Raw genomic sequence first — 241,966 nt, 5'->3', positions numbered from 1 at the left:
CATAACACTACGATCGTATATATCTAAACAACGATTATTACGATCGTTCCTAGGATCGTAGCGACTATAGAAGCAATCATTATAATCGCCTTAAGGACCTCGGCGATCACCTAGTATATAGTTAACCTTATTTCTATAGCCTAGTCACTCTTTACCTAGCTATTAATAATATAGTCAACGCTTCTTTTAGAACCCTAGTTCCTTCTATAATTAGTACCTATAACTATAACTACCTTATTGCTTAGTATAATATCCTAACTATCTTGTTATATAAAACGATAACTTATCTCTATCTACCCTATAGCTTAGAGTTAAATCTAACTATCATATATAAATAGCTCTTATTTAGACTATTACTATATTAAACGCTAAGTAATATAAGACACTATAGCTCTTAAAGGAAAAAAGTTCTTATTACTCTAATATCCTCTTCTTTAAAGGGAAAGTAGCCCGCTCTATAGGCGAGCCTAGCGCCTACTTAAGCTAAACCCCCTATATAGAAAATAGATATCGATAGCGATAATTCTAACGATAAAGAAACTAATAAACTAGCTTAGGATTAGTAAGCCTATAATAAAATCGCCTTCCTTAAAGATTAGCTTAACTAACTAAGCATTAATATAATTAAGATAAATAAACTTAAGGAGAAGGAATCTAAATAATAAGAAAACTATATTAAGGAAATATAATCTCTTACTAACTTTAGTGTCTCTAGAAAGGATATTAGAGAAATTATTAAGCTAATTATACCTAAAATCTTTAAAGGAGAATCTAAGAAGCTTTAGCCCTTTTTTACTTAATTACGAGCCTACTTTATATACTTCCTATAATAGTTTATTACTAAAGAAAGTAAGGTTATATTCGCTACTAGAAGACTAAGAGGTACTGCTCTTAAATAGTTTAAACTAATACTTTAAGACTTCGTTAATAATCTAGGCAATATATCCGTTAAGACTAATAGTATTATAAATGACTACAATTACTTTAAAAACTCTATATTTTCAAGTCTTTAGCGCTACTAATAAAGAAAGAGAAGCCGAAGACTAGCTTAAGAGACTCTAATAGATAGGATCTATATCTAAATACGCTACTAGGTTCTTATAAATTACCTCTAAGCTACCTTAAGAACCTAGCTACCTTATATTAGCCCTTTATAATAGTATAAAGGAAGAAGTAAAGGATAAGATCTATAAGATAGATCGACCCTATAACTTAGCTATATATATTATAATAGTAACTAAGATTAATAATCGCTAATATAACCGACGACGCGAGAAGAATAAAGGAAACTATAACTTCCCTCACTCTTATAGTTAAAATAGTAATAACTTCTAATACTATTAAGTAAACTAAAGAAAACTATAATAATAGTAAAGTACTATATTTAGTTAGTACGCTAGACTAATAGAACTAGATATAATATATAATAAATTAAAAGAAACCTATTATAATTGCGGCAAGAGGGGCCACTACGCCTAGGAATGCTAATAAAAGAAGAAAAATTAGAGACCTATATAAGAAGGGAAATATCTTAATACCCTTACTAACTAAGCACGAAGTAGTAATAATACCGTTACTAAGAAACACGAACTTCTCTTATAGATAGTATACTATAATAATAGCTATAGAGTCTATATAAGCGATAAAAATAGAAGTAGATAGTACCTATAAAAGCTAAGAGAGAAACGAGCCCTCGCTATAATAGAAAGATAACCTATTTAATGCGAAAACGCTACCTTAAATAAAGTAACTATTAAAAATAAACTATAAGAAGGATCTATACTTAAAGAATTTATTAATTATTCTATCTCTAACTCGATAGGAATAAGTAAGGCTAAATAATTTAAATAAGATACTAATAACCTAATAGATAAAATTAAACTATTAGTTAATACTAATAAAGGAAGAATAAGTAACTAGATCTTATAATAAATAAACGAACTCTATAAATACTATATCTATAATAATAAAAGTATAATAGAAAGCCGAGTATTATATAAGATTAGTAAGATTTTCTAGACTACTAACCCCTACACTCTAGAAGGAATAAGGACCTAGGGATAGATTAAGATAAAATAACGATACGTAAGGGATCAATACCCGCTAAACTATACTTAAGAAATTAAAGATTCCCTAATAAAAGGATTAGGAATTACTAATATTAATAAAGTACCCGCTAATATTTAAAATAGATAGGTTAATTAATAAATAAATTTATTTTATAAACACTATATCGAGAAGGATAGACTACGCGACTATATTATCTAAGAATAACTCGTTTAGATTCTATAACGAATAAACCCCTATACCCTCTTAGGTAATAGAAAAAATAAATAAGACGAACTATAACTCCGCTATAGTAAGAAGATATACCTATAAAATAATAACGACCTTATTAGATAATGCGATAAAAACTATATAGATAACTATAAAGGATACTAGTACTATAAAGAAGAAAAGGAATTTTACTAATGAATTAAATAAATAAGATAAGGGAACCCTAATGTCGCTATATAAACTAATAATATAAACTAAAACTATAATAGTATTTAGAGAAACGATAAACGTTATCTATAATAGGGCTATAGAATAACTAGGAATACCTAATAACCCTAAGTGCTAACTAAGCAATTAGAAACCTAAAAATAGTATTAGAAGTCTAGATCTAGGGATATTATATATAAGCACTATTAGATAGTATTGCGATAGGTAACTATATTTCCCTAGTAGTAGTTAACTAATACTAGCTATTATAGAATTAGAAAATCGAACTATATAAGCTTTTTAATATTAAAGGAGGAATATTTAACTATAATAATAGGAAAGTAGATAAAGAGACTAATTAACTCTTTATAGCTACTTAAGGATATTAAGATAAAGTTATTTTTAATATAATAGACTTATCTAGGTATAATCTAATTTTAGGTTACCTATAGTTAGTAGAAAGTAACCCTATAATTAACTAGCGTACTAGCTAGCTATAGTAAGAAAAGGACACTAAAGCGCGATAGTATTATAAAAGATTAGAGAAGATAAATTTTTATAGTAACTTAACTAATAGAGAGGATCTAAGAGTAGACTATAAGCGAGATACTTTAATAATAATATTAAATATAGTAATAATAGCTATAGTAAGAACTAATATAGATTACTAACCTAGAATATACTATAAATAAAATATAAAATATAATAAAATAATTATAAAAAATGATAAGACTTATTATATAATACTTAAATAAAGTTAATTAATAACTCTAAAAATAAAGAAAAGAAGAAAACGAGCCTAAGCGGTCTAACGATAGACTCGCGAATATCTTATAGGAATATTAAAAATATAATAGATTATTTAAAGAGGAACTTAAAACTAGTTTACTATTATATATATAATAAGACTATAAAATTTACCTTAAGGATAGAACTATAATTAAGTTCTATAAACTCTATAACCTTAATAAGAAGTAACTTAAAATACTATATAAATATATTAATAATATACTATATAAAGGCTCTATTTAAACGTTTAAATTAGAAGTAGGTTACCTTATTATATTTATTTTAAAGAAGAATAGAAAACTATAGCTAGTTATAGATTATAGATAGCTTAACGAAATTACTATTAAAGATCGTATACTATTACTACTTATTATAGAACTATAAGATCGACTCTATAGTAAGAGGTTCTTTATAGCTCTTAACCTAAAGGGAGTATATAATCTTATCTAAATTAAAAAAGGAGATAAATAGAAAACTACTTTTTATATAAAGTTTAGACTATTTAAGTATTTAATAATACCCTTTAAACTTATTAATACTTTAGCTACTTTTTAAAGAATAATTAATAATATACTATAAGAGTACCTTAATATCTTTATTATAGCTTATCTAGATAATTTCCTAATCTTCTTAAATACCCTTAAAGAATATTAAGAATATATCTATAAGGTACTTTAAATACTATAAGATATAAAACTACTTATTAAACTAGAAAAATATTATTTCTATATCTAAGAAGTTAAGTTCTTAAGATATATTATTATATATAACGAAATTAGAATAGACCTTAAGAAAATCGAGTTAGTACGCGACTAGCTAATACTTAAGAACGTTAAGGATATTTAATCCTTTACTAGATTCGCTAACTATTACTAATAATTTATTAAAAACTTTAAGAAAATCGTAATACCCTTTATAAATATTATTAAAAGAATATAAGAGTTTAAGTAAATAAACGATTACTAAAAGGCTTAACTAACTTAAAGAAATTATTATTTCTAATATTATATTTATAATATTTAACCTTAAATAGTAAATTAAACTAGAAATAGATACTTTAAACTTTACCTTAAGAGTATAAATCGTATAAAGAGATAAAGAAAGATAGTTATAATTAATTACCTTCTATTTAAAGAAACTTTATAGCGCTAAACTTAACTACCTAATATATAATAAAGAATTCCTTACTATTATTAATTTATTTAAAGAATTTAAGCACTACTTAATTAGAAGTAAGTATAAGGTTAAGGTATATATAGATTATAAAAATACTACCTACTTTATAACTATATAAGAACTTAATAAACGATAACTATAATACGCTAAGTATCTAGTTAACTTTAACTTTAAGATTATCTATAGGAAAGGATTAGAAAATAGAAGAGCTAACGCTTTTAGTAAAAGACCTAACTATAACACTAAAGAACTAAGGGCATTAGGATAACTCCTATATACTAACGATAATAGAAATCTTAAATATTATATATTAAATATATTAATATTTATTATTAAGCCTAATAATATAATTACTAAAGAAATCTATAATATTATAAAAGAATAGAAGCTAGATAATTATCTAAAGGATATTAAACTAAAATAACTACTAATCTAGAATAAATAAATATAGCTACTACTAGAATTATAAAAGAAAACTATTAGTAATATATATAGCTACTAGATATTAAGACACTAAGGAATATAGAAAACCCTTAATTAAATATAACGAACTTTTAACTATCTTAAGATTAAGAAGGATATAGAAAAAATTATTAAGAATTATAAAATATATATATAAAGTAAGTTAATATAATATAAACTATATAGAGAATTAAGACTATTACTAATACTACTATAGCTATAGGAATCTATTATATTCGATTATATTATAAAGTTACTAGCTTTAAAAGAATTAATAATAAATATAGTATATAATAGTATTTTTATTATTACTAATAGACTTATAAAGTATAGGTACTTTATACTATATAAGGAGGCGTTAGATATAGAGGAACTTATATATACCTTCTTTAAGATTATTATTAGTAACTATAGATTGCCTAAAGAAATTATAACTAATAGAGGAATAATATTTACTTTAAAATTTTAATAAGCCCTTATAGTATAACTTAGATTAAAATATAAACTTAATATAGGATATTACCTTTAAACGAATAGTTAGATAGAATAACTTAACTAAACTCTAGAATAATATCTATAGTATTATATTAACTATAAATAAGACGACTAGGTATTAAAGTTACCTACTATATAACTTATATATAATAGCTTAATTATAGAATTAACCTAGATTATATTAATATACATTAACTATAGATTTAACCTAGAAGTATATTAAATAATACTATTAGGACTACTTATAGAAAAGGCAATACTTAATACTAACTAATTATAATTATTATATTCCTAGATATAGAAAGAACTTTCCTTTATTCGCTAAAGAATAGTAAAATACTATAACTAAAAAAGATTAAAGGGACTAATCTTTAAGAAAGGGGATATAGTCTACTTACTTTAATAAAATTTTTAAATAACTTAATTAAGTATAAAACTTAACTTTAAGAAAATTAAACCTTTTAAGATTAAAGAAGTAATTTTAAATACTAACTATAAATTATTACTACCCTCTATAATAAGGATATACCCTATTTTTTATATTTTACTATTATAATCTATATTATAAAACGTAAAATAATAGTTATATATCGAGGTATATAAAGAAGAATATAAAGCTAAATAAATTATTAATAAACGAGAAATATAAAGAGAAATATAATATTTAGTTAAATATAAAGGATATAATAACGCTAAAAATATATAAGAACCTATAAAATACCTTAAGAACTACCTTTACCTTATACGATAGTTTTATTAGAACTATTTAGACCCCTAGTAGATAAAGATAACTCCTTAGTAATACCTATACTAATAAAAAATAATAGAGTTAACGCTACGTTATTAGGTAGTAAGAGCGGATTAATTTTAATATTTAAAAATAAACCCCTACTTAATAGAGGACGCTCTTTAATAATATACTATACTATACGCTCTATCTCCTCCTTTTCTATACGTTCTAACTCCTTTACTAAATTAATACTATAAGATACTACTTATATTATCTTCTTAAACTATAACTTCTTTTATTTTTAAAGACGCTTAACTTTCGCGTTTATTTACTAATAAGCCTTAATTATCTCCTCCTCTATATAACGACGCTCCTCCTCGGCCTCTTTAAGGTCTAACTCGAGCTTAGAGTAGTTTTTTATAAGCTTCTATAGTTATAAGAGGGACGGACTAGAAACGTTATAGGACGCCTTATTAAAACGTACGCACTTAGCGTATTAAGAAGAGTTCAACTAAGAAACCTAATAGGAGGATAGACTACGATCTTAATAGAATGAATACAAAGGCATTTCGATAGAATTTCTAAGTATTATCTTAAGAAGATAAACCTTTCGATTTTTAGCGTCTATAGACGATTTTTAAGAACGTTTAGTAATACGGCTAGATATAGTAATATAAAGAAAGAAACTTATAGAATAACCAATAGGTAAGATAAGAACGTTTATATATAATCTTAAGATAAGATCTTTAGAAGAGGGGCATTATATTACGGCCCGTTATATAACCTTTACGTATACCCTATATCTTCTTCCTTATTTATTATTACTATACCTACTTATATATAACACTACGATCGCCTATTTCTAAATAACGATTATTACGATCGTTCTTAAGATCGTAGCGATTATAGAAGTAATTATTATAATTGCCTTAAGGACCTCGGCGATTACCTAGTATATAGTTAACCTTATTTCTATAGTCTAGTTACTCTTTACCTAGCTATTAATAATATAGTTAACGCTTCTCCTAAAACCCTAGTTCCTTTTAGTAGTAGCACCTACGACTATAACTGCCTATTGCTTAGTACGACATCCTAACTATCTCGCTAATATAAAACGACATTATCTCTATCTACCCTATAGCTTAGAGTTGACCCTAACGTTACAATACTACTAATACACTTACATTAAAGGTAGGTAAGGTATTATATAGTATTAGGTTCTTATCTCAAATTACAGTAATAGACTTAACTATTTTATAGTTAAGTCTCGCTTACTTAAGCTATATATTGGTTTTCTATAATAATTGCTCTTTACTAAAAATAAACTAATTAGCCCTGCTTAATAATTTATTAATCTTAGCCTTTTATATATTATAAAATATAAAAATATAAAAGTAAATAATATATTTTAGTAAATCTTCCATTTATATAGTAACTAGTTTAGAGGTGTTTTAGGAGTGGGTGCGTCGGCCAACTAACTAATTGTTAAAGTCGATCGATAGACTGGTTTACCGGGACCTTCGTTTTGTAGATAAGTGACGAGCATGGAAGGGCTGTACGTCGTAGTTTGATGCACAACTACCACCCTCCCAGAACGAACCATCCACCTTAAAGTCTCTGGCTATCTCGATCTAACCTTGCTAAGTACGAAGTCGAATTTCTTGTTGCCGCAGGAAATAAGCAAACATTAGCAATAGTAGCGTATGGTCGCCTCAATTTCAACAGTGCGAAGGAAAAGGAGCAGGGGGACCAATAATGGTTAAAAAAAAGAAAAAAGACAAATTCTTTGTAATTCTGTAGCGTCCCTCTTCTCCAGTCATCGTCTATGGACGCCCCTCCCCCCCCCCCCCCCCCCCCCCCCCCCCCCCCCCCCTCTCGCTCTGTACGCGTACATAAGTCTGTTCCTATGCGTCTGGCCATTTTGCGACGACAACGACAACATAAACTGTCTTCAATGCCACGCAGGTAACACCATCTAACATTGTCCACCAGGGCTCCACTGTCTTCGAATTCGGCAGCCTTGTTCGCCCAGACTACAGCATGCGCTGTTATTCGTGACAAGCCAATGTGCTACCTCTAGATTGCAATCATAAAGACGTTTCGTCTTGTTCAACTTTGCGAGACCATCCATCTCTCTCAGCTCTACGGGCTGCACACAACGCGCGCCTACACCATATCAAGGCCGATAATAGCACAGCAAACCTGTACAAGTATTTCCATACTGCCGTCCTCCAACGATAATCTACGCTATCATTAACAACATGGACGACGATAGCGGCCAGACTCCCTCTGTCCACAACCCCTCCAGTGGCACCACTCCCCAAGGAGCTTCCACCAACTCGGGTACGCCTTCGCAGAGCCACCTTACCCCTTCTGCTACGGGAGCTTCATCGACGGCCTCACAGCCATCTGGTCAGGGGGGCTCGTCTGCTAGCCAAAGTTCCAAGCGTAAGCGCGGACTTGGCATCGTTACCCCCAACGCTTGCACTGAATGTCGCAAGAAACGAGCCAAGGTGTGTTATTTCCTTTTCGTGATTTGCTTCAGCGTGACATTGCCGATGTGCACCGCTTTTTGCCAAAGGAGCACGCTGACATATACACTGCTGCAGTGCGACGGACGAAAGCCTTGCGGACGGTGTCAGGCTCAAAGAGAGGCCGACTGCGTTTACGAAACCCCTATCCGACAGTCCAAAGAGCACCTTCGAACGGAAATTGAATCGCTGCGCCATAGACAGCGATCTAGTGATACAGTGATTTCCGCCCTCGTGCGACCGCAGTTATGGGAAGAGGTCCTGAACCGCTTGCGCGGCGGCGAGTCAGTCGAAAGCATATCGGAATGGCTCGGAGGACCAGTATCCCCCCAGGCTGTTGGTAGCGGCAGCAGTAGCGGTCCTCTCCCTGTTCCGATCCGACAGATGACCGGAGTAAGGCCCGAATCCTGCACGACGCCTCTGCCCGACTTCACCCGCCCCACCACGATTACCCTCACTGCCAACAATCTCGGTGTCGGCGGGCTCCCTGGTGTGGTTGCCACTGAACGTCAGTTGCAGCAACCACCATCCATACGTGGTAGCCCCTGGGCTACGTCCAACCATAACGGCTCGTACACGGAGCCCATGAGCTGGACCCTGGACGTGCCCGGCGGTGGCGCCGCGCCACCTGAGGTTGTGCACTGGGGCGACCATGATCGGCGGCAGTCTCTGCCCGCCACGATGCCGCGCTTTCACGGGCTAAAACAGATCTTGTCGCCCTGGGACGAACCAGATATTATGTCTACCCAGACTACATGGACCAACCTCACCAACGACATCAACCTGGTTCAGCACCTGCTCGCCCTCTACTTCTGCTGGGAGTACCCAACTTTCGCGTCGTTGAGCAAGGAGCACTTCCTGCGTGACTTCCAGGATGGCCGCCCTCGCTTCTGCTCAACCATCCTGGTCAATGCCCTTTTGGCTCTGGGCTGCCGGTTCTCCACTAAACCCATGACGCGGGCCAACCCCAACGACCCTTACTCGTCGGGCGATCACTTCTTCAAAGAGTGCCAGCGCCTCTTCTACCAGGAGACGGATCATCATTCCCTGACCACGATCCAGGCCCTCGGTATTATGTCTATCAGGGAGGCTAGCTGCGGCCGAGACTCGGAGAGTTGGTATTATGCTGGACAGAGTATCCGGCTAGCCATTGAGATGGGACTACATCGCATCTCGGACGAAGGCGATGAGGATGAGCTCGCCGTTCAATCGGCCACATTTTGGGGTGCTTTTGCTTTAGATCAGTGCGTATCCCCGTTCTTCTTTTGTCTTGTTCTTTTGAGCGCCACTAACACAATCGCCATGTAGTGCGTGGTCTTTGGCTACGGGATCTCTTCCCCAGTGCTCGTGCTTCCCACACTTGCCTCCTAAGTCTGCCATCATTGACGACATTGAAGCGTCGTTGTGGGTGCCATATACTGATGATGGTGAGACCTCTTTTCGACAACCCCTCAAGGCACTTCTGGCTAACAATTCTTCCGCTGGTACAGGTGCCTCTTTACTTGAAAGGTGTGAGCAGCCGTCCAACGTACGATCTGTGTACAAATGTTTCTGTGAACTCAGTGAACTTGTTCACCAGTCACTTTACATTTTGCATTCTCCCGGGAGACCCCTGACAGCGAGGGATATGTTGGGTATTTATACCCAGTACCTCAACTGGTACGATCGTATCCCAGAAGTGTTACGGCTAGGTCACAATTTCACCCCTGCCGTCCTGTTTGCCCAGTAAGTCACCAATTATACTCCTTTGAAACAACATCTCCCACTGACGATTGGTGCACAGCATGTACTATCACTTCGCCATCCTCCTTCTCTTTCGACCCCTGATCAAGTTACGGATTTCCGGGTCCACGGTGACGCCGCGCGATGTGTGCTGTCAAGCAGCCGATGCCATCCAAGGTTTACTCCGTTCGTACTCACAACTGTATACTTTACGTCGAACCCCGTCATTCGTTCCTTATTTCGTCTTGACATCAGCCATTATGCACCTTGCCATTGGCGCAGTGTCGGATCCCGACACGGTCCCTGGGTCCTCAACAACCGAAAAGATGGAGTCAGCAGCCAAGATGGACCCGAAGGTGTCTGCATCACTGAGACAAGGAATATCGGATCTGACTGAAATGGCCCCCTGCCACCAGTTTGCCGAGCAGGCCCTTAACATCTTGCGGTACATTGCCAAGAAGTGGAACATTGACGTCAAGATTTATGAGAGCGACCCCCCGACTGACTACGACCGGCTCGTCAAACCTTACACTAGCAGTCTCAACTTCTTTGCCCCCGACGTACGCGAGGAGGATTTTTTGCGCGACTGGGGTAACAGGCCGCCGCCCACTGAAGATTCAGTGGGTGACGGCACGTCGACGTCGCTTCCCAAAGCCGCTGATAACCTCGGGAATCCGCTGTGTTGGCCTTTTCCCATGCAGGGTAGACCCATCCTTCCCATCGGGAAGGAACTGGAGCAGGCGGGATTTGCGCCGTTGTAATGGCGGATCATTTGTACTTATATACGACTACATTGGATCGACATGTGCGACACTACACTTAGTCTAGTTGTTTAGCGAGGGAATAGCTGTGTGCCACTATCATTGGGTCGCGGCTTTGTTCTATGATTATGCTTTTTAAGGGTAAATGTACCACGGACTGACCTATACACTGTTCATCTCTTTTGTCCCTTATGCTTGGATATTGACCATCATGCCCTGATGCCGTGTGTGTTCAAATGTGCATACTGGTGATAGTTATGATTACAGGTCAATCCCACCCTAATGTACTGGTATAGTGAGCCGCACATGCTAGACGATTATATAAGAGCTACATGAGAGAATCAGTCAATTATCGAGAAAAAGTATTCCGTTCAAATAACGGTGCATACAGCGATTCACTCAACGTCAAAGAACGCCCGAATGACCTGGTAGTTACACAGTACAGGGTAGTCAAGCTTCATATGGAAGCTGCGCCCCGTGCCTCGGCACATGATAGGGAGGATGCGCTAGCAAAAAGCAAGAGCGTCATCCGTTTTGGGCCGACAGTCCACCAGGTGTGGCGCCACTACCTCTTCATCTCAATACCTTGGTATCCTCCATCTCATCGGGCCTTCTTAACAAGAAATCGTGTTTCCATCGGACTGCCGTTGTGACGGCGTGACTGCTTCTGAAACAAAGAGGCAGCCTCGCTTTACGCCGTAACGATGGCGTCGCCCGTCGCCGCCGCCGTCGCACACACTCAGGCCACGACCAAGTCGTCACGCAAGACACTGGGCCTCGTCATGGCGCTCCCGCCTCAGTGGTTGGAGATGTACGAGGAGTTTATCACGAAGAATGCGGGCCAGGTCTCGCAGATTGAAAGTGCTCTGCGCAGCCTGACGTACATTATTCCTGGTATGTACTTGCAACTCTAACAGCGCTTGCCTGTACGCGCTCGGCTCAACTGACTCACGATACAGGTCGTTTTAGGGATGCTGAAATCGCATCAGAGTCGATTCACTCGGGCGTTCAGCTCCTCTCGATGTATCACGACAACCTTTTATCCCGGGCCGTGTCCCGGCTGCCCACCATGTCAATGCCGTCGGCGCACGCGCGATACACACGGGCTTGGAGCCAAAAGAGTCCACTCTACCGCCGCATAGCCATGCTCCTGCAGATGGTGATATATACCGAGATGCTATGTGAGATGACAGCCAAGCGACGTGGTGGGGAACATTCGAGGTGGAGGGTGGTGGTTTTCCTTGAGGCCATTAAGGCCGTCTGCCGTCTACTTCTCCTGCGAGTTACGCGGTTTCGCCCCCTAGTAACACCGTCCCTTCCCGAGAGGGAGCCAATCCCCGAGGACCTCAACGCCAATTTTGATGAGGAGGAGCCCCCCCGGAGCGAGAGCGAGCTGATGGATGAGGTCGACTCGGGCCATCCGCTGCTGGGCAGGGGCCCCGAGAAGTCGCCTCACGAACAAGAGTGGAAGATGCCCCGGACTGGCATGAAGCTGCCATCTCTGCCAAACCCGGGCGACATAAGCGGTTATTTGCTGGGCCGCGTGCTGACGGCCGACGACATTAAGCCGGCCAAGAAGCTGCTGAACCAACTTCAAGGTAGCGGGCAGGCCGCCGAGATCCTCCACATCCTCGCTCCGCTCATCTACGCGATGGCACTAGCGCGCAGTTCCAGCCGCAAGTCGTGGACGCCATGGCTGCTTGGCCTGTCAATTGAGTACGCAGCGCGACAGCTGAGGGACCGCAGCCTGCGCACCACGTCATTAGAGCGTGACGAATGGAACAAGCGAGGTTGGGGCATGGCTTGGTGGATGATGCGCGGCGCTTTCTATGAGAACCTGACCAAGAACGTGGTTGGTGGTGTCACCAACCGCATGCCCGGTTTCATTGCCGGAATCCTCGAGGATTACGAATATCTCTGGGACAACTACTACTTTAGCACCAGCCACTAGAGTGGTCAGCCTGTGCAAAATACAAGGAGAGAGAGAGATGCAGAGAGAGAACCTGAATCTTCATAATATGAGCATACACCACAGGGCATATCATCCATTTCTCTCGTCTCCTGCGACGAACCCCCACCCCCCGCGGGTACAGCGGACATGCACAAGTTGAAAGGCTTTGGCACAGTTGTTTTAGCTTGCGGCTGAAATATTAAAGCCGTATTTTCCAGCTCAAAGACCCATGTCCATTCTAGCACCCTTCACAAAACCACAAGAGAAAAAGCAACGGGTCCTTTTACCGAAACACATACGATACACGAGGAGAAACAATAAAGTAAAGAAGGGTGTGTGGAAAACCTTGTCATTGCTCCTACAAGTCATCTGAGGGAGTGCACAACGCAGAGTATCAAAGTACTAATCAACAATATGAGTCGAAGATGACGTGTGTTTGCCTGACTGCCAGTGACTTTGACTGCAATTTCTTACAATGTGTCACGTTGTGGGACGAAAAGAAGGGCCACTAGATTAGAGGGATAACGCAGCGTCTGTTCCTGGCGTCTTGGCACGTATACGGAATATATGCAGTATTATGCCAACGGGGTGAGACTACAAAGGAGGAAACTATGAAGGTATGAGAAGAACAGAAAGGAGGTGCTGTGCAAATAACTGTTCGTAAGTGATAGAGAAGGGCAGAGTTATGGAAAGTAGGTATATGAGCACCTGATGTATGCAACGAGGGGGGATGGATCTCAACTTACCCATGCGAGTTCTCCTTTATCAACACAACTCCTTTCGCATTTTTGTTTTGTATTTCGATTTCAATCTATTATTAGAACGCAATGATGATATACCTGTAATAGTTGATAACATTAAACCCGTATTATCAAATCAATATGGCTATACATACTAGACAGAATCAGGCACGTAAAGCCGTCAAGAGTGGGCCAACACAACACAACACAACACAACACACACACACACATACACACACACACATGCAATGGCATGGGGCCTTTGCCTTTCGGATGTCCTTCCCTCGGACCTTTCGGTCAATGCCGTGCCCCAGCCACGTTGCATGAAAATGCCCGGCTCCTACATCTCTACCATGGGCTCGTTTCTGCGTGTAATTGCGGTTAGACAGTAAACCAAAGGCACAGGGCAGTCGGACTACACTCTCGGTGTGGGCTTCTCTTTCAGACTTGCCCACCAGGGCCTTTTTCCTCAAAGACGTAAGCGGAGCCTTTGGGTGAACAGATGACTATAATGCCACAACGTATGCCCTCTTGGCAGGGCGGCACAATGATGGCACTCTCGAGTGGTTGCGGGATAGGGTTACGGAATTTTTATTGTAAAATGATATCCTCTCCTTCTAATACGTTGTCTTTTATGACATAAGACCTATGGCACATTAAATAGTTGGAAGGTGCTGATTGACGATGACAAAGTTGGCAAGTCGAAGAACTGGGACACTCCGACTTAAACCTGTCATGTGTTGTTGCATGGCCCAGCTTATAGTCTCACTAACAAGAACAAGAGTGAGAGAAACTACGACTTTTAAAATAAATGGATTTGCATGGCCGTTGGCAGCCATCCGAGTTGAAACACTCTAGCGCCCGGTTGGGATCAACAAGCGAAGGGTTGCTGGCTAGGGTCGTTTCAGGTATACCGGCGTTTTGAAACTTTGTCTGCAGGAGTATATGATAATACTTCGTTCACACGCGTCGTAATGTATGCGGAGAGAGTTGGAAGAAACAAACGCTATAGTTGTAGAGATTCTCTAGGTTGGGCGCTCGCTGATGGAGAGGAAGGTGGTGATAGCTTCGACTCGTATATCGAGTACGAGTACCTGTACACGTACACATTACATGCAGAGAAGAGGAAAATACACCAATGTACCAACGATAACGGCATCCATGTTTAGAAATAATAGTAGAGCAGTATTATAGCTTCACGTGTTGATAAAATGCATCATCTTCGTCGTAATACTACACTCTGCATAGGCGAAGAACAACTACGTCGCATCGTTACGGAGTAATAATACTTCTACATCTTACACATCTTACTCGTACACCAACATATACTTGTACAAGCACCAGCATTCCCCTCAGAGTAGCACGGCTAGCAAAAAGACGACAAGGATGGAGACAAGGGGAGGGGGAGGGGGGGACCGTCCCCCACATCAGAGTCACAGAGTATGCTGCTTTCTGATGCACGTAATGCTCGTGCCCCGATCAATATCCCACTTGATGACTTAGCAATATTATCCGTCCGTAATGAATCCGATATCACTGAAAACAACATTTTCTCTTCTCCTCTTCTTGAATACGACGGCAAAGCTTATTCTTTTACGTCCCAAGGCCTCGTGCCGAATATTGCCCTCGATGATAGAGTAGGGTGTTAATGGATGTATTAATAGCGGAGATTTCGCCCCAAGACGGGTTGAATGAGATATTACTCCGTCTATTGTGTAATATATAGTAATATCCGCGGTTATGCCCAGAGCTAGAAGACAGCAAAAGAGCAGAACAAGAGGACAAGGATGGGATATAATAGGCGCATTACCTGGCCCATTTCGTGATAATCGTTATTCATACGAGGAAGCGATCCTCCACTCAACTTTTTCCATGATGCGTACTCCATATTACTACGAAGAAATTCTCTCGAGTTTCGAGGTCTAGGGGAGACAGGGGAAATTACGCGCGTTGAACAGGGCTTACGGAGCATCTCGTAGATTGTTGGATAGGGGATCGAGGAACAGCTGATGTACTATGTCGTACTCTGCAGGGCACGGTATTGCAATCTTTGATATTACTAGTGCTACTAGTATTAACTAGTATTACAACTAACACATAGTAGAGATTGTAGTAGTCAAAGTAGTACTCGTAGTTTTCCGGATACTACGACGTGCAAGCACTAGTTGATGTTCAAGACCCATCCCCCCTGTACCAGCTAACTGGGTCGATTTCACTTGTCGAGTGACAATGATGGGAAAGATTAGACCCGTGATCCTCGTACTTGTAGTATTGATCTGTATTTTTGCCCGTACTGAGTAAGAAAAAGAAGGGGGCGGGAGGGGAAAGCGCAACAAGGGTTCAAATATTACCCACATCGGCATGTAGATGGTTGGCCGGGATCAGGTAAATTACGGAGCATATTACACTAATCGTACGAGCATTATTATACTCAACTCGGCAGTGCGTAACTTGTGACAGTCACTTGTTGTTGTATTGTATAACGCCGGTGCATTCCTCGTGGGTCAAAGGGCGCAGACACTTGTTACTTGGCTTAGAGACTAATACGGCTACTATCACGTAGTCTTATGGGCAGTATCAAGGAGGATTAGTACCAGCACAATAAGGTCCTGGAAGAGTATGAGTACGCATTTAGGGGGCAAGAACCAGTGCCGGGCGGGAAGGAGCAGCCGAGGCACAGGTACGAACTTAATAATCCACAATTAAGGAAGTGTCAAAGACAAAGGGACAGCGCGATAGCTCGTGTGGCAAAGGTCGAGGCAACTACGGAGTATGACAACACGGGTCATGATAAGGGCTTAATAGGAGAGTCTTGGTATTGGCATATGTGTATTTTGAAATTGTAAATACTGGCAGAATGAGCACCGACCGAGGTACTCTAGTCGCGTTAATTCGGAACCACTTTTTGTCATCACTCCATACTCAGACACAGCCACAAGAAGGAGAAAAGAAGGGGAGAAGGAAGGATAAGTAATCTGTAGAGTTAGGGAATGATGTATTACTATCATATCGGTTACGTGGTATTAATAGCACCCAGACTACAAAGCGTAATACTTATATAATACTATTGTAATACTCTGTATTACAGCGTTATTCTGTAATGATTTTACTAAATAGAGGAGCGCCATATTGTGATAATATGACCTTGGTATTGCACTTGGCTAATTTGGCTTTAGTTCGTTGCAGAAAACGTATTAGCGCCGGTGACAACAATGTTACGCTGTACAATTAAGGGGAAGTTGAGGGGTTCCATCTCCATCCGCGGGCGTACCGGGGCATGATCCGATGCCTTCATCATCGTACAAGTTGTACATGTAGTACCCAATTAACGCATACTTGGATAGAACAAGAGTATACGAGCGGCGTAGCGCACTTGAACTCTGCAGGCTCTTCTTACATCGTACGTCTTATAATACGAGTACTTGTATGGATGGGAAGTGTTGGGTGCCCTGGAGTGTAAAAAAGATTGTGGAGAGGACTCGTCGGTCCTACAGGCTATCATTCACCATGAATGGGTGTTATTATTGGATATGCGGAGTTAATACCCGTTGATATCTGCTCTTTGAACTCTCGTACTGGCTTGAGAGAGTTGGGTATCGTGCTGTTAATTCAGCAAGATAGATGAACATGTGATGTGATCTAGATCGGGAAAGACCAACATACATATTTCTCCCAATGTCTCTCTTTTCCTTGTTTCGCAGTGAGATGGTAAAACAGATACACCACTGCTCTGTACGAGTAATTATAGAAAGATTGAACCCTTCACATCTGTGCAGGTATACAAGTAGTAGGACTATGGTGTACTCCGGTATGAGAAGGACAAGAGAAGAACACAGGGTCCTACGGATACAACCTCGTTTGCTAGATGACGCCATAAAAAAAGGTGGCAGCAGCTAAATACTCCGTAGTAAGTTACGGATTTAGAGTACTTGTACTCGTACGGAGCAGGAGTAACATAGGTATATGTAGATAAAGATGGAAGCTCTCTCTCGGAGAACAATACCAGCTAAAAATATATGTTCACGCCACCATAATAAGAAGAGCCGGAAGGGCTGTCAGTATAAGTATCACGTCTACATATTGTACGCGTTGTGGTGACAATGATTACAAAATAATACATTTGGATATACTACTGCTCTTTATATATGTAATACATGCCTTAACACTTCTATTCGCAAGTTGGGGTTGGGGTTGGCGCTGGTGCTAAAATAACGTAGCCCATGGCTGCACTGAACTACAATGGATTGCGCTACTGCAGCAAAGCACTGCAGCACACTGCAGGAGCATACATGTACTGCACTGTCATATTATCCGTACCTTCCGCCAGGCACACATGTCAGGGGAGGTGGCGAATATTCAAAAGGTACCTACAGATGGAAAGAAGGAAAGAAGGAAGGACCGAGGAGATGACGAGACGAGGGACAGAGGAACATGGCTCCTTCGTCCAGTGCTCACATGCTACTGCGTAATACTCGTACTTGTGATCCTCTAGTCGTAATGTTGTGATCGTAGTAATTGTAGTTTCGTTACCACTGTGAGTATTACCACTAGTAATACTCCGTATTAGTAGCTGTACTTCTAAGTATTAAGTCGCATTGCCTTTCTGCAGCCAGCCGGCATACAGAACACGGTGCATTAGTAGTAGTAGTAGTAGTAGTACATGTAGTATTATCATTACTCTGTACAGGATGCGTCTCATAGAAAGGCAATCTGCAGTGTCTGTCTATGGCCCCCGCGGGTGTTCCTTCCTTTCCCGTGGCTCCGTACCTTTTCTCCGTATTGTATTTTTTTTTCTCTCTCTCTTCCAGGCTCCTCCACCTTCCACTTCCACTTCCCCTGGCCCCTGACATCCCTGTCTCCTTGTCTGCCCCCAATCCCTGTGAATCCACATCGTCACCAAGGCGGCAAGGCCCCAAGACTTCTCTCAAAGCCCACACACACTTTCTCTCATACATACAGGTACTCGTACTCCGTAATACTCGTACACACACGCACACGCGCACACACCATTCCGCGTCTCTCGCACCAAAGTCGGTTATACTACAGATTACACCACCACACGTACCCCGACCTCCCGTGCTACTGTGACTGGGGGAAAAAGACGCCAGGGGACAAAGCCGACAAAGACTCTGTCAGGGGTGCTCGATGGGGCCCGCTGCAAAGCACAGAGACCCCCGACAAGAAAGCCATCTCGTTTGATGAGCTTGAGCAATACGGGCCGGGGGTTTCCTCTTTTGGTTCCTATGGTGCCCAGGTACCACCATAACCATCAGTCAACTGCCCACGGGCCGCCACTACCAAAACACTCCTAAACTACTGTCCTCCTCCCTTTCTTCTTCCTGGCTTGCTCTCACCGTCCATCACCGTTCGGCCCGCCCGTCGCCAAACCTTCACCTGAACTGCCTGGGCGTCGCCATCAACACTATCGTTGCCAGCTTCGCTACGTTCGTCCACTCGTTCAATCCATTTTCTTCATTATTCTTTGACAGGATTTCTTATTGGCCCTTTTTTCCCGCCTTTTTCCCTATTTTTGTAGCCTTTGCTACACCACTGTCGCTACCATCAATTCGCCCCCCTCCCCCCTAACCGCCTCTCGCGCCGCGCGCTCAATGTGAGAGCCATGGATTCGAACCCAAGTCAATCACCGCACATGCCGCCGCCGGCGCAGCAGCAGCTACAACAGCAACCGCAAGATGTTCTTGCCGAGGCCAGAAAAAACTTGCAGGTCTTGATAGACTCAGGCATGTCTCGGGACCTTCTACACCAGCTCGTCGACGGCAGCCCAACGCTACAGTTTAACTTTCCCGTCCAATCGTCGCTCCCTCAACTGCCCTCTCAGTCTCATCAAGGACAGGTCCAGCCGCCGCCGCCGCCGCCGCCATCGCTTGCCCCCCCTCCGCCTCCGCCGCAATGTCCTCCACCTCCAATTCCCACAGCTCAACAGCAGCAGCAACAGTCATCGTCACCACAGGCTGCCCAGAGCCCGCAACATGTCTTGTCTCCTTCCGCGACGCCGACTCCAACCCTTCCATCCTCGCATGCTGCCCCTGAGGTCAAACCCGACATGCAACTTCCCAGCGATGTTCCCCGTACTTGCTCGACGACTTACAATAACACCGCCGCGACCTCGCCTTCGTTTGCGCCTACGCCCAACGATGGGAGCCATTTTGCAGCCATGATGGCCTTCCCAGGTGCAGCTGCTCCCTTTGCTCACCGCCCACGGATCTCCGTTTCGTCGACTAGCTCCGGCTCTTCTGGCCACGCCTCGGTCTTTTCCAACTTGTCGTCGCACTCGGCCATGTCATGGGCTTCGACCGGGTCGAACTGCACGCCTCGCATGCAGGCGCCCCTGCCCATGCCGCCCAGTATCAACCCTGGAACGGGCACACCTCTTATGAATGGCGGCCAGGTCGGTGCCAGCGGCTCCACCAGCAAGCACAACATCTACTGGTGCACCTCATGCGAGACAAGTTTCAAGCGTAAGTACGACTGGAAGCGCCACGAGGACGAGTTCCATGAGCGGTGGAGGAAGTATCCTTGCCCCGAGCCTGGCTGCAACCGCAGCTTCTGGGGTTCCAACTCGTTTAATCAGCACCACAAGCAGTGCCACGGCTGCACCACCTGCCCCCACGCCGAGAAGGTGGTTAAGTTCCTGAGGAAGCGCAAGTACTGGGCCTGCGGTTTTTGCTCTGCCCTTCACCCCGCCCGCGAACGTCATGTCGAGCACGTTGCCCGTCACTTCGAGTCGGGAATGACAAAGGGGGAGTGGATGCACTCGCGTGTTGTCTATGGCCTCCTCCACCAACCCCTCATTCACGAGGCCTGGGATGCCCTCATAACCAGCAAGCATTCCGAATATGGCCCTCGCCGCCCACGCTTTAGCTGGCACCCCACCAAGACGGGTCGCGCCCAAGGTTTTCTAGAAAAGGAGAACCCTGGCCAGCTGCAAGATCTACTCGAGTTCTTCTCGGGTGATGAGGGCGAGGCCCAGTGGATCGCCAGCGTTGCCTATGACCTAGCCGATATAGTCATGGATAACAGTGGCCAGCTCACGCCTACCCCGTTCCCGACTCACAACCCCATGGCTGCTCCTCCTTCCTACCAGGATCCTCGCATGTCGTTTGCCTCGATGCCGCCTCCGCCGCCGCCTCAGCAGCAGCAACAGCCTATGCTGGCGTCGGAACCCAACGCCCACAATCCATACGCCGCAGCCACCTTCCAGCCTCCACCCATGCTCATGGCCTCGCAACCCTTTGCTGGCCCATCGCCTCCGTCATCGGCATCCCACTCCCCGCTGACATCAAACCACTCGCCCATCACTCCCTCACATGCTTCAATAATCAAACAAGAGTCTCAGCAGCCGCAGTCCTTGGCACACGCCGGCGATGGTGGAGACAGCAGCAACATTATGGATTTCGAATATTCCCCTGTACCTCCTGTCTTTGATGAATGGGATAGCATTCACAACCAAGGGATGGACGACCACACCCAGACCCAGGCCCAACATGCTCCTTCTGCTGCCCCCTCTCATTCTCAGTCCGACTGGGGCAACATGATGATGGGATACTTTGGTGATTCACAAATCAGAAGCTCATGAACCATCTCACAGGAAACCATGCCCCAAAACCCCTCTTCTTCGATGCATTGTTTATTCTTGTTCTTTTCATGCCTATTTGATTACCCCTCACTCGAGTCACACCTTACATCATTTCCTTGATTCATGCCAAATATTGACACTTGATATTCGCTCTTCTTTTTTTGTCATATACTCATCGACTTCCCCTCCTTTCCTTTTTCTCATCTCTACCTGTCGATAATGTCTATATACTACCCGACCACGCCACGACGCGCACTTTTGACATTGCGCCAAACGAAATGTCTCTTCCTATTCAGGGGAAAAAAAACCCCTGGATCGCGGCGACAATGATTACCAATGGACTCTGGCCCAACCCTTGTCGTCGTGTATTCTATCAACTGAACTAGCGAAACGGCCAGCGTTTTTTTTCCACATATATTTATTCCTTTTCCTTATTAATATCAAACTTGGGATGGGGTTCCCATTATGCGGAACACACGGAGTTGAGGGCCATGTTTGTTGGATACGGCCACTGCGGACGCTGTACGGAAAAAAAGGTGTAAAGGGCGATAGAGTTAAAGCTTTCTTCCTAATTCCTTGTCAGCCTCTGTCCCGTATTGTTTATAGGTCGTTTAATACGATGCTTTAGAACCTTTTTGCAGAGGGTGAGCCGATTGCTACCGCTATGTAAAGCATTAGGATGGGATTTTTAATAGAAGCACCTTGAATTCATCAGTCTCTCGTATTTAGCCTTCTGTGTGTCGGTCTCATGTGGTGTAGGTAGTCATTATATCATGTCTTGTATCTTATGATTGCAGTTCATGCCATAGGATCTATAACAAGAAGGAGGGAAGAAGGAGAGAAGTGGTGTACTTACTGACTAGTACGGAATAGTTAGTAGTATATACTCAAACAATAGGCTGTGTAAGTCGAACTTCCCCAACAACAAAGAGCCTCTAGCAAAGGATAGTGACATGGCGATCTAACAAAAATTTCATTTCTAAATATTTTGTTTTTAACACCCCTTAGTCAACTACGAATTCTTATAAAAGCCTCGTTTCGTTTCTCCGAAAGCACGGTCGTTTCACAACTATCACGAAGTGCATTGTTGAAAACTTTTCTTTCATTGATACCCCCTTTTTCTTTGATGCTCGTTTATAAATTCCTTCTTCGTAGCCCATTATTTGTGGTTTATTCTTTCATAACACACACATCCTTTATCTTCTACGTTCCTAGTAGTTTCATGAAGTAAACAATGTCAAGGAAGAGCCTCTAAAAAGTATGATACTGTTTTTTTCTTCTAAACCTCCCTTTACCAAGGCAAACATTCTTTGTCCACAAACTGGATAATGCCAACTAGGAGGCTCTATTTACGGCAATGCCATCGACATGGCAGAGAACATGAGACTCCTTTTTGTAAGCTTCAATCCAACACAACCATTTTTTGCCTGCAGCGCTAAGCAAGACTACCATCATGAGCATTGTAAAGAATGCCTAGAGCACTATATGTGTATGTAAAAGATGTATATGAAGAGATCCCATCTCCTCTCTCCCATACTCTTGCCTCATCATCAACAACCTCTTCTTTACTGCCATATATAATCCCCTTGACTACTACAGCCTTTCTGCTGTGATTACTGCATCATCCTTTACCACTACGTCTCCCTCTTTACTATCTAAACAAATTCTCATACTCAACAGCTTCTTTACTGCGACATCATACCGCCTGATCTCTTCTTCTAACATATACATCTACCCTATTTCTACCACACACACACACGTCACATACCGCACGGCATGCCTCGCAAACACAAAGCCGGCTTCCTTGACGCCTGTGCCGAAGCATTTTTCACCACTTCACAACAGTGGGCACAGCGCCGGAAACTCAGGGCCTTCCCAAACAGAGATCAGGGTAGGGACTATCACTGGAGTCAAATGCACACCGATGACCCCAGACCCAAATACCGTGGATGGGAGTCCTTTAGTCGGCCACCCCACGTGCCGTCGTCTCCTACATTGCCGTTGGATCCTTCGACATTCACAGTGACGGAGGAGCTTGAGGATAGCGCCTCTGAATACCAAAGTAGATCTTTCTATATGAGAACCTCTGAACATCCTGGCCACAGATATGCCGATCAGCAGCAACAGGAGAAGGTGCAGCGAGTATATCCCTCGGCGTCTACGGATACCAACGTTGTATATTCGCCTTTGAATATGTCAGGGGTATTATTTAGCTCACTGCCAAGGATTACAGATAAGACTACATGGATGTATAACACCTCAGGTCCAAGGCGAGCAGAGGAAGACGGTGAGGGAGAGGAGAAAGACAGTGACGAGGATGACGTCACAAGGAGAGGCGACAATGAAGACGACGAGGAAGAGCAGGTAGGTGAATATGAGCAGCGCCCGGACACACCGTCAGCCAGATTGCCACACTTAGGCCACGATCGATGCGTGGACGCCTGGCTTGAGAATGTGGCCAGCTCAGAGGACGACTCGGACAGTCCGAACGAAGACAAGTCTTCGTCCTCTGACAGCGTCACCTCCGATCGAGGCAGCTCAATCCATCCTAACGATAGCATAAGTTTTGTCTCTGTGAAGCCGACGCAGTTGCCTGCGCTTTGTCCGGGTGGTGCTCGTGATCGATAGGTGATCAGTCACTATATCTCCGAGACCAGGGAATGGGGGCTCAGCTTTACTAGTTATCTACCCAAGCAGGTCATATGACCAAAAACATTCAGAAAAAGAGACTTACAACCTCAAATATAAAAAGACAATAATAAGCAAAGGGTATTTTATTGCTTCTTCTATACCGTGTGTGGATAAATGGATCAATACTGGTATTTTAAATAAAACCAATATTCCCAACCCTCTTGACCATCTCCAAGAAATAAGATTTGATATGGTAAATAATAGGAGGTGGAATAGGAAAATGACCGGTTAACCGTTGATCACATTTATCTCGTACCCAATCAACGCTTCGGTGCTGGTGCCTTCCCATCCCCTCGTACCAGCTGCGCTGAGCATAAACCTACTCGTAGGATCGATGTAGAGGCTCGAAATAACTCCCGCTCTAGGGGGGCCTGGAATGATGAGAAACGGCACCGTCGAGTGCTTGGTAGACCCAGTGTCGTGCAAATCGTACAAACGGAGAATATCGTGGGATGCGCTGTTCGCCTGTTGTTAGAATCATGCGTGTCGATAACAAAAGGGGTTATGTTGTCTTTCACTCACCAAACAAGATGTCGCCCGTTGACCATAGGCTTGACGGCCGAGACGGCACCACTGCCAGCCGGAAATTTGAGCACCCTCTCGGGTCCCCATCCCCTCTTCGCGTGGCGCACGTCAAACTCCTCGACCGTCCCGTTGCGTCGTCCCGCATAAATCATGTTGCCGTCTGGGCCCCAACACGCGCTCATGCACCACGGCGGCACACCCGGTCGGTTCCCGATGCGTGCCACAGGCTTCTGCACGCGCCGGTCCCATATTCGAATGTTTCCATCGATTGCAGCCGAAAGGAAAGTATGCGGGCACGTCTGGGACGGGTCGAAGTTGGCGTTTGCTCTTCCTGCCCCCTCTTGATCGTTGCCTAGTGACAAGACCGCCTTGGGCGAGAGTGTCGATTGCTGGCCCTCTCCAAGCATTTGGCCACCTTCACATTCAAGTTTGACCTCCTGTGAGACGGAGGCAGTACTTTCTTGCTGTTCTTGTAAAGTGAGATCCGTTTGTTGTATCGCATTGGGTCTCTGAGAGTCGGCAGTCGGAGTCGGCGAGGGTCTACCGTTGGAGTTCTGCGCCTGTGTAGCTGCTTCTCCTTGTCCGCCACCAGAATCCACATGCAAAGCGTCATCTCCCGCTGACAGTGGACCCGAGCCGAGGTCCTCCTCCTTCTCAGGCGGCTTGATCACGTCCATTGCTGCCATTGCCATGTCGGCCGAGTGGTCCATGCCCCCCTCGTTCTCATGGCCTTGCATCATGCCCATGGAACCATTGAAGTCATCCTCATCCTGCCCAAACGTCGGGCCGCCAGTGCTTTCCCCAAAGAGACTTCCAGCGTCGCTGCCACCAAATAGGCTTGCATGCTCAGGACTCCCCGAACTATGCCCATTGCCATCTCCAAACAAGTTACCGCTTGCATCGCCTTCGTTAGCCGTCGTCGGCCGGTTGCCCGAGGACGCCATGACTCCGTTAGCTGGAGGAACGCCGTTGTTTGTCGAGATTGTGCTTGATAAAAGTGGTTCGTCTTCAATCGTGGGCATCGGAAGTCCGCCCATCGGGCGCAGCTCGATAGCGGAGATCTGACCACCGCTGCCATCGAAGCTCCTCTTGATCTGGCCGTTGTTTAGATCCCAGTCGAAAATGTTCTTGTCCCAGCTGCCGCTTAACACGCTCTTCTCATCTTGGGCCAGAACCAGAACGCTGACAGCGTTAGTGTGTTGCTGCAAGCAGTGGATCTTCTTCCCCTCATCGTGACGCACGCTCTGTAGGTTGATGCCTCCAGATTCCAAGCCCGAAAGAAGCCACAGGGCTTCTGAGTGCACAGCCAGAGAATAGACGTGTGACAGGTTATGATCTTGATCGCTGCGGCCCGGGATAGAGGGCTCTTCATTCTCCCAGTACGACATGAGGATACCGGCTTTGGTAACGCTGTCCACAAACGGGTGCTTCTGCGCCACCGTTAGAGGCAGCTTGCCGTTGATGGTCCCTGGGCCATCGTACTTGCGAATGTACCCATCTGACCCGCCCGTAAACCAGTACCGCAGATCCGGCGTTATAGCCATAGCATTAATGCTCGTCGCCTGAGGTGCTGCCATAGTCGGCACGATATCGTACAGTCGAGCTGTCACAGCCTCCGGACGCACACGCGGCCGTCGAGATTCTGTAAACAGCTTGGGCGTGGTCGCTGGTTGCTTTTCGCGTTGACGGTCAGTCACATGGGGGCTAGTTTCGTCCACATCTTCGTTTTGACCGCTGGCGTCCAGCCGTTCGCCGTCATCACCCTCAGCTGCTGTGTTATGGATATCGCCGTCGCCTTCAGTACTAATGATCTTATCATTGGACTCGTCATTATCGTTATCCGCCTCATTTTCGTCATTGTCGCCATCGTCTTCGTCGTCTTCGTTATTGTTGTCGTCTCCCTCGTCTCCTTCGTCTCCCTCGTCTGCGTCCTCCATGACCTCATCCGCGTCGTTATCATTGTCGTTATCATTATCGCGGTCCGAGTCGCCAGAGCTGGCGGAGTAGCGGCCTTCTTCGAACATGGTTCCTCGGCTTTCTTATATACCTACTAGCTGCTCTCTCGTAGTCCAGTGCGGGACGATGCAGCTCCCATGTTCGGAGGGGCAGCAGGCACAGTGAAGGGAGGGCGCAGTGTCGCTCTGGAGTGCTGCGTTGCTGTGAAAATTCGCTCCAGCTCTCAGGGAAGTTGCTAGAGCACCCGTGTCTTCGTAATCGGTAGGCGACAGCTTGCAGAGCAGTAATGCGGCTGTGTTAATGGCTGTGGTGAACAGGTCAAGAACTGGCTACAGCCTACAAGTGGCTGGATGTCATGGGGCATTGAAGCACGAGCTAAAGATTACAATCGATGTACCTGCCTTTCCTCAAACAAGCCGCCGCAACTTAACCTGTACTCATGCTTGCTGAGGATTGGCATCGTGCTCGCAGACGTATGAACCTTATTTTTGAATTGAAGCCTCGATGGATGCATTGAGGGGGAGGGGTCTGCGAAATATTTAATGTATTCGGTATTTGCGCCCCTAGTTTCATGCGTAGCCCTTCTTTAGAGGTTGGTGACAATCTTTCTTCATTCTTTCATCAAAGATCCAGTATGTCTTCACTAGTAGATTAGCAGAGGCAGAGAGAAGTACATTAACTTCTCATACGTTTTGCTATATCTTGCTATAATTGGCCTACATAATTATGTAATAGTAAACATTAGCTTTTTCAATATTCAGAGCGTTATAGCTCCTGTCAGTATAACAACTGTTATATACTAAGTCGATGATATCGCCCTCGAGCCAAAAGACGTTGGCGGTGGGTGGCTCAACTTTAGTGAGAGGGATCAACATTCAAGATATGCCTTAAGGTTTTACCCGCAGTTTTATCACTTATGACTATGCAGCTAGAAAAAACTCATCAATTTGATATTTAAGACACAATATAGATAAAGTATAGTGAGCATGGACGGGGTAAGTACGGAGTAAGTCTAGGATACCGGATATTACCGGTATAAGCTATATAGTGCAGCATTTGCAGCTATGGTAGAACTTGCTCAAACGTTTTATCTGCAACATACTGGGTGTATTCAACGTGATAGCACTTGCCTTTTGTTTGGCTCCCTTGGTCCCGAAAGACAACGAAAAGTTATAGCCGAGGTTATTACACTAAAAGACCCGCCAGCCATACCTTGGTACTCGTATGACTAACTTGCAAGTAGAAACCGTAAGGTTATTATTGCTTTAGAAAAAAAGGTTATTAGTATGATCCCTTCGGCTGAACGTCAATTGACAACAAAACTGACACCACTTCGATTCTCCAGTCCATGTATCGGCGTTGAATATTGAGTTCAATTTTACGGCCGGGCGCCGCTCTTCAAGCCTTTCACTTCTACTTAATGTGCACGGGAAACGCAGCACGTGGGTGCATGCTATTAGTACCAGCAGTTTTTCGTGAGTTTACAACAAGCATATGAGCGCCCTAATATACAGGAATGAGACGCACGAATAACCCCCGTACGTGTACTCATATCTGTACATTGTAACCAACGAAAAGTGCCGCAAAGTGTAAAGCGGGCGTTAGAGTGGGTAATGAAGCAAGTCCATCTCGTCGAACCCGGCAAAGTTAGTCGGATTGAGGTTAGCTTCGAGGGCGTATTACCTAGCCTAGGTGATATTTATCATCGAGTAATAATCATATTCAAACTCTGCGGCGGTCTCGGAGCCATTATCAGGAGCCTTGTTCGAAGATTTTACTTTACACGCTCATCAGGGGTTCGTTGCACGGTCCTTCGGAGCACAATAAAGGGGGATGATGCAAGTCCCCAGAGACACTATTAGAACCGTCGGCCGCTCGAGAGACTGGGTCTGACGACAAGTTCAGACTGAAAATGCTCCTCATCATTACCGCGGACATTGTATTCCGCGGACAGGAGATCCCACAGCGGAAGGTCACCGCAACCCCATGTCCAGGGGACGAGACCCAGAACGAGCTAGAGTGAAGAAAGGCTTCTACTACAAGCCGCTATTATCCCGATTCCTAGATACATATCGTTTGCATACTGTACTTTTACAACATATGTGCACACCATATGAGTCTAGCACATATTATTACATTTGGTGTAATCGCATGTACTCATAATCGAAGGAATCCCAACTCCGCATGCTACACCACCAGCCTGCATAGATCTTCCTCGTCGTTAGCCTCATCCATTCTTCCAATCTTGGCCCCCTTGTTGTACTGATGTATATGGAGATAACGGGCTTTAAAGGTGTTGGCTCGGCGTTACTAAAACCTGCATGCATGGGAAAGGATCGGAGGATTTCTGGGGGAAGTGCGGATCGGGCAGGAGGAAGTTTCGACTGCCTTCAGGGCTGTTCCCCTATTATCGGGACAGAGGAGTCGTACATACAATGGGCGCAATGATACTAATGATAATACGCTGCATGCAGTGACAACAGAGAAGGGGTGATTGCCATGCGTACGATACTATACTTATCACACGCACCTAAAAGGAACCGAACTCGCGAACAAGGGGCCGAGCTTTGGACTAAGGAACTCAGCAAGCGAAGCAGGTAAGGAAGGCACTAAATAATAAGATATGGGTATACGAGACTTGCGACAGGCATACGAGTATGAGGCGTGCCGGCGTTTGCAGACGATGAATCGCCAGTCCCAGTGTGGGTTCCGGTGTCGCGGCAAAGCCCACTCTATTGTTGTCGACTTTTTAATCTCTCTACGATGTACGCATTTTCTTCTCGCCGAATTTTTTACCGCCGCTGATCTCTTTAATCCCGCCGCTCTTACGAGCAAGTCCGCCCCAAGGTCCAAAATGCATAGTTGAGGGAGCAGAATGCTATTGCTATTGCGCAAGCAGGGCAGTATGATGCACATATATTCATACTTGCGATATTGTAACTATGGGGGAACGCAGAAGAGTATTGTGGATGATCCGTAGTACCGCTCCTTTTCTTTTCGACATCAAGGAGCCTTGACCTGAGTTGAAGGGGGGACCGGTTCTTAGTCGGGCAATGTGGATCGATACAGCTTTTGTGTCCCGCCATCTCTCCCAGGCGTATTTCCTCCACCCGGAATGGGGCTCTAGTCATTTCTTTACTTATCTCGACTGGCTGGATCCCTCCGATTACTATTACTAGTGTGTTCACGTCACCCACTTGATGACATTGGTGGCGGCCGCCTTTGGGGCTGGGGACTCATGTATTTCCATACTACTCGTACAGAGCGGCACTAAGAACAGTGCTAGCCCTGTCCTGACTCTGAGTGCGAGCAGTGCCATAGTATCCCTTCCCTGGGACTTCCCGTATTGGAAGTATATCGGTATTCAAATTTCTCGTACATCAGTCTATTGGCATTGATGATTGTGGAAGGTCCCTGGAACCTCTGGCTTGCTATTTACTCAGCCAATACAGGTTGAGGTTTCGTGTTTTGTTGGTCAGATACTTGGTGGCTGGTGCCCACTGACGGAAATCGATTAATAAATACTCGGGTATTATTTATTCATTAATATATTTCTTCGCGCTAGGAATTATATGTACTAGACTGCCAAAAATTATCGATATATGCGTTTCTTCTTTAGAAGCCTCAGCCCCTCCTCCATTACATTCAATCAACGCTCACCGACACAACACCATCCAAACATTACCGGCATGGAGATTCAGTTCTCTATCTCTGTCAGATCTGGCCCCAGCCGAGATACCAGAAAGCCAAGGCGAGTTTATACTTGTACATCTCTACATCCACTCACCCTTTCCGTTTAATGTCGTCGTGCCTGTCCCCTCCTTGTTTCGTGGCTCAACCTCTGCCGCTACAGACAGAAACCAGAAGTCGCAGGGACACACAGTGGAAAAACTAGCTTCAAGATTTTATCCTGTACATGTGCTTCTGTGACTACGACTTCTTTTCAAATGCACAACTTCGGGTCTGCCTAGCAGCCGGAGCTGACTTCGAGTTTGCCATAGTCCTAGCCCTCTGCTCGCATTACCACCATCGCCATCGGATCCGGAGCTAGAACCGCCATCAAAATCGTCTGGGACTGCGGGAGCTGCAACTAGCCGTGGAGGAGTCCATAGATTCGCACTTGACACGCGGACAAGACACACTCGTCGCAGCTCGACGCGTGCCCGCACAGGCTGTGCAACATGTAAGTGTATCCTACAAGGCCATGTTTCGTTGATAGATTGACCAAGGAATCCGTTTCTCAACAGGCAAGTGAGTTCAACTTCTAATCCAATATGCCGTGTCTCGACTATGAAGAGGAAAAGGATTGGCTTGCTAACCTTACCACCGTAGAAAGCGGCATGTAAAGTGTGACGAGACGAAGCCATCATGCCTCAATTGCGTCAGATGGCGAGGTTATTGCGACGGGTATACTCAGCCTGACAACACCCCTCGCTCATCAGGGGCCTCACCGTCTTCGAAGCTCATTCACACCAAAAAAGCACCACTCGTCCTTAATGAGCCGTCCATCAACACGATACGGTTCAAGAATGGCGAGCAGAGAGCATATTTTGACGAGTGGACTTCGCTTTCTGTCTATTTCCTCAGCGGTGGTTTGAGCCAGACATCATTGTGGACGACCACATTGCCTCAGCTTAGTCTAGAGGAGCCGACGTTACGGACTGCGGCAATGGCTATCGGAGCCCTGAGAAAGGCCTACTCATATGAAGGCCTTCCTATCGGCTCTGTCCTAAGCGACGATAACAGACACTACATCAACGCAATCACCTACTACTGTAAGGCGTTACGCCTTCAAACCAAAGCCATGCCGACGAATGAGGGTATGCGGACCGCACTTCTCTCCTCGCTACTCTTCATATGCTTTGAGGCGCAACGATCGAACATACCGGCCGCCCTCAAGCACGTCACGCATGGTTTTACCATGCTTAACGAGCTAGCTACCTGCACTGAAAATGGCCCGAGCCTGGTCAGCATCGCCCCAGCACCTCCATCGTTGGTTCAGGAGATCCTAGAATGTTATAAGCCCTTGGAGCAACAGTCGAGATCTTTCACCGGCTCATATAGAAAAGTGTTTTTTTTTTCGGAAACAGGCGCACCCAATCAGCCAAACCAGCCCTTCTACACAAATTCAACTATGTACACAGCGAATAACTCGACAACACTAGCCGGGCAGATGTTCAACGATACCCCACCCGGTGGCGGCTCAAACCCGACGGGACTGGGCCTCAACGAGTCGTCTGCCGGCTCGAGCCCCCAAACTTCAAGCCCTCCGAGTCTCCCGGGAACTCCGTGGAGTATGAATGAAGCGGTCACAGTTCTAGGACAGGGACAAAGGAACTCACATGAAGGCTTTCCCAGTCCACAAAGCCAAACTGGCCCCAAATCAAAAAGCAGTCAGACGCCGTTTCGGCTCCAACGACCTACGAGAATTCTGCCGTTTAGCAAGCACTGCCCTTACTTCCGACCTAAGCATTCAAATATCACTTCCCTCGGAACACTTCCAATAACCTTCTCCTCCATCGAAGAGGCCTGGAGTTATTGGGGCTTGTTGCAAAAGCATTTGATGCAACACCAACCGCTCTTCATAGCAGCGACCAGTCAGATCGACCTAGCTCAGGTAACCGATGATGCTGACCTGGAGAGAAGGTTTGCCAGGGCCAGGGAAATGCCGGAGTTTTCTGAGCTTATAACTGAGACTCGATATTGGCTTCAGAGGTGGTGCGAGGCCTTCGATCCTCTATATGAGAATAAGCTACGCGAAAGAGATCAAGACAGGCAGGGGTATCTTGAGGCGGCCAGCCTGCGGATAGAATACCTGGTTGCGTTTATTTACGGCAAGCTTACGCGCTACTCGAAATTAGAAATAGCCATGGCTCTGACTCCGCAATATCGCGAGCTGAACATGCTCTCCGAGACTCTTCTACAGGCACGACCAAGCTGCGGGTTCTCCATGGATCGTGGATGGACCTGGCCTTTATATGTAACGACATATAACTGCAGAGACCCTGCGGTACGTGCTGATGCCATACGGATCCTGGAGCAGTATCCCATTTGCAATGCACTTCGAGACAGCCGAGTGATCAGAGCCATTGCTCTGCGTAACGATGAGGCGGAGCGGGAGAGCGCTGAAGGAGCCGATGGCGACGAGGCACACTGGCTACGCATGCGGCGAAGGGAGATTGTGTTTGATGACCTTGGGAGAAGCGTCATCTTCCGATCAGTGCGACGAGATCACACCGACAATCGCTGGGTGCTGATCGAGGAGGCAGCAGACTTCACGATACAAAAGGATGGGCTACTTCCTTGGAAGCAACAACCTATCTCGGAAGCCAAGTCGATTTTGTATTATTAGTAGTAATCACGTACTGAGTGATACTAAGTGATATATGACTGGCTGTTCGTGCTCCCCAACATATTGGCCGCGAAATCGATACGGCCATTATTATAAAGTACAAGTACGAGCATCGTGCCCAAATTCCAACCAAGTGATATACATGTACTGACTTGTATTATATGTCAGTTTTTAGTATTTGACGAGCTTTTGGATGAAGGCACGTGCGAGCGGGTATAGGACGGACGTAATGATTATGTATTCTGTAAGAGTAAGGGAAGGGTGCGGGTACTCAGTAGAACATGCGGAGTATTACTCCGTAATAATACTACTCCGTATAGTAAGCGGTGATAATTCGCTGTCACGGAATATTACCGGTTCTGTACATCATAATACGAATACGCCATAGGAATTAATATTACTTGCAGAATGCCTTCCTTTTGACTAGCCCACAAATGTCATCAAATCCAGTTCTTGTTGATGTGCCAACCAGATACGAGCTTGCGGAATTCATTGTGTGGGCCTCGCCGGGGGTGGGATCTGTTGATATGAGATTTGCCCCTGTCGCACCAGCAACCGAAGTGGCTGCTCAGGTGGGTCAAGCCAGCGGAAGCGCATAGTTGCTTGGATAAAGGTGGCAATCAAATAAGACGAGAAACCAGAGGAAGAAGAAGGATGAGGATATTAAATAAAAGGAAAGGGGGGACAAGGAAACTGGTATATGAATAACAGAGTGCCAGTTTGACAAAGAAGAAGGAAGTAAGGGTGAGGAGAAAGAAGCAAGATGAGCATACCTGTATAGAGTATCCGTACATGTATGGCAAGAGGAAAGAGGCATTATTGATAAAATACGAACAAAGGAAGGAACGGCCCCATAAATCGGGATGATCAGCCTGGCCTGAGGCCCCGCCGTCACCGCTGAGATCTCGGTAAAACTCAATTGTCTACATAAGAACCACAGTTGGGAAGTCCACTTCAACAATGATGCCGTCAGAGGAAAGTTAGCGATATATTTCTTGCTGATAACCGCTTGCTTTTTAGTCAACAAAAAAAGTAAAGAATAAATAAAGAGAGAAACAAATGCAGTCAAAACTGCACCAGACATTTATCTGAGTATAATACCATTACGGTCAATATTATATTTAGATCAAACTATACGGTTGAAATATTGACACGAGGCTGAGCATAGCGAAGCAGTGCACTGCAGTAAGAGGCTTGTAAAGTAAAGCCCATAACCAAGCTATTTTTGGGCCTAGCGCCGTCAGGACAAGTCTTGGCTGTCGTAACTGAATAGCACTATGGAGTAAGCACATACGAGCATTATTATTATTATAGCATGTGCCTGTGTTGCACCCTCCACCCCGGGGTGAAACAACCTCCTCTACTACTCCACAGTAGTAAGAACACCAAGTGTCTACGGACGTCGTTATCCCAAAAGCACCCTTCCCTCCTTCCTTCCTCCACCCTCTTTTTCTTTCCTTCGGCCCTTTATGTTTCTCGCCTCATTTCTGGGATCTAAATATCCAAATTCTAACCGCTATTGAGACATTTAGCCATACTCTAGAACCCAGCGCCTTTTGGGTCAAACTGCGCCTTTGTTGTCTCACTGTTGCAAGAGTGAGCGAGGAGAAAAGGCACTCTTTCAAAACGTACAGTCGCAAGTCCGACGCATTATTGTCATGTTTGTCGCATCACAACCAAGCCAATATTACTGCTATTTCACATGAGCCGCCTGCTGATTTAACTTAGTCGTCTTTACCGTGCAGCCCACAGCAAAGCTTTACCTACTCGTACTGTCCGAACCCGCACTTTAGCTGTGTGCTCGGCAAGCATCCTGGCAAGCCTGGTCCCTCATCCATCTTCGCTCTACTCTCTTTTTTCGACAACACCATTTTCGTTTTCTCGACAGTCGTCTGCTCTCCCTGTAGCAGCATTTGACTGATTCTGCCGATCTTCCCGCGATTGTTTTGCCAGCTCCCTCGAGAACATATGTCATCATAATTCTCTCCCTCCAACCGCCGCCTTCCGGGACGATTAAATATCGAGAGCAGACACGGCTTGGGAACCCCCCCCCCCACCCCACACACACCTCGACTGTCCGTTTGCGAGTGCACTATCCGCCAACTCGGGTTGCCTCTGTTGATCAATCAAGCCTCTGAGACACAGGCTTTGCTGTCAGCGTCCCTGGGGTCCCAGATCCCTACTCCTGGGGCGTAATACACCGCTTCTCATTCCTGGATTCTCACTCCCTACCAGAAGTTATCCTATTCCCTCTACTCGGAAAGGGAAGTGGTTATTCAAAACGTCCATTTTCAGCGATGTCACGCTCCCACGCTCGCCAAGGCTCTTACCGGAGGGAGTTCAACGAGTCAACTTACGACTCCCCCTCCCGCCAACCGCTTGCTTCCAACTCGGACTACGTACAACCAAGTCCCCCTCCAGCCTACGCTGACGCATCACCCTCTCGTCACAGCCCAACCAGGGCTTCTTCCTCAAGCCGAACTTACGCACCAATTCCACACGATTCAAACAGCTACAAATCTGCCTCGATCGACGAGGCTCCGCCGCTGCCGCCGCATGCCGACGGCACCTATTTAAGAGGAGGTGCGGCTTATTATGACGAGATAATGACCAAGTAAGCCACCATCAGCCTGGGGACTTGACTCTTCTCTCCCTCTATATCGCTACAGCCTTTGACAGTGATATTTCTAGTGAAAGTGCTTCCGTGTCTGGCGCGATGGACGCCAACGACCGCGTAGCATCCAATCGCAGCCCCCGCGAAACTGGTCAGGTTCCCCCACCGCCTTCGCGTGCAGCCCAGCCAAATGCTTCGCAGTATGCTGGTGGCGGCTATGTGTACGATAGTCAAGGGGCAAGAGGCACTACAGAGCCCATTCCCTCGCACCAGAATAGCCTACATAATCTGGGCTACCCCAGCAATCCTTATGGAGACGATGTGTACCAGAGTTATTATTCAAATTCATCCCGGAGCGTTGACCGCCGCTTGGGCGAGGTCAACCCGAACGAGATCGAGGACGATGGCGATGACGGTCTGAATTACCATCCGCGGTACAGTCAGAGAAATTCAATGCTTAGTTCGTTGCATAACTCAGACCGCGGAGCTCGGTCTGGTGCTGCCGCGGCCGGTACCGCTGGTGGAGTTACAATGGGTGGACTAATGGGCCGCCGTCACGAGGGTACGGATACAAATGAGACGGGCTGAACGATGGAGGATTGAACTCTACTAACAAATATGAACCTGTCTAGGTGATCCCGAATACAACCTTGCAGAGGGTGTCGAAAAGAAGCGTGGGAAGAAAGACGGCTTGAGCAAGAGGGGCAGGTGGATCATCATTATTGGTGTTGCACTTCTCATCATTGGTGTCGTCGTCGCCGGTGTGGTCGGCGGCATGGTTGCCAACAACAAGAAACAGGGCGACGACCATTCCACCGCAGAATCGGCTAAGGAGGACGCCAAGTCCAATGGCGACCTGGACGCTGACAGCAACGAAATCAAGGAACTACTCAACAACCCAGATCTACACAAGGTCTTCCGCGGTATGGATTACACACCCCTGAACGCGCAGTACCCAGATTGCGTCGAGAACCCTCCGTCACAGAACAACATTACTCGGGACATAGCGGTGCTGAGTCAGTTGACCAACAAGGTCCGACTCTATGGCACTGACTGTAACCAGACTGAGATGGTCCTTCACTCCATCAAGAAGCTGAAACTGGAGGACGACGTCAAGGTCTGGTTGGGCGTCTGGCAAGACGGCAATGCGACAACAAGCAAGCGCCAACTTCAACAGATGTGGAATATTCTCGACGAGTATGGTCAGGATCAGTTTGAGGGTCTCATTGTTGCTAATGAGATTCTCTTCCGTGAGGAGATGACGATTACCGAGCTCGGCAACGTGCTCGATGACGTCCGTTCCAACCTGACGAAACGCAATATGGACTTGCCGGTCGCCACATCGGATTTGGGCGACGACTGGACAAAGGCGCTGGCTGCCAAGAGCGACTACATCATGTCCAACATCCATCCCTTTTTTGCAGGAACGCCCTCCGATAATGCTGCGGCTTGGACCATGAGCTTCTGGGAGAATAACAACGGTCCTATGTTCAAGAGTGACAAGCAAAAGAACATCATCTCCGAGACTGGGTGGCCCACGGGTGGCGGCACTAACTGCGGCACTGATGCGGTCACGAAGTGTGCCAAAGGTTCCGTAGCCAGCGTTGACGGTCTCAACCAGTTTCTGGAGGACTTCGTCTGCCAGGCCCTCAAAAACGGAACAAATTACTTCTGGTTCTCAGCCTTTGACGAACCTTGGAAGATTCGCTACAACGAAAAAGGAAAGAACTGGGAGGACAAGTGGGGACTTATGGACGTCAACCGCAACATCAAAGATGGCGTTAAGATCCCCGATTGCGACGGCAAGGAAGTCCCAGCATGAACAATGTCAACGGCTATGATAACATTAACCTTTCGCCCCGTCTTTCTCCCACACGAACCCCACCCCCTCGTCTTTATTCACTTCTTTTTTCCCCTATTTGCTTTCTTTTCGCGGGTAGGAGTTTCGGTGTTATTATGGAATTGGGGAACTAAAAAGGTTGCTAGTTCTTGTATATCTCTTGTGTTCTTTGCTGACATCCTATGTCATCCATTTCGATTATGGCCACGTAGAGGGGAGGACTACATCAAGGGGTTGGGACATGATGGATTTACAGGCTAGTAACTTATTTCATATTATGCTGAACAGGACTGTATTTAATTGCGTGCACACCTTTCTTTTCGAGATGGGGAATATTTTCACTACGATATTTGCAGCTTGGATAGATAAGAGAATATTATATCAAGGAGATGGTAACCATGATTCATACGTAGGGATATATAGTGAGACAGACAGGATCGAACACGCAGCGATTCTCACTCTCAGCATTTTCAAACATCCAACATTGAATATCTTTGAGTGAAGGGATAGGCAGTCTCAAGACGTCTAGTGTGATGTAATGACCGGCGATAGTGTGTATCAATGTTGGCGCCGGCGCTAATATAATACACCCGTCACATGTGATGACAGCCTTTCAGTTGATTATGAACGGAGTCAAAGACATAACCCCGCAGCGGTTTTGTAAAACTAAAGAGTCTTGATGTGTCGATCAAGTTTCCAAATTCTATGTACACACGCCGACCACGCAGGCGTTTGATATATGCTGTAGATGCTCCATTTATGACCGCATCGATGGCCGTAACGTCTTTTATGAAAGATGCTACACAACGGGTCCACCACACCTATGGACAATGGTAGAACCTTGGTGTATTTGAGCCTGGGTGGCTCTGCGATAAAACCGAAGGTAGGAGATCTTATTGGACCTTCGAAGATGGAGTTTCTGGGAAACTCGTGGTTTCCACTGACTTATGCGATTCGCTCAGGTACTGCTTGGGCTTGGACAGTTGTTGCTTGTCATCGTCTGGCCGATCTTTGAGTGTTTCCACAGGGGTTGAGTCCTTTTCCCAGTCTAACGATGGCTCCCCTTTCGATTTCTGGCCTTGTGGCATCACTTCCTTTGATGAACGCCAGTAGAAGGACGTGCTTGTGAAAGCCGTTGTTGAAGCGTCTTGGGGAAACTTTCGCTTACTATAAGTATTTTCCATTATCTTGACATTGCTAGTGCAGACAATGTCGTTTTCTGTTTTGCCAAAGGTCACCCTTCAAGCCTAGTCAGCATCATAGCTCTTGGAGGGAAATAGAGAGGACTCACCAGTCCCACACATCCAGGTCGGTCCCAACGAATATTGCTGGAAGGTCACCCTCCAAGGCTTTTGCGTAGATGGGCCGGTAGAGATGTACGCCAAAGAGAGCCGTGCAGGTATTGATATGTTCAAATCCACCCGGCGTTTCGACGACCTTGTGACCAAGCGATTCAATAAACTTCTTGTCGGATGCCGTAAATATGGGCTCTTGGAATGTACATTCAATCTTCGATCCATTCTTCTTCTCTGTCGGAAAAATCAGCATCTTCTGTATCGTGGAATTTCAGCAGATTCACTGATATATCAATACTTACCCAGGCACTCGACCATAGTCAAAAAAGCCATCAACTGAACAAAGGTCCGCCTCTTCGTTTCCCATCCTCCATCTGGAGGGTCGAATGTGCCGATGCCGAGACACACTGCGCGAGACACGGGGAAAACATCAATATTGGTTACGTGTCGCTTCAGTTCCCTGCAAGCCGCCTCCTTCTCCCACTGAGATCGCACATGGCGGTATTCAGCAGCAATCTCCTCCAGCGACCGGATGTTCTCGGTTTGGGGCTTTAATGAAAATGCCTCGAATTGTTCCTGCATATATTTTACACCACTGCGTATCTTGGTGCCATGCCGTCGTGACTTAAGTTTGACGTGGACCCATTCATTATGAACATCATCAGGGTTTGATGATGGAGGTGTTGAATGGAACGACATGATGTATGTATAGTTGCACAAGCGCCCACTAGAGCTTGGAACAGATCAGCAGTCTGCACCAGTGATGCTAGGTCGTATGATAATGTAATAGGATGCAACAGGGATCGTGGGCCGGATTCCGAGAGTTGGTTCATACTCATTAGGGTCAAGATTTCATCACGAAATTGGGTCTGTCCAGGTTAGTCAATTGTGTGCATAATTTTTTTCCTTTTTTCCCTTCTTTCCCGGTGGGAGCTTCAGCAAGCGCTTGGAGGGGTGGGGCGCCACAACTCTTGACTTGGCAGTCCGAGGTCTGCGCAGTAATACTGTACGGCATTATTAATACTGAGGAAGATTGGGAGGGAGGTTTTGATGTAGCTGTTTTGCAGGCCTGCTAGTTCGCAAATGCACCAACTGACAACTCAAGACGTATATTAGTATCTGTGTTTCCCCTCTTTGAACTCTACCGTTTATCTATCCATCAATCTGTTCAATCATTGCATACTACCACATCCTCGTACGACGGTAATATCAGCATTCCGTGTGCCCACTGCCCACACACAGCACGCTTCGTGTGCATATTGCTCGGACCGCCAATTGGGTCGCCGTTGGTAAAGCTCCACCCATAGAGCAGGAAGATGACCAGGACCCGGGCGCTTAGCTGCCAGCTCTTCCAACCATGTTGCAGGATCGCCATAGCGAGTCGCCCGCCCTCTATCATCCCATTGGCCATCACATATTGATTGAGAGTACGCTGAGGGATGCAAGTCCTTTTGACTGCTGCTGGATGTGCACCTTTGCCGCCCGTGATTTGACCATGCCAGCCACGCCGTGCGGCATCACAGCGGGGAGCGACAAATGGCATGCCGGGAACCATGGCCTCCTGGGCGGTTGCGCATCTCCCGGGTCCTTGCGTAGGCCTTCTCCATAAGAGTCGTCCGGCTCGCTGCCATGCATGTCTGCGTTGACTTCTTTGCTCTCATTTCAAACCATTAAACCTACGAATATAGAGTGTTGCAAAGCTCATTCAACTCACGTCGCTTTTTACCGTTGCTCGCCAGAAAAAAACTAGTAGTACTAACAGGAGCTCGACACCGTCGACTCCCATCTCTTTTATTCTTTGTTTCTTGTCGTTGTCTCCTGGTCGCCTGCCCTCTCTACCTTGCCTAGAGGTATACGAGATTTTAATTCTCTGTCGCCCATGGTTGTCTAACTTGACTGAGGAGATTAGATTCAACTCCGGCACAAGGCCTTGATACCTTTTTGTCAGCGTATTGACGCATATTTGGCGACGCAAAGACATCCAACACCTACTACATAAAACACACTTCCGCAATGTACTCACCAATATTCCTGGCTGCCTTCATGACGGCACTGGCCTCGGCGCACTCAGTTATCACTTATCCAGGCTGGCGAGGGAACAACCTCGTCACTAACGAGACCTTTCCCTATGGCATGCAGTGGATGTATCCTTGTAAGTCGTCGGCTCTTCTATACCGCATGTTGATCTAATCAAGTTTCCTAATATCACACAACAGGCGGCGGCATTGGTACCACGACGAACCGTACATACTGGCCTACCACTGGTGGTGCTGTTGCTTTCCAGCCTGGCTGGTTTCGTGGCCACGCCACCGTTGACGTCTACATCAATCTCGGATTTGGCACTGACGGCCCCGACAATGGTCCCGTTGACATGTCCAACCCCATGCTTCCTGCTGTTCAGGTTCTTGGCCCTACGAATGGTCCTTACCCCGGAACCATCTGTTTCCCGCAGGTTCCTCTGCCGAAAGGCGTCGACGTCAAGGCTGGCGACAAGGCCACTATTCAAGTCGTCGAATTGGCCGTTCACGGAGCAGCTCTGTTCTCAGTAAGGTCTCCTTTCCATCTTTATAGATTCCCATAGTCCTCGAAAACTAACCGGACGGACTCAGTGTGTTGATATCGAGTTTGCCGAGCCGGGAGACCCCAAGATCGCTGAGGTCAACGAGACGAACTGCTTCAACTCCACCAGCCTGGGCTTTGCCGACATCTACACCATTGCTACCACCAACCCCGCCACGGGCAAGCGTTACGATGAAAACGAGTCGGCCGCCGACCACACAACCCCGCGACAGTTTGGCTGGGTCGCCATGCTGATTGTCGCCGGCCTCTGGGCTTCACTTTAGAAGTCTGGCAGACCAGAACCTGGTCTGTTCGTCAATGCGTGTATGATTCAGGTCATGATGGCGTTTTGGGAGTTCTGGAGCTAGACAAGGGTTTTCTTGATTATGAATATTGTGTGGGTGCGGATTTTTCTATTTCATTTCACTACTTTTCTTATTACTCCCACTCGACACCAAATAGTACGTAGATGCTCGTTGCGGTATGCATGACTATTCTATCCATATAATATGGGAACACAAAAGAACATATCTCTATCTCCCAACCATAACTCGTGTGGCTATATATATGTATCTGCGAACTACACCATAGGGCGTTCTATGAAGTGATGACGGAATTATTACGGAGCAGATGGCTAGAGCTCACTAGTACTATACATAGATTCACTCCGAATCTACAGAGTGTGCTACGGTAGGCATTTGAGTCAAGTCGTTCATGTGATGAACGCACACTGGGGGGTAATCATACCTATTTACTGAACCATTCAACCCGACTGTACTACCTACTACTCAGGTAAAGCAAAGGGGTATGCCTCATCGTTATTTCAACGCAAGCTGCAAGCATTCCCGCGATACAGCCTTGATCCTCTCCTCGGTACCCTTGTCGGACGCCGCCTGCACCCAGGCTTTGATGCCTAGACCAGTAGCGATCTCTGGTGCGACGGAGAGTATGGTGCCCAGTGCCACAAGTGAGCGGTATAGGACCTCGGTGTCGGACTGTCTCGTCAAGATTTCCCCGAGTATGACAAGAAGACGACGACGATGGGCCGGTGTCAATAGCCTCTCTCTTGCCACTAAGACGGCCAGGTTTAGAGAGACAGTAGAGATAGCAATGAGCACATTGCGGTTGATCTTTCCGACGCCCTCATGCCCCTCGACTCCGACAATTCGCTCAAGAAACGAGATAATGACATCAGATCTGGTGCTGGCAAGACTCCGTCCGTCGGCCGTTGCAAAAACATTGGCAATGGCCCGGGCACCCATCATTGCGGCATTTTCGTTAGGTTTCGCGTTTTTAGGGAGTGACGAAGCAATGGCTAGGTCAATGAAGGATCCGTGAGTCTCGCTCGAATACTTGGCAACGATGGAGTACCTGGCTATGCATCGTAGTATATCAAGACCGGCCAGCCTGTCTGAGTACGGCCACAGAGTGACAATGCGCACAACAAGATCCAGTGATTTTGCAGGGATGGCCTTAGAAAATTCCAAGGATGACCGTAGTTCCTCCAAGACAAAAACCTCGTCGGGGTTCAAGGCAGCGTCCTTCCGACCGGAAGAGACCATGTTCTTATTAATAGATAAGACTTTGTTAAAGATAGCTACCGCCCAATGTCAGTACGATTGTGTAAGTAACAAATACAGTGCTCAGTACTGTACCTTCATACTTTGCCGCCGATATACTCAGGTATTCTTTTTGGGGAACCACCTTTGGCTGCTGCAATTTTCCAGCTTCGCCTGGACGGTATCGTGACTCGGTTCCGTAGGGATCGGGACCACTGGACTGCTCCTGTGGGCCCAGAGTCGCACCTTGAGTGTTTTGTATTATGAAGTTAGCGACATTGTCGAGGTATGTCATTGGAAGCTCATTATCGCCCAGAAACTTTGTGGCTCGTTCGTAGGGGTTCTCAGAGAGATTGTATGGAAGCTTCAGAGGAGGCTTCTCGTCTTCGATATCGACGTCAAAAACGTAGTCGTAGGATGCGCCCTTATATTCGACCTTCTTGCCCGAACTTCCTACTGCGTCGACAACTGTCCCAACGTTCACCCATTGCTGCTGACTCATAGACCATTGGTGAGCTGTAACGGAACCGTTGGGCTCACTGATCATCTGGACTTGGCCTTCCTTGGTTCCCGATTTTGAAGTAAGGAAATCGGGGCCGGGAAGTTTCTCCCTGTTGATACCTCCGAGTTGTTGTTGAGGGATAGCCGAGCCTTTGACCGAGTCCTCGAACTCCCGCAAACTCTCGGCATCTGCTACCCGGTCTTGGCTGCGGGTGAATATACGAGCGACACCGTCGCTCGCTCCAGTGGCAATGTCCCCAGATTCTGGGCATACTGCAACACTCCAGACCGAGATGGCGGGGTGTGTAATAGTCTGGATACATTCAGAGCCCCTCCAAACCCTGACGGTTCGGTCCTCGCCCGAGCTGACTAGCTCCCCTGTGGATGTGCTAGCTAGAGAGTAAATAAAGCTATCGTGGCCATGAAGCTCAGATACTTGCTGCCCGTCAATCTTCCACAGACGCAAAATCCCATCATTGCTCGCGCTCGCAATGTCAGCTCCGCTGGGGTGGTTTTTGGGAACTTTGCAGAGTGCACGAACGACATCAGGTGTATAGATGGTTGACCGGGGAAGAACCTCGCCAGCCGTGGATTGTTTGAGATCAAATATGCGGATGCCTTTGTCAGCACAGCCTGTGGCTACGGTCGTCTCATCCAAGGCAACGACACTCCACACCGCTTTGCCGTCATGGCCTCCGAGAGTGAGCTTAGTCTCCCACGTCTCGAGATGCCACACGCGGACCTGGCCATCCCAGCCGCCAGATACGAAGTATGTACCATCTGGGGAAACATCGAGTGTGCAGACGTTGTGCGAGTGGCCCACTAGGAGACGATCAGCGTTGTCTGTGCTCGAGCGGGTCGGTGACTTGACTTCGATAATCGTATCCTTCCCGCCCGACACCACCAGTCCATCTGGGTGCTGCTGGTTTGGCGGAAAGAAGGTTAAGGAGTTAATGTACTCGGACCCACGACTCAAAAGCTGTCCTTCGAAAGAGTACGGGGGACTCTGGCTGCGTCGCCATACCCTAACACTGGTGTCTCGAGATGCCGACATGACAAGGCTGGGGGAGGGAAATGTGACGGCTCGCACCTGAAATAAATATAGTTAGAATATATGTGCACCATAGCCAAGCATATGTAAATAGCCCTTACATCGGATTCATGTCCGACAAGCTGTGCCGACAGCTTGAAGTCACCGTCAGCCATGGTTGCGGCAACAATGGATGAACGTCCAAAGCAGTAGCAAGCGGGGATCCTCTGTTCAGTTGCGGAGAAGGTGAGGGAAGTGTGAAGCAAGTGGATATGTGCACGTAGTCAAATGAGGAATTCTGAAAAGAACGAAAGCAAGGGAGCTAATATGTAAAGAGTCGCTTCGCAGAAGATTCCGATGATGGAACCACGTCAACTCAGTGTCTATCGGTACGATGGATGGTAATGGAACATCAGAGAGCTGCTGCTGCTGATGATGTAACACATATGGACCAGATGTGGCTGGTGACAACGGAGGTAACGCCACACTGCCCCTCCATTTGTGGCAGCGAAATTGGGTAGCGGCTGGAGGAAGGAGCCCCTCCGGTTGGTTGCTCCGTTGCCCTGTGCGCTCAGTGAGCTTGATTGAGGCTCCCCGCGTTTGGGACTTTTCGCGTCGCCGGTTTATCTTTACTTTCCCTTAAGCAAGGTCGTTTGACCACCTCAGCTAGGGCCCCAAACAATCACACACTCTCTTCGCCACGCAGCCCTCATCGTCTTTTTTTTTTTTTAGTCATTATCTTGTCGACGAAATCGCATCCATCAGGTTCCAATTACGTGCTCTCTCACCGGCTCTTTCTAGCTGCTGTCTCCTTCGAACCCTTCATCGGGATACCCACGAGCAGTTCAGTGCATCAAAGCCTCGCTTAGAGGAGCAGACGAAGAAATCTCTCATTTATTGACGACGAATACGACCGTAACGAATCTCCTTTGTTCGCTATACCGGCTCTTCCTGCCATCCTTTTTGCGACACTATAGAACTTGTTCTACCTGCAACGTGGACATACGGAAAACCCCCTTTTTTGCAACTCGCACACATCGACATTCGTACAGGCCCGATCGAATTCAAAAGAGGCAATGGCTACTGAAAGCTCGAGGCAGTATGTGCCTCTTACCTGTCATGGCCACTCGAGACCTGTTCCTCACATTAGCTTCTCCCATCTTGAGAAGGAGGAGACTTACTATATTATTTCTGCTTGCAAAGGTTGTATTGCCCAGTTTGATGTTGCTACTTGACGCTGACAGGCGGTTAGATGGGAACCCTATGCTTCGAGACGGAGTTACTGGCGACTGGTAGGCAAGCGTGTAATTAAACATATTCCCATTTCTCGGCCTGCTAAGTGTTCTTCCTAGGATCGGAACCTTCATCGGGCACAAGGGTGCCGTCTGGCAAGCCAGATTGAGTCCGGATGCCTCCAATGCCGCCACCGCCTCGGCTGATTTTACTGCGTGCGTTCCTAGGTCTCGTTTGATTTCTCCGGCTATCATACTAACCTTATTATAGCAAGATTTGGGACACCCACACTGGCGAGCTCCTCTATACTCTTCAACATGACCACATTGTCCGTGCGATTGCCTACCCTCCCGACAACTCCGACCTCATTGCTACCGGCGGCATGGAGAAAAAACTTCGCGTGTTTGATCTGACAGACCTTCCCCGAACTGGCACCGGCGATCCGATCACAATTCCCGCATCGACCGGCTTCGAGATCGGTGAAGGTGTCCACGGTGGCAGCATCAAATTTATCTGCTGGACCCACGACCCCAACATTGTCGTCACTGCTTCAGACAAAACCCTGCGCTGGCTTGATCTCCCTAGCCGCGCTTGCGTGCACCACGAGATTCTTGATGGTGAAATCAAATCTTGCGAGATTGTTAGCCTGTCGCCTGAACATGCGTCACCAAGTGACATTGGAGGCGGGAAGCCCGTCTTGTCAGTCGCGGCGGGGAAGACTGTATACTTTTGGGGGGGGCTCAGGGCCATGGATGAACTGAAGCGTATCACGCTTCCATACTCCATTGCTAGTGTCGCACTTGACCTCAAGGGGCGCAAGTTCGTGGTGGGCGAGGAGCCTGGGACGTGGGCCAGGGTCATTAATTATGACGATGAAACTGAGCTGGACGTTCACAAGGGCCATCATGGGCCCATCTGGTCTATCGGGTTTTCTCCAGATGGTAAGCTCTACGCTACAGGTTCCGAAGATGGAACAATAAAGCTCTGGAAAAATTGCGAAGGCTTCTATGGACTCTGGAGAGGAGGAGCAGAGCGTTCCGCAGAATAGAGAAATATGGCACGCAGCTCAAACTCTCCTATTTCTGAAGATAGCGAGATTGCGGATGGCCGACGGCTATTCACACCATTAACTGCGGAGTATTCAGACCAGGAATACACCCGCTGTTAGGGAGGACCTACGAGAGAATCTCACTGAACCCTGTCAGCAAGGCGTGGCCAGCTGTTCTAACAGACTCCCGAGTCAGACATGGATACAAGTAATCAGGCTCTCATTATGGTCGATGGATTGTATCGACCCATGGAATCGTGACTCATGTTCCAGTCAGTGCCTTCCCCCGCACATGCTAGATCAGCAGGTGAGGATTAGACAATTCGTGCATTGCCATATTCTCGAGTCGGAACTGTGAGGCACACAACATTTGTCTATTATTGGCATACCATCCATCATCCAGTGAAACACTACTATATAACTCCATGTCGACAGGCATCTATCCTCATCATCGATACACCTTATCACCCACATTGAATGTTCACTCCACGATCCCGTCGCTAAGGGGTAAATATTGCTTCCCTTGCCTCTACGCTGTCTCTTTCATCCCATGACTATGGAAGGGCCTCCTTCTACACTAGAAAGGAGTTCCTCCTGCCATTATTGCGCCTCAATAAAAGCTCCGTGGATAAACATGTTATTATTAATCATATTTCGTCCTTAAAACCACTCACTGAACTATGTTTCCCTGTCTCCGGAGCACAATCTCGACAGATATAGCGACTATCCATCTATGGGCATTTTCACAAGATCAGAGTTCAATTCCTATCATCAACAGCTCAACTATTTTCAGAAGGGTCGTGTTATAAGCCAATTGCTTTTTAACCATGGCTCCTTCACCCTCCAAATCGTCTTAAACACCGCCAATGCATGGCTATATGTTGGAACACATCCAATGTGGAGGAATGTACAGGAAGAACTGTCAGAACAACGCAGAAGAACTTATAACGACGACTAAGCAATTCCTAAATCTCTACAGATTGTTCTTTACCCATTGAAAAAGTTTCCAACACAGGCGTACCATCATTAGGCTAATTGAGAACAAAGAGAATATAAATACTTATTAATTCCAAAGGCCTTCTTCCCTGGTAAGGTGCTAACACCTTCTCATTATCAAAATCAAATGCAAAAACACACAAACAGATATTAGAATATATATTGCAACGTGCTAAATAATCTTCCTTAACGATATCGAGGATTTAGCAACCTTCCATACTAGTAGGTCAATGTCTCTTGTCATTTTCTAGGAATCTCCTTTGAATATAACAATTAATAGATAATATCGTGTAGAATAGTCCAAATTTCAAAAATTATTCATAACACTCTTCTTTGTCGAATGCAGAATGCCCGCGCTAAATTCACTGCTTTTCATAATTCTAAGATTGGACAAATGTTTTCATTTCATCCCTCCCTCTCTATTCCATTCCATTTTATAGTAGAAGCTAGTAACCTTTTTGTTTTTGATTTAGATAGACATTAAATATTCAAAGTAAAGAGGGAAAAAAGCATATAAGAATCTTTATGATTTCTATATGCTTGGCTGGAATAGAATGGAACGCATTTGAATATTATATATATCACAAACACATCTTTAATCATTGAAAAACAAGCGCACAAAAACTCCACTATATTTGATTGTAAGAGTACACCGATTATTTAAAACTACGGCAAGCATTTCTCTAAGTGTTTATACTGTTTACCTCCACGCTTCAAAGGCTTTTATGAGATAATCTTTAATACAATATCCGTTCTTCAGCATCTGAGGCTACTTTTTGACTAATTACGGGACCCCTTGAAAAATTATTGTTGATCATACGATTCAAAGATATATATCTATGTATACTTATATAAAAGAAACAGTTTCTAAGCTACTTTCACTTTTATGTTTAATTGTTTGGTACCTGGCTATTACTATTTTTCAATCATTTGCCAGGTTTCCCATATTGTTCAAAATCATCGCCATGCAACCCTAGCATTCTTTCCTATAATTTTCGTTTTCGAGTAATCTGGGGCTGCACATGTGCGCTTGATAAGCTTTGCCATATTTCCACTGTAGTGAGTGGTATAGAGAATCATACATTTTGGTTTAGCATTGTTTATTGTGAATGAAAGATTTGAAATAAGTAATCAAACTCTTCGTGGGCGATATTTTAGCCTCTGTTGTTGTGGCCCAAGGTTTTTTTTTAAAAAAATACAGTAGCGGGATCCACCTAGCGGCTGTTTTAGTAGATCTTCCCTTATCCGATCGTTCAGTTATTTATTTCTCTTCTTTATTGCTGTTCTTCTGTAGGTAGGATTACTAATAGTTGGGCGTGAAAACTTTTATTATATTCTCTTTTTATCCTAGCCCAACTTCTCGCTCCCCCAAGCTATCTTCTTCATCATCTCTCACCCATCATGACCAAACTCTCCACCAAGTCTGATCAAAATGAGCAACAGCGCCACGACCAAAGCTACAATATACTTTCCTATGGTTTCGGTAGTCGATGATGCTAAATTCGTCTCGACTCTAGCCGATACTGTCAATGCAGTCTACGCCGAAGCAGAAAATGGCATATTCATTACAGGCTACAAGAGAACTAGCCCTTCGGAAATAATCGACCTTATCCGGCATGGCCAACTCGCTGTGATGTCTCTAGATACTTCTCAGAAAATAGCAGGTTGTATCTTCGTGAAGAGATTGTCTCTCACGCACGGCGAGTTTGGTATGATGGCGATAGATTCCATCTATCGTGGTCGTGGATTTGGGAAACAACTGGTTACATTTGCAGAAGCACATTGTCGCGGTCAGGGCTGCACAACAATGCGGGCAGAGTTGTTAGTCCCCACAACGTTTGTCCATCCGTTTAAAGAAAGATTGGAGGCATGGTATCTTAGAATGGGGTATATGATTGTAAAGCTGGGTCAGTTTGATCAGGAATATCCTGCCTTGGCTCCCCTGCTGACCGGCCCAGCCGAGTATAGAATCCTGGAGAAGGTGCTTTGACTTATCCAGTGTCATATCCATTGGGATATTTAGCGAGGGATACGGGTAATCTAACACAGTTATTACGAGTCAATGACAATATAGAAGTCTTTGCGCGTTAGAAGTTGTTCATATTCGTTGTACCCTGTGTGTTCCTCGGTTTGTATGCACAGGCCTTCCCACCTTTCAAGTTTCAGTTGTGGATGCACCCACCCCCTCCAGGGGAGGCCTCAAGGGCCGATCCAAGGGGCGTGTCGGGTGGAAAATATGAGGCCTGAAAGCCACACTCTCCGTTCTGCCCTCTCGCACTGTATGAATAAAAAGTTGTGTATCCAAGACCCGAAGGTACAATTTTCTAGGTTCCGCATGCACTCCACAACGCGCTTATCATCGCGGGAAGAAAACCTTAAGTTCTATCATGTTGTGATCTAATAAAGACTAATGTCGAGTTTAACTATACGGGCGTTAAAGACGACACACAAGCAAGACCGTGTGTAGGAAATCAAAGATTGCGGTAGTGTGACGTTGGGTTCAACTCTCAGTTATAGTCGTAGGTGCTTATATTAAGAACTAGTTTTAATAGAAGCGTTAACTTTATTAATAGCTAGGTAGAGAGTGAGTAGACTAGGGAAACGAGGTTAACTATATACTAGGCGATTATAAGGGGACTATAGTAATTAGTTATAGGCCAATTACTACGATTTAGTAGTAATCGTAGTAATCGCTCTTAAGGCGATTTATAGTGATTCTTAATAAAGTGGCATAATCGCGTGTAAGTAAGTGTAATAATAAGTAAGAGGAAAGAAAATTTAGGGTGCACGTGAAGGTCGCATAACGGGTCGTAATACCTAGCGATCATTCATTTTTCTAAAGATTATAGCGCGATTACCTTATTGCTTAGTTTAACGCCCTAACGGCCTCGCTAATATAAAACCGACACTTCTCTAACTACCCTATAGCATAGAGTCGTACCAACCGTCACACTTCTATAGGAAGGTATTTTTAAATAGGGTAGTAGTCTGATTTTTAAACCTCTTATAATCTATAACGTCTGGTCAGCTCTAAACTACAGGGTAGATAGAGATGATATCGTTTTATATTAGCGAGGTGTTACGGCCCGTTATGCGACCTTCACGTGTACCCCACATTTTCCTTACTTATCACTATTGCGCCCACTTATACACGATCGCTTAGTTCTAAGTAACGATTATTACGATCGCTCCTAGGATCGTAGCGACTACTAGGATAATTACTATAATCGCCTTACGAATCCTAGCGATCGCCTAGTATATAGTTAACCTTATTTCTATAGCCTAGTCACTCTTTACCTAGCTATTAATATAATAGTTAACGCTTCTTTTAGAACCCTAGTTCCTTCTATAATTAGCACCTATAACTATAACTGCCTTATTGCTTAGTTAGACGCCCTAACGGCCTCGCTAACATAAAACCGACACTTCTCTGACTACCCTGTAGCCCAGAGTCGTACCAACCGTCACACGAGGCCGTTAGGGCGTTAAACTAAGCAATAAGGCAGTTATAGTCGTAAGTGCTTGTTCTTAGGGAACTAGTTCTAATAGAAGCGTTGACTATTGTATTAATAGCTAGGTAAAGAGTAACTAGGCTATAGAAATGAGGTTAACTATATACTAGGCGATCATTAGAGTGCCCGGGGCGATCGTAATGATCAGGGGTTGTGCGGTTATGATCGCAATGATGATCATTGTGATCATTTTAAAGAATAAGTGATCGTGATGATCGCTTTATTGGTGTAAGTGAACGTCGTGATAAGTAAGGTAGAAAAGAAAAATATGGGGTACACGTGAAGGTCGCATGACGGGTCGTGATATAATCGCCTTCAAGTTGTTAATATTCTTTAAGCTTATAGGTTTTAAAGAAAGTATTATACTTCTATTAAGCCTTAATTATAGTTTTATCTCTGTCTATAGTATAGTTAATAGGGTTATATTTAAACGCTTAGTAGAGATCTATAAGCCAATTTGTTATCAGTAGTAGAGTAGCATCTGCCCATGACCAGCATCACCTTTAGTAGAGCGAGGCTAATGCACACATAGAAAGGTTCTATCGGTTCAAGACATCAATGGCCGTCTTACTCACTCATGTCTGCTCGGGAGAACACTCATTGCACTCATTAAAGCCATTAACACACAAGACCCACATGAGGGAACCCGTCGTGACGAAGTAGAATCGTGAATAGTCCCTATAGACACATGAAGCTAGAAATTGGGTACTCGGTCGTTTTTGTTCAACCGAAATAGCTGTGGATCTGTTATGCCAAATACAGGCCCAGGGAGTCGACAGCTACCGATATTATTGAACTTGCTATTGTCACTCGAGGCCCTGGTCTTTGGGATACAGTAAAACACGTAGAGTTTCTGGGACGGAGGATTCCATGTTCGCCTGTGCCTCGAAGTGCTATTCCGTATCACTGGTGTAACTAGAAGCAATCAAGTCATGATAGATTTTGGGACCCAATATGTCTCGCGATGCTCGCTGTTTTATTTCATGGGGACCCCAACCATAAGACGCATTGTCAGGTCTGGTAGCATGTTGACAGTGCGCCCTAAATAGCACATTTTGTTTCGTGCCTAGTAAACACAGATAGGGTTCTTTCGTATAAAGCTAGAGATATGGTACAAGCACAATAATCACCCTAACTTTGATCCCGCGATATATCTTTTCACTTTCCTCTATATATAACGTTTCCTGCCACCAATCCTGCTATGAGCTATACGTCATTGACGCAATATCGCGGTTCTACATTATAGCCACCCCCCTCTCCAGTGCCATCGACTTGGTCCTATCTCGTTAGAGCCCTGATGTGGCGGCGAGATGATGGGTAGGCCCTAGTTCCGTTGACGAGAGAAGCCCTGGCTCTCCGACTCATGGCAAATGCATTCTTCTGTGCAGGACTCAGCTATTGCCGCACTAAAATGACATCACTCAATCCCACTCGTATTCAATACTACTAGTGTATCCTACAGTGTCATGATAATACATAATGCCGTAAGGCCGCACGGAAGGGAAGACGGGAAGATTTACATTTGTTGGTTTCTTGAGAAACGGGCCCCCGTGCAGTTATGAGCCTTCTATCTCAGCTCGGAAGCTAGACAATGACGCCCAGGATGGGACTGGGGACGTGGTACTAGTAGACGACGCAGTCTGGACTCACAAAGGGACCCGCAGAGGCGCTTCCTCGAAAAGTATGCTGTCAACTTTATTACCCGGGTATATTGTGCCTTAGAATATATGCTGAGGACATGCGTCACAAAGCCGCAACCCGCCTCTTTTCAGAATGAGGGAACTGAACACTACGATTACAATGTCATCTAAGATTCATCGTCTATCTAACAAAATGATGCTCTCCCACAACAGAAGCAGCAGCAAAATCATGAGTCTCTGGAGCTAAGAAAAACGTACTCTAAATTTCCCAATTTATGCCATAGGAAACAGATACTGATGGTGTAAGTACTGGTGTGGATACCTTCCTCTCGCATCCAGCGATGAGACCCTCCGTGCCAGCAGCGGCGGAGGCGACTTTCAGTCTGCCCCTCTAGCAGCTTCCGCCAAGGTGTGTGTATTTCATGCTCCTTCCTTATTGAGTCGTTAGACATGGTCTTAAATTGGACGTAGCTCGCACGAGATTGAAATAAAGACAAGAAGGGAAACTTGACCGTCCGTTTCCACCTCTAGACATTCGTGGCTGTGGTGGCCATGGTAATTCGGTTTTAGCTAGGGGTGCTCCTGTGGCTCCGGCCCTTGGACCGGGCCAAACTGGTCCGCTTCCTCTTATAGTGAACCTGACGGGTTACTTATTCCCTAGTGGTGTCAGTCTCTGATTCCCAGCTCTTTTCTATGCTGTTATACTGCTTGCTGTTAAGTCAAGATATATCGATTGAAGCAAAGAACACTGGTTTCCGTATCATTCATTAGTTCCTGAGCAATGGTGTGCCTCGAAAAGCTATAATATGTGCACATCCTAAGAAATCATGCCGCGATACAGACGGTGTGCTCGGGCCTGGTGATCTCTTTGTCAGAAAATGGTTGTCTGGGGAAAGAAGCGCTCCACCTTCATAAGGAAGGATGAGTTGAGATCGATCCATATGACGATCATTCGTAGAAGGCCGTACAAACCTAAGCTATCCAAGCATCCGAAGCACGTCGGCTCTGACTGTACCATGGGGAACCAGCTGGTGCAAATGAGACTATTGACTCCCGGTTGATCAATTCTCTGGGATATCAACAGCCATGTGGACAATATCAGCCGTCAGTATTGTTTCCCACATTATGATAAGGAGGGTATGGCTCCGAGTGGTGTATTACAATGATCAATCAGTGCTGGGACGTAAGCTCGGTGTTGGCCGGCATGCGCTTGGAACGGATCTATGCGTCCCCCGCCAAGTTGAAACTCGATCGGTGACAGTACTTTGGGCCCATAACAAATGGAAAGTTCAGTATTTAGAGACCGCTAGATCCCGAGAGGTTCATATTAGGGCTATATGTCAGCTCAAAGTGACAGCTGTGTCTTTATCTGGATGCCGTGGCCTCCGGGTGTGTCAGTCTTCGCGGTAAGATGTGGTCCGGATCTACCTCAAGACGGGAATTGCCACGTGAGTCTTCTTTAAAGATTCATGATACGTCTAATAAAAAAAACCATCTAGTAATATGAGGAGATATTATGAACTTCCTTGTGGCTGATGGTTAAACCTTCCGCCGCTTGTTTAGAGAACCTCACATTGCGTTACAGTTGAAATGTCTGACATGTTAAGTCATAACAAGGCGTTACTACCTCATAGACGACGTAGTGACAACAAAGAAGCCAGGAAGACATAGGATTGTATTCAGTCAAATGTAAAATATTCAAACGTGTAATATAATAACATAAGTTCGAAATTTTTCTGTAAAAGTATTCTGTCGTGTCAGGTAACAAAGTAAAAGCTATTGCGCTGCAAAACTGATCATGGATGTCAGAAATGAGCCGCTTCAACCGACAACCGGATCGAAATTGAGCACCTTCTTATTCTCCACCGCACCAATTCTGTCAAAGTATGTTCGAGCCCTGACATATGGGTCGAGAGACCAGTAGTTGTCCCGCAACTTGGTCGCAATCTCCATCCTCCTAGTGTTACAGTTCTTGCCTTGTTTGCTGTCAGGGTCGAACGCCATCCATTGAATGGTCTCCTTCTCATATTGGATTGCGAGGGCTTCTCGCTCGGCTTGGATCTCGTCCCTCTTTACGGTGTCTTCCATCAGTGCATTCTCCCCTTTCACAGGCTCTACGTACTTGTATTCCCAAGTGTCATCACCCCCGTAGGACTTTTGCCGCCTATCATTTGCAATGAAGCGCTCGATATCTCCATTCCCCCTGGTAAAATGTATCTTGGAGGCAATGACAGGATCTAACCACCCCTTGATGACGCTCCAGATTCCTAAATTCGTTCAGTCAGAGTCGCTTCACAATAAATCGAATGAAGGTAAGAGGTAACAGGGTCAGGCAATACGTACCCCAGAAAATGAATGGAGCGTTGTGAACAAGGACAAGCCCCAGTGTCTCGGGGTACCTAGACTCGAACACCTGAATCATGAATTTGACGAGGTGGAAGTCCATGTTGCGCAGGCCAAAGCCAGTCAAGTCGAATATCAGGCAGGCCTTATCATTTGGCTCGCGCACGAGGAGTCGGATGCTCTCGATGTTGTGTAGCACGTAGGACTCCATGGTCTGGGATGATTGTGCATGCGGGTCATGGAGTTTGACCTTGATGACATATACGGGATGGAGATCTTTGTCGGTTCCTCTCACGTAGCTCTTCCCGGACTTGTATTGAGCCACAAAGTCCTTTACGCACTGGGTGTGCGATGTTTCGAACATCACGCTCTCTCCACGGTTAATGATGGTCTCCTCGATGCGTATTTCATCTCGCCAGTTGATGGCAGAAACAAGCATCGTAGTCGCATTCCCAACGTCCCATTTCCTGGCTCTGAGGAAACGGAGAATAATGGAGTCAGGGTTGTACGCCTTGATGCTCTCCCAAAAGCGCTTCTTGAAAACTTGGGGGGATTTACTGGTCATTATCTTCCGGTACTCCTCGATCCTGTCTGGGGCTGTATCTATCAGGGACAGCTGCCCAGACTTTGGAGAGGTACCAGTCATTTTTAAATCTCCGTTTCCCCGACAGTCTGGTTTTCCCTGGGATATGTTCTGGTCACCGAAAAGTCGGATGATATTGGCCCAAACTTGCTGCAGTTTCCGTTCTTCCTCGACAGTGAGGTGGCCAAGATGGCCGGAAGTCTCAGAAGGGCTCATTGTGCCTTGTGCTAGAAGAGTGAAAAGAGAATTCTGTAAAGAACCGAGCGCTTCTGCGTCTAGATAGTAATGTGTATGAAGGAGAGGGACGATGATGGTGGAAGTTGAGGTAAACTATCGTTTCTGAAGTCTCCTGCCGATGGGCAGCCGTTTGGAGATAAACGGGAAATGATGCCTAGAGATGGAACGAAGAGATTGTCCTCGGACGATCAAGCCGGGGTTTGTGGGCTCTCTTTAAATAGAATAAACTAGATTGAATGGAAGCCAAGCGAGCCGTGCATAACATCTACAGTGGGTGGTGTAGAGGGTGGGGATGAGTAGGCCGGAGAGGGCTTCGCAATGGGGACTACTACTACTGCTTTCCCCACTGATGACACTTGTAGGGGCTGGGCTCAACATCAGAGGTGCAGGCTGTCAACAGCGGAGTCGAAAAAAAGCGGCGGGGGAGATCTCACCCATTGCGGGCGATCCGCGCACTAGAGAGACACGAGTTACAAGCCCTCCCAAGAACTTCTTGGTCTCTCACCTACAACGGCGCTGATATGTCGAAGGGGCGGGAAGCGAGGGCGTGGCCGCGAACGTCTCTCCGCCCACCCACGCTTACCAAAGATAATTGAGCTTCACAGCTCAGGAATAGCACATGCAATGCACATGTAGGCGATTTTACTGCCTATACAATACATCTTTGGTGACCCACGCTATGGAGAACTATGTCCGGCGTATTGATTTCAGGTTGCACCAACCGGACATAGTTCTTCTCTCCATTGTTACAAAACAACAGAATCAAAGCGTCAATGTCCACCTCGCAAACCAGAGCTCTTTTTGGAGTCAGAGAAGAACTGATATCGCAGCGTATGCACCGCGTGAGGCGCTTGATGTGGTGATCAGATGTGAAATTGTATTACAGATAACTATGCATCGTTACCCACTACATCAGCATGTTTGGACTCTATTTGGGGAGAGGGCGTTCCGGATCGATAAAACGTCGCCACTCTCTTCCGCATAAGCGTGTGTGTGTATGGGTCACCGGCGTCTTTCCACAGCCCACTTGCCAGGGCCAAAGTATGGGAGACAATGTCATTGAGTACCACTTTGGCGCGACTCTAGATGCCGAGGAAAACAACGGCATGCCTGTATGAGTTTGACCGCGGCTTTGATTCAATCATGTGTCTTTTTGAGTCTCGGTACCTAGACAACCATCATCCAGGGGTTTCCCCTTCATGTGTTGCTCGTCCTCACTCTGATGGCGTCATTCAAGAGAAACGAGAGTAATGGCATTACCCCGCAGATGCTCCCCCTCTTTGCCTCGCGCGGCGCATAAATCGCAGTTAAGAAAGCAGATTACCCCAGACTCTGATTTTCTTATTTCATTGAGACAAAGTAGTAAAAAAGGCCAATTGAAAGAACGACTACGTCTAGAAATTAAAATAAAGAGAGCGAAACTAGTACGAGTAATTGCGTTGTGGAATGCACGACGGCTAATTGGATGGGATAAACTCAAATCTGAGATGTTCCTGTTTGGATGCCTGTTTCCTCACTACTGGATGGACAAGAAAACCTCGCTTGATGCAATTGCTATAGGCGTTCGCAAGCTAAGCTAATCGCGGCAAATGTAACGGCTGACCGCCCACCCGTCGACTGGATTACTGTTGTTACTATGCAGTGGCTGCCGTCCCTTTTGCAGTCGGGACCCCCTTGAATTCAACCGGGCAGTGAACGTCCCCCTCCGGAATCACCCCCCTGACTTCTTTTCCTTCTCCGCGTTCTCAGTTCCACCAACTTCTACATGTACTAGTGCCAAGTGGAGGCCATCTTCCTATAGTGCTTGAAGTTATCTGAGGCTCTACCATACCAGGACTAGACTATCCTTTTTTTGCATACTAAAGTCTGGAGTACTGCAATTTGCGGGGGCGGGACCCTGCTTTCCGTCCTGGGATCTTTCTGCGTATCCGCAGCTCAAGATTACACATCTCAACGGCTCTGGCTTTTGCCTTAGCGATTCCACCACTCCTAAACACGGTGCTTCGTCCACAGCCAGCATCCTGCAGCTCATCGCCATCATCCTATCTGCGCCTCCATCGCTATGGTATTCCCCGGTCACTTCAGTACAGGCTGTTCTCGCTGCCGTCAACGGAAAGTCAAGGTCAGTCAACTTGTTTGAAACCGCCCCATGGTAAGGGGGACCGGTCATCTGCGGTCCATACCCCTTAACTCCCCCCCCCCCCCCCCTTCAGCCTCTTACGTGACCCGCTGTTCTGCGTCACCTCACAAAACTCCCTGCCATATTGTACTTGTGCTGACCGTGACTATGGTCTCAGTGTGACGAACGAAAACCCTCGTGTCGGCGATGCTATATATACGGCGAGCCCTGTCCCGGATATTCCGACCAGTTTCAATTCCGATACCGAAAGAATGGGAAACAAAAGGCAAACCCCAAGCCAGAGAAATCTGGGCCCAGCAACTCCAGTGTAGATTCGCAAGTACCGCCTTCAGCGCAGTGCACCAAATTCATCATCGATCAATCAACGTGGCAGTCGCGGCGGCGCACAAACACCAATAATGCTTCCCGGCTGTCCGTGCCAGCTGCGTTACCCGTGTCGTTGGAGCACATGTCCTTGTGTTATTTTGTCCGTCGATTCGTATCCCCAGGCTGCTCCGATTCCTATCCGGGGCATCTCACTTTTCTACCCGATATCCTGGACACAGACAACCATGGCCTGTTGGAATTGGCGACATTAAGCGTTGCCCAGATTGCCGCTTTCAATCAGTATGGGGGAGATCAACTTTTACGGAACGCCCACAAGAACCACGGGCGTGCCATACGGCAGTTGCGTGACGCGATCAACGCGAACACTCTTTATCCCGATGACAAGAGCACGACAGCTGTCTTGATGCTCAGCGCGTTCATTGTTCGTAAAGCCCCTTAGAACCTTCCTACCACAGTCTCTAACCAGCTGCGCAGGATGTGAGCGGCGAGAACTCGGGAGATCCGAAAAGCCATGCATCAGGGCTGTACTATCTTCTTGAGAGGAGAGGTCCCGAACAGCTGTCCACCAGGGTAGGATTTGAGCTCTATGTCCTGGCTCTGATCAGACTGGTATGTCACTTCTCCAATACCCACGGGTATCTCTGTCTTCTGGTGGGACCGACTGATTGACTTGCAACGCCATGTAGCAAGTTTATTGCTTTATTTACAATGATATTTCGTACATAGACCCCTGCGGAATAAGCGAGGTTTTGGGATTCTTGAATCCCATCATGCAAGCCTTTTACATGGTCTCCAGGACACTAAAACTCCGCCATTCTTTACTGTTTGCGGACAGAACTGCCTACAATTCACCTCACAATGTTGACGGATCCGAATTCGATGGCGCCGAAAGCATCAAAACGGACGAGGCAGCGATTTTGCAGGAATGCTTCGACGCACTCGAGAAGTTTCATAGATGGGATTCCGAAGCCGGCGACTATTGGAAGAGCACCTTTGGGGATCGCACCGAGCCATCGACGCTTAATGATCCTGCCGCCGCTACGCGCCACTTCGACTTAGAAACGGCCTGCACCATGATCCTGGTACGCTCGGGAAAGCTTATGCTCCTGGACAGCCTTCTCCACTACCACCAGAACAAGCAACAACTCGACCCTCACGCTGACACAACACCATTGTTTGGCGAAAATATGCTGTCTTTGATTGAGCAGGGTGTATGGAACACGATTGACGACATGCTCTCATGTGTACCGTACGCCCTTGGCGATCTGGACCCTAATGGGAGACGCAGAGTACTCGACCACGATGGTGCCGGAGCACTCGTCATATTCCAGCCATTAAGACTTATCACGTTCTGTCTTTACTCCAAGCCAGAACAGGTGGCGGCTTGTGAGGAAGTCTTGAAGCGTCTCAACACCAGCATGGGACTGCGGTCAGCCATTTCTTGGACAAACGACCCGCTCAATGACGGACAACTGATGCGCCCCAATTCCTCCCTAGGAGACGGCCCATTTAACATTGTGAACAGCGAGAACCAGAAAATGCAGGATCTTGAACGGGACATGTTTGACGTATCACTGAAGTAAATTGAGAATATTTTTTATTGGAGGATGAGGTGCCTTACTGCTTGGTGCCCTGTGGATCTATGCGCAATCGGTATGTGCAAGGTTAGCGCTAATATCCGACCGTTAAACTAGCAGGATTCGATTGGTAGCAATTATCTACATTAATTAACTGTGTGCATTTCTTGTGATACTCAGTGATAAGTCGTGAGGAGTGATCTTGTCAAGCAGTCACATTGCGTTCGATTTGGTTGCCAAGGGCCATACCAAGCGTGTATCTGTGGGGACACACAATGATCGCCCCATGGGGGAAGGCGCATTGATCCTTGACTCCCTCCAATGCCGAAACAGTGCAGGAGTAGAAGCACATGAAATAGCAGCGTGCCATGTGAAAGAAAATAGGAACGCGAAGATTTGCAGAGGCCTTGTCTCCTAGTTTCAAAGAACGTTAATTGTGAGACGTTGTGAGGTACGCATGTTAGTATACCTGCAAGGTCGATGCTGGCAGAGCACCGACGAACATATGCTTACATTCCCTTTCCTAGCACGTTTGCAGGGTGTTGGACCTGGGACTTAAAAAAAGGAAGAACAAGAACAGAGCACATACACAATGTGATTACTACTGTTGCTATTGCTACTGCCTAATGTGGTTCTGCCACACACGAGGCAGTATGTGGCGTATGCCGTCATCGTCGTCGTGGCATGGCCCATTCTAGGAAACCGCCGATTATGGCCGGACACCTTGTTGCACCTACCACTATCACGCTAAGTGCATCATTCATCTACGACGCATGACAACTTTGAATGTTGGCCAATCGATCACGTCCTCTAAACAATATGACGTCCGTTTCCTCTTGCTCCTTTGGATTCAAAAAGCAAGCATGGTCAGTCAGTTGACCGGCTAGCTGGCACACCTCGATCTGAGACTCAAAAACCACCATTGGGCAAGGCAGAAAAAAAGCAGTTCTCATTTCCTCAAAGTCGCCCTCAACTGAGACGGATGCTAAGATTCCTCACAACATCCCAGAAAATGGCGATCGCGGCAAGCGATCTGTTGACTTTACGGAGCGTCATGCTCACGGCGATCGTTGAGTCGATACTGGCCAAGAAGCTACTCCCAGGTCACCTTGTTGAAGAAGAGAGCTACTTCTCTACCGCCTTGATGATACTTTCTATCAACTATTTTATCTATGTGGTCTTCTGGACAGTCGCTTATCCATACCTTCTTAATCCTCTGCGGAGTCTACCTGGCCCAAAGGTGCATGCTCCATACTTCCTAGCCACCAGAAATTACATATACATGATGTCTAATGATATTCCTTAGTCATTCATCAGCATCAATCACCGGTACCTTCTTGAAACAAGGCGCGCTCCTGGTGACTTGTATATCGAACTCGCAGACCAGTATCCAGGAGAAGATATGATACTATTGACAAGATTCCGCTGTCAAGTTCTTCTCACTACACCTCGGCTTCTCCCCGACCTTCTCGTCCATCAGGCGTACGAGTTTATCAAGCCCCAGAGGGTGACTACCTTTATGCGACATATTATGGGCGCCGGACTCGTTACTGTTGAGGGGAACGAACACAAATTCCTCCGAAAGAATATGATGCCTGCATTCAGTTTCCGTCACATAAAGAATCTTTACCCCATGATGTGGAAGAAAGCCATTTCTCTCGCTGAAGTCATGAAGGAAGAGGTTAATATCTTAAATGCGGCTGACAACAACGGTACCATCGAGCTCCTCAAGTGGACAAACCGGGCCACGCTCGACATGATAGGGATTGCAGGCCTTGGACGAAATTTCCAGACGCTACAACTGACAGAGGACCCTATAATCAAGGTTTACGAGGAACTTCTCAATCCTAGTAGGGAGCAGCTGATATTCTCTCTCCTGACTATCCTTCTGGGCTACAGGGTGACCCGGTGCCTTCCACTGAGGACGACCAATGTGTTCCAAAAGTCGATTGAAATACTAAACAGCGAGTGCATTGGAATGGTACAGGATAAGAAGAAGGCAATAGCGGAAAAGGACGATGGGAACTTTGATGTGCTGTCGCTTCTAATCAAGTCGGGTAACTTTTCAGACAGACAACTGGTCGATCAACTGTTGACATTTCTAGCTGCTGGGTGAGTACTACCCAATACTTGCCCACACACACATATGAGAGATCAATTAACGATAGGTAGGCATGAAACCACGTCCTCTTCCCTTGTTTGGACTTGCTACCTGCTAGCAAAGCACATTGATATTCAGGAGCGCCTGCGCGAGGAGGTTCAGAGGGTGACACGGACGGATGATTATACGTATGAAGATGCAGACCTTGCGGGGGTTATGGAGCAGTTACCGCTACTGAATGGGGTCATAAGCGAGACTCTAAGACTGTTTCCCACGGTCCCTACTACAATGCGCGAGGCGACAGCCGACACTCATATTGGAGGACAGCTAATTCCGAAAGGAGCCATCATCGTAGTGTCGATGTGGCTGATGAACCGCTCACAGCACATTTGGGGTCCAGACTCGACCGAGTTTAAGCCTAAGCGGTGGATCAACAAGTCTGACGGCCGTCCGAACCAAACAGGCGGTGCTGACAGCAATTATCAGTTCCTTACTTTCCTCCATGGGCCCCGAAGCTGCATCGGCCAGTCATTCGCCAGAGCTGAGCTCCGTTGTCTCTTAGCTGTCTTGGTCGGCACCTTTCGATGGGAGTTGGGGATGGACGATAATCTTGTGAAGCCTCGAGGGGTTATCACTATCAAGCCCGCCAACGGCTTACACCTTCGAATGTCGTTGGTCGAAAATCTGGCGGAATAGGCAATGGCTCAACACGGCTTCGAGCTGTTTCTTCTTTCTTCTTTATTTTTTATTGTTTGTTCGTGAGCAGTGGGTTATCGCTATTACGCTCGATCAAAGGAACAAGCTCGCAGACCCGGCTAACTGCTCTGAATACGTGCACGTGTCGCACAGTATTGAAATGTACAAAGGCAGACGGGCGTTGTTTTCAACGGAAGGCAGGGAATGAAGAAGATATTATTATAACTTGAAGTTCAGACTATGGTTATACATAGCCAATAGCAACATCCAAAAATGATATCTCATAATATCGAAAGCTATTGCATGCGTGTATACGGAATACTTGTACACATCGTGAAACGTCCCCGCTATTGACCAGAACCATACCGGATGCCACCACAGGGTATGGCGATCAATAACCTGAAAATAATACGAGATATTATGGCATATTAACAATACTACCTAGCAGCTAGGTTACCTGAATGCACGAGTTGCGAGTGCGAATGATCAACCGGCCTTGTGTCCAAGATTCTAAGACACCCAGCAGTCGCATATCATAAAGGGTAATTTTCTTTTAATAACTGGCGGTAAGCCGGCCAATTTGCAACAGAAAAAAGTCGGTGGCTAACCTATTTTAACAATCGACATGGCCGTTATATGTCGTACGAGTCCTCTCTCATCATCTTGAGTATGAACCAGCGGCATTGGAGGATAGCGCCTTGTGGCAAGCGAATGGCAACAAGACATTTAATGAGATCTAACGACGATAATCTAAGAAAAGGAGGGCCGGGGGGGGGGGGAGAAGATGAGCGTTGACGTGAAATCTATGTATGCCAGCAAGTGATTATGTGTTTTTAAATTATAATGGCTTGCTCTAGGCTGATTACAGAGTATTAAATCGAGCGTTGTGCGAACCATTCATTACAACGTATCGTAATGATACTCCGCAACTCTGGCCATTCGTCCTTAATCACGGTGCCCTTAGAACTCTGTTACTGGAAAAATGGTTTACTGCACGCCATAGGATCATGGAAATATCACGTACCGTATGTATGTATGTACTCCTTGAAAGGGGACGCGGCAGGGTTTCTTGATGTAACCAAGGGTGCAAACGAGCATCAGCAATCAGGATGGCAAGGAAAGCGATACTGTTCGGATTCGGATTCATTTCCTTGATTTGGACTGCAAGACGACTTCTCAGTGGCAATACATGTATTATTACATGTATTCCACAGTACAAGTATGAGTACTAGGAAAGTGTGAGGCTAATATTAGAGAAAAAAGACCGTTGATTCCGGACACGAGAAATATCATCAGCAGTCCGTATCAACGTTACGACGACCCTCATTTGAACCTCGTAAATGCGCTGCAAGAAAACAGGGCCAGAACATCTACGATTGCGTGACTGCTTTGCGTGCTGATAATTGCGAGTTCTTATGGAAGAACCATCATGACCGGGAGCTAAGACATTGTCACTTGCATCAAAAGAAACGTGAATGAAATCAGAGAGCAGAGAACAAGGAGAGAGGGCGGTCCTCATGGAGGCACACTTGTTGGTCCCAATTCAATCCGACGTGGGTAACCAACGGTCGATCAGTTAATAACCCCTTTTTTTGCTGCCTACCAACCTACCTCGGACGCAATACGGAGTACACTTTCTATCCCGTTACGCGAGCCGGCAACAGGGCCCCCTAGAACGTCTAATGGGTCCCGTGGGGCGGAGCAGTCGAGAGTGGACTAAGAGAGCATGGGCTAAGGTCGAGCAACGACGACTTATAGTTGCGAGAAGAGATTATGATCACCAACAGACCCCCGCAATCAACTTACGTACTCCGTAGTATTACTTGTATATTTGCCGAGCCCTGGTCATCCCAGGACGGTACGGCCCCGGGAAGTAACCAGCATTGGCATGGTAGTAAATTACGGAGTGATAATGTCACTTGGTGCAGGCGGTGCATCCCTAAGTACGAATCAAATGGCGGCGAACCTCGAGAGCTAAGGGTTGTCTTTTCTCTTGGCGCTGTGACACAAGGCTATTGTCGTTGTGTCCGTGCTTGCAAGTGTTGGCGACGAGGAGAGTACGACGATGGATAGGATAACGGGAGAACAAGAAATGTTTCGATACGAGTAGAAGAGGGCGGTCGTCTAGAGAGGTTGCGCTGTCTTAAGAAAGGTATGAATGTGTTGCAACGTAAATAATACTACGTACAAATACAGGAAGAACCAGAAAATGGATGTGTAAATTTCATTGCGGTTTGTGCCATTGGCGACATGGGACTGATATTGCATTCTACTACTATTATTGAGTACAGGATGTACAACATGATGAGTTCGCTCAACATCTCGGCGCCAAGCACGCTTGTGCTCCATGGACCATACAGGTACGCAATGAATCTGTCTGTCATATCCACTCTTGGCGCTCGAGAAGTAGCGATGGCAGGGGTAGAGGACAGAAGAGCGGCCCCGCTGACCGTTGAGCCTAGATTCTTGTTATTACTCGGTTGAGTACTTTGAACACTCTGGGCACACTCTCCCGCACTTGGAGTACTTGAGTTCCGTACAGATTACTGGGAGAAAGGCGGCGGCCTCGTGTGCAAGGTTGACGATGTTTATCCACTTACCCCTGACGAAAAGGGACATCATCCCTTCCAACCCCTAGCAAGGGGATGGACGAGCGCAAAATCATGTGGCGACAGTGGTGATCATAAAACACCAAGACCGACCAGTATTTCCTGTCTTCCTTTCTCTCTCGTCCTCATCACCACAGTCGTTCTTTTGGTACCGTTGCCTTGCAACTCACTTTCATTTTTGCTCTTTTTCCGGAGATCTATTGTCTCTAGCCGTTCTTTACGTGTGACTTTATAATAGCCATAATGCACTTCACCCGCTACGTGCCGGCCATGGCTGGCCTCCTGGGCGCTGCCCAGGCCACGCTGGTTCCCAGCCAGGAGATGGGCATGTCCCGCCGCTCCCCTACGCCTTTCGACCTCGCCTCAAGCTGGGATAACGAGAATCTCTTTTCCGGTGTAGTCAGCATCGCCACCGACACTGAGGCCGCCATCACTCTGGACCTGACCCTCAAGGAGGCCCAGGTTGAGGGTAAGATCGACCTCGGCTCCGTTACCGACTTCCTCAAGGACCCCACGCTTCGCCTGGACCTTGCCAGCATCAAGGCCTACGTTGAGGTTGACCTCTCCGCCTCGGCCGCCGTCTTCCAGACAGTTGAGCTCGTGGCCTCGCCCGAGCTCCACGTCGACCTCGGCATCCTGGACGTCGACCTGGCCGCTGCCCTTGCTCTTGACCTTATCGTCGGTGTCAACGCTGCGGTTGACCTGACTGCCGGTTTCTACCTGTCCTTTGGCGAGGGTGACTACCTCGAGATCTCGACCATTACCAAGGGCATTGTTGACTCCAAGATCGACGGTCTTGTCACCAAGGCCCTCCCCGTTGCTGTCGGCGCCGAGGTTGACCTGTCTGCTGAGATTGAGATCCAGCTCGGTCTCCGTCTCCGTACCCACGTTCTCGTTGGGGCCGATGTCGAGCTCCTTAGCCTCGACATCCTGTCTGCCGGTACTGAGATCGCAATCTGGGTCGACCTTCTTACCCAGACCCTGACTATTGTCGAGACTGATAGCTGCGCCCTCTCCGTCAAGAGCGACTTCGCCCTTGCCCTGGGTGTTGCCGTCGAGGCCAACGTCGACGTCCTCAACATTCTCGACATCAACCTGGCTCCTGAGGTCACTGTCACCATTGGTGCCACTGAGGGTGTCGCTATCTGCCTGCCCAGCCGTGGTAGTGTCTCCCACCTTAACGGCGGTAGTGGCAGCAACGGCGGAAGCGGCAGCAACGGCGGAAGCATCGACAGCAACAGCGGTAAGCCCTCTGGCTCGGTCTCGACCCCTGCTGCCCACACCACCACCGCCACCCTGACCCCCGTCAGCGGCGGTGCCGCCACCACTGCTGCCCCCAACGCCAGCTTCCCTGACAACGGCCTGGTCACCAGCACCTACTTGACCACCAAGCACTTCACCGTCACCCGCTGCCTTGCTTCGGTTGCCAACTGCCCTGCCTCGCACACCCAGAAGGTTGTTACCTCGACTGTCCTGGAGACCACCTATGTCTGCCCTGCCACCCAGACCGGCGCCCCCACACCGACTCCTACTTCTTCCACCAAGAAGCCTGTCAAGACCATCACCGAGACCGCCACCACCATTGTGCCCTGCAAGCCCACCTCCAGCACCTTTACCCCTCCCCCTCAGACGGGCGCTCCCCCTCCCGCCACCATCACCATCAGCGAATCCACCACGGTCTGCCCCGTGACTGAGTCTCAGACGTTTGCTCCCTCTGGCCCCGTCTACACCTCGGCTGATGTCCCCGTCTTCACCCCCACATCCGGTGCCCCTGGCTCTCCCTCCGCCCCGGCCGGTGTCCCTACCCCTATCACCGCCCCCCCCAAGACCACCGGCCCTGCCGTCCCCACCTGGGTCCAGCCCAGCAACGGTACTTGGACTAGCATTGCTACTCCCGTCGTGCCTGTTGTCCCAGTTGTCCCCGCTGTTCCTGGTGTCCCTGCTGTTCCTGGCGTTCCCGGAAACCCCGGTTCCCCGGGAACCACGTACGTGCCTGCCCCCACTGGCACTCCCGGTGTTGACTCTCCCGTCCCCGTTGCCGCTGCTGGCTCCATCAAGGTCGGTATGGCCCTTGCCATGCCCTTTGTTGCTGCTATGCTTCTGTAAGGGAATGGTTTTTGGTTTTTTTCAAGAGGAGGAAATGTGTCCGTCACATGTTTGACCCGCAATTCGGTAGCAGCTGCTATGGCTAAGATAAGGCTACTGAGATACCATGTTGTATAATTCTTGGTTCTATATATTTGAGCTGTTTTGTTGAGTAGCCTTGACAATATAGTTCATTGAACCTATACATTGCTTCTAATTTTATATAATGAACCCTTGATATGTTAAACCGTCCTCCTTTTAGTGACGTTTTCAACTGTAATTGAGCGCAATAGTGGGCTCTTGTAAGCGGTATCCAAGCCTCATATGGCATGTAATCTGAATGTTACACTGCCTTACGCTGTTATAACTTGTCGAGTAGCTTGTTAACTTGTTGGTCTTGTAGGTATTGAATTATATTTATTTACATGTAGGAATTCGTATTGGACTAGTTCTAGATGTAGGCCCAATGGTGTCAAAAGAAGAAGTATTGATGCTTGTAAGTATTTCCGCTGTTCATATATAAAACAAGCAATGGTAACAAAATACATGAAAACAATAGGACAAGATATGCCTCCGCCCCTTCGTACATAATTCTATATCTATTTGGCCGTCTTTGACTCTTCGGTATTGTTCGCTTCCGCAACATCCTGGAGGCCCGTCAAAACCTCGTTGCCAGTCACAGGAGGACCGGTGAAGTTCTTGCGCGCATAGGCAAAGTACCAGACAGTAGCAATGGCAGCGAAACCGGCAAATACGACGGAGGCGTAGTTCATGGTACTAGCATCAACTGGAAGAGAGACGGGGAAGCAGAAGATGACGACAGAAAAGGAGATCCAGATGATGCAGATCACGTTAATGAGGTAGCCAAACCTACCCAGAGGGTAGGGAGAGTTCTTGACGGCTCGGCGTTTCTGAATGAGATTGACGAGAACAGGAACACCGTACGACGTGGAGAGGCAGATGGTGGCAACACCGGTAAAGGAGCTGAAAGCGGCCGACGAGCCAAAGTAAATGCAGCCCAGAAGGCAGTCGATGACAGTGGAGAGGGCAAGCGCCAGCAGGGGCACACCCAGGGTGGGGTTGACCTTCCTCCAGATATTGTGTCCGGGGATAGCACCATCTCGGGCAAAGGAGTAGGTGCAGCGGGACGCGGCCGTGAGAGCACCGATGCCGGCGAACATCAGTATGCCGAGAATCAGGAACAGGAGACCGAAGCCGCCCGAGGCAGAGCCCGTCACAGTCTTGAACAAGAGACCAATAGGCTGAGAGTTGGCAACGTTCAGAAGCATGGTGACATCAGGCAGGACGAAGAGAACGGGGATCAGGTAGATTACACCGGTGACACCCGCTGCGAAAACGGAGAGTACCATGGCCCTAGGGACCTCCCTCTCGGGACTCTGGACCTCTTCGCACATGACGGCGACCATTCCGTATCCGGTGAGTGTATAGGCAGCTGTTTGTGTAAAGTCTTGTCAGCATACAGGAAGATGAAGAAGAGCAAAACGTAGGGGAAAGGGACCAGCAAAAAAAATACCTTGAAGAAGACCGACGAAGAAGGACCACGCAGAGGGCCAGCCACTAGCCGATGAATCGTAGTGGGAAAAGACGAACTCGGCAGAGCGACGGTGCTCCGCGGTAGCGAGAAGGGTGACAAGAATGATGACAACACTGGCACCGGTCCAGTAGATGCACAACTTGTTGATAAAGTCGAGGTATCGGGCGCCGAAGGCGTTGACGAGGGCGCAGACGAGCATGACGGCCCAGAAGCAGAGGACCGTCTGCCACTCGTTTGCGACAAAGTCCTCGTTGAAGATGGTGATGGCGCTGAGGATAAGCTGGGCGCCCGAGAAGTTTATGGACAGGGCCAGAGTCCAGTTGCCGACGAGGGTGAGCCAACCGTCGACAAAGCTGACCAAGGGGGCCCATTCGGGGCTGCTGAGCATAGCACTCCAGTAGTAGACGCCGCCGGCAGTAGGGAAGACGGCGCAGATCTCGGCCAGCGAGGCGGCGATACAGAGGGAGATTAGCGACACAATGATCCAACCATAGAGAATGGTGACGGCTTGGCCGTTGGTCAGAGTAATGTACATTGTCGTCGACAGGCCAAAGGGAACGGCCATGATGGCAAAAGAAAGACCGAGGATGCTCAGCATGCTGAGATGGCGAGGCAGTTCGGCCTTATAACCCATGTTAGCCAACGCCTGGTCGGCGTTGTCGCCTGGCCTCACAGCCTTGAGATCTTCCATGATGAGAATGATGGAGGGCGATGTCTGAGTGTTGTTGTTTGTTGGCTTGACGACCGAGCCTCCCTTCCCTTTCCTCTTTCTGCCCTCCTCTTCTTCTTACTCTAACCCTCGAAATTTAAAAGGTGTATGCCCCTTTGTATGGAGAATAGCCAAGTGGGGGAGAGAGAGAGGAGAAGGACGTGTGTGTTGTAACTGAATCGGCAGATGAACGAAGGAAAAGGACGCGAGAATTAGAGAGTGCCGGTGACGTTTAGTACATGTACACGTATATACTACGAGTAATTTGTCTAAAATCGGGTGGGAGCGAACCAGGAGAGGGACTTGGCGCTATCTGGTAGAGAGAGAGAAACCCTCTTTTTCTCTCCAAGAAGGACGCAAAGAGCATAGCCGGCACCTGCGGTCAAACGCTGCAGACTTGCAAAAGACCGCGGGGCTATCTCAAAGACCTGGAAGGGTACGTAATTACCTTGCTATCTCTTAGTCGATCCTCTGAAAAAAAAAAAAATTGCAGGCCTCCGAAGCGCCCCTATCTAATTGCCACTAAGCCCCATACGCATATAATAGGTACTTGCATCCTTGAGGATAACAGATAAGTAGCCATCCATGAAACCAAATAAAATAGAATAAAACGTGGACAAGATAGAGATACTCCGCAATTAAATCATACTCGGCAAGCTGTCTCCGAATCTCATGCCCACCCGGGTTTACCGAGCAAAAGACATTGGTCACATTGTATCAATACTCCATAGACAGCCGGAAAGAAATGCCATGAGGAGTAAGTCGTCGCGCGTTATGGAGTATTCTAGCTATTTCATACTCTTCATATAGGGAAGAGAATGGCCCCTGCCTATGCCTTATCAATGACGGGGGTTTGGGGGCCAAAGCCAAACTTTTTACATAAGAAAATACAACCTTAATCGGGTGGCCTTCTAGAAACTTTTTTTCCATGTAGTTTCTCGCCCCAAACAAACCTACATCTTAACAACAAATTGCAAGCTATTGCTTCGCTTGACGTTGCTGTCAAGAGACATCCCGGGTTGGTAAATTTGGTCTTGGGTCGGGAGAAACACAAAAGGAAGATGAAAAGGAAGATGACCAAGTGGCCCGTTAACATGTGGCTTGTGCGACTAACAGGGGTGGCGCATACCAGGAAAATAATTACGCCGTAGCTCAAAGGACTCAAGATGAACAGCCTGTGCGTTGGCCTTGAATCTTGCTTCAATCCCATCAACCCCATTGCCGTCTCTCATTTGTGGCATCCGCTCGTTTAATAGAGGCGCCTTGCCCCATCCTCTTTTCTTATTGTCTTAGCCTTCTCTTTTGCGTTGCGATTGGGGTAAAGACAACATGAGCCACGGACCCGAGACGCTGTCAGCAGACTGATAGAGCAGCAGAGGGCAATTATGACGTACGTGCTTCACCACAGTGGCGGAGCAGCGGCCTCGCCAGGCCTGTGGACGCATGGGGTCGACCTCCTCCGCCAAACATTCTCGCAGTGGTCGCACCTGGACATCACGCAAGCCGGGTCGATTATCGCGTTGGCGGGCACGGTACCAGCCACGACGCGCTTCCTGAGACGCGTGTGGAACGACGTATACGGATGGGTTCGGCTGCTGTTCGTATCGTCGGTGACGATACCGGGGGGCGACCCACTGAACCCGAGCGTAGTGAAATGGATACTTGCCCACAAGCCGCGGCATCACCGGATGTTTACGGGCCGTACAGAGTTCGGACGGTCGAGTGGCGACCGGGCGGCGGCGCTCAAGAAGTCGCAGCACCCGATCCAGTACAGCCCGCACTGGAAATCGCGATGGTTTCTCCACCAGGGCAACGTGATTGTGGTGACGCGCGCGGCGGGCGACAGCTTCGGCGGGTTTAGGGGCTCCCCGGCAGCATCAGACCCGGGGTACGACGGCGTGGGCGGCGAGGATCTGACAGTAAGTTGCCTGGGGTGGTCCGCCGACCCTGTCAAGAAGTTCATCGACGCGTGCCGCGAATACACGGATCGACAGGGCCAATTCTTCGTCATTGTCTACTCACGCGACCGCTACGGCATGTCGTGGAAGCCCAAGGCGCGCACGCCCATCCGCCACCTCGACACGGTGCACTTTGACAATGCTGTCAAGGAGGAGCTGCTCGCCGACATACGCAACTACCTCAGCCCGTGCACCCAGAAGATGTATCAAAGCCGCAGCATGCCCTATCGCAGGGGATACCTGTTCTATGGCCCACCAGGGACGGGCAAGTCGTCGCTGTCCGTCGCCATAGCCGGCGAGTTCGGCCTTGACATCTATGAGGTCAAGACGCCTAGTGTCGGGTCAGACGCCGACTTGGAGCAAATGTTCCACGAGATACCGCCTCGCTGTGTTGTTTTGCTCGAGGATATTGATGCCGTGTGGAAGGATCGTTCTGCTTTTAACAACAACAAAAAGACCAACGCCGATACCGCCGCTACTGCCCCGACATGCACCCTGTCCGGTCTGCTCAATGTTCTCGACGGTGTAGGCTCTCAGGAAGGCCGCATCGTCATCATGACCACCAACCGGCCCGAGGACCTGGATAGCGCCCTGGTGCGTCCCGGCCGTGTCGACATGAAGGTCTTCCTGGGCAACGTGAGCCGGCAGTCGGCCGTCGACATGTTCATGCGCATGTTCTCGCCCGAGCTGGGGGTCAACTCGGACACTCGCGACCCGGCCGAGATGCGCCGCCTTGCCGACCAGTTTGCTAGCCAGATCCCCGATGATACCTTCACACCGTCCCTCCTTCAGGGCTTCTTCCAAACTCATCTCAGCAGTCCCCACCAGGCTGCCGACAACATAGCCGCTTGGGTACAAAGGGAGATGGCATCAAGAAAGGGGGGCGATCCTGATTTCGAAGTTATAACGAACAAGAACTGATTCCATCAACACCTCGGATACGTTGCGATGGCAAACGAGGGACAACAGACCCTGACCACATAAATGTTCTTTTGTACTACCGCTCTTGTTGCAATATTGTTTTGTTCTCGTGCCATCGAATCGGCTCTTGTACTACTAGTTCATGTATCCCTTGTACTATTCACACAACCTACACATCATTACTACCCTACCTCCTTGGAAAGAGATCTAGGTCTAGCCAGCACCATCTAATCAGAATCAAGCTCTACTGCTCTAGAGATATTCCAGACCCGTAGTTGTACCAACGTCCGCTTTCCGAAAGTATGCTGTGGTGCGCGTACACGCTAGATGCACCTGCCGCCGGCGCCAGCCTCTGGTATGTTGCATTGCATGTAGGCGTATGCAGACATGAAAAAAAATATTCCAATAGTCGCACCGCGTAGCAAAGAACGCCACAATCCCCCCTTCCAGTACGCGGCCTTGGCACTACTACTATAAGCGCTCTTTCGTATCAGTGACTTATACCCCCTTATGGAGCATCAAGGTAGCAATGGTACTAACGTTCGTAGGCTAGAGGATTAAAAAAAATATTTCTTTTCCAAAAGCTTTGGAAAAGGGGTAAGAAAAAGAACGAAGGGAGGGGGGGACAAAGTTCTTGACTGGCTTCTATCATCCTGGTTTTGCCAAGGGGTCAGGGGGGGCACTCCCGGCGTGAATACAACGGCATGGAAATTGTACTGTAGTTCATGGCCCATATGTGGTTCATGGCCCATAGGTAATGTATCATTTGACCAGGAAAAGTTCAACGATGAGGATCGATTATAGGGCTGGGGAGTCAGTTATTGCGATTCAAGAATAATAATCACCAAGAGTAACTGAGCAATGACCCATGATGCCAAGAGTAATGCACAACCAACGGGTGATGCTAGCTGAGTAATGCTAGTCGCAGAATGCAATGTTTTGAGAGCCTTAACTGGCAACCTAGTAGAAATAAGGCTGATTACCAAGATGTCAATGCAAGGTGAGATGGTATTATCATGTATTATCCAAAAGTGCTAATACTCGTAGGCGCCTTATTCTTTTTTGTACAATCAACGTCTAAAGAGCTTAAAGTTGTGTTGCCAATTACTTTTTTGTTGGTGTTTCCCCCCCCAAAAAAGTCTTGCCAACATGATAGAAGTAGAAACGAACAAGGATTTGACCAAGAAAAGAAATGACATATTGCAAAAGAAAAAAAAACAGCAGTATTAGGCGTAAAAATTTACATCATCTATGTCAGTCATGTAACGCTGTATGTCCAGAAACCCTACCAAACCCGTGAACCCCAAAATGTCTGTGTGTTGTGTTGTTATAGAAAGGAAAAGAAAAAAAGGACACCCGAATAGAAAAAGAGACAGGGCGACTCTCTCTGAAGAGTGGAGCCGAAAAAAGAAATCAGCTATGTTGTGACCATGCTTTTGATGCGACAGGATACATTGAAAGGCATGGGGAGACAACGACAGATTAAGGTGAGCTGTCTAGAAGAAGAAGGTCGCCACGAACACGACGCAGGTGAAGGCTGTCGTGATGGTGTACTCGAGCTCGTACCAGGCGTCGTCACCGGCAAACGCAATCTTCTTGCTAGCAGGTGTGGGGTGGGCAACACCAGTCTTGGGGTCCCTGATGAGGAGCTGCTCGCGGGGAGGCATGCTGGGCGGGTCAATGGCGTACGAGATGGGCGTCCAAAATGAGTTGCAGATGTACACCCAGGTTAGGGGCGGCCAGAAGGCGTGCGTGAGGAGGCCGGTGAGGGTGTCGCGCAGGCCTTCGTCGCGGGCGAAGCAGCGGTAGCAGGTGAGGACGACGGCAACCAGTGTGAAGTAAACATACGCCATGTGGTACCCAGCCCAGTAGTTGACGAGGATACCCCAGAGACGCCTGAAGAGACCCTTGCGTAGGACAGGGTCCCGTTCGTTAAGGGCGGAGCCGAGAGAACCAGTAGGCTTGAAGGCCTGGGTCTGTCCACCAAGCCATGTGGGAAGGACGAAGGAACGGATGATGCACAAGCCAATGTAAGGAGACATCCAAATCTCGTAACGACCACCACGGCGACCAGTACGGTAGCCAGCAGGCATGGACAAGACCATCTCGTTGAGACGGTTGGCGACAAGGGCGGCAAAGCAGGCGCGAATCAACCAGCGGAGCTGGGTGTCGTTGGCGTAGGCAACAAGGGGCTTGCCCATGACGAGAATGATGGGGATGGCGAAGAGGGAAATCGAGAGCATAATGGTGTACAGGTTGAGAACTGCGTAGAGGAAACCAGAGAAACGCTGAGGGAAAGTCATGCCCTTGACATCCTTACCCCAAAGGGAGAACCTCAGCTTGATTGAGGTGTCGACAGTTCCAATGGCCCAACGCGTACGCTGCTTCAGATGGCCGCCGAAGTCCTCGGGGACAGTTCCGAATTGTAGGGGTTCGTGAATGAAGGCGGTCTTCCATCCGGCGGCCAGGAGCTTGGTAGAGGTAGCGACATCCTCGGCGAGAGAACCGAGAGGGAAGTTGCCAATCTCCTCGAGGGCGTCGCGGCGAACCACGTAGCCAGATCCAGTACACCAGGCGACGCCGAGAGAGTCCTTAATAGGCTCAATAACGTGAACGAAGAAGTCGAGACTCTGTGAGAGAGGGTCACCAGGGGGCGTGTTGTAGAACAGTTGAGGCGGGCAGGCCAGGGCAACCTTAGGGTCTTTGAGCATGTGAGGTAGGATAGAGCGAAGCCAGTGGGGCTCGGGAATCTATTGAGTGTTAGCCATGAACCATGGTTACTCTCCATTTCCAGTTGAGCAGAAGCAAGGACGGTCAATCATGAAAAGACATACCATATCGGCATCGAGGGCCGCCATGTAGAAACTACCGCCACCAGGAAAGTTCTTGGAGGCGTCAATTCCATTGTTGAGGTTACCGGCCTTGAAGTGGTGAGGGACACCAGGGTATTTGGGACGAGCAATGTAATAAGTGTTGGGGAAGGTGGTGGCCAGATCGCTCATAGCCTTCTCGAGGCCGGCAGACTTGCCATCGTCGAGTAGAATGACACGGAAGCGACCGGTGGGGTAGTCCTGGTAGCAAGCGGCGAGGACGGTATCCATGACGACCTCATCCTCCTCACCACAGCAGGTAACAAATACATCGACGGTAGGCACGTCATTGCCGACCAGGCGGAGCTTTGCGCGTCCGCGCTTCTTAACAGCCCACATGGTCCACATGTTGTGCATGAGAGGAGGAAGGGCGACACAGAGCTCGACAGCAATGAAGAACCAGGCCTGAGCGTAGACCTTATCCTGCTCCTGCTGGGCGAAGATGACACAAGCAATACGGAGGCCAAGGTAGGTTAGGTACAGCAGCGACGCGGCAATGGTGAAAAATGGAATGAGGTAGTAGACGTTGCGACGCCATCCCTTCCAGATGTCGGAGTCATCGCGCTCGTGCAGCTCAGCGATTCCAAAGTCGCCCTTGACTGGAGCCTGCATGAGAACCGGGGAAGCCGGGCGCGACAGAAGGTTTGTGTGGCTGGCGTTGGAAAAGCTAGCCTGACTCTGATGCTGTAACCGCCACAAGGCCATGTTAGATAGGGTTCAAACGACAATGGCCAGGCTGTCGGGGTAGTCTACCAGCTCCCCAGAATGGAAACATAGTATTGCCGATCTCGGGAGGTAGAGGAAAACGTACCATCATGCTGTTGCGGTTCCCGAGGGGCGTCGATCGGCCGCTCTCGCTACCCCAGCCGTATCCCGGGGACGGGGGCATGGAGTCGAAGGCGTGGGGCGGCATACCTCCTTCGGTCAAGGTCTGGGTGCTAGAGCCCCAGTGATGCGAAGGCAAGGAGGCCATCGAGGCATCTCCCTGGACGGGAGGGCCAGGTCGGTAGGGTCTGGTAAAGTCCCTCGAATTCTGACCCTGGGGAGAGGCAGCTTCGTAGCCGGTGTTGTAGGGCCTCTGGAGGACGTCAATCTCGAACTCGTCAGCGGCCGGCTGCTGGCCGTTATTGTTGCCCTTCATGATGGCCGAGAAGGGGCGCAGCTCGCGGCGGTGGGCGTGGATTGGTGTGCCTGATGACGGCGTGGGGGAGTAGAAACGAGTGACTTCGACTTGATCAGGTTGTGGTGGCGGGTTTGTTACTTATGGGCTTTGTTTGCTGTTTCTATACCGTTGTAACCATGAGTGCACCACACACCATGTCAAGTTAAACGAGAGAGGGGGGAGGGGAAGAAAAAAAGAATGAGGAAGGGAAAGGGAAGTGATTGTAGATAAAGCTGTAAGAGTTCTGAGGGCGGAAACAGGAAAGAAAAGAGAAAGCAAAGAAATGGAGGAATGGGGGGAAAAAGAGTACCAAGTACGAGTAGCAATGCCACCCCGGGCACACGGCACGAGGTGGGTGGGTGATGGTCGGTCGATCTCGTCTGCCTTGAGACCTGGGCAGGGCGGATCCCAGGGGAAAAAAAAAAGATACTCAGGGCCAAATAGCTTGTAAGTCAGTTTGCTAGTAGGTTGGCAGCTGGAACAAGACTCGTCGCTCGAGCCATGTACCAGGAAACACGAAGGATAATAATAAATAATAATAACAGGGTACATATGTAGGTCTCGTCTGATACGGGTCAGGCGGGGAGGGGAGCGGGCGGGCGTTCAAGTGCCAAGTACTCGTACCCATATGTAGTCCGTCATAATGGTACCCAGTTCTCGCTCTATTTGCGTGTAATGTACAGGTAAAAAAATACCTGCTTGCAGTACGAGATAGGAACATATCGTATGTACTCGTACTCTGTACTTGTTTTTTAGTACCCACATGCCGGATGCGCGGAAGTACCGTCTTCAGGTTTGTTGGAGGGTGCAAGTGAATACTCGTGCGTTGTACCACGATTAGTACCTGCGGGCAGTGTGTCGGTTTCACTGCTATTACTACTGCTTGCTTACTGCTCACTTTCTCCCCCGCCTACACTCAGCACTAATCCATACCAGTTCGCCTTGGTAACAGGTAATTATGGCAATACCCCAAGACCATATCAGTCAGGTCACAGCCGGAAGACGGATTCCCAATTATACAATCTCATATCAACCGGCACTGCTCAGGATCGTGATACCACGGGCGAAGTGCCACCAAGTAGCTGTTCAGCAGGGCAGGCAGTTATAGCTAGACTCCGTGCATCCATGGTATTTCTAGAGATAGACTATACAGGTACTACCAGCCTGTAGGCGCAGTAACGGCCTGTAAATACAGCGTATCACCTACAGGCTACTACTACTCGTACCAAGCCGCCCCAGCCCACTGACCAGCAGTCCATGATGCCATGGATTGAGGGTCCCTGTAACCCATACGAGAATAACAGGGGTTGGAATCTGCCCCGACGGGTCTCTCGCGCTCTTTCCCACTCTGTCTATTGTCTGGGCCCCTGTCCTTGCTTCTCGTACAAGGCAACAACAGCCCAGTGATGGAGGGGGCCCCTCCTTCCCTCCTTGGATTTGTCGTCCCGCTTGTCCAGTCTTACGTTGTGCATTGCGTTGTATTACAGAAACCACGCTGTGGTACATGTGTGTTATTACGGGTGCGATAGCATCAGCAACAACAAACCCTTGCTTATCATCGTTTTATTGCCATGCCGAATCCGTAAGTAGCCATCCTTCAATCGTATGGCGCTTAGAAAAAGAAAACACGGGAAACAAGGCGACAGTGGTAGGGGGGTTCAGAAAAAAAAGAGTAAATACGCCATTGTATACGTGCATGATCGGTCATGTCAGTAGGGGGGCAAATGTGTGCATATGTCTGACTATGTCATCTCAGAAAGAAGAAGGGGGGGGGGAGAAGGATCATGGTCATTCCCGCTGTACGAGAATCATTACGAGAGAGCACATCGGACCATTAGATCATTGGAGTAGTTAAGCACCTGGAAACAGGCAAGTACCGCCGTCACCCGAACGCACGAGAATGAAAAACCCGGCCAATACCGATCCGGGCTCGGCAGACGTGTTCGGCCTGGTGAACCACATTCCTAGTGAACGGCGCCAAAGTTAAAAAACTTCAATGCGTGGCGCAGTGTAGTTTCCCTCCTAAGTGGGATTCATTTTTTCCCCTTTTCTCTTTTGCTATTCTTTGTTTTTTTTCCGTCTGTTTACTATCGGTTGCGGGTCCAAGTCTCTAAGAACGATGTTCCGTAAATGCCTATACCTAAAATGCTAATACGAATAGTAAGTAGTCCCTAATGTACACTCGTGAGACAGTAGTGTGTGGACGGCGTACAGGTAATCGCGCTCGCATATATCCACGCACCACGCACACCAAACACGCACTCATGCACACGCAAACGCACACGCAGACATATTCGTGTGCGTTTGAATCATTGATACCACCAGTCTGTATCTCTCTATCTTCTCTCTCTCACACATAATGTTGTAATCTTTCGGTGAGAACTTCTCATCACACATACGATAACTACGGAGTATTATATCCTACAGGAATGACATTGAAACTGCAATTTACCCCCGACGTGTCGGATTAATGGCCCAGATCTCGGTGTGGCAGCTCCCGGTCTTATTCGTTATGCGCATACGAGAAATCTTAGTAATAGCAGCTAACCTATTAAAATCCTATCGTCCGAGGAACTCTTGTCTATCGCCAAGTAATACTACAGGTACTATCACTAGAGTATACCACATATCGATGTACCATTTCAGTACAATACTGCTCTGCAATATACCAACTACTCCGTAGCATACCAAATAATACTCTACTTTATTGGTCTACTTAACGCCATCGGTAGTTATTTTTACTATTCCGTATCCTTTATTGTTTTTTTGCCAAGTCGTTACTTAACCCTACGTGTACCGTACGAGTATGAACACCTCCATTATTCAGCACATCTCCACTCAGGGCTGAGTGCTATATGTATAGGTACTAGTAATAGACTGTATTACATATATCGTACTCCATTTCGCTCGGCTACTCGTAGACGTACTATTACGTCGTACATGTCGACTCGTCAGTACTCGTACGAGCAGCTTGTCCCCATCTTCTTTTTTTGCCTCATTCCTACGTAGGCGCACAGCCGCATTCCCGGAATAGTGCATTCTCTTTATAGAATAGTGCTACTCCGTGCACCAACACCAATTGCTGGGCGCCCACACGATAAACTGATGGTGATTTTTGTCCTTTAATACGCCGCAAATCTGCTGTATTCGTACGTGTCTTCGAGCTCCGCACCAAGCCCTCAAAGTACGGCATATTTAGGGGCACCTCAGCACTATAGGTACAGCGGAGCTTCTCTATCAGCGACTCTATATTTCTGGGGGTAATATTACTGCTATCCCTTGGTTAATATACCCATTGTCTCGCACCTTATCAGGCCGCATCGGTATGGAACACCTCTCACCCTCACGTCTCTGGTACCCTCTTTCAAGTACGAGCATGCAGCAAAATACGACGGGGAATACGATAAAATGCTACAAGATACTCCGTATCAAGTAGGGAGTACCACCAAGGGCATACCATCGATTATCCTGGAGACAGCGCTAATGCACGCTGTACTCAGGGGCTCGTTCGTTTGCGCCAGTGGCAGTCGAGGAATGTTTCCCACGCTTGCCCGTCAGCCAACCGAGAGAGCCCACACTACAACCATGGACGACCCAATCCACACCTTTTTTCGTCGCACCGTCCCAAGTCACTTTTTTATTTATCTATTTATCTTTATTTATTGTTTATCTACTGTTTATTATCTTTCCTTCTTTCTTGGCCCATGACTCGGGGTGGGTGTGGCTCTCTCTGCTTGGTCCATCCACCTATCCCACCCCGTCTTCCCCATCCCAATACGAGATCAGTAAATCCACTGGACGGAGCCACTGGACCACTGCGAGGCTGAAAAAAGGGGCGGGAGGGATGTGGGAGCGAGAGACTGGCAACTTGTCACATACGCTATGGACACACAGAGTAATACACACTGCACACGGACTCAGATAGGCAGGGAGGGGCGATCAAGTGTGGGACACAGAGGGGGCGTGTGAGAAGGGGAAAAAACAGGCCTTTCTTAGAATCGCTCTTTTATCGGTACGAGGATGGAGTACGGCATCAAAGACAAGGAAAATTCTCGTCTTTCCATCCCAATTTTTTTTCTTCTCGTCTTCTCGTCTCTTTGTTGTCATTATGTCAATCAAGTCCACTTTGTAGCTTTTCTTGTAGGGCCTCCCTCCACATAGTTACTTTGAAAATAGAACGGCTCCGCTTTCGTACCAGCCCAGTGATGGGCAGAGAATGCCAGTAGAGTACGGAATAAGGTCATGGCCGTAAATGATAACCATTTGCATCTTTTGCTAGCTGTATCATACTATACTCATACTCGTACAGGGCTAGTGACGACAGGTTAGTATTGTGATTTACTGCAGACGGGTACGAGAGTACGAGACTTACAGTAGTAATTTGGCAGTGCATGCCCCTAGAAGTCTCTCTACCCGCATTCGTGCAGTATTACAGCCCTTCGACAATCCCTTGTCGTGGGTGGCGGCCGTCCCAGCTAAAGGGTCCCCCAACCCAAGCTGACACAGCGTCATCAAACCAAACGGCTGCCACCTTTTTTTCTTCTGTCCGTCTGTTCACTCGTATGCACGGTTCATCCATCACCACTCCATCTGCCGTTCTGCTTTTTTTCCTTTTCTTCTTCCCCTCCCGTCTACTGACTGATAAAACTAATCTGGTGCTTTTCTCTTTTTTCTTTCTCCCCCCCACGCCCTTCCTCTCTTGTGCTTCGTGTAATTCATTCGTTTTGTTACACCCCGCCATCGCACAAAATTACCTCTCGGGTCTGACGGGGTCGAATCTTCTTCCTTTCGTGAGCAGACGACAAAGCAGCAGCTTCATTCGCACAAAAACTACGAGCCAAGAGCTCGCAGTCGCCCTTTTTGGAGAATCACAAAAATGGGTGCTCTTTCGCTTCTCAATTTTGTGCTCGTCGCACTCCCCATCGGTTCCACGCTTGGTGTTCTGCTTGGCCTCCAAGCTCACCGCGACGCTACGGGCCAGGAACCGCTGTTCAAGCCTACCAACCCCAACACGCCGCCAAAAAACGATGGCATAACGCTCGTCCACAAGTGTAACGAGACGGTTGGAATCTCGCCTGCCTCTGTGGGCGACAAATACACCCGTATGTCAAGACCCCCGTGTCATGTCGTGACATTCTATCGCGGGCGGCTGTTGTCCTTCCCAGTTGGCCATGCGACCGTGGTGCCTGGTGCCACGATCATGGCGCTGTGCCACCGTATGGCCGCCACTCACAACATGGCCACGACAGCCACCCGCACACACACAGTCAATATGACGTCGCTTCTGCTATACGAGAACAATCGTCAGCTAACCATTTTCAACAGTTAACCCCAACCCGTGGGGCTGGAGTGAGGGCGAAGAGGGCTCTATCTGCATGGACGTGAGTCTTCAATGTCATCTTGTATTTGCCGCTAGGCCCCGAGGAAGCATTTATTAACCTCAGAATCCCGTCAACAGGTCATCACATGGAACAACCAGACCTACCCTACCAAATCATCTGCCCCCGAATGGTCCGTTACCTGGGAATACCCTGCCGGCTCTACCAACGCTCCCGTCCACGCCTTCCCCAACGTCAAAGTCGACTCTGGCACTTTCCCCGTCAAGATTAGCAAGCTCAAGTCCATCTACCTCGACTTTGAGTGGTCTTATGCTGTCGGTAACACGACCGCCGTCACTACCACTGATGTCGACGAACTTGAAACTGCTGAGCTCAACGCCAATGTTGCTCTGGACATGTTCTTGGATTCCGACAAGACGGCCTCCAAGAGCAGCGAGGATGCCCGTATCGAGATGATGGTCTGGTTTGCCACCTTTGGTCCTTCTACTGTTCCCATTGGTAACACGACTACCGATGCCGTCGTTGATACCTTGGAAGTTGACGGAACCACCTTGTACGTATACATCCACGTCTTCCTTCAGACTATCAAGTCTATTCTTACCAGCCTCGTCACTACTCAATCCCTCCTTGGCTCCACTTCGATATAGTACAAGTATGCTGACGCGTTTACTTCCCTTCTCCCAGCTCTTTGTATGCTGGAAAGAACAACATCGGCCAGCGTGTTTTGACATGGTACTCACAGGGAACTGCCGACAGGTTCCACGGTGATCTCATGCTCTTTGTCAATCGCCTCGTCGAGCTGGGCGAGACCCAATTTCCTACTGGGGACGACTACATTGGCTACGCCAGTTTGGGAACTGAGACTTACTGGGTCAGCGAGACTGTAACCTTCCACGTCCCGACTCTGGCTTTCGATATTGAGACCGACTAAACCACACTGTCTTTTTCGTCCTGTCATTTCTTTTTTTAATAATTCACCTTCTTGACGGTTGTCCTTGCCCTTCTTCCTTTTTTTCCACATAATATCTCTAGCGAATATTGTAATTCCATCATGTGTTCAATTTCATATTGTTAACTAGAGGAGATAGAATGATTGTTTTGGACTCTTTGATATACGGATGTTGCCATGGATGCTCGAGTACAGTTGACGCGATTTCGCAAGACACCAAACATGATTTATGTTCTCTCTTATTTACCTTTTGTGTTTTAATTTTGCCTTACTTCTACTTGTTCGTACTTCCTTTCGCAACGGCCTTTATCACGTAATCTCGCGTGTACCGACTAGATATAATACTATACTACCGGCGCACAACGATATCAGACTCCCCGTTGATCACGTGCCTTGCTGCGATCCGACTCCGTTTATTAACACGATGTGCGCGCCCTACAACAATATATGCATGTACTTCATAAAAAGGGGGTAAATCGAACATTACTGTCCGCCAACTCAGCAAAGAGTCAGGAACGCATCGATAGGGAAATTAATAGGGCCAATGGCCGATTGAGCGGTGCGCGGGTGGCTTGGGGTTGGGAACGGGCAGACTTCTTTTTTCGCATCCGGTAAGTGTGGGGACTATGCAGCATCCGACAGAGGTACATGTAAGATGGGGAGAGAGAACGAAGAAGGTTGGGCGGGTTGAGCTGCGGAGTTTTTTTTTTTGGTTTGGGGAGAATGTTTACTTACTAGGAATGAGACGAGAAAAAAGCTGCGGGTTCTTATTCCAACTTTAAAATTAAATTAGATTCGATGGAGTCTATGATTTATGGAAAGTCTCAGCTTGGTGTAGTAGCTATGTCGTTCTCCCTGTTCTTCCTTTCTCCTTTCCTTTTCTCGCTCCCCGTGTGGAAGACTAGATGCAAGTAATGTTGGTGTGTTCAGAGACATGAAAAGGGAGATAGTACGTACTATATTGAACCAGCCAGGTTGTTCTGAGCTAAGACACTTGGGAGAGTCTTGTGTGTCGCCGACGCTATTGAGACCTTGATATTTACGCAGTCTTACCCGGACCTTGTTTCCGAGGGCGTATGTTCTTCCTTGATCGCATTGCACATACGGCTTCAAGTGTTGAGTAAAACGATTGTACTTCGGCGTGATAGATCCATCCGAGGAATGAATAACAATAGGTGGCAATAAACTGCAGAGGCAGAAGAAACTTAGGGAGAGAGCATCTACGTACACTTCTCCCCGGACGAGACGGAAAGAGTAAACTGCTCACCCCTTGCCGCTGTCGCCATCTCGCCCGTTCTCACGTTCCACACAACTACGAATGCGATTGATTGATGGATTGATAGACACACTCTCACGGTATCGAAGTGTCTAGTATCAAACCTGCCAGTGTACTTTGAGTGCGTATCGCCAGTAATCATGGTCGTAACTTGAAGATACATGACTATTATTACTCTCGTATTGTCGTGTGCATTGGCCGACGATTTCCCGTGTAATATGTGCATGGGATAAACAGGGTTGTTCTTTTTTTTGGGGGGGGGGGGGGGGGGGGGTTGTCCATTGACGACATTTTGTCCCGACTCTCCGAGTGGTGTTTGGTATTTGTTGTTAACGTTCATGTTCTCGTTACGATATTGACGGGATGTGTGGTCATTGTTGATTACCGTATATAAGGATTTGTAAGCTATTTAGCTTTCTAATGTATGTTATATCATTTGATACTTCGTTTAATATTGTTGATTGTAGAAGGGTGGGTGTCCGCAATAACATATATCCGTAAATATTGATACGATACTCATATATTGACGGTATTATCTCTTTGACATTCATACAACACTCAAATATGATACGCAACAATACACACAGAAAAATACGGCTGTAACCATAATCACCGATTGATCAAAGCTCGATTTGTTAGATGTGAATGTGCGAAACAGGCAACTTGTTGACGATGTTGTTTAGTCGTTGATGGTATAGGGTGAGCAAAGCTCGTATTACAAGGCGAGGCCAAAACAAAGCCAGGAAACCTGTACCAAAAAGGAAGCTGTTATCTTCTCGCCCCCTTCGTACAGTAATAGCATACATAGTAATCTATATTATTAGCATGATCATACTTGCTCGCAGAATCGAGCTGCCCCCCTGTCCTTCCCCCCCAGTGGCTCATGGATCCATCTAGAGCTCATCCGCTCATTTCCTTTGGTCGGCTTATGACAGCGCTTCGCCCTCTCCTGCCTGCCCTGGTGACCACTGCCCTCTGTGATACGAGTGATACTGTTGTAGTAGTAGAGGATAGATCGTCCGCAGTCTTCTTTCTTCCTACCTGGCGCATCTCTCTCTCTCCCTTTTGACGCACGGCCGCCACGTCTTTTACTTCCGCGCCAAACATCGCAGTGTACAAACTCACGAGCCACAATAGATGTGGCTGTTAGGAGAATAAAGACATTTTTTTCTTTATGAATGTGCGTTGTACGTACTCACCCATGGGCAGGTGTTAGTGCGACTCAACTGTGTTCCTGTGCAGACCTGTTGATTCAAATACTGGCAAAACGTGCACGACGTACATGCCCACGATGCTGCAGCTCACTGGCTGCATACATTACGGCGCCACAAAGACATCAGCGTATCATGATGCAATGGAGGGCTTTGCTCCCTTGTCAGACCGTTACACGTATCTACGCTTCAAGGAAGTCCGTCGAAAACAAAGGGCCCTCGCAGGCGACAGCCCGGCAACAATAGGCATTCGAGAGCGACAATCCCTCTGGTTCCTGCCAAGCCTGCAATAGCATCATTTATACGACCCACAACCGACCCATGCAGCGACTGACTGATTACCAGCTACGACGTAGACAGACTCACCATCCAGATCGTCCCCCCCGCTCACCTGCGGATCGTTTCAGATGTGACCAATACGCGGTGGCTAAGGCATCTCGAGAGGCCATGAGAATATTCAGTATGTCTGGAGCCGCTAGGTACCCAGGTCCTCTCGTTGGCTGGCTACATCGTGTGATTCGGTCTCTACAGAAGCTTTTGCTAAAAAAGTTCGAGGTCCACGCTCCTCCATGGTGCTCCACGTCGAGCTGGCGAGCTACCGTATTCGTACATCTACCAGGGTTAACGGTACCTTTGACCATCTATCCCATCTCATTGCTGGCCAAATCGTGAATTGCGTTAGACTTAAAGGGAACTGTCGTCGCCGTTGACAAACGTCTAGACAAACTGTGTCTCTTTCTCACACTCATTCAAACCGCGATACCTGTACTTCACCAACCTGTGAGACTCACATCCGCACCAAAATGCTTTCGCTCCGCACCCTGGCCCCTCTGGCCGCCCTGCTAGCCACTGGCACCGCTGACCTTAAGGCCTGCAGCGGTGACCTGCCCTTCTCGTGCCGCAACAGCACCGAGATCGAGAATACTTGCTGCTTTGTTAGCTCCGGTCTGCTGGCTCAGACGCAGTTCTGGGATTACGACCCTTCTACCGGCCCATCTGGTGAGACATAAATGCTCCCCCCCCTCCCCCCCCCCAATATATTCAAACCACATGTAGGGTGTTAGTTGTTAGACATGTAGTAACGGCTAACGTTTTTATATAACGTACAGACTCCTGGACCATCCACGGTCTGTGGCCGGACTACTGTGACGGCAGCTATCCCTCGTCGTGCGACAGTAGCCGCACCTACAGCAACATCAGTGACATACTGAGCGCCGGTGGCGCCGACGAGACCCTTTCGTACATGGAGAAATATTGGAAGGACTACCAGGGCGATGACGAGTCCTTCTGGGAGCACGAGTGGTCTAAGCACGGTACTTGCGTGAGCACCCTTGACCCGGACTGCTACACCAGCTACAAGCCCACCGAGGAGGTGGTCGACTACTTCGACCGCACCGTCTCGCTCTTCAAGAGCCTGCCCACATATGACTGGCTCGCCGCCGCTGGAATCACCCCTGTATCAACCAAGTACAGCCTCGATAAGATCCAGTCCACACTCGACAAGAAGCACGGTGCCACCGTCGTCCTCCGCTGCGAGGGCGACGAGCTCAATGAGGTCTGGTACTACTTCAACGTCAAGGGCCCGCTGCAAACGGGAAAGTACGAGGCCATCGACCCCGTCGGAACCAGCTCCTCTTGCCCTGATTCGGTCAACTACACTCCCAAGTCTGGCGGTGGTAGTGGAAACTCTTCCAGCCTCCGTACTAGCAGCTACAGGGCCTAGGACCCCCCAAGACAAGAAGCACGAAAACCAACATATGTACGTACATGAAGCTGATGGGGACCCGGTTATCAAATGGATCCGTGGATGTATATACTAGCATATATATAGAACTTGTCAATACAAAGTGAGTTGCACGTCGAAACCTTGGTTTAGATACCTCTTCACAGGTTGCTTGTAACCATCTGATTTGCATGATATGCTGCTTAATATGCGGCGCCCATGCTCGACATCACCAGGAAACAAAGTATGAATGCAAGACGTGTAATTGAACTGTATTATGCGCTGATTATGACCTGGAACATATCGTCCGGTTGCGACGCGAGTTCCTTGAGCTCAAGATCTGAACAAATGTCGGGATATACAGGCACCCACCTAGGGATGATATAAAGGAGTGGTAATATATCAATTTGTTTCTCAACGGCTATGTCCTCAATAAGATTATAAAATCGTATCCAAACATGTAAATAGGGTAAGAAATTAGAGAGCATAATTAATCTAGCAAAATTAATCTAGCAAAAGAGATATAGACGCTGTTCATTGCTAGATCCCAAGTCCGCTGGCTCCCCTGTTCCACCGATACAGGGAAAGAACCTGCCGTCTGGCCAGGCGGTGCTCTTCTAGACTGTTGGGACTGCCACCACGGACATTGTACAGGGTTGATCTGAGAACTCGACGAAAATTTCTCTGCACATAACATGTCATTAGCATCGTTCTTCTCGTCTCGTATCAATGGAAGGAAAGGGATATATATATATATATATATATATATATACATATAAAGTGCGTGTGCAAGAGAGAGTGACAGAGACTTACCTGGAATTCCGTACTCAATGTAACAATGCATACTTCATGAGCTCGAATGATAGTCTCACAAGCCTGCTCGACGCTCTGATTCTGCCCGAGCTGGGGCATCCTGTCTGCAAACAGGAGGAGGATGAAGCTCCCATGGAGGAGGTATATGCCGAAGAGGTAGGGCATAAAGGTAAGCTCTGGGTCGAGGTGAAGTATTTCTGCGACTGCTTCGGACGCCTCGATGGCGTGGTATGCGCACTGGGCGAAGCGTGGGGTGGTGATCCAGTCATCTTCGTTGTCCAGCATGCTTATGGCATCCCATTGCCCGTGGAATAAAACGTGCAGAACGTGTAGTATAAAGCTGCTGTAGGCGATGACCAGGCTGACGTTATGAACGTGATTGTCTTGCCGCTGCTGTTCCTGATGTGATTCATCGTTGGAGGACACGAGTGTACTAATGCGCATAGACGAGTGTGTCTGCAGCTGTTCTCGGGGTTGCTGGTTGACTTCGCGTGCCAGGCTCTCCAGACTAGCCTTACACCCTGCTATAAGGTCGTATATAACGCCTTCGGCATACCTCTTGTCCATTTCACCTAGACGTGGGTGGTATTGTCCGTGATGGACCTCGATGATGTCGCCGAGTACTACCATCAGCGGGAGGAAATACTCGAATATCCCGGTGCCGGTGATCATGACGGGTGGGCCCATCACTCGTGGCGGTAATACATCTACCTCGTCAAGAGCTTCCCATATGCTTTCCGGCAAAGGTGCTATACAGCGTCAGCGTCAGCGTCAGCGTGTACTGTTATCAACCGGCCGGAGGTGGGATATAATACCGTAGACGTCACATATAGAGTCTGGTATATATAGATTACGATTGCAGGAGAGAGCGAGATGGCGATCCAATGAGTAAAGAAGCCAGAAGACGCGGCGTTTCTCCTCTTGGGTCTCGACTTCGGTGCGGGATTGCGGCAGAATAGTGTTGTTGTCTGGATTGTCCAGGCGGTTCAAACCCATGGATAGGGTGAGTCTCTGGGCCTTGCTCCACCATTTGTGACAGTCGGACTTGAAGTCTCCAGCTGACACACCGATGCAGAGGAGGATGAATGTGAGGACGTCGTCGACATTTGGTTCGTGGTTGGGGAGTATGTGGCCCGGTTCACCATCGTGTTCGGGTTGGATCCCGCCTATTGGCGGTTAGTCTTTTTCATCGCCACCGTACTACGATCAAGTCCGTCTTCCCACCGCATAATTTTTGGTGAGGGAAATAAAGGGACCTACCATGAGTGCGCCTCCATCTATCTGGATCCCGCGCTGAGATGAGATAGGTTGCCATCTCATAGAGGGTATTGGTCAGCTTCGCCCTGGCCCCGGGCACGAGTAACACGGAGATATCTGCCGTCTGCGCACAGCACCACAAGACAGTAGCCAACAGAGCAGGTGAAGTGGGACGTGGCTTCGGACCCAGGAGTGACCTCATCCGAAACACCCTAGTCAGGATGTATGGCGAGGAGAAACGGAAAAGCGAGGCGCCAGGGTCTAAGAGGTAGTTCTCAAACAGGTCGCATACCACTGATATGGGAATATCCCTTGATGTATAAGGTAGGAGAGGTTCCAGACAGGGATAGCGACACCCGGATGCGCTGGGAGATGAAGGCGATGGCTGCCGGTTTATTCTGCCGGGGGGGTCGTAGTTGACGGAGGGAGTGGGAGGGTAGGCGGAGAAGAGGTGCTGCTGCGGCTGGGGAGTAGTGCATGACGTCTCTGGGGCCCTCGATTGAGAAAGAGGTCTTGCTTGTGGCAGTTGGGCATGGCGACTCGAGTCAGCTGGTGACGGAGGGTCGTTGCCGGCCGAGGGGCTGGCGTCAGAGGACGAGGTTGCTTCCTTCCTGTCCTTGAGGGCTACACGGCCGCGCTTCTTAGCTTGGCGTTGGTAGCCACAGTAGTAGCCGTATTCTGGAAGGATGAGTAAATGTATTCTAGAGGTTTGAGAAGCAGATGGACATTATATACCGGTACATCGGCCACTGTCTCAAGTTAGTATACGTGTGAGATGGGAAGGGTGAGTGAGATGGAGGAAAGCATACCACGGGAGCCCTCCATTGCATCGTGTACGTGATACATTGCACTTATCACAAGCTCTTTGCGTCCGCTTTCTCGATCTGAAAGATTGTTTCGAGTCCGGCGGCTTGGAAGGTGAGGCTGTGTCATTGTCGCGCATTGTTGGTGACGGGGCAGTCCACACTCAATATCGATGACTCAAATATCATCCGATAATCTCAATGGGACGGTAGGTGTGATTGAGCTGTAATAGAGATATGAGGTTCTTTACTCACCATGTACGGACACGAGCATGGATGGCAGTGAATTCGGTAGTTTCGACTTCGTTGACGTCTGAGTCGTACATGTAGTCGATAGTTTGTCCCTCAACCCCCGCAAATCCCCAATCTCTAGTCCTCCTATGCGGGTTCCCCACAAATATCTATATTCCTTTGAATTTGCTGCGGGCGGGGAGACTGGGAAGAAGCAACGCATGAGGCCTGCATTGATTGTATGTTAAAAATGATAATACTATGTGCGATCCTACTGTATAAGCCTTATCCATACTAGTAAACTGATGTCGTCAGTTCCATGTTCAACCCCCCCTCTTCTCCTTCGTTCGTTATCGCTATCCAGTGAGTGCATCCCCATCCCGGCTGAGGTCCTTTACCATTTCTATTTTACTCTGCTCTGAACTTTCTGTTTCTATTTGAATTTCCGTCTAAATACGTGTAGTCTTTTTGTAGACGTATTTGGATACTGTGTGTACGGGTTTGCCATACGCTGCGGTGTAGTAATGCCGCCCCTGGCATTTGATGCATAGATCTCCACCTTGATCAATCTTGACCATTTCCCCAAGTGGCAGCTCGGTCGCCTCCGACGTTTGTCCAGCTTCTTTATCTCTCTATTTTGTAGCCTGGCACCTACGGTGGGTGGCACTTTCCAATGCTTTTCGTCTGCCATCTTATTATTAACACAGTTTCCTACTCACATGTCTCGTATTCTTCATTTTTCCCCGTCTTGCTTTGTCCGCGATACCCCGCCCCCGCACCCGCTTGAAAATAAAAAGCCATCGATAAGCCCGTTTTCTCTTCGCCTTCATCGTCAACCTTCTTCACCACCGATTTACTACCCACCATGGATGACACCGACATGAATCTCCCCATAATCGACTTGGACGTCTTCCTATCGCAACCTGCCTCTTCCCCCGCCGTCCAGGCCGAGTGCTCCCGCGCCGCCGAAGCCCTCATCACCTACGGCGCGCTGATCCTTCACGACTCCCGCGTCGCCCCAGAGGCCAACGATGTTTTTCTCGACCTACTAGAGGACTACTTCGCCCAGCCTGAATACCTCCTCCGTCACGATGAGCGCCCGGAGCTGAGTTATCAGGTCGGTGTGACGCTCGACAACACCGAGAAGCCCAAGTGCGCCGTCGACGAACCCTGCCTTGACATTATCCGTCGTCTTGCCCCAGACCAACGACCGCTGGATATCACAGGACACCAGCCTGACCCGAAATGTCGCTTCTTCTGGCGCATGGCTGACCCGCCACCATATGAGACGCAATTCCCGGGTCTCAACGCGCCTAATGTCACGCCTCAAGCTGATCATATTCGCGACCGCTGGGCTCCGACAATGGATCTGTGGGGGACTTGCATGAAAAATGCGTAAGCTACTCCTCCTTTGCCCCATATATCTATTCTTCCTGACCAGCCTTCCTCTTATCAGCGTATCGAAGCTGGCCGAGATGACGGCTCTGGGTCTCGGTCTCCCCCAAGACGCCTTTTCCTCGGCCGGCGCATACGGGTAAACACCCTCTACTCCTCTTATCTTTTGCTATAGGAAAGCAGAATAGAGACTGACACCAATAGACCTCACCTCCTTGCTCCCACCGCCTCCGACTTATCAAAGTATGGTGCCAGGGACACCATCCTCGCCGGCTTCCACACAGACCTCAACTTCCTCACCATCCACGGCCGCTCCCGCTACCCCGGTCTCAACGTCTGGGCTCGCAACACAGGCTCCCGCATCCCCGTCAAGATCCCCCCGGGGAACCACCTACTCGTCCAGGCCGGTAAGCAGATTGAGTACATGACCGGAGGGCTCATCAAGGCAGGATACCACGAGGTGGTTGTCAACGATGCTACGCTGGCGGTTGTCGAGCGCAGACGCCGAGAATGTCCCCAAAGACCGCTTGTGCGTATATCAAGCACTCTTTTCTGGCATCTTAACTCGGATCATGACCTGGCGCCTGTGCCGGAACTTGCTGAGAGAGCTGCCCGTGTGCGTAAGGAGCAGGCTCGTCTTGGTCGCGACGAGGGTGAGGTAGTCGAATATTCTCCTACCAAGGTGGGGTACCAAGTCCAAGAGTATGTTCCGTCCCTCTTGTTGATTTACCCATTAGCATCTCTATTTTATTTTCTGACCGTTTCCATATTGGCTCATACACTGAATCATCATACAGTGAACTTAAACACATTGCCCTCATGACCTGATTGTATAATCATATATACCATTTCTATTTTTAACCTTCGTCATGTAGGTGTGTTTGGTATGTTGTCCATTTATATCATTTGGTATTCATGATCGAAAAATCTATGTGACTTGGGCTCTCCTTTTCGTAATTTCAAAATCAAAAATATAACTAGAATCCCCTGTATCCAAAATCCTGTCACCTATATACAATTTACAGAAGAAAATTCGCCCACTTTACATAACCTCATCCGTTTTCTTGTTCTGCGTATCAGCGACAGGGACTGTAGACTTGTCTGACTGCTTCTGCTGGCCCTCGGCGCTGTTGGCATACGAATCTCCCGTCTTTTGCTCAGTGATCTCTGAGACGTTCGCGTCGCTCCTCCAAAAGTCCTTCTTGCCCTTTGACAGGCGGACCAACCAAGGGGGGAGAAACCCGCCGGCAAGACGCCACGTCCAGGGCTCCTTCTCGTCGTAGTTTGGAGGAAGGATCCTTCCACCCGAGAGAACCTTGACGGCCCAAATGGTGAGGTTGATGATCATGTAGCTGAAGACAGAGGCAATAAGACCGTCGGCAATGGAGTAACAGAAGGGCATGAGGGCGATGGCGAGGAAGGCGGGTATGGCGTCACCCATGTAACTCCAGTTGATGTCCTTGACAGCTGAGGCCATCATGGAGCCCACGATGATGAGGACGCAGCCGGTGGCCCAGGGAGGGATGGATGCGAAGATAGGGGCGAAGAAGACGGAGATGAAGAAGCAGATGCCCGTGACCATGGCCGTAAGGCCCGTCTTGCCACCCTCGGAGATTCCAGCACCAGACTCTACAAAGGCAGTGACAGGGGGCACACCAAGTAGGGCACCGATGGAGATGGAGATGGCATCAACCATGTAGGCGACTGAAGAGCCCTCGAAATCCTGGGTAACAGGGTCTATGAGGCCGGCGAAACGGGCGACACCGTACAGGGTACCGGTGCAGTCGAGGATGTCAACGTAGAGGAAGGTGATGAGGGCGAGGCCGAACTGCCCGCCGTAACCCGAGACGTCCCACTCCTGGACGTTTAGTGTCTTGGAAATGGCGTGGAAGTCGACGACTTTCTTGAAAAAGTCGAAGGACTCGTTGCCTACGGACGTGTACGGAAAGTAGGTGACGGGGGTGCCGCGAGGCCACGAGATGATGCTGACGAGTGCGACACCAATAATGATGGCACCCTTGACGCGGTACATCATGAGAATGACGGTCAGGATACCGCCGCAGAAGATGCCGATCCACATAGACGGGTAGCGCATCTTGTCCCAGTCTGGGCACGTCCCATCCTCGAGTTGGTTAGCGGGTGAGCAACCAGCGAGCTCAGTGGGCGTGTCCTGAGAACCGACGATCAGGCCGATACCCTCGCTGTAGGTCAGACCGATGAGCGTGAGGAAGAGCCCGATACCGACACCAGTGGCCGTCTTGATGGTGGCGGGGATGGCGCGCGCAAGCCACTGTCGCATTCCGAAGATGGCCAGGGCAAAGAAGATCCAGCCCTCGACGAAGATGGCCGTCAAGGCAACCTGATAAGGAACGGGACCGGTGCCGTGGTATCCAACGACGGTGTAGGCAAAGTAGGCGTTCAGGCCCATTCCAGGGGCAAGACCGACGGGCCTGTCATTTCCAGTTAGCACAGCTGACTTGGTTATATGGAGCCATGCGAGTTGATGGACTCATCGGAAGAAGAAGGTAACACACATGTTGGCAAAGAGACCGATGCAAAATGTGGCGAGGGCAGAGATGGCGGCAGTGGCAGTGACAGCGTCACGACGAACAGCCTGAACACACATGAGGTATTCATCGTTGGCATCGCAGGTGGGATCGGCGGTGGTAGCCTCGCACACGCAGGGACCGCCCGTGTCGGCGACGATGGAAGAGTTGACGGCGATGATGTAAGCCATGGCGAAGAAGGTGGCTAGACCGGCGCGGATCTCGGTGAAGAAGTAAGAGCCCTTGCGCTCGCGGGGCTATGAGATGACATGTTAGAATTGAAAGCATGACATGGAGTGCATATGACTGCGGTGCAGTATTGTTTATCGATATTGTGTGTTTGCAACACCTCTCCATATCTCTGTCTTGGACCACTCTGTTGGACTCCTGGTGTTCTCTCTTTTTTTTTCTTCGTTCTTTTTTCAACGCAACGCACTTGCTATGCGCATATATGGCTAATCGAGATAGAAGAGCTGCAAGAGTGTCGTCGAGTGTATAAGGGAATGGGAGTGAAAAATCGACAAAGAACTAGAGGGCTCAGAACAGATTGGCGCGACGCGCACAACCTGGAGAGGAAGAAAAAGACGTACGTGACCTGAGCCATCGAGGCGGAAGTAGCGACCCACGGGTCCTGCTGCAATCTTGGCGTCAATTTTCGAAGTCCAGTCACTCCAAGTCATGATGGGCGGCGTGTTCTGAGGTTATGGGCGAGACAAGCAACATGAAAAAGAGAGACAAGATCGCTCAAAGGCGAAGTCAGGAGAGGAAACAGCTTTTTAGCCTCTTAATCAAAAAGAGGGAGAAGAAAGAGCAGAAATCGGGACCCCATTAAAGAACCGGCGATAGCGAAAAGGAATTGTTCTTTTTTTTCTTTTTCTTGTGGGTCGGATGTTCGGGGGGAGGGGCGAGGCGCACGGATATCTCTAGTCCTGAACCGGGACTGATAACGGGGAGTAGGCACCAATAAGGAAACAAGAGGGTCCGCTTGGGATTTGTTTTTCTTCTTGTCGAGCAAAAGACTGGGCTGTGCCGCGTGTGTAGATGGAGTTAATGGACTTGTATTATCGTGTGCTTATTATTTCCGGTTCTGAGAAGAGTTCCCGTGGCGAGAGAGGGGGGGAGTAAGGCCAGAGAGCAAAAGAAACGGTCAACTGAGACAGAAGCAGCGACAACATCAGTTGCCTCATTTGAATGACGCGCAGTGGTCTGGGTTTATGTAGTTTCTGGGAATAGGAAGTATGACTAGAAGGCAATTAAGAGACTAACCAGCTCTACATCAATGGTCAGCGGTGGCGTCCGATGAGGGTGTGGCGATCCCACAAGGACACCACCATGCGCTAGCGAAGTGCACTAGGCTCCTAATTCAATCAACACTGTCTGCAAGCTTTCGGAAACATATTGAATCGTAATTAGAGAGGCTTCGAAGCTGTGCGCGAGATCCTCTCTCTCACTCTCTCTGCACCCCACGCGGCAGCCCTCCGCCCGACGCCGTCTCGGACGTCTCCCTACCTACGTTTCCTAATCAACGTCACGGGTTTACCACCTACGAGTCCGGGTTGGCGGAAGCTGCCGGAAGGAAAGACTCAATTATTTGATACTTATTCAGACGCGTGGCTAGAAAGCAAGACGCACGACAACGCGTCGCAGTTTGCGATTGCAATGCATACAAGGACTGGTCGGACAAGAAACCCCGTTTCAATGAATGGAGTGTGCAAGAACGACTCCACAGATAACGAATCCGTCAAAACTGACCAGTCAGACAGCGTTGTATCACAGTGTACGCGAAGATGGGACCCTTGCTTGGTTCTTGGCTTCTTATCTAGAAACGCTAATATCTCTGTGTGAACGATCCTCGAGATTCTTGTTGGGCACTTTGTTACTTAATACCTGTACTCATAATAACGAAACCAATTAACTTCTGCTGCCATCTTCTTATCGTCATCTTCACCAGTGTCCGGACCAGCCTATCTGGGACCCAGGGACTTGCCAATGTGGTGTGCACGACGGGATTCGAGTTACAGAGCGGCGCGCCCCGGGCTGGCACATTTCTTCGTCCAGCCCGTAGAGATAGGATTTGACCGTCGTGGCAGCTCCAGATTCGGGGGTGGCCGAGTCCTTGTCTCCTGTGTGCCTGGACTCTGGAGTTTCGTTGATACTCTAATAAGTCGAGGCAATTTCGAAGTCATTTGTATCTTCAATCGTCGGGCTTGGAGCAAACAGGGTCACGGGCGACGGGCCGACCTTCTTCCGGATGAGTGAACTCCTCAAATATTTTCCTAGTCACTATTTCCACCCTAGAATAAGAGAAGAACAATAATATATTCAAAGTCACCGAAATAACGCAAATTTCTACTAATTCCTAGTACTTTGATTATCAAGTAATTACTCAGAACATCCATAGTCCGACTAACACGCTTAGATCCTCTTTAACCGATGTTATCCCGGCCGAGCCGTCTGATAGTGTGGGACATCACGTGCCAGCTGTCACATCTTGAGTTTGGGTGTGGACTAGTTAGGCGCCCCGGGCGTTCGAATTAAATAAATATCACCGGCGCATTTCATCAGTACGAATATGTACATGAATTTCATATGTAAAGTGCACTATCAAAGATCAGGGACCTATGGATCGTGCGTTTTGCACGTGTAACCCTAACAACGTGAGGCATCTCGTGATGCCTTTGTCTTCTTATGGCAAAGTGTCGATAATGTAGCATTATCTCAATAATGAAAGGGGCAAAGGAGAAGATGGGCATTAGCCACCACTCGGGCAGTGCGCTATCACAATGAAGGAGATCAATCGCACAAGGCCAGGAAGGGAGACAAAGTGCCATGTTGTACAAAAGGACGAATTGTTTCCACTTTCTTCTACTCGATTTTTCCATCATCACTACTATGCACATTCCCTTTTCCACACACAACCTTAGGCCTCGCATTGCGGTCACTGCTCCTACCGCTGTGCCTGCTACACGAAGCGACAGCACGCGTGGTGGCCTTGGGTCTAGGCTACACGTGCAGAACGCAGGATTCATAGGTCCCTGATCTTTAATAGTGCACTCTATTTAATGAATCCATGTGCAAACTGATGAAAAGCGCTGGTGATGCTTATTTAATTTGGGCGCCGACCGTCAACTAGTCCACGCCTTGAGTTCGTATCGAGCTGCTTAGAGACAATATCAGTGCCCCATTATCAGTCCTCTACCCCACAGGCTCAAAGAACATACTCGTAACGGGCCTTTTTATCGTGCTTCAGTATTACATACACCAAACAGAGTGAGAATTGGGTTGACGAGAATGAAGACACTTTCTTCCTACTGATAATGTTGAACTGATCTGGACAAGACCCTTCCTCAGGCTGAGACACCAAGTCCCCCTCATGCTCTTGTCTTGGCACATACGCTGTCCAGGTGGTGTTGTCCTCTGAGTCCCTGGCCATGCTGGCCATCGGTATACTGCGTTAACTCTCCTCCCCCCCCCCCCCCCCGCGTGTCGCAGGTTATCGGCGCTCATGACCAAGGATGGGAACGCTTCTTGAAATTCCCAAACAAGTCATCTGTTCAGATCATTTATAATATGGACTGTATGCAGTCTTGTATTCAGGCCTGCTGTGGCCGTCATTTTTTCGAAAAGCAATGCCAGTTGTCTTGTTCTGTATCATTTCGCCATCACCGATGCTAACGTCCGGAGGCCACACACGCACTCCCCGATTTGACCCTGCATTGAGAAGAAAAGGGGGAAAGACACCTAAAGGGTTAAATCAGAGAGAAATCTTGACGTCAGCCGGCATTTCCTCCTCTTCGCACTTGGCCATGCAGTGCTACCGCCTACATACGGTGGCTCCTCTCCCACGTCACCTTGGCTTCGCCATTGGCTGCAATGACGTCAGCTGCCCACTTCCAGTCTCTCCTGATCCTTCCTGATGGCTTCGATCTCAAGGGTCCCAGCCCCTGCGCTCCTCGTTAATGCCAGAAAGTATTACCGAATATTACGACGACTCGTTTACAGCTCTCTCAAGACACCTCACACACACACACTCTCTCTATCTTCTGCCACACTGACCACTTGACACGACAGTCTGATGGCCATGACGCTGTGTACTCACATTCGTGCATCCCAAAGATATTTTTTTCCACCTTACATGTCCTTATGTACTGCGCCCCCCTTCCTTGGTTTACCTCTTTCACATAATATAATACAATATAATTCTTGCTACCACCCACCCAAACTGCACTCGTACAAAGATACACACACTTTCATCTAACTTGACACTGGAAGAACAACAACACACCGTGCCAGCTACATCATCACATATGGCATCTACTCGTGATCGTGACCGGCTATCCAGTCTCAACAGAGACCACCCCTACTTTAAAGATGGCGTGTGCGATGACGACCCACGCTCATACGGCTCACAGCCTCCCCCGCGCATCCGCCTTCCAGAAGATGACCTGGCCATCCCACGCCGCGGCAAGTCGGAGCGTCACCGCCCACGCAGTCCCGACCCTGTCGACCAGGACTACTCCTACAGCGCCAGCAAGCCCTCTCGCCGCCACACCCACCGGGAAGGCAGGGCCCGACCGCCGCCTCAGATTCTTCAGGATGCTGGTCCCAGCAGCCGCCGTCCGATTCGACCCAAGGTCGTGAGTCCTCCACCCTTTGCGCCGTCGCCTCCCATACTCGACCCACCTTTGGGTCGTCAGGAGCACCACCGCCGCGATAAGCAGCACCGCGACTGCGACATAGAGGACACTGGACCCAGGCGTATAGAAAGGCGCAACAGGAGGAGCTCTATGCCTCCACCCCCACCGGTGGGGCCCGAGGTTCCATATGAATACTACGAGCCTTACCCGGCTGCTTTTGACCCGCGAGAAAAGGGCCATCGGCCAAAGGGTTACCGCCGCTGTGCGGGACTGGAGCCGGTGCCTCCTCGGCGCTCGAGGCACAGGTCATCGCCGCCGCCGCCACCACCCATGGAGCCAAGAGCCCGGGACAGGCATCGCGACCGCGATGGCTATGAGCCGAGGCCGCCACGTGGTGAGAGAGAAGGACGCTATCGCCAGTCGTCACCGGACGGCGGTGCCGCAGCCGCATACGCTGCACCACCTAGCCTGCCCCGTACCCGCTCCCATGAACGCCCTGCCAGACCCGCCTACTCCGACGATGGCATGTCCCCACCGCCGCGTCGCTCTCGAGGCCGACCACCTCCGGTGAAGGCTGGGAGACAACTCAGAGAAGCAGAGGTGCCCCGACCTCGTCGCAGCTCCATGCCCGCTACGGCCAAGATCAAGCCGCCATGGTGGCAGAACAAGACGGTCCAGGCGGGGGCGAGGACGGCGGCCATTGCAGGTGCCCAGGCGGCATTCCGCTCAAAGGACGACAAGGGACCCTGGATGGGACCAAAGGGCGCCAAGGTAGCTACCGCGGCTCTGAGTGCGGCGCTGGTAGACGGGTTCTTAGCTGAGAAGAGGCCCAACGGGTCGGAGAGGCCGATGCTTCGCGAAGGGGGGAAAGCTGCCCTGAGGGAGATTGACAAGAGATGGGCGCGATGATTTGAGCACATGGAATGTATAAATGACACTATGTGATTGTATGAAGCCGATATGATCAAGGCGTGGACCAGACTTATGATGTACTATGGATTCATAATGTATTACCGAACTTAAACTGAAAAGAAAGGGGAAATGCAAAAAAAAAGAGAAGAACAAGGGAAAAGCAATGCGTATATGCTGCCTAATTCACATCCCCCGATATTCTCGTGCAATCATGTCCATGTCATCACAACCTAAGTCATTCCAATTCTTATACACCATGTTAATTTTCTCGGTCAATTCTCTCTTGGACCATTGGCCTTCAGAAAATGTCTAGACACCGTTCCACGGTCTGCACAGGTTGGCAGCGCAGAGGCCGTTGCAGCAAGGACCGACCATCTGGCCATTGCTATAGCAGGCAGCTTTTTGAGAAGCGGCAGAGTTAGCATCGTCTCCAGGAGTGGTATCATTACACAGTTGGTCGCACCATAGTTGTAGACGCAGAAGCCCTGACAGCTGACACTGGCGATGGGTGTGCCCTCAGGCAGTATAAGGCTCTGGTCGCCCGTCTCTGTATCTATGTGCAGCTTGGACTCGATTTTCGTTCCATCGAGACCCTTGAAGACGCATTGGGAGTTGGCGTCGTAGTCGTTGATCTCGATGGTATTGATGGGGAGCTCGTTGTCTTGGGATGGTGTCAGTTAAGTTGTATACGGGAAGAAAGGCAGAGAGCAAGGAAGGAACATACAGATTTTGGTAACGTTGCCGTCTGCCTTGACGGTAAGATGGTATGAACCAGATTCGACACCGTGAAAGATAAAGTGCGCGGTCTGGATGTCGTGACGGGGATCCTTGGAGGGGGCGGCGAGGGCACCGGAGAAAAGGGCCGTGGCAAGGACGGAGAGAGAAAGCTTCATGATGATGGTATTGATGAGACAGAATTTTGGGATAGAAATGATCTGCAGACAGACTATGCTTCCAAGAAAGTATATAGATGTAATGATGTATCTGTGTGTGTCTGAATTGATAATGTAATGACTGATGGGAGTTCAGAATCAGACGTTAAACTCGTCTCTTTATATGTTCTAACTCGTATATATTACGTCAAAAGTTCTTGGGTTCTAAATAGGTAGCATCGACATCACCTCTGAAGAGAAACTATGTACCGAAGGATTCATCAAGGATGTGGGAGGTAAGCATGTCGAAAATTGCCTTCTTTTCTTGTCCCACTCTACGCCGCATTGCTTGTGCTTACTGCGGGACCCAAATGTGAGGGGGGTTGGTATTGAGTAGGGAGAAGAAAGAAGTGACACTGCATCACATACATGTTACGTACTGTAGAAGAGCAAAGCTAAGTCAGCTGGGTATCACTCACTCTATGGGACATGGCTAGACAAGACGACGAAAAAAGAGAAGACGATCAAAGACAAAGATCCAAAACCTGTACGGGTGTCGATCCTCGTGTCGTGTCGTCACCTTAACCCCGGTTGCTTCTTTTAGAACTGCAGCGTTAGGGCTCAAGGGGATTGGACGCAGCTCGATACGAGTGTGGTTTGACATGGGGCCGACATCTGGCCGATGGTCTGATGATTGACTGTGTCTGGTTTTTGTTACCGTCCCGGAGTTGAACGTTGCATCCTCGCTTTTGTACCGTGTTTGTTCAAGCATGTTTGTTTGTTTGTTTGTTTGTTGGGTAAAGGTGATGCTATTGCTATTCTTTATGATTCACGTCGCATGACCACTCTACTCCGTATTACTAGTTAATACTCGTACTAGTTAGTAGTGACGGTTTGACAAGGACCAAGTATAAGTCCATTAGGGTTTTTTTTTTAAAAAAAAAAGAAAAAAAAAAAAAGAAAAAAAAAGAGTCGTACATAACACAAGTTGCAACGTAGCTAGTGGTGAGCACCAGCGCATGTCCTCACCACGTGGTATGCCCAACGGAGACCATCTGTGCCGCTTCTTGAAGGTAACGGGAGACGGAAATAGCAACAAGGCGGGTGTTGATGTGTGCAACAATCCCTTACTTTCCAACATGTTACCCTACGAAAATCCTCCGGGGTACTCGACTCATAGGCCTACAGCCGACACATGACAAATATTACAAAATGAGCACTCACATTTTTGCTCCGTATTAGGGTTGTCGATAGCAAATCTCTCCTCTATATCAAGGGCCAAACGTTCTTCCATGCCCGCCCCGTTGAGCCCCTCCGTCGACGGAGCTCCTCTGTTATTCGGCTTGCTTCGGCCAAGTGGTCCACCGAGTGCCGACGCCGGGACGCCCAAATCAGGAAGGACTCGGCGAAACTTCCTTGCCCACTTCCCCTCCTCCTTTCAACGCAACGACGGGCAGCCCCCAAGGTTCAATGGCCAACTACAGCAATAGTATTAATATTTCCATTGATGCCGTCGGTAGACTCCGCAGTAAACTGCCTTTTATACAGGCCAAGTTAGACGAACGATTATTGTTCCTTCCCCCCTCCTCCCCACGCTGCCCCGATCTCGGCCAAAGACGGTATTTACCCCGAAGCTGTACGTGATCGCGGGGAAACCAAACAAACAAAATCGCTGCTACTCCCCTCCCGGCTCCCCTAGCTCTACTTCCCTTTTTTCCCTCCTTCATCAAACAACAACACCCCCAAATACACAGAAACAGCCATATACAACCATGAAGCTCCTATACCCGACCTCTCTCGCGCTGGACACTTCCAAGCTGGAAGGTTTCTCAGTAGACATCCAGCCCTACGACCCAAAATCCCCCACCATCCCGTCGGAACTCCTCGACGCCACTGTCCTGGTGACGTGGGTCAACACTCACGAGAATCTCGTCTTCGCCAGCAAAAACATGCCCAACTTGCGCTGGATCCAGTCCTTGGCCGCGGGCCCTAACGACGTCCTCTCCGCCGGCTTCGACACGTCCCGCATCGTCGTGACCACCGGCTCGGGCCTCCACGACCGTACAGTCGCTGAGCACGCCCTCGGTCTGCTCCTCAACGGCGCCCGACGCTTCTATGAGATGCGTGACTACCAGCTTCAGGGCAAGTGGCCCGCCCACCTGGGTGGGGCGCAGCCCGACCGTCCCAAGGACCGCTTCACCACGCTGCGTGACGCCCGCGTCCTGGTCTGGGGCTTCGGGAACATCGCCAAGACGCTCGTCCCCAGCCTGACCCTCCTGGGTGCTCATGTCGAGGGCGTAGCTCGTTCTGCCGGTGTGCGCAACGGCATCACCATCCACGCCGAGGCCGATCTGCCCACCCTGCTGCCCAAGATTGACGTCCTCGTCATGATCCTCCCCGGCTCCGACTCTACCCGCAATGCCCTCAACGCCGAGCGTCTGCGCCTGCTACCCAAGCACGCCTGGGTTGTTAACGTCGGTCGCGGAACCACTATAGATGAGGCTGCCCTTGCTGATGCTCTCAACGCTGGCGAGATTGGCGGTGCCGCCCTCGATGTCTTCGAGACGGAACCCCTCCCCGTCGATAGCCGCCTCTGGAAGGCCCCCAACCTCGTCCTCTCGCCTCATGCCGCCGGTGGTAGGCCCCAGGATGCAGAGGACCTCATCACCTACAACCTGAGGCGTTTCGTAGCCAAGCAGCCCCTCAAGAATGTCGTCTGACTTCCCTGCCCGTCTAAGCTGTAGGGTGTGCTATAACTATATGAATGAGATAAACAAAAGAATAAAAATAAAACCATCGAGTCATATCGCACTACTTTTGTACGTGTGTATGCTACTGCATCTGTCTACTCCAAGAAGAATTTCGATTGTCCCTCCTGCCCGCCGGCCACGTCCCCGACGACCAGCGCACTGTCGCTGCTAAATCTGACATGTTTCTCGCCACTGGCGACTCTGAACAAGACACCCTCAGGGTCTGATAGGCAATCTTGCTGCTCGAAGCTCGCATCACCCTTGAAACCGTCGGATCCGTCATCGGCCTCAAAAGTGAGGATTGTGTCGTTCCTCGCACGAATCGTCCGGGCAGCTGCGTCGACTCGAGACTGACCGTGCCGCTGCCTGCCAGCCCAGGCCTCACGATGCGGAACTGCGCCTCAGCCAGCGACGGCCTACCAGCCTCGTCGACAGCATTGAGCGCCTCTCCCTTGCTAGTACCGTGCACGTAGTACACTGCGTCTTCGTCTGCAGCGAGCCGGAGACGGGCTGGCGTCCGACCTTCTGGGACTGGAATTCTGAAGTCCGGGGACCCATCGGCACGCCAGTATACTTTCTGGACACGTGTGCGATGATTTGGGTCGTCCAGCGGGTCACCGTCGATGTCCTTGTACCAGCGATTGTGGTACACCATGACATCGCTGAGTCCATCCTCGGACAAGGTGAAGCAATCATGAACCGGGCCGTACTGCACCGTCTCGGCGTTACTCTTAAAAACAGGCTCCTGGGACTTTGTCCACGCTGCCATGTCCATGAGGTCTTCGTACTCGTGGATGGAGAGCATGCCCATGCAGTGGTCGAGTTGATGTCCGGATACAACGGGCCTTGCTGCGCTCACACGGCATAGCGTGTCCCGCCGGCCTCGAATGTCGTCATATCGAGCGAGAAGGTGTCCCAGTCGGTCTGGATGTCGCCAAGGTCCGTCCACTCGGCCTCAATGGGGTTGTCGCCTCGGCCCTCGAGCACCGCCGCCCGGAAGTACCATTCCTTGGCCAACCCAAGGACTACGTAGACATACCACTTGCCGTCAATGTAGTGAAGCTTCGGTGCCCAGACCTCACCACTGCCACGGCCAGACTCGTACTCTTGGAACATGGTGGTCTCCTCGGCCTTCTGGAGCTCCTGTATTGTCAGTGCCCGCCGGATGATGACGCGGTCAAACTCGGCGACTGTCGCGACAAAGTAGTACCATCCATCCGTGTGCTTGAGGATGTGCGGATCGGCCCTCGGGGGGTTGAGCGTGTTGTCGTAGTGAGTAGGTGGCGAAGCCAATGCTACGGGGAGGACTAGGGTCAAGAAGCCCAGGGCAGCTGTCAGGAGCTTCATGTTGGGGGAGAGTATCATTGCCTTTCTTCCTCCCTTTTGTTTAAAGAGGCGAGCGAAGTCAACCTGGACATACGACGGCTCTTTGTGCGCCTATATTAGTCTCCCACCGGCAACGCCCCTCGCCAATTTACCCGCATTTCCGCATGGTTCATGTCTTGGAAGATCTCGGGAGGTTTCAAAACGAAAAGACGACTCAGTACGAGGCAATACATGAGCTTATTCGGATGCCGGTGGTGCGGATGTGGGGAAAAAGCCGGAGTTCGTGATCAAGGTTACATACATATGTCGAAGATAAGTCACAAGGTTGGATAGGGGACATGGCCCAAGTATCTGCACAACACTCCTCCCTCTATAGAACAAGATCTATGGGCCCAGGATCCTACAAATACCAATGTTATCATACATGTAGAATGTGTCCATACACGCACACTGTCAACGACCTCATATTCTTAGTCCTACCATAACGTGACAGCATTACATGCTTGTAGGCTTACAGGTGTGAATCTTGACGGCGACTTCGCTCGACTTACGACAAGGTTTCGATTTAGTAAGGCATAGTTACTCTTGGAAAATGTACGAAAGGGGAAGAAGACAGTCAAATGGTTGAGGGGCACATAAAATCAAGCTTCACATGCATAATACTACGCGCAGGATATGGAGAGTGGGGGAGTTCCTGTGCCTGCCTGGGGAGACAACATCCGCTCCCTCCCATTTTTTTTTCGAACTGCATAGAACACCCAATGCATCCACACAAAACATCACGAAATAATGAAGACATGCGTTTTTTCCATTATTTGGTTTTCAACTTGGGAATATTTTCAGTCCCAACTGCATCTCAATTCCAAACACATTAATCTTTTCTATAGATCTAGATGCAACACATACCAATGCAGAGGCGGGTCCGCCCCCCTTATGTAAACCATGATACCATCATGAATAACGTCACCAAATCTGACATTGCTGACATATATTAAACCGCACTATACTTTCTTTCCCTAGTCTGTTCTTGTGCCCTTCAATGCCTCATTTCTTTTATAAAGTCAATTGACGCATCTAGACGTCCTCCAAGAGAGAACCACAGGAAGAGACGAAGGAGAATGACCATTGTGTCGTATCCAAATGACCTGGAATCTCTCCTCCGTTGGGCCAAGGCTCAGGGGATTCACCTCCACGCCATCGATACGTGGCCTAGATGGTCTGTCCCCTTCCATGCCTGTGCTATCCATCTACGCCCTTCTAGCCACCGACGTCGCCACCCAGGGCATATCCCCCAGAATGGATGGCCGTACTACCTACCCAGCAGGAGCTGCACGCGTCCTTCCCGCTCCTGTGGCCCAGTTGGCTCTGCGAAATGCTGCCGGCACGTGCGCGGTGTCTAGTGGATAGGCAGGAGGTCCGATGTCACGAACAATGGGAGAGGACGCTGGCATCTGGTGTGTCCCTGGACGAAGAGGAGTATACGCGCGCATGGCTGCTGGTCAACTCGCGCACGTTCTATAACGGGAGTAGTCTTACGGAGGGATACCCCTGGGAGGAGAGGCTAGCCCTGATCCCTCTGGCGGACCTGTTCAACCATTCTCGCGAGGCAGGATGCTCGGTCAATTTCTCCGACGAAGGCTATGTCGTCACGGCTGTGAGGGGTAACGATCCGGGGGAGGAGATGTATATCTCGTACGGGGACTATTCCAATGACTATATTTTGGCAGAGTATGGCTTTGCCGTGGAGGGGCGGGATGACGAGGAGATGATATGCCTTAATGATGTGGTGTTTCCTAAGGCGCGTGCCCTGGGACTGCCCTCGTCACATGACGGTGGTCCTGTCGGGGAGTACGCGATTGACGCAAATAATGGACAGCCCTGCGATGATTTGACGAGGAATATGCCGCGTGATCTGAGAGAGGATGGCGGGGCCAAAGACCTGCTGGAGGAGCTCTTGCAATTTGTGAAAGATAGGATCAATGATCTAGCTAGTTGACGGGGTCATGATCAGCAGAGGAGTACTGTTGCATCATGCTGGAGGCAGATGGAGAGCACACTGGCGAAAGCATTAGATATGTGTGCAAGCATAGAGGCAATAGAGAAATAAAATAAAACAGGCTTGTTCAGAATGGAATCTGTCCAGCAAAATGACAGGTCGTATAATCTATAGCCACCCGCTCACCAATCTATGGCGTCTTGTGTGTCATCGTATACCACTACGTTGTAGTACATGAGGCATATAGTCATATATACATACTTATTCATGCATCATTATCCTCCATCATGCCTATGCAAGTACTGTCGGAACCTTCCCGGCACACGTGCTGAAGATTATTGGTCTTCTCGCTGGGTCTCGGACGCGGTGGTGTTGGCCTCCTTGGAAGATGGGTCCTCTTGCTTCTTCTCCGAGTCGGTGCCCTCCTGTGCTGCGTTCTCATCCTCCGGTCCGGTTCCACCGGTGGTGGATCCTGAATTGGAGTCGATGGGTGCATCGTCATTGTTTTCTAAGGCCGCCAGACGCGCAGCTCGGCCTTCCTTTTTTCGAGGAACAGGTGCTGAATCTGTGAGTTAGCATGGGAGCCATCATCTCTACATTCGTGGGTGAAACTTACCTCGCCCATTCTCCTGGACGTAGAAACGTCGGAGAAGCGCGACGGCCTCGTCACGGCCCCAACCACCCTCAATCTCATAACCAGGCTCGACATTGCCACCGTCGCCACCACCTTCAGGGAAAGATGTTCCGAGGACAAAGTTGCCGTTGGGAAGCCTCATGGGCGGTGGTTGGGGGTGTGCACTAGCCGTCTGCCCATCGTCTCTCACGGGGAGCGAGTTGGCGTGGATGCTGAAGACGCCACCGGTGCCACCAAACTTGTCGTTCACGGCGCCAAAAAAGACCTTCTTGATTCCCAGCTGGCGCAGGAGAGACGCGCACATTACGCAGGGCTCGACGGTGACATACAGGGTACACTCACGGAGGATGGAGCGGTCGACACGCTCGGCCGGGTGTTCCTTCTGGCCGTAGGGGTAAAGGTGACCCTTTCGGCCGTCCTCGTTGCCCTCATCAGGCTGGGGCACGGAGGAGGCCAAGGTCGAGCAGCCACTGTCGCTACCAGCATCATCATCGGACCTTTCTGGCTCTGGAATCCGGGGCTTGAGGCACGTGGTCCGTGGACCGTTCTTAGGCGCATACGAGAGAAGGGCACACACGGCCATAAACTCGGCATGGCGAGTACCGTTGCGTGTGACGTTGGTGGCATTCATCCCCCTGGCAATCACCTTGTCCTCGTGTACTAGGACACACCCGACGGGTGTCTCGTTTGTCTTGAGGGCGAGCCGGGCCTAATAATGGATCAGTAAGTCGTCACCCGGGAACGAGAGCGATGAAAGGGCATTCAAATCTCACCATATCAAGCGCCTCCTCAATGAAAACGAGATGTTTTTCACGCTCGGCACGGAACTGCTTTTCTTCTTCAGAGAGCTTCTCCTCCTCTGCTTTCTCCTCGGGGGCGCCGATCACATGTCCGTCTTCGTCTCTACCGTCTTCTGTCACTTCGTTGATGCTATCGGGGATCATCTGACTTAGTGTCATCTCTCCCATCGGAGAGACCAGCGACTTAGTACCGACAGATGCCTGGGGAGCGGATCTAATATCGATTAGGTCATTGGCATCTAGGTTGGGAGCGTAGTAGCCATCGTTTTCCTTTTCATTCCCAGAACGATGCGTCCTAGCATCGTCCAGGCTGGTAGCTACATGTAGCGGCGGCGGAGGAGTGTTGATAGACATCATAGCAGTGTCCTTGTTCTCGTTATTGACGGGTGCATGTGACTGTGACTCGACTTCCGTGACCGTGGCCGTGGCTGTGGGCGTCACTTGGCCCGGCTGTTTGTCGTTGTCGTCGTTGTCAGCGGCGACAAGGACACCATTTGCCGTCGTCTCTTGAGAGGGATGATTAGTAGTGCTTTTGGAGGTGTCTTGATAATCGAAATGATCTTGACTCTGTCCCTGGACGATGCTGGTGCCAGTGCTGCCACTGTTGTCATTGTTGCCAGCTGCTGCCGGCTGCTGGCCAAACAGTTTGCGTAGAACGCTGGCAGTTGCCTCTGCGGCACGTCTGGCACTCCCCCCCCATGATTTTCCCCTGGCCATGGTTTTCTTCTTCTTCGCTCTTTCCTCACTCTTTCCCTTTGTTTGCTTCTGTCTGGCTCCCCTCCCTTTTTTTTCTCAATTATCCCGTTTGTCTTGTGTATGTTTTTCTCTCTCCTGCTTCTGTGTCTCCCTCTTTCGCTAACAGAAAATCGACGGTGGGGCTTGATGCAAAAGAAAGATGGAAAGAGAAGAACGGAAAGGAAAGCAAGAGGCCCCTCACCACTCAAATCGATACAGCTGTACCACGTCCTTCGGCTCTGAACCTAAGATCGTGGACTCTGGACCCGTGAATCACGATCCCTTCTTACTCCTGTCCTCTCCCCCGAGTTGTTGGATCAGCCTCACTAGATCCCAAGTTTCGGTACACACTCCAAGTGGTGTACTGCCAACTCTAAATCAAGGTCACCCTCTCCTTGACTTGGCGAGGAAGGGTATTCGATATCTCAAGGTATGCTTTTCGCCGTCGTCGCCTATCACAACTCTTCACAAAAAAGTCAGGGCAATGAAGGGGGAGAAGAAGGAGAGGAAATCAAAAGAGCAACAGGAAGCGGACTCGCTACCTTCTTAAGACTCGCACAACCCTCACTGCACCGCTGCCCGCAGGAAAAAAAATGAACCCGGTGACGGCACCGCAGCATCAACCTATGAAACACCGTTTTCGGACTTTGTGACACGACTGTACAAGGAACACTGGCGACCGAGAACAGGATCCAATCGGTGCCGGAGGAGGATGGGGAGCTATGCCGTCAAACTTTGTCAACTCGTTTGCCGCGTGGTTGTACTCGTGAGTTGTGCTGTCCTCTCGAGGCTGACTCTTGACTTTGAAGCCTCAATGACTTGTTGTCGCTGCCCTCTTCTTTCATGAGGTTGATTGGTTTGTATCGAGTATCTTAATTCGGGCTCTTCCCCGACCTGAACATGAGTCGGGATAAATTTCTAGCCTCAAGTGCGTGGACCCAATTTTTGGGCTGCTAGACGCGACAAGTTTTAGCGGCCCTGACAATCCTTTTTGAGTACGTGCATCTTACTATTAATCTAATAAGAGTTTTATCCATACTACTAGCAGTATATCATACTCTCACCACCTCAACATGCCTCACGTATGTATATATTTACCTACGATTCCTATCATCAGGTAAAGTCAAATACGAAAGGTGTCAAGAAGTTGAACACTCAAGGATCTTGGTACCAATTCAAGTACACTAATCTGTAAGTATTATTGCACTGCACTGTCCTACCTCATGTGTCGTCTGCCAAACAGTTTGCCTGGCCACTGCCATCGAGTCTGTGCAATCGCCATACAATGCTGTCTGTGTCAATTGGCATTTCAAAGGAATGCAATCAGGACATTGTGTCAGATACGATTTCATTGCTAAAAAAGAAAGGCTTCAACTCAAAAAAACTCGTAGATTGAAAGTAAAAGCAAGAAATCAGGTCAAGTCGCTTTTGCCACGCTAATACCGACACGCTCCATCTTCGTACACTATGGTAGATTCTTTGATGGTCAAACAAAATCTGCAACTAACAAACAGACACCTGGGGCGTCATTGCCGCTCCGGGAGGCATTGGAATCCTCGATCCCTTCATCTTCATCGCTCCCCTATTCGAAACCATGGTACCTTTCTGAGCAGTCTGCTTCTGGGATCCCAGAAGCTCATGGAGACCGGCGTTGCTGACAAGTACAGCGACAAGTGCAACGTACGTTGTCAGTGCGATAGACTCCAAATCGCGTTGGGCCTGTGTTGCATAGTGGCCAAGATTGGACCCCTCAGTCGATGAAGGACCAACTGTGGCCAGAGTGGCGATGCCGGTGGCAGCGGCAGTAGAAGATGCTTGAGCTGCATAAACTGCTTGGGCCGTTGATATGGATGAATCGGACGTGCCAGGAATGATCAGGGTTCGATTCTTGGCTGGTTGAATCTCAACAGCCGTCATCGTGCCATCGCAATGGCTGGAGTTGGATGATAGCGGTGCCTGGGCGGGAACAGCAGACGGGCCAGCTGAAGCAAGTCCCTTGTAGGGCTTGTCACCTGGGAGGTGGTTGTTGACGTTGCTGCTGTAGCTGCCTGCAGTCGCCTCTGCTAGCGATGAGTTCGTCGCACGCGACCGAGCTTGAGTATTCAGACGTGCACGGGTATTCGGCAGGTGGCTTGATGCCTCCATAACGCGCTGGGAATTGACAAGGCCACTTGCAGGGCCGGGGGCGCTACCGCCACGGCATTGAGGTTCCTCGCTGATGTTGGCAGCGCTGTTTCGCAGCTCAAGTGGATCGGGTGCATCACGTGGGTGCGTTGCTGGTGTAGGAGACGGCGATGAGGCGTGGCTGCCAAGGCCAGACTTGAATGGTACAGGTCCAGGCACTGCCGCCATTGCTGACGTCGCTATATTCATCCCGCTTCTCCTATTTTCATCTTGGCCGGATGCATTGTGGCGGTTGTGATTGCCGCCGGAAGTAGTCGGTGGATATACAGCCGGTTGCGTGGCTATGCCATCAGCGGCTGACTCTTCAGCCGTTGCAGCCAATAGTTCCGTACTCTGGAACAGGGCCAAGTCTGCCGTGTCTGGCGAGCTAGATGAGTAGAATGACGAAGCTTCCTGGACGTTTGAAAATGCAAATGGAGAAGCCTCCGATGTAGATGATGGCGACACTTGCTGGCCGCCCCACATAAGCTCGAATCCATGATGATAGTGGGAAAAGTCAATGCCTGACTCAGTGCTAGTGGAAGGAGAGTACTGGATAAAGTCCTCCCTGGACTCGGCCAAAGGGAGAACTGACATGCAGCAGAGCTCGATTCCGGGGAAGCTGTCGAAAGCAAAGGATGTGTCCAGGTCCAGGGCCATGTCTAGCGTCTCCTGAAGCATGTTCTCAACAGCCACCATTTCTGGAGCGAGATTGGGTGTCAATTCAGGTGATATGGAAGCAGCAGCGGAAGCAGCAGAAGCTCTCTTCTTGGTAGTCTTGACCGACTGCTTCGCCGTGGACAGCCCACGGCGCTTGTGGCTGGGATCGCAGCGTATCTTCTTCTTGCGGCAGCTGTCGCAAGCCTTGATTATTCTCATGAGGTGAGCGTGGTCACGCTGCTCCTTGGTCTTGCATCCGCGAGACGCCGAGTTTGTCACATCGGTGCCGTCCTTAGTGAGAATCTTCATGCCGGGGATGTGGGAGAAGTCTGGAGGTGAAGGATGCTGCGAGCTGGCGCTGATAGCCTTGTGATGACGAGTGGTCTGGTGGCGTTTGGAGGGGTGTGAGGACGAGGCGGCCTCAGCGGGTGTCTGGGGACTCGAGACGAAGCTCCAGTCCCAATTCGAGGTGACAGGGCTGACGTTGACCGATGACGTAGAGGTCGAGGCGTGGACAGAAGCCGCGGTGGTCGAGGGGGGCTCGGGCATTGACGACGTGGCATACATACCTGGAACAACGTAGAACTTGAAAGACTGTCCAGTGGCCTGCATATGCGCGAAGAAGTCGACCGAGACCTCGGCCCGCTTCTCCTTGAGAGAGGCAGAGCCGGAGACGTAGGCGTCGAGCAAATCGTCCAACTCCTTGGTACCTAATGCGGGGAGGAATCGGAGGGGAGCCCCGTTCGAGGGCTGGTAGATGGAGAAGCCTTGGGGCACGGCGGATGTTGACCGGGGCATATACATGATGTTCAGGCTGAATGGTTGAGCGTTGAGGAGATGGATAGATGAAATTGTTGGCGATGAGTGTTTTTTCCCCCCTAACGTCTGAGGCGGTCCGTAAGAGTCATATCCAACACAGTTGGTGAGGAGGGGTAAGATATGATGATGTACGTACAGTCTCTGGAGGGAATCCAGAACGATGGAAAAAGATACGGAGACAAAAGAGTTCAAGAGAATGCTGCAACGGTGTTGAATAGCAATAAACAGAGGAGGACGGGGGGGGGGGGGGCGCTTGTTTAGCCGTAGAGTTGACCAAGGCTGCAAGAAAAGAAGAATAATCTCAATAGGTGACAGACCAGAGATCTTTTTGTAAGCGTGACACCTGGTAAAGCGTAAGACGGGAAAGGTCTCAAGGGGGTAAGGAAGGTCCCTCTATGAATTCTCCTGTAATCAAATTTTCTCTTCTTCTCTTATGGACAAGAAAAAATTTCCAGAAGGAGAGACGTAGGCTCGTAAGAAGGGGAAGAAAGAGGAAAAGAAATAAGGAGGCCTCAGGAACAGATGTCCAAGTTAAAAAGCGGTTTAATACTCCATACGGCCTACATGTAATACAAGCAAGATCACATCGTGTCACGTCACAAGGTTCCAACGGACCGTAGCAACCATCAGCCTTCTCCTAGGAGACTCCATCAGTCCTTCGGCGTGCCCAAAGAGGATTAGCGCATACGGACCGACATGGAGAGCGTAACGAATAGAGAGCTTGTATTAGATGATGTGGAGCCAGTCAGATCAGATCTGATTGGTTTGATTATCTTACCTGCTGCAGTAGGCGCACTCGTTTTTCGGCGTAGATAGCGGCTCTCTACTGGTCAATCGAGTTTTTGGTGAATGGAAGGAGGGATCCGCACGGGTCAGTGAGTCAACACAGAAAGGCCTCCCTGAGGATTACACTCCAGACTCGATTTTCCTCTCCTGTGCTCCTCTTGGCCCCCTACGTATCAGCTTTCGCGCTACATTGTGTATATTAGTAGCAGGAGTCAATGTAAGATTGAAGTTCTTGAAAAAGAGTCGCTGGGATCTCCCCTCTCTTATAGTCCGGAATTTCTGCCGTTAGGCAATTGGGCTACCGTCCGCGAGCTTCGCAGTGACCGTTCTTAGCGGAGCCTTTTACAGTCTATAAATTCCATCAATGCATATAGTACATAGTAATACGTACAGAATCAATTGTCAAGTAGACAATACTACCCGGCGTTAGTGACTCACACTCGTCTTGATGTTAGTACAGACAGAATAGCTCAATATCACCTAATCTTCAAAATAACAACCAGATAAAAAAAGGGGAGGGGGGGATCTGATTCTAGGCTCTCAGTAAGCTCGTTATTATTACCACAATGCAGAGCTGTCTTGCATCATTAGTGTAGAGAGCCATCGTCTACCATATTTTTCTACATGAGCACTAGGATGAAGCTTCTTGTATCGTACATGGCGCAAGTACAGTTAAGTCCGTAGATGAACACCGTAGTCTGGCGTCATCAAACAATGAATAATATTCCGCCGGTTGTCATCGTGTCGTTACGAACTTGGCTATTAACGTCCCGACCGGATTTGCGGCGGATGATCCCCCGGAGCCTCAAAACTGGTCCTGGACTCCATTCCTTGGCGACAGACGAATAGAAGCTCCCTTCACCAGGAATAACGACCCAATTCACCAAGAAGCCAGTCCAGTCACAGAACAGCAGACGTCCGACCATCTCATCAGCGAGACTTGCCCCCGGAATGACCACAACAACCGACTACCCCTTGACACCATTCTAACCTCTGATCCGAAGTCAGCCCTCGTCAGGCATGGATGTCGGACGAGCTGCGACCGGTATCGAGTGGGCAGAGAGACCCTTTCAGGCGGATGGGCAGCTTGTGCATGGAGCTGATGCGGCTGTCGCAGCTGACGGGCGACTCGCGGTGGTTCGATACCTCGGAGCGTATCACTAACCTGCTGGCCGTGCAACAGGACTTGACCGAGCTGTCCGGCCTGTGGCTCCTGGTGGTCAACCCAGGCGACGACGTTTACAACAAAGTCTCCACATCCACTCTCGGCGCCATGGCCGACTCTCTCTGGGTATAATACCCGAGACGATGCACGCGATGCTCCGTGAGCGTGAAGAGCAGTGCGTGTGGGATGAGGAGCGATGGAAGGACGCCGTGGTGCAGTAGCGTGATGACGACGATGACTTCGACGCCATCATCCGCAACAAGCGCTTCAACGACCATCGGTACAACCTACGTCCCAAGGCCATCGAGAGCGTCTCTGTCCTCTACAGGGCTATTTTGGGGTGGGACCTGGCCGACTTGGCCCGAGCCATGCTCGAGTCCATCGACAAGGTTACCAATACGGGTCTGGCCAGCTTAGCCATCAGAGATGTGGCGCTGGCAGAGGACGCGCCCGCCGCCCGGTTAGACTCGATGAAGTCGTTTTGGATGGACGAGACGCTCAAGTACTTTTACTCGACTGTTTTTCTGATTCTTTCCTCAGAAGCTTGGATGGATTTTTTTTTCCAGCACTGAGGTCCATCCCTTTGAACGATCATAGGGGTGATTTTTCAAATGTGGTAATATTGACCTGTACAGACGTGTTCTTTTCAGGGGAGTGTTATTTCTTGGGTGTTTGACTTATACCCCCCCTGCTTCATCACATAGTTCATGGCAAGGGAGCAGAAAGTAGTAGTAGTTATATATTCAAGCGCTGTCATAGAACATTGCGAGACTATACCTTCAGTCATTACAGCCCTCTCTTCGGGCGCGTTATTCCCAACAGATCAGAAGCGTGTCGGCTCCAAGCACCGCCATTCGCCTTGGTAAACCCGCCAAGATCAGTCGGCTTATTGTCTTGAGCGTTGCTGCTGCTACTGCTGCCGCTTCTGTTGAGCTGTGGTACTTTTGTCGGGGCGAGAGCCAGTTGCTTCTTCGGTGGCGGTGCGGCTATCTTGGTAGGTGAAAGCACAGGGTCGAATGGGACCATTATCTCGGGCGCCTTACCAGCAGCGTCTGCCCTGCTGGCAGCCTTTTTTCCTCTAGTAGCTGGATTGGCCAGTCTGGTGGTGCTTTCTTTTTGCGGCTGCTCGTCATGTGTATTGGCCGGGTCCCTTAGAGTCGTGCCCGTGTTGGTGATGTCGGCAGCAGAAGCAGTAGGGGTCTCGCCGAGTTTATTACTCGCTTGTCTCTCTGTGCCGTGTATGTCGGCAACATCAGGATCACTGTCTGCGTTTATCGGCTGCTGGCCATGGCCTTCTTCATCTCCCCTTTGAGCTTCAACCACTTTGTCCTCCATCACATTTATTTTGCTGGCAGCCATGGGAGCAATCACACCAGGAGTAGGTACATCAGGCGTAATGACAACGGGAGCAGCGCCGAATCCGAATATAGGAGTCACACCACCGGGAATTGGAAACCCGAAAATCTCCTTGCTCTTGGCGCTCTTGTTGACACGTGATATGCGCGGGCCCTTTGGTGCTACATTCTGGGCGGATCTCTTCTCGGAAGCCCTGGCCTCTTTGTTGCCGCTATTGCCGGTCGCCTTGCGTGTTGCCGTAGTAGTAAGGGCAGTAGTGACAGGTCCCATCCAGTCGTCGTCGCCTTCCGAGTCTTGCGAAAAGTCTGGGATAGTGCTTGGTGGTGGTTTTTCCGGCTTTGCTGACGCTGATTTCGCAGTTCTCGATGTGGCTCTGGTACGTTTCTTTGCAGGTGGCATGTCGCTGTCGCTGTCGCTGGTGTTGTCTTGCTGACTATTCGACGGGGAAGGATGTCGCTTTGCTGTCTTCTTAGCAGGATGCGGCAAGTCGAGCTCGCTGTGCTCGTCACTGCTGGCTTTGAACGGGTTGCTCTCGTCTGGTGAGGGGGAGCGCCGCTTTGCAGGGAACCGCTCTTTGATGGAAGATTCTGGTTCTGGTGTAGGATTGTGTTCTGGTTCCGGTTCCGGTATCGAAGCGTGGGCATCTTCCAGCTCCGAGGTCGTCTGCTCCTCGACAGCCTCCGAATCTCCTCCGCTATTCGCAGCTTTCGCAGCAACGCTCTTGGCATACCACTCCTCAAATGACTCCTCCGCCGGGGAATCAACGGGGGATGCTGTCAACCAGACTGGCTGTGGCTCCGATTCTGATGGAGGGGCGGCAGGTGGCGGTATCGTTTTCTCCTTTGACAACATGAGCAAGCCTCTCTTCTTCCTCGCTCGAATGCGTAGTTCTGTGCGCGGCGTCGTGCCATCTGTGGCAGCGTCTGTAGTTGCCGTATCCTTCTTGAAGGGGCCCTTGAAGCTAATAGTTGAAAGCTGTTTGGTAGGGTTTGTAGTGGTGGTCGGTGTCTGCTTGACAGTCTTTTCAGGGCGGCTAATCTTCTTGGGAACGGGACATGGCTTGTCGAGAGATGGCTTTTGCTCATGCCTTTTCCAGATCGGTGGTTCATCGTTATCATCTTGGGGCGTCGAGTCGTCAAGATCGACCGTTTCAACGGGGATTATTCTGGGTGGTGGTAGTTTATTTGCGACTAGCTCCTGTCTGGAGAATTGTTTCTTTTGCGCAACGTTGACTGGGGTTTCGTCGTTGGGCTCGTCCTCGTCTCCGGAGTCGTCTTGGAACGGTATTGCGATGATGCGTTTCTTGGTGTTCTGGAGCTGATTCCTACTCGACGCTGGTTTCTCCCTGGTGACTTCCCCAGCTAACTTGGCGGGGGGCTCATTGTTGGCTTCTGGTATGGACTCGCCGTCGGCTTCGAATGTTGCAGCGATGACGCTCTTCTTGGTGTTCTGGGGCGGGCTTGACATCTCATTGCTGATTTCCTCCCTTAACACGTCTCTTGCTGACAGCCTGGCAGCATCTTTTCTTGAATCGTCATATGTCTTTCCCATAGACTGCTGCCGACTCTTATCTCTGCTGGGTCCGGGCCCATCCCTATCGAGATGTACCTTTTCCGTCCTCTCCTGAACATCGGCATGGACATCCTTTCTAGCGACTCTTAATCCGCCAAATCGTTGCCTCCCCTGTAAAACAACGCTCCCGCCAACCTTAGCCCTGTCCATCTCCATCCCATCCTCCTCCTCCTTATACGGCGTAGTTGCCTTCTGTATAACCTCCTCCTTGGACACCGTCACAATCGTCTTCTCCCTGAAGGCCTGGCCCCTCTTCACCGTGGCAGACCTTGAGCTCGTTGGCGCCGAGAGATTAAGCTGCGTCCCAAACAGACCCCTCGCATGCGTCGATTTTTCCGGCGGACTTGTCCTGACCCTCTTGCTTGGCGGCGGTTCTCCTCGTGCCTCCTCCTGCTGCTGCAGTTGTTTCTGTCGTTGTTCGTAGGGCGATTCCTTGGGGATGACGGCCCTTCCAATGCGCCCAGGTGTGGTGCTCAAGATCGTACTTAGCGGCTGGGCAGGGGAAGCCACGGCCACTGCCACCGGTGCCGGCCTCTGCTTCTGCTTCTGCGCAGCCTCCCTCCTTCGTTTCTCCACCTCTCTGGCCCTCCTGTCAATCAAGGGCTCAAGATCCACCTCTCTTTGCCCCAACCGATCGCATACCTGCACAATGGCACCCCCGCGATCGAGAGCCATTTCCTCCCCCTCGTCGAGGGACGTCGGTCTCCCCGCCACGTGCGAGTCGCCTACTATACCGCCTCTGTCGTCGTATACCACCACCCGACCGTTAAATACGTGGTAGCATAGTTTGCCGTCCTGCCATCGCTTCGTCTTACGTTTCAGGTCGTGTGTGTATAGACAGATGTATTCGTGGACCGAGGATGTAGTGACCGCGGCGGCGGCTGAGATTGGGCCAATGTTGCTGATGTTGGTGTATACACGGTTCGACATGGTGTTAGCATTTTAGGCGAGGTGCGTGCCGGGATAGGTTTGAGGTATAGTCCCGTGGCAGGGAGGTAATTTCCCCGAGGTGATTGCCCCGTGTTTAGGGACCGATGGTCGTTTGTTTGGTGATCTGGATCGAGACGCGTGAGGTGAGTAAGACGCGTAGAGTGGAGAGGGGCACTACGTCCAGTACACCAAGTCACGTGTATCTAGCACAGCATCGGCATGTACTACGATTGAAGTAGAATGATTTTGAAAACCACGAAATCAAGAACGAAAAGGATATCTGTTCTTCTTGATTGCCATTGTCCTTGTCTCTTTCCGGTCTCGTCCTTATAAATCGTGTTGATAGAAATGTCTAGCACGCCTTGTGCTACATACGCTGCCAAGGTATCAATGTTCGACGGTGTATTCATGACTCTAACGGCAGGAAGGAAGACTTTCAGACCACAGCAAGAAAAAAGTGGTGCAAGAAAAAAGTGGTACAATAAAAATAAACGGATGACAGACACCGCAGATGCCAAGTGACTTTTCTTCAGCCTATTTAAGGAGTTGGAACGTAAAATCAAATGTAAAAATCGGCCGAGTACTGACCAGGGATGCTCCAAGAACGAAGAAAAAGAAGAAAATGCTGGTAAAGAAACACATACTAATACCTAGTAGTGGTGCAGTGAAGAAGAGAAAAATGGGTTGAAGAGAAAGAAATGAAGGAACACCAAGTCTATGTCGGTCGCGGCGAGATTCGTTTAGCACTACTAGACCCTAGACTTTGTTGAAAAGTACGCCCTATGTTCCCCCTGCTATCGAGGTAGCCGTTGCCGGTCGTAGCACTCCCGTCGGCCTCAAGCTCCATTGGCGTCACGGGCCCAGGACTGCCCAGTGGATGCAGACGGGGAGAATTAGGTCTGTGGGATGTGGGGGAACCGAAGCGGAAATCGACTGCCGACATGGCGACGAGGCTTCGAGTACTGCTGCCAGAAGCCGTGAGTTGGGGGTGGGAGTCAGCAGCGGATGATGGTGGTGATGCGGATCCGGCAATGCCGCTGGCTGCCATCGAGGCGCGGGCCATCATGTCGCGCTGGTACTGCTGGAGCTGCATCCTGCGACGGGACTCGGGGTCGAGGGTGTCAACGGTGGTCGGGGAGCAGCGTCCTCCTATCAGGTCGGAGGAGCGCGGGGTGGTGTTGGTCGCGCTGGGCGAGGCGATCGATGAGGTTCCGGCGCTCGAAGACTGGCTATCACCAGTAGGTTCGACCATTTCGTAGTTGGATGGGTAGTACTTCCCAATGGGGAGGGGATCGTTCTGATAGCCGGTGGGGAGGCAGGATGCCACGGGGATGCTTGAGTTGGCCATGGTGGCTGGGGGCTGTCGGGGGGCAGCGGCAGAGATCGAGTGAAAAGAAGTCTCGGTGATGAAGGGATGGGTAGGTTGAATCCTCCTCTTGGGATCCTCGTGGTAAGGGAAATAACCTCTGCGATGGTGAGTCAGCTGGGGTTGGCGGTACGGGAGAGACAGGGGAGGAAAGTGGGAGGGAGATATGAGAGAAGGAAGATGTTACCCTGGTACGTCGCCTCGGGCGGAGAGAGGCTGTTGAACGGGAGTATAACCTGGAGATTTGGAGATTCTGTTGGCGCGGGAGGTGTCGATGGCTATGGGATCAGAAACTCTGAGAAAAGAAGATGCAGAGTCTTTATTTAGATGAGAAAGCGGAAGAGATAGTCAGTTTATTATATCGTATTGGGATAGTATCATATTGGGATGGTGGTGGTAGTGGGCATGTGCATAAGTGGACACGAGACCAATGCGGGGGGGAGGGCAATGACGAAGGCGGGAGTGGGAGTGGGAGTTGAAGTTGGAGGGGGAGGAGGGGAAGAGGGGGGGATCTCAGATGGATAACAGGAACAAGGCAAATATGAAATTGACTGGATACAGTAATGATGGGAGCAGAAATGTGGATAAAACAAGAGTACAAGTAAACAGTCAAAGAGAGTCGAAGCCGGTGATGGATGATGAGACGATGAGAAAACGGTGACAATGTGGGAGATTTAGTAGTGTGGGAGATTTAGTAGAATGGGGAGTAGTGGCAGAGGTTTAGCAAAAGATTTCCCATGTACTGAATAGATCATTAATTGCTACTACTGCTATCTACTACCTACTAGTACATGTAGTAGAGGCAGTAGTAGTAATTCCCCACGACGATGAAGAAGAGTGCGGGGGTATAAAATGTCTCTGGAATAAATCTTGAGTGGTTGAAGCTCCAGGGACGGATTCCCTTTTTAGGGATAGACAGTTGGTGACCGGAAATGGGCGGGAATGATACGGAGGGATTGTGATGGTGGTGATGATGAGAGGAAGAGAAAGAGAGAAAAAAACCTTACCGTCATCTTGAATGGACGAAGTGTCCGACGAGTTTGAAAATGTACGTGCTGTCATTGCAGGACGACGGGATAGATGAAAAGGAGATGTGAAAGGCCTAGAAAGACTAGACATGGAGGGTTGGGAGGATGGGAGGGATGGGTTGATAAGGAGGGAGGGGAGTGGTGGTATAGAGCGAGAGATAGAGAGTATGTGTAACAAGGACAGGGATAGGCGGAAAGGAGAAGGAAAGATAAAGTGAGTGAATCAACGAACCGAGCCAGAAAAAAAAGAAGAATGAGAAAAGAGAGAAAGAAAGAAGAAGAAGAGAGAAGAAGGAGAGAGGGAGGGAGAGAGAGGAGGCTATGGATGAGATATATTGTAGTGAGGAACAATGAGGCGGCACGATGACGACAATGTGCAAGGCGACGATGCAAGGCTAATACAATCTGCCGACTTTTTTTTCTTTTCTCTTCTTTGTAAATAATAATCATCAAAAATTTCCCCTTTTATTTGAACGCCTGTTTGTAGGACGTTTTACTTGTTTGACCTCTCCTCCCCCCCCCCCCCCCCTCTCCCTGTCTGACTTGTTAACAAAATCCGATATTATATTATAGTGGCAGTAGTATCATTACACCAGCGCATATGATCCACTCATGTGTCCCAGATATAGCCAGTCAGTCAGCAGCTCTCATAGTAGTCACAGCACTCGCAGCAAGTCAGTAGGGACTTTCTCTCGACCCTTAGCATTGTTTTGCCACTCTTCTGACACACTATTTTTTATCCCCCGTCGTTGCACTCATTCCGTTGCCCCTAGGGTCTTATGCAAACGACGTCATGCAGCCACCCACTCACAGAGGTGAAGGGTTCATTCAATCAATACTTTGTCTTTTTCCACTGGTCATTCTACTATGATACAGTGTTACAATATCACCGCTCACATGCAGGATTACTGCCTCTATGTGCCTCTACGGACGTACCACTGATCATCACAACCCTCCAACTCACTCAGCGGTAAACTCGGCTGCATGCGATACATCAAGGGTCCATCTCCACCTTGTTCTCTGATACATCACCATCACTTAAAAAATCCAGTCGCCTTTGTCTTCTCTGAGCTTGTTTTGAGTCTCGAGGATCTTTTGACACTGCATACTCCGCTGAGCCCGTGCTCTTTGCTTCATGTGGCACCATTCACAGCCTTGTACGCCTGACAGTGTTGATGGAATGACATCAAGGCCCATAAAACATCCGTCATAATGCCTAATCCCCACACGCACGCACACACACTCTTTCAACACTCTTGATCTCTCTTTTTTTTTTTTTCCACATCTCTTATTACTCTCCCTCCCTCCCCTCTCTCTCCCTCTCTCCCTCTCTCCCTCTCTACGCCAACTTCCAATAAACCGTATACTCCCACCCCTGGGCATCATAAAAAGGTAATAACTGAACCGACTCACCCCCCGCCGTACCTTCGAATACCAAACCACCGTCGTCGCCCCCCGTGCGCTCGACAGAATCCACATCGATCGTAGGGAGATCCTTCAGTTCCTGCCCCGTATAATTCCCTGCAAGCACCGTCGGCCCCCACGCCAGTGCAGCGACACCCTCATCGTCGTTGGCCGGGATGGTCCTCAGCTTCATCGGCAGCCTGACAGATACGGTATCCCCGTCGCTCCAGTCCCTTTCCAAGACAAAATAGGACCCGGCCACAGCCGTAGTAGAGCCATAATCCTCACCGTTGACAGTGACGCTCGCGTTCGTCTCCGCCCAGCCAGGGATGCGTATATGCATGGTGAAGGACCCGGAGCCTCCGACGCTGATGCTCGTCGTGTCCCCCACGGGGATGTCCGTGTCCTGCGTCACAGTCACCCCCTTGACCGTCCACTCCACGCTCGACGGGATAAACAGGTTCACGTAGAGATCGTCGTCTCCGGCGTGCCAGTACACCGAGTCCACCAGCTTGGTAAAGGTCTCGAGCGAAGTGGATTGGCAGCACCAGAACGTGTCGTAGTCGGTGCTGTACGTGCCTCCCCCCCACGCCGGTCCCAGCCCCCGAAGCGCGCCTGGGTTCAGCGACGTAAAGTACGTCACATGCCCGTGCGCGCTTGACGGATCCTGCACGCCGAGGAGATGGTTGAGCAGCGCGCCCTCGTAGAAGTCGAAGTACGCCGTCGTCGAGTCGTTGGGCGCGTTGCGCCACAGCTCCCGTGTCAGCTTGAGCATGTTGTACGTATTGCACGTCTCGGCCGTGTCGTTGTCCAGGTACGACGCTATGGCGTTGGCGGCGTGGAAGTGCTCAGCCTGGCTGTTGCCCCCGATGGCGTACGTGTGCGCGCCCGTGATGATGTCCCACGCGTTGCGCGCAATCGTCAGGTACCGCTGCGTTCCCGTGGCGAAGAACTCGTTCATCGCGCCCACTAGCTTCTGCGCTTGCGTGTTGGCGTGCAAGCCGTCGAGGTCGTCCGTCCCTGCCGCGATGGGGTCCATCACGGCCGCGTGGTCGAACCGAGCCCCCACGTCTAGCCACCGCTCGTCCCCCGTCGCCGTGTACAGCAGCGCCATGATGTCATTCATTCCTCCAAACTCCGTCTCCAGAACGACCGTCTGCATGACCGCTTCTGGCAGTGCGGCGGTCCGCGTGTCTACCCACCCTGCCATCCCGAGCAGCACCACCCGCGCCGTCTCGTCCCCGATGTGCTGCCACACGTCCAGCAGTCCGGCCATAGTCTTGTGGATGCAGTAGTACGGCACGTTGCCATTGTCCAGCGTCCCGTTCTCCAGCTTGGCAAAGTCCGACTCGGGAAAGCCGGATAAGTAACCCTCGCTGAACCCCACGGCGTCATTGTTGGCCTGACACTTGGCCAACTCGGATACGAACGACACGGCTCGGGACCTGCACTCGTCATCGCTCAGAGATGCGTAGCATTGCGCCCACGCAGAAAGGAAGTGGCCCTGCGTGTGTGAGCGGAAGGGGAAATCTGGTGCGTCCCACCCGCCGTTTACCGCTGCCCCCGCCGTGGAGAGCCCGTGGTTAGACCGAAAGTTGTACAGGAGCCGGTCTAGGTCCACGTAGTGCAGGTAGGACAGTGTGCGGTCCTGGTTGTCCTGCCATCGGCTGGGGTGGAGGGTGAGTCGGCTGAGGTTGAAGGGCTCCGCGGACTGAGTGAGGACGGGGGTCGCCAGGCCCAACATCGTCATACTAGAGACGACGTGCATGATTCCTTCACTTTTGGATGATTGATTTCTGGTATCAGCGTGAGCCATATTTATTCCTCATTATGAAAAATAACTGGGAATTGTAGCATGTACTTATATACAGCTCGCATCGTAAGACATTCCGCTGCAGCCCACGTATTCGTGCATCACTTCCCGACAGCATATCAACATCTGTCTCCGACTGGTGCGGCAAGGGACGCCCGTGCACACGACTTGCAGTTGATACGTACGGATGCGGAGAAGAGCGGTGCTTGCGGGAGGGGGCAATTTTTATTGGCACATCACAACTTGTTATATACAACATGTATGGTGCGGTTACTACTTCTTCTTTTGGACGTGCCATGTCCTTGATCTCTTAACAAGATATGAACATCGCTTCGTTTTAGTAAACCGTGCGGCAAGTCGCCGGGTGTGTATGAACACGAACAATGCGGAGGAAAGTGGAGTCAATTGATGTATTTATTATTATTACTAATCTGTACTTGTCCCCCGCCCCACTTCATTGGCCACTCGGCTAACCTCACACCACCAAAAGTGGTCCTGGCCATCATCGCGCGCAGATCACCAGGTCGGGCAGATTTTTACCATATCATGCCTATCAACGCGTATATTAGCCAAAATGATTCGCAAGCACGAAGTTGACGTAGTCACACGCATAGGAAGCTATGTTATTCCTCGGAGAATGTGACATTGGGTTCAACTCTGAGCTACAGTGTAGAGTGTGGACAGAGATGATGTCGATTTATGTTGACGGATAGGACAGTCAGGGTGTCGAACTGAGCAACGAGGCAGTCATAGTCGTAGGTGCTTAATCTTCAGAAATTAGTTTAAATAGAAGTGTTGACTATATTATTGATAGTTAGGGGGAAAAGAATGCTCTGGCTAGAGAACTGGGCTGTTTAATGATTCGTGACGATCACTATTGTCACATAAAAGGTTGTCTTTCTAGTGTGTCTTGTTGTCATAGTAAATCATCCTATAGCTTAGGTAAGCAGGGCTCGGCCATAAAACCGTCGAGTCCCGCACCACGACAAAAATGAAAGACGAGAACCGTAACACCACAGAACACCTAACCTACTATTTAAATGCAAGTTGGAAGCGTTTGTGGCGTTCATTCTCATAAAGACATTGTGCTATTCGACTACACCCTAATACCTTCCCTCCGTTCACAATCCCTGCCGTTCCTTTTACACGGCCTTGCTCATGTGCCGATCCTGACGTTTATACCGTCACACTCGACACCGTCCCTGCCAGAACACAACACAGGGACAGCTCTGCTTCCCGCCCACCACAACGGCAAGAAAAATATGACGGCTAAGGAAACCTAGCAGAAGGCTAATACCTCTAAAAATCTATAGAACGGGCCCTTGTGTGCGGGATTTGCGAGTGGACGGATAGATTGATAGAATATATATTTTGTGCCCGCGATGGTGACCAGCACCACTTTGGGTGATGCGAAGTTACTCGCATGGCCAATAAAGTGGGACGGGGCACAAGTATTATAAGTTATAACTGCGCTACTGGTAATAATGACTGTACATACATTGCTTGTATTATATATTGCGCTGTGGATATCCAACTTCTCTCCTTCTCGCTCCCTCCTCTTCTTCGTTGGAAAGGTCCCCATCAGCTAGACCGTCGCCCTGCCAGTGAATCGCGTCCTGACATCACGGTGCTTAAACCAGTAACCCAGATCGGCCACTGCGGCAATAAGCCAGAGGATGGCGTTGACCAGATCAACCCATATGGCATCCTTCATAAGTCGAATATCCGAGTCACCGTTCTTGTTGTCCTTGTGGAGGTACATCTAGAAAAGCCATCCAGGTTAGTCAGGTCTCTTCTTGTCAACAAGTTTTGAATTTCTTTGTGATGCATATCGTACGTCTGCAAATAGTCCAAACACGGCAATCCACAGGATAAACAGGACAAGGTCCCACGCCGTCTTGAACAGACCGCCTAATCGGAGGACAAACGGGATAGAGTAGACGAGACAGGTCACGACCGAGAGAGCGCCGACAACCACGGCGTAAATCTGTTTGTTATCTCTTGTTAGACATCTTCCCACGAACTCTCCTCCTCGGATCAAAATACCCATCGCGACTCATGGTCACCCTTGTCCTTTAAATTCTGCCCATACACGCCACAAACGGTAATGCCAAGGGCAAAGCACAGAAAATGCAGGGCCGTAAAGAAGATGTAGACCAGAGAGATAGCCATTCTTCTTTCTTTTTCGTTGCTTTCTTTTTCCTGGTTTGTCGTTCCTTGAACTTGTGCTACATTTCCCGTAAATGTTGTCATTCAAGGAAGGAGGTTGTTGATGATCGCGCTTCTTCTCCCGCAAATCAATTTACAAGATTGAAGTTCGCGCCCGATGCCGATAGGATGCAATATTGATATGACGTGGGCATTAACCACCCCTGCTGGTTCCTAAGAGAGGGGAGATTGACGACATCTTTCTATCAACGCAGATCTTGCGAGCTCGTTCTTTAAGCCAGATAGATTCGTTGGAGGGAAGAGGAATGGCTTAATGACGTCAACGGTGAAGAAGAAAATGAAGCGATAATGGGGGCCAAAGCTTAAATAGACTGACTCCATGTGCCTTCGATACCATCGGATGTCATCGACGGATAGATACAGGGGTGTGGGTCATTATTACTACCGGACCAGTAAACTAGTAGCATCGTTTCGTACGGTATTATTACTTCCCGCATCACTCGTATGGTGCAGAATCTGGGTGAAATGTGCTCAACGGCTACTCTTCCATCTAGATTGATACATCTTGTACTACAAATGCTCTGCTAATATACAGACAAAACACACCAGTTCATGCTGGCTACGTATTTATACAGTGACACAGCCCCCTTACGGCACTTGCGTCGGAATCTTGACCTGTCCACGCTTCCTGTCCTGCAGAGGTGCACCATACCGCCATCCAACACCACGCGGAGACCGTCCGTCCTTCCCACTGTCCTCAGCCTTGATATCCTTGATACGGTACGCCGCACGCCCCGTAGCAACCGTATTGATCCGTGCCGCCTGGGCAGCCACTTGCTCGGCCACGCGGCGCGCATGCTCCTCCTCCACGCGCTGCACCTCGGTCCTGTACTTGGTCATGGCCTCGGCACGGTCCGACACGCCTGTAGCGACATCGCGCTCCGCAGAGATGAGCTCCCGCTGCAGGGAGCGCTCGTCGGCCGAGAGGAGATCGTCGTGGAAGGCCTTGGCTGCGTCAGAGCGCGTGAAGCGCCGGGACTCAGACACGGGGACGAACAGCTGTCGCAGCGTGGCCGGATGCATGGGCACCTCGTTGATGGGCTCATGAGGGGCGGGAGTCTTGTCTGACTCCTCGTACCGCGTCTGGGGGAGCATGCTCAGTACTGCACGGTTGTAGGGGCTGGCCAATTGTTCACCCTGTTTCTCACCCTACATTAGCAAATGTGACCCCATATCTTTGGTGATCCAAACAGGCAAAAAGAGTGTATAGAGAAAATGTCGTTTCAGATACAATAAATGTATAACCACAGAGTTGTCTTCAAGACTAATCGAAAAATATAATGGCCTCATCACATAGACGGTAGAGGGTAGGGCGATAAAAGAGAGAGCGGGAAAGAGGGTAATCTTACCTTGGCGATCATCTTCTTCTCCACCTCCTTGAGCCTCACGACAGCAGCGATCCGCCTGACATCCACCCCAAACTCCTGCGAAACAGCCTTGATAGCCTCACCCTTCTCGACGACCTTCTTCCAGATCATGTCCTTGAGCATGTCCGAGAGGACAGGCTGGCTTCGGAAGAGCGGATTAAGAGGGAAGGGTTGATCCTCATATTTGCCCACGTAACGAGGTCCTTTGGGCGCGTCTGGGCCAAACATGTTCTTTGCCCGGGTCTTCATCCAAATCCTCATCATAAAGCGCTGCTTGTTCATGCGCTCCTGGGGACTAGTTGTACTAAATGTCCGAGACGGCGCTGCTACTGCTGCTGTGGCGGCGGCGGCGAAGCATTGTATCTGTGTCGCTCCAGCTACTGCTGTCCTCGTGGCCGCAGCCAGGGACGTCGACGCGCCCGTCACTCTAGGTGGCATAGCGTCGATTATACTCTCATTAAACGTCCACCAGTATCGAGCAGCTGTTTGCTCGGGCTGTAAGAGGGAGAGAGAGAGGCGGACGAGAGCTGGCGTTGCTCGTCGTCTTGATCAGATGGGAAGATTAGGAGAAAAGTTGGTTGGTGCACGGTGCACACGCGAGCTTCGATCCACGCTAAGTTTTCTCGGACCCCGGAAGTATAATATTCCGTAAAAGGACGTGGAGCCCCACTACACGTACACTACACCACCATCATTGCCACTGTACCGTACCATTGTCTACCTGTCTGCCGGTCTGCCTGTAGAGACGCGGTAGCAATACTGTGATTTCTCATAAATAAGGACGTTCTCAAGTGTCTTAATATGGATGACATTTATTCATTCACAATCTCATAGCACCCTCATTCAACTCGTTCATTTTCCCATAAACTCACGCAGGAACAGCTCTCAGGACGAGAGAAGATGGAGAAGATGGAGTACAGATAGATACATGCGAACAATCAGACATGAAACAACTAGAAAAAGGGAAATAGAAAAAAAACCGTGCTTCCCATATATCTTTAGGAGCAAAAAACTACCAGTGAAAGGTCGGAGAAGAAAGAAGAGGAGGAGGCAGGAAAAATACAAAAGGGAGAAAACGCCAGTCCCTATGGTTCTCTCGCCTCCAGTTGGGGCACTGGTATGCCCGGGTGTACCGTGCTCGTATTATATGCCGGCAGTGACGCATCAGACATTATAGACATTAGATCTCGGACTTCAACCCTCAAACATCTGCAGCTAAAGCTAGCGACTTGTCCTTCTTCTTGGACTTGAGCTTGGTCGATGCGGCTGCCTTATTGGCGGCCTCTGCCTGCTCTTGCTGCTGCGATATGTCCTTCCACTTACGCCAGCCGTCAAAGTCAATGAGGGCTTGCATGCAGCCCCATTCCATGACCTTTCGTTCTAACCAGACAAAATTGACAGGCTGGAGTTATCGTTTATTAGCATTCTTTCCCACGTGCCCTTGCTCTACGGTGCGTCTCCCCACGTGCGCAGGCGTGTATGTTTTCTGTGAGTGGAAGCTACATACCTTGGTCAAGAAGTCGTTGCAACCAGCAGCAAGGGCCTCGTGCCTGTCACTCTGGAGGGAACTAGCCGTCAGAGCGACAATGATGACGGGGCTCTTGAAGAGAGAAATGTTCTCCAGACGGTCCTGGTCTTCGAGCTCTGCCGGGTCCTGGCCAGGGTCGGTGCTGCCGTCGTCGCTCTGGGGGAGACTGTCCGGAGAAGAGGAAAAGACGCCAATCGAGTTGAGGCGCTCGAGTCGTCGGATCTCTCGGGTAGCGTCGAGGCCGTTCATTCCGGGAAGTTGTATGTCCATGAGTACCAAGTGGAAGCCACCGTTCCTCCACATTTTAACGGCATCACGTCCGTTCATGGCCGTCTGCCACCTGACCTTGAGCCTCTTGACGAAAGCCTCAAGAAGCTTCAGATTGATGGGGTTATCCTCGACGATCAGCACGCTAATGGGAGGTACCCCACCGCTGAGGATTCCTTGCGTCCCCTGCTGTCCTGAGTAGTCGGGCTTCTTAGGCTTTTTAGGGCGGACGACCGAGGGTCGTGGAGAGGAAACGCGAGCTGGGGGCGTCGAGGCGTGCTCCTGCTGTATATTGTGGGTCCCTGGAGACGACGTAACGGGCGGTCCGGTGGGTGGGGGCTTGTGGTCTGACGAGGCGGAATGAGCGCGTGAATGTGAGGGCCTAAGTATGTAGTGCTGCATACCATGTCCGGGGTCGGCAGTAGCGACGGCGGGACCTGGGGTGCTGCTGATGGCCGCTGCGGCGGCCAAATTGGGAGAGGAGGTACCGCCATGGCCTACGCTGTTCGGAGGGGCCGCGAGGGTCATCGTCTGGCGGGGAGTGTTATTAATGGGAGGAAAGTAGCCCTCACCGGCCTCGGAGGGTGGGCCATCATGGGTCACGTGGAGTGCAGTAGGCCGCGGCGACGGCTTGGGGGTGCGGCGTGGTATGTCGATGACGAGGGCCTCGTCGATTGTCTGACCACCGGGATAGTAGCCTTCGACGACACGGGCGATAGGCTCCTCAGGGCCCAGCAGGCGCTCCTTCTTGGACGGGTCACGGGGCACGATACGTAGAGTGAGGTCGGGGGGGTCGAAACTGCGGCCTAGTGAGTTGGCATATTTGCTGAGGATAAAGTCGCGGACATTGTCGACGAGGTCGTCGTCGCTGATGGTAACGAGTGTAGCTGAGGCATGGGGTCTCTTGACCCATATCTTTCGCGTCGTCACCATCACGAGGTCCAGGTCGTCGTTGGTAACGTCAGTATCATTTGTTAGGGGACCGTGAAGAAGGGACCTGATGATGTGGGACTGGCCCGGTGAGACGAGGCTCTGGCGCCTGATGGAAGGCAGTGGCTGTCGCAGCGAAGCAGAGAGAGATGATGAGTCAGGGTAATGGTCGGAGTATGACAAGGGTGACGATGACGGCTGGCGGTGATCGGGGATGACGAGATTAGATTCGGTGGAACTGGGCCTTTGGCGAACGGAGGGGGAGGGGGGTGAGGAGGGGGAAGTAAAGTAGTAATAGTCGGATGAGGAAGGCGAGGCGAGGCCGGCGGTGGCTTCGTCAATGCTGCGCAGACGCACGGGAGGTGGAGGAATGGAAGGGGTGAGAGGGAAAGGGGATCGGCGATGACGGGAAAGGGAATGATGGTGTTGGAGCAGTGGCGGTGGTGAAGATGTGGAGATGGGAGCGTTGACCGTGGAGGCTGCTGGTTCTGGTGGTTGTAGTAGTTTGGGTGCGCCTTCCTCTATAGTGGGCTGTGGTGCTCCTTCCGCTAGAACTGGTGGTGGTGCTAGCGCTGGCGCCTGGTTATTGCCGGTGGGAAGGTGCTGTTCGTGCTCCTGCCTCACGCGCTGCTTCTGGGGCTTAGAGTGGAGCGCTGGTGGTGCTCTACCAGAGCCAGCCCCATCACCAGCCTGGTCTCCTTCTCCATGTCCAGCGTCTTCCTCTTCGCTTCCGTCCTCGTCTTTTTCTCCACTTGAACTGCCCTCGCCTACAACCACGACGGCCTCGTGGCCTTTTCCGTTGCTGTTGCTGGTTTCTGTTCTCGCGTTGGCATCTTCTGTCTCCATCACAAGCACGTTGCTGCTGCTGCTGCACTGTCTGTCGCTGTCGCTCCCCTGGGCTGCACTATGCGTTATTGGCCTCAGTGAGCTGCGGCTGCTGCCGTCGTCTCCACGATGATCAAAAGGCGAGAGGTCAGTTTGCGATGCTGTCGACTGTGAGAATTTCCATGACCAAGGCCGTCGTTCCAGTAGCCGGGCCTTGACGCGCGCTGTGATGCTCAACGTCATGGCCGAAATGCTCGCATCGGCTCACGTTTGATGTTTGTCCACCGCAGCCGTTGTCTTTCCCTCTATCCCCCTCTCTTGCCTCGTCGCTATTGGTCACCAATGTTCCCGGCTTTCCGTACCTCGGGCTACTTCGGTTGAGGGGCTCGTCTTGGCCAACTTCGTGGTCGGATAACGGCAGCGTACGCCTCATTCAGTATGACAGTCGGTCGTGGCTGATTTCAAAACCAGGGCCTCAGTAACGGTGACAAGTCTGAAGAAGCAAACAAGGCGGCCAATTCCTGTCGCTTCTCCTCCTGTTGTTTTGGTGACCTCTGCCTTCTCCCTGGCACCCCTCTTAGTTGTGTATTAATCAAAGCAGATTGGGCAAAAGCACGCATGGGGGTGGGAAGGTTCCATCGCAGATCGGGCTTTTTGACCCTGGCCATCGGGCAATTGAGCGTCGGAGGGAGACAAACCCAACAAAGAAAACAGGACTGCCAAACTGTCAGGGGAGGAGGGGGCATGAATCGAACTTAAGCTTGGCATGCAATATGAGTGACTATTATGGAGGATTGCCTAGTATTACCTGGGGTATAAGTCAAAGTCTCTACCTTGGTCCAAGTGTCGTCCATGACGCGCCTTTGCGCGTAGCTAATCCGACCCATCCCTGTGTCGCCCTGTGATGATCGCCGCTGTTTCTTCTCTCTGATTTGCCTTATCTCGCTCTTGTTGATTACCTTTCGCACTTGGCATCATAATATCGGATTTTTCAACATTGTCACGGCTTGTCAACTTGGTACGTGAAGAGATGCCATGTCGCGGTCAGGTTTCATATATTAGAACCTTGCGGTGTATGCGCCTTACCCCGCAATCGATTGAAAACATATCCATTCTCTATAAACAAAACATGCCATTCGGCTCTCTATGAAAAATGAACCGACTCCCAGGGATTTCTCTTTTTCTCTCTATCTGTAAAGGTCGAGTCCGCACTCCTTGTTTTTCTTTCCCTTTCCTTCATATGGCATGCATATGCCGGCTATTAATGAGAGAAGCGGAAATCGAGACGCTTCATACCCTCATCGGTCGTGTTGAGCGAGTAGTCCTCCTGCTCCTCCTTTGTCATGGCGTTCCATCTCTCGTCGCGGATCTTGTTTCGCCAGATGTAGAAGGCCTTGACGGCGAAGAGGAGGACGATGTTGAAGCAGCAGATGGAGAGGATGACCTTGTTACCCCTGCGGTATAGGGGTGCGTCGTCGTCTCGGTAGATATTGACGCCGACGATGTTGCCCGCCTGCACTGCCATGTTGTACAGGGCCGCGCTGACCGCCCTGGTACGCACCGAATTGCTGTTCTTGGCGTTCCAACCGGCCACGATGGCGTGGCAGTAGGGGTAGCTGAGGATGCCCGTCAACAAGCCGTAGCGTAGCCAGTGGCTCGGGTTGGAGAGGGCCACGAGCGCGATGAGGAAGGGCAGCATCCAGATGTTGGCCACCGACGATACGATTGCGCGCTCCTTGAACTTGACGGACACCCACGAGAGGATGACGAGGTTGATGGCGAACAAGACCTGAGACGGCATCACCAACAAGTTGGCATGGAAGACGGAGAAGCCAATCTCGCGCAGGATGTAGGAGATGTACGTCGACGGCGGGGAAGGCGGGATGTAAGCCGTCAGACCGATCAGGTACAGCGGCCACTGCTCCCAGTCACTCAGTGCGGCCACCAGCTTGGAGCCGTTGACTCCTTGGCTGTATTTCACATTTATATCAGTCTCTGTCATGCATTCACATCGTGCGTGGGTATGTATGTGTGTATGTGTGCGTGTGCGTGCTCAAAATGGGTCAGGGATGAACCAATGTGCTTACCGGTTGTTCATGTCTCCCTTGCTCGGATCGTCGCGCAAGAGTCGGTTGACCATGATGCTCTCCTCGTGGTCAGTGAACCAGCCGTTCTTTCCACGGAACCAGCTGCGTGTCTGGCACGGCCCAGCAGGCATCATGCCCCATGACAGAATTCCGATGACCAAGGTTACGAGGCCTTCAAGCAGGAAGCTGAGGTGTCCGGTATCAGCATATCAGCGCAGATAAGGAAAGATGTGAAGAGTAGAAGCAAGGCAGGTATGACTTACAGCCAGCGCCATCCACTCCAGCCCTGAATACCTCTCATCTGGAGTACACCGGCGGCAATGAGGGCGTCGATGATGTTGGAGAAGCTGAGAGCTGTCCAGAAGCAGGCAAGTCTCACAGGTAGCTCGTTAGACTTGTAAAAGTAGGTAAGCCACAGAATCATATCACTGCTCATTGTCAGTAAAACTGTTCCGTCTGGGAAGAGAGGAGAGAGAGAGGGGGGGGATGGAGAGGGCGAGGTCTGGGGAATGAAAGCATACGGAATGAATCCTCCCATGGTAAGCCCCATAAGACACTTTATGACATAGAAGGATGCCTGGTTATGGATGAAAGCCTGGGAGCCAGCCAGGATGGAGGCAGCCGCTAGGATAAAGGGGATCCAGCGGTCTGCGCCAACCTTCTTGCTGATCAGACCGCTTGGAAGCTCAGCGGCCAAAAAGGAGACGAGGAAGATCTAGATGTCTAGATTAGACGATACTGCGCACACTAAGGCTCGACGGTGACTTTAGGCTTGGGCTTACCGTCTGACCATAGTTGAAGTGGTTGGTGTCCATGCCGAGCTCAGGCAACTGGGTCACTGTTAGGATGGTGGTGATGCTTTGGAAGATGGGAAACATACCATGTTGTCGGAAATGGCACGGTTGATGTTCCTACGGTGAATGTCCAGGGCGGTAAACATGAGCCAAGTCCACGTCATGATACGGAGATCAATCTATCATCTAGTTAACAAACGACGTCTCCGAGTCGGCAACCACACCATGGGCGTATTGATAGTATGGAATCATACCTTTCGGAGAAGCTTCCTCTCCTCCTCGGGCTTCCACGTATAAGATGGGTCGAAGCGGTGCCGGTTCTCATACTCGGCGTCCTCATAGCGTTTTCTCCACCAGTTCGCGACTGTTGGATCTGAGAAGATGTGTGTCGACGAGGAACCATCCTGAGAGTCCCTGTCAGTAGTCGACTGTCCAGCCGATGTGACTTCAGGATCGACGGACCCCTTCAGGGGGGCATCCTTCTGATCTCCAACGGCCATTGTGCCTCTCCTGTCAATACACAAAAGATGTACAATCGAGGGGCCCGGAGGGGGGAGGGGAAGGGGAAGGAGGGGGGGTTGGGGACAGAGGGGTCTGAGATATCTGCCTTGAAGAAGAAACTCCAAAAGAAGAAGGAGAAGGAAGAAGGAAAACAGAACAGGAAACAACGTGGTTATATGCACGAGTTGGTCTAGTGCAATGCATACGGGTTTATCGTGGGACTCTTACGGCAAATCAGTACCGAGCAAATTGTCTCTTCCATCTAATCCTCCTCGAGTGGAAATCTCCGGCAAAAAAAAAATTAATAAAAATAATAAATAATAAAGGGGGGGGAGGGGGACCCTGACATTGTATCCCAGCCAAAGTCCACTTTCTTCTTCTTTCACTTTCACCTTGGACTTCCTCAGTCTTTTCAAGCGGTCGCCACGGCGTACGAGTAGGAGAAATTCTAGGAATTCCGTCATTTCCTACCAATGAAATCCCTGCCCTTACATTTCGTAACTAGCTCGATGGTGCAATAGCCATCATTTCCACATTAGGACTTGATGCCAAGTGATACTACAAGGTAATATGCTACGTATAATCCTATACGAGTAGGTAGGTACCTGCTCGTGTTATCGTGGCCAACCCCAACGTTTTGTATTGCCATATACGGAGTACAATCGAAGTCTACGACGTGATTACCCAGTCAAGTCATGACGAAGCGCCTTGGCTTTTTTTCCTTCCCCTTCTCCATACTTCTTCTCTCTGAAACCTCAAGTGCCGTAGTGCCGGGAAAAGGGCCGTCTGGGCCCCCAACTTGAATCTATTCATTACTTCACAGATGACAGACCGTGTCGTGGCTCGGGCTGGTGGTTTGTGAGTTGTAAACAGTATTTCCAACGCTCATATGTCCATTGTAACATTTTCTAGACCGACAGCGCCTCCATGTACTCTCTCACATCTATGGTTACTTACTTTGTGGATTCGACAATATTTCCTGCACAGGTTGCGCATGTTGCGTCGAGGCCTGCTGGGACTCGGGAGCCGGGTTTTGCGATGACGTGCTCTGGGGACGACATGGCGAACACTTGTCGGACGAATACATGTCACATACACCCAATGGGACTAACATGCGGCTGTGTACGATTTAGTGCGCGCATTGGTATCAAGAACGGAGCAATAAATGTTCTAGAAAACTTTTCTGTTAGCTGTGGGTTATCATCGATGTTGAGCAGTCTATGCCGAGTAACAGCGCTGAGGGGGGTGTAAGTCCTAGATGACATCATGCCAAAGTACGACAATCGCCGGGATCAACCAGCAGCGATATCTACACATGTATTCTACTACTACATGTACGAAACATGCGTGTACACTCGGGGCAGTTTGTTCAAAAATCAAAAGTACACATCAAGCTCTCGGTAGGTCTTGGTTGCATATACTCTCGAGCTGGTTTACAAAAAAAAAAAAAAATCATTCAACCAGTTTTGACATTATGTTTTGCTCTGAGATTCGACTTGAAGTTTATACGGGGGATATACACTAAAAACCAACTTCCAAATCTAAGCCTGATACGGCGTCTCGTATGGCCTCTCAGCCTGGGGTGTGATGCGGGCCAGATGGCGCCTGTCGCCATCCTTCCAGTCGACGAGGGCAGTGTGCTGCGTGACGCGGTTGTCCCAGACAACGACAGTTTTCTCTTCCCACTTGACGCGGGCATGGAAGTCAGCTCCCCAGGCGATGTGCTCGTAGAGGAACTTGAGGATGGCGTCGGATTCCTCCTTTTTCAGGCCGACAATTTCACGAGTGACTGTAATTTGTGTTAAAACTTGCTTTCTTGTTCTTGTTCTTCTTCTTTCAATGCCAGGGCTGTTTCTGAAAGGGGACGGGAGAAGGAACTTACACTGAGGGTTCACGAAAAGGGCCTTCTCTCCCGTACCAGGGTGAGTGCGCACAATCGGATGGACGCTCCTGACCGGCTCCCTCCTCTTTATGCTGCCCTTGGCCACCGAGGCGTTGACCTGCTCGATTCCTGAGTGGACGGCGTGCAGGCCGTGGAGGCGCTCCTTGAAGAAGGGCGAAAGACGGTTGTACGCCTCGACGCCGTTGCAGAAGAGGGTGTCTCCGCCGGAGGCCGGCTTGTCGAGGATGTACAGGAAGGTGGTGCCGGGAGGCTGCTGCTCGTAGGTGACGTCCGAGTGCCAGGCCACGGACGAGGTGCGCGACTCGAAGAAGGTCTCGGCGGACTTGTCCTTGGCGCCGCGGTGGACCAGGTGAATCTCGGGGAAGCCCTCGGGCGAGCCGGAGGTGGGATGGATGTGGTGGCGGCCAAAGTAGCTGCCGAATTCGAGGGCCTTCTCGATTGGAAGGTCGGCAAAGTCCTGGTCGCGGAAGGCGACGACCTTGCGCTCGGCGACGAAGCGCGCCAGCTCGTCCTTGCCCGCGTTCGACAGGCTGCTCAGCTGGATGCCCTTGACCTCGGTGCCGATGGTGGGCGTCAGGTGCTCGACCTTGACCGACGGGGGGAGCAGGTTTGGATACGTCGTGTCGGCGTCCTTGCCGTGCTCGTAGTGCTCAAAGGGTGTGAGGGGGGGGTACTTTTGCTTGGGGTTCCATGTTGGGAGGTAGTGAGGGTACTGGAAAGCCTGTATTAGTGGTTGCTGCTGCTGTTGCTGTTGCTGTTGAAAGATCAAATGCAGGGATATATATATATATATATATATATGTATGTATGTATGTATATGTATATGACATTCGACTAGATATCTTACCTTGGCAGCCGCGAAGCCTTCGACTCCCTTGATCTCGGCCTCCTTGGAGTAGCTGACCGAGGCGAGCTCCTTGTAGTCACCCACCGCAGTGTTGAAGCGGAGAGTGGGAGCCTTGGTGGGCTCGGTGGTTGTGGCGGTTTCCACTGCTGAAGGGGCCATGATTGTGGTTTTGCCTTTTTTTTTCTTGTGTCTTGTGTATATATGTTTTAAGAGTGTATATATGTGTGTGTATGTAGATGGCTTTTCGAATCAGATCGGGCCCAAACCTAGGGACTGGATTTATATAAGTTCTTCTACTAGTACTACTTTTAGTCTACGGGTCTCTCTCTTCTTCCTGACAAAGACACGTTTTGGAAGAAGCGGGGAAGGCTATGATCAATAAGCTGGGCAAAAGATGTTATTTCCACCTTTTCGCTCCGAGTTTCTGTTTTGTATTGGGTCGATGAGGTTCCATTATCGGCGGTTGCGATGATGCGCCAGTATGGTGTCGTCGTTGGTGCCACCCATCAATTCGGCTCGTGTCGACTTAATTGGCCGGTTCCATAGTTACGAATACATAGACAAGATTGCGCAAGAGTTGCATCCTTGTACTTGGTTTCAAATACTCCGCCGACACTCCAAAGACATCAATACGACATTGGGCTGTGTGCCGCTATCAAGACCGTCAATCACGCCATTGAACCCAGCGACGACACCATCTTCTATATAGCTCTCTCTCTCTCTCTCTTTCAATTATGGATAGCCATGGCAAAGAAAAAAAGGAAAAAAGAAAAAACGGACGCTGCGTGGCTTTTTTCTTTTTTTCTTTTCTTTTTGAATATTCTTATCAATCAATAATGCCAAAGCTGTTGAGACAAGAGGCCAATGATCAAGGGTCCCGATCATGTTTAAAAGTCTTGAACACCAGTCTCCCCGTGTACTTGATGCTCAGTATCACTAGCCCAGCCAGGCTCCTGGTCATCAAACCATGAATCCTGTTCATCCTGCCTCTCTAGCGAATCTAAGTCGTGATCCCCATCGACAATGGCATAGTCAAAGTCCTCATCCTGCCCTCTCACGAACCGATATTCTAGAAAGTCCCTCCACAGCTGTATTCCCTCTTCCCTGTCTGCAGGAGTGACATCGACCCAGGTCCTGTTGCCACTACCATCGTCCTCCTCGTCTCGGGTGTCGGGGTTACTGGAAGTGGCAATAGCGGCAGCAGAAGGTGGTGACGTTGTCGTTGCAGCTTCTGCCGCCAGTTTTGCCATCCTCGTCTCCCCCCGCATGAGTGACGCTTCAAGCGTGCGTCCGTACCCCTTGGCCTTGCCCTCTGCCGTGCGCTCCGGTACCGATTGGAAGCGTTTGATCAGACGTTCGTACAGCATCGCATCTGCATGCATGTGTCAAAACCCAAGAACGAGAAGAAGAGAAAAGAAAGAGAGGGCAGCTGAGAAGAGTGTAGAGGGGGATACGGGGAGAGTCCGCAGGAGAATCGTCTCACCTGCTAGCTCGTGCTCCAGACTGTCAAAGTAGGAAGCATGACGCTCGAGATACTCGCGTCGCCGGTTGCGGACACGGACCTGCTCCACGCGTGCTGGTCCCTCGGGCTCCCGGGGCACTGGCTTGTCGTAGTTTATGGGCCCAGTCTCCTCCGGCATTCTTATTACACGTGGCTACGTCTGAGTCTCCCAATTGATGATTCTTGTATGGAGTTAAGATGGGAGAAGACGGCACATGACTCCGATGCGCGTGTTAATAATAGTCTTCTTCTCATGCTTTGTGTTCCACTTTTACCCGACTTTGTTATCCTGACTACCCTGGAGCTGAATGCCAATATCCGGCTTGATCTAGGCAGTCATCACGTTGTATTTCTACCATGGCATCTAAATGGCTAGTACTGATGGTCATGCTTCATAAGCCTGGAATATAAAGACATCGTGATTCAGACGATGTAAAGTACTCGTGCTGGCTGCCCGAAGACCATAAGCCAGCCGACCAGCTATACCGTTGACGCCTTTCTGAACGGCTACAAATAATGAAGGTGAAATGGAGGATACCAGCTACTAGAAAACAGAACACCGTTTAATAATGACTGTATTAATAGGTGTTGATCGGAGACAGTGCGTAGACATCCTTGCGAGCGAAGCGAAATCCTACTTACAACACTCATCAACAACACCCATTTACGTAGCCGACTATTCGATCGCTACATCACGTCGGTGATCACAATGATTAGGCACCCTGTCATCATTAATGAGTCTTTAGATGGTCGCCTAGTGTATAGTAAAGTCAACCCATATTACTACTAGCGAAACATCCCTTTCACCTTGGCTGTCAATAGCACAGTCAACGCTTTACTTGAACCAGTTCCCAAGCCAAGCACCTGCGACTGTGACTGCTCATTGCTCACGACACTCTGATGGCCTTGCCAGCATAAGGCTGACCCTCATTTCCTATCTACCTTGTAGCTTAGAGTTGGTGTTTTAGAGCTCCATGAAGTTGGGGTCGGGCCTTGGGGCCTTAGCCACGGCGGTGGCACGTGATGAGAAGAAAAAAAGTTGGAGGAATATGAAAGCGGGACACCCGACTGTGACACACGAAATGATATACGGACTTATCTCAACTCATAGGCTGCTTAGTATTGTGCTATAAGATTGAAAGAAGTACACGGCCTCGACCTCTGATCCAAGAGCATTGCCTGGAAGACAAAAGGCTGCATCCTGCCCCCAAAGCAAAATGCCCCCTCTCATCACATCTGACTACTCAGCCGACCCATCAGCCCACGTCTTCCAAGACCGAATCTACATCTACCCATCCCACGACCGGGTTACGTCCATCGCCCCCAATGCCTCAGGTGACCAGTACGACATGGTAGACTACCACGTCTATTCGACGGGCGGCGACGACCTCTCGACCGTCACGGACCACGGAGTCGTCCTGCGCGCCCAAGATGTCCCCTGGGTCTCTAAGCAGATGTGGGCTCCCGACGCGGCATTCAAGAACGGCACCTACTTCCTCTTCTTCCCCGCGCGCAACAAGAGCGGTACGTGGCAGATTGGCGTGGCGCTGAGTTCCTCTCCCTCCGGTCCGTTCACGCCCGACCCCGACCCTCTGGCCGGGTCTTACAGTATAGATCCTGCTTCGTTTGTCGACTCCGACGGACAGGCGTACCTCTACTTTGGCGGGCTGTGGGGTGGTCAGCTGCAGTGCTACCAGGGCGACGAGTACGATCCATCGTGGGTTAGCAGGGGGGAGCGGACGGGGGGGGACCAGCTGGCTCAGGGCCCCCGTGTGGCTAGATTGGCAGATGATATGAGATCGCTCGCCTCGTCAGCCATCGAGCTGGCCATCCTCGATCCAGATACGGGCGCTCCCCTGGCTGCAGACGATCATGACCGTCGCTTTTTCGAGGGCTCCTGGATGCACAAGCGCATGGGGACGTACTATTTCTCCTACTCCACGGGGGACACTCACTTCCTGTGCTACGCTACTGGAGCCAGCCCCCTCGGCCCGTTTACATATGCTGGCAAGATCCTGGAGCCTGTTCTCGGTTGGACTACGCATCATTCCATCGTCGAGTATCATGGCCGCACGTATCTCTTTTACCATGACTGCGAGCTGAGTGGTGGCGTTGACCATCTTCGTTCCGTCAAGCTCAAGGAAATCTTCTATGACGAGAATGGTCGTATCATTACAACTACTGCTGACTAAAATAGTGCTCAAATATGCCATCTCATTCTGTATCTACCTCCGGTGGCCTGCCGGGGGCCTTCTGCGGAGTACCGTCCTCGCCCCGCTCGTAGTGCATTTGCCGTCTTTCTATTTTCCATTTAAACGGTGTGAAAATAATGCAAGACAGAGTAAGATTCCAACATGGTTATCCTATCTGCTATTATATCCAATTTCTTGATAGTCACTTTTTTATAACTTGTATTTCTATAAATTTAGCAAAAAAAAAAAAAGAAGATAGACACAAAGAGATCATTCTGACACACCGAGACGCAGCTTGTTGAGGGCATTCTCGTAATTCGCAGGTGAGTGATCGATCAACATCCCTGTCCCGAAGCGCACCTCTCGGAATCTGGCCTCCACATCCTTAACGTACCGTAGTACGATGCGCTGCGCCGGCCGTCCAATATGCTGCCGCTGGCCCGCAGGGTCATCTGAGACGAGGAGGAAAGCGTCTCTGCGGAGGACACGGTGTGATTCAATGCAGAACACTTCGCCGGGGGGCATGAGTTTCTCGTGGTTCATGTTGCTCCGCATCGAAGAAAGGGTTGCTAGCATCCATCCCTGACCGTCGAGCTCCTCTATTGTACCCGACTGCTCTGTAGGGGCTGATGGTGGCAGACTGTTGCTACCGCCACCCATGTTACTTTGTATGGCGTGCCATATGTGTTTGCGTATCTCGGCCTTGGCGCGGTGCTCGTCCTTTTTAAATGCCACGGCTACACCTTGAAAATCGTGCAGGACGCCAAGTGATAGGTGCGGTACCAGGTCTGACCCGTGTACAACAGTCGTGATTAGGCCCTTTGTTATCTTGCAGAGCGTGACGGACATGGCGCCCGGTGGGCCGTAAGCAAAGACGTGAATGGGCCGGCCGGCGGGGAGGCGGATGTCGGCGAGTCGTGGGTTGTTGCCACCACCAGAAGGGAGATCGTAGGCTGTTACGAACCCTGTGCCGTGAGGGTTAGGCTCGGCCAGCATTACGCCCAGGAGTGACGTGACGGCGCCCCCGAGCGAGTGGCCGCAGAGAACGAGCCCGTAATCGGGAAACTCGCGCAGCGCTTCTTGCAGGGTAATGAGGACGCGTCCGTCGCCACCGTAGAGGATGCGTCGCGCCGATGCGTGGATGCCCTTGTGCACACGATAGCTGCGGCCCCGCCACATCAGCCTGTCGTAGTCGCAGGTAAGATCGGTGAGGATATCTTCAAAGCCTAGGGTGCCGCGGCACGCAAGAACCACGGCCTTGGCTTCGTGGTCTAGTGATATGTAGTATACCAGCGGCATACCCGAATCAGTGGCGCCCGATGCATTGCTTCCGCCTCCCGAGTCCACAAACGATGCTAGGAGTACATTCCCGGACGGCGACTCCGTGTGGTGTGCAAAGTGCCGTACGTCGTGGTGTGTCTCGTCGTCAATCTGGATCTTGGGCATGCTGTTTGAGATGCCCATGAGCTTGAGGAACCGTGACCCATACGACGCAGACGAGAAGCGCATATAACGGGTGATATTTTGCAGCAGGTGCGCAGAAGGGAATGTCCCCTCTACAGCACCGGCGCGCCGGAGTGTCTCCATGGCGCCCGTCGCGTGATACGCGCTCTTTTTGTAGTAGGCCGACAGCACCAGGGATGCCTGCGAGTCGTTGGTCGCCAGGCTGTACAGGCTGGGGACGGCCGAGATATTGCGTCTGTGATACGGCTTGCTATACGGAGACGGCGTCACTGCCCCTCCGTCTGGCTGTCGGGATAGCGTCTCGTGCGACGCCATATCGGCCCTCATGATGCTGGGGGATGCCGGTCGCAATCCGCCGGCGTGGAGGGTGTAAGCATCCGCCTGCGATACAACGGAGTCCCGACGACGCTCGTGAACGGAGACGTAGCTAGCGCGTGAAGAGCTACGGGGTATACTCTCCGGGTCTAGATGAATGCTAGCCTGGGAGCCAGACCGCTGACCCGACCCTTTCGCGATCCGTGAGCACGTGGCCGGCTTAGATGGATAAGTCGAAACAGGGCTGGGCTCCACAACCTTGCCCACGGTCTTCCACTGCGGTCGCGGCCTTCGTGTTGCTGTGCTTGAGCTGCCTAGAATAACGCCGTCTTTGTTCCACATCTGAGAAAAGGATTGACCACTTCCTTTCAAAACCTGTTTGAGACCACTCTTCTTGTCAAGAGATTTGGTATCGGACGGTGATAGGTCTGTCTTTTTCTTAGTAGGCTGCTTTGTCGATTCTGGCTTTGCCTTACCCAAGTTGCCGCGGGAACTCGACTTGTGCAAGGGGGATCTCTGCTTCTTTTGATTTGCAGCACTGTCCGTGGTCGAACTGGGAATGGATGAAGGTGGGCTCAGGTTGACTTGGGGGGGAGTTCGTCTCGGGATGTTCATGCGCTGCTGTGAATGTCCCTTGTCCGACTGCGGACTACCCGTCTGCGAGGGAGGCTCTGGGGTTGCAGGTACTAATGGTAGTGGGTCCATGAGACGCGATGAGGATGCCTGCCTTTGCGGAGGAGTACATGGCTGCGAGTCGGCTGAGCTGTCGAGCTCTGTGACATAGCCAGGCTCGTCTTCGTGGCGGTGGAACGAGGCAGTCCTGAGTTTGTCGCGCTGTATCCTGTAGACGACTCGGTATGACGACTCGGCGTCCGGGTCTGCTGGATCTTGTGCATGCGACGGTACGTGCGTCTTAGCTTCCACGATCTCAGCCCCGGGCGGCGTCGGCAGAGTCATAGACTGGAGACCATGGACATCGACAGTGATGGTTTGCGTGGTCTGGACAGAGTTTGAGATAGATACGGACGTGCCGGGCGACAACGAAGAGGCGATATGTGTCTGGAGGTGGTTGAAGACCTGGTCGTCGTCTCTGGGACCGCCGCTGGATGATGGCCTCTGGTTCAGTGACACAGGGGATGTGGGACTGCCGCTGTGCGTCTCATCGACATGGGTCTTGACGCAGTCGTCGCCATCAGTTAGCACGTCGACGCGAGTGCCATCGTCGACCACGACAACGTCCCAGATGACCTGCTCGTGAGAGCTGGAGCGCAGCTCATCGTCCAACGACTTGCGGCACATACGCTGTAGGTAGGCGAGGGCGGCGAGGGCGATGATGAGATCGACGACGCCGACCTGCTCTGCCGGGTCACCGGTAGCAGGGTTCTTAAACTCTCGGCGGATGAGGGTGATGATGCTTGCAATCGCGCGGGACGAGTCGGTTGATCCGAATAGCTGGTCGAGCGAGGACAGCAGCAGCTGCGATAGCTCGCTAGCGGCGAAGAAGGTGGTACCGGTGAGCTGGAAGCTGGCCGACGTCCAGAAGACGGCCTGGCTGGCGGCGCCATGGAGAGCCTCTAGAGCCCGCTCAAGTAAAGTGTCGGCGTCGGCGGCGGCCATGTCGGACCGGGGTCTTAAAGCGGCATCGCGGCCGGCGCGGAGCAGGATGCCCTCTACCATAGTGCGGGCGAGTTCGAGACTCGAGAGGGTGGTGAAGCGTGCAGCGTCGAGGCCATATGAACCGAAGAAGGAGCCTACGCGTATAGCAAGGCTGGTGGAACGTGTAGCGAGGCTCACTACGCGTGCGACTGAATTTGGGAGGAGTGTCGGCCCTGGCTGCGGGAGAACAGCTACAGGTGATGCCGACTTGAGGGCCATCGTGGTGGCGTCTGTACTGCCTGAAGAGGCCATGGCAACGATCAGGTTACTGTCTATTGACGATGTGAAGCGTCAGAGGACGAAGCAGGGCCATTTTAATGGCAAGATACTAAAAAACGGTAAGACAGATTGGCTCTGTTCGAAATTACACCACGTGTATGGGCGAAGTTGACCCAGATTTGTTGATGCCCGACTGATAACATGCCAGGCACCCGTCCATTCCAGGAGTGTCAGACGCACGGCGGAGAAATATTCACAGGGACAGCAGGTACACGGCCCATAATGGTGGGATGGATAGGACGGGAGGCACGGAGAGAGAGACAGTGAGTCGAGAGAAGGAGAGTTGATTGATTTGCATGTGATTGCGTGGGATGGACGAATCAGGACTACTGAGAGGATGAGTGGGCGGTGAAATGCGTGGCAAACACATGGACCAGCATTGGCAATGCAAAGACAGCTGTCATTGATGAATATTTGTTGTCCGATGCGAAAAGTTGAGGGGTCAGCGATGATGTCGATGACGACGACGATGGCCTTGTTTCCATTTTCCACATATTTCTGTCAGAGAAAAAAAAAGGGAATGAAAGAGAGAAAGAGAGTCTGTGTTGTATGATATAGCCTATAGCTTATGGGTTTTATTATGTGACGGTCGTACCTTCCCAGGATCCTGGATTGGAGGTCCTGCCAAGATGACAGCTGCAAGAGGTGCGGAGACATTAGCTCACCGATGAATCCTCGTACAAGAAAAGCGCGAGCCACAAATTCCTGGTGCCGCTCGTATAACTTGAAGACTTGACCGAGGGAGATACAGTACTAATACTCCGTATGTACGAGTACTACGAGTAATACTGATAGACTCGTAATAGAAAAGCTTCAAGTCTCCAATTATAAATATGACGCTGAAGCCACTACGAGTATTACTACGTCGCACAAGACTAGGGGATCGTATTCCTTTTCCACTAGGAGCCCTACATAATATACGTAGTAATAACCACCCGGACCAACTGTCATTGGCGCCTTGTCCCCTGATAGCCCATCCCCTCCATGGGGCGCAGCAGTTCCTCTTAGGCCAAGTCCCCTGACGCTAGGGGGACACAGCATCCAAAATAATGCCGGACAGTTGATAGTCAATAGTGATGGGGGACCCTGTGCGCTTCATTTATGTCATGCCCCCCTCCCTGGCAACACCAAAAATAGCTTTGCTCTTTCCTTTTGTTTATTCGTCTTCTTGTCCGCTCTTTCTTAATACATGTTGAAAGCTTTGTGCTTCTCTTTTTCCAGAATAACGTCCACTCTTCTAGTCAACTTCATCACCTTCACCACCTTCACGCATCTCCCATATCCACAAACAAAATCCTCTCAATGGCTTCCGAGCTCTTTTCTGAAGAATTCCTCTCTCCCGAGGTCCAGGCCGTTCTCCCTGAGGGCTACCGCCTGCGTGCCCTCCGCCGCTCCGATTACGAAACTGGCTTCCTCGACTGCCTCCGTGTCTTGACTACCGTGGGTGACGTCTCCGAGGATGCATTTGCCAGGCAATTTGAGGCCATGCGCAGCCAGGGTGGCTACTACATCATCGTCATTGAGGACCCCTCGCGCGAGTCGACTCCCATTGTTGCTACCGGTGCTCTGATTGTTGAGCGCAAGTTGTATGTTGCCATCCTTTCTGTGCCTTTCTTTCCTCTCCCATAATCACAACTAACACAGCTCTCCTCCCAATAGCATCCACAGCCTTGGTGCCGTCGGCCACATCGAAGACATTGCCGTCGCCCGCGACCAGCAGGGCAAGAAGCTCGGGCTCCGCCTCATCCAGGCCCTCGACTACGTTGCTGAAAAGGCTGGCTGCTACAAGAGCATCCTCGACTGCAGCGAGGCCAACGAGGGCTTCTACATCAAGTGTGGCTTCCGTCGTGCCGGTCTCCAAATGGCCCATTACTACGAGGGTTCCAAGGCCAAGGCCTGATCATGTTGCAGCGAGAGGGTTTTCTTTGGTTTAATTACTGGTTTTTAATTGAGGACACATGCGGGATTGGCGGGCGAATTGCATAGAGGGTCTAAAAGACGTTCTCTTCTTTCATATTTTCCTCTTTTGGTGGATTACCGTATCGTCCTGGAACGCAGGCAACTTCCCCTTACCTGCCCATCCAACCTCCATCAACAGTGAGAACGTGGCCGCTGACGTAGCCACCGGCCTTGGCAGCAAGGTAGACGGCAGTCCCCTTGAAGTCTTCCGGGGTACCCCATCGACCAGCGGGGATTCTTTCCGAGATGCTCCTGAGACGGTCCTTGTCCTTGAGCAGGGCTTCATTCATGTCCGTAGCAATGTATCCGGGGGCGATGCAGTTGACGGTGACGCCCTGCGACGACCAGGAATTCGCAAAGCTTTTGGTTAGTTGGGCAATGGCACCCTTGGAAGCAGCGTACGCGGGCACGTTGAGTCCTCCCTGAAAGCTGATGAGCGAGCCAAAAGTGATGACGCTTCCCTTGCGGCCCGTCACGGGCGAAGGTTCCAGCTTGAGCATGTGCGCCCCGACATCGCGGCACAGGGTGAAGACAGAGTTGAGGTTGACCTGGATGACCTCGTTGAAATCGCTGTCCGGGAAGGCCTCGGGAGCGTGGCGACGCTGGATGCCCGCGCACGTCACCAGGATGCGGATCTCGTGTCCGTCGGCCAGGATCTTGGGTGTCAGGGCCGACACTTGCTCCGGGGAAGACAGCTCGGCCGTGTAGATCCACGCTTTGCGTCCGAGTTTCTCTACGGCGGTCTTTGTCTCTGTGTTGGAGCTGTCTCTCTGCCGTCGCGTTAGCTTCATTTACATGTTGTACGCAAGCATATATGGCACCGGGAAAGAAAGATCTAGGACGAGGGGAACTTACTTGGATGAAAATGATGTCGGCGCCTGCCTCGGCCAGACCTAGAGCTACGGCTTGGCCAATACCCCGCGTGCCGCCGGTGACGAGAGCCGTGTGGCCTTGGAGGGAAAAGAGGGAAGACATGGTGGTCTATTGAGAATAGACTGTGTTGAAGAGAAAAATAGAGGAGTGGATTGCAGGGGAAAGGAGTATACTAGTCAAGGAGAAGGAAGAAAAAAGACAGTGCAAGTGCACGGATATCTATTTCAATCCTGACAATGTGGAGTGACAGAGGGAGCTCTCTTCCTCTTGGCCCCACGATGATGCGCCGTGAGCGACTAACACCACGTAGATAGCCGATTATTTCCTATTCTAGTAACTTTCGGCGACAATTCACACGAGGGGTTCGTCTGCGTTTCCGTCATGGGATCGGAAAACTCCAGCAGCACAAGGCACCAGATTAATTTAAATCCTGTAAATTTCGGATAACAGGTCTTGAATTTTGAGAAGCGGGGAGAGAGACAAAAAAACCAATTTGAGATTCATTTTTCCTTTCGTTCGTAACTCACCCACGCAACTTCCCCCCCCTTCCCCCCTCAAATCATCCCACCTTTGCATCATCATCATCATCACCACATTGCCTCCCTTCCTCTCACCAGACATCATGGCCTCAGCTACACAAGTCAAAGCTTCTGTTCTCAACGGCATCAGGGATCTCCGTCTGGTACGCTGTGTGTGCTCACCCACGATTCTTTCAAGACATTTCTGACCCGGAGCAGCAAGACAGAGACCTCGCCGCACCGGCAAGCGATGAGATCCAAGTAGCCGTCCAGTCCACCGGCCTCTGTGGCTCAGACCTCCACTACTACAACCACTACCGTAACGGGGACATCATTGTGCGCGAACCCCTGACCCTAGGTCACGAGTCGAGCGGCACCGTCGTCTCCGTGGGCAGCAACGTTGCCCCGTCATCCTTCGCCCCCGGTGACCGCGTAGCCCTCGAAGTCGGTGTCCCCTGCGAGGAGTGCGAGTACTGTCTCAAGGGGCGCTATAACATCTGTCGATCTATGAGGTTCCGCAGCTCGGCCAAGGCGTTCCCTCATTTCCAGGGGACGCTACAGGAGCGCATCAATCATCCTGCCAAGTGGTGCCACAAGTAAGGACACACTCAGGGGGAGAGAGGATATCTGCGAGAGATGAAAGAGGCAGAGGTAAAAATATAGAGGCAGAGAAGATGGCTAACAGAAAGCAAAAACACCTAGGCTTCCCCCCTCTATTTCCCTCGATCTAGGTGCCCTGATCGAACCTCTCTCCGTGGCTATGCACGCCCGCGACCGTGCCAATCTCCCCGCCGACTCGACAGTTCTCGTCTTTGGCGCCGGCGCGGTCGGCCTTCTCGCCGGAGCAGTGTGCAAGGCTGCGGGTGCCAAGACGGTCGTCATCGCCGACATTCAAAAGGACCGCGTGGACTTCGCCGTGGCAAACGGCTTTGCTGACGCTGCCGTGGTGGTGCCCATGGGCCGTCCCCAGACTATCGAGGATAAGCTCGAGTATGCTCAGACTGTGGCCGACTCTATCAAGGCCACCAAGGTAAATGGGGAGCCTGTGGGCGAGCTAACAGCCGTGTATGAGTGTACTGGTGTCGAGACTTGTCTCCAGGCCTCCATCTATGTAAGTTCAGTCCCACCACTTCTCAACGATTGAGAGTCCTGAGAAAGGAAACAAAAAAGGCGCGCAGAAAGCTGACGCAGAAGAAAACAGTCTGCCAAGCCTGGAGGGAAGATCATGATTATCGGCATGGGAACGCCCATTCTCACGCTGCCCATGTCAGCTGCTGCCCTCCGCGAAGTCGATCTCGTGGGCGTCTTCCGCTACGCAAACACCTACGCCCCCGCCATCAAGATGCTTTCTGACCCACCTGCTGCCCTGCCCGATCTGACCAAGCTCGTCACCCAGAGGTTCAAGGGAATGGATAAGATTCATGATGCGTTTACCACGGCTGGACAGGTTAAGGATCATGATGGGAAGTTGGTTATCAAGGTGGTGGTTGACATGTCATAGTAGTAGTGGATAGAACTTTAGAATGTATCAATGACGAGAAGAAGATCAAAATATGTGTGCCAAATTCTACCGCTGCTACTGTATATCTCGATGAGGTCGGGTTCCACAACATTGATGTATATCTATTCGCATCCCTAGACTTCCTTTTTTTCTCGTCGTTGTACCTACTGCTTATCCGGGAATCCAAAGTTGATGCCAAACGGAGGATACACGTAACGCTTCAACTCCTTCTTCCTCGCCAGATCATTCGAGTAGTCATCCAGCACATTGAGGTCCGAGGTATCGAGGTCGATGATGTCCTTGTTGGCAATGATGCGGTCGGGGTTGACAGACTTGGCAAGCACAGTCTGACCACGAGAAACTACTAGGCGTTATTTTCTCATTCCCTTGTAAAGCATCATTGAAAATGACGAGGGCGGAACACTTACCGTGATAGCTCAGTAAAATCTGTACGGGAGTAGCACCCTTCTTCTCGGCCACCTTGACCACGGGCTCAGCCGTTTGCAGCGGGCTCCCTGTGCTTCCGAGTGGACTGTAAGCGACAATGTGGATGCCATTGGCCTTGCAGGTATCGACGATTTCGGTCTGGGGGAGGGCCGGGTGGTTCTCGATCTGGTTGATGGCTGGGACGACCTTGGCGACAGGGAGGAGTTCCTCGAGGTACTTTTGGCTGTACTGTTTCGATATTAGCACTTTTGGGTACAGCAGGGGCAGCAGATGGAGTATGCGTAAGAGAAAGACATGGAACATACGTTGCAGACACCGATTCCCCTGACCTTTCCCGTGGCAACCAGAGCCTCCATCTGTTTCCATGCTTCACGGTGATCCCATCCGTGAACAATGTCGCGCGAACCATCGGGTAGCTTGGGGAAACGATCGTCGTTGCCTTTCAACCCAGTCAGTCGGGTTGTCTCAAAACTCGTGCAGCTCTTCTGTCCAAACGAGGGGAAAACGATGGAACATACCCTCCGGGTTTAACAACAGAGGCCAGTGGACGAGGAACAAGTCGACATAGTCCAGCCCCAGAGCTTTGAGGCTCTTGTCCAGCCCTAGCTCGACGCGGGAGTTGTACGTGGCCCAGACCTTGGTCATGACGAAGACGTCCTCACGCTTGACGCCTGATGTAAACGCATCGACAAGACCCTGTCCCACCTCCTCCTCGTTTCCGTAGCAGTAGGCGCAGTCTATGAGTCTGTAGCCATTCTTGAGGGCGTGGGAGACGGCAGTCCTGACTTTTCCAGGCTCGCCCTGCCAGGTTCCTGTGGTTCCGCTGTCAGTCTTTGCAATTCATTCCTCTTCCTTTATTTTCCATTTCCCCGTTCCCTGTTGTCTTATCCGATTGCGCATACCTAGGCCAAAGGCTGGGATGTCGGCGCCATTGTTAAGCTTGAACGTCTTGTCGGCCATTGTGTAAGTGCTGTAGGTGAGATAATAGTACGTATATACCCAACGTTTGTGCAGTTGGGAAAGAGGAAAAAAGGAGGGTAGTGTAGATCTAGTAGCAGAATGAAAGAAAACAAAACAAGACATAACTTCTTAAATATTGATATCCTCCTGAGCTACCTACCCCGATCCCCTTACACACTCTCGGAACTCGGGCTAGGTACTGACGGGAAAATAGAAGCGGGGGGGGGGGGGGGGGCACGTCGATGACCAAGGAGAAATCACGCCGAACCAAGTCCCAAAGTGGAACATGGCCCCTCACCTGTGATCTTCGGCGCTACATGCCTGCTCTGGAAGACCTTGAGCTGACCTTAGATATACTCGGCCCTGTGCAGATGCTTTGTTGACACAAATGGAGAAAAGGCAATAGTGGTAATTGTTAGTACTGCGTGGCTGCTAGCATAGGGACGAGCCCAGAAAGTGTTCAGTCCAGTGTGGAGTGTTATATACCCAGGCCGAGTATCTCTTATTCGAAATATTAGGTCTCTATCAAGAATCTGTTGGAGCCTTGGGTAGAAGAAAGAAGAAAAACGAGAAGAAAGAATAAATTAACATCTAGAATGCCTTCTCCCTTACACAGCCAAGTCTTGATCCTCCTGCTGTTGGCCAATCCAGGCGGCAAAAAAAGGTTATACATACATGACGACAAGATATAGTCTCAAAGAAATATAAAACGATCGTTGTCTTCCCATGATATCTGGTTTCAGCATTATAGTAAACATGGAGTATCCCATGTCCACATTCCTCTCCTTTTACTCCGCATGTGTATCTTGTGTGTTTTGCCCGGTCTATCCAGAGACGAGGACCCAGAGTCTGAAAAATGAGTTAGCAACAGGCGCCAAGATTCGAAATAGAAGAAAAAGAGGAGAAAGAGGGAGTAAGGCGCTTTGTGTGAGTGACTGGCAGAGAGAAACATACAGAAAGAAAATCATCAAGACGCCAAACATCTTGGCAATGAGCCACCGGTTACTCGACACACGAGACCAGTACTTGAGCAGCTCCCTCTGCGCGCCGTCGACATTGTCAACGATGTCCTCGGTGTTGGCATCGATGCGCTGAATCATCTCGCTCTGCTCCGTCACCATGGTAGCCAGCTGGCCAAAGATGCTTCCGAGTTCAGAGATGGTGTTCTCAATGGCCTCAATGGCCTCACCTCTCTGCTGGATATAAGAATTGGAGGGAGCCTGAGCCTCTTCCATGAGGAGCATCTGCTGGTCACTCACGGGCTCAAGGGAGAGTGTGTCTCCGCCGCTTGCACCCCCCGCGCCTCTTCCGAGGGCTGGCGACGCCCTGTTAGGGGTGCCGTAGAGCGGAGAGGCGGACTGCTGGATCGTGGGCTGGGCATGCTGAGACACGGACGAGACGAAGTTCTCGGTGCGAGAACGCGATGCCTGGATGTTCTTAGTGCGCTCCTCGAGGACATCCTTGAAGTTGACTGACACGTCCGTCAGCTTGCCTTGCAGCATGTAGACAACGTTCTTGTTGTGCTCGCTCTCCTGGTCGGCACCGGGGCGCTGCTGCTGCCGCGTCAGGGCCTGCAGGCCTCCAATCTGTTGGTTCAGCGCCGACAGGTCCTGCTTGATGACAAAGGTGAGCTCGTTGATCTCGACTGGTCGATCGTCAAACATGGTTCGTCGCTTGGCCACTAGGGAAGGTGCCTCTCGTTAGTTCGTCTATTTGTGTGGAGAACAAAAGACACCATCGACTTCTCTGGTAGGCTTACACTGCGCCAGCTTCTCCAACTTGCCCATCGTTGCAGAGATCCCCCTTCCAATCTCGGCCGCCTGGCGAGCAAAGTCGGATCGTCGTGGCCGTCCATCCCCGTTGGCTGCCGCCTTTTGGGAGTCCGTTAAAAGCGAGCGCTTCTGCGCGCCCCCCTTGCCCGTGTTCTGTCGACGCTGGGCCTGCGCGAGCACCGACCGGAACTCGGACGTGCGATCTTGTATCGATGCGACTGCCATTATTGTGGTGTTGTGTGTGTGTGTGTGGGGTGTTCGAGGGAGACGAATGAGAGATGCGACCAGCGCTAATTATTCGGTATATTGAGAGGGAATTGAGGAGAGTATGGCTGCCGCAGATGTCGTCGTATGTAGGCGGCAACTGTGTCGGAATTCTCTGCTCCCCAAGGTCGATTCAAAGATGAGCGTCAAAGCAGAACAGTACAATCCAGGGGTGGTTGATGGGCAACGCGGGGTGGGAAAGGACACCTGGATGGGGGAAAACGAGAGATTGGTGGAATGGATCGGATCCCTGGCGTTGATTAGTCGTTTGTTATCGGTATCGTAGAGGTGAAGAGTCGGTTCGGTTGGCGGGTGGGTGATGTAGGGTGATGGTTGGGAAAGTCGAGATGCGGCTCAAAGGGGATGGATGATGGATGAGATCGCAAACGTGGTTCTTTCGGCCAACAGACATTAGGTATGTACTCGTACTCCGTATATGTTACATATGTAACCTGTACTCCGTAGCAGCCTAGCCTTAGCCTTCTTCCGGGCAGGGCCTAGCTACACTTCAGAGGAGTCCCTTGGAGTCTCATTACAGCGCAGGCCGTTTGGGATAAAATTGGAGCAGCCACATGTGGCGTCGCTGTATTATGCACCGCGGCGTTATTAGTATCCACTGTATTACAGGTATTACGAGGCAGACGCATGGTGATGATGGTAGCGCTTTAGACAGGAATGAGCTCATGTTGGGTTCTGTACAATATTATTGTTACATACTCGTGTAACCATTTCAATGCCCTTGTTAGTACAAGAAATACTATGAGTTGCCACTGTGCAATCGAGTGGAATAAAAACCACATTACGGGTATACGATATTTGATACATAAAGTATTACCCAAAGGCCATGAAATTGAGTAGATATATGTATTCTCCAATCCTTCTGTCTCTCGGGATGCCGGTAAATTGGGAAGCTGCGCCACGCTGTCACGCGACGCGCGCTGTTACCAAGTTGACGCTTTCGAGGGACAGGGAATGAGAATCCTTGCCACCTGCCCTGCCGCCCTCCTCAGACGATTACATCATGCTAACAAGGATGTAGCTCACTAAAGTACCTCATCCACGCAAGTCTGCTGGTAAAATACAGAGTACGTCACTGCCCCTGTTAAACCAGTTGCTCCAGTTGCCCCCCCCAAAATAACTAGCCAGGTAGCTCCTGCTGCATTTAGGAAATTATTTCTCAGAAGTGGTGGTGGTGGTAGTGGTGGTGCGTTACTCGTTAGTGGCCGCGTGCCCAAAGCCCAAAGATCATCTCTCGTCTCGATCTACCATCACCATTACCGTTCTGTGCCTTAATCGCCTCCTATTTTCCTGTGCGCGTCATACCTATTTTGCTCTTCCCTCCTTACCCCATTGCATCCCGTTATTGCTATCATTATCTGTCATTATTACGGAGTACTGCTCTGAGAGCTTGGTTTCTTCGTCTTTGCCGCTGTCTCCGGGCGGAAAACCAACCAGGTTTCGGCTCCAAGCGCTGATCCTGTCGCAAAGACACCCGGCTTCACATCTCCACATCCTCTTTGAACCGCCAACGAACTCTCTGTTCTATTTTTCTCGACAATCTAGAGGAGAAAGGGCTCACGTCCCTATGATCTTCCTTGCCATCGTCGCCACCGATTCTTCAAAATGTCTGGCCGAGGTCCCTCTGCGAGGTGAGCAGCACAAACCATTACCCGCCCTCCCCCCTTTGACCGCTACATAGCGCAGTGATGATACTGACAAGGCACATCTGAATGCAGTGGCTCTCCCGCTACGTCTACGTACCAGGTGAACGTGAACCGGACGAAGACGCGAAAATGGGTCGAGGCAAAGGTTCAGAATTACGATGGCGACGACTGGGGATCGCCAGAATCTGACGAGGACGAGCCTGAATCACCGCCTCCCGCCGCAACGGCCCAAGCTCCCCGACCTGCCGCGGCCCATCGCTTGCCCTCAGAGTCCCGAGTTCCTGGATCCGGCCGTGCAAGCCCCATTGTCGCATCGTCCACCTCGACTCGCACTTGGGATTCGGGTTCCAGGGTGCCCAGCATCTCCGAGAAAGTCACCCAACCGGCCCCCGACAACGTTGACCCGGTCAAGATCGACGCACCGCTGGCTCAGCAGGCTGGCTATGCTGACCAGAACGGGCCCGTGGCTGGTGCTGACGGCGGGTTTTCACAGAAGCAGCAAGATTCCATTCGCGCGTCTAGGCGAACGTCTAAGAGCCCCCAGCTCCCCGATGTCACTCGCATGTCTGGTTTCGGCCCCGACTTTTTTCTTGGTAACTCTGGTACCCAGAACAAGCCCGTCGGAAGTGGGTCTACGTTTCAGGACGAGTTGCCGCAGTCTTCTCCTACCATCCCGGCTAGTGACTCTCAGAAGACTGTGACCGAGTTGCAGAGTGCGCCTAGCTCTGGCGGAGATACCCGAGGCCAACGGATGCTGGCAGCTGATCCACGGAAACTCCCTGCGCTGAGGACACCCAGTCCACATGAACCTCGGACTGTGGCCCCTCCGGTCGAGCTCACCAAAGAGGGAGCTTCTGTGCCAGGTCCGTGGCAGTCTCTCAACCCAGACGTCACACCGACCGAGCCTCTTCAACCCAAGAAGCCCGAACAATCGCCCTCCTCCTACGAGCCCGAACCGCTGCAGAGGCAGACGACACTAGAGACCACCAATTCGTCCCCTCTTAAGGAGAGCGATGTTCTCAGCCAGGAGATCATGCGAACCTTGACCCCAGCCGGTCTTAGTGCCAGCGACACATCGGCGGGTAAGCGGACATCGCAGGGTGGCCTACCACCAGCCACGCACCGCGAGAGCAGCTACAGCTTAAGTGGCTACGATGACTACTGGGCAGATGCTGGCGAGACCTCTACGTTGCAGACGAGGCCCACTGGCGAATTTGGGAATGTACCTGAGAAAGCGCCCACTTCCACCAGTCCAAGGAGTCTAACGCCAGCGGTCGCTGAATCTTCAACCAGTCCGTCTGGAGGCCATGATCTGCGACGGAAATTCTCGTGGGAGGACGCGGGAGAAGAAGTCCGGCCTGCTAGGTCACCTGCCAAGTCACCAGTCTCAACTGCTCCGGCTCCCACTAGTGACACAGCACCTGTGGATCAGACCCTTGGTGTGACGTCCCCGGCCATCAATATTATCCCCGAGGGCCAACCACTTCCGGCACACAAAGAAGCCCATGAGGACCCGTCATCATCGCCAGCGATCCAGAATGATTCACTGTGGCAACCTCTTTCGATGAAGGAGTCAATCCCTGAACCGTCTTCTCCAGGATCGGAAACACGGGACAGGGACGTTCTGGCCTCGGGAGCTCAACTCTCGAGTCCAGCTTTGGCAGGCAGCGTCTCGCCAACGACGCCAACTCCCGAGTCCATCCCGCAGCATGGAGATGCTGCGGCCGACTTCAGTATTGCCGTCGAGGAGGAGGAAAAGATCATGTCGTTCCGCGATATCATGTTTCTGACGACACCAGCCGAGCGCATAGCCAAGTTTTCTGAGACACGCGATGCCTTTTGGCAGATGGAATCAGGCCTGCACGACTGGATCACCGCCATGAAAGACGAGTTCCCGGAACATGCCAATGCGGGGGGCTCATACTCGGGGTCAACACCGCCTCCCAACACTGCTGCGGCCTCGGGGTCTCCTGGAATGGGGCAGCAGTTTGCCGGAGGGCCCAACGGCCAAGGCGGTTCAGCTCGCTCACGTCTTGCCGGGTTCCCGATTCAGGCCGGGGCGGTTGCTGGCAATGCTTTCGGACACTCTGGTGGCCAGATTGGTACCAAGGGCAAAGAGTTCATGCAATCTGCTGGGAAGATGGGCAAGGGGCTCTTCAGCAAAGGCAGAAGCAAACTACGCGGAGACAAGGTATTTCACTGATGTTTTCTCCTCCCTAGCCCTTTACCACTTCCTCCTTCCTTGCTCGGAGCGGAGAGGATTATGTTTTGTTTGTTCTCTCCCCCTACATCGCCTACGATTACCCTTTGCCTTTGGGAGCAGAAGTGTCGGATGGAATGACCGATTAATGTATATCATTGGAAGCGGTGCTCCCCTTCATTCTTCTTCTTCTTCTTTTCCTTCTCCATGCCTTCGCTTTTTTTCTTGTCCCCTTTGTGCCTTGATGGTTGGTCCTTTCGAGGGGAGATTGTACGAGATAGGAATTCCATGATGCATTTTGCTCCCCCCCTATTCTCTTTATATGTTCTTTCCCTTCCCCTTCCACCATTATTACCATGGAGAACCTTTGTTGTTGACCCGTAAGGACTAAAAAATTTCTTGTTCTGGATGTTAATTATTTTCTGCATTATGACCAGGACGGCTCTCGCCCAAACGACAAAGCCCTCAAGCAGCAGCAGCAGGAGGAGGAGGAGCGAGAGCAAAAGACCAGTCGACGCAAGTCATGGGCCCTAAGTCTTGGCGATAAGCTGCGTACGACATCGAGCGGTGGTTTGTCCTCCCGTCGTTATTGTGTTGAACCTAGCGCATTGCTAACGCAGATGCAGGAAAATGATAATGACTATGACGTCTACCGTGACCGCGGTGGTGACCGCGATTACGACCCAACGACGGTGGCATGACAGCAAATAAAAGTACATATACACATATAAAAGCAATCGGGCCATGACAATAATTGCATTGGAGCGCGTCAGCACGGCTGTAGCTACAGAACCAACGGACAAATCAACGTGGCGGACGGATACGAGGGTTAATATTACCGGGCGACCGGGGTATGTCTCCGCCGTCGCAACCATTGACCGACCGGGCACAGTAAGGCACATAGATACCCACCCACCACCCCGATCCCACACCAAAACGCGCACCACTATTACTACAACCACCACGACCACCGTCAGCCTCCTCCACATCTCTATCCCCATGGGGCCAGCAGTAGCAGGAGCAGCAAGCAACGCATTGACAACGACGACGAAGGCGATATCCATTACGCGGACTGCAGCTGCTGACAGCACCGCCACAGAGGCAGCAGCCACCATCACGATGTCGTCGCAGCAGCAGCAACAGCAGTCGTCTCAGCCCCAGCGCATCACGTCGTTTCGTGGTCTCCCGCCCATCCAGAGGAGCACGTCATTTGGACTCCCGAAATTCGATACACTCACCGAAAAAAACGAATTGAATGTGGTGACACAACAATGCAGCGCGAGCCCCACGGTTCTTCAACCAACGGCCGAGGAGGTAGAATCTTTTGGATCACCGACCTCGGCTGGCAGCACCGAACAGACAAATAGATCCTCGCTGGTGCAAGAAGATAACCGTTTGGGGGGCAACAACAACGTCTATCACTACCAGCAGCAGCCGCCGCAGCAGCCGCAGCAGCAGCAGCAGTGCCAGCAACCATCTCTACAAGGACAACAATCACTACAGCCGCAACAACTGCAGCAGCTACAGACCACGATACCTCGCCATATTGCCCTGCCGTCGGGATGGCAACTCGAGGAGAGCCATTTGGCTGAACCGCTCCACCAGGCCAGGAGACGTCCTGGCACAGGAAACACCAACTCATCCGTATCGCCACCAAGTGGTTACGACTACGACAAAGAGACTGGGTTTCCCATCTCGACATCGCCCGTCGCACCTCCCCCGCAACCGATAGCGTGGCCAACGCCGAATGGGAACTCTGCTACCCCCGGACGACACCTCGAACCTCTACGATCGGCGCCTTCAGGTCACCAGCAACCTCTGGGGGCACGAGCACACACACAACTACCTGTCGCCACAGATCACCAAGAAGACATACATGAGAGGAAAAAAGTATCTGGTATTTTCCGTGGTTTAGGTAACCGCATTAGAGCTAGCTCGAGCGAACGCCGACCGGAACCTCCACCTGTTACTGCTGCTGGTGTGCCCGCTCATGCAAAGAAACAGTCCATCTTCCTCGCCGCTTCTACCAAGGCAGCCTCTGTGCAGCACCGGTTCATACCAGGCGGTGCCCCGCCGTCCCCCTGGGCGGAACAAGGCAGACAGCGCCCTGGCAGTGCAGGGGAGTTTAGACATGCGAAGAGACGCTTGTCCGGCTTCACGGACAAAGCAACAGGTTGGGCTGGCAAATTCGGCAGCGGCGGCGGCGGGCCCCAGAAATCCGGGACGCCGCGGTCGTCGTCTGGTAGTGGCCAGGTGTCACCGGAACCGTCCTCTGTGTTCCACCACGCGCGAGGCAAGTCGTCTAGCTCTCTCGATATGGTGCCGCCGCCGGCGATGACGAATGATGGCGGCGGTCCAGAGTCTTCGGAATTGAGAGGTAGGGGTAGGAGACGGAGCTCTCTGGCGGGCATCATCACCAACTTTACGCGGGAGAAATCATCATCTAGAGCGAGGCAGGACGACCAAGGCGAACAACAATCAGCTGTTGATATATCACCCCCTCCTGTCGTTTTGGACCCTCCCGTGCAGCCACAGGCACAAACACTACGACCGTCGCCTCTTGGGCAACAACAGTACACACCGGCTGGCCACGAATCACCCTCCCCTCAGCCTATGGGTCCTGCTGGGCCTGTGGCTTCAGAACACAACAGGAGTGCCGTCGGCGTCGCAAGCCTTATGCCCAATCCCTGCTTCACACGTGCGGCCTCCGTATCTCCATCGCCGACATTCGAGGCTGCGCGTCCCGAGCAACAGCTGCACCAGGATCAGAAGCAGCAAATGCAGCAGCAACAGGGACCCCAAGCAGGTGCGGGTGGCGAAGCCGACAGTCTTCTATCCTCACCTTCCCCTGCCCTATCTCGCATGACGCAGGACACTTCGTCTCCCCCGCCTCCATTGAACTTCAACGGGTCCTCGTCCCCGTCAAAGATTGGCTCATCAGTCAGCTCGTCGCCTAACCAAAGCCAGATTTGTGCTTCGCAGGTCAACCCTCCATCTGTGCTCCCCCTTGCGCCTTACCAGCGGCAGCAAGTGCAGCAACAGGCATACCCTCCCAATGGCAATGTTGCTCCACCTCTGCAACCAGCTGGAGCAAGTTCGCGCTTAGAATGGCAGAGTGATCAAAATGCATGGCTGCAACCAAACCAACAGCCCATGAATTCTCCCCGGCTACAGGGACAGAGCCAGGGTCAACCTATGGTCCAGCCACAGGTTTATCAACCGTACAACCCCGCCTATGCGGTATCGCAGACACGACCTTCCCCGCAGCACCCGCAGCCTGCCCAGTATGTCCAGCTCTATTATTATCAGGCACCAGGAACAGGCCAAGGGCCTCCTTCTACCCCCGGGACTGCCGCACAAGGCCATCTCACACCAGAGACTTCATCGCGGTTGAAAGGTTGGCGGAATCGCCTGTCTAGTCAGTGGGCACCTAATATAAAGGCCGACAAGGATAAGCCTGCCGAACCGCAGCCTGCGCTGTCGAACCACTCCAAAAATCGTCTGTCCAGTGACAAGTTTCTAAGTGCTCTGAAGAGACCGTCCAAGCAAGCGGACGAGTCGGCGGGATCCGCCGCGACTCCAGCTCCCCAACAGCCAGCCCAACAGCACCAGCCAGCCCACCACCATCCCCATTGGATGATGCCTGGCCATCGCCCTCAGCAGGCCTCGCTACCCCAAGCGCATCAGATGCCTCCACCGCAACACGGAATGGCCTCGGGACAGTATCACCAACCTCAACCGCAGCCGCAGCCACAGCCACAGCAGCAGTTATACGGTGCTCTAGGAGGACACGTGCCGGTGCAAGGATCGTATCTACCTCAATGGCAGGCGACACCGGCGCCGGTCTGGTCGGCACAGCAAGTCCAGCCCCAGATGCATCACCCCCAACCGCTGTATCGACCGTCGCAGTGGCAGATGCAGCAGCAGGTGCAGCAACAGGCGTATTACCAGCAGCAAATGCAGCAGCAGCCTGTGCCGTACCAGCAGGGGCAGTCACAACAAGCCCAACAGCAACCAAACCAGCAGCCGGCACAACATGGAGAGCAGCAGCATCGGGTGCTTCCTAAGCGAGTGCCTGTCCCTCAGGTCCACAATGCAGCTCCCACTACCTCTCTGCCGGAGGAGACTCGTGAAACAGTGCCGAACTTTTCCCAGCGGCAGCAGCGGCAGCAGCAGCAGCGGCAGCGGCAGCAGCAGGTCGAGAAGTCCAATGGTGCCGTTTCCAGTGCTCCTGCTCCAGAGGGTTCCAACTCCATGGTATCGAGCTCTCTCCAGAAGGAACAGCAGGATGAGATGTCTAGAGCCACCACTGCAAAGGACACGCAATCCCCGTCTATGTCATCACCGTCAATTTCGAGCCGCCAAGGCGAAACATCCAACCCGGGTTTGGTATCACCCAAGACTGATGATGGCGACAACGTCTCCCCCACGAAGAAGGACAATGGCGACCCAGATGATACGAATGTCCCGGAGAAGGGAAAGGACAAAGCCAGGGTCCTGAGCGTTGATGTGACGGCCAAGACGCCAGACCATGATGATCTGTACGATGCAACGCCGCGATTGCCACAGGGTGCAGCAGACACTGGCAAGGCTAGGAATGATGCAGCTATGTCATCGTCTGACAGCGACAGTGACGGCGACGACGACATGGCTCGTTCTGCTACTGCTGCCGGTATCCTTACCGCTTCCAGTGTCGCTTCTCAGATGGAGCAGAAGCCGAAACCGGAGTACAGCAAGCCTGAATCGTCAACGGGTCAATACGAACTCGAGGATACGGCTGGAGCGCGCATGCGCACGATGCGTCTTAGTAGTCAGGAGGAGAAGATCTATTACGATCCTGATGCTGACAAGCCCAAAATGTCGGCGACAAGTTATCCAGGTCAAGAGTGGAATCCGTATAGCGATGCAGAATTTACATATTGGGACGATTGAGATTTCATTCTCTTCCTATCCTTTTATTTTCCTTTCCATGACTTATTTACCCATAGATTGGTCTGGTATTGTATGCCTTTGGTCGGCTTGTCGTTGTTTTTTGCCAAGCGAATATAGTATGCACGCTTCCCCATCATATATTCCGACTTTATGACAACTATATTTTATTTTTGTAAGATCTTGAAAATATTACAATAACCCGAAGCAATATTAGTTCCAAGATTAATCATGTGATTTGACATTAAACGTATGACGTGACCCATGTCTCGGGTCACCTGACAACCAGCACTATCGACTCCGTTCGTCTGTAAAAGTGTATGAGTACGAGTACCTATATACGTACATTTACAGCTTTTCGCGCTGGTACGAGGCTATGAGGTAATAAATGAGCAGCCAAGTTGCTGTAAACACTTAGCGCACCCTGTTCTCGTACCTGGCGGGAGCACCAACGCCAAACCTAATCAGGTAATCATCTGCGTCTCCACACCATCATACGCGGCGCCGTATTGGATCACCTGCCTTTTGCCTAGTTGCACCTGCGGCTTTGCCTGCACCTGCTGGCAAACTCACCTGCACAAACTTGGGAGGGGAAGGCGTACCACATTACTCGTATAGGTACGCACCTTCCTTGACTCGGGGTCTGGGTCTGTCGTGCTTGCCGCCCGTCGCGGGGACCGCCACCAAAACCAAACCAAACTTTGGTCTGTTTGCCTCTTCTTCTTCTTCCCTCTCATTCTCTGAGAGTCATCAATCAATCGAAACGAAGGGGGCAAAAAAAAAAAAATCACTCCCCCCTTTCGACGGTAATTTCTCCCGTGCACGCGCTGAAACAAGCGACAAGGCAGAACAACTCCCTCGGCGGATTGATTGTCCCAATAACGAAGTCCAGCCACACACCACACACCACCCCTTCATTTGGGCGTCGATAAGCCTGCGGGCGATACATACACAAACGCACACCAGAATCATCGACCTGACGATAACTGAATATATTCCCGCTTCCAGGGCTGGTCCCAGCTGAATGGCCCTTGCCAGTCCCATATCGTCAATATGGATTCGTACGTTTTTAATCCCCCATCACCCTGTCTCAGACATCCAAATGTCTCGACAGCCATAAGCCAGCCCTCTCCATCTCTCCCCTTGGTTTCCCTAGCATCATCGTCATTTTTGACTCGCCCCAATCTCATTGCCCGTCCTACCAACCGAGAACTCGTTGCGTGGCAGTGCGGCGGATACGACTTTCAAATTCAATCCTACACCTCCCACAATGTTCGCGCACACGAAACTGCCCTGCGCCGCAGCAATATAGAGTCGACGGGCATGACTGTAACTAACGTTTTGCACAGCTTCGTCCACGTCGCCGGCTGGGCTCATTACCAGTCAGCACGACATGCGAGATCCATGCCTTCTGTCGCCGTCACCGCCAGCCCTTCTTCTCCACCGATATCAAACACCCTCGACCACAGGGCCGTCGCCAAGGCCCCGTCAATGACGACCCTACCCAAGGGCCGCAGGATTTCTGCCGTCAGCGACTTCAACGACGACGACGAAATGACGACCCTACCAGACCCCCGCAGCCGAGCCATGTCTCCGGCTCTCTCCCCCAACAACCCTTCAAGGGAGCCCGACATTAACGAAGAGGTGACAGCGCTCAGCACGAAGCTCATCAACGCCATCAACCACCAGACCTATCTAGACGATACACTATCAGCCACGCGTCACGAATTAGAGGCCGCCAAGAGCCGCATACGGGAACTCGAGAGCCGTAACGCTTCCCAGCGGGAGATGCTTTCAGGCGATGTCTGGGTTCGTAGGAGTACCATCGAGTCGAACAAGAAGGCATGGCAGGCCAAGGTGGACGAGGAGAAGGCTAAGCGTCAGGAGATGGAGAGAGCCAAGAAGAAGATCGAGCAGGAGCTGGAGAACCTAACGACCGCCCTGTTCGAGGAAGCCAACCGAATGGTGATTCGTGCCAAGGAGGAGGCCCAGGCCGAACATGACGCCCTCAACCGCAAGAACGACCAGCTCAAAAACCAGCTGGCCGAGTCAGAGAGCCTCCTCATGTCTCAGCAGCAGCAACTATCCGAGCTCAAGCTCGTCGTTGAGACAATGGCCTCGGACCGCGACGATCAGACGACGACGAACCCGACGGCCCCTTCGTCCCCAGGCATCACCAGATTCGATGGTCGCGACGAAGACGGCTTCCTCTCACCCTTTGTCTCCCCGACCTCGGCCAACGTCGAAGCCATACCACCCGCCAATCCCACAAGCTTCCATCACCTCATCCAACCCGTATTGCGAAACGATCTTGCTGCGTACGACGACTTCCTCGCCCTCGCCAGGCTCTCTCGCGGCCTCCCGGGGAGCCGGGTCTCGTCGGGATCGTTGACGGCAGGCCTCAGCCTTCCTTCCCTGGGTCTCACCAACAGCACCCAGTCCGCCACACACGCCTCCAACGGATCGACTGGTTCGCTCGGCGTTGGCCAGGCCACGACACACAGTGCACCGCAGTCACCCAACAGGCCTGCGTCGGTATACAGCGCGAGCTCACCGTCATCGACGGCAGCCCTGACGAGCCTCAAGGACACCAAGTTCTTCAAGCGTGTCCTGACGGAAGACATTGAGCCGACACTACGCCTGGACGCTGCCCCGGGTCTCTCGTGGCTGGCCCGTCGGTCTGTGATCAACTCGATGACTGATGGGTCGTTTGTCGTCGACCCGCTGGTGGTGCACTCGGGCAACTCTTTCCTCATGAACATTACCAAGCCGCAGTACAATACCTGCTCTCTGTGCGGCGAGTCCAGGAAAGAGCCCCAGTACCTGCGCAACCACCGCTTCCGCACGAGCGAACAGGATTCGGTCCAGAGGTACCCCCTGTGCGGATACTGTCTCGGGCGAGTACGGTCGACGTGCGACTTCCTTAGCTTTCTGCGTATGGTCAAGGATGGTCATTGGCGCGCAGAGGACGACGACCAGGAGAGGGCGGCGTGGGAGGAGAGCGTGCGTCTGCGCGAGCAAATGTTCTGGGCACGCATCGGAGGCGGTGTGGTGCCCTGCAGTCAGGCCCATGCGGCGGTGGCGGATACCGACCGGTGCCCTCGACCTAGTCAAGAGGAACCAGTACGCGAACCAGTCAAGCTCCAGCTACCACATGAGCCGTCGACGGAACAGGGTCACGGCGCAGCCGACGTTGTCGTGTCCGAGCCCGAGGCAGAAGAGCAGGCTGTGCCATCGGCGGATGTTGATTCATCGTTACCACCCCCGACGGAAGAGAAGGCGACGGAAGAGAAGGCGACGGAAGAGCAGCAGTCTCCCGTTGTGCTTCCCATTATAGAGAAGCCATCTACGCCTCCTGCACAGACGGGTGATGAGACGTCGCCACCGGTCTGATGTGGTCTCGTTCTGCCTAACGACAGTGACCCTCATCCGGACCTTACCAGTACCCGCAATGGGACCTGCGACTATGATGGCACCACCACCTTCTGCCCTTGGTCAATGGCACTCCATCTTCATTCTTATCACGGAAGATTTTGTTTTGTTTTGTTTCCATCCTTTTAATTCTGGTCTCTTCTTTCCTTCTCTCTTCTTTCTTTGTTTGATTAACCTATTTGGACTCGGGAACGGAATCGGGAATAAGCAAATCGACAAAACATAGGGATAATAACTTGATGGAAATGCGGCGTTTCTTGCATTGGACTTGGGTCTTTATTTCTTTTCTCTTTTGTTCTCCTGGGTTCTTCTTTTTCCTACGATGTGTATGCAACTGGTTTCCTTTTTAATATATAGATTACGACATTAATTCATCAATATTAGATATATATCATGTCTGATGCATGTGTCTTACCTTCCATGGTGAGTGGAAAGAACGGGGTCCCGTCATACTCTATTTGTATTCTGGTGTTTGATGTTGGTCTGTCCCGTCTGACAGAGACGACGACAGCATGTCAGTCTAGGCACAGCCGATATCATGACGTACGTGCGAAGGTGCCTGATTTAGCTAGGATTCGGGGTTGGTCTCGAGGAGGTGCACGCAAAAGCCGTCATCGGACGGGACCACGGCACAACACATGCTCCTCTAGCAGAGATGTCCCACCCATTCAAGCGTCTATTCCCATCTACCGACGAAGCAACAGGGTGAGCCGGGAAACCCTGAGCTGCCTCCCATACCCTCGCCTAGACATTGACGACCATACGCTCGACAGCAACCCGCCCGCGCCAGGTGAGCCTGCCGTTGGCGCTTTGGCCGCGATAGCGGCACCGTCAAGACGCTGCCGAGCATGACGAACCCTCTCGGGCATCTACTCAACCGTGGAGAAGAAGGTGCGCGCCTCGTCCGTCCCCGCGTCGACCACGACTCCGCATATCGCGCCGGCATCGGGATCCACGGGTCGCTCGGGGCGATGCAGCGACACGCCGCGCGTGACGAGGAGCGAAGGCTGCAGGCACCGCTACAATGCTACACCGGGCGGCCACGCCACTGGAGGCGAAAGTTTACGACCGAGTCGTCTGTCCCGCCATCTGGAAGAGTGCGGCCCCATCTATGGCGTGATGCATCAAGGTTGGGATTCTGCCAAAAGAAAACAATGAGACCGATTGAATAGTTTGAAAGAAGTTTTTTGGAAATGAGAATATATTAAGATAGATTTATAAATAAATAAATAAATAAATAAAAAGCCAGCCCCCAGCTGCAGAAGGTAGTAACTCGCAAGTTCAAGGCTTTTTCCTTTTTTGCCATTGTATTTACTGATATGTGAGTCGCACCTTTTCTTTTTTTTTTCTTTCGTTCCATGACACTCAATTCGTACGTATTTGTACCGTCACTTCATTTTTAGTCTCACGTCGATCAAGGGTGATTGCATGACCCGAATATGAAAGGAACAAGTAATACGCAGAAGGTGCCTTTATACTTTATCACATGCAGCGACCGCATGGCAGGTACATGCATGTGCAAATAGTGACAGCTAACGACCCCGATGTCGACCTCAACATACGATATATGAGCGACGTCGCCACCCAATACACACGGGGCAATCTCACGAGCAGCTCGTCCAGCAGCCAGCCGATGACGTGGATTATGACTGCGAGAGCACCGGGCGTCCTAAAGCGAGCGAGAGAGAGGAAGATATATATATATATATATATATATATATACAGAGAGAGAGAGAGAGAGAGAGAGAGAGAGAGAGAGAGAGAGACGAGAGAGACGAGAAGCAGCTCGGCCCCGCCTAATAAAAATGCGACTAGACCTAACCAAGCCAGCTTATTGAGCCAGCCTATCTTGATCGGCTCCATCCTCGATCCTCTTTCTTGGGTCCCGGCACGCCAACGCTCCCAGACTTGGACTGGCACGGCCGCAGACGACGCATATCCCGTAACTCTCACAAACATCATCATCCTCCTCCTCCTCCTCCTCCTCCGCCGCAGTATTCCTGCCTCTTCCTGACGAGGAACACAGGCACGGCGTCGAGCGGTCAAGACGGAGAGGGACGGTGACGGAGCAACCACTTGGTATCCTTCGAAATGCCAAGGAAGTGCGGCTGGAATGGGGCCACTAGAAGAATCTGGGGCCCAAATGTACTCGTACCCGTACATGTAACACTCGGTATACTCACATGTATTTACCGCCGACTCTTCTCACCGTCCTTGACTCCTTGCTGAGCTGAACCAGTGAACCTAGCGTCACGCGGCCCCAAATTGAAGACTGCACAGCCACTCACATTTTTTTTCTCAATACTAAACTGAAGTATTATTACGGAGTAATATTCGTACTTACATGTATGATGTATATATTATATATGCATGCAAGGTTCAATAGACATGAATGGCGCGTTCTCCAAGCTGCGCGAGGACCGCCCACTTCGCTTGTTTATCTCTTCCCCCCCCTCCCCCAAAGTCCCCGAGCCCGACAAAACACGCACGGGAGTGACTGACGAAGCCTCCAAGGATCAATCGAACTCTCCCTCATCGTCCCCCAAAACCATGCCAACAGCAGAGTACAGGCTTCAGAAGACGCAGTAGAGAAGACCATCGACGCCATGGCCGATCACCACTCTTCCGACCACGCCAACGGGGCCGGCCGTGACCACGAGTCGACGCCGTTGCTCCCCAGCCACAACAACGCCGGTGGCGTCATACCCATCTCTCACGAGGGGGAGAGCGGCAGGCATGGCTTCCACGCTCGGCTCTTCCTCTCGATCATGTGGCGGAGCTCCTGTACGGCATCGAAGCTGGTCAACGTGCTCTGGCCGTTCGTCCCGCTCGCCATCATACTCCACTTCTTGGACGGCCTCGAGCTCTGGAAGTTCGTCGCGGCTTACATCGCCGTCATCCCGTCGGCCAACCTCGTCGGCTTCGCCGGCCAGGAGTTTGCGCGCAAGATGCCCAAGGTGGCCGGTATCCTGCTCGAGACGACCTTTGGATCCATCATCGAGATCATCCTCTTTGTCAGCCTCATCGTCAAGCACAACTCGCACGTGGGCAACGGTGACGAGGGCAATCTCATCCCCATCATCCAGGCGGCCATCCTCGGCAGCATACTGACCAACCTCCTCCTCTGCCTCGGCCTGTGCTTCTTCTTCGGCGGCCTCCGATACGAGAGCCAGTCGTTCCACGCCGTCGTGTCCGAGTCTGCGACCGGCCTCCTCCTCGTCGCCGCATTCGGCCTCCTCATCCCGAGCGCCTACTACTCGGCTCTCAAGTCGGAGACCGTCCCGGACCTGTCGTCCGGGCTCCATGTCCTGCACGAAAGCTTCACCGAGGCCAAGCTGCAGGAGCACGTCCTGCGGATCAGCCAGGCCACGTCAATCGCCCTCATCTTCGCCTTCTTTCTCTACCTCTGGTACCAGGGTAGCAGCCACCACAGCATCTTTGACGAGGTCATCGAGATGGACGAGCATGGTGATGCCGATCATGAAGACGACATGCAGAAACCAAAGTTCACCATGACCGAGGCCATCGTCGCCATCGTCGCCTCCTTGGCCATCGTCACTGTGCTGCTGGTGATGCTCGTTGACGGAATCGAGCACGTCGTCGAGAGCGGCGTTCCCGACCAGTTCCTCGGTCTCATCCTGCTCCCGCTCGTGGAGAAGGGTGCGGAACATCTGACAGCCATCGATGAGGCTTGGGGTATGTGGCATCCTTTTCCAGCTACCCATTTCATACAACGCGTCTCTCTTTCTTTTCCTGACTAACCTTGTTTTTCTTTTCTTCTTTCTTTTTCTCTTTTGCCTTTGCAGATGGCGTCATCAACGTGTCCCTCTATCACTGTCTTGCGCCTTCGATCCAGACCGCGCTCCTGAACGCGCCGCTTGTCGTGCTTGTCGGATGGGCTCTCGGAAAGCCGATGGATCTCAACTTTGAGATCTTCATGATTGTCCTGCTGGTCCTGTCCATCATAGTTGTCGGAAACTTCCTCCGCGACGGAGAATCCAACTGGCTAGAGGGAGCGTTGCTTGTGGTGAGGACCTGTCTGCCCCCCCCCCCCCCCCCCCCCGCACTGAATCAGACTTGGTCGGACTGACGGCAGTAGGTTATATACGCAATCGTTGCCATTGCATGCTGGCACTACCCCAACCCCGATGTCGCTACCTCCAACGGCTTGGATGCGCATGAGATGGTCAACGTCACGATGAGCCTCGAAACAGCCCAGCAGCTCCAGCAGCTGCTGAAGGTGCAGGCACTACAACTGCAGTAGGTGATTCGGTGATTCGGTGATGTCAGAGCCAGAATCTCGCAGCAACCGCCTTCCCACATTGGGAAGCGGAAGACGGCATACAAAAGGAGGGATTACGGTGAAGATTGATCTATTCAACCAGCGATGCACGCGAGCGTGGGGTTGAGAAAATAAAGGGCGTGCCATGTATCAGATGATGGATGAAGGTCACGCACGGTTGGGGGAACCCTACACGCAAAGCGTCATACTGTAGCTCCCGTCGTAGCTTATTATAATCTGTAGATTATTATTAGGTTTCTTGTTTTTTTTAGGCTAGCCCCAGGGGCCATTGATCAGGTGACTGTAGCCACAGATTACTCATTAGAAGATGCAAATCTTGAATAAACTTCCACGTATAAACGCCATAAATCATCATTAGTAGATATCACATCTTTTGGATACAAGTAGGTTATAATGACTTATAGGGCCCGGGTTGTTGTATTCTTAGCCTTGGTGAGAGGAACCCCACAATGGCAATGTGGGACTCCGACTGTCATAGCAGACTATGAGTATACGTATCCGCACGTTATGACATGTATTGATGCGGACCTGATCACGTGACAAAAAAGGTCCAACTTGGACGAGAAATCAAAACAGCAACAACTTGACACGCAACAACAGATATCCCACCTTTCAGTGAATCTGACCGTGTTTTGGTGTCTTGTTTCATTCCCGTCATCTCGCTACCCGCTTGCCGTGTCGACTTGGGCGCACCTGTGGCTCAATCCGCCATGAACATCTCTGCTTCAGACCGACCACCCGGGAGAGGTGAAAGCATGACAGCTAGATCAATCTACGGATCAGCCGAATCATCATCACGAACAGCCTCAGGGCACTGCACTTCACCACTACAGGTAAATGAGGCTACGGGACCGTAGCTGGCAATCGTCAGGAAGCACGACCAGAGCGATGGAGGCGATGGAAAGCAGCAAGAACAGCATCGTTCTCAAGGTATCGACGTCTTCATCATATGCTGCCATGATTCTTATACAGGGAAACACATGTACATGTAATCTGTACCTGTACTCCGTACGAGTAAGTCATAAGACTAGAAAGGAGGTATTCAAGGGGTAATCCTCCCACCAGCAGAATGGTCGAGCGGTGGGCCCCGCATAGAAGCCTGTGCCCGGGATTAGCTGAAACTCGTACAGTGGGTAATTTGCAACGCTCCTTGCTCTATGGAGTAAATATTCATACTATCATTACTACGTAGTACGGCATTGCATGTACTTGTATATGCTGTACAGCGGCCGTCTGCGTCGGGTCGCGTGTTCGGGCTGTCGACTGTAACGCGCACCCCCACAATTGAAGGCACAAGACACGAAGGAGCAAGGACTCAAGGTTAGGATTTAAGTCTCGCAGAACCTTACCCCAAACATGCGATACTCCTCATCGAAACCTCCACCTTCAATGCCATCCACCATCCATCATCCATCACTGTCTATCAGGTTTCCGAGGAAGAGTCCCGGTACCACTTCCTTCTGGAGATAAAAGGAAGCAAGACTTCATTCAGCCTTGGTACAGTTCAGAACAGACCCCAGACCCCAAACCCCCTCAGCAGCCTTTCTGGTCTTCCACCGTTTACCATATCATCTCCGTGACCCATGTCTACATATATATCTACTCGTGTTATATAGCCTTAGCCTTGGCTTGCCCCCCGTGTCCTCAGGTCGGTAACTCGTGAAACCTATCATGTATCACACGATGGACGACGGCGCTCTGCCTGTACCTGAAATGTCCCGCAGCAGAGCATACCCAGGTAAAGAAGATGCGTGCCGGGAAAAGAAAGGATACAAGATAAATATGCCACGCCTTCTCTCGGTGATCCTCGTTCCAGCCTGTCATCCTCTCAACCATCGACAACTTCATTTCTACCCTTCATCTTCTCTGCAGCCGGTTCTGCCTCTTCGTTTTCTCTAATATTCTTCTTCTTCTTCTTCTTTGCAGCCGGTCCTGCCTCTCTGTCGGTTCGCCAGTCATTTCTGTACAATCTTCACCCATCGCAATCCTTTGATCAGATACGCTTTTTTTTCCCTCTTCATTTTATTCCTACAAACCGTTCACCATGCGTTACGCCGGTTCCATCGCCCTGGTCCTTGCCAGCATTTCATCCATCAGCAGTGCGGGTAAAGCTCACCCCCCCCCGAAAATGCCAATACAGTATTATTGATGGCATTGGATCACGTGGCCTCCAACAGGTTCGAGCCATGTAGACTGACAATGTACAATAGTTCCCCTCAAGTCGCGCCAGCAAAACGCCTGCTTCGTCGTTGGCAACACGGCGCTGCCCGCCGAGGTGGAGGACTCGGTCGCAGCCATACAATCGTCCATAACGTGCGGGAGTGATACGACCATCGAAAACGTGCCGGACGTGACATCGGGGTCTGTGTCCTTCAGCGACATCGACTTCTCTCGGTCCAACAAGACCCCGCTGCAGTTTGCCCTCGACACCTTCGCCACCGCCGACGACCCGGCCGACACCGACCTCGCCACCCTCCAGGATCAGCTCAACGTCTACCTCGCCACCGAGGCCGGTCTGCGCAGCATCGACGGAAGCCTCGCCATCAAGGTGCCCAAGTTCTTCCTGGAGATGCAGGTCAGCAGGGTCCAGGTTGCTCAGGTATGTTTATCACCTTCCCCCGTCGCCTCCCCCCCCATCGACCCCCGTCTTTCTGCAATTTAATCAATGTCCGTGTCCGTGTGCGTGTGTGGGAGAGAGAGAGAGAATGAGGAGCAAGCCCAGCCACTTTTTTTTTTTTTTCTTTTTTCGTTAGTGTACAAAAAAAAACATTTTGAAGTTGTTGCTAACCTGCCGAACTCGTCTAGGGAAACCCGCCAACTGCTGCGGGTCTGCAGGTTGATCATCTCAGGGACAAGGTCCTCAAGAACGCAGCTAGCGAAGACCAGGACTTGCTTGACCAGGTCACACAGCTGGCGGCTCAGACCTAGAGTGATTGAGGTGTCGAGGCGACTTCAGTTTGGGGGGGAGGTCTCGTTTTCCATGGCTGCGGTGCTGGCCAGCAGCCTCTGTGTCAAGCCTCCTCCGACGCAGGTTCTTCCTCTGCATAGCAGTATGAGCTATAGTAGCGGCCCTCCCGACCATATTCACTCTGAACGCCTGGTCTCACCCAACTGTCCCAGTCAGCACTATGTGAGACACGGGAAACAGGGCTTGCAGATGGAGGGAGAGGCTTCTAGGGGATGTAGCTTTAGCAAATCATGCTGAATATAGCAATCCGTGTATCGGTACGCGCTAGGTATCGGGTCGTTGCACTGTCGTATCGTCGCAACGCTGTCGTGGACCTATCTGCTCCTGTGAACGCTTGACGAAGCTACGAGACCGTGAGGATCTGCTTGCAGCTCTTGGCTAGACTGTTCTCGGCTCTGATTTCCACAGCCCACGCGCATTTTCAGCTCTCGACTTGAGATCAGATCACACGTGTTCTTCCCGTGCTTGGCCCTGTTAGCCTTCCACCCTGAACTGCGGCCCTTGTGTCCTCTGCACTCTACGCCAGGGCATACGATATATAACCTGTATCATTACTGACTTCTTGCACATACGACCATAGCTAGTGGAGAATACGGGGTCCCGTCCGCTCCCCCAGAGTCAAGCCGCTRAGCGGTGGATTAGTAGTTGGGTCGGTGACGACCAGCGAATACCCGCTGTTGTATGTTTCTTTTTGCTTTTTTGAATGTATATCCTATCCACATGATGTACACTATATAGTCTTCATTCACGTCTCAGCTTATCACATACGACCATAGCCAGTGGAGAATACGGGTCCCGTCAAGCTCTGTTCTGGAGTTTGATGTCCGCCTCTTTCGGCGGCATTTGCCTCCAAAAATGGCGGCTCGACCGCCATAATTGGCGGGAATCAAACCCCCGCCGTTCTCCACATCCCACCGTTTTTAAGTGATAGAAACGGTACAGAGACGTGAAGATACCGTTTTAAAATCACGTGCTCGGTATTAGGCCACGTCAGCACTGTCGCAGATCCGCGGTTTTGAAGACGCTAGACGACTGTCCGCCCTGGAAAAACGTCGGTATACACGTACCACGCATCCCTATTTTCACAGGCGCAGATGCACACCTGTTCGAATTGAAGAAAACTGAGGATCTCTCCTGGAAAGAGATAAATCGAGAGTTCAACACACGAAATTTCGCGGACGTACGCAGCCGTGGGAAAGGATTCTGTGTGTCATGTATAACTTCATTGCATTCGATGTCCGTATACAGTTCTGCATAGATTGTAGAGCTTTTTGGCCTGCGTAAATGCCCAACTCCATGTGGATATAAGTTTCCCGGCGGTCACTGTTCTAGTGTATGATTTATTTTCCCAGCCATAGTACGTGATTAGTTACTAATCAGATCCGAGAGGTGATTCCCGATCGTGGTGGCGATACGGGCTCCTGCAACGTCCTTGCAGAGAAACAAGGTCCCTGATCAGCTCCTGGCTACATATGTTCAGTCAACGGGCGTCTCTTGATCGATAAAGTGGCCGGGCTAGACGTGTGGACATTGCCGCCATCTACAGCGAGTGCTACGTTATCCAGTAACTTTTACGTATAGAGCTTGATTCTGGCAGTGTGAGACGTCTACAATGGCCGGCGACGAGGGCCTTCATCAAGACTGTAAGTCGAATGGGCAAAAACGGCGATGGTGTGCTTATGGGACCACCCACGGGCACAGCCTCGAATTTGGCGCTGCCCCCAGCCACCCGGCCGAATCCCACTGCCATTCCGACTGCGATAACTCTTCTCAGGTTCCCTACGAAGACTAGCCGCACTAGACAATGAGCTTTTATCATCAACTCAGTACTCACCATCCAAAGTAGACGATGTCGGGAAGCAAGAGGGAGGATCCAATATCAATAACGGCGAACCTAGCTCAGCTACCTCGGGCTTGCCATGGATCGATAACTATTACGCGTGCGGGGCCGGATCAAAGTCGCGCGAGAGCACGGAGCTCAGTGCAGTCCACCACAAACGCTAGTTGAGAGTACTGGCACTGGTCTAGCGTTGGCAACGGTTGGTTGAAGCGTGGAGTGGCCGGTTGACGCTGACAACGATTGAAGGTTAATTTGAGAGAGAGCTGTGGTGACGACCAATCTGTTCGAAACACTACTTCGAGCCTATCTTGGTTGGGGTTAAAGCCAGCGTGGCAGAGGGCGAGCCATGGTAAAGGAAGCCTCGGTCTACCGGGCACTTTAAGGGAACGGAGAGCCTCTCCTGCCAGGAGATACATCAGGAGTTTGTTAAACAGTCTCCCAGACACTCTAAAGACTCACGCCAGAGGCACTACAGCACTTGACTGAAGTCCCGAAACGGGAGTTATGAAAACAGGCCTGTATCCCACATAGACATTCAACACATTTAGAAATCTGCAGGCCTTTTGTTCAGGGACGAAAGCAGGGATTAGACAATTAAATCCCATCGTGCTTAAGCCTGCTGATGTTCTGTCTCGTGGAGTCTTGACTCCAGTTCGATATCACGAAATCGCCGTGTCTTGCTGAGCCACCGCCTACCCTCTTTGGTCACCGCCTGCCCTTCTTGGTCACCGTATGCTTTCCTTGACCACCGCTTACCATTCTGGAACACTCCCTCCAGGACACCGCCTGCCCTCTTGGGACCGCCCGCTTCGGCATGGAAGCAATGCCACAAATCCGAATCTTGACTTCAAACTTTAAGCGTCACCGTATGCATAGCTCCTCCCTCTTCGGCCACTCCTACAAAAGTGGCTGGAAATGGCTGTTGCAGTCTGCCATCTGTCGTCCAGAATGGGGCCATGCCCATGTCCGCATTGTTCCTTCTTCTGTTCCATAGCTTAAGACTCTACGGGTGCTTTGCGCACGAGCAAGGCGTTGCGACACATCATGGCCTTCACGCATATTCACTTCTCCAATGATACGTACAGCTTCCCACCGCCTCACTTTGGACAATGCCTCACCTATTTCCTCCATAGGTGGTTTGCGTGGCAGTAGATTGCGTAACCTGCCTCGTAGCCTACATAAAATCACCTTCATCGTCTAACTTTGCCTCAACCGCTTCAATGAGGTGTTTCCATGCCGGCACGTCCATTGAGTCCATTGTGAATGTCTGATAACTAGGTGCTTGCTGAATGGTAGAAAATGGTGAGGCAGTCTCAGGGACTGCCGACTAAGCCAATTGTTGTGGGCTAGATCCACCATAGATTCTGCCAGATACAACGCTCTGAGTATCTATGCCTGCGCCGACGTACGGCCCGTGACAGGGACCCTCGTAGATTGTAAAAGAAAACAGCAATCGCTGTTAGAATTTAAGATGGCAGTTATCACGGATATCCAGCAATAACGATTTGCCGTTGGCAAAACAAACTGCGTGGCTTCAGGATGTTTCGAACTTCGATTGTTTAATGATATGACTCAAACAAAGGGTTAAAAGGACGCGCGCATCATGTGCGGTAATTGTGATTTCCGTACCGGGGAACAATGTGCCTCTCCGTGGGAATTCCTGGCAGACGCAATGATCTGATTGAAGGGAGGGTCTCGCTGCTCCTCTTTATGGGATGGGATGCATGCTGATTTCTTGCGTGGTATTTGTAGGCCCGGGGCTGGTTGGGAGAAGTTCCGGGCTCAGCCACACATGATGTGATGGCGATCTTAAGTCCTCTAGCCATGACACCATGGCCCAGTACTTCTCGGGACGACCGTGTGCCGCGGGCGGAAACCTGCCTGCCGGTTTAAAACCTGTGTCCCTACTTCCGGGTATAAAGCCACGTACCTGAACACAGCCTTGCTAGGATCCGCGGACATGGTCCTTGGCCTCCAAGTTGGCGTTCCAAGATGTCGTGAAAAGTGCTTCCTCCTGGACTTGCAGTATTTGAGATCTTTTACTGTACCTAAGAAATCGTCAAATGACTTTCGCTCATAGCCCTCCGGACGAATGAAAGTGGCCAGGGTGGTATGGGCCGGAAAAGGACTGACGGGACTTTATAAAGTCTAGCTTGGTTCAATAAATCTCGTCGCACCAGTGTGCTAATGTTCAACGCCTCGACCAAGGGCCAGGGCTGTTCCTTGACGGGTTTCCCGGAGCCTCTTTCGTCGGGTACGCGCCTACAAGTGTCCTTTGCAGGTTAATTAATGACGTGAACTCAGCTAGGAACACCACTTTGGCTCACCCACACAGGACCGAGAACTACGGCGCTTGCGCCCCGCTCGCCCCTTGGAGCATGGAGGTGGTGGAGTTGAGAATGCAGCGCCGAATTGGCCGGGTTCGTGGGCCACGAGGTTATCGCACGACAAGGTGAATCAAGTAGTACGAACCAATGTTTTACAGACATGCAGATTCCATCGGCACGATCCCGTGTCCACCTGCTTCTTTCGTCCGGGGCGTGTGTGTGATGCAATCTCGCCATCGTGCTTCGCCCGCCTGCTTCCTAGAAGACTGGAAGTCATTATTTGGATGTCACATCCCAGGCGACTAACCATCCCTGGGGGTGGCCCGTATGCTGTAGGGCAGATCAATGGCGACGTGCCGTACTACCAACCACGTACTCCAGAACGAGAACCAGATGCCTGTTTGGGAACCCGATAGCGCGTCGTTGGTTGGCGGCGTGGCAGACTCGATCCACAAGCCTCCCGACGCCACCATCACACCTTACAGCGTAGGCCTTCGAGCGTCTCGCCTTGGCAATCTGACACCCTGCAAAAGAGGGTGTGCTGTGGAGAGAAAGAAGGCGTGCCACCTTCGACACGGGGGGGGGGAGGGGGTGAGCTACCATAGCCTAAAATCAAGGTTGCAGAGGCGGTACTAAGATGGCCCCCATCCCTGTTGCGCCAGGTGGGGTTGAAGAATTTGTCGCAAAAGCCTCCTACATCGCGAAAGGTGCAATCCCTGATCCCGAAAAAAGCTCCCGTTCGACGACGCCTCGTGTTTCGTTAGTAAGTCGACCCGAGCTCGATTTGACGGGCGTCCCTTTGAATGTTGGAGTGGCACTGGGCGGCGGGGGCGTGAGTCGGCCGAGGGCATTGATAATGTCGAAGACTGCAGCCTAGATGGCATCGTCGGGTGATTTGCTGACAATGCGAGAGACCAGAGGTTAGAATTTGTCGAGTTTTAGCATGCCTTCCTAGAGACGCTGTCGTATAGATAGTAATTTGACTGCCATGTTGGAAGTTCTATCGGGGGAAGGGAGGCTGAATGCTGCCGGAGAGCCGACTAGAGCTAATAGAAGACTCACGACATTCTCCTGCTACGGGTTGCCGGCTTCTTTACTCAATGTCTTGCGGGATGAGTCGAGCATGGAGCCGAGGGGGCGTGTTAAAATGATGTCGCGGTCCCTTTATGAAAGTCCCATATTGATGCCTCCGCACGGGTATGCGACGATTTGCTTGGCGTTGTGTTCAGGGAATGGAGGGAAGACGGAAGAGCGAAAGAAACACGACAGACGCGCCAAGTCACGTGTCCGCTTTGCTGTCGGGCCCGCACCTGTCTGACAAAACAGCCGATCGCTGTTATCCAAGGGCCACGCCGCTGCCTATCAACCAATCCCAGCGGACCAGAAAAAAGATACCCCACGCGGTGGCACAGCTCTACAGCCAATAAGGCGCACGGGTATTTCGGACCTCTATGACAGGATGCTCCAGATAACCCCGCCTCTTTCGGGCCCAGTCCTAGCCTCGAGTGTACCGTTAAACGCACCTCAAGTCCAAGTGGATGTCATCGTCTTGATACCAACAGTCCAACATGTACGAGTGCGAGACCTATACCGCCGCCTTTCACCACAGAAAGCATCTCGAGGGCCACATGGGCGACCATGACCACTGGCCGGAGTGCGAGACTTGCCCGCGTACCTTTGGTACTCAGCGTGCCTGCGATCAACATATGGACGACACAGACCACTGGGCCCCGCTCTTCGATTGCGAGACTTGCACGAAGGACTTTGGCTCTCAAAACGCTACAAACCAACACATGACGGCTGTTGGCCACTGGGCGCCTAAGTTTTCCTGCGAAATCTGCTCGAAAAAGTTCTTACTCGCGACAGTGCAAATTCGAATCAAGTAGATTTGAATGAATTCTCCCCGGTTGCTCCCCTGTAGATTTGGGGTTTCCCGGGGGGTAGATTTGATTTTCCAACCGCCGGGGTCAACGGCACCTTATTGGATTGAGCCCCTGGAGTGGCAGGGGTCAACGGAGCGCTTGCGCGCGTCGACGCGAACGCATACTGCACGATGTAAGTACGTGTTAAGTACGTGGTAATTTCTTCAAGCGGCATCCGTTCTGTAGCCGACAGCGACCTCGTCGTTAATACTGGAATCGCCGCCACGGAAAGGGTAACACAATGGATCCGTTTGTCTTGTTACCTGCGTACCGGATCGTGGTATGCCGCATCTGCGGCTTTGCGTGCGTTGCTGATGAGGCGCGGGCGCACCTGACGGGTCGGCATCGGGGTATACAACCAAACGACCGACGGAGCATTCTGGAGGCCATACAGAAGACTCCCAATATTCTGCGCAACCAATCCGACATTGACGAGCTGATCTATCCGGACCCTACCGACGATCCGATTCCGGTTTGAGATACATCAGATGTGACGTCGTCTACCGTCATCCTGACCTGTATGCCGCAGACGATGGTTCAACCATCGCATGTGTGGGGCCACCAAACCCGTCCCGCGCTAGTGCAGACGTGCGTAGGATCGCATGTATTCTTTACGCGTAGATCGCATGAACTTTCCACGGGAAAGAAGCACAAAGCTTGGATAGATCGTCTCCTTACATTACAGCCTACGCCAGGTTGTAATAGTGTACGGTAGATTGGGACGGCTATTTCTAGCCACCCGCCTTGTTCGGTAAATTCATTCAGGAAACCCGCGACACCCATTTCGGGAATGACGGTATATAGATAGAGCCGCATTTATCACAACAAAAGGCCCCTTCGATTGGCTTCCCGAGCGCGGCAATTGGTGGCATATCGCTCGGTACAGTCCATGTCGTTAGGTCATCGCGTGTTTTGACTAACGTAGGGTACGCGCCAAGGTCTCTTAGAATCCGCTGCCGCTGTGTGTCCGAAAGCTCCTTATGCTTCCTCCGTAGATGGGCACCTGCCTCGCCTGCAACGCAGCTATACTGGCACGTCTGGCAGATTGGGAATGGGATTCTCTTACTTGGGACGAATAGTTCCATTGTTGCTGCTGCTGTAGTTGTTGATGATGCTGACCGGCGGTGAGACATGACTCCAGGTCCAAAGAAAGCAGTTGATTATGTAAGCCGGCCCATCAAGACCCCCCCCCACCCCCAAGCTTCCTAAAGCGGTAATCAGAAGAACAGCAGCGCTACACGTAAAGAATGATTTCAGTAGCTGCGATTGTAACCTGGTGTAGGCTGCGGTGTGATGAATCGATCCATCCACGTCTCATGGACTTTGGCCGTAGACGATTTATGCGATCCTACGCACATCTGCACTAGCGCGGGTTGGATTTGGCGGGCCTCACACATGCGATGGTTCAACCATCGGCTGCCGCATACCGGTCAGCTTACATGAAGGGCGACTGCCGAAACTAGGGTTATACAGTTCGGGCTAGTGGCCATTTAATCGTTCAATCTACCCGTGCTACCTCTTGGGAGTCTCGTGTGAGCTGCTTGTCACGCATGAAAGGCCATGCCGCATATGGTTGTGGAAGAGAAGAAAGGGAAGAGAGAGGGAACGATGTGGACGTGGACACTGCCGGCCACATTCTGGACGGCGGGGCGAAATCAGGGGGTAGCAGAAAGGGGTGGGATACACATCAAGCTTTAAGAAGGTAGGGAGTGGCGTGTTAAGCATCCGCATATAGGAAAATACTTTCAAGCCACCAGAGCTGAGCCGAGTAGCGGTCAAGTATATGCGGAAAGGGTACGGGGTTTCTGATAGCTGCTTTGAGCGAGTGACGTCTGACGGACGGCAGACATTGTGCATTTGGCTCCAAAGGGTGGGTGGGGCCATGTATTGGAAAGGTATCTCATCATTAGATGGGGCAGGGAAAGAAGATAATATGAAGCTTCACCAATACTCATAATGTACCAACGCGTCTCTGACCCAGCTCGGAATGTTTGGCAGAGGAGGGGGGCATGGATTGCATGGTCGCATGGAGAAAGCCTGGGATAAGTATTGAGGAGCTGGGTCCAAGGTTGCCTCGGCCGAACCACGGCTGTCTAAGGCGCTATTCGCCACACGAGATAATCACATTAGTTGGTACAGTCATAACCTCTCTTATCACATACCACGACACTGGAAGAGGGAGCAGCCAGAGATACGTCAAAAGTAACCCTCAAAAGTCGTGATCACAGCGGGGTAGAAGTGGACTTGGTATTGAATACAGGAGGCCATGAATAGAGGCCAAGTCTGCAGATGACGAGGACTCAAGCGCCGAGTCTCTGCAAAGCATTATTAATACGACTAGCCCGCAGCACCATCTAGACATGATGTCTTGAGAGCCAAACTACGAGGCTCTTGCGACTCAGATTCCCTACCTAGAAGGCATAGTAGTAAGCTGGCCCAATTGTCCTCATATTTCGCTCTATCTCTTACAAATTCTCTTGCAAATTCTCCCTCAGCCTCCCTGCAGGTGAGGACTCCACTGAATCACGACGAGCGTGAGAGCCTCGAAGAGCGCGGGGATGTAGTCGGCGAGCGGGCCGGCTTCGGTGACGGCGGGAACACTAATGAACCAGCGCTGTCGGCCCCATGTCCAAGACGAGTTGGAGGATATGTGCGTACATAAGCATCCGACGGCGGCGAATGTGATAGGGAATGGTCACTTGCTAAAAGCGGTTAAGATGGAGAGCAAATGCCAGCTGAAGGCCTCTCGGCGGTCCATTCACAACCTGATAATGTCGTCACCTTGACAGCAAGCATGAGGCAAGGGCCATCACTCATCACTTAAAAGGTAATTCAACACTAACCAGGCCCGGTCCGTGATTTGACACGTCACTTAAACGGAGGCGATCGTGCGGGCAGCTGTCCAAACGCGGCCTACGATCGACACACGTTACTACATGGCGATCCCGCGCGCAGCCGTTTCCACCCACACCGGATTCCTCCCCGTACAAGCTCTGGAATGGAGCCCTCAGAAAAGGAATATCCGAATTGACGTCAACGTGGGTAAAGGGGACTATGCGAGACGTCAGAGTGCAGCGGGCAAGACGGAGTGGGGAACCGCTCCAGTCAGCAGTCGTAATCCGAGACATTATACGGAGTGCTAAAAGGTATATATATATTCGACTATCGCGTCCCTTCTGCTGTCTCCTGAACCTCATCCTCTTCTGCAAACTACATCCCGAGAGGTACTACTACTTCCTTAGACTATTCCACACAATCGTCACTATGGGAGGCGCTGGCGCTACTTCCGAGGCCATCAGCAAAAGCGGCGTTGTCGCTAGCATGCTCGAAAACCTCAATGGGCTCCATGGGCCGCCTTATAAGGTACGTATAGAAGCGACTTCTCTCTGCTCAGCCATACGCTAAACATATGGCAGCCTACTGGAAACAATGACAGGGATTCCCAGGTCTTGCGCGAGCGTCTGTTCGCTTACAACAAGACGCGCTTCTTCGAAGAGTTCTCGTACCCGTACCAGAGGAGTCAAACCCGTCCTGAACGTTGGGACCGAAAAACCGAGGTCATCGGAAAGGATGGGTTTGTCAGCTTCCCCGTGGAAGAATCGAACAACGTTCGCTGGTATGTCGAAAACCGCATTCTTCAAGGATCGGATCTTCCTGAAGCAGAGAAGAACAACTTTAAGGCCGACGTCGGGGACATGGTTCAATCTCTCATCATGACGGATGGCTACGGTTGGCAGGCAGATGAGTTTGTGCGCACGTATAGCGATTTAAGGGTTGAGGGCATGATCATCTGGGACGTGATCAGCGCGCCAGACCCTTCGGGAAACAATCCAACCTCTCAGCGTCTCATGGTCTTGCATTATGTAGGCGCTGGGTACTATCGACGGAAGTAAGATCTATTTCATAGATTAATAACTATTCACAAGGATTGTTCCCGAAGTCTCCTGTCCATCTGAACTGTGATCAACAGCCGGTACTTGCATGGCGATAGTCGCGACATCATGGGCACAATACGTGCGAGATTACAAGAGCATGGGATCATTTACAGAAACTGAGCCCGCAACTCTTTACATAGAATAGTGCCAGATACTCGATCGTCTCACATGAAAGCATTCGGCAACGAAGCTAATCGACTGCGATACTGCTACGATTCTGGGGGTTTTCCGGGCTTGAGGATTTGTGGTATGCGCTATTGCAACGAGGAGGCAAATTGGAACGGCCGAAATGGCTACAAGACCTTAGAGCAACCCGACCGGTAATGCCGCTCACGCGAACCACTGACATGTTAGTACTCGAGAACGACAACCCCTCGATGCCCTCGCGAAGAGTTTGGGGAGAAACTATGATATTCAGGTGACGGAAAAGCGGATGATTTTGTGATTATACTACGTCCGCCTAACGCTGACCTTGGAGATTGTGGAGGTAGCTGATAAATTAAACAATAATGCTATCCTCGTCTGCGGAAGAGTAAATGTCATTGTCCAGTGGATAGTCCCGCATGTCATACTGTCTTAGAATACCCGCCAGCACCTCATCCTCGGCTTTCTCTGCGTCCCATATGTCTCCTCGGTAAGGCCTGGCAGGACGGGGATCATGCTTGGTCTGGATAATGTCCGAAATCGTGCTGGTGAACTGCCTGCAAGGGGCCTCGTGCTCGGGCTCGTCCCAGTGCTGCTCAAAGCGGGCGATGGCGTCGCCCAGCGGCATCGCGCAGGGCAGCTCCGACATGCGCCCGCCCCCGAGGATGACGGTCGCAAACTTGCGCTCGGCACAAGGGCTGCCCATGGCCGAGTCAAAGGCATCATACAGGTCCAGCAGCATCTGCCCACAGTCCGGCCTGACCCAGTGCGATATGGAGGTGAGGTGGGACCTCTCCATCTCGCTGACGCAGCATCTGTGGCTCCAGTACTTGCGGGCGTTCGCGTGCAGGTCTCTGCCCGCCATCTCGGCCAGCATCTCGGGGTTCGCTGCCAGCTCGTCAGAGGCCGACAGCAGCCGCAGGTCCATCAGGGACCCCACGGTCCAGGAGGAGACGTCGCAGACGAGAGAGGAGACCTCGCGTCCCAGGTGCCGGTACAGATGTTTGATGGTGTCCTCCCTCGACAGAGTGCTGACAATGTTGAACAGGCAAGACGGAGATGTCTCGCCGGACTCGACGTGGAGGCGGAACGAGACGGAGATCTCCCGCGGCAGGCTCTGGGCCTTTGCGAAGGCGCCGTTCGCGACGCAGACATGCTCCAGCTGCTGCCTCGTGATGGACGCGAACCGCCAGGCCACCCGGTCCAGCTGCTCCTCCAGCCGCAGGTGGATCTCGGTGACGACGCCCACCCCGGCCGCCGCGCCGCCGCGCATGGCGTGCAGCAGGTCCCTGTGAGACTTGTCGCTGACGTCCAGGACCGTGCCGTCCCAGAGGACGACGCGGCCGCCGATGACGGACTGGCAGCCGAGGCCGAGCTGGCGCGTCAGCAGGACGTCCCAGCCGGCCGTGAGGAAGTGTCCGCCGACGCCGACGCCGAAGCAGTCGCCGTGGGGGACCACCTTCTTGTACCGGGCCAGGGTGTGGATCGTCTGGCCGAGGATGCCGCCGGGCTCGGCGTAGAGGACGCCATTCTCGGCCCTCTGCCTCGTCATGGATGACATGTCCAGCATGATGTCGGGGCAGGTGCCGCCGTTGAAGTAGCCGTGGCCGCCGCTCTTAACCGAGACGGACAGGGCGTAGAGGCCGAAGTCGCTGATGAGTTTGAGTGATCTAGATACGTCCCGCTTACACTGTGGGGAGATGACAACAGCGGGGACGACGGCGGCCTTGTTGTGCATCATCGCTTCGGGAGGACAGGTACGCCCGTCCGTCGCCTGGGCCGGGATGCCACCCTCCCGGAGGCAGTTCAGCAGAGCGGCGAAGCCAATGGACCGGTGGGCAGCATCCCGATCACTCTGGGGCTCATCGTTCTTGGGAGAAGTGGGGATTCCGTGACGGCCTATCTGCGTATCGCTCGTTTTGCTCATGGCTGTCCTGGGTGGATGACGAGAAGGGCCGCTTGCCTCGCCATCTCACCCTATCCAGCGCGAGGCTTAAGTTCTTCTCGACGAGCGTGCGGATATGGACATGGGCCTACGGGTGCCCGGGTCCCGGAACTGGCCCTCGTCCGTCGAGCGGCGGGCTGATGTGGCCTTCTGCCGGAGCATGCTGTTGGAGTTCGGACGCTTGTGGACATCGAGACCGGCGAGTTGATGCTCTTGGAGATGGCGCATTTCATGCGTGGCCGGCCAGTGTTCTTCCTTCGGGACTTTTCACCATCAGAGGTGCCCTGGGTACTACGCTGTCGCCCATATCTACTTGCTATCTTGCCCATGGAACTGGAAGCGCGCAAGACAGCGTCCTGAAGAGGCATGTGCCGTGGGGTATAAAGTGGCGTCGGGCAGTCCAGACGCACCGACCGCCATGCAGCAGCCATGGGGGTCAGCGCAGCCTTGAGTCAGCATCTGGGCTCCGCCGTGGCCGCCGCCAGGACCCGGCAGGCGGAGTCGAAGCAGCGCGACGAGGCCTGGGGTGCCTTCTGGTCCATGATGTTCCGAAGCACGTCATAGCACAGGGCGGTCAAGCGCCTCGGCCTGACGCCGGCAATCGTCGGCTTCGACCTGCACCTGGTGGCGGCGGACGATAGGCAGACGGACAAGGTCGTCGCCCTGGTCTTCCCAGGCTCCACCCTCGTGCCTGACGGGCTCAGGGACGCGCTGGTCCGGTGCCTGCGTCCGCACGTGGAGCGGAAGCGCGACGAGTTCTTCTTTGCCGGCTGGAACCTGACGCTCAACATCTCGTGCCTCCGAGGCGGCGACAGGATCCTCATCAGCCGGCCCCACCTACTCTTCTCTCTTAGCGACGCACTCGATGGCTCTCTGCGGACCGCGTACCATGTGTACGGCCGCGGACCCGAGCTGGGGAGCATACGGGGCGGCCACGTCGGCGGACTCTGCGACGGCCGCGGGATCCCGCGCACGCTGGGAGAGGTCAAGGACATCTGCTCCGTCCTCCTGCCCGGGACCGGCGGCCGGCACCGGTACCACAGGTTCCAGCGGCCGGGATGTCCGTCGGTGCGGGAGATGACGGCAAGCCACGACGGGCACGAGATGGGGCCGTGATGCTTCCGGAGGTCGCCTCCAAGCAGCGGAGGATACCGCGATAGCAGCAGCTTCACGCGACCGCGGCCATCGTCCTCATCATCCACGGGGCGATTGGACATGTCAAGGGTCCACAACAGGACGTCTGGTGATCGGCAGCAGCGGTGACGGCCAGCCGTGGCAGTCAACATCTGGACGCGGAACGGCCCAGTCGCTCTCTGCCTTGTGGATATTTGAAGGGACCGCAGGTCGACGGCCGGCGAGGCCTGCGTACGATCCGCCAGACGATGCAGAACGACATGTACCCGGCAGAGATCTACGGCATGGTGACCGAGGCAGGGTTGCCGGCAAGGCACCTGGTCGGGTACGGAACGACTGTGTGCCCCTCGTGTCGCGGTGGCATACAGGGGCCCATCTGCCTGGAGAGAGTGCCGGCGCCACCTCGCAGCCCAGCCCCAGAGCAGGACAGCAGCCCCTCGGCGACGGGCCCTACGGAAGTCCACGCCCACCCCGAGCCCCCCGAGACCCCGCAGAGCCGCCCGGCCCGTTCGGCGGTGCTGCGACGGCGGGGCTTGTTCACCTGCGACCGGGGTTGCAAGAAGACCTTCTGTCGGAGAGAGCATCTCAGACGGCACAATACGACGTGTGTGGTAGCCCTCCCCCTCCCTCAGGCGGCCAAGCAAGGCTGACAGTACCCAGCGTCCACGGCGAGAAGCCCCTCTATGTCTGTGAATTCTGCGGCAAGCGGATGGCCCGCCAGGACAACCTGTACACGCATCGGCGGCTCCACACGAACCGTACCGGCAAGATCCAGTTCGTGCCCGAGGCAGTGGATGTGATCGCTGGGGAGGACGAGCAGCGGCGCGAGGCCGTAGACAGGGAAGACCGGCGGACTAAAGTGGACGACGGGGTATCGGCAGTCATGGCAGGGTTCGGCGTCGTGTAGCTATTTTCTGCAACGTCATACGAAGCTCACATACAGCTGTTCATCTTGATTGTGCAGGGCTGCTCTCGTCGTAGGAGTGCACGTAGCGATTTCTAGACGCCCGGGGTGCATCCGTCCGCCAAGGCTGGCACACCAACGTCGCTACATCGTTGCATCACCGTTGGCGCTACTACGTGGGGGGCCCCACGATGCAACCCTCGAGAAAGGGACGCCCATCCACCACGAGCGCCAAGTCAAGCACCAGTCGATCTCGAGGTCTTGGCGGAGGCACTACGGGAGCCAAGGTGGATCTCCACCCCATCCACGACAGAACGCTAAACCAGACCCCTATAGATATCCGGGCTCTAGCCCAGGAATATCCATTTTTGGCCCCCCGCTAGTAAGGCCACTGTAGGACTGAAGGCCCCTATCCCCAAACGCTAAGCAAGCCACCAGCCGATCCCCCAGACGTCGCCTGCATGGGACTCCACAGGCCCCGGTCTGCAGTCCAGGGGCCACCCAAGCCATGCTCCAAGCACATCCAGCAGAGGGGTGTCTTTCACCTTGGACCTTGGTATTGGCACGCCACGCCTCATCTACGGCGGCCGCTGACACCCGGACACGTCCAGAATCAGAATCAGGCGCGACCTCAATCATCCAATTCAGCGTCCGTGGCCAGAACCGGCGCCCGGCAATGGCTCGCCGACGGCCAGAATGAGCGGAATCTGGCGTCGGCAACAGAAATGGCCCCAGTCGGCCATCGTAGAGGTGCTTAGAAATTCACGCCCCTGAAGTCCACGCCCCTGGAAAGTTCCAGCCAGGCTCGCGGGTGAAAATTAACACCGCGGTTTAGACCAACGATCACAGCACGACGAGACTCTTTTGAATGAAAGTTGACCAAAGGATTTCTCGAAGCTCGCTGAGTATATCTGTTCCTTCTGATCAGTTTTCAATAACTTAAGGCTCCTTTAGAAGCAAAGAAGGCTGGATGTCGTTCGCCGGGGTGTATTTTCCCTCTTGACAGGGCGCTGGCGTGCTGGACGGGGGCGGGTGCCAGGCAGGCAGTCCCTGGCTTGGTGATCTGCTGGCCGCTCTGCCTACGGGCATGTGCCACTACGGTAGCCACCCAGGCGTGTTGCAGCGGGATCACAGGAAAGTGCTGCATTGAACGGATTGGAAGTGGCGTGGACAACTCCCCAGCAAACGACGCTCAACCCCATCGACGGGTCTGTCCCTCCAATTTCCCATCCCGCCTCGTGCACGGGGGCGCCGACGGATAGCCGGTTTCCCTCAAACAATGGGTGCAAGGCTGCGAAAACTGACACCCGAGCTCTGCAAGCCGAGACGTCCCTTTTACCACCTTTCAGTATGGCACAGGGATTCTGATGGGTGTCTCTGTGTAGGGTAGGTCCCACAGCCACAAATGGCCGCCAGGTCGCGTGGAGGGCATCCTTTCAGCGCAAACTGCTCCCCCGCATAGCCCATGTGCCGCAAGCCCACACTCGATGCCCCCCATCCCATCGTATCGGTCGGCATGGAGTTGGAGTTATGCCCTGTTCAGCGGGAGGCAACCCTTTGTTATAGTGCTTCCACCTAGATATAAAACAGTGACAGTCGTGGTTTGACGCTCTCCAAGACGGCAACGTGGACATGCTCACTCGTGGTGTGCCTGCCTGCAGACCATCGCATCCCCTCGGCTGGTACTGCTATCCTTCACAGTCAAGAATGGCCGATCCGCAAGTCCTGCACGGTGGAGCTAGAAGTCTCGGCGCAGATCCACGTCATGCCCTTCCCCACCGGGCTGTCCGGTGATGCCCAGCCCGAGTTCACTTGCCGCCGACGCCACCAGTTCCCCAGAGTCGGCCATGTCGCTTTGCCGAGGGTGTCCCTGGACAGTGGCGGGCCGGGCCAGGCCAGCCGCCTGTTGACGAGCGTGTCGGTAAAGGTCTCAGCCACGGATTGCGGCAATGGCGCCCCGGTCGGTCTCACAGACCAGCCCTGGAAGTCAAAGGCACCTGACCGCGATCCTCCCGCTGTACCCATCGTACCCAGCAAGGGCGACTTCTCTTGGTCTCGCATCCGCTTCCGACCATAAGTTTACGAAGGCCACGGTGGGCTGGATTGCATTGTGGGATGAGCGAATGCGTACAGGCGCTCACATGGACATTGGCAGCGCCACGGACAACAATGGTAGGGGGAGGCGGGTTGCCCTGCACCTGACAGTACACGACACGCGGGAGGATGGCTCCGATGTGGTAGTGAGAAGGTTTATGACCGCCCCGATAGCCGTGATAGGAGGCTCAGGTCCTGTTCCGTCTGGCAGGCGCCGGGATCCACCCTCCGAGTCGATACGGCAGGTGACTTCGAGCGAGTCGGAACGCTCTGGCAAGGATGCCTTCATACCGCGCCGATCCGCCCCGTCGTCGGTCTCATTTGCAGCCTCCTGCGCATACGCACGGCAAAGACATGGTGAAGAGGCTCAACAGGAGGGCTTTCCGGGGAGAGTTCATGTAGCACATAGTTATGGGATAGTCTAGCTTGCTGTTCTAGGGTCCGTCCTCAATCGCCATTACCTCTGACAGAGAATTGAAATGGAAGTGCTGCGCCATCTCGTCCTCCAGCTCCCACGTAGGGCAGCCAGGAGAATGAAGGTGTGGTAGAATTGCTGGATGCGACGGAAGATCAACAACCCGTGAGCATTGAGCTGCGCCCCCCAGCGCGTCGTAGCCCGTCGTAGTATAGTCTGGTGGAAGCGACTCAATCTAGTCGCAGAACTGGAATGAAAGGCGTGCTATTTTATAGCGGAATATCCGATGATGTAGGTACCTAGGTACTGTATTCCCGAGAGTGACAGACTTCCCCCTTCTTATGTAGGTACTATAGGCACCGCCATTCCCGAAATGGATGAGAGAGGGAACGACGTGGACGTGGGCACTGCTGGCCACATTCTGGACGGGCTCCCTCCCCTTCTCTGAATACCCCTGGGGTACGGTGGACTGCAACGGCCACTTTTAGCCGCCCTGCTCGTCCTGCTCGTCCTGCAATTCAATCAGGAAACCCGCGACACCCATTTCGGGAATGATGGTATCGGCCACGTGTCTGTAAATCAACTTCTGTGTAGCCACATTGATGACTACGACCATATCCTGCCGTAGGAAGAAGTAGCAGACGCATTCAGACATTGGCAGGAGGCGAGATTTGACAACCAGAAGAGCAGCCAATTAGAACGATCTTTTCAGCCGGCAGAAATGATGAAACGCTAATACAGGTTTAGATTATTCTGCCGGCAGAATATTTCTCCAACCAAACTGCTTTTTTTCTACCGGCAGAAAAACAACGCCATTAAAAGTTGGTACATTCAGAAGAGTGAACCAATTCGAGCTCTTCCGGCAGCTAGCTGTTCTTTCGGGTTAAGCTCAATAATTCTGCCGGCAGAAAATACTAATCAGATCTTCTCTGCCAGGCATACCAGCTTTTTTGTCCCTGGCAGAAAAAGACGCTCTGATTAGTGTTTTCTGCCTGCAGAATTTATTTCTATCACGCAGCTAGAGGAGCGAGCGGGTGTGTGTGGCTGTATTGCTTGGGTTGCTTGTGGGTGTGCCCCTTGCTTCCGACATTCTTATGGGTTGTTCGCATAGGATGGGTACGAAGGTCAGAACTCAACCACACAGTAAATAGCACTGTCAGCTGTTCTGGTACATATTCCGACTCCAGCCCTTCGTCTTCTAGGCCCATTTATCCATCCAGCGCGACAATTTCTCACAAATGTCGCGGAAGATGTTGTAGCTTAAGGGAGCGTAGAAGCCGGTGCTTTCCGAAATGGCAGCATATTTGGCCATTGTCTATGTTACAGCTTGCAGTCTTACTGACTCCTGCAACGCGATGTCTTAATGGTAGTTGTTTTGGTACAGCGGGGAACCCTATCAATTGCTCCCACGGGTCTAGTAACAACTCCTAGCTTACGACAGCGCAGACAGGGGGAAAAAAAACACTTGGATTCCAGACATGTAATGATACTATGTGCAATGCCGTGAAGCCGCTCGCGTAAGATTGCCGACCCTAATTTGCCATTAATGCCTCCCCAGAGCGATCAGCTGAGGGTAGGTCGAACATCTTTTGAGCCTGGATCTTTCGTCGTGTCGTCGAAATCTATCGGCGCCCGTCGGACTGGTGGCGGGTACCACGAGGCGAGACGCTCCCGAGGTCGGGGCCACTTAGGGTCATCAAGTGAGCTGAACTCCCAGAAGGCTCCTCTTTAATATACTTGAAGATAGACATCTACTCCATACTTTTTCTTAAGTCCGTCGCAGCGCCGCATAAGTCCGTCGCATACTTTCTTAAAATTCTCGTTTGTTCGGTCACGCTTTGGGGTACGCTCTGCCATGGTTGTTGAATGACGAGCGTATAGATAGTACGTTATGCTGCTTTTCTAAGAGGTGATGTTTCGCTAGGTCCGGCCACAATTAGCGGGCACAGATAGTCGGTCGTCTAGCGCCGAGAGACATGGCGCGGAAGATTACCTATCATGCAGCCCCTGGAGCCACTCGATTGTCTATTGCTATGATTGCAATGAGACTAGTAACCTCAGTCCCTACCCGAGACCCAGAACTCTTCGTCTTTATGACAGTCTGATGTTTCCCCTCGTGGCATCCATTCATCCTCCCCAAGCGCCGAAACTTCCACCCTTGGTAGTTTTGGTGGATGCGGGTCCGAATCCTCCCGCTGCCTCTTCCTAGACGCTCTACGCCACTTCACTCTTTCTTGTGAATAGAGGAGAATTGCTCCTGGTGGTCTTGTTCCCGCATGAACATTCTTAACATGGGATTTCCAAGATTCTTGGCTTACAATCGTGCAATCGTGGATCCCATCCTTTACACATGCTGGACATTTCAGACCCTCACTAAACACATGCTTCCGTAAGTATTGCGGAAACCCTCGCGCCGTGAACGATGTTTCGCACAACAGACAATGTGCCATTTCAGTCCGTTCTGTGCGGATATTCGGAGCATAGACCTTGCCGTGTTGTTCTTCCACGTGTCTGCTCCAGGATCCGGGCTCAGCCTCAATCCTGATTTCACCCCATCCCAGCCTCTCACACTCGGGGCAGTTGAACGAGCGATTGAGGAGTGCAGCGTGCACCTCCTCAACGTGCCGAGTGAGCACATTGCCCGAAGCAAAGCTTCCGCGGCAAAAGAGGCAAAGCGGTCTTTGTATGCAGCCTGCAGCCGCTGTGCTTTCTCCATTGTTCCAAGACCCTCTTAAGCACGCCACAAGCTGATCAGCCAGATCGTGGGTGGGGCCCTTGTCCGTGAGGAGGAGAGGTGCAACGTTCCCTGCATCGACACTGCAGGAATAGTGCAGTTTCTTGCGGGGGTTAGTAGCCGACCGGGTCTGCAGGTGGGCAGTAGACAACCGTGCCGCCCGTAGCCTGTCTACCTCTTGGAAGTACTCTTCACGCTTCCGTTGAAGTAGAAGTCTCTCGAGGCAATCTGTCGGATATTTGATCTGGCCCCAGATGCTCTTTGCTTCACGGCACCGCGAACCGCCTCTCGCTTTTGCAGTCTGCAGCTGCTCACGTAGCTCCTGCATGTCTTGCCTTGTCTCCAGCTGGCTCAAATCCTCCTGCGTGATGTGGATGGGCGCCTTACCATCCCGCTGTATCAATGCATTTGATACCGCAGACCATAGTGCCTCGTCTTGCTTAGCGCTCTCGCCGTACGCTATCTCAGGTAGCTTGGCCGCAACCTGGACTGGCTGATAGCTGTGCTCGAACACGTCTGTCGACTGAGACAGAATAAAGTTGCACAGGGCGCGCTCAAGACTTCCTAGCAGAATCGTTAGCCAGCTGTACGCAGCACAAGTTCACTTGCAACCCACCATCGAGCCTTCCTGCTGTTCCCACTCTCAGTGAGTAAGGGCGGAACTTCTTCCGGGCACCGGAAACTATGTGAATCCGATCCCACGTGTCTGAGAAGGTCCTGTAACTAACAGGAACAATATACTCGTCGAGAATTTCCTCTTTCCATTTCAACGGGACGAAACCGCTACTTTCTTCTTCCATTCCTCCGGGCTTCAGGACGTCGTCGCAGGACTTGTACCCGGCAAGAAACGCGTCGTCGGCAACGGCTCTTGCCGCGAGGAGTGTTGCGAGGCAAAGCGATTTGCAGGGAACGACGGTCATTGGAAACCGTACCCTGCCGTATCGAGACTATCAGCTGAGCTCAGTCGTGGCCAATTGTCAAAGGAAACACGACCACCTACTTTCCTCGTTGATCTCTTTGGATGCGATTTCGGCCTTGCTTGACATGGTGAATAGTGATATAAACCACTGGCCAAACCCTTGACCGGATCTTGGGGTCTCGAACCCAGGCAAACTCCACGTCCCTGTATTTGATCTTGCCTTTACTCGACTCGGCGCCCACTAAGCTTACAGGTCTCCAGCCACCTATGCCAGCTAGAAGAATGGCAGTGTGGACCGCAAGCCTCACAGACGGACGACACGGTATGTGCTCTGCCTCTGTCCACAGCGTGTCGAGCACATAGATGACATCCGCTAACGACATAGCCGTCTTCTCGAAGCTCTGCGTCTTGATCAGGCCAAGCTCATCAGCCAATTGCGGTATCCACTTGTGTGAATGAGTTAGCAATTCAGCACCTCTCAACGTGAGGCACCACATACCTTAGCAATTTTATAGGCTGGCCTAGTCCCGACCTTATTAGATGCGTACTTGACCGACCAAAAAGATGCCCTGTCAGTGTCACTTACTCTCTTCGGCTCTAGGACTCTACGGTCGCCCTCGTTCACGAGCATGCACCAAACGTCCTCGACTGTCGTAGCACTGTCAACAGTGCGCACCTCGACGTACTCATTCGGCCCGAGGCACGGCCTCGATATGGCCGAAGCGGTGACATAATTGTAAAGGAACGCTCGGAAGCACGTCTGCGCTTTTTGTCGGCCTGCGTAGAGTTCTACCCACGTCTCCTCAGGATCTACCTAGAGACTTTTAGCGAAGCTATATCCAATACGTTAGCAGGCGACCGTTAATGTGTATATAATAACATACTCTAGCCAAGTGGCCCACACGACGTCTCGCCGGCTTCTGGTTTCTGGCTGGAGCGAGGCTCTATAGTCCAGTGGGCTCTCGGAGTATTGGTTGAAAATGGCCTGAGCATCTTATTGATAGAACGATCGTACTCTTGGCTTTCCCACAGGCTTCTCGTCCGGAGGCGCCATAGCGTGTGGAGGGGATTGATAGGCACCCGTGTATAAGGAGGGTAAGAACGACGCCCATCGGGAGAGACGGGTGGGGGGGGGGGTTATATACAAGTCAATCTAACATTATAGGGGAATACTAAGCAGAAAGGGGGCGCGGAGCAAAGGCCATGCGGGAGAGGGCCATCCCACCAGCTAAACAGAGTCCCCGCCAGCGGCATAGGGACGGGGCGGCGGCCGAAACGGAGGGCCAGAATCAGGAACGGACCGTCGACCGGCCGTTTCTGTCTGCCGGCCGTATCCCGGGTAAAGGTCGGGTTGGTCCATTGTCCAGAACAGAGTCCCCGTCCGCTCCCCCAGAGTCAAGCCGCTAAGCGGTGGATTAGTAGTTGGGTCGGTGACGACAAGCGAATACCCGCTATTGTATGTTTCTTTTTGCTTCTTTGAATGTATATCCTATCCACATGATGTACACTATATAGTCTTCATTCACGTATTAGCTTACCACATACGACCATAGCCAGTGGAGAATACGGGGTCCCGTCCGCTCCCCYAGAGTCAAGCCGCTRAGCGGHGGATTAGTAGTTGGGTCGGTGACGACCAGCGAATACCCGCTGTTGTATGTTTTTTTTCGTACTTTTTTTCTCTTGGTTTTCTATATCAGAATATATATTCTATCTCTTTATTGTCGTAAAAACACACTGCCTCATGGCTCAGTTGACATCCTGACTGTCTCGCCAACATTATAGTAACGATAATGGCTACTATTTTGCTAGTAGAAAAAGACGCTCCGAAACAGTGTCTTCAGCTAGTAGGACTTGGGCACTTGACCCGAATCAACAGCTGCCATTATGTCGCGACTGAGGCCATAGCAGTGTCGGCAAATTGCAAGATAGGGGTCAGTCTAATCGCGTCTAGGCGTCACCCTCTATGTAGATCGACTTCATAGAGCCACACCACACCTTACTAGATGGCAGGGTGGCCATCCACCACGTCAAGCCGGCTGGAGCCACCGACGGTCTTCCCGACCAGGGGTCGTTCACCTTGGGAGGTGGTGACTCTACTCATCCGGCGCTGTCATACATCTGTAACTTGATTGGCTAGGCCAGAATCACCAACAGAACAACAGCAATACAACAACAACAACAGCCTGCCGTGGGCGTGTGAAACGGCCGCTGTAGCTGCATCTCCTCTGGAACCCCAGCAGGCAAAGACCAAAAAGACAGGCTGTACCGAAGCCGTCGCATCCATGGCATATCTGGAATGATTGACCATAATCACAGACAGGAAAGTATTCCTAATCATTTTGTTCAGGCTTGCTTACAATGCGAAACTAAATTAGGCATCAACATAGGTGTAGCAGGACAGCTCGGATCACTATACGGAGTATGCCGCGGCCCTTTATTGAACCGACCGGGCACAGAATAAAACGAGATAGAAGAGAAGAAGCTGGGCATTTCAACTCGCGATACAACTGCCTCAAACAGGTAGGAGTTTCCCCACCGTCCAACGCGGAAGGTTCCACCAATCTAGTCGGTCCTTATGTAGGAATTCGCCGTCGAAATTTAGTATCTTAGAGACACTGCGAGATTGCCGCGTTGGGGTCTCGGGATCGTAGACCGTATGAATGACGCGGGCTTTAGAATCGCTCGTGGAAACGAGGGTTGACTGAGTATGTAAGGAACTGGTCAGCACGAGAAATCTAGAGAGCAGGGAGGGGTCGAAGGAATATAGGGAGCATACGGGGATTACACGAAAATCTGTCTAGCATCCCCTCTTGCATACATAGCTCGGTTAGTTGAATGAGCGTAGAGGTTTCCACAGCAGTCAGGCCGCCTTCGACCAGCTTGCAGTCTTGAGCTATGGTGGGACATTGTGTCCAAACGAGGCTTTAGGGAATTCCCGTCATCGAAGACAGGGTAGCTAGCGGGTTCGACAAACATGTCTGAAAATCCATTTCCTCCCACGCCGAGCTTTTTATTTTATTTTTTATGATCCCAGGCCTAAGATGGGATCTTTACGACTGCACAAGGAAGCGCGTGATGTCGTTCCCAAGGCCACACGCATTGTGACGCAACGCACGTGTATTGTTACCGTGCTGCTTCCTAGGGTAGCCTAGGTCTCGAGCTCGTGACGAGGAAGTGGTACGACGTAAAGGAGATGAGCTCTAGAACCAGTCTCGAGGTCTAACGCTGAGGACTGTATACCAAACTCGGCCAGGTCATTGTTGAGCACGAGGATATCTTTCTGCGAGTGACCCGGTAATAGATTCAACCAAGTTTCCGAGTCTACGCATAGCCGTTGTGCGTTCAGAGTAGTCGGGGGGGCGCCATGGCATTGGGTGGAGGGGGGCGCTGCCGGGAGGATAGTGCTTTTCTTCCTTCACGCCCGGGCTGTACACTGACGACGACGGAGGCTTGTCTTTGTTACCGTAAGATTGACGGCAGTGGACGGGAGAAGAGGTTGCGGACAGGGGGGACAACGACGAGGAGAGGAGAGGATAATCATGGGGGAGATGACCCACGGCAGGCAGGCGCAGCCAATCTATAAAAACTAAACACCTAGTTGGCCATGGTCGTCGCACCGTGACGTAACTGTTTCGTTGATTCGATGTCTGCTACAGCCGCCGACTCTTCATCTGCACAGTATCACCACACGCTGCCTTGTAGGTGCTGTTGATATCTAGACAGATACTGATAGTTGTGCAAGTGTTACGAGGATAGGGGACGATGGGCTATATTAATGATCAGGATGCACGGTGAATCATGATGCAAATGTACCTTGAAAAGAACCGCACTCCTACCAGCATGACGATGGGTGCCTTAATACGCCGATAGCACCGTGACTTGTCCATGCGATCTCCATCTCACAATGCTCTATAAACGATGGAAAGGCACAGGGTCCTTCAAAAAGACCTGAGATTACCTGTCCGCTAGGGACAATTTGGTAGAGTGACGAGGCTTTCCCTTCCGCACATGAAGGGTGGTGGAGAGTTCCCAAGATGAATGCAAATCTTGATCACATGGCACAGGGTAGTCGACGTGCGATGGGACCTTCGCGTCACGGAGGGCTCCGCTGATGATATGGGGTTCGGATTTCTTTCTCCCGGGTGTGATGCTACGCCTTGACGTCCGGCTCATCCCAGTCTAGTTCTGCGGTGAGGGTGAGGTGGTTATGCGTAAGATGAAGGAGGAGAGAGGGAGAAGGGAAAATGAGAGTGAATAAGAAAGGAGGCGGAGTGAAGGATGTGAATCGGGACAGGATATGTAGAATTGGGGAGCACTTGTCCTCGTGCATACAAGTAAACTCCCAAACAGGATATATGCCCAAACAGATTGTCGTCCATATTCGCCATCCGTAATCGTTCTTCCTAATACTTGGTAGCTCATAGACTATCCCCCCCCCCCAAACAGCATAATGTGTGCCATCTGTGATGTGCGTGCGTGCGTGCGCGTGCGTGTGTGTGTGTGTGTGATGATAGAACCACATCTCCATCTTATATGTCATCCATGTTCATAGCGCATATATAGATCCATTCTCTCTCAGCCACTACCATTCTTCACACGAGCTTAGTCTTATATGTTCTGCCGCGGTCTTGGTTATGGCCGTCCTGGTCGACGATACTCGAACGAGGCTGCCCTCAGGGAAGATTATCGGGTCCCTTTCCTTATCGTTCAATCCAAGTCAGGCAGCTTGGTCTTTGCAGCGTTAATGCCACTGCCAGAATATGCCTAATAGCAGGGTAATTCGATCACAAAGAGCGCGCAGCAGGTAGATGTAAGGGAGATTTGTGGGGTTTTATCATGGATTAATGTCTATTCTACTTGCACCTAACCCAAGCTTTCAAGGAGGTTTTGATATCTTCAGTCCTGGTCGCATCCCGCCCCTTGAAGGGCCCGGCTCGGCCATCTCGAGCTGGAGCACTGCGGGTTGCAGCTTCATCCAAGCCGCCGTTCAAGGCAGCAAGAACAGTGCCGGTTCTAGCGGTGTCGCAAGCCGGGCACTCACAGGGAGCGTCGCTATTCCAAGGGCGACACACATACCAACCCATCATGCCGGGATGTCAGCGGCTGGCCCCTATGCTGAAGAGCACATGATCGGGGTAGGTTCCGGATCGGGAACCGCTTAAGAGCTGGGGGGGATGACGTTGCAGCCGTCGATCAGCTGGCAGACCTGGCCGTCAGGGTAGGTGTGGGCCGGGTTGCAGCCGTAGCCGAGGTCGTTGGTCTCGCCGAGGGCGGGGCACGCGGCAGCAGCGGCGACCTTGGCAGCCTGCTCGAGGATGTTGCAGCCGTCGACGAGCTGGCAGGTCTGGCCATCGGGGTAGGTGTGGGCCGGGTTGCAGCCGTAGCCGAGGTTGTTGGTCTCGCCGGGAGCCGGGCACTTGGCGGCAGAGGCGGCCACGGCCATGACGAGAGTGGAGAGGGAGACGGAGAACTTCATGTTGTCGTTGAGGAGGTTGTTGTTGTTGTTGTTGAGTTTGGTTGTTTTGAGGACGGAATGATTGATAGGGATGTCTTGGGTTGAGAGTGGTGATGATGAGACAGAAAGAATCGTTGACCAAGAGGAAGCTTCTCTCACTTTATATCCCGAGATGCAAGATGCCCAAGTCCAAAACACGACCCTCCTGTCTCTGTTAATTGTGATCGACGGGTCCAGGTGGACATTGTTCTAATATTAACTACCGATACTCCGTACCATGTGCGGAGTATCCGTATACGAGGCGGAGCCCTACAGCAGCTAGAAGGTCAAGGTTGGACGCGGTGTGAGTTTCCAACCACGCGACCCCCCCCCCTTTTTTTTTTTCTTTTCTTCTTTCTCCTTCTTTTCTTCTGTTAGCGCATCAACAGTGTTTCTCGACATGATAGCTGTATCCGATACGAGCTCCGAGACAAGAGAGTACACATACGGTCAACCAAGGGGTCAAAGGGTGTCGCCGAGAATGCCGCCAAGAGTACGTCGGGCTTGGCCTCGCATCACGACCCCAGCACTTAGACTCGAGCCGGTACTTATGTCCGTTTAATACGAGCTACTGCACCCCGTATTTACGGCACTTGGCATGAGCGGGGGTTCTTTCGTCGGAGCGTCGGCCTTGCAGTGGCGACTTCGGACATAATACGGGGGGGGTTATTATCAGCCTTCTACGTCATAGATATCACTGTCGAGAAACTAGAGCCTTGTCTATCATGATGTTTTTGGTCGACTGACGGACACCTTCTACATCGCACCGAGTACGTGTAGAACGACGGGCGCATCATCACTCGAGTTGACTCGTACGGACGGTCGGCCCCCCCAACGTGGTACCAATACCGAGAGTTGCGTTTTACTTTTACCGTCAATATCTAAAGTGCATGACGGATACCCCTTTTTTTTCTCTTCATATGGGAGATCAGGGCTACGTACCCATATTTTCATCCTGTCTCTTATCGGCTCTGCATTGCATTGATTCATTAATATGGAGTAATATGAACATGGACGGTACCTTTGTGTGTCTATGAGTAATAATACTGCGACGGGGCCATGTCCAGGATCCGGTCGCATGGAAAGTACCGAGACCTTGACCCCTATATCAATTCGAGTGGCCCTTTCAAGTGGCCCTTTGGTTGACCGACAATGAATGCAACGTCGTATGAGAACGGGCAGTGTTACAATTACTACTATCAATCGTTACTGGCAAAGTATTCGTCAACCGTCTCTTGAGGTTTCCACACCGCCACACCCTCGGTTCTGTTAGCGTCGGTTTCACTTGCCGAAGTCATGCGTGTGATCGACACGTTACTAGGCAGTTAATGTTCATAGGGCGGCGCATCGACAGATCATGGCCGAGCTTCGTCATGCACCGAAACGAGAAACGAGAGACGGCTTTCGAGAATGAGACGATTCTCCACCTTGCCGACTTGGCCCTTGCCAAGGCCAATTCAGCCCAGAATCATGCAGGGTTCTCTACAGTATACCAATGACACACCTAGTGACAGCTCCGAAAGCACAAGGTGGGAGAAACAGTGACAAATGCTGCAACATGTTTGACACATACTCGTATCTATCAATAAACAACTTAGCAAAGCGCTGTTTCGAAAAAGGCGCTTGCTCAAGAAAAGCGAGAAGAAGAAGAAGAAGGAGAAGAGCCCGAGTTCCCCGATTGACGAGTGCTCGCAAGTACGAGTACGCCAGAGAGGTAGACAGTTGGCCCAGTCCTGGCGTTGCGAGGTGATTGGGAAGTCGTATTGCTCGTCTTGCCTCCTTTATCCATACTATCGGACGATGATATGAGGGATATCGAGTACCGCGCCTGACAGCGTCCTTGGCTTCTGGTTATAATCCTACAGGATGGCAAAGGGGTCGGAATCCTTCACCCCCCTAAAGCTGGTTTGCATTTTCCACTCTACCGCGTAGGTATACGGTACGATATGAGATATAAGCTGCGACATGGCCTAGTTCCCTCACATACGACCATAGCCAGTGGAAAATACGGGGTCCCGTCCGCTCCCCCAGAGTCAAGCCGCTRAGCGGTGGATTAGTAGTTGGGTCGGTGACGACCAGCGAATACCCGCTGTTGTATGTATTTTTTTTTCCCTTCCTTTTTCTTGTATGTGATATAAACAGAATTACTACTGTATAATACCAAATACGACCATAGCTAGTGGAAGAGACGGGCTCCCGTCAGGCTCTGGAAAACTGTTCGATGTCCGCCTCTTTCGGCAGCACTTGCCCCCTAAAACAATGGCGGGTCGACCGTATATTAATCGGCGGGAATCAAATCTCCTCTTTCCCCGCTGGTCTCCGTTTTAAACGGTAAAATACCCTGACGCAAATACTCCGGTTACAAACAACGTGCGTTTGCAAGGGAGTCAAGAAGTCGGGAAACTAGTTGCTTTAACCTTGCCCAGGTGCGTATCATGACCTTTTGAAATGGTAAACCATCTGCCTTCTCCCGGTGTCATTGCTCTCTTCCTTGGTGACTGTCCTGGTTTGTATCGGACCCCCCCCCCCCCCCCCCCCCACGTAAGTCTGGACATAGCACACGAGAAGATTTACGGTCTGGATATTGACCACCTCGCGATTGCTGTCTGCTCTACAGATTACAGAGACGCCTGTGGCTTTCTCAGACCACCACCACCACCACCACCACCACCACAACAACATCTATGTTTATTTCTAAATAAATCTATTTTATCTAAATTAACAACACACAGTACATCACTCTTTCATTCATCGGAAGCCTTCGAGGCCCGCGGACTACCCAGAGCAGCACATTATTCTACAGAACCCTCTCATATCACTCTAAAGATGTATATTCTGTCACAGCTCTGTTGGTAGTCCTGCTGATTCCTGCCCGTCTAGCCATACATGTGAGAGCAGCGTGAAGTTCGGCGGCCTCACGTCCTACTCCCTGCCCCGTGATACATTGCATTATCTCATCCTCTGGAAGCGTTTCCCCGGGGACCTCCGCACAATTAAATAAAAATAAAACAAAAAACCCATAGCACCCTTAGCACCCATCTCAATCTTGCTTTTTCCATATAGCATTCCTCTTTGGCTTGAGTAATATGCCGCTTCCCGGGGCAGGTGGGCACTCGGACCCATGGCTTCCGGTGGACTAGAACAGAGGTCGAAGGGATCTTCCAATCCAACCTCGTCCGTGATATATGACGCTGGCGGCAGACGACTCACGTTTGGATGCCGGGTCACGGATGCAATCAAGAAGCGCGAATATGTCCGCTTTGGAACTGACGTTACCGGTTTCACGTGGGGTTGGAGGAGGAGGCGCGTCTTCAGGCATTCTCGGTCGTCTGTGGAGGTAATCTGCGTATTATATCTCGCGTATATGCGTGGCTCGGGCAGCTTATTCTGCGTCAGGTGTGTCCAGGTTTTCCTGTTCCCAGGTAATGGGGTAGCAACCTACATACGAAACTGAAATCGGTGTCGCTAGGAATGGCGATCCTGCGGGCAGTGAGATGGGGCGAAGGAGGTCGGCCGTAGTGAGAAGGTTGAAAGGATGGGAAACCGAGGGGAAATCGAAGGGATCCGTTCTGAAGACGGATAACCTGACAGATGGATGTGCCACCTGTCCTGCCCTGTGGCCGCCTGTCCTGCGATGGCTACGAGCACTATGCATCTATCATCAGCTCTCTTTTCACAACAAAATGAAGGCTTCGGCCGGGGACGATATCTTGCAGAGTCCAGTGGAAACCCCGACGCACCAGGCGAGGGATGCTGTCTACGTATAGACCGAGTCCCCCTGACCAAGAGGAGGCTTTTCTTATATGCCCCAAGTCAAACATAAGTACATGACCGTCCTCATTTTGTGAAGCCACGAGTCGACAATGGATCTTATTCCAACTCACGGGTCCACACAGAGCTGCCACTCACACTGCCTTCTTCATCGCATCGTTATTGAAAAAAAGGATACTGCTAGTAGTGGTAAAGGTGTCAATACATACTAGTCCGGACATACCCGGTACAGGAAAGACCAGACACCACCAGCAGAGTAATGCAAGCAAAGCCAGGAGGATAGAGTGCCAATAGAGTAAAGACATAATAATGTGAATTAGGAGAGCAACGAGTAGAAAATGAATATATGAATAAGATGTTGGTACAAACGAGCTTTTCTCTTTTCTCTCTAACATTCTCGAATCATAACCAAGACCGTCAGAGGGATTTGTCATGTTTTTTTTTATAGGGGTGGGGGAGTGGCGGCGATATGCATGCATTCTATACCTGTCTTGCTGGGTGGACAGTCCATTATAGCTCATCATGCTTGGTGGCATCCTGTCCTTCGGAAGCAGGTTTGGGCTCCTTCTGGAGGGACTCCTTCTCGCCGTCACGGCTGGCGAGAATGTCGTTAGTGTTCGATTCGGGCTCGTCGGCCTGGACAGTCTCCTGGTCGACATTCTCGATGTCAGGGTGGGGAGGGGCCACGGTCTCAGCCGAGTCCGACTCCTCCGCGTCAACGTCGTTTCCATCCTCGTCAACAACGCGAGTCCTGACCTCGTACTTGGTCTCGAACCTGACCTCGCCTGCGTCCCGGAGGGCCTGGACCTGCTCCGCATTGAGGAGGTTACCATCCTGGTCTCGGTACTCAACCTTCTCCTCCACCGCCTGGGGCTCGGGAGGGCTGGCCGAGACGGCAGGAGGCTCCTCGGGCTGCCTCTGCGAGTAAGCGGGCTGCTCTTCCGCCTTGACAGCAGGGGCATCCGAAGGGGCGGAGCCAGCGGCAACCGTCAGGTACGTGTACTGGTCATACTGAGGGGGGAATCCAGCGTCAGCTCTGTAGCAGTAGAGGGTGTCTAGGAGTGTTGATTGGGGGTTGAGTACATACCGACTCGTAAAACTTATTGCAGTCAAAGTCCCAGGTAGGGAACAGCTTGACCCGGTTGCACTCCGCCTTGGTCCAGGGGCTGCCGTAGGCCAGAGGGGACAGCACGATGAAGGCGGCGATAGACAGAGCCAGGATGGAGACGGTGGTGACACGGTTGATGATGGGGTGCTCGCGGACGCCAATCCCGGGGATCCTGGCGGTGGAGAAATCAACGACCTGGCAGAGTGCAATGATGCCGAAGTAGAGGGCGGGGAAGTAGTGATGCAGGAAGAGCTGGCGCTCCATGAGGAAGAAGGGGAAGTAGTGGAGGGCCCATCCAAGGACCGAGGTGCCAACCTCGTAGTCGAAGCGTTTGAAAGTGACACTCGAGTAGTCGTTGTAGTTGCGCTGCCAGCGGAGAACGGCAATGGCCTTGAAGACGACCCAGGTGGCGATGGCGGCAAACGACGACCACCAGATGACGGGGTTGCCCATGAGGTAGACCTGAGTGTGGCTGCGGCCCCAGAAGTTGATGCCGCGGCGCAGGAGGGGCCACTGGTGAGGGCGCGAGTCCCAGGTGTGCGTCTCGGTGAGACCGGCGTTGGTCCTCTGCATGACGGCCTGGAGCTCCCAGAACTTGCCCCAGAAGCCGAGCTTCTCATAGTTGACCTTTTCAGAGTCCTCGCCCAGGTGAGGGCTCTCGTTGTACTCGACGTACCACAGGCTGTTGGGCATGGAGCCACCACGGGCGCATGTCACCTCCTGCTGGCCAGTGGCCCAGTCGGGCAGCTTCACCTTGTGAGAGAAGAGGACGCAGCCGCTCATGACGTGGACGAGGCGGAACTTGGTCTCGATGGTGCGGACGCGCTCCCTGGCAACACCGGCCTTGGACCTCTGACCGACAATCTCGACGCGGAAGTAGTCGTTGGCATCTCCCGGGAAGCCCTCGTAACCGTAGGCCGAAACTTCGTTCTGCCAGTCAACCTCGGTGACAGGAGGGCGGTGATCGTGCGAGTGAAGGCGGCGGTGGGTGTTGATGTGGTACAAGCGAAGGGTGGAGCCGTCCTTGACATACTCAGGCCCAGGCAGGTGGTCCCAGGCGTCGATGCCCTCAATGGGCTCCCCGTCAATTCCGAGAGGCTGGGTCTGGTTCTCGAGAATCCAAATGTTGTTCTCGTCCTTGTGGGGGTAGAGCGTGATCTGCTGCTGCTTGCTGCCAGTAGGGTACATGAGGGGGTGGGAGTGAAGGTAGCCACCCTGGGTGTTGACATGGCGGATCGAGACTCGGCTGCCCATGACGACATCGGCGGGGACATCGCGCATCTTCTTGGAGTTGAGGCTGGCCTGGAACTCGGAGCTCATGAAGCCATCACCGTCGCCGGGGTTGACGAGGCACATGAAGTGGATGGCGAACATGCCCAGGTAAATAGTGACAGGGATGCCGATGAGGGCAAAGGCGCGAGCCATGAAGTGCTTGAACCAGCAGCGCTAAGGGTGGATATATGTCAGCGAGAAAGGACGCAGCAGGTAGCCAGGAGAAGCGAACCGAGGGGGTCGCCCGCTGAGAAGTTTTCGTACCATGGAGACGTTCTTGCTGTCGCCGAGGAGGACCCAAAGCTGGACGAGGGTCAAGAGACCGACCCAAGCAATGGTGAGGAACCCAACCCACTTGATGCTGACGGTGATACCGAGACCGATGCCCGTGGAAATGAGCCAGAACCACCAGCTAAGAGAAAAGGCTTTTTCGGGACCCAGCTCGTGCTGGTTAGTAAAGGCGTTGAAGGCAAGGGCGGTGAAGGCGGTAGCGAAGACAAGGGGCGAATCGAGGAGAATCAGGCGGGCCTGGGTGAGGAGGCCGTTCTCTGGCGAGACATGGTTGTTAGAGAGCTAGAAGCGACGGGGTCATGAGGAGAAGGAGCCAAAATATACCAAAGATGATAAGCCCGCTACCCATGAGAGCGGTCATGGAGCGGCAACCGACCGTCTTGAGAGTGAGGTAGATGATGGGGGCGACAAGAGCACCGCAGATGGCGGGGAACATGCGCATGGCGACGTAGGGAACGTTGGGTTCAATGTAGTCCTTGCCAATTTCCTTGAAGTCGAAGTTTCCGTCGAAGCCAGCGAGCCAACCGGTCAGAGCGAAGAGCATCTTGGCGAGGGGCGGGTGGACGTCCATGAAGAAACGACCTTTGATGTATTTCGTCGCGAAGCCACCGAAGCTGTTTGTGGACATTGGTCAGTAAGACGGGGCTATGTATAGAGATGTACAGCCAAAAGGGGGAGTGGAACTGACTGGACCTCGTCAAAGACGACACTCGAGGGCTGGTAGATCTTGTAGATACGGACGGCGACGGCGACGATGGTCATGAAGAAGGCAATGTAGTAGTCGGACAAGGGGAGAAGAAAGACATCGTTGTCCTCGACACCGTCAGACTTGTACGATGTGTCTCCCTTCTTGGCCTTGGGAGACTTTTTGTTGTTGCGCGACCTGGACCTTGACCTGGACTTGGGTTTCTTGACCGATCCGGGGACAGCGAGAGTGGGAGAGTTGGCGAACTGGGAGTCGACAGGCGGTTGGGGACTTCTGCCCCGCGCGGCATTGGACCTGGCCATGATGATATTGGGGGGCAGACCCAAGGCGTGAAGATGGCGGTATGGCCGTTGTGTGTTGATGGGTCGTCAAGTTCGTCGTTTGTGGGGGAGGGGAGGATGATAAAAGGGAGCTCCTATGAGAAAAGGTCACGTCACCCTCGGCGGCAGCGTCAAGGGAGCCACAACCGGGGGGGGCGGGTGTGGGCAGTTGTCGCAAGGACAAGCTCAAGGAGAAAAAAAGAAGCTAGAAATGAATTAATCAAAGAAACGAAAAAAATAAGAAAAAAAATAAAAAGAATGTGTCGAAGAAAGGAAAGGAGCACGGGACCGTGTCAAAGGATCCTCATCGGGAGAGCAAACAAAGGGAAAAAAGAAAAAGGGAACAAGAGGCTGAGCAAGCTGAACAGACAAGCAGTCGGGTGCTGGCCAGGGATCATTTCAGGGCCCTCTTTCAGGGGCGGGGGAAAGACACCAGTTGAGAGAGCCACGCTGTTGCACCTCCATTTTTTCCTGCTCGTGGCTTTTCCCTGCGCCACGCGCCATGCGGTAGGTACGTACCAGTCAAACAGCAGCTTACCGCTTGGCCTCTAGGCGAGGCAAGAGCAAGAGCCGCCCTTTTCATCTTTCCCTATGCTCAATGATGTTCCCACACTCTTTCCTTTTCTTCTTCTTCTTCTTCCTCCTCGCTTGCTCTTCCCTCGAAATGAGAACACGACATATAAGGAAACGTAGGGAAACTCTTGCAACTGGAAAAAGAAGAAAGGACGACGTTGACATCCCCATTTTCAGTGGCAGCAATTGACAGCTGTTCCTTTGTTGAATCCTTCCAAATACGCGCCATCGAGGGTCAGACCCCCTGGAATGTCTTCTCTAGCCTGAAGCTCTCACTGGCCGCAGATGCTCATTGCAGCCACTCACAGGGCTGAGGCAACGACAGGGACTTGGGGAGTACCATGATGTATTACTCTGACTCGTATTACATCGTATTCCACCACGATGCCAAGCATCCACGATTCACTCTCCAAGACTCCTCCTCAAAAGCCCGGCCCCACCCCCGTGGATACACATGTGCTGTAACCTGACAAACGCCTCACGCAACGGGTTGTGTCTTGCTATCGCCGTTGACTCTATTGCTGCTCTCGCTTCCGAGTCCCGGCAGCGGCGCCTCACTTGACCTCATGACCCGTCAAACCGTCTTGTCTTGTTGCTTCGCTAGTCGGCTGTCTCTCGACCAGTTCGTCGTCGGTGTTCTTCACGAGGGATGCAGGACCGTGCTTGTCTCCCGTCTTCTGCAGCAGGACAGCAAGCGTCAATGTCAATGCCGCACAGACAATGAAAACGACGGTAGTCCAATTCCCGACCAAGAATCGTGGCGCGTAGGTCGTGTTGTACGTCAGGAGCGGTATCCAGGCATTGAAGGCGTACCTACGGCAAGTGAGCCAGTCAGTGAGCGTGGCCAACCGACATTGATTGAATGGTGCTCCGAAGTGTGCGGATGAACCTACGCTACCGAATTTGTCGTCCCTAGGATGAACCTCCTCTCAAGGCTGTCGCCCGCGCATTGTTCATTCACCATGGTCTGCCAGGATTAGCTCAGTCCACATCGTGCCTCGCCGCTAAAGGCGACGCCTGGAGGAAAGAAGAGAACAAGAGGCGGACGCACCAGGAAGACAGGACCTGAGCCTTGCGCGAAGCTATTTCATCCCATTTGTGCATCATTAGCTACAGCGCCTCCCAGTTGTGCATAGATACCGGGGGGCGATCGGATCACGAACCCAGTGAGATAGTACGACGCCCACTTCAGGCCGAACGGGACGCCGTCCCATACCGCAAGGTTCATGGCTGCAAAGAAACACACGACCAGAGAGAAATAGACGATCGGTGCCCGGACCTGCAGGTAGTCGCTGGTCCAGCCATAGGACAGCGTGGTTACTATTGTGATGGCGTTGATGACCGTCGGATACGTATTGACCTCAGCAACAGTATATCTACCTCAGCAAGCGTCAGCCGTGCACACATGGGGCCGTTGACAAGAATGGATGGCTGCAACCTGAGCACACGATGACGCACCGGTTGAGGCTCTTGAGCCAGAGATTCATATAGCTGCCAATGTTCTCGCTGCATATGAAGAACCTGGGATCACGGTCAGATACGTCATCTCCACATGTGAGAAGATTCCCAGTCAGTCTCACGTATAGTAAGTCGTATAGACCCAGAAGTGCCACCGCCCCAGAATACGCCTGAGACCCCGCCAGGTGAAGGGTTTCTCGAGTTGCTTGCCAGCATGCTTCATGCGGGCGAGCGCGAATTCTCTCTCCTCGGGTTTCAGCCAACGAACACGAGTGTTACTGGGAAGGTCCGGAAGCGCATAATAGCCTTTGCACGAGTGAGATCAGTCAAATGCAACTCCCAGCCTCGGGATATCTGACCAGTGTCGCATCCATGCTCCCACGACAAGAGAAAGGAAGACTCACCCCAGATGGCCATGGGGAAAGTAATGACACCGTCAAATATAAAGAGCCAGCGCCACCCCGAAAGGCCACATACCCCGTTCATTCCGGTATAAAGAGCGGCTTGCTGTCTCAGCGTTAGTTCCCTCTCTTCTTCTGACCATTAGCATCGATCGGATGGGGCTTTACGAACCAGGTAGCCGCTGAACATGGATCCCACAAAGGCGGAAGCAAAGAATATGCAAGCCCTTTTCGCGAGTTCTGTTCCGAAATGTCAGGACCCCCCTGATAACCCGTTCCGGAAGCGCACTTGACTGCCGACATACCTTCTTTGGTATACCATCCGCCCAGAACTGTGTGGACTGCAGGATAAAACGTGCCCTCTGCCAGTCCAACCTACGAGTATCGATTCATCCCATGTGAGCATCCGTGGCACATGTACATATGATATCCAATCAGGTGGTGGTGAGCTCGATACTTACCAGGAAGCGAAGAGCGTACAACTGATGAGGGGTCCGGACGGCAGCAGTGACGAAGGTGATGATGACCCAGAATACTATCAATATTTGCCAACATTAGCGGTTTGCGTCGCCACTTGGTAGCCGACGCCGCAGGCTCAGATGCACTGATGAGAGCGAGAAACGTACATTCCCAGCTAGGACACCACAAGGACAGCCGAACTATTACCCTTTGTTAGTGAAACAAGCCTGAACAAAAGTGGGATCGATGCCTACCTTTGGTGCAGATGATCTGAGATGGAACCTGCGATATCACATAGCCGCTACTCACGTCAGTCGGTTGAAGCCACGAAACCTCATCAGACATCGAGCACCCACATTGTCCACATGGTCGTGAAGGTCTGGTATTGGTTGCCGACCACATTCAGCTCCTCTTTCATCCCGGATACATAGGCGTTGGCTAAAGATTGCAGGTCAGCGGGTAACACATGTGTGATACACACCCTGGGCAGGTATCTGGATGCAATGGAACTCTCCCATAGGAACCCGAGCCTCGTGCATGGTACCTACAGACGTTGTTCGTGTTGAGATTCTTGCTAAAGTACGTGAAGCCAGCCCAAGTTAAGATGAAGAAGTCTATCTTGGCGATGAACCTACGTTCCTCGGGGCTCCGTTCCAACGTGTCCCAGACGATCCCCTTGACTCTGCCACTCCAGGTCTTCCTCTCGGTGAGGTGGTCATGATCGCCTGGGGGAGGAAATGGGGAGGACGGTTCTGAGACCGATGTAACCGGAATGCTTCCTTGTCGGCTGCCTTTCATTGCGTGTAGAATGTGCAGAGAGGAGCGTTGTCGGTATGGAGCGCGCTGTTGATGGCTGATTCCCCAAGAGCAACGGGGGGTGGCTTGACAACTGATATTTCAACATTGTAAAGGCCGTGGGTGCCCTCCGTTGACATGTATCCACTCATGAGCACAATCACACATCTGCAGGCCAACGGTGGTGATGCCGCTGATTAGCATACTTCTTCGGGAGCATGCGGTGCATGATGAGGAACGAAAGCCCACAGCTCGTCCGTTGGTGATTGGTGCAACCTGATGGCGTTATGGGAGCTCGTCTTCTGAGTGAATCGTCACACCATCCGACAATGTGAGGGGTCGATCGAATAAGTGGGATGGAGTATTACATATCTACAGGGGGTACTATCTATCAGTACTATATGCATTTATGCTGTTCACCTGAAGACCCTTGCGCATATATCAACATACGCATAAAGAGCGTCGAACAACAAGGTCGCCACATACTTTCTCTCCCAGAAGCTCATCGTCTAAGGGGAGGCGAAGCGACCAAGCGTCATACGGCTCCAGATACGCATTTCTTAGCTAAGAAGGAATCGGACACGTTCCAAGTTGTCATCATGTCGTCCCCTCAGAGAACGGATGACGACCTCCCTCCATATGAATACCCCGAGGAGACCAAGGAAAATTGTCCGCATCAACGATATGAGAGAGCTCGACCCTGAAATGATGCAGGTGCTGACTGAAATCGGTGTACCAGTGGAATATGCCGATCTAGAGGCCCTCGACATCTCAAGGCTAAACGAGCCTGGCGGTAAAGAAGCCCTGGCAGCACAGGTCCTCAGCTTCATCAACAGGAATGGTATGTGCTTTCGTAGCATCAGAAATTCTCTGCAGTGACTACACGTAGTATACGCATCAGTATACGTGAATAGACACGGAACGAGATCAATAAATGTGTACACATATCCTTACCGCACGCCAGGCTTCTTCTACGTCACCGGCCACGGCTTCACCGACGCCCAAGTCCGGCGACAGTACGCCCTCTGCCGCGCCGTCTTCGACCTCCCGCTCGAGGAGAAGCTTAAGTACAAGTGCGATACGGCGGCCGGTGACTTCAGAGGCTACAAGCCGCGCACGCCTGACGATGGTAGCGGAAAGTTGGCCGCGCGCGACAACGATGAGCGTTACAACAGTAAGTGACTGCTTCAAGAGCGAAAGTCATTTCACCCTGTTTGGTATTGTCGCAGTCGGCTTTCAGGTAGCATCCGCCTACAGTGGGACTGACAGCCGATTGAGATCCCGGGAGACGACAGCAGACCCGGAGAGCAAATCGATGAACTGATTCTTGATATCACAGTCCCCAAGTTCACTCCCGAGCACGTGCGCCCACACCCGCGTATCATACTCGACCACTGGGACGAGATAGGCGCCTTCTCGCGACGTGTGCACGACGCACTCCTCTTGCCGCTTCTGCGGTTGTTCGCGCACGTTTTGGAGCTGGACGACGAGGAAGCGCTGGCCCGCCGCCACAGCTACGAAGCTCCAGGGCTCGAGTACCTCCGCTACATGAAGTACCACCCGCGCACGGGGGAGGGCGCCCAGGAACCTGCCGACAGCCTCTGGGCCGGCGCCCACACAGACTACAACACGCTCACCTTCCTGTTCCACCAGCCTGTGGCCGGGCTGCAGGTGCAGACGGCGCCCGGAGGCCCGTGGCGGTACGTCCGGTCGCCACGCGACGCCATCATCGTCAACATCGCCGACGCCCTCGAGTTCCTCAGCGGCGGGTACCTTAGGTCCACGGTGCACCGCGTCGTGCGGCCACCCGAGGATCAGGCCGACAAGCCCCGGTTCAGTCTCATCTACTTTGCTCGCCCCGAGGCGGACGTCGTCATGGAGCCCCTGTCTAGTCCCTTGCTGCGACGGGTTGGCCTTGGGGAGCGGATCCAGAAGGAAAAGTTTGCCCGACAGGTTACTGCCGAAGGTTTGTCAGCAATGTTTCCGGGAGAGTCCCTGTGAACCTGGAAGACCTGCTAATGATGAGGATATAGAATGGGCCCGGGCCCGTATCGCTAAGGATCACCGATTCCGTGTCGGAATTGTGGACCAGCAGGAAAAGGAGATCATTGCCGGGGTTAGTCAGAGGTACTACGATTAGATGTCATCCTGCGAATACCAGCACAGTCAATACAGGTACTCTTGCATCCAAAAAAACGGTACTTGTACTATATAGCATTGTATGGATTCAACCCATCCATCTTGGATATCGTTACATCTGCGACTCAATAACGCCATTCAGAATCAAAGATCGTGTGCTTCTCGTGGTCATCAGATTATACCGAACCAGAGACTGTCCGGTGGCCGCATCCCTCGTTCCACGCCAAGACGTCGACAGATGTCCTTCTGCTCCGGAGCCAGCTCCCAATCTTTCACCACGTCGCCCCTGCTGAGGAACTGCATCACCATGCCCGACTCGGCATGCCACGCGTTGTGGCAGTGGAATGCCCACAGGCCTGGGTTATCGAGCACCACGCGGATCACGGCCCACGCATAGCCCTGCACGGTAACGGTGTCCCTCCGCAGTGGATTATCCAGCAGACCCCTCTCGTCCAGTACCCTGGGGAGCTCCTCGGGCGTAGGCGGGTACCCGCTTGTCGACTGGATGAGGACGTAGAACTTGTGGCCGTGCAGGTGGAAAGGGTGGGCGCCGTCGTCAAAGTTGTTGATGGAGATGTCGACGGTGCGCACGCCCGTGGTCTGCAGGACGAAGTCGTGCTCCGGGTCGAAGTCGACGTTGTTGGCGTACAGGCCCGGAGCATCAAACACGGACGGGGACTTGAACCGGCCCGACTCCAGAAGCCGGTGCAGCGACGGGTGCGTCGAGTTGGCGTGCCACGTCGAGTCGTTGAAGAAGCCCCGGGCGAGCGTCCAGTGGCCAATCATGAAGTTTGCGCGCAGGTTGACGTGGTGGTCCGAGGGGGGTGGCGTCTGGGCGCGCACAGGTTTGAGCAAGGTTGTGTTCAGGTCGCGGCAGGTAATCTCGATGGCATCGGGCCAGTTCTCCGTCTCTGGCTGGGCGACGGCCACGTCTGTCGTCGTCAGTGCCGCGTCAGGGTAGATGTACCGGACTATGGCCCGGGTCTCGGCCTCGAGTAGGGGATTGTCGCGCGTGAAGCAGTGTGTCACCATGCGCGCCCTCATCCAAAAGGAGTCGGTAGTGGTCAGGTTAGCCTCGAGGATGACGCTGTAGCGCTGCGCAGGCAGGATGTTGAGCCGGTGGAAGGGCTCCGGGTGCACATCTGTGCCGTCCACCTCGGTGACGTAGAAGGGGTGCTCATCGAACTGGATCTGGAACTCGGCAAAGGCGCCGACGTTGATGAAGCGGATGCGGTGGCGCTGGCCCCTGACGAGATCGATGACGGGCGCGGTAACGTCTGTGTCGTCGCAGGGCCACCCGGCGAATTCCTCGCAGCTTCGCACCCCGCGTCCGTTGATGAGGCCGTTCTCCGGGACGGGCTCGTCGTTCTCCCTACCCGGCTGAAGGTAGTCCATAAGCAGCTCGGCCGTGGTGTTGTGGTAGTGGTCCTGAACCATGACGACCCTGTCGGTGTCGTAGTGCATCTCCTGTAGCGTGGGCTCGTCGGTCGAGTGGATGACCATGGGGCCCAGGAGCCCGTCGGACGCCTGGGCACTGTGGTGCGCGTGGTACCAATACGTGCCCGACTGGCCGCGTACATCGAAGGTGTATGTGAAGTTGGAGTTGGGCGCAATGGCGCACTGCGTGATGCCCACGGTGCCATCCATGGCATTGGTACCATTCTGGAACAGCCCGTGGAAGTGGATTGCCGTCGCGTTGGCCGCTCGGTTCTCCACGTGCACCACTATCCGGTCGCCCTCGTTGCACTCGACCAACGGGCCGGGGAACTGGTTGTTAACGAGCATCATAGGTCGGTACACGCCGTCCGGGTTCAGCTGGGCGTCTGAAATAGTCCAGAAGAACTCGCGCGTGGTCGGGGGGGCGTCAATCGCCCAGCTGCGGTCGAGGATGTACGCCGAGGTATCTCGAAGTCTGGGAATGCTGGGTAAATCTTCGTGATACTGGACGAGGCGATTCTTGTCGGAGGGGGTTCCACTGTCCTCCTCTTCCTCCTCCTCCTGCTGTGGCTCTTCTATGAAAACAGGTGCAGTAGGATGCTTATGATCACCCTCCTGCTGTCCCTCGCCGTCTTGATCCTGTGCCGGCTCATCAGCCACGGTCGCAGGGGCAGAGGAAGAGGAAGAGGAAGAGGAAGCGGTTGCCTGCTGTGTGTCTTGCGAGCCAATAGCTGTCCCGGCCGAGGTGCCCATGTTGAGCGCAATGACGGAGAGACCGAAGAGGGTGATTGTGACGAGGATCACGATGGTGCTGGCAGCGATCCAGGATGCCTGACCCTTTTTGCTTTTGATCGACCAATGGTCAGGTTGTGCCGAGCCGCCCAGGCTGGTACCGTCTTGTTCCCAACCATCTTCAAGAAAGGGCTGCTCTTCGAGCTTCGCATGGCTGTCCTCTCCAGCAGACATGGCCAAGGTGTGCCTGTCGTCTCGGAAAGATGGAAAGAAAGCGGCTCAACACAAGAGACGACAGCGCTGAGGAAGCGCTGAGGAAGAGGAACAGACAGGGACGGAGCGAGGTGCCGACAGTCAGTCTTGTCCCTAAGAGGGTAGGGGTAAACCCGAGGATGATAGAGGCTCACGAGTATGAAACAAATATTGGAGAGTAAGATGGAGGAAAGGGGACGCGCAAGGTTCTTCGCAGAATCAACTGATAAGACTGGGTGGAATCAACCAGGTGTATGACATCAATAGCGGCCACAATAGTCCCGGATCATTGAATTAAAAGCACGAATGTTTCTTGGTCCGGCAGCGCAGGACCCCGATGTCCTGTCCCAGGTACTATCAGGGCCAATCTATAGTAAAACGGAACGGAACAAACGAGCTGCAAACGAAGAAGCACGACCACGGTGATAGTGAGACGGGGTAGTCCGTGATGAGACCTACTCCGCAATACGAAGAAGAAAGGCTGCCAGGAACCAAGGATCTCCCTCTTCCCACCAAACAAAGAAGGCCTCGGATAGTTCAACCGGCTCGGTCGGCACTACGGCCCCTCTTATGGAGTATCACAATGCCGAGGGGGGGGGCTTATAAGCCTTTCTCTTCCCACGGAATCTCCTCCAACCAGAAGGAGCACGTGCATGCATCGACGCATTCGCATTCTAATTTAGGAATTCAGATTGTTTAGTGCCTTCTTCCTTCACTTCCTTCTTCCCACAGATGGTACCAATGGCGCCGCCCTGTTCGGCTGGCGCAACAATGGGACATTCCTAAAGCTTGCTGTTGTTCGGGTACACAGTTCCGAGAAGTGGAAAAAGGTGGTAATAAGTTCCTTCGCATTGGACAGAGAAGGTCTACACACCAACTTGGTATTACTGTACAAGCTCCGAGTCGATAGTAATACTACGAAAGCAATAACCATTAGTAGCAAGAACAGTGAGTGATTGAGTGATTGACCACATGCGTCGACGAGGAGAGGAAAAGACGGGGCACGGATCTATAAGTCTGAGTAATGTTACTGAGTTATAATACTCCCACCTTGAGTGATGATCCTTTGATCAGCGGGTATAAAACTGTCTCTGTCTTCTGTCACCTTGGCGGTTGCTGTTCTGCTTCCCTCAACCTCCTCACTCGGTCAAGTTCTCCTCTCAGGACATAACAGACAAACATGATCATCGTTCGCGGTCTCAGCTGCTTTGCCCTCGCCAGTCTGGTGTCGACCGGCCTGTGCAAGCCAGAGCCGGAGCCTACGTCTGTAAAAGAGTGGGCGACTGCCTACACTGCCTCAGCCTCTGCTGATGTTGCCGCCGCCGCTGCCACGGCCAAGACGAGCAGCCCTACCAGTCATGTTAGGGGCAAGGCCTTTCAGCGCTTCATAGTTGTCTACTTCGAGAACGAGGACTACGACAAGGCTGCTGGTGATGGTGAGTGTTTCCTCATTTTCTCTGTCTCTCATGACGTTGGATCGGCTGACAGTGCACAGCCAACTTCTCTTGGCTCGCCAGCAAGGGCATCACGCTGACCAGCTACCATGCCGTGACGCATCCTTCGGAGCCCAACTACGCAGCCAGCGTGTCGGGCGATCATTTTGGCATGCAGAACGACGACTTTAACCGGTTCGACGCCAACGTGTCGACGGTGATCGACCTCTTGGAGGACAAGGGCATCAGCTGGGCGCACTACCAGGAGGACATGCCCTACTCCGGCTTCGAGGGCAACGAGTACAAAAACCAGGAGAACGGGGCCAACGACTACGTACGCAAGCACAACCCGGCGATCCTGTACGACAGCGTGGCTCAGAGCGAGCGACGCCTGTCGCAGATCAAGAACATCTCCATGGTTGACCGGTCGCGCTCGCTGTTCCACCAGGACCTCGAGGCCGACAGGCTGCCGCAGTGGGCGTTCATCACGCCCAACATGACGTCGGACGGGCACGACACGTCGGTCACGGTGGCGGGGGAGTGGGCGCGCAGCTTTGTCGAGCCCCTCCTCAACGACGACAAATTCATGCAGGACACACTGCTGCTCGTCACCTGGGATGAGAACGAGACTCACGAGATCCGCAACCGCATCCATGCCGTCCTTCTGGGCGATGCCGTGCCCCGTCGCCTCGTCGGCACCCAGGACGACACCTTCTATTCCCACTACTCGGAGATTGCCACCGTCGAGGCCAATTGGGACCTGCACACCCTGGGTCGCTGGGACGTGGGCGCCAACGTCTTCAAGTTCGTTGCCGAGAAGACGGGCGACAGGCTGCGTGAGTGGCGCCGCAACAACGACTTCGACTCTCACTTCTGGAACTCGTCGTACGCCGGTTTCTGGAACACCGACGGCGGCAACCATCGCTACCCCAAGCCTAACCTCGCCCTCAGCCACGGCAGCTTCCACGGTCGCACCATCCTCCCCTCCATCGTCAAGAGGTGGGAACACAGCGATGCCCCCGCCTACTACCAGGATACTATTGAGATTCCCGACGGCCTCAACCCCCCCAAGGGCTACGAGCCTGTGGAGTGATTACCGTCAAGGTTACACGACATGCCATCTGGATTCTTGTTGAGTTGCGTGCTGAGAGAGGTTGACTTGTCCAATTGAATTGACTGGTCCTGGTACGAGAAATACTCGAGCTCAAGCTTGATCGCTTTGCGCGTTTCGTTTTTTACCATTTCAATAAAAATCTTTCAAATCTTTTTTTTTTCTGTGCTGATCATGCCCTCCTTTTCTTCCTTGGGAACTCTCCTCCTTCTCCATGGAGTCAAGTGGATGCTACATACATGCATGTGGTTAGTATTACGTGTATAATATAACTCGTACTCGTAGATGCATATACGGATACCCGCGGAGTCAGTTCCCCGCGATTCCAGGTAATTACCGGGTTGTGAATCGAGTCCATCGCAGACTCGTACTCGTAAGCCTAAGCTACTGTTTACGTAGTTGACTAGAAACTCGCCGATTCAATTCGGGTTGTGGTAGTTTCGCTCTACACATGCCAGCATAGTATGTGAATAACCGTGCATCCAAAGGCACATGTGATGAAATCCCTCCTGAAAACTTGACGGACAAGACGGCAAGATGAACGCTATTGAAAGGAGAAGACCTCCTTCTAGATAGTACACACGTGTGCAGAGTCACCTACTTAATTTGGCAACCGTTGTATGCAGGGTTCTTTTCCTACAAGTTGCTGGCCGTCTCCCCGTTTCCCCTCGGCCACTACGGACATGCCAAGGGAGGGGAGAGTGGATAATACCAAGCGAAGTTGCCGGGACATTAAAGCCGAGTTACCCATGATCCATCTCCGATTCAAGTCACTAGGAGATGGCACCGCTTGTTCCCGGTCGAAGTATCCGGGTGGGACTGGCCACTCGTAGCATATGCATACGACTGCCAAGTAAGAAATTATACACGGGCCATACTCGTACCTCTTTCTCAAAGGCGTGTTTAATGCAGTGGGCAAATAGGATGGCGAGGATCAGGGAAGCATCTCTTGCTCTTCTTGACAACTCTCTTTAGTTTCGGAGAAGAGATGGGTACTTCGAGAGTAATCGTAGTAATGCCATAAGTACATATAACAATGCTAGAAGTCAAATGATATTGCTTCACTACGAGTACATGGTAGATCCTGTGTTCATTGAGTTGCCCACGTGCCTCTCGTGGACAATATTCATGGGTTTGTAGGGCCCCGATTAGAGTTGATGGTTGTGAGGGAAAAGCCCTCTTCTTCATTTTTTATCTGAAAAACATATTCTAGACCTTAGTTAAGCATATGGTCTCTTTTTTTGGTCTTCGTCGTTCCAACTCTACAGCATTCAACGGTGTGAAGACTCGTCATCTCTGTGCTTCCCTCTTTTTATACCAACAGCTTCTCGATCTTTACACCAACCCCAAAAGCCTAGGGATTAGAAGAAAGAAAGCGGCGATAGAAAGCCCACAATGACCTCATATCCTCGCCAAAACAAGCTCCTGGCCCTCTTCCTTGCCGACTACACCCTCGGTTTCTCCGATGGCCTGACCGTCCCGTTCGCCCTGACAGCGGGGCTCAGCAGCCTCGGCCGCACCGACACAGTCATCTACGCCGGACTGGCGGAGCTATGTGCCGGCAGCATAAGCATGGGAATAGGCGGCTACCTGTCGGCTCTGGACGCTGCAAAGGCCCAGACGAATGGCAATAGCCGCCACGGAAGCAGCATCGGTAGCGACGTCGACGAGGAGGAAGCCCGCGGGATGCTGCCGGCTGTCAACAAGCCCTCCTGGCCGACTGGCGGCAGGCGAGGCTCACTCGGCTCTCTTGACAGCCAGAGCAGCAGCGTCCTCTTTCAAGACGACAAGGTCATGTACACCGGTGTCTCTGTCGACAACTCTGCCACCAACGACGCCGTTGAGAACCACCTCGCCCCACTCGACCTGCCCTCCGACCTGGTCCTACACATCATCAGCACCCTGCGCCAGAGGCAGGGCACATCACAGGCTTCCCAGGCCCTCGCCTTGCACAGGCAACGACGGGACCGCCCGCAGCGCCCTCGCGGCAAGGAGGACGACGAGCCAGCCGACAACGTCGCCCTCAGCCCCCTCACTTCCGGTTTGTCTATAGCCCTAGGCTATTCTGTCGGCGGCCTTATTCCCCTCCTGCCCTACCTCTTCATGTCCACCATCGGGAGTGCCCTGTGGTGGAGCGCAGCCCTCTGTCTGGCTGCCCTGTTCCTGTTTGGCTTCGGCAAGAGCTGGCTACTCGGCGACGGCGGCGAGGAGTACCGGGGACGGTTGAGAAAGGCCAGCTATGCTATGAGATGGCGCCAGGGTCTGTGGGAGGGCTTCATGATGCTCATCTTGGGAAGTATGGCCGCCGGTGCGGCGGTGCTGTGTGTCAATCTCGCTGAGGGTGCGGGACATGAGGGTCCGCCGCTGCCGGTTGGGCCTTGAATCTTTTTTGGTTCTCATCACTTTCATGGCATATCTCTTACTTTATTACAAATATCGAGCTTCCGGTCTTGGTCTCACTCTGTTTTTTCAAGGGCAACAGATTGATAATTTCTTCTCATCTATACTGCTTCTTGTATGCGAGGCATGCATGTAAAACCACGTTGTGGAAGACTGCGGATGCCTCCATCTACAGTACTCCATCCCAAACGTCCATATCTCATCTGATACTAAAAACCAGAGGATATAGAGGATATGATCGTGAGAGAGAGAAAAATACACCCAAGATCGATCTAGCCAGGGGCGTGTGTTAAAACAACCTGCCTTCTCATCTGTTCCAAGTACACATGTGCCTGTGTTCCAAATACAGACTAGTGTAACTTCCAAGCAGTGGCTATGTCCATTTGTGGCGCAAGTCAAAGTGTGGCGTTTTGCGAGATGTGGCTGGAGAAGCGATTGTGAAATTTCCCCAGTCAAGCCAGACGCGAAAAGCATCGACAGGCCTTGCTCGTTCAACTCGCAACACCATCAGCCTCCCCATCTGCCGGCCATCCATCCAGTAGCCATGGCAGCAGAAGCAGAAGCATCGTCGACTCCGACAAACGGTGACGGCACCTCGACCCTCGACGCGCTCAAGCCGCCGGCGGGCGTGGTCCTGCCGCCGCGAGAGATTCGCAACGTGCTCGAGAAGACGGCGGGCTATGTGGCGCGCAACGGAGCGGTCTTCGAGGACAGGATCCGCGACAGGGAGAGTTCGAACCCGAAGTTCAGCTTCCTCAGCAGCACGGACGCATACCATGCCTTTTACCAGTGGCGACTGAGCGAGATACGAGCGGGCAGGGGCACGGCGGTCGCGGCAGGCCGACCCGCGGCGGCAGGGGGCGGCGGCGATGCGGCGGAAGCTGAGAAGCCCAAGGGACCGCCTAAGCCGGCAGACTTTGAGTTCTCGGCGCGCATGCCGCGCATCAATCAAAAGGACCTGGACGTGATGCGTCTGACAGCGCTGTTCGTGGCCAAGAACGGGCGGCAGTTCATGACGCAGCTCGCGCAACGCGAGGCGGGCAACCCGCAGTTCCAGTTCCTCATCCCGAACCACACACTCCACAACTTCTTCCAGCATACGGTGGACCAGTACACGGGCCTGCTGCGGGCCGGCGGCCTGGGTGGCGAAGGCGGTAAGCTGCAGGAGGAGAGGGTGGCGGCGCTCGAAGCCGACGGCGCCGACAGGCAGCGCGTGCTCCGGCGCGCCAGGCAGAGGGCCGAGTACTCCAAGTTTCAGGATCAGGAGAGGCACAAGAGGGAGGCGGAGGTCCAGGAGCGCAAGGAGGAATTCGCCCGCATCGACTGGGGCGACTTCGTCGTGGTCGAGACCATCAACTTCTCCGATGCCGACAACGAGGTCAACCTGCCCCCGCCCACCAGCCTGTCCGAGCTGCAGTACGCCTCCCTCGAGGACAGGAACAATGCCTCCATCGGCGCCAGCATGCGCATCGAGGAGGCCATGCCCGGAGACGAGGACCACGCCATCCCCCTGGCTCAGCAGCCCCAGCAGCCCGCCCAACCGCAGCAGCCTATGGCCGCGCACGCACCCCAGGCCATGCCGCCGCCTGTCCCCATCTCCGTCACGCAGCCAGAGCAGAAGCCGTACCAGCAGCCTGTACCACCAACGGTGCCCACGGGCCCTGGGGCCATCAAGATCAGGGAGAATTACGTGCCGCGCGCTGCGCAAAAGGCCGCCAACAACAGACAGACGCACATGGCTCTGTGTCCCAACTGCAAGCAGCAGATTCCCATGGATGAGTTGGAAGAACATATGCGAAGTAGGTTCCCACCCTTCTCTCTCCCTTTCTTTCTCTCTTTCTTTCCCTTCATTCCCTCGATCCCCTACAGATTCCCCGTTGCTAACTTGGAAACAGTCGAACTCCTCGATCCCAGCTGGAAAGAACAGAAAGCCAAAGCCGACACCCGCTACGCAGCATCCAACATTTCCCGAGCCGATGTGGCAAACAACCTCAAGCGTCTCGCCAGCCAGAGGAGCGACGTCTTCGACCCCACGACCGGACAGGCCATTACAGAGGACGAGCTGGCCAGGCGGAAGAGGGCCGCGCTGCAGAGCTATGATGGCAACCCGGATGGTAAAGGACAAGGGCAGGGCCAGACGGGACAGATGCAGTCGTATAATGTCGAGGAACAGATTCGGGCTATTCACCAGAGGTTTGGGGATAAGAGGTGATTTTCTTCATCTTCTCGTCCTTTCTTCCCCCGCTATTTTTTCTTGTCATTTCGGTCTCCCTGGAATAATGGCGCTTGGTGTTTGATTGTTTGTTTTCTTCTTGGGAGAAATTGTTAAGGTGCAGCGCAGAAGGTCTTGTGGATGGCGAGAGAGCATGTATACAAGGGTCGAGTCCCTGTACAATACGGGATAATTCGAAAACAAAAAGGGCCATGTCAAGGGCTATGTAAGAATGAAAGAAGTAATCGCATGAGATAATTCACGGGAAACCAAAAAGTGAGGCATTTGGTGAAGATGGACATGTTGTAACATTCCACTTTACTAGTAAGCTACCTGTTAAGTAATACATACTATAGGGAAACGCAGGTATGAGCAACGTATGAGGAAGGCTCGACTCTTTCGCCCGTCGCTCCTCCCCGCTTCCCATCGGCGCACCCCACTGCTGCCATTGATTGCGATTGATTGACTGACCTCAGCCCCAAGACTCTTGGCTTCTTCTTCCTGTGTGTGTCTCTCTCTCTTCTTGGCTAACTGTTCGTTCAACTCCAACACACGATATACTCTCGTCCGTATATTTACCACGCCATAGGTCAGCTACTTTGGTTACTGTTCTAATCCAGATACCTTGCCGCTTTCTAGTCAGCAGCTCCCCCACCCGCCACGAACAACAAACGGCTCCCTCGTTGTTTCTTCCGTTCCCCGTCTCTCGTATCCAGCAAAGAGGAGACTGTTGCGCAGAACAAGGAAGGAAGAAGAGAAGAAGAAAAGGCATCCCTCCTCGGAGAGAGAGAAAAGAAGAAGAAGAAGAAGGAGACGAAAGAAGAAAATGACGTCCTCACCTGGATCTCCCGGCTCCCCCGGCAAGCAGCACAGACCGATCCTCCAATCCATGACGGACACGCGCCAGCAGAGCTTTGACGAAATCTACGGCCCGCCCGAGAACTTCCTCGAGATCGAGGTGCGCGCGCCGAGCACCCACGGAATCGGCAGACACATGTACACCGACTATGAGATCGTCTGCCGCACGAACATACCAGCCTTCAAGCTGCGCCAGAGCAGCGTGCGCCGCCGCTACTCGGATTTTGAGTACTTTCGCGACATACTCGAGAGGGAGAGCGCACGCGTCACCATACCCCCCCTTCCCGGGAAGGTCTTCACAAACAGGTTCAGCGACGACATCATTGAGAGTCGCCGGGCTGGTCTGGAAAAGTTTCTCAAGATTGTCGTCGGTCACCCTCTTCTTCAGACGGGCAGCAAGGTTCTTGCCGCGTTTGTTCAGGGTACGTTTCTCTCTCTCTCTCTCGCTCTCTCTCTGCTCCAGATTCTGCACCCATCGCCCAAGTCCTTACATCCCCTGCAGTACTGACCCGTCAATAGACCCCAACTGGGATCGAAGTGCCTGGTGACGCCGCGATAAAGACGACCATCCACCCATCATGGTAGCCATATCGGGATCCGGTGGCCGTCGTCTTCGTCGTCGTCATGGCCAGCCAGAACACGCTGCGTGCCTACCCCCGATCGACCTGTCCTCTGCCGCATCCAGACGATATACTCTGTGACTCTTTTGAGAGTCGTCTGTGTTCCTTTTCTTGTTCCTCTTCTTTCTCTCTCTCTTTCTCTCTCTCTCTGTATGTATTCTTCTTCGCTGTCTGGCGTATGGGCTCTTTATATCCATGGCTCGATGAGGGTCTTGTAAGGTGTCGAGAGTCTGTCGGGATGAATCCATTTACAGGAGTTGTATGCACTTTTCTTTCCTTCATAGCAAATATCCACTCTTTTTCTTTAATTCGGGCATCTAGGTCAGGGAATAGTAGCCAAGGTACCGGAAAAGTTACAGGTTCATGCATAGCCAACATCAGAGTGATCTTCTATTATTATTTTCCCTTGTCTCTATATATGCATATCCCCCGAGTATCATCGTACAAAATGCCACACCGTCTATTGACCTTTTCGTCATCTCTATCTCCCCCGTCTCATAGCCAATCGTAGGTAGTAAGGGGTCGGTCAGTGGATGAAATAATAGTACAGATATATAATACAGATCCATGATAAAGAGGGAAAAGAAGAAAAAAAGAGAAGACGTGGGAAAAGAAAGAGTCCCCCAAGTCCAGGAAACGCCGTAAGGACAGGATTATGTGAGTTGTCGAGAATTGTTCGTAGAGACCAAAGTTATACAGGGTACTAGTACTTCGGAGAAGCACTCAGGCATGCGTGTTGAACAAGCGCAGGATACCCTCGTACATGCCAAACATGATGGCAGCACTGGGGACAGTCCTCATCAGATGAGGCGTCAGACCGCCGTACAGACCCATGAGGCCTTCCTCCTTCCAGACCAGCTTGAAGCACTGGACCAGACCGGTGTATTTCGGCTTGCTAGATCCGTCGGTGGGGACCTGTCGTAGACGAGTACGGGCGACCTATATTTTTTTGTTGTCGTGAAATCAGCCATACAAGGAACTGCACTGGAGGAGGGCAAATNGCACGTCCTTCAGGTAGTCAGGCATCTGACCCTCGGAAATCTCGTTGACGTTCTCTAGCGCCTCCTTCTGGCCACTGTTGGGGGGGGGGGGGGGGGAGAAGAAGAAAGAAACATAGAGAGATAGAGAGAGGAAGAGAGATGAAGGTGATGGATGGGTTAGGGTACCTCGTGGGGATAAGCGATGACGGCGGCAATGAGCTTGGCACCGCCAGCAGCACCGGACTTGCCCATCCAGTCCACGGAGCGATCCCACCAGGTCTTGTCCCTCCCGGAGGCGACAATGCGATCCTCCCTGAGGGCGAGCTGCCTCTTGATCTGCTCGTACAGCATCCACTGCATGGTGCTCTCGACGACGCCGAGGTACGAGGCGCTCATGCCGCGGTATAGCCCGGCGATGCCCTCGTCCCGGATGATCTGGCGGACGCAGTCGACGCTGTTCCTGTACCGGCGCGCCTGGGCGCCGACGCCCGACCCGGCCGCCACGTTCTTGTCGAGCTGCAGCCTAGTCTTGACCATCCAGATGGGGTTGGTGGCCGTCGACGTGGCCACGCCGGCCGCCACGCCGGCTGCCAGGTGCACCCACGGCGCCTCAACACCGCCGTTCCAGTATTCAGCCATCAGCCGCTTCGAGTTGGGGTACACGTAGAAATTTATGCTGCGGGCCGGCACCACGCCCACCAGGTTGGGCCCCAGGCCCTTGAACAGCGCCCGGCCCCCCTCGTTGCGGTACACGCTCGCCAGGATCTGCACCGTGTCGTTGAGGTGGTGCACCGCCGACCGCAGCGGGTTCATGCTCGCCGTCGAGCCGTGCGCCGCCGATGCCGCCGCCCGCGCCTGCGCCTGGTACAGGTCCGACTGGAGCCGCGTCTTGAGAACGTCCAGGGGAGCCGTTAGCGTCGCTGCCGTCATGCCGCCGATGCTGTGCGTAAGTGTCGTCGGTCAGTACCGCTTGCACCTCAAACCACCGTGTCTTGTCTTCTTCAAACTGCCAACGTACCCTCCTGCAACCAGATGCACCCATGACTTGGCAAATGGCAGCGCCTTGGTCTGTCCTTGCTTCCCATCATTGACCCCGGCTATCACGTCGCCCGTCTCGCGCGACTGCACGAGCACAGTCTTGTCGTTTGGTGTACTGCTCATCGTTGGTGTATGTGTGCGCTAGAGGGAGGGGGGGTTGTCGGGTCTTTTTTTTGTTGTCAAGTACAATACCTCGCCGTCAGATGAATACTTCGTTCTCGTTTCGGGAGTCGTTGATATACCTTCGTTGTTGGGCCAGTTCCACCAAGAAACAGGAGAGGGAGAGGAGAGGGAGAGGAGAGGAAGAACGGTGTTGGTAGAATGGATGTGGGACGTAAAGTTATCTAGGGGTGCTTCCGACGTGCTCTGGTAAACTGTGTACATGTAGAAAATAAATATGTCAAAAAAAGAGAGCCAATAACAATGATTAAAGCTTTTTTGGTCCTCCGCTGACTGGTAGCTACGAATACAGTGGACATACTGACAAGCTATGGTTTGTGTTACTCTTATAGTCGAAACTAAACACCCTTGTCATCAATAAACAGCCGTTTGCCCGGCTAGCTCAATCGGTAGAGCGTGAGACTCTTAGTAGTCTTCGTTCTCGAAGCAAAAAGAGATCCATCTCAAGGTTGCGGGTTCGACCCCCGCGTTGGGCTTTTCCTATAATTCTCCCATTCAGCGATTGGCGTATCTTTTTTTCTTCCTTTTTATATCTTTTATTCATTTCTAAATTTCCTTATCTTTTATGATCTTTTTTTCCCTGCTTTTCCAGTACAAGTTACTCTAGAATAACACTCTTTATAGAGAGTGCCCTTTCTTATTCCATAAATCGTATATGATAATACTGCCCTCGCTATAGCAACTCATTCGTCCCAATTTTATTCATGGTCTCTCAGCATAGGCATCTACTCCTCGATCCCATACATCGTACTATGATGTAATATCCGATTTATTTTCACGATTTATTATTAGTAGTACTCATACCCACGCTATGCCCCCACCTAATCTCTAGTAAATAGTGCAGAAGAAGAATGTACCTGCCAACTATAGGGAAAGCAACGAGGAAAGATAAAAGAAAGGTAAAAAGAGGAATGCTGCCTGACACAATCCCATATATATACACCCTTCTCTACCCCTTCATTTTGAGTCCACGGCATGACCCCTACATAGTTACTGGTACATTCTCGGAGAACTGAGGAGGGAAAATAATAAGAAAGGAAGGAAGAGGTGTAACGAAAAAGAAAAAGGCAGAAAAGAAAAAGCCATGAAAGCCTCCGGAGCATCTATAAAACACGGCGTCCTACAATGTTCTCTCACAGAGCATTGGGCGTCGTTCGACCGAACTCTTCCCACCCAAGCTGACTAGTCGACGATTAACTTGGTCGTCTGCTCATGCCAACCCCAAACCCCTGCCCTGGAACCATGCTCGCCTGCAACCTCATAGGTGGGAGCTCCACCCTGTCTATGGGTGATGGGAGGAACGCATGTCTCTCGAGCACCCCGAAGCCGGCTGATTCTGGGGCTGCGCTGCCGCTTCGGCTCGGCGGTCGCGTGTCATTCGAGGCTACGGATCCCAGGGCGGCAGAAGCCGTCATCTCTAGTGGCCGGTGCTCCGGCGTCACCGTCTCGGTCCCCGGGCCCGTTCCTGCCCCCGCCTCGGCAACACCCATCTGACGCCTGAGCTCTGCCGATTCGTCGTCCGACATCACCCGCCAGCTGCACTTGGCGTGCTTCTTAGTGCATCCCTGACAAGCACTCAGGTATTTGACACATTCGAGCTTGAGGCGGCGGCAGCGGTCGCAGGGGGGGACGATGGGTTCGGCCCGCATGAGTTTGTCAATTTTTTGCGTCATGAGCAGACGCGACTTTTCGGAGTAGGCATCGGCATCAGACACAGCCGTTGACGGGCGACCCGACAGCGATGCACGATGCGGCTGCTGTGTGGCCAGCGTGGATGGCGATGCTTGGCCGTGGCTGATGCCTAGTGCTGATGCTGGCCGCCATGCGCTCGGCGTTTCTGATGCTGCCATGAACTGTTGTAGGAGATCAGCATGGATGTCGTAGGACGAGTGCTGGGGTGAGGGTCGGGCTGGCTGATCAAGCGGCGGGAATCTCGGTCCCGAGGCGCCTCCATCTTTGTGCGTTTGTTGCCGACGTTGAATTTCCTGACGGCGCTGACCCAGTCTGTGGTGGAGAATGCGTGATCGAGCGGACACTTCATCGGCTCTGTGCCAGAGGGCAGAGGCTCGCTTCTCGAGGATATCCAGCGTGGCCAGTTCGGCTGTCTCGTCCTCCTCGAGTGGGTGCTCAAGCGGGATGCGGTCGAGGACCCCTGATGTAATGAAACGCCAGTCGTCCTCGCTAATCTCAACCTGCATGCCCTTACATATGAATTGGCAACATCGAGAGCCGTCGGGCAGGATCGTGAGCAGAAACTCAGAGGGATTCGCCTTGGCAAAGTTGCAGACGTCTAGCCAGGTGACGGAGTGGGAGAAGACAGATGGCGAGCTGATTTTTATGGGGCTTTCGAACGACTTTTCGACTGCTCTCAGAAGGCGCGGGCCGCTGAGTTTGGCACCCAATGAAGCAGCAAAGCTATCGTTTCTCTCCAGTACGCCTGATTGCATGCCCGCATTAGCCTTGTCGGGCTGGTCATGCATCGAGGGTGCACAGAATGAAGCTCGAGGCTTACCCACCTTCATACTCGCCGAGGCACCTCTTGATCTCGGTAAACGTGTCAGGTTCCCCAGGTAAGAGAGTAAGTCGGTCATGGACAGGGCGAGATAGGTAATTGATGACGCCTGCGTTTGTGGTCTCTGGGGGAAGGGGAGGTAAGCCAACGTTAGGCGATCAGACGAGGATAGGAAGCGCTTCATAGATGCAGAAAGGATGGCACTCACCTCGCTGGGCCAGCGGGAGTGACTGCCGACGAGACTGTAGCGGAGCCAGGGTAGGTTGGGTGCCAGCGTCGTCTGGGTCGCGTTTGCGCTTCTGAGGTTCGGGTTCCGGAGCGTAAGCCATCGTCAGTGGTGGTGGCGCCGGGGCGGGCTCCGGTGCCGACGATGGTACTGGTCTCGGTCCTGGTCCTGCTGGTGATCCTTCCTAGGTGGGGGATGGGGGGCTGCGACAACGAAGACGAAGACAGTGATGGATACAAAGGCGGCCACGGCGACAAGCTGACGGTGGTCCACCGCCGTGTGCCCGAGGCACTGGAGAAGCAGAGGTCTGCAGGCTAAGGCTGAAGCTGGAAGAGAGGCAAGGGTAGTTTAGGATGGTCCTGTAGAGCCGGGGCGAGGCACCGGGACTGGGCATGGCCACTGGCGGGGTCCGAGAGGGTCAGGGTCCGATGAAGAAGGACCATGTGTTGCGTGTCTGGCGGGTGGTGTTGGTGGTGGGGGTGAAGACGATCTACGGAGAAACAATTGGCGGTATTGCTCTGGTGGTGATATGTCTAGAGTGTGGTTGATTGCCGAACGTTGAGGGCGGAAGGGTAGGTGATGGGTGAGCCGACCGGTGATGGTGATGATACGTCGAGCGACGGACGAAGTGATATGGTCGATATGACCCCAATGCCGCTCCGAGTGTCCCAAGAGTGCGTCTCGTGGCCGGCCGAACAGGTGAGAGGAAGTAAAGCATACGATACAAGCAAGGGTGGGGAAAGATCAGGGCAATGCCAGCAAAGGGAGGATTTGCAGAGCGCAAACAAATGGTGAGTGACGACGGGCCGTGGAGAGGAAAGAGGGGGGGGGAGGGGGGGCGGTCGGTATGAGTTGAGAGCATGAGCCGAGGGCTAAGATGACGGGTTTATATCTTCTGTGAGGCCGATGAAGACAGACGGAAGGCCGGCGAGGGGCAGGCTAGAGACAGGCGAGAAGAAAAAGGCAAAATGGATTGGGAGATGAACAGGATCGGGAAATGAATGGGATTGGCGGAGAAGGGACCGAGAGGAGGGGACCGAGATTGGAGTGAACGGGGTTGACCAAGAGCAGGCAGTGGCGAAGACGACATGCCGTGTAATGGTGCGTCGCCGTGTATGTACGACTATGTACGAGAGTAATACTAGTAGTATATAACGGTAGCAGGATATAATACTGCCCGTACAGGTAGTTGGGGCTGTTGGGGCGTCTCTCTCTGTCAGTGTGGTGTGTGTGCGAGCCGTGCCGTTGCGTCAGACGCCCGCTCCGCTCCCGTCCGTCGGTTGAAGATAGTACGAGTGCACAGACGAGTGTGTGGGGAATTGGGGAGTGGGAACTCCGATGGAGAGGAGAGAAGAACAAGAAAGAGTAAGAGGGAAGGAGGAGGGGGGAGAGAATAGGAATGGGATATACGAGTGGAGAGAGAGTATCTGTAGAGGAGCAACTGCTACTATGTCACTGTTTCTGCAACTGCTACAGCTAAAGTGCCATATGCGGCAATTGAGGGGCTCACGGGTGGTTCCTTCCTTGACAAACACAATCAACCTCGTCTGGCGCTTGAGTAAAACTTGGAGGCAGTTGCAAGCCACTTCTCTCCTTCCTTGTGCGATTTAATCTCCCACTGCCTCTTCTTTTGTCTGCTCACCTACAGCTCCATCTCTCTCCTACATCGTACATCATCATACTAGTAATACTGTCAGTACAATACATCATAATCATCAACAACTACCACCTAGTACTAGGCTCTAGCAGTATTATTTACAGCATATTACCAAACAAACAAAAAACCAGAAAAAAAACCAAAGAAAAGAGACCCAACGGATCATGATGATACTACATGCAGGTAGCCGAATTCATCGACATCACCAGCCAAGCCAACAGCACCGCAAGATTCCCTCCAACTTGTTCCGAATGACATGTCAAGTCCATCTAACACATCCCTTCCCACGCTTCCTGCCATTCCCCCCCCCCCCTTTTCCCCCCGTCCTTGGCTGACATGGGGGCTACGAGAGCATCACGTCATGATACATACTGCTAGCATCCCTTTGAGAAGTATTAGTAACCGTCTGGGTAACGGCCCGGGGGTTCGTGCGCCATCTTCCTCTCACAACAAATCTTCCATGTCATACAATCATCAATGCTTGTTTTGCATGCCCCTTTGCCACACCACATGGCCACGTGCTCCTTCCGCCTCTGGCATCATCTGTCTGCGATTACATGTACCCGTAGCTGGATATCCCTCCATTGAAAGGTATATTGATACATGGATAAACTCCGTTCACGACTAGCCGATATACTTGGCTCGTATCGAATATATAGACATTATTAAAACCCAGACTGCATACCAGCCATGCAAGCATCATGCAACGAACATGCAATCATTCTTTTATGCATTGCACACACTGAATCATAGTGCGACCCCATACATCAGAAGAGAAAGTGTGAGGTAAATGAAGAACGCACCAAAGCCACGCTCACCGGTACAAACGCTCCGCCTCTCTCTTTCCTTCTCTTACCATCTTTATCCGTAGTCAGTGCTCACTTCATTTGTAGAGGCAGCTATAGGGTAAGCAACACCCCCCCCGCTCCGCTCTTTCTTCTCTTGCCCGCCGCGCTCCGCCCTGCTGCTGCCCCTCCATATCCCCAGCTTCAACAATTCTGCAATCCATCAATTCCATCCCACATCAACAAAACCCCAGTTACTCAAAACAACGCCCGGACCCCCCCCCCCCTCCGCGTCACATACAACCCCTCGCCCATACGCCAAAAAAAAATGTCCGACAGACCTACACATCGAGGAGGCGGCGGCGGCGGTCGCGGCGGCCCTCGGGGCGGTAGTGGTAGTGCTCGTGGTGGTGCTCGCGGTGGAGGCGCCTCTGGTGGTGGCGGCGAGCGCGAACGTCCTAAGAAGGAAAACATTCTCGATCTATCAAAGTACATGGATAAGCAGATAGCCGTCAAGTTCAACGGCGGTCGAGAAGGTGCGCACATTCACTCATACATCCACACATTCACACACACATCCTTTGCTACCGGAAGCTGTGCTAACCGTTCCGCAGTCAAGGGAACATTAAAGGGTTATGACGCCCTCACGAATCTAGTCCTCGATGACGCCCAAGAGACCGTGCGAGGTATGTTACTGTCGCCTGTCGTGTCGACTCTCAAACACATACAGATATATGGATTGAAAAACGTCCGAAGAGATGATCCACTAACATGACAAAAAAAAACAGATGACCAAGGCAACGAATCAACCCGCTCGCTAGGCCTCGTCGTCGCTCGTGGTACCCTCCTCGTCCTTCTCAGCCCCGTCGACGGAAGCGAAGAGATCGCCAACCCCTTCATTCAGCCCGACGACGAATAGCCCCTCTTAACCCTCTCTCTCATCTCTATACATCAACCAAAAAAAAAAAAAGAGACTCAACCGATATACGTGTCTTTCCTTTCTTTTAGCAAGACGGATGCGCATGTGATGGTAAAAAAAACCGATGCGCACGAGAGAAGGCCTCACCCTCGGAAAGGTGCCTTGGATGTACATCCTAGGGGAAATAATGCCATAGCTTGAGAAGGATAGGCACCGTACCGCCCATGATAAGGCCAGGTTGGACTTCCGAGACCAAGGGGGCTCGACATCGCCTGTCGTGGGTGGTAATGGCATCATTTGCGTAATGGAAAGACAAAGAGACGAAACAAATGACAAGATACAAAAAAATCGGAAAACAAAAAGAATACATCAGTTCTTGCCAAATCGATGTAAATCACTTTGCCATCACTGTTGCTCATGATGTCATCGTTGATTGTTGTATTTCATCTCGCTACATTCCTCACCCTTGCCAACGCTGTACTTGGTACCGAACAAACAAATAAAATGGCAAATCAACTATACCAAGACGCTCGTTCCTAACTACCCATTTATATCTGTCCCTTCTACCCTATTCTGTGTCCTCTCCAAGCCTACTCGGGCTCGTCCGTCTCATGCTGATAGCCGATGATGCCTTCATTATCTCTCCTCATCCGTCTCTAACTGTTCCCTTCTTTTTCTTGCTCTTTGGGTGGTCGACCTCTGAATTATTCTCTCGGTCATCCATTGTGCCGTGTCTCTTTCAGGTAGTCGCCAAGGCGAGACACGTCCTTGTCCTCGTCCTTGTGCTTGATCTTGTGTCTGTCGTTGCTGTTGCGGGTTCGAGTGAGTTCGAGCTCGTGCCTGAACCGGGATCGGGAGGTACTCCGGATTCGAATGTTGAAGGGAACGGCTCAGATTTTGGCTCATAATATGACTCAGATGCAGATCCGGACATAGCAGCGGAGTCTGGCGTAGGTTGATACTCATCCTTAGATTCGACTTCAGATTCAACTTCAGGCACAGTTTCGAGCACCGGAGCCGGCGTTAAAGACGCAGACGCGGAATAGGTCCTGAATCGTGTCAAATTGGCAGTTTTAGGCTTTGAATTCTGCGGTCCAAGACCAGGGGGACCGGGATTCCAGAATCCTCGTGCATCCCGATATGACCAGTCCAGTGGGTCACTGGCTCGGGGTAGGAAGTATCGCTGCTGGTACTCTATGTTTAGAGATAGAGTAGCAGCAGGTGGAGGGCCAGGACCTGGACCGCCCTGGAACCGGCCGTAACTTTGGAAACCCCGGGAGCACTGGGTATTCTGGCGCGGGTGAAGGCCATAATCGTTGGCATATTGAGAAGGGACAGAGGCAGGACCAGAGGTCCAGCCAGAAGCAGGGACAGAAGCAGGGCCATACCCAGAACCATAAGCGGAGCCAGAGGCATGGATAGAGGCAGGGATAAAGCCAGGAACCGAGGCAGGACGATCGGGGGCACTCGGGGGGATGGCACCGATGTCCCCACCAATGAACCTAGTGTGCAGGTAGGAAGTTTGGATGTATCGAGATAGTAAGCCATGCAGCTGAGGCTGGATGTCAGGAGGCTGGGATGGAGGAAGAGATTGAGGCTTCCGATTCCATAGCTGTAACCGGTGAGAGCCCTGTTCTAAGACGTGTTCTTGGCCCGAGGCCCCAGCAAACGGGGAGCATCAAAGGAAGAGGTAGAGTCAGAGGTGACGAGGGCATTGTCGTTATCGTCGGTATCGGTACTGGAAATGGTAGGGTTTGGCGACGCCTGCTGTTGCCGCTGCTGTTGCCGAGGCACGGCGGCTGGCACACCACTGCTCTAGAGTGGTCTTCCGGGGCCGGGCTGCTTGCTGGCCGCTTTTTGAAGTTCCCCAAACGCAGCGTTGAGCTGCTTTCGGAGCTCCTTGTAAGTGACTAGAAAGGTTGTCTGCTCGTCTCGGCTGGTGAGGAGGACCTGCTCCTCTGTGCCGGCGTCGAGCTTGTTCATGCAGCGAATCATGTGGCCAATGTCGAGAACGGGGTTGCCATCCCTGTCGACCTGGTGGAAGGCGTAATCGCGGAACAGCTTCAGGAGGTAGCGCCCTCCATTCTCCGACCACGACTGATCGCCGTTAAAGTCTGGCCGTTCGTTGATGGCGGCCAGCTTGAGCAGCAGGCGCGCCGTCCGCCCGTTCTCGACGGCCTGGAGGAGGACGGAGTTAGTTTCGTCCGACTTTTGTTGTTCTTCCTCGTAACACGAAGCGAGGCGTATGGCTATGCCGCGCAAAAACTCCTCTATGCCTTTTTGCTGAGGGGGTTGCTGCGGGGTGAGCAGCCAGATTATGCTGTCTCGTAGCTCGGCAGAGTATGTCCTGTTCAACTGGTCAAGCGCTGTCTGGAGGTTGTTCAGGTGCGCGGGGTGGGTGTTGGTGGCGAGGCCGAGCATCAGGCGGCCAAAGTTGATGAGGTCCTCCTGCTGCAGTTCCTGGACGGGACGTCGCGCCTCATACTGCACCACGTCGAGGATGGAGCAGGCGCTGAGTCGGAGGTGGCCCTTGTCCGTGACCAGAATCTTGGACACGTCCAGGCAGCGCGCGGCAAGGTTGTTACCGTGGATCTCCTTGAGGGTCGAGGCGATCTGGCTTATGTAGGACCATAGCAGCGACTCGACAATGGGCGCCTTTTGTTGAAAGCGGTTGCCCTGGACGGGGCTAGGCGCTAGGTGGACCTCAGCCAGGGTCTTGGCCAGGGGGTGAAAGTCCTGGACAAAGATGAGGGAGCTGTCGCCAAAAGCCCTTGTGGTAAAGGCGTCATGTATCATGACGACATTGGTGTTGACGACACGTCTCCATTCCTTGACAGACCTGATGGAGTTTTCGTTGGACAGACGGTAGCCTTCGAGTCTTCGGAGGGAGTAGGCGCGCCCGTTCTTGACAGAGAAAGCTTTGTAAATCCAGCTGGTGTAGCCGAAAACGCTCGGGTTCTTCCTATGTGTCGTATCGAGGGGCACGAGTGAGTGAAAGTTGTCCAGCTGCGGTAGCTGCGAGTTGGGCATGGTCTGGTTGGTCGCCTCCAGCTTCTTCACCAGCTCCTGGCGCAGCTCCTCGGGCATGAAGAAGTCGGACGTGGTCCGCTGGTACGGGTGGAGATCGTCCCTGCGGCCGGTTGAAGGGGCGTATAGATGGTGCTGGAGGGGCTGGAGGGGGCCGGTAAAGGCGCTCTGAGGCTGAAAGAAGCTGGTGGAGTGGGCGGCGCCGGCCATTCCGCTGTGGTCCTCCGCATAAGGGTTGTACTGAGGGGTAGGCAGAGCGCTTCCAACATTGGCCATGACGAAGGCGTCGGAGTACACAGTCCCATCTTGGGCAGCACCGTTGGGGGAAGCAACCTATAAGTCGAATCAGCGGGACAAGTCTTTCGGCAGAGGAAAGGCAGGGGCAGGGGAGTCACGTACGGCAGAGTGTAGATCAAAACTAGGGGTGAATTCGCGGATGGCGGCAGGGTTGAAAATCGATGGATCGGGCTCTTGAGCAGAGCCGGTAGATACCCCGGTAGGAGTTGCGGCTGGCAGCATTTAGTGTAAGTAACAGAACTAAATGTAGGCCAAGGTGAATGGCATGCTCATGCAATGCTCATGCAATGGGGTAGAACTTACCTCCTAGGCCGCGAGGGGTAAAAGAGGGGGCATTGGCCGCTTGGGTAGGAATCGTGGCTTTCTTGGTTGAGGAAACTTGTGTCGCTGGGGTAAAAGATGGTGATTCGACATTCAATGTCTTTCTAGACCTGGGCGAGAGGGGAGGAGAGTCAGCCATAGGTTTGGAAGGATAGGGGATACATGGGCGTGGGAAACGAATGTTTGAGTGTGTCGAGGAGATGAAGAGGAGCCAAGCAGACTGAGGCGTATTTGTGTGCGGTGATCTGCTTCCAGTAACACAGAGCAAGGGCAGGTGCGTCCCGGGACACTTACACCGGGTGCTCCTGCCGCCAGCGACATTTGGAAGGGTAATAAACCAACTTCAAGTCCTTGTGTGTTCACAACAAACGTCGCTCTAGCACATCAACAGAGTCGCATGTCTCCGAATCATGGTGCCGAACTGAGTTGGCCATCCCGTTTGTGTATGTATATATAATTCTAGCCAGTGTCACTTACATATCTGGTTGGGCAGGTTTCCCCCGGTTCTGGTCGTGGTTGAATGTGCACCCTTGGTCTTCGTATCGACAGTGACCATATATTAAGACGTTCCGGCATAGGGTTTCTTTATTTTCTAGACACAGGTAGAAACAAAACAGTCAGCAAGTCTGTTGATGTGGTGGTGGGGGATCTTGGTACGTCTCGTCTTTCTTTGTTTCGTAGTCGGGGAGGAGGTTCATACCACGCCCTTTCGGCCTCGGCGAACCGACCTGGATTGTACGGTTAGTTCTAGCTCAACAACTTGTTGGTGCGACAATGCGCGTGCCGCCGCCTTGGCGAGAGCAACTATATGATAGTAGTCCGGGCAAAAACAAAAAAAAAGACCAAAGAGGAAGCGGAGGGGTCAGCGAGTAACGAAGAGCACACAAGCAGCCACTGGGCAGGTATGGTCGGTCGAAAGAAGAAAAAAAAGGAAGGGAAGTTGAAAAATGAAAAATGAATCACGTATGTTACGATGAAGGAATATAGGGCATTGCACAAGAAGGTCACGAGGGTTGTGGGCGTCATTAAAACGCAAAAGGTAGTTGCTTTTGGTGGTGGTGGTGGTGGTGGTGGTGGTGGTGGTGGCTTACCTGGCTCTTGCTCTCATTTCCCATAACTCAATTGACGGAGGCGTCCTCTCGCCCATGGATCGCGACGTGTTCAAGAGCTCGGCCAGTAAGTGGCCAGGAGCAAGCGTTTAACCAAAGGCGGACGCGCCGGGTGGTGCGTGCGGAACGGACAAGGACGGGACAGGTTGGGCTGGGAGTGGTGATTGTGAGGGAGGAGTCGACGAACGGACTGGTGGGGGAGGGATGAGCCTCTCTCGCGACCACGGCCGACGGGGCTTTCCTTCCTAGACAAGTTGAAGATTGTATCTTCTCCCCAGAATTTGGTGCATGGGTACTTGTGAGACCAGGACAATGACGACTGCTAAAGACGGCAGTCCGAGGACGTGAGTCGTATCGTGCTGATATGCATTTATAGAGGAGTTCTGGTGTCGGGGATGAGGGGGATTGCACAAAGCGGGGCGCAATGGAGACATCTAGAAGATCATTTGGGAGTGTACATTTCTACGTTTGCCTTGTCATTATGTTCTATAATGCGGACGAGAAGAACGATGGCCATCAGAGGATCAATAATCGAGACAATCCGTTACATATCCTTGGTGTCCCCTTTGCATGTGCAAACGCATTACCACGAACTCTTTTCCATCCATTATCCTACCGCGATACATGAATATCCCTGTTACATGCTCACCCGTTTTATGCATGATACACATGCTACACAACAGCTGCAGCTCCAGTGAAGCATTTTACTTTGTTCCAGGTTACGTGACAGTAATAATTGGGCCCAAGTTCTAGCTGCGGAACGTCATCGGCATCTCCAAGCTCCTCCGACGAACCACGCGACACTATCTCGTCTCCAACTGACAGTTCCTTCGAACTATTTCTCTCGTTCATTACTCTCCAATTTACCGTGGTCTTTTTTCTTCTTATTTTTTTTTTCTTTCCTTTTTTGTATTGCACCCGACTGAACCGACAATCCTTCCGCTTCTCCTACCACATATTACCAAAAGGCGAGAGGTGACGCCCCTCCAACATTGTTGACACGGTTTACATACACACATCGACCACTTCGCCAGGTCTAAGACCGGCAGCCGCGGTGCCTTTTTCTCTCTCGACTACAGCTAAGCTAGACTGAGGGTGGCTAGAGAGAGGGAGGAGAACGGTGAAGATGGCCGACGTGGATATCGAGCAGCTGTCTCCGACGCAGCGGGAGGCCCTGGAGCAGTACATGCAGGTGACGAACCAGGAGGTCAAGGATGCAGTACCACTGCTGGAAAGGTCACAATGGAACGTGCAGGTGCGGTTTCCTCCTATGAAGAGAGTGGTAGATGCAGGAGAAGAGTGCTGACGACGGTTGCAGATTGGCATTGCCAAATTCTTCGACGGCGAGGGACCCGACCCAGTAGCCGAAGCCATGTCAGCGCGCGAGATACCTAGGGCAGCGGCACGACACGAGAACCTCCAGGAGAGTCTGTGGGAGGCAGCAGCACAACCTTCACGAACTTCCCGGAGGGACCGGACGGACGCAGCACCGCGGATAGTCCCACGGCAACCGGAGACACGACGCCCGCCGTGGCTGGTAGGACTGCTCCTGGCACCGTTCGGATGGGGATGGACGGCGGCGACGGCCCTCTTCCGGACGGTGGCGTATATACTTTCGTTTCTGCCGGCGTCAGTACGGCCGCGTATCCTGGCCAACAGTGCCGGGGCGCGGGGGATACGCAATAACAGTGGGCGGCGGATGCTCATGCCGCGCGACACGGCCGCGCGGTTCAAACGCGAATTCGAGGAGGAGTACGGGACGGGCGAGAACCAGCAGCACCAGCTGCCCTTTTACGAGGGGGGAATCGCGCAGGCGCACGATCAGGCGAAGAAGGACCTCAAGTTCCTGCTGGTGGTGCTCATTTCACCGGAGCATGACGAGACAGACACGTTTGTGCGGGAGACGCTACTGGACGACTCAGTTGCCAGCTTCATCCGCGACCCGTCATCCAACATTGTGCTGTGGGGCGGCAACGTTCTCGACTCGGAGGCGTACCAGGCGGCCACGGAGTACAGCTGCACCAAGTTCCCCTTCTCGGCGCTGGTGTGCCTGACGCCGCGCGAGGGGAGCAGCACACGCATGGGCATCGTCAAGAGGCTGACAGGCCCCATGCCGGCCGAGACGTACCTGTCTGAGCTCCAAAACGCCATGGACAAGTACGGCGGCGAGCTGGCGGCGGTCCGCGCCGACAGGTCTGCTCAGGAGGTGTCTAGGAGCCTACGGACGGAGCAGGACTCGGCGTACGAGCGGTCCCTGGCCATAGACCGAGAGAGGGCGCGACAGCGGAAGGAAGCGGCCGAGGCGGCGGCCCGTGCCGAGAGGCTCGCGGCCCAGCAGGCGGAAGAGGCTGCCAGGCTGGAGGAGAAGAGGGCCCAGTGGAGACGGTGGAGGCAGGGCAGGCTTCTCGCCGAGCCGCCGGCGGGTGACAAGGACGTCGTGCGCGTGGCGCTCATGATGCCCGGTACGGGCAGGAGGGTTGTCAGACGCTTCCCCAGCGACGCCCCGCTCGAAGAGCTCTACGCTTTCGTCGAGTGCTACGGTACGGAAGAGGGGCAGGCAGAGAAGCCAGAAGACGGATACGAGCACGAGTACAGGTTCCGCATATCGTCTACACTGCCCAGAGAGGTGTACGAGCCTAGTAAGGAGGTGACGATGGGTCAGAAGATTGGGCGCTCCGGGAATCTTGTTGTTGAGGAGGCGGGGGATGATGATGATGATGAAGAGGATGAGGATGAGGAAGAGGATGGCGAGGATGAGGAGTAGTATTACTAGTATTAGCAGAACTAACTATACGTACAGGTGGTGGTGGTTCCTGTTCTTGGATTTGCTTTGCAGTAATAATACTACTGGCAGTATTAATAATGTCATGTCACGTGACGATGGAGAATCCAGAATGTCTACAACCTACATCATGTACATGCGCCTCTTTTGCGTAGGAGATGCGTGGCCCGGGGGATGACGAGTTGTGGCTTGGTCTTGTTTATGTGAGGAATCATGTGCTTCTCTCTTGTCGAGTGTATGAGTGTGAGTAATCTGTACATGGGACAAATGTGAATTACGCAGCTTGGATGTGATGAAGAAGAGGGGGATGATTGCGTAGGGGTCGAGGCTGTGCAAGATGCCGAATGACGCTAGTTGCTTGTAGGGGGGGTACATGGGATGTCGGAGAACGACATAGTAGAAGTTTTGTAGTCTACATGAATGTTTCACTTCCATCTTGCTTTTATATTTACATCTTTCATCCCACAGTACATGGAGAGATGCTAATGTATGACTGGGCAGTGTACTGGTACATGCAATTGGGGTAGCAGTATAGCAGTGGTGACAGAGCAATAGAGTATTATATGTAAGCAAAGCTGGCGTAGATCCTCTCCCCCACGACGTCATTTTTTTTTAAGGTATATATTAATCTACAGCACAGAGGAGCCGACAGAAGACGGGGAGAAGATCAAAATAGAATGAAAGGGAATAATACAGGGAATGAAAAAGAATGAAGACCGATGGAGCATTTCTCATCATCTGACAGTCGTTTCCTCCTGCTTCTTCATCCCTACTCCTATGCAGTTCCAAGGAGTACTATTAGTAGTAGTAAATATATGTACGATCATCATTAGTCGTAGTAATATTCGTAGTCCCTACCCCTAAATAGACCGTCAGCGCCACAGACAGTGCGGAGCGGACGAGACAAGGGTCCTCCTCGGCATGTCTGCTGCGTAAGTCACTTGCAATTCTCACGCATGAATAAAACGCTCGAGCGACCTGGATGGTTTTAGAGCCTCGTGTCCTTCTAGTGTATCTCTTTTTTTGGGTTTGTTTTTTTTTGGCTCTCTCACTCTCACTCTCTCCCTCTCTAGAGTATCTCGTTTGCCCTCATCATCCATACAACCTTGTGCATCCATCACTCCTTTGTTATCCAAATCAGCACAGGGCGCCTTTCGTCATCATCATCGCTAATCCCTCTCTCCTACCCCCCATCACCGCCACCACCCAAAACGCGACAACACGTCCATCTGGGTGTCCCCGCAATCGGCCCAAGATGAAGGTCATGAAGAAGAACTTGTTTGTGAACAAGGTCATCGGAAGTCTTAGGAAGAGAGGTATGTTTGGCAGTATGGAAGGAACTAGTATTCTGTGGTACTGGACGCAACGCGCGCTGACTTTGGTTATCCCATCTTCTCCCAGGTTCCTCCCCGCGCGCATCGGACGCTGCATCTGATGATGGCGCACCACCTGCTGCTGCTGTATCGAATCCCGGACAGACACCCGAGTCATCTGCGCGGGACAGTGTGGTGGGTTCTCTCCCGACCCGACGAAAGAAGGATATATATTACCTACCCGGCGCAGCGCAAACTTACCCTCTGATTAGAAAGCATTTTGCCAATCCGGTGAGAATGTCCAGGTATGCTTGCTACCCTCTACCTCACTCGATGTATCCAAAGCAAAAAAAGAAGAGGAAAAAAAAGCATGTCTTGACCGAGGTAAACACAGGGCGACGAAATCCTCTTCCTGCCACCCATCGTCGACGCGGCCGAATCGTCGCCAGCCGCCGCAGCCGAGTGCGCTCGCGTCATCGGCAAGTTTCTCGACAAGTCATACAACAACCGTCCATCATGGCAGTACAACGCGCTCATACTCATGCGCATCTTGACGGATAACCCGGGTGAGACGTTCACACGAAACCTCGGCAACAGCGGCAGCAGGATTGGCGTCGTAGGCCACAATGATGTCGACTTCCCCGAGAGGTGCCGCAAGCTGCTCAAGCACGGCAAAGATCAGAGGGTGCAGCGCATGACTATGGAGACGCTCGATCACTTTGAACGCACCAGGTCGTGGGACGAGAACCTCGCGCCTCTGATTGAGATGTGGAAGGGGCAGAAGGAGACGGCGTACAAGGACTATGCAAATGTGAGATTCCCGCCCCCTCCCCCCCTCGCGCGCGCCTTCCTCTCTCTCCCTATATCAGTGTATCAGTGACATGCATTCCTTCTCCTCTGAAGGCTCCTCTGCTAATACTTGCTGTTCTCTCACCCTCCAGGCCCACGGTCACATTCCTCCCCAACAACGATTCCCAACGACATCGGCCAACTCTCCGTTCCCGACCAACCCCTATCCGCAACACTATTTTGCCAGCGACGGGCAGAGCCACAACGGCCCCAACAGCAACGCGATGCCCGGGGCAAGATCTCTGCCCGACCCGCTCGAGCTCTCTAGCCGTCTGGAGGAGGCCCGCACGTCGGCTAAGCTCCTCGAGCAGGTCGTCATCAACACCCCGCCCTCCGAGGTCCTCGACAACGAGCTCATCCGCGAGTTCGCCGAACGCTGCCAGGGCGCGTCCCGCAACATCCAGAGGTATATGCAGTCCGACGACCCCGTTCCCGACAATGACACGATGGAGTCCCTCATCGACACGAACGAGCAGCTCCAGACGGCCCTCAACCAGCATCAGCGCACCGTCCTCAACGCCCGGAAACAGCTTGGCCTCAACGAGCGCGGCGGGGACGAATCGCCTAACAACAGCAACAGCAACATGGTCAGCGGGGCGCACGGCTCCGGCTCAGGTGCCGCACCCTCCGACTCGGTGTCTAGTATCCACGAATGGCCTGGTGCGTCGTCCCAGCAGCAGCAGCAAGAACGGATTGGTGACCTGCAGTCTCCCCCTACTCCTGAACTCTCTTCGTCATACTCTGGGAATGGGAAGGGGAAGCAGACGAACAATGACAACGGCAACGGCGACGCGGATGGCGTATATGCCGGCTACGCGTCCGGCTACGCATCCGGCTACGCATCCGGTCCATCTGGTTCCTCTGCGGCGGGGGCGGGGGCGGCAGCGCAACTTCAGTCGGACGATAAGGATCCCTTCCGCGATCCGCAACCCAACGGGCCGCGCACGAATTACGACCCTTTTGACAGGCCGTTTGCTCCTGCTTCAGTTGGAGACGGCGGCGCAGACAAGATTACTGTCGATCCTCCTTATGGTGGCAGCAAGGAGCCGATGTATCGGTACTGAAATTTGTTTGACAATGATGTTTGATCCCCCCCCCCCCCCTCCCATTTTATCTCCCTTTTCTCGTTCTCTTGCTCCTGGCACTATATAACCCACGGCCTCTCCTCATTGTAACTGGATTTTGTTTTGTTTTCTTATCATGTTTCAATCCTTACGTTATTGGTCTTTTTGCTGGTCTTTTTATTCTCTCTCGCTCTCTTGCTCCTTCTTGCTTTGTGCTTGAGAACGTCTTGTTATCTAATCATAGCGCACACTCTGATATCATGTAGTTTGGATTCCCCCCCCCCTATTTGACTGTACGAATTTCATTATTGCGCAAAGAAATATTAGGAAAAAAAACACCCCCCCCCC

The 241,966-nt window shown here is 51.6% G+C and overlaps 80 protein-coding genes across 80 annotated transcripts; 42 read left to right on the top strand and 38 right to left on the bottom strand.

Annotated features, from left to right (window-relative positions):
• Positions 1–8,397: 8,397 nt before the first annotated feature.
• GMORB2_3642 (Fungal specific transcription factor domain) lies at positions 8,398–11,150 on the top strand (the record flags this gene model as incomplete). The annotated part of the gene is made up of 3 exons (XM_035465618.1): positions 8,398–9,911; positions 9,976–10,392; positions 10,451–11,150. The coding sequence occupies 3 exons, from the start codon at positions 8,398–8,400 to the stop codon at positions 11,148–11,150; spliced, it is 2,631 nt and encodes an 876-aa protein (XP_035318606.1).
• A 704-nt stretch (positions 11,151–11,854) lies between these two features.
• Positions 11,855–13,101, top strand: GMORB2_3641 (uncharacterized protein; the record flags this gene model as incomplete). The annotated part of the gene is made up of 2 exons (XM_035465617.1): positions 11,855–12,044; positions 12,110–13,101. 2 exons carry the CDS (start codon positions 11,855–11,857, stop codon positions 13,099–13,101), a joined length of 1,182 nt encoding a protein of 393 aa, XP_035318605.1.
• A 6,390-nt stretch (positions 13,102–19,491) lies between these two features.
• GMORB2_3640 (ZnF C2H2) lies at positions 19,492–21,438 on the top strand (the record flags this gene model as incomplete). The annotated part of the gene is made up of 1 exon (XM_035465616.1): positions 19,492–21,438. The coding sequence occupies one exon, from the start codon at positions 19,492–19,494 to the stop codon at positions 21,436–21,438; it is 1,947 nt and encodes a 648-aa protein (XP_035318604.1).
• A 1,776-nt stretch (positions 21,439–23,214) lies between these two features.
• Positions 23,215–24,066, top strand: GMORB2_3639 (uncharacterized protein; the record flags this gene model as incomplete). Its single annotated transcript, XM_035465615.1, has 2 exons — positions 23,215–23,500; positions 23,672–24,066. The coding sequence occupies 2 exons, from the start codon at positions 23,215–23,217 to the stop codon at positions 24,064–24,066; spliced, it is 681 nt and encodes a 226-aa protein (XP_035318603.1).
• A 291-nt stretch (positions 24,067–24,357) lies between these two features.
• GMORB2_3638 (transcriptional activator SPT8) lies at positions 24,358–26,231 on the bottom strand (the record flags this gene model as incomplete). Its single annotated transcript, XM_035465614.1, has 2 exons — positions 24,358–24,586; positions 24,652–26,231. 2 exons carry the CDS (start codon positions 26,229–26,231, stop codon positions 24,358–24,360), a joined length of 1,809 nt encoding a protein of 602 aa, XP_035318602.1.
• Positions 26,232–26,260: 29 nt separating this feature from the next.
• GMORB2_3637 (uncharacterized protein) lies at positions 26,261–26,678 on the bottom strand (the record flags this gene model as incomplete). The annotated part of the gene is made up of 2 exons (XM_035465613.1): positions 26,261–26,296; positions 26,373–26,678. The coding sequence occupies 2 exons, from the start codon at positions 26,676–26,678 to the stop codon at positions 26,261–26,263; spliced, it is 342 nt and encodes a 113-aa protein (XP_035318601.1).
• A 4,206-nt stretch (positions 26,679–30,884) lies between these two features.
• Positions 30,885–32,962, top strand: GMORB2_3636 (Fungal Zn(2)-Cys(6) binuclear cluster domain; the record flags this gene model as incomplete). The annotated part of the gene is made up of 2 exons (XM_035465612.1): positions 30,885–30,952; positions 30,997–32,962. 2 exons carry the CDS (start codon positions 30,885–30,887, stop codon positions 32,960–32,962), a joined length of 2,034 nt encoding a protein of 677 aa, XP_035318600.1.
• A 2,716-nt stretch (positions 32,963–35,678) lies between these two features.
• Positions 35,679–37,398, top strand: GMORB2_3635 (Glycosyl hydrolases family 17; the record flags this gene model as incomplete). Its single annotated transcript, XM_035465611.1, has 2 exons — positions 35,679–36,138; positions 36,209–37,398. The coding sequence occupies 2 exons, from the start codon at positions 35,679–35,681 to the stop codon at positions 37,396–37,398; spliced, it is 1,650 nt and encodes a 549-aa protein (XP_035318599.1).
• A 911-nt stretch (positions 37,399–38,309) lies between these two features.
• On the bottom strand, positions 38,310–39,293 carry GMORB2_3634 (SRR1; the record flags this gene model as incomplete). Its single annotated transcript, XM_035465610.1, has 3 exons — positions 38,310–38,655; positions 38,708–38,945; positions 39,014–39,293. The coding sequence occupies 3 exons, from the start codon at positions 39,291–39,293 to the stop codon at positions 38,310–38,312; spliced, it is 864 nt and encodes a 287-aa protein (XP_035318598.1).
• Positions 39,294–40,724: 1,431 nt separating this feature from the next.
• Positions 40,725–41,554, top strand: GMORB2_3633 (Conserved hypothetical, protein; the record flags this gene model as incomplete). The annotated part of the gene is made up of 3 exons (XM_035465609.1): positions 40,725–40,863; positions 40,928–41,256; positions 41,321–41,554. The coding sequence occupies 3 exons, from the start codon at positions 40,725–40,727 to the stop codon at positions 41,552–41,554; spliced, it is 702 nt and encodes a 233-aa protein (XP_035318597.1).
• Positions 41,555–42,088: 534 nt separating this feature from the next.
• On the bottom strand, positions 42,089–44,536 carry GMORB2_3632 (uncharacterized protein; the record flags this gene model as incomplete). The annotated part of the gene is made up of 3 exons (XM_035465608.1): positions 42,089–42,867; positions 42,926–44,420; positions 44,483–44,536. The coding sequence occupies 3 exons, from the start codon at positions 44,534–44,536 to the stop codon at positions 42,089–42,091; spliced, it is 2,328 nt and encodes a 775-aa protein (XP_035318596.1).
• Positions 44,537–45,436: 900 nt separating this feature from the next.
• Positions 45,437–46,641, top strand: GMORB2_3631 (serine-threonine kinase receptor-associated protein; the record flags this gene model as incomplete). The annotated part of the gene is made up of 4 exons (XM_035465607.1): positions 45,437–45,459; positions 45,605–45,652; positions 45,713–45,808; positions 45,864–46,641. The coding sequence occupies 4 exons, from the start codon at positions 45,437–45,439 to the stop codon at positions 46,639–46,641; spliced, it is 945 nt and encodes a 314-aa protein (XP_035318595.1).
• Positions 46,642–49,069: 2,428 nt separating this feature from the next.
• Positions 49,070–49,627, top strand: GMORB2_3630 (Ribosomal protein S18 acetylase RimI; the record flags this gene model as incomplete). The annotated part of the gene is made up of 1 exon (XM_035465606.1): positions 49,070–49,627. The coding sequence occupies one exon, from the start codon at positions 49,070–49,072 to the stop codon at positions 49,625–49,627; it is 558 nt and encodes a 185-aa protein (XP_035318594.1).
• A 4,983-nt stretch (positions 49,628–54,610) lies between these two features.
• On the bottom strand, positions 54,611–55,931 carry GMORB2_3629 (SEC14; the record flags this gene model as incomplete). The annotated part of the gene is made up of 2 exons (XM_035465605.1): positions 54,611–55,056; positions 55,133–55,931. The coding sequence occupies 2 exons, from the start codon at positions 55,929–55,931 to the stop codon at positions 54,611–54,613; spliced, it is 1,245 nt and encodes a 414-aa protein (XP_035318593.1).
• A 2,609-nt stretch (positions 55,932–58,540) lies between these two features.
• Positions 58,541–60,002, top strand: GMORB2_3628 (uncharacterized protein; the record flags this gene model as incomplete). The annotated part of the gene is made up of 3 exons (XM_035465604.1): positions 58,541–58,844; positions 58,886–59,028; positions 59,106–60,002. 3 exons carry the CDS (start codon positions 58,541–58,543, stop codon positions 60,000–60,002), a joined length of 1,344 nt encoding a protein of 447 aa, XP_035318592.1.
• Positions 60,003–61,008: 1,006 nt separating this feature from the next.
• On the top strand, positions 61,009–62,793 carry GMORB2_3627 (Cytochrome P450; the record flags this gene model as incomplete). Its single annotated transcript, XM_035465603.1, has 4 exons — positions 61,009–61,236; positions 61,303–62,053; positions 62,102–62,108; positions 62,169–62,793. 4 exons carry the CDS (start codon positions 61,009–61,011, stop codon positions 62,791–62,793), a joined length of 1,611 nt encoding a protein of 536 aa, XP_035318591.1.
• A 2,852-nt stretch (positions 62,794–65,645) lies between these two features.
• Positions 65,646–67,508, top strand: GMORB2_3626 (uncharacterized protein; the record flags this gene model as incomplete). The annotated part of the gene is made up of 2 exons (XM_035465602.1): positions 65,646–66,362; positions 66,426–67,508. 2 exons carry the CDS (start codon positions 65,646–65,648, stop codon positions 67,506–67,508), a joined length of 1,800 nt encoding a protein of 599 aa, XP_035318590.1.
• Positions 67,509–68,086: 578 nt separating this feature from the next.
• On the bottom strand, positions 68,087–69,733 carry GMORB2_3625 (to GABA permease GabA; the record flags this gene model as incomplete). Its single annotated transcript, XM_035465601.1, has 2 exons — positions 68,087–68,940; positions 69,022–69,733. The coding sequence occupies 2 exons, from the start codon at positions 69,731–69,733 to the stop codon at positions 68,087–68,089; spliced, it is 1,566 nt and encodes a 521-aa protein (XP_035318589.1).
• Positions 69,734–71,136: 1,403 nt separating this feature from the next.
• GMORB2_3624 (mitochondrial chaperone BCS1) lies at positions 71,137–72,630 on the top strand (the record flags this gene model as incomplete). The annotated part of the gene is made up of 1 exon (XM_035465600.1): positions 71,137–72,630. One exon carries the CDS (start codon positions 71,137–71,139, stop codon positions 72,628–72,630), a length of 1,494 nt encoding a protein of 497 aa, XP_035318588.1.
• Positions 72,631–74,126: 1,496 nt separating this feature from the next.
• GMORB2_3623 (Glycosyltransferase, catalytic subunit of cellulose synthase and poly-beta-1,6-N-acetylglucosamine synthase) lies at positions 74,127–76,641 on the bottom strand (the record flags this gene model as incomplete). Its single annotated transcript, XM_035465599.1, has 3 exons — positions 74,127–75,380; positions 75,465–76,184; positions 76,312–76,641. 3 exons carry the CDS (start codon positions 76,639–76,641, stop codon positions 74,127–74,129), a joined length of 2,304 nt encoding a protein of 767 aa, XP_035318587.1.
• Positions 76,642–81,538: 4,897 nt separating this feature from the next.
• On the top strand, positions 81,539–82,932 carry GMORB2_3622 (Glycosyl hydrolase family 12; the record flags this gene model as incomplete). Its single annotated transcript, XM_035465598.1, has 4 exons — positions 81,539–81,764; positions 81,988–82,043; positions 82,121–82,554; positions 82,686–82,932. 4 exons carry the CDS (start codon positions 81,539–81,541, stop codon positions 82,930–82,932), a joined length of 963 nt encoding a protein of 320 aa, XP_035318586.1.
• A 3,308-nt stretch (positions 82,933–86,240) lies between these two features.
• GMORB2_3621 (ribonuclease T2) lies at positions 86,241–87,160 on the top strand (the record flags this gene model as incomplete). The annotated part of the gene is made up of 2 exons (XM_035465597.1): positions 86,241–86,436; positions 86,547–87,160. The coding sequence occupies 2 exons, from the start codon at positions 86,241–86,243 to the stop codon at positions 87,158–87,160; spliced, it is 810 nt and encodes a 269-aa protein (XP_035318585.1).
• Positions 87,161–87,700: 540 nt separating this feature from the next.
• GMORB2_3620 (transcriptional activator xlnR) lies at positions 87,701–90,359 on the bottom strand (the record flags this gene model as incomplete). The annotated part of the gene is made up of 6 exons (XM_035465596.1): positions 87,701–87,844; positions 88,007–88,722; positions 88,828–89,139; positions 89,234–89,908; positions 89,966–89,979; positions 90,289–90,359. 6 exons carry the CDS (start codon positions 90,357–90,359, stop codon positions 87,701–87,703), a joined length of 1,932 nt encoding a protein of 643 aa, XP_035318584.1.
• Positions 90,360–91,129: 770 nt separating this feature from the next.
• Positions 91,130–92,487, top strand: GMORB2_3619 (uncharacterized protein; the record flags this gene model as incomplete). The annotated part of the gene is made up of 4 exons (XM_035465595.1): positions 91,130–91,659; positions 91,721–91,798; positions 91,864–92,361; positions 92,457–92,487. The coding sequence occupies 4 exons, from the start codon at positions 91,130–91,132 to the stop codon at positions 92,485–92,487; spliced, it is 1,137 nt and encodes a 378-aa protein (XP_035318583.1).
• Positions 92,488–92,701: 214 nt separating this feature from the next.
• On the bottom strand, positions 92,702–94,885 carry GMORB2_3618 (putative MFS transporter, AGZA family, xanthine/uracil permease; the record flags this gene model as incomplete). The annotated part of the gene is made up of 3 exons (XM_035465594.1): positions 92,702–94,109; positions 94,194–94,462; positions 94,796–94,885. The coding sequence occupies 3 exons, from the start codon at positions 94,883–94,885 to the stop codon at positions 92,702–92,704; spliced, it is 1,767 nt and encodes a 588-aa protein (XP_035318582.1).
• Positions 94,886–98,576: 3,691 nt separating this feature from the next.
• Positions 98,577–99,033, top strand: GMORB2_3617 (uncharacterized protein; the record flags this gene model as incomplete). The annotated part of the gene is made up of 2 exons (XM_035465593.1): positions 98,577–98,842; positions 98,946–99,033. 2 exons carry the CDS (start codon positions 98,577–98,579, stop codon positions 99,031–99,033), a joined length of 354 nt encoding a protein of 117 aa, XP_035318581.1.
• Positions 99,034–99,351: 318 nt separating this feature from the next.
• On the bottom strand, positions 99,352–99,762 carry GMORB2_3616 (uncharacterized protein; the record flags this gene model as incomplete). Its single annotated transcript, XM_035465592.1, has 1 exon — positions 99,352–99,762. The coding sequence occupies one exon, from the start codon at positions 99,760–99,762 to the stop codon at positions 99,352–99,354; it is 411 nt and encodes a 136-aa protein (XP_035318580.1).
• A 301-nt stretch (positions 99,763–100,063) lies between these two features.
• Positions 100,064–100,647, bottom strand: GMORB2_3615 (uncharacterized protein; the record flags this gene model as incomplete). The annotated part of the gene is made up of 3 exons (XM_035465591.1): positions 100,064–100,152; positions 100,218–100,415; positions 100,479–100,647. The coding sequence occupies 3 exons, from the start codon at positions 100,645–100,647 to the stop codon at positions 100,064–100,066; spliced, it is 456 nt and encodes a 151-aa protein (XP_035318579.1).
• Positions 100,648–102,398: 1,751 nt separating this feature from the next.
• On the top strand, positions 102,399–103,346 carry GMORB2_3614 (Phosphoglycerate dehydrogenase or related dehydrogenase; the record flags this gene model as incomplete). Its single annotated transcript, XM_035465590.1, has 1 exon — positions 102,399–103,346. One exon carries the CDS (start codon positions 102,399–102,401, stop codon positions 103,344–103,346), a length of 948 nt encoding a protein of 315 aa, XP_035318578.1.
• A 125-nt stretch (positions 103,347–103,471) lies between these two features.
• On the bottom strand, positions 103,472–104,723 carry GMORB2_3613 (Glycosyl hydrolases family 43; the record flags this gene model as incomplete). The annotated part of the gene is made up of 3 exons (XM_035465589.1): positions 103,472–103,663; positions 103,732–104,163; positions 104,238–104,723. The coding sequence occupies 3 exons, from the start codon at positions 104,721–104,723 to the stop codon at positions 103,472–103,474; spliced, it is 1,110 nt and encodes a 369-aa protein (XP_035318577.1).
• Positions 104,724–106,002: 1,279 nt separating this feature from the next.
• GMORB2_3612 (SET protein) lies at positions 106,003–106,698 on the top strand (the record flags this gene model as incomplete). The annotated part of the gene is made up of 1 exon (XM_035465588.1): positions 106,003–106,698. The coding sequence occupies one exon, from the start codon at positions 106,003–106,005 to the stop codon at positions 106,696–106,698; it is 696 nt and encodes a 231-aa protein (XP_035318576.1).
• A 335-nt stretch (positions 106,699–107,033) lies between these two features.
• On the bottom strand, positions 107,034–108,801 carry GMORB2_3611 (Pyrimidine deaminase domain of riboflavin biosynthesis protein RibD; the record flags this gene model as incomplete). The annotated part of the gene is made up of 3 exons (XM_035465587.1): positions 107,034–107,263; positions 107,315–108,041; positions 108,106–108,801. Coding segments are annotated over 3 exons (1,653 nt in total), but the record flags the coding sequence as incomplete, so codon positions are not given.
• A 1,569-nt stretch (positions 108,802–110,370) lies between these two features.
• Positions 110,371–112,494, bottom strand: GMORB2_3610 (uncharacterized protein; the record flags this gene model as incomplete). Its single annotated transcript, XM_035465586.1, has 2 exons — positions 110,371–111,731; positions 111,840–112,494. The coding sequence occupies 2 exons, from the start codon at positions 112,492–112,494 to the stop codon at positions 110,371–110,373; spliced, it is 2,016 nt and encodes a 671-aa protein (XP_035318574.1).
• A 1,879-nt stretch (positions 112,495–114,373) lies between these two features.
• On the top strand, positions 114,374–115,063 carry GMORB2_3609 (mannosyl-oligosaccharide alpha-1,2-mannosidase; the record flags this gene model as incomplete). The annotated part of the gene is made up of 3 exons (XM_035465585.1): positions 114,374–114,586; positions 114,682–114,978; positions 115,058–115,063. The coding sequence occupies 3 exons, from the start codon at positions 114,374–114,376 to the stop codon at positions 115,061–115,063; spliced, it is 516 nt and encodes a 171-aa protein (XP_035318573.1).
• A 183-nt stretch (positions 115,064–115,246) lies between these two features.
• Positions 115,247–117,283, bottom strand: GMORB2_3608 (Protein of unknown function (DUF2439); the record flags this gene model as incomplete). Its single annotated transcript, XM_035465584.1, has 2 exons — positions 115,247–115,725; positions 115,834–117,283. The coding sequence occupies 2 exons, from the start codon at positions 117,281–117,283 to the stop codon at positions 115,247–115,249; spliced, it is 1,929 nt and encodes a 642-aa protein (XP_035318572.1).
• Positions 117,284–117,680: 397 nt separating this feature from the next.
• GMORB2_3607 (Protein of unknown function (DUF2439)) lies at positions 117,681–118,318 on the bottom strand (the record flags this gene model as incomplete). The annotated part of the gene is made up of 2 exons (XM_035465583.1): positions 117,681–117,968; positions 118,031–118,318. The coding sequence occupies 2 exons, from the start codon at positions 118,316–118,318 to the stop codon at positions 117,681–117,683; spliced, it is 576 nt and encodes a 191-aa protein (XP_035318571.1).
• Positions 118,319–119,033: 715 nt separating this feature from the next.
• GMORB2_3606 (uncharacterized protein) lies at positions 119,034–119,666 on the bottom strand (the record flags this gene model as incomplete). The annotated part of the gene is made up of 1 exon (XM_035465582.1): positions 119,034–119,666. The coding sequence occupies one exon, from the start codon at positions 119,664–119,666 to the stop codon at positions 119,034–119,036; it is 633 nt and encodes a 210-aa protein (XP_035318570.1).
• A 2,385-nt stretch (positions 119,667–122,051) lies between these two features.
• Positions 122,052–123,884, bottom strand: GMORB2_3605 (Uncharacterized conserved protein, DUF1680 family; the record flags this gene model as incomplete). The annotated part of the gene is made up of 1 exon (XM_035465581.1): positions 122,052–123,884. One exon carries the CDS (start codon positions 123,882–123,884, stop codon positions 122,052–122,054), a length of 1,833 nt encoding a protein of 610 aa, XP_035318569.1.
• Positions 123,885–125,514: 1,630 nt separating this feature from the next.
• Positions 125,515–126,101, bottom strand: GMORB2_3604 (uncharacterized protein; the record flags this gene model as incomplete). Its single annotated transcript, XM_035465580.1, has 3 exons — positions 125,515–125,691; positions 125,767–125,916; positions 125,976–126,101. The coding sequence occupies 3 exons, from the start codon at positions 126,099–126,101 to the stop codon at positions 125,515–125,517; spliced, it is 453 nt and encodes a 150-aa protein (XP_035318568.1).
• Positions 126,102–126,746: 645 nt separating this feature from the next.
• On the bottom strand, positions 126,747–127,963 carry GMORB2_3603 (Eukaryotic mitochondrial regulator protein; the record flags this gene model as incomplete). Its single annotated transcript, XM_035465579.1, has 2 exons — positions 126,747–127,295; positions 127,508–127,963. 2 exons carry the CDS (start codon positions 127,961–127,963, stop codon positions 126,747–126,749), a joined length of 1,005 nt encoding a protein of 334 aa, XP_035318567.1.
• A 763-nt stretch (positions 127,964–128,726) lies between these two features.
• On the bottom strand, positions 128,727–131,318 carry GMORB2_3602 (osomolarity two-component system, response regulator SSK1; the record flags this gene model as incomplete). The annotated part of the gene is made up of 3 exons (XM_035465578.1): positions 128,727–128,927; positions 129,033–130,376; positions 130,722–131,318. The coding sequence occupies 3 exons, from the start codon at positions 131,316–131,318 to the stop codon at positions 128,727–128,729; spliced, it is 2,142 nt and encodes a 713-aa protein (XP_035318566.1).
• Positions 131,319–132,336: 1,018 nt separating this feature from the next.
• GMORB2_3601 (Major Facilitator Superfamily) lies at positions 132,337–134,456 on the bottom strand (the record flags this gene model as incomplete). Its single annotated transcript, XM_035465577.1, has 6 exons — positions 132,337–133,045; positions 133,163–133,348; positions 133,426–133,877; positions 133,945–133,992; positions 134,043–134,135; positions 134,211–134,456. 6 exons carry the CDS (start codon positions 134,454–134,456, stop codon positions 132,337–132,339), a joined length of 1,734 nt encoding a protein of 577 aa, XP_035318565.1.
• A 1,542-nt stretch (positions 134,457–135,998) lies between these two features.
• GMORB2_3600 (sulfonate dioxygenase) lies at positions 135,999–137,366 on the bottom strand (the record flags this gene model as incomplete). Its single annotated transcript, XM_035465576.1, has 3 exons — positions 135,999–136,246; positions 136,340–137,033; positions 137,292–137,366. 3 exons carry the CDS (start codon positions 137,364–137,366, stop codon positions 135,999–136,001), a joined length of 1,017 nt encoding a protein of 338 aa, XP_035318564.1.
• A 728-nt stretch (positions 137,367–138,094) lies between these two features.
• On the bottom strand, positions 138,095–138,847 carry GMORB2_3599 (Coiled-coil domain containing protein (DUF2052); the record flags this gene model as incomplete). Its single annotated transcript, XM_035465575.1, has 2 exons — positions 138,095–138,579; positions 138,691–138,847. 2 exons carry the CDS (start codon positions 138,845–138,847, stop codon positions 138,095–138,097), a joined length of 642 nt encoding a protein of 213 aa, XP_035318563.1.
• Positions 138,848–139,925: 1,078 nt separating this feature from the next.
• Positions 139,926–140,900, top strand: GMORB2_3598 (Glycosyl hydrolases family 43; the record flags this gene model as incomplete). The annotated part of the gene is made up of 1 exon (XM_035465574.1): positions 139,926–140,900. The coding sequence occupies one exon, from the start codon at positions 139,926–139,928 to the stop codon at positions 140,898–140,900; it is 975 nt and encodes a 324-aa protein (XP_035318562.1).
• A 270-nt stretch (positions 140,901–141,170) lies between these two features.
• On the bottom strand, positions 141,171–144,554 carry GMORB2_3597 (Lipase (class 3); the record flags this gene model as incomplete). Its single annotated transcript, XM_035465573.1, has 1 exon — positions 141,171–144,554. One exon carries the CDS (start codon positions 144,552–144,554, stop codon positions 141,171–141,173), a length of 3,384 nt encoding a protein of 1,127 aa, XP_035318561.1.
• A 1,362-nt stretch (positions 144,555–145,916) lies between these two features.
• Positions 145,917–146,514, top strand: GMORB2_3596 (glucosamine-phosphate N-acetyltransferase; the record flags this gene model as incomplete). Its single annotated transcript, XM_035465572.1, has 2 exons — positions 145,917–146,200; positions 146,274–146,514. 2 exons carry the CDS (start codon positions 145,917–145,919, stop codon positions 146,512–146,514), a joined length of 525 nt encoding a protein of 174 aa, XP_035318560.1.
• A 169-nt stretch (positions 146,515–146,683) lies between these two features.
• Positions 146,684–147,548, bottom strand: GMORB2_3595 (2-dehydro-3-deoxy-D-gluconate 5-dehydrogenase; the record flags this gene model as incomplete). The annotated part of the gene is made up of 2 exons (XM_035465571.1): positions 146,684–147,343; positions 147,429–147,548. 2 exons carry the CDS (start codon positions 147,546–147,548, stop codon positions 146,684–146,686), a joined length of 780 nt encoding a protein of 259 aa, XP_035318559.1.
• A 520-nt stretch (positions 147,549–148,068) lies between these two features.
• Positions 148,069–149,465, top strand: GMORB2_3594 (L-iditol 2-dehydrogenase; the record flags this gene model as incomplete). Its single annotated transcript, XM_035465570.1, has 4 exons — positions 148,069–148,128; positions 148,184–148,560; positions 148,667–149,075; positions 149,166–149,465. 4 exons carry the CDS (start codon positions 148,069–148,071, stop codon positions 149,463–149,465), a joined length of 1,146 nt encoding a protein of 381 aa, XP_035318558.1.
• A 164-nt stretch (positions 149,466–149,629) lies between these two features.
• GMORB2_3593 (glycerol 2-dehydrogenase (NADP+)) lies at positions 149,630–150,872 on the bottom strand (the record flags this gene model as incomplete). The annotated part of the gene is made up of 5 exons (XM_035465569.1): positions 149,630–149,826; positions 149,894–150,140; positions 150,218–150,351; positions 150,431–150,724; positions 150,815–150,872. 5 exons carry the CDS (start codon positions 150,870–150,872, stop codon positions 149,630–149,632), a joined length of 930 nt encoding a protein of 309 aa, XP_035318557.1.
• An 824-nt stretch (positions 150,873–151,696) lies between these two features.
• GMORB2_3592 (syntaxin 5) lies at positions 151,697–152,869 on the bottom strand (the record flags this gene model as incomplete). The annotated part of the gene is made up of 3 exons (XM_035465568.1): positions 151,697–151,721; positions 151,827–152,553; positions 152,632–152,869. The coding sequence occupies 3 exons, from the start codon at positions 152,867–152,869 to the stop codon at positions 151,697–151,699; spliced, it is 990 nt and encodes a 329-aa protein (XP_035318556.1).
• A 1,662-nt stretch (positions 152,870–154,531) lies between these two features.
• GMORB2_3591 (uncharacterized protein) lies at positions 154,532–157,473 on the top strand (the record flags this gene model as incomplete). Its single annotated transcript, XM_035465567.1, has 4 exons — positions 154,532–154,557; positions 154,645–155,285; positions 155,436–156,763; positions 157,210–157,473. 4 exons carry the CDS (start codon positions 154,532–154,534, stop codon positions 157,471–157,473), a joined length of 2,259 nt encoding a protein of 752 aa, XP_035318555.1.
• A 43-nt stretch (positions 157,474–157,516) lies between these two features.
• Positions 157,517–161,704, top strand: GMORB2_3590 (uncharacterized protein; the record flags this gene model as incomplete). The annotated part of the gene is made up of 3 exons (XM_035465566.1): positions 157,517–157,623; positions 159,424–160,620; positions 160,999–161,704. The coding sequence occupies 3 exons, from the start codon at positions 157,517–157,519 to the stop codon at positions 161,702–161,704; spliced, it is 2,010 nt and encodes a 669-aa protein (XP_035318554.1).
• Positions 161,705–163,024: 1,320 nt separating this feature from the next.
• GMORB2_3589 (Rab guanine nucleotide exchange factor SEC2) lies at positions 163,025–165,094 on the top strand (the record flags this gene model as incomplete). Its single annotated transcript, XM_035465565.1, has 1 exon — positions 163,025–165,094. The coding sequence occupies one exon, from the start codon at positions 163,025–163,027 to the stop codon at positions 165,092–165,094; it is 2,070 nt and encodes a 689-aa protein (XP_035318553.1).
• Positions 165,095–167,739: 2,645 nt separating this feature from the next.
• GMORB2_3588 (Ca2+:H+ antiporter) lies at positions 167,740–169,391 on the top strand (the record flags this gene model as incomplete). The annotated part of the gene is made up of 3 exons (XM_035465564.1): positions 167,740–168,829; positions 168,940–169,160; positions 169,233–169,391. Coding segments are annotated over 3 exons (1,470 nt in total), but the record flags the coding sequence as incomplete, so codon positions are not given.
• A 2,089-nt stretch (positions 169,392–171,480) lies between these two features.
• GMORB2_3587 (uncharacterized protein) lies at positions 171,481–172,364 on the top strand (the record flags this gene model as incomplete). Its single annotated transcript, XM_035465563.1, has 3 exons — positions 171,481–171,541; positions 171,647–172,035; positions 172,242–172,364. 3 exons carry the CDS (start codon positions 171,481–171,483, stop codon positions 172,362–172,364), a joined length of 573 nt encoding a protein of 190 aa, XP_035318551.1.
• Positions 172,365–178,030: 5,666 nt separating this feature from the next.
• Positions 178,031–178,457, top strand: GMORB2_3586 (ZnF C2H2; the record flags this gene model as incomplete). The annotated part of the gene is made up of 2 exons (XM_035465562.1): positions 178,031–178,078; positions 178,134–178,457. 2 exons carry the CDS (start codon positions 178,031–178,033, stop codon positions 178,455–178,457), a joined length of 372 nt encoding a protein of 123 aa, XP_035318550.1.
• A 3,300-nt stretch (positions 178,458–181,757) lies between these two features.
• Positions 181,758–182,386, top strand: GMORB2_3585 (uncharacterized protein; the record flags this gene model as incomplete). Its single annotated transcript, XM_035465561.1, has 2 exons — positions 181,758–181,856; positions 181,910–182,386. The coding sequence occupies 2 exons, from the start codon at positions 181,758–181,760 to the stop codon at positions 182,384–182,386; spliced, it is 576 nt and encodes a 191-aa protein (XP_035318549.1).
• A 541-nt stretch (positions 182,387–182,927) lies between these two features.
• Positions 182,928–184,745, bottom strand: GMORB2_3584 (FAD/FMN-containing dehydrogenase; the record flags this gene model as incomplete). Its single annotated transcript, XM_035465560.1, has 3 exons — positions 182,928–182,950; positions 183,014–184,501; positions 184,610–184,745. 3 exons carry the CDS (start codon positions 184,743–184,745, stop codon positions 182,928–182,930), a joined length of 1,647 nt encoding a protein of 548 aa, XP_035318548.1.
• Positions 184,746–184,946: 201 nt separating this feature from the next.
• Positions 184,947–186,558, top strand: GMORB2_3583 (uncharacterized protein; the record flags this gene model as incomplete). The annotated part of the gene is made up of 4 exons (XM_035465559.1): positions 184,947–185,017; positions 185,087–185,629; positions 185,824–186,255; positions 186,312–186,558. The coding sequence occupies 4 exons, from the start codon at positions 184,947–184,949 to the stop codon at positions 186,556–186,558; spliced, it is 1,293 nt and encodes a 430-aa protein (XP_035318547.1).
• A 188-nt stretch (positions 186,559–186,746) lies between these two features.
• Positions 186,747–187,313, top strand: GMORB2_3582 (uncharacterized protein; the record flags this gene model as incomplete). Its single annotated transcript, XM_035465558.1, has 4 exons — positions 186,747–186,842; positions 186,907–186,948; positions 186,994–187,089; positions 187,167–187,313. The coding sequence occupies 4 exons, from the start codon at positions 186,747–186,749 to the stop codon at positions 187,311–187,313; spliced, it is 381 nt and encodes a 126-aa protein (XP_035318546.1).
• A 1,191-nt stretch (positions 187,314–188,504) lies between these two features.
• GMORB2_3581 (uncharacterized protein) lies at positions 188,505–189,010 on the top strand (the record flags this gene model as incomplete). Its single annotated transcript, XM_035465557.1, has 2 exons — positions 188,505–188,795; positions 188,861–189,010. The coding sequence occupies 2 exons, from the start codon at positions 188,505–188,507 to the stop codon at positions 189,008–189,010; spliced, it is 441 nt and encodes a 146-aa protein (XP_035318545.1).
• A 2,901-nt stretch (positions 189,011–191,911) lies between these two features.
• Positions 191,912–192,718, bottom strand: GMORB2_3580 (uncharacterized protein; the record flags this gene model as incomplete). The annotated part of the gene is made up of 3 exons (XM_035465556.1): positions 191,912–191,973; positions 192,114–192,362; positions 192,415–192,718. The coding sequence occupies 3 exons, from the start codon at positions 192,716–192,718 to the stop codon at positions 191,912–191,914; spliced, it is 615 nt and encodes a 204-aa protein (XP_035318544.1).
• A 5,157-nt stretch (positions 192,719–197,875) lies between these two features.
• Positions 197,876–198,193, bottom strand: GMORB2_3579 (uncharacterized protein; the record flags this gene model as incomplete). Its single annotated transcript, XM_035465555.1, has 1 exon — positions 197,876–198,193. One exon carries the CDS (start codon positions 198,191–198,193, stop codon positions 197,876–197,878), a length of 318 nt encoding a protein of 105 aa, XP_035318543.1.
• A 4,299-nt stretch (positions 198,194–202,492) lies between these two features.
• Positions 202,493–205,661, bottom strand: GMORB2_3578 (dolichyl-phosphate-mannose-protein mannosyltransferase; the record flags this gene model as incomplete). Its single annotated transcript, XM_035465554.1, has 5 exons — positions 202,493–203,018; positions 203,074–204,536; positions 204,627–204,910; positions 204,978–205,267; positions 205,342–205,661. The coding sequence occupies 5 exons, from the start codon at positions 205,659–205,661 to the stop codon at positions 202,493–202,495; spliced, it is 2,883 nt and encodes a 960-aa protein (XP_035318542.1).
• A 1,145-nt stretch (positions 205,662–206,806) lies between these two features.
• Positions 206,807–209,368, bottom strand: GMORB2_3577 (MFS transporter, ACS family, pantothenate transporter; the record flags this gene model as incomplete). Its single annotated transcript, XM_035465553.1, has 13 exons — positions 206,807–207,065; positions 207,304–207,334; positions 207,393–207,628; positions 207,711–207,773; positions 207,833–208,016; positions 208,115–208,217; positions 208,284–208,351; positions 208,417–208,486; positions 208,573–208,646; positions 208,738–208,770; positions 208,825–208,871; positions 208,927–209,008; positions 209,119–209,368. The coding sequence occupies 13 exons, from the start codon at positions 209,366–209,368 to the stop codon at positions 206,807–206,809; spliced, it is 1,500 nt and encodes a 499-aa protein (XP_035318541.1).
• Positions 209,369–210,073: 705 nt separating this feature from the next.
• GMORB2_3576 (2OG-Fe(II) oxygenase family) lies at positions 210,074–211,481 on the top strand (the record flags this gene model as incomplete). The annotated part of the gene is made up of 4 exons (XM_035465552.1): positions 210,074–210,206; positions 210,255–210,539; positions 210,705–211,331; positions 211,399–211,481. Coding segments are annotated over 4 exons (1,128 nt in total), but the record flags the coding sequence as incomplete, so codon positions are not given.
• Positions 211,482–211,675: 194 nt separating this feature from the next.
• GMORB2_3575 (Multicopper oxidase with three cupredoxin domains) lies at positions 211,676–213,907 on the bottom strand (the record flags this gene model as incomplete). Its single annotated transcript, XM_035465551.1, has 1 exon — positions 211,676–213,907. The coding sequence occupies one exon, from the start codon at positions 213,905–213,907 to the stop codon at positions 211,676–211,678; it is 2,232 nt and encodes a 743-aa protein (XP_035318539.1).
• A 1,198-nt stretch (positions 213,908–215,105) lies between these two features.
• Positions 215,106–216,451, top strand: GMORB2_3574 (acid phosphatase; the record flags this gene model as incomplete). Its single annotated transcript, XM_035465550.1, has 2 exons — positions 215,106–215,361; positions 215,421–216,451. 2 exons carry the CDS (start codon positions 215,106–215,108, stop codon positions 216,449–216,451), a joined length of 1,287 nt encoding a protein of 428 aa, XP_035318538.1.
• Positions 216,452–217,864: 1,413 nt separating this feature from the next.
• Positions 217,865–218,851, top strand: GMORB2_3573 (VIT family; the record flags this gene model as incomplete). Its single annotated transcript, XM_035465549.1, has 1 exon — positions 217,865–218,851. The coding sequence occupies one exon, from the start codon at positions 217,865–217,867 to the stop codon at positions 218,849–218,851; it is 987 nt and encodes a 328-aa protein (XP_035318537.1).
• Positions 218,852–219,413: 562 nt separating this feature from the next.
• GMORB2_3572 (splicing factor 3A subunit 1) lies at positions 219,414–221,081 on the top strand (the record flags this gene model as incomplete). The annotated part of the gene is made up of 1 exon (XM_035465548.1): positions 219,414–221,081. One exon carries the CDS (start codon positions 219,414–219,416, stop codon positions 221,079–221,081), a length of 1,668 nt encoding a protein of 555 aa, XP_035318536.1.
• An 826-nt stretch (positions 221,082–221,907) lies between these two features.
• Positions 221,908–222,487, top strand: GMORB2_3571 (uncharacterized protein; the record flags this gene model as incomplete). The annotated part of the gene is made up of 2 exons (XM_035465547.1): positions 221,908–222,361; positions 222,459–222,487. 2 exons carry the CDS (start codon positions 221,908–221,910, stop codon positions 222,485–222,487), a joined length of 483 nt encoding a protein of 160 aa, XP_035318535.1.
• A 795-nt stretch (positions 222,488–223,282) lies between these two features.
• On the bottom strand, positions 223,283–224,700 carry GMORB2_3570 (solute carrier family 25, member 33/36; the record flags this gene model as incomplete). The annotated part of the gene is made up of 3 exons (XM_035465546.1): positions 223,283–223,498; positions 223,726–224,479; positions 224,558–224,700. 3 exons carry the CDS (start codon positions 224,698–224,700, stop codon positions 223,283–223,285), a joined length of 1,113 nt encoding a protein of 370 aa, XP_035318534.1.
• Positions 224,701–225,950: 1,250 nt separating this feature from the next.
• Positions 225,951–227,598, bottom strand: GMORB2_3569 (GAL4; the record flags this gene model as incomplete). Its single annotated transcript, XM_035465545.1, has 2 exons — positions 225,951–227,293; positions 227,478–227,598. The coding sequence occupies 2 exons, from the start codon at positions 227,596–227,598 to the stop codon at positions 225,951–225,953; spliced, it is 1,464 nt and encodes a 487-aa protein (XP_035318533.1).
• Positions 227,599–227,639: 41 nt separating this feature from the next.
• On the top strand, positions 227,640–227,813 carry GMORB2_3568 (uncharacterized protein; the record flags this gene model as incomplete). Its single annotated transcript, XM_035465544.1, has 1 exon — positions 227,640–227,813. One exon carries the CDS (start codon positions 227,640–227,642, stop codon positions 227,811–227,813), a length of 174 nt encoding a protein of 57 aa, XP_035318532.1.
• A 2,452-nt stretch (positions 227,814–230,265) lies between these two features.
• GMORB2_3567 (U6 snRNA-associated Sm-like protein LSm7) lies at positions 230,266–230,856 on the top strand (the record flags this gene model as incomplete). The annotated part of the gene is made up of 2 exons (XM_035465543.1): positions 230,266–230,623; positions 230,726–230,856. The coding sequence occupies 2 exons, from the start codon at positions 230,266–230,268 to the stop codon at positions 230,854–230,856; spliced, it is 489 nt and encodes a 162-aa protein (XP_035318531.1).
• Positions 230,857–231,595: 739 nt separating this feature from the next.
• On the bottom strand, positions 231,596–232,272 carry GMORB2_3566 (uncharacterized protein; the record flags this gene model as incomplete). Its single annotated transcript, XM_035465542.1, has 2 exons — positions 231,596–232,042; positions 232,099–232,272. 2 exons carry the CDS (start codon positions 232,270–232,272, stop codon positions 231,596–231,598), a joined length of 621 nt encoding a protein of 206 aa, XP_035318530.1.
• Positions 232,273–232,671: 399 nt separating this feature from the next.
• On the bottom strand, positions 232,672–234,640 carry GMORB2_3565 (PAB-dependent poly(A)-specific ribonuclease subunit 3; the record flags this gene model as incomplete). The annotated part of the gene is made up of 3 exons (XM_035465541.1): positions 232,672–234,216; positions 234,283–234,392; positions 234,484–234,640. The coding sequence occupies 3 exons, from the start codon at positions 234,638–234,640 to the stop codon at positions 232,672–232,674; spliced, it is 1,812 nt and encodes a 603-aa protein (XP_035318529.1).
• A 2,096-nt stretch (positions 234,641–236,736) lies between these two features.
• On the top strand, positions 236,737–238,374 carry GMORB2_3564 (FAS-associated factor 2; the record flags this gene model as incomplete). Its single annotated transcript, XM_035465540.1, has 2 exons — positions 236,737–236,865; positions 236,929–238,374. 2 exons carry the CDS (start codon positions 236,737–236,739, stop codon positions 238,372–238,374), a joined length of 1,575 nt encoding a protein of 524 aa, XP_035318528.1.
• Positions 238,375–239,647: 1,273 nt separating this feature from the next.
• Positions 239,648–241,618, top strand: GMORB2_3563 (GAT domain; the record flags this gene model as incomplete). Its single annotated transcript, XM_035465539.1, has 4 exons — positions 239,648–239,708; positions 239,794–239,900; positions 240,100–240,516; positions 240,647–241,618. The coding sequence occupies 4 exons, from the start codon at positions 239,648–239,650 to the stop codon at positions 241,616–241,618; spliced, it is 1,557 nt and encodes a 518-aa protein (XP_035318527.1).
• Positions 241,619–241,966: the final 348 nt, after the last annotated feature.

This window comes from Geosmithia morbida (genome assembly GCF_012550715.1).
Source record: "Geosmithia morbida isolate 1262 chromosome Unknown scaffold_19, whole genome shotgun sequence".
NCBI lineage: Eukaryota > Fungi > Ascomycota > Sordariomycetes > Hypocreales > Bionectriaceae > Geosmithia > Geosmithia morbida.
This window is presented reverse-complemented; position numbering and strand designations above follow the sequence as displayed.